Source organism: Pongo abelii, chromosome 23, assembly GCF_028885655.2.
Source record: "Pongo abelii isolate AG06213 chromosome 23, NHGRI_mPonAbe1-v2.0_pri, whole genome shotgun sequence".
NCBI lineage: Eukaryota > Metazoa > Chordata > Mammalia > Primates > Hominidae > Pongo > Pongo abelii.
In genome coordinates this window covers 49,345,524-49,628,165 of record NC_085929.1, presented here as the reverse complement: position 1 = coordinate 49,628,165, position 282,642 = coordinate 49,345,524, and the positions used below count along the sequence as shown (strand labels likewise).

The following is a 282,642-nucleotide window of genomic DNA, read 5'->3' as shown; positions in this document are numbered from 1 at the left end:
TAATCCAGCACTTCAGGAGGCCGAGATGGGTGGATCACGAGGTCAGGAATTCAAAACCAGCCTGGCCAACATGGTGAAACCCCGTTTGTTCTAAAAATACAAAAATTAGCCGAGTGTGGTGGTGGACACCTGTAATCCCAGCTACTCGAGAGGCTGAGGCAGGAGAATTGCTTGAACCCGGGAGGCGGGGGTTGCAGTGAGCTGAGATCATGCCATTGCACTCCAGCCTGGGCAACAAGAGCAAAACTCTGCCTCAAAAAAAAAAAAAAAGTCATGCTCTTAACTTGTGCTCAACGATATGGCCTGAGAGCCTGCTGCAGGGCCACGGCAAGGGAATCCAGAGCCCTGGGTTGGCATCAGTGTGACCATGGACAGAGTTGATTGGACTGTAACTAACCAGGAAAGCTCCTCCTAAATAAAGGGGCAGGACTCAATGATTGTCAAGGTCACTTTTGTGTGTCCTCTTCCAGCTGGTGCACCAAGTTCGTAGAACTTGGCTCACTGAGATGCTGAACACCCTGCCAGCTCTCAGGTACAGAGCCCTGGAACTGGGCTCCCCAGGAGAATGAGGGCTCACGTTCTGCATCTGTCCCCACAGGTGATTGAGAACTGTGTTGCTGCTGCTGGATTCAGTGTGGGAGAGTTTGCAGCCCTAGTGTTTGCTGGAGCCATGGAATTTGCTGAAGGTACAGGAAGGAGTTTGGTTTTATGCAAGGCTCTGGTCTTGGGCTCATTAGGGGTAAGGGACACTGCCAAAAATGATACTGGACCCACTCAGATGATGGGAAGGGAGCATGTGGACAGGGGTGACATTGGCGCATGAGGACAGGGCTTTGCTGTGATTCCTTTTCAAGGCTGAAGGATTCATTAGGGATTTCCCTTATTTTTGTAATCTCATGAAATCTGCTTGCTGAACTGTCTCACCCACTATCCTGTGCACTCATACCTGCAGCACCTGCCGCACAAGAGTACGTGTTCAGTAGATGTTCGTTGAATTAAAGAGTAAATATTGGATCTGGAGCCATATCAGTTTTACTTCTTAAGATTTTTGCTGGCCAGGAACCATGGCTCATGTCTGTCATCCCAGTGCTTTGGGAGGCCAAGGCAGGAGGATCACTTGAGGCCAGGAGTTCCAGACCATCTTGGGCCACATAGTGAGACCCTCATCTCTGCCCCCAACAAAAAACAAAAATTACGTTGGGTGCAGTGGTTCATACCTGTAATGCCAGCACTTTGGGAGGCAGAGGCAGATAGATGTTTGAGCCCAGGAGTTTTAGCAACATGGTGAAAACCCCATCTCTACCGAAAATACAAAAATTAGCCAGGCATGGTGGTGTGCACCTGTACTCCCAGCTTGAGTACTTGGGAGGATGAGGTGGGAGGATTACCTGAACCCAGGAGGTCAAAGCTGCAGTGAGCTGTGATTGTGCCACTGCATTCCAGCCTGGGTGGCAGAGTGACACCCTGTCACACACACACACACACACACACACACACACACACACAAAATTAGCTGGGCTTGGTGGCATGCACGTGTAATTCCAGCTACTCAGGAGGCTGAGGGAAGAAGATCACTTGAGCCCCTGAGTCTGAGGCTGCAGTGAGCCATGATTGTGCCACTGCACTGCGGCATGGGTGACAGAGCAAGACCTTGTCTAAAACAAACAAAGAAGAATCCAGTATAGAAACACGAGAGGTTATTGGGACTGGAGAGGGAGAAATGGAGAGTGCCTACATAGTGGACATGGAGTGTTTGAAACTAGAGAGAGTTGGTGGTTGTACAACATTATGAATACCCCCAAATACCACTGAATTATACACATTAAAGTGGTTAATTATATTTTATGTGAATTTCACTGCAGTGCTTTTTTTTAAGCGTTATAGCATTATTAACGAAAGTTTCATAATTTCACATTTTATGAAACAATTTTATTACATGTATCATTTTATGTGTACATAATGTGCAGAATTAGGCTTGGTGCGGTGGCTCACGCCTGTAATCCCAGCCCAGCACTTTGGGAGGCCAAGGTGGGTGGATCACCTAAGGCAGGAGTTTGAGACCAGCCTGACCAATGTGGTGAAACCCCATCTCTACTAAAACTTCAAAAATTATCTGGGTGTGGTGGTATGCACCTGTAATCTTGGCTACTTGGGAGGCTGAGGCACAAGAATCACTTGAACCGGGAGGCAGAGGTTTCAGTGAGCCGAGATTGTGCCACTGCACTCCAGCTTGGGTTAGAGAATGAGACTCTGTGTCAAAAAAGAAAAAAAAGTGCAGAATTATAATGTATTTACAATTTTGTGTTTTTTCTTCTTTTTTTTTTTTGAGACAGTATCTTGCTCTGTCACCCCAGCTGCAGTGCAGTGGTGTAGTTGTAGCTCACTGCAGCCTCAGCCTCTTGGCCTCAGGTGATCCTCCCGCTTCAGTCTCTAGACTAACTGGGACTACAGGCTCACACCATCATGCCCAGCTAATTTTAGAATTTTTTGTAGAGATGGGGTCTTGCTGTGTTGCCAGGGCTGGTCTGGAACTCCTGACTCAAGTGATCCTCCAGCTTCAGCCTCCTACAGTGCTGGGATTACTTACAGGCGTGAGCCACTGTGCCTGGCCTACTTTTTTCCCTTGACATTTTACATAGTTCTGAGTGTCTCTGTGGGAGGCGTCTACGTGCTCTCCTCCCTTTTCTTGTATGTTTTCTTCTACTTCTTGTCACAGGCTCTTGTTCATTTGGTTTTTAAGAGACAGTTTTCCTCTGTCTTCCAGGCTTGAGTGCAGTGATGCAACCACAGCTCACTGCAGCCTCTAACTCCTGATCTCAAGCAGTCCTCCTGCCTTAGCCTCCCAAGTACCTGATGTCACAGGCTCTTTATGTATTTGTCCTACTGTTCTTGTGTAAGGGAGCTAAAAGTCCAGTACTTAGAAGTGCTAAGTGAATGAAGACATGTCAGGATTTGCTCCTTAGACCTCTCTGTTGACCTGCGAAACACTGTGCAGGTCCCTTAATCTCTTCTTGGTCTGGTCATCTCTTCTCTCTGCCCAGGAAGCAGGACCAGGGTGTTGGGCGTCTGGTAGTTTCAGGCCATTCTTATGTGTGGCTTTGTAGGGTTTTTTGAGGCAGGGTCTCGCTCTGTCACCCAGGCTGGAATACAGTGGCATGAACACAGCTCACTGTAGCCTCAACTTCCTGGGCTCCAGCAATCCTCCCACCTCAGCCTCCCAAGTAGCTGGGACCACAGGCACACACTGCCACACCCGGCTAATTTTTGTATTTTGGGTAGCGACAGGGTTTTACCATGTTGTCCAATCTGGTCTCGAACTCCTGAGCTCAAGTGATCTGCCTGCCTTGGCCTCCCAAAATGCTGGAACTACAGGTGCGAGCCACAGCGACCAGCCCTCAGGCCACTCTTATTATCATTGGCACTGCCTGCCTAGGCACAGCCTGCCCTCTCTCCATGCTCTTGAGCCGCACTGAATCAGGAGTCATAGGTTTCATTCATCTGCCTTGGCTGTGTCAGGTTCTCCAGCTCTAAGTGGGGACAGTAACACTTGACTGATGACAATTATGTTACTGAAATTCATGTAGTACAGCAGCCCATGTCTCTGGTGGTTCTTTTTTGTTGTTCTTGTTTTGAGACATGGTCTTGCTCTGTCACCAGGCTGGTGTGCAGTGGAGCAGTCATAGCTTACTACAGCTGCAGCCTCAACCTGCCGGGCACAAGTGATCCTCCCGTCTCAGCCTCCCAAGCATCTGGGACTACAGGCATGCACCACCATGCCTGGCTAATTTTTATTTTATTTTTTGTAGGGACAGGGTCTCCCTATGTTGCTAAGGCTGGTCTCGAACTCCTTGGGCTCAAGCAGTCCTCCTGCCTCAGCCTCCCAAAGTGCTGGGATTACAGGCATGAGCCACCGTGCCTGGCCTGATCTCTCTTAATAAACTAACTAATAATAATTCGCAGCTTTCACAACAGCCCAGGCAGATTAGATATTATTATCCTCATTTTACTAACTAAAAATTTGAACCTCAAGGAGGTTGTGACTTGGCTAAGGCAATGTGGCTTCCACCCTGTTCCTCTTTACCTTTTACCAGGGTTTCTCAATAGTGGCATTATTTAAAAAAAAAAAAATAGTGGCGCTATTGGGCCAGGTCATTTGTTTTGTGGGGGGCAAAAGGGGCTGAATTGTGCAGTGCAGCATGTTGAGCAGCATCCCTGGCCTCTACCCACTAGATGTCAGGGGCACTCTGCCCTAGTCGGAACAACCAGAAGATGTCTCCGGACACTGCCCCCGGCCTGTTGAGCACCACTATCCTACTCCAAACCAGCTTTATAGCAGGAAGCTCCTTGGGTTAGTTTGTATAGTGCCAAGCACAGCAGCGTACTTTTGGTGGTGAGCGCTTGTGTAGTCGATGGAGGTGTGTGGAACTGTGGCCCTGCGGGCCGGCAGCAGACGCCAGTGCCCCTGTCTCTAGTGCAGAGTGGAGCCTGGGCTTTGTTTCTCAGGCCTGGCCTTTTCTCCTTCATTCTGTGCCCTCATTTTTCCAAATGCGCTTCTCTCTGGGCAGGTTTGTATGCCGTGAAAATCCGAGCTGAGGCCATGCAGGAAGCTTCAGAAGCTGTCCCCAGTGGGATGCTGTCTGTCCTCGGCCAGCCTCAGTCCAAGTTCAACTTTGCCTGTTTGGAAGCCCGGGAACACTGCAAGTCTTTAGGCATGGAGAACCCCGTATGTGAAGTGTCCAACTACCTCTTTCCAGATTGCAGGGTGATTTCAGGACACCAAGAGGTGGGTGTTGATGGGAGCTGCCTTCATAGACCCCAGTCCAGTACGGAGGGTTGGAACTGCTCCACACCCGTGAGGCCCAGCAGTGTGGCGGGTGCTCTGTCCAGCCCGGTCTTTAGGAAGTATTTTGGGGCCAGGGCAGTGAGGTAGACCGAGTGCTGCAAAGCAGGCAGGAGCAAGAATGCTGCCCTGCTCCACCATGTGTAGAATGGGGTCTGGAACCAACCAGCCAGCCCACGTCTAAAGTAAAGGGGCAGAGCCAGGTGATCTCCAGGGCCTTCCCGTAGTACATTCTGGGCTTCTGAGGAGCCTCTGATCTGGTTGCTTCCTTAGAGAAAAGAGATCTGTTTTCTGCTAGATTGCTCTGCCTGCCCTGCCTTTTTTAGGTGTCTGTTTTTACACTGGAGTTCATTTCCTTTCCACCGTCTTTCCTTCCATTTGCTACTTCCCCAAACATTTATCAAGCACTGGGGACGCACAGACTGATTAGCCAGGGTTCCTGCCGTCAAAGGAAGAGCCCCGTGAATGGATGATTCCAGGCCGAGGGGTGCAGTGAGGGTCTGGCTGACTACTCATGGGCCTAAGAGCAACCCAGGAGGCAGCAGCTGGAGGATGGGCTTGTGTTCGCCAGCAGGGGGCATCCTGAGCAGAGCGGCAGGAGGCCCCTATGGAAAGAGCAGTGGGTGCTGAGTGCCTGGCTCGGGGAATGCTGTGTGAGTGCAGATTGCAGCCCGTGTGAGGGGCTGCTGCCCGGGCCAGGCATTTCTGTCTTACTTCATGTCCCTCACAGCCCATCCTGTGCTATATGGAAGGAAGGGATTCTTTTTTTTTTTTTTTGAGACAGGGTCTCACTGTGTTGCCTAGGCTGGAGTACGGTGGCACCATCACGGCTCACTTCAGCCTGGACCTCCTGGGCTCAAGTGTTTCTCCCACCTTAGCCTCCTGAGTGGCTTGGATTACAGACACGGGCAACCACACCAGCCTAACTTTTGTATTTTTTGTAGAGACGGGGTTTCACCATGTTGCCCAAGCTGGTCTTGAACTACTGGGCTCAAGTGATCCCCCCACCTCAGCCTCCCAAGTAGCTGGGACTAAGACACAGGCCACCACACCCAGCTAAAGGAAGGGATTCTTAATCACATTTTCCACACGAGGATGCTGAGGCAGAGAGAGGCGCGTGCTTGGGGATGGTAGAGGCACAATGGGAACCTGAGTCTGTCTCACTCTGGAGTCTATTTCCTCCACTTGACCGTGCTTGGCTCCCCTTCCCCTCTGAGGGCTCACCGTATGCCAGGCGTCCTCAACTGCCTCCTCTGAAGTAGTGAGAGCTGGCAGGAGCCTCTTGTGACTGTTCTGAGATGGTGGGCAGGTCAGGTATGGTGGCCCCGGGTCAGTCTTGGAGCTAGTTATGCATTCCCTTTAGCAGCCTTGGAAGGAAGTCCAGAAGTGGCTCAGGAAGGACCTCCCAGTCAGGGCAGGAGTCTCCCCAACAGGCTCCCAGACAGGTGCACCGAGTCTAGGTGACAACTCCTAGGTTTGTCCTTTTGGTACTTTTTTTTTTCTTTGAGACAATGTCTTACTCTGTCATCCAGGCTGGAGTGCAGTGGCACGATCTCGGCTCACTGCAGCCTCCACCTCCTGGGTTCAAATGATTCTCCTGCCTCAGCCTCCCAAGTAGCTGGGACTACAGGTGTATACCACCACGCCTAGCTAATTTTTTGTATTTTTAGTAGAGACAGGGTTTCACCATGTTGGTCAGGCTGGTCTTGAACCCCTGACCTCAGGTGATCTGCCCACCTCGGCCTCCCAAAGTGCTGGGATTATAGGCGTGAGCCACTGTGCCCAGCTTCCCTTTGGTATTCTTGGTAGTGCCACAGCAAAGAGCTCAGGTGAGGGCAGGGGTACCCCCTCAGTGGGGAAGCCCCTTTGCAACAACTGATGTGAAAAGGCTCCTGGGCCCTGCTCGCCCAGTGCCTGGGCCAAGGACTGGCCATTGCAGAGGAGACTGCTGGCCCCTGCGATGGTGACCTTGAGCCCTGTGGCCCTAGCCTGGGACTTGAGAGGGCTCAGCTGTTGAGCCAGAGTCCAGAGACGTTACACGGAAAGCACTTTGAGACCACAGATGCTCCAGGAAGTGCTACTGAGTAGCCATCCCCATACCTGCCAGTCACTCAGACAATCTAGGTGTGGAGGGAGGGGCTTGGGCTACAGAGTCTGGAAGGCCCAGACCAAAGAGGCTCCTGGTTCCTGCGGTCCAGCCTCAGTGGGATGGAGCCGCATGGAGGGTGATGGTGGAGGAGAAGCATGGGTGAGTCAGTACAGGCCAGATTTTGCTGCAGTGACAAGTAGCCCACACCTGAGTGGTCACAGCACACAAGCACGGGTCCCACTCCTGGTCTGTGCTCGCCAGGCTGGGTTCTGCTGAGTGTTTTCAGCCCAGGACTCAGGCTACGGGAACAGTCTCTAGGGAACACTGACAGACTAAAGCGGGTGGATGACTTGAGGCCAGGAGTTCAAGACCAGCCTGGCCAACATGGTGAAACCCCGTCTCTACTAAAAATTAGCCAGGCATGGTGGTACATGCTTATAGTCCCAGCTACTCAGGAGGCTGAGGCAGGAGTATTGCTTGAACCTGCGAGGTGGAGGTTGCAGTGAGCCAAGATCGCACAGTTGCACTCCAGCCTGGGTGACAGAACAAGACTTCATCTCAAAAAATAATAAAGACCTTTGCAAGTTATTTTGCTTGCTAACTGTTGCAAGGGTTTGGAGCTATTGTCTCGTCCGAGGCCCCTTCTGAGCTCAGATGCCTTCAGGGGAGGTTTTTGGCATCAAGAAGAGAGCTCTTTCCTTCTCCAGAGAAACCCCAGATGAAGGTGACAATATCCTAGACCCTGCATTGTGAAATGGGGCTTGAATTTTAGTTCTGAATTTTTATTTTGAAGATTACGGAATAAAAAGCAAACAGACTGGTCAAAAATTATGAAAGGAGTGATAGAATTCTCATTGAGATCCGGGCATGGTGGCTCATGCCTGTAATCCCAGCACTTTGGGAGGCCGAGGCGGGCGGATCACGAGGTCAGAAGATCGGCTAATACAAAAAATTACCCGGGCGTGTTGGTGGGCGCCTATAGTCCCAGCTACTCGGGAGGCTGAGGCAGGAGAATGGTGTGAACCCGGGAGGCGGAGCTTGCAGTGAGCCGGGATTGCGCCACTGCACTCCAGCCTGGGCCACAGAGCGAGACACCGTCTCAAAAAAAAAAAAAGGAATTCTCATTGAGAACTAACACTTCTTAGATAGTGCTTTTTCCTCTACCAGACACTCTTGCATGCCTTGTAGGGTTTGCTCTTCCCCGCAGCGTTGTGAAGTAGATGGAACTGTGCTTATTTGAGGGCTGGGACAGAAGAGATTCCAGGATGTTAAGTGAATTGCCTGGGGATGGTGCTGGGACAGACAGGTCACATGTCCACGTCTAACAGCTGTGGGTCTTTGTGGTCACCCTCCCAGTGTGGCCATGTGAATGGTCAGATCCCTAAAGGCGGATTTCTGGGACATTGCTCGGCTGAAACCTCCTTCCTTCCCCAGGCTCTACGGTTTCTCCAGAAGAATTCCTCTAAGTTTCATTTCAGACGCACCAGGATGTTGCCGGTTAGTGGTGCATTCCACACCCGCCTCATGGAGCCGGCCGTGGAGCCCCTGACGCAAGTTTTAAAGGCAATCGACATTAAGAAGCCTCTGGTTTCTGTCTACTCCAACGTCCACGGGCATAGATACATGCATCCTGGGCACATCCAGAAGCTGCTGGCCCAGCAGCTGGTCTCCCCGGTGAAGTGGGAGCAGACGATGCATGCCATATACGAAAGGAAAAAGGGCAGGGGGTTCCCCCAAACTTTCGAAGTAGGCCCTGGCAGGCAGCTGGGAGCCATCCTGAAGAGCTGTAACATGCAGGCCTGGAAGTCCTACAGCGCCGTGGATGTGCTGCAGACCCTCGAACATGTGGACCTGGACCCTGAGGAGCCCCCGAGATGACTGCAGGGGCCTCAAATGGGATGACCCCCTCTGTCCTCCTGAGGAGAGGCTGTAGGCTGTGCCTGCCACACCCTCCCTTCCTAATGGCTCCTCCTCTGAGGAGTGAAAGGGATTTGTTTGCAATGTGCTTTGAAGGCCACATAAAAAGCCCTAAAAATGAGTATTTCTTTACATGACCCAGTCCATTTCCCCCCCTTGGAAAAACGTTTGGATGTTGGGAAGAATGATGCCACAGGGCTGGTGTGTGGCGAAGCTGGAAGCCCGGCCCCGCCTCTGCCAGCCCTGCACCATAGGTGGGTGTGCCGTCTCAGCGGGAAGGGGAGGACTGGCTGCTGCAGCCTGCCCTGCTCTGTGAGTGCTGGGAACATGCTGGTGTGGCCTCAAGTTCAGTCAGTGCCAGGGGAGCCCCTCCACCACCCCCAGCCTGCCCCCCTGGGCTCCTTTGTTACAAATCTGAAAGGTTTTAGAACCCAGTTGGCCTTGGCAGTTTTGTTCACCCCCCCACTTGACAGCTGGGAGACAGAGTCCCGCATTTGTTGTCATACCCAAGAGATATGTATTGCCTGCTGTGTGCTAGAGAGTGAGTGCGCTCTGTTCTGGTAGAAGGGTCCTTGAGTGAGGTGCAGGGTGTGGGGAGTGCCAGGAAGGGAGGGCGGCTGAGGCCCTGGTCCTAGGGGTGGAACCATGGAGGAACACCCTGGTCACCCACTGGGACTGCGGGTCTGCAGGGCGCCAGAGGGAGCACAGCGCATACCTGCCTCGGAGCTGACCCCTGGCTCCATGCCCCATCCTCAGAGCAGCTCCTGCGTCAATATTAAGTATGAGACATTCCAAGCTGCTTGGGTGGTTGTTCATTATTCAGAGATAGTGGGAAAATATTATTGGGAATGAACTCTGATTGCCTGAAAATGTTACCATTGTGTAGACACGTCAAGTCCTGGATAGAGTTTCTCATTTTCTCATTTTTAGTTCTCTGGTGTTTCTCAGCAGGGCCTGGCTGGCCTTTGGGCAGAACCCTCCTTCCTTATATGGGACTGTCCCACTCTTGGGCAGCTGCCCTGGTGCCGGGCCATTACATACCAGCAGCACTTCCAGGCATTGTGACCCCAGACACCCTGCACGTCTGGAAGCCCTGGCTGAAAACACAAAAGCCGACGCAATGTGATTCCCACTGCAGCCTGCGTGCGCGTCCCTGGGAGCGCGACAGTTCTTTGGGAAGAGCTATGTCTTAAATCTGTATTGCACAGAGAAGTTGATTATTTTAAGTACTGAGCATGTTTGAAGCTCCTTCTCTGAAAGCTTCAAGCAATGGCAGCCTCAAGAGACCCAGGCTCTCCACATCCAGGTTCTCTGGCAGCGCTGCAGGAAGGATGGCCGTTCAGCTCTGAGGAACAAAATCTCAAATAAGGGAGGGGTCTGCCTCTCCAGGAGGACAGCAGTAAGGGACAGCAGGCCTTACCACTTGCTGTCTGTGCACTGCCCTTGTCCTCATGGCCTGGGGCAAGATCCAAGCCCATGAAGGGGTAAGAGAAATTAGCTGGGCGTGGCAGTGTGCACCTGTAATTCCAGCTACTTGAGAGGCTGAGGCAGGAGAATCGCTTGAACCTGGGAGGCGGAGGTTGCACTGAGCTTAAGATCGCACCACTGCACTCCAGCCTGGGTGACAGAGCGAGACAGAGCGAAAAAAAAGTCTGTTCTCCATGGAACAACATTCTGTCCAGATCAGGGCTCAGCCTGTCTTTCCTGAGCACATCCTGGCCTGGCCTGCTGCCTTTCCATTTCACTCACAAGCCGACCCCCCTCTGGCCAACAAGAGCGGTCTCCAGCCAAGCACGGTGGCTCACACATGCAATCGAAGCACTTTGGGAGGCTGAGGCGGGTGGATCACCTGAAGTCAGGAGTTCAAGACCAGCCTGGCCAACATGGTGAAACTCCATCTCTACTAAAAATACAAAAACTGGCCAGGCATGGCGGCTCAGGCCTGCAACCCCAGCACTTTGGGAGGCCGAGGTGGGTGGATCACCTGAGGCCAGGAGTCCCAAGACCAGGCTCGCCAACATGGCGAAACCCATCTCTACTAAAAATACAAAATTAGCCAGGCTTGGCGGCACATGCCTGTAATCCCAGCTACTCAGGAGGCTGAGCCAGGAGAATCACTTGAACCAGGAGGTGGAGGTTGCAGTGAGCCAAGATCAAGCCACTGGACTCTAACCTGGGCAACCATCACAAAACTCCCATCTCAAAATAAAAATACAAAAATTAGCTGGGCATGATGGTGCATGCCTGTAGTCTCAGCTACTCAGGAGGCTGAGTCAGGAGAATCGCTTGAACCCACGAGGCAGAGGTTGCAGTGAGCCGAGATCACACCAGTGCACTCCAGCCAGACCGACTCCATCTCAAAAACAAAACAAACAGGGTGTGAAGTCAGGCCTCAAAGCTGCGAAGGGCTGTGTGCAGTGGTGTGTGCCTGCAGACCCAGCCATTTGGGAGGCTGAGGTGGGAGGATTGCTTGAGCCCAGGAGTTGGTGGCTGACCTGGGCAACACGGGAAAGCCCAGTCTCTTAATTAAAAAAAAAAAAAAAAAAAAAAAGGCTGCAAAGGGCCAGACCTTGGGGAGAGAAGACATAAGGAGGCAGGAAGGCCTATTGGGGGTCGTCTTTGGTTTGGAGGCCAGGACGGAGGGAGGAGTGAGCAGGATGCAGGGTCTGCCCAGCCAGCCTGGGAGGTATGAACAGCTGCATCTCCCAGCTCTGGGGATGAGGGGGTTTGGGGGCTGGAGGATGGTGGCCGGCCCAGCCCAGCTTTGACATTTGGGGTGGAAGGCAGACACAGAGCCCATGTCCTGGGAGGGAGGCCTGGTGGGGTCTACAAATGGCACGAGGCCAAGGCCCAGGGCAGGTACCAAGCCTACAAAGGTACAAAGCAGGGGCCTGGCCCTCCTGCCCCTGGTGCCCCTTGTCCTGCTCCCCCATCCCCACCACACCTCTCCCTGTGAGCGGAGCCACGGCTGCATCCCTCTGGCGGGGAGTCTGTGCAGGGAGAGACAGGCATCCCCTAAAGAGGAACTGAAAGCCCAAAGGAAATAACCCCCAACAGTGGATTTTAGGACACAGACCAGGACAAGGGAGAAGGCAAACCGTCGGGCCAAACCAAGGCAGCATTTGCAGTCACTGTTTGCAGGGAAGGATCTGATTAGGAGCACACAGGCCCTGTCCTCCCCACCAACACATGTGCCTCCCTGGGGCAAGAGGAAGCTCGTGCTGGTGCTACCAACCCCCCAGAGAGGACCAGAGACTGCTGGAAACCAACATTTTATTGAGCACTCCTGCTCCTCGGAATCTATTCCAGTAGATTCTTTGCCCAGGGCATCACACATCACACAGGGGTGTGACCAGCACTCCCCCTGCTACCTGCCGTGTGGGAAGGGGCAGGAGTGAATGGCTCTTCCTGGGCACAGGCCATAGTTAACAGGCAACAATTTCAGAGCCATAGGAATTCATCTCTTAGAAAAAACGAAAACTGGAATAAAAAAAACCCCAAAAACCTGAGTATAAAACCTCAGCAGTGTTCCAGCACTATCTCAGAGTTTAAATATAAAAAGGCATCATGAGAAAACAGTTAAAAAGACAACAGCAGCAGGCCGCCACCTCCAGGGCAGCAGTCACGGGGGTGGGGCCAGCCCCGCCCTGAGACGCCGGGGCCTCACTTGAGCAGCAGGTGCAGGCCCCCGCTGAGCAGCAACAGCAGCAGCGCCAGCAGCACCTGTTCGCGGGACACCTGTGGGAGCAAAGCAGAGGAGTCAGGCTCGGGGCAGGCCCCAGCAATGGGGCCAGATGGGTGACAGCGGAGTGCCAAGGGGAAGCCCAGGGACGTGGGGACTGGGAAGGAGCTCCAGGGTACCAGAGAAGGAAGGAGTTCAGGAGAGGGGGAAAGTGGCCCTGAGGACATGGCCAGAGAGGCCAGCGTGGCCTGGGCCTGCCAGTCTGCGGGACACAGGCAAAGACACCCGGTGGACACAGGTGAGGGTGGTCAGCTGCCCTGGTGGTGGGCGGTGCAGAGTGGGCGCCACGGGACCCGGCTACCAGGAAGGCTGCTGAGGGAGGCCCCTGCCCTGGCCGGGAGACCAGAGTCCTGCCTGCCAGCTGAAGGCTCTCGGGCCAGAGGGAGACCCAGGACCATGCACTGGTTTGTGCACTCACAACCAGGAATCTCAAACCCAAAAGCCCATGGGACCAGGCAGATGTGGACACAGGTGACACAGAAGATGATAGGGACAGGTGGGAACTGTGGCGCCCCGAGGAGCGGCTCTGACAGCCCCCACTGGCCACAGCGCAAGTCAGGGTCAGGAATCTCAAGGCTCTTACCCAGGACCCGGGGTTCAGGGAGCTCCAGAACCTCATTATGTTTTCCTTAAGGGTGGTGAAACCGTCCGTGAAACTTCTAAGAACATCCCTGATGTCCTCAGTCTGGTCGTAGATGAAAGCCAGACCCAGGCTACAGACAAAGAGGATGGGGGGACAAAGTCATTACTGTAGGAACAGGTAGGGGCAGCCTGTACTTAGATGACACCATCACAGCTGTGGGGAGCAGGGGCCTGTGCCCTCGCACCCCACAGCCACCCGGGGCCCTTTCTGTGGGCGCCTCCACCTGCAGGGGCCGTGTGGTATGGGCTGTTTGTGGTCAAATTCATTCCGATTTCCTGCTTCCTCCGCCAGCCAGCCACCCGCCAGCCCACCAGGTGTTTGGCCCTGTCTTCCAGAGCTGGCCACATGGAAAATAAACCCCCATTCTACAGGGCCCTCGCAAGCCACTGCCCACTCTGTTCCCCCACCGGAGACTAGCTGAGAGGCCCAGCCCCCAGGGTCTAGGATCCGAGCTCACGTAGCACCTCCTTTTCAGACCACGGTGGAAATGTACCATCTGGGCTCGATGAGGACGGCAAGAGAGAAAAGGGCCCTGGGCTCTGCTTTGTTGCCCAGGAATGCCAGGGACAGGTGGCAGGGGGCGAGTGCCAGGAGCTGGGGGCTCCCAGGGGAGGTGTGGGAAGCAGCCAAGGGTTTCAGTACAGCCCCAGAGTGTCAGGGCACATGCCCCGCAGAGCTTCCTCGGGGCCCAGCCCTATGCTGTGTTCAGGGCCTCCACCCACCGCTCAGGGCCCCTCCCCAGGTTGTAGAGGCATAGGGCATAGGCCGGCTACCTGTGCATGGCCACCTCGGGGAGCTGGGCCCGGTGCGGGGCCCTGAGGCTCACGTCCATCTCGTCCCCGATGCAGGCCAGCCGCAAGGCCAACGCGTCACTGCAGGGAGCACACACAGGAGTCAGGGGTGTGGCTGTGCCGTGGAGGCCACACGCACCTGGACCCACCCAGCCAACGGATTGTGTGCAGCTGGGAGTGGCCCAGAGGATAAGAGATGGTGTCAGATTCAGGGCAGGCAGTGAGTGGGCCTCCCTGTATCCCTCCTCCGGCTCCCACTTTGATTGAGAGATACCTTCGAGGTCCCATCCGTGGGTGGTCCCAGAGGTGCAAGCTATTTCAAAAAGAATCCTGGGGCAGGCCCACCTGTGGGCTTTGGTGGAAATGGTGGACAAGGGGAACAGGCAGGTCTGGGGGTGCTGAGCCCCTGGATGGCTGAGGCTGGCCAAGGGGAATGGACAGGTCTGGGGGTGCTGAGTCCCCCGGATGGCTAAGCCCCCTTCCCACAGGGGTTGCAGCTTACCTTCCTTTGTGGGAGGTGAGGGGGCTCTAAGACCTGTGTCCTGGTCCCAATCCTGAAACCAGCCCTGCTGGCACCACCCCTCTCAGAATGGGGGGACTAAGAAGCCCCTAGTGGGCCCCCCACTAAACCACATCCTTGATCTTACACCCCACCCGCATTCACTCCCACACTAAGACTAAGACACTCCCCACCCTCCCAGCTTGCTGGTCTGGGCCTCTACCAGGGACCTGTGTGCATTCCATCCCAGTGACTACACCGGGGGAATTCCCAGGGAAGTGGAACTCCTAGGGGCCCAGAGCTGAGGCTGGGCCTGGGCCCTGGCCCCACCCACCTGACCTGCCAATGCCCTGGGCCTACATTCCCTACCTGAAGGGGATGCGGGTGGGAGGGGTACAGGTGTGGGCTGGCAATCAGGGTTAGGGGCTGTGGTCCTACCTCCTGTTACCCTGGGGAACCTCAGGAAAACACTGCCCCAGGCTTCATGTCCTCCAACCTTGTCCATTAATGGACAGGTGCCTCCAGTTCTAAAATCCCAGCCAGCCCAATCCTTAATGACTAAAAATCCTGAGGCTGAAAAAAAAAATCCTGAGCAGAAAAGAATCCTGTGGAACCTGGAGCTGGTCCCTGGCCTGTGGGAGGTGCCACATCAGAGCCAGGATTCCCCAGCAGAAAGCAACAGCCCAGGTCAGGCCTGACCGTTCTCTTCCAGGCTCAGGGTAGAAACTACTGAGGTCAGCTGCTCCTGGGCCTTCATGTTCGTCATCTGTACCAGGGGAAGAATGAAAGTGCCAGTCCTGGCCGGGCGTGGTGGCTCACACCTGTAATCCCAGCAATTTTTGAGAGGCCGAGGCAGGCGGATCATGAGGTCAGGAGATCGAGACCATCCTGGCTAACATGATGAAACCCTATCTCTACTAAAAATAGAAAAAATTAGCCGGATGTGGTGGCAGGCGCCTGTAGTCCCAACTACTCAGGAGGCTGAGGCAGGAGAATGGTGTAAACCAGGGAGGCGGAGCTTGTGGTGAGCAGAGATCATGCCACTGTACTCCAGCCTGGGCGACACAGCGAGACTCCGTCTCAAAAAAAAAAAAAAAAAAGCCGGGCATGGTGGTGCACGCCTGCACTCCCAGCTACTCAGGAGGCTGAGGCAGGAACATCACTTGAACCCGGGAAGTGGAGGTTGCAGTGAGCCGCCAAGATCATGCCACTGCACTCCAGCCTGGGTGACACAGACTCTGTCTCAAAAAAAAAAAAAAAAAAAAGTGCGGGTCCTTCCTGCCGCTGGGATGGCCGGGTGTGCTGGACATAGCTGGGTGCAGCTGGCAGAGTGCAAGGGTCAGGTCCTACTGGACCTTGGCCCCTGAAACCCCAGGCAAATCCTGTGCCTCCAGGGGCCTTGTCAGTCTGAGGAAGATCCCTTCTTCATGCCTCAGTGATTCTTTGAAGCCGAGACCAGGAACTGCATGGCCTCCTCAGGCTCTTCCACAGGTTTTGGTTTTCTTTCTTTTTTCCTTCTTTTCTCTTTCTCTTTTTTTGTGAGACGGAGTCTTACTCTGTTACCCAGGCTGGAGTGCAGTGGTGCGATCTCAGGGCTCACTGCAACCTCCACCTCCTGGGTTCAAGTGATTTTCCTGCCTCAGCCTCCTGAGTAGCTAGGACTATAGGCGCCTGTTCCCCCGCCCCCAGCCCCATACCTGGGTAATATTTGTATTTTTAGTAGAGATTGGGTTTCACCATGTTGGCCAGGCTAGTCTCGAACTCCCAACCTCAGGTGATCCGCCCACCTCAGCCTCCCAAAATGCTGGGATTACAGGTATGAGCCACAGCGCCTGGCCCGGTTCCGGTTTTCTAAAATGAGAGCCATCAGAGGCAGTTGAACCAGAGTGACTCCATCTTGAATAGGGGCTGGGTAACAAAAGGCTGAGACCTACTGGGTTGCATTCCCAGGAGGCTAGGAATTCTAAGTCACAGGATGAGATAGGACATCAGCATAAGATACAGGTTACAAAGATCCTGCTGATAGAACAGGATTCGGCAAAGATGCCAGCCAAAGCCCACCAAAGCCAAGAATGGCCACAAAAGTGACCTCTAGTCATCCTCACTATTCATTGTGCACCAACTATATTAGCATGTTGGAGTCACTCCCACCAGTGCCACGACAGTTTACAAATGCCACGGCAACGTCAGGAAGTTGCCCTGTATTGTCTAAAAGGAGGAGGAATCCTCAGTTCCTGGAACTGCCCACCCCTTACCCGGAAACTCATGAAGAATCCACCCCTTGTTTAGCTTGTAATCAGGAAATAACTATAAGTATATTCAGTTGAGCAGCCCATGCTGCTGCTCTGCCTATAGAGTAGGTTTTCTTTTTTTGAGATGGAGTCTCGCTCTGTTGCCCAGGCTGGAGTGCATTTTTGCAACCTTGGCTCACTGCAACCTCTGCCTCCTGGGTTCAAGAGATTCTCCTGCCTCAGCCTCCCAACTAGCTGGGACTACAGACATGTGCCACCAGGCCCAGCTACTTTTTGTATTTTTAGTAGAGACGGGGTTTTGCCATGTTGGCCAGGCTGGTCTCGAACTCCTGACCTCAAGTGATCCGCCTGCCTCAGCCTCCCTAAGTGCTAGGATTACAGGTGCAAGCCACTGCGTGTGGCCCAAATTCTTTCTTGCTTGAGATCTAAGAACCCTCTCTTGGGATCTGGATCGGGTCCCCTTTCTGGCAACAGAGCCACCTCCTTCAAGAGGCCTTGATGTACTCAGCAGGTCGCTAAGGGCCTGTCTAGCTCCCTGAGGCCCAAACACTGTGCCATTTTGACAGCCAGTGGCCCCAGGTTGATCTTGAGACCGTGAACATGCTGGCTGTCCAGGGGTCTGTGAGCTGGTATCAGGGGAGGGTGGGGCAGCCAAGTGAAGCCGCTCCCAGGGCAGAAGCCTCCATGCCCACATCCAAGAAATCTTCCTCTCGGAGGCCCTGCCTGGGAGGCATCTGCAGGCGCTCCCCGACTCACAGAAGGTCTGCTCATCCAGCCCACCCCTGAAGTCACTATCAGGCATAGGGTAGGGCAGGCCATGGGGACCTACCTGCCCTCCATGCACTCCAAAGGACTGAAGTCCTCCATAGGGTCCAGGTCCTCTTCAGAGTCAGTCACGCCAAGAACCTCCATGGTCGGGGGTTCCAGGAGCTGCTCATACAGGAGGGTCTCCATCAGGATGTCTCTGGAGATAGGTCTTACTTCAGACATTTCTCCTCTGGGGCAAAAAGACAGCATATGACTGGACCCCTAAGAACTGAGCAGTCTGGGGGCTCTCTCACAGGATGACCCCCAGATTGCATAGCCTTACTCACCCGCACTTTTGATCCGCTAAAGCCGTCAATATCCCCCAACCCCAGCTCCCATAGGCATGAATCCTGCTACATGCTGGTTGTGTGCCTCTGGGCAAGTCGCCTAGCATCTCTGTTCTTGGAAGGGAGGGACTTGAAGATGATTCACAAGGGCCCTTTCTTTCTTTCTTTGTTTTTGGATACTGAGTCTTGCTTTGTCGCCCAGGCTGGAGGGCAGTGGCACAATCTTGGCTCACTGCAACCTCCGCCTCCTGGGTTCAAGCAATTCTCCTGCCTCAGCCTCCCGAGTAGCTGGGACTACAGGCATGAGCCACTATGCCTGGCTAATTATTTTGTATTTTTAGTAAAGATGGGGGTTTCACCATGTTGGCCAGGCTGGTCTTGAACTCCTGACCTCAAAGTGATCCACCCCACCTCAGCCTCCCAAAGTGCTGGGATTAGACGTGAGCCACCACGCCTGGCCTTTTTCTTCTCTGTGAAACAAAATCAGAGTATAAATAAATATTAGACGTTCTCCTCGGACACCAGCCCTCAAGAACCTGTCAAAGCAGAAAACCCAGGCACCTGCTGTCAACACAGGGGACAGAGCCAGGCTGCAGGGCGATTCCTCTGTACCACTTAACAGGAGGCTACACGTGTTCTTTGGTGTCTGCTGTTTCTCTTGAGAAGAAAGGCAGAGAGGCAGCATGAGAAAAACGTATCACAATCCCCATTCCCAGAGAGACCATCGCTAATTCTTCTAGTGTTTTTCCTAAACACGTGTGCGCGTCACACATCTATCTTCACAAATAGGATCACCCCATACAGTGTTTTACACCCTTCTTTACTGGCAGATGCTATTTACCTCTCCAATATCCATTCCACTTGGCTCCTTGCTGATAGAACCCCAATTTTCTTCAGGGTGGCCCTGCATCCTCATTCATCTAAGCCAACCATGGCCCTCGTCTCCCTCAGCTTCCCAGCATCCCTTGCAGCTGGTGACAACCGTGTAACCCAGTTCTGGTCAATGAGGGCTCAGAGGCTGGAGGCAGGGGTTGGATGCCAGGGAGTAGACACAGCCAGGGCAGCTCCTTCAAAGACAGAGCTGCAGGGGCTGGCCAAGAAGAACAGAGCGGGGAGGCAGAGAGCGGCCAGGCCTGAGGGTGTCGCTGAGCTGTCTCCTCCAACTGTGTGTAAGAAAAATGAACCCAAATGTGTCCTCATCACCATTCACTGAGTTTTCTGTTCTTTGCCACCAAAGGCCTTCCTATTATCATTGCGAATTCCCACGTCAATAAATGTTTCATCATGATGGCAGAGAAGGGTTCTGTGACCTGATTCACCATCATGTACCCCACATTTACCCCAGAGGGTACCAAACAGCCTTAGATGCAGATGATGATAATGACGATGACTGTGGCACGGGAATCTAATGGCCTAGTTCAAAGCCCGGCTCTGGCAGTTAGCAGCAGTGTGTCAATTTCTCCACCTGTGAAATGGGTTTCATGGTCTGAGAGCCCCGCCCTGGGCTATTGGGAAGACGAAATAAGGAACTCCTTCATGTACTTTGAACAGGGCCTGGCACGCCGGGAGGAAGTTGGCACTAACCATTACCTTTATGCTTCAACTCATTATTTTCTTACCATAATGCCCTGAGTGTTCTTAATTTTTAATTCCCCATGCCTGCTGATAGGACACTCCGCCCTCCCACCATCTCACTGAACTGTTTGTTCACACAGGACACTGAGGCTTAGAGAAGTTCATGACTAAACCAAGAAGGGACAGACAGAGCTCCAAGTCTCCCTGCCTCCCAGGCGAGAGAGAACTGATGGCAGGCAGGACCCACAGGGCCGCCCTCCCACAGGCCTAGGTACAAGTGTGTGCTCACGACTTGAGCATTCAACGGAGATGGATGGGCCAGGTGCGGTGGCTCACGCCTGTAATCCCAGCACTTTGGGAGGCTGAGACGGGCGGATCACCTGAGGTCAGGAGTTTGAGACCAGCCTGGCCAACATGGTAAAACCCCGCCTCTAATAAAAATACAAAATTAGCCAAGGCATGGTGACATATGCCTGTAATCCCAGCTTGAACCTGGGAGGCAGAGCTAGATTCTGACTCAAAAAGAAAAAATAAGATTTCACAGATGAGATGTTTTACATTGTATAGATGGCCAGCAGTGTGCGTGTTAAGGTGGCCTTAGAAGAACTGTGTCCAGAACTTCCAGCTGCCTTGCGTGTCTATGCAAATGGCATTTCCCTAGGAAAGCAGCTCCAGCCCTTGTTTGCTTTTCCCCCCTTTCCCTTCCCCTCGAAAAGGCAGTCTCCTGCTCTGTGCTCCTGGAGACCCCAGTACCTCCATGCCCTGCACAGCCAGAGCGACAGTGGAACCTCAGCTCACTGTGAGCTGAGCTGTGAGCTGCACCGAGCCTCGCCTTGACCCACCGTCCCCACAGCCCCCTTACCCATCAGGCATTCCCAGAATCCTTAGGCACCAGATAGGAAGAAGGCCCCAGTCACCAGAGTGGGCTACGCTGTCCAGGGTCTGCAACAGAGTGCAGGTCAGGCCTACCTGAGGAGTCAGTCACCCACGCTCTGCCTGCAAGACCCTTTCAAGCTCCCCACCCTGCCAAGCTCCCCATCTGAGTAGACCCAGGACCACGTCTCACCTTAGGTTGATACCCTAGCCCAACCCTTCCTGCACCAGCCTCAGTTTCCCCATCTATTGTGTTTTTGTTGGTGGTAGTTTTTTGTTTGTTTGTTTGTGAGACAGTCTCACTATTGCCCAGGCTGGAGTGCAGTGGTGTGATCTCAGCTCAGCTGCAACCTCCGCCTCCCAGGTTCAAGTGATTCTCCTGCCTCAGACTCCCAGGTAACTGGGATTACAGGCACATGCCACCACACCCGGCTAATTTTTGTATTTTTAGTAGAGTCAGGGTTTTACCATGTTGGCCAGGCTGGTCTCAACTCCTGATCTCAAGTGATCCAAAGTACTGGGATTACAGCCTCAGCCTCCCAAAGTACTGGGATTACAGCACTTTGGATTAACTTATTAAATACCCATTACCCTCTACCACAAAGAAGTGACCTAATCTGAACCTTTAACCATCTGGCCTCTGGGCCCAGGCCCTAAGATTGACTTGATATGAATGGCAAAGATCCCATCACCAACCGGGCCTAGGCCGGCCTTAGGGCGCAGATCTGCATGGGAAAAGTGTGGAGCCAGGCAGTGGACGGTGGGGAGCCTGCCCAGGAGGGTCCTTGCAGCAGCAACCTCCTGCTCTGGTCTCTCCTGGCCACCCCACCAGCCCAAGGGAGGCCCAGTCCTGTCAGCTCCTACCTGGCACCAGCTCTGAATGCCTTACTGGTCTCCAGCCTTCAGTGGAGCTCTCTCCAACCTAATCTCAAGGTAGCAGCCTCAACCCTGACCCTGTCACTGCTCTGTTCGGCTCCCTAGACCTGGCCTGGTGCAGTGCGGCTCACACCTGAAATCCCAGCACTTTGAGAGGTGGAGGCAGGTGGATCACCTGAGCTTAGGAGTTTGAGACTAGCCTGGCTAACGTGGTGAAATGCCATCTCCACTAGAAATACAAAAATTAACCAGGTGTGGTGGCGCTCGCCTGTAATCCCAGCTACTTGGGAGGCTGAAGCAGGAGAATCACTTGAATCCGGGAGGCAGAAGTTGCAGTGAGCCGAGATCACGCCATTGCACTCCAGCCTGGGTGACAGAGCAAGACTTGTCTCAAAAAAAAAAGTGGGGGTTTGTGCCACATTCACTAACAGGCCCTCCCCCTGTGGCCCTGCCACCCCAATCTTGGTTCCCGCTCTAACTACACTCAAGTACGCTTTCCATGGATGGTGCCTGGTCCTGCCATGCCTCCAAAATCTTCAAATGTGCAGAGCTCACCAGCCAACCTCAGACTGGCCCATGCCTATGCCTATTGGTCCTTTTTTAAAAATTAAATTTTATTTTATTTTTTTCCACAGACAGGGTCTCACCCTTTTGCCCAGGCTGGAGTGCAGTGGCCTGATCATAGCTCACTACAGCCTCAAACTCCTGGGCTCAGGTAATCATCCCACCTCATCCTCCAGGGTAACTCGACAGGTATGTACCACTGCACCTGGCTCATTTTTATAGAATTGCTGCAGAGATAGGGTCTTGCTTTGTTGCCCAGGCTTGTCTCGGAACTCCTGGCTTCAACTCCCACCTGGGCCTCCCAAAGTACTGAGAGGATGGGGGGTATGAGGCTGGCCTATTCAGGCATCACCTTCTTGGACCCTCAGAGTCTGCTTGGGGGCCTCCTGGGGGTCCTGCAGCCCCTGTCTCTGCTCCCCTCTGGCTCCAGCTGACCACTGCACTCCAGGCTGGGCTACAGGGCAAGACTCCATATCAGAAAAAAAAAATTAGAATGGAGATACTAGTAACACCTATTGCACAGGACTGTTGTGGGGATGAAATGATCCGGCACAGAGTAAACCGCTAAGAGAGGAGCTGCTGCTCTTATCAGTTTCTGGTTCTCAGCCCAAGGCCTGGCATAGAGCAGACATATGTTTGTTGACTGAAGACATGAAGGCAATCTATTCCCAGAGGACCCACTGTGAGGTCACTGCAGCTGCAGATCCAGGAAACTGGACTGGTTTTTATTATCTTTTTTTTCCAGCAAACTTGCAAATGAGTAGTTGAAACCCTTCTTTGGTGAAGGAAGACACACCTAGCCATGTGTCCCCACCCAGGCTACAGCCCGCACTTAGCCTCCTACACACTCACCAGTGGAAACACCAGGCGCCAGTCAGAAGCCCTATTTTACCCTAAGAGGTTAGGATGCAAATCTAGTATGTGCGGAAAAGAGTGCCACACCCACGGCCTTGAGGGCACCTGCAGGGCTCACAGTGGGAGGGAGGGCAGGTTCTGGACGGAGCAGCCTGCATTTGGTGAACAGCTCTGCACTCAACAGCTCGCCTATGGCTCATCTGAAAGATGGGGAAACGCCATCTACCTCCCAAGCCCCTCCCAGGTTGCGCAGAAGCACAAGCAAGTAGAGATGTGTCCTGCACAGCCCTCAGCAGGTGTTCAAGGGCTGAGGCTGCAGGAGTGTCAGAGCGGGGTTAGGGGCAGAGGTGGGTGGGGCTGGACCTGAGGGTGAGGTCGAACTCCTGGTAGGGGACCCTCAGACTCTCCTGACCTCACCCGGTCCTGTCAAAGCCAAGCAGGGGGGATCTGACACTTCCTGTTTCACAGGCAGGCAAACCGAGAGGGTCAGGGGCCACGCTGGGGTCACAGGGAGGGCCAGCTGAGTGGGACCAGCTAGAAAACCCTGGTCCAGTCTTCCACCTGCAACCCTCCCAGTCACAGGCTGGCCCTGGACCATGAGGGTGGGGTGACGCAAAGCCCTCAGAGCACACACAACTCCAGTGCAACCCAGCAGGAAACGCCCTGAGCCTGCAGCCAGGCTGGACCTCAGTTCCACCCCCTGCTCGGCCCCTGCTGTGTGAGGCAGAACAACCAGCTCACCTCTGAGCCTTGCAGAAACAGCCGGGCCTCCAGGGCTGCTGAGAGGATGAAAACATACACTACTGCCCATTTTCCACCACCTAGCAGGGGCTCCATAAAAGCTGGTTAACACAATCAACAGCCTTAGAAGAGAGGAGACCAGAGGCCACTCACAGCTCAGGACGCCACAGTGGACTGAACATGTTGCTGCCTTTCTGGAGGGTAGTGTGACAATCAGCATCCACCAGTCGCACACGCACATGACCTTTGATTTCTAGGGATGCATTCCACACACACCCCTGCATGGACCTGGCAGCCCTGAAAAATTGAAACCATAGATCGCAGGCACCACCGCGCTGTCATCACAGCCCTTCGGGAGGCCGAGGTGGGCACATCGCACGAGCCCAGTTCAAGACCAGCCTGGGCAATACGACGAGACCCCCTCTCTAAAAATAAATTAACAATAAAAATTTTAAAAAATATATGAAATGGGCCGGCCGCGGTGGCTTACACCTGTAATCCCAGCACTTTGGGAGGCCAAGGTGGGCAGATCACGAGGTCAGTTCAAGACCAGCCTGACTAACATGGTGAAACTCCGTCTCTACCCCGTTTCAAAAAAAATTAGCCAGGTGTGGTGGCGCATGACTGTAATTCAGCTACTTGGGTGGCTGAGGCAGGAGAATCTCTTGAACTTGGGCAGAGTTTGCAGTGAGCCGAGATCGCACCATTATACTCCAACCTGGGTGACAAGAGCAAAAAACTCCATCTCAAAAAAAAAAACAAACAACAACAACAACAACAAAAAATATATATATATAATATATATATGAAATGGAGATGTTTGATGGTTTTCTTCAAGGTATATTTTTTCTTTTTTTTTTTTTTTTTTTTTTTTGAGACAGAGTCTTGCTTTGTCACTCAGCCTGGAGTACAGTGGCGAGGTCATGGCTCAGGGCAGTCTCTCCACCTCCCAGGCTCAGGTGATCCTCCCACATCAGTCTCCCAAGTAGCTGGGACTACAGGCGCACACCACCACTCCCGGCTAATCTTTTGGGTTTTACATTGCCCAAGCTATATTTCAAGAAGCTCAAAGTACACAGTCCCCCACATCATGACTCACTCACTACCTGACTGGCGAAGCCCAGGCTCCAGACCCCGCTGTTAGGAACCTGCAGATATCCAAAACTGCTTAGTTTGGGAGGGTGGGTGGATTTACTTCCCATAAGTAATGGAGAATTAGCTAGGAAAAAGGAAGGAAGGCAGGGAGATTTAGAGAGGAGAGGGGAGGAGCACCAAAGGGGAGAGAGAAGTAAGAAAGGAATTTCCTTTTTTTTTCTTCTTCGAGAGGGAGCCTCGCTTGGTCGCCCAGGCTGGAGTGCAGTGGCGTGATCTCGGTTCACTGCAGCCTCCGCCTCCGACAGTGAAGAGCAGAATATGGATGTGCAGGTGGGTGTTCAACGTGTGGTTTCAACCGATTGTGTGCCACGCTTGCACTACTATACAGTGAAGAATCCTCAATCGAATCAAATCAAAGTTGGGGGACATCTGTGAGGTAAAGGTGTAAGAGGCCTGGGCACGGTGGTTCACGCCTGTAATCCTAGCACTTTGGGAGGCCAAGGCAGGCAGATCACGAGGTCAGGAAATTGAGACCATCTTGGCTAACACGGTGAAACCCCATCTCTACTAAAAAATGCAAAAAGACAGCCGGACGTGGTAGCATGCACCAGTAGTCCCAGCTACCCGGGAGGCTGAGGCTGCAGTGAGCCGAGATCACCACTGCACTCCAGCCTGGGCGACAGAGTGAGACTCCATCTCAAAAAAAAAAAAAAAAAAAGTTGTAAGAGTGACAGTGTAAGGGGAGCATTCTCTCCTTTCCTGCCAGAAGAGTAAAGGGGATCAGGGCCCTTGACACCGTCATCCCTGAAACGTCAGCGGCAGCAAAGGTAGGGGGCTTGGGCTCTGGGGCCAGTCTGCTCAGCTTCACTCATACATGGGCTACTCTTGGGGAAGCAGCTAGCTTCTCTGTGCCTCAGTTTCCTCCTCAGTAAAATCTACCTTCTGGGGTTGCTGTGAAGATTAAATGAGATGAATCAGGCACTGTACTCGTGAGTGAATGCTCAATAAATAAATATGAGTTATTATTCTCTGGAGGCTCACAGAGCCCTTTAGCTCAAAGTATACACTATCACAATCCTGTTTGTTACTCCTTTTACTAAAATAGTTCAAATCAATGTTTTCACCACACTATCCCAAAGTTCTATTGCTTTTTGTCTCCCCACATCAGAGTGGTTGAATAGGAGGCAGAAACAGTCCGGGAGTCCACAGGCTCCCAGCTCTAAACGGTACCAAGGCAGGAAGGGGTGGCCCCGGGTCTCACTATGGCACCTTCTACAGAAAACAGGCGTAGCCGCTGGGCCCAGGGACAGAAACCAGACATTCCAGTCCATCTCCAAAAAGCAGCACACTTTCCCCCACAGTATGAAAAATAGATACCTCTACCGCACTGCAGACATGCATTTAGTTTTCTTTAAGAAAAAAAAAAAAAAAGCCAGGCGCGGTGGCTCATGCCTGTAATCCCAGCACTCTGGGAGGCCGAGGCGGGTGGATCACAAGGTCAGGAGATGGAGAGCATCCTGTCTAACATGGTGAAACGCCCTCTCTACTAAAAATACAAAAAAAAAAATTAGCTAGGCGTGGTGGCAGGCGCCTGTAGTCCCAGCTACTCAGGAGGCTGAGGCAGGAGAATGGCGTGAACCCGGGAGGCAGAGCTTTCAGTGAGCCAAGATCGCGCCACCGCACTCTAGCCTGGGCGACAGAGTGAGACTGTCTCAAAAAAAAAAAAAAAAGAAAAAGAAAAAAAGAAAAAAAAATCTGTAGTATGTATCTTGTTTTCTCAAGTTTCAAGAAAAAAAAAAAGAAAGCTCACTTTTTTCTCTTTAAACACTGATGTGTAGCTAGTAACTTGGATAACAAGGTGCCACCCTACAAAATGTGCTCAGCGTGTTCTGATTCCAGGATGGGCTTGGCTGCCTGGGCTGGGCCTGGGAGACCTCCGTCCGTCACAGTGGAAACTGAAGCCGAGTGCCAGTGCCGCATCTGGCTTCAAGATCTAGAATCAGAGCCTTTGAAATGGAAAAGGGGTGTCTGAAACGGCACCCCCACCTGGGGCTTTCAGAGCTAAGGCTCCAGAATGAAGGGGTCACCTGGCTAGTGACAAGATGGGAGTCACCCTGAGCTGCAGCTCCCCCTAAGATTCCCCTGTGAGAGGCCCAATATGGAGTATTACTATTTCGAGACAGGGTCTCTGTTACCCAGGCTGGAGTGCAGTGGCAGGAACATGGCTCACTGTAGTCTCCACCTCCCTGGGCTCAGGTGATCTTTCCACCTCAACTTCCCAAGTACCTGGGACTACAGGTGCACGCCACCACACCCGGCTAATCTTGTATTTTTAGTAAAGACAGGGTTTCACCAGGCCGGGCATGGTGGCTTACGCCTGTAATCCCAGCACTTTGGGAGGCCGAGGCGGGTGGATCACGAGGTTAGGAGATTGAGACCATCCTGGCCAACATGGTGAAACCCCACCTCTACTAAAAATACAAAAATTAGCTGGCCATGGTGGCGGGCACCTGTAATCCCAGCTACTCGGGAGGCTGAGGCAGGAGAATCACTTGAACCTGGGAGGCAGAGGTTGTAGTGAGCCGAGATTATGCCATCACACTCCAGCCTGGGTGACAAGAACAAAACTGTCTCAAAAAAAAAAAAAATGCATTTAATACATGTAACCTACCCAACCTCACAGTTTAGCCTTTTGGAGGCTCCCAGCACTTTAAGAGGACAAGGCGAGAGGATCACTTGAGCCCAGGAGGTTGAGTCTGCAGTGAGCTGTGACTGCGCCACTGCACTCCAGCCTGGACGACAGAGTGAGACCCTGTATCAATAAATTAGGGGAGGAGATTTTATTCTATGTCCTTTCCTGTTTGAACACCTATAAAAATAATCCTAACAGTAGAGGAAGTCTAACAGACTAATAATTCTCTTGACTGATTTTGAAATGACCCCGAAAAGGGGAAGCCTGTGCCTTTTCATCACCATGAGGCAAGCAGAGAATGCCAAGCCACCACCTGGGTCTACAGTTGTTAAGTTTCAAAAGTTCATATTTAAAACAAGTTCTGGGCCGAGGCGCGGTGGCTCCCTCCTGTAATCCCAGCACTTTGGGAGGTCAAGGCAGATGGATCAACTAAAGTCAGGAGTTCAAGACCCCCCGGTCAACATGGTGAAACAATGTCTCTACTAAAAATACCAAAGTCAGCCGGGCGCGGTGGCGGCGGGCACCTGCAGTCCCAGCTACTTGGGAGACTAAGGCAGGAGAATCACTTAAACCTGAGAGGCAGAGGTTGCAGTGAGCCAAGATCGTGCCACCACACTCCAACCTGGGCGACACAGCAAGACCCACTCAAAAATAAAAAATAGGCCAGGCGCGGTGGCTCACGCCTGTAATCCTAGCACTTTGGGAGGTTGAGGCAGGTGGATCAACTGAGGTCAGGAGTTCACAACCATCCTGGCCAACATGGCGAAACCTTATCTCTACTAAAAATACAAAAATTAGCCAGGCGTGGTAGCGCACGCCTGTAATCCCAGCTACTAGGGAGGCTGAGGAAGGAGAATCACTTGAACCCAGGAGGTGGAGGTTGCAGTGAGCCGAGATCGCGCCACTGCACTCCAGCCTGTGTGACGGGAGCAAGGCTCCATCTAAAAAAAAAAAATGAAACACGTTCTGAAATGCTGAGGCTGAAGAATATGAAGACTGCTCACCCTGGCCCCTACCCTGAGGCTTGAGAGGCAGGTACGGCCCCTGGGCTCTGCTTCAGTGTTTGGGTCTCCCCTATGAACTTGCACCCCAGCCCCTTCACACCCCAACTCCTCCTTTACATCCCCCCTCTGTTACCAACATCCCCCAGGCAGGCACGGGGAACTCGCTGCTTCCTTGGGGCTCAGGCACAAGTCACTTCCTCCCCACCCTCCCCAGGACAGAATTAAATGCTCCTCATCTGTGTTGTCCCAGCACCTTGGGTAAACAGACCTGGATTGGGCACTCAGCCCATCAAGGTCTCGTTAAATGTTTACCTGTGTGTCTGCCCCAGCCAGCCGGGAACCTGCATGGCCCCAGAACAGAGCAGGGACCCAGTGAAAGCCGGTGAGAGGATGCAGACAGCTTGAGAGTTCACTGCAAAATCCTGAGAACGAGGGAAGGGGTTAATCTGGCGCTGGGCTCACGATGGCAGGCTGTTCCTGGCTGGGAGACCCTGGACTGGACAGTATCACCTTCTGTTAAAGGGCAGGAGGGAAAGCCCTGTGGGCAGATGTAGCCCTGAGAAGGAGGTGAAATGCTGCATGCATGGTATACAGTAAGTGCCCTCTAAGAGGCAGCTCTCATTCTGTGAGCCTGTTGCTCTGTGAGGCACACACCTGTGCTGAGCACCTCACGGTCCGAGCTCGGATTTATCTTCATGATGCGCCATTGTCTGCACAGGGAATTTCAGCTCTTCCTGGAATCAGGTAGCTCTTTGCCCTCACATGAAAGGGAGCCTCTAATCTCCAAGATACTGTCACACACAATAAATGTCATCTCTTGGCCAGGCACGGTGGCTCGCACCTGTAATCCCAGCACTTTGGGAGGCTGAGGCGGGTGGATCACAAGGTCAGGAGTTCGAGACCAACCTGGCCAACGTGGTGAAACCCCATCTCTATTAAAAATACAAAAATTAGCCTGGCATGGTGGCACGTGCCTGTAATCTCAGCTACTCGGGAGGCTGAGGCAGGAGAATCACCTGAACCCGGGAGGCAGAGGTTACAGTGAGCTGAGATCACACCACTGCACTCCAGCCTGGGCAACAGAGCAAGACTCCGTCTCGGGGAGGGGGGGTCAAGAATACTTGATCTTAAATATCCAAAATGACAGGGACCCTCACTCAAATGAACAAGTGAGCTTTTCTCTCTTCGCTGCACGGCTTTTCAGTCTGGCTAACTGAGTGCCAAGTTCTGTCCCACCCCCAGAAAAACAGGTTTACTATGCAGTGCCTGGCGAGGCCCAGTGGTGTTTTGTATTGTCACATCCTAATATTGACACTAGGAAAATCAGCTGCCCTCTGTGCCCGCCCCTCTCCTGCCTGCCTCGGGGCCAACAAGGAACTTAGGGGCCAGGGACTGATTTGCTCACATTCTATGTTTCTCCCAGGGCCCAGCCCCAACCAACCAGTGGCAGGACAAAGGGAGGCTAGGAAGCGGCCACATGTGTCCAGTTCAGACACACTGCCGGCTTCCTGGTGACCACCAACAGTAAGACTGGTGCGGAGACTTCCTCCATACTGCTCAAACTGTTCTGTGCACAGAGGGTAGTCAAAATCTCATGGGATCCGCTAAGTCTGCAGCAGGGGAAGCAAAAAGCCATTAATTGTCTACACGTTTAATAGGTTCACTAAAAACAGGATGCTTTCCAGGGAGAGGGGAAAATACCACCAGCAGTGGTGTCAGCGTCAAGACTCACTGGCCAGTCAAGCCCTTCCTCAATTACATCCTTCCGTTGAGACGGGATCAGAAATGGGGGGAAAAAGAAAGTACACTGTTATTAGTAGTCTCTGGTTTATTTGCAGCTCTGTGACACAAGACGTAATTTTTTTTTTTGAGATGGTGTCTCATGTTAGCCCAGGCTGAGTGCAGTGCACCATCTCTGCTCACTGCAATCTCTGCCTCCTGGGTTCAAGCAATTCTCCCGCCTTAGCCTCCCAAAGTGCTGGGATTACAGGTAAGTCAAATGTGTAAGAATCTTGAGCCAGGCGAGGTGGCTCATGCCTGAATTCCCAGACACTGCACTCCAGCCTGGGCAACAAGAGCGAAACTCTGTCTCAAAAAAAAAACTTACAATAACTAACATCTATGCAGCCTCTCTATCCAGCCATAGAGTACCCAAGCTGTAACAGACACTGAGGATCTACCATTTGATGCTTTTTTAAGTTTTCTTTTGACAGAGTCTCGCTGTGTGGCACAGGCTGGAGTGCAATGGTGTCATCTCAGCTCAGTGCAACCTCTGCCTCCCAGGTTCAAGCAGTTCTCCTCCTGCCTCAGCCTCCCAAGTAGCTGGGATTACAGACACACTCCACCACGCCCGGCTAATTTTTGCATTTTTAAAAGAGACTGGTTTTGCCATGTTGGCCAGGCTAGTCTCACAACTCCTGACCTCAGGTGATCCATCTCCCTTGGCCTTCCAAATTGCTAGGATTACAGATGTGAGCCACCGTGCCCAGCCTAATGCTCCTTTTTTTCAGACAGGGTCTCACTCTGTCTCCCAGGCTAGAGTGCAGTGGCATGATCAGGGTTCACTGCAGCCTCAACCCCTCCAAGCTCAGGTAGTCCTCTGAACTCAGCCTCCTGAGTAGCTGGGACCAGAGGCACATGCCACCATGCCCAGTTAATTTTTTGTACTTTTGGTAGAGACAGGGTTTCACCATGTTACCCAGTCCGGTCTAGCCCAGAGCTAGTCTCCTGAGCTCAAGCAATCCTCCTGCCTCAGCCTCCCAAAGTGCTAGGATTACAGGCGCAAGTCAAATGTGTGAGAATCTGAGTCTTAACATCCTTAAGACAATTAAAAAAAAAAAGGGCTGGGCATAAGGGCTCATGTCTGTAATCCCGGCACCTTGGGAGGCTGAGGCAGGAGTATTTAAACACTTAAGCCGGGCAGGGTGGGTCACACCTGTAATCCCAGCACTTTGGGAGGCTGAGACAGGTGGATCGCCTGAGGTCAGGAGTTCGAGACTAGCTTGGCCAACATGGTGAAACCCCGTCTTACTAAAAATACAAAAAATTAGCTGGGTGTCGTGGTGGGCGCCTGTAATCCCAGCTACTAGGGAGGCTGAGGCAGGAGAACCGTTTGAACCCAGGAGGCAGAGGTTGCAGTGAGCTGAGATCACGCCACTGCACTCCAGCCTGGGCAACAAGAGCAAAGCCCTGTTTCAAAAAAACAAAACGAAACAAAAAAACACCCAAACTGTGCCATTCCTGAGAACTTGTTCCGAAGGCGTGCCCAAATTAAGTAGAAATCGGGGTTAAGTCTTAACTCCAGGGAGGCTACTAACTTGAGTGGGGCTTTCACTTGGCCAGAAACCTCAGGGATACATTTTGCAGAGTGAACAGAATAAACTGAGGTTGAGAGAGATGGAGTAGCCCTTCCGAGGCCACAGGGCTGGAGAGTGGAAAGAGGTTTTGGCTTGGGTTCCATAAAGGGCCCTTGGCTTCTAGCTAGACAACCCTGGCATTTCTGCGCCTCCTGGGACTGAAATATCTCTTTCTCCACCTGGAAAATGAGGCCTCCTGCTCCCAGGGGCAGACAGATGTTAAGAACTTCCCGGCGCTAGTGCCCACCAGACTGCGCCCCTCCTAATGTGGGGACATGAGGCTGACACCAACCCTCCCTGCGAAGCTCGGGCTCCCAGGCCACAGTAAACACTGCGTTAAAACAGCAACAAAAATGTTACAATAGTGAGAGCTACAACAATAACATCAACAACCACGTCCTACCCCACGAGTGCCTCATTCTAGCAAAACTGACAATGAAGGGCTTGAAAGCGATCGCATTTAGGAGGCCAGAGCCCAGACGACGACCAGCTCCGAACCCCACAAGCCTTGTCGTGACCGCGCCCCGCAGGCGGGGGGCCCCTCTCGGGTCACCCACAGGGGCGCACCCCCAATTTATCAAACAAGGTCGCACGCCCCAGCCGGGCTCTAGTCCCCGCCCAGTCTGGGGCGCACCTGTGCAGGGCGCGTGGGCAAGTGAGGGCGGGCGGCTGCGCGCCGCTCCGTGTGCACGTTCCTGTTCCGGACTTTCTGGGCGTCCCGTTACGAAGCCTTTCCTCGGCCCTTCCTCAGGTGCGCAGCGCCTCCGGGAGCCGGTCCCGGCGGCACCGGGCACGACGCCATCTTCCCTCTTTTAAGGGCACCGGGGTTGTGCGGCCGCGGCCGTGCGCTGGCGGTGCCGCGCTGCGCTCTGGCCGGGTCCGCACGACTCCAGAGATCTGAGCCCGGTGCCCGGAAGCCGCACTGGAGGACTGTGCGGCGGTGATGGGGCGTCCAGCCGTCGCGGCGAGACGCAGAGGGACCACCCCATTGCACAGGCGCGCAGACTGAGGCCCGCAGGGGCCGCGCCTGCCACTATCGCCCGTCGGGCACCTGGAGCCCCGGACAGAGAGGGTACGTTTCGGAGCCTGAGTCCCGAGACGTCGCCCCGCCAGCGACTTGCTGGAGCGGTAAAACATTGGCACGGGTCCCCACACTTCCAGCCGCTCGGCACCCGGGGCGCGGCCTGGGCGCTAACCGCCGAGATCGAGCTGGGCGGAGCAGCGGGCGGCAGCAGGGTCGGGGGCACTCACCTGGCGGCGGCGATGCTGGCAGCGTTTGTGAGCCACCCGGGAGGCTTCGTGTCTGCGGCCCGGCTGCCGGCGCGGGACCTAATAGGCCCGGGCGCCCCGCCCCTCCCGCCCCTCCCTCCCCGCCCGGCCCGGCCCGGGTCCCGCCCCTCCCCGGGAGCGGCCTCTCGCACCCCGAGCGCGGAATCCCGGACTGGGGTCTGAATGGCATTGGCAACAGAACCGCTACAAGTGCAGCCCGTTGGCTTGTTTACAGCCTCTCTGCCCCCTGCTGTTCTGCAAGCTTGTTTTGTCCCGTGCGTCGCTGTTTCCCCTGCGCTCAGCACGGGCGTGCACTCAGGGGTTTCCATCAATATTGGGGGGATCGATCCATTGACAGAATCTGGCCCTTTACACGGATGGCCTCCCTTCGAGCTCAAAGTACTCCTCGGTGCTTTTTTTCACGATCATTTTACCCACGTGGAAACCGAGGCTCCAAGAGGACGAAATGACTTAAATGACAGCGTGAAGCCAGCGTTCAAAAACGTGTGCTCCTTACGCTGGCAGCTTTGGAACTTAGGTGTTTTCAAGCCTATTTCACGAATATGAAAACCGAGGTTCACATTTGGTTAGCGGCAGCATCCAGTGATCCACACCCGAAGCCAGGGGGTTGCCCCTCCACTGCCGCCCGTCCGCAGCCTTCCAGCTGCATCACACACCCACTGCCTTCCCCCTCCCGTCCGGGCTCCGGGTCCGTGAGAGGCGGGCGGGACTGGGAGGGATTGGGGGCAGAAGGCTCAGGTGCAGACCTGGTGAGACGGACCCCACAGCCCCCGGGGGGGGAACAGAGAAATTGGAAAGGTTCCAGGCGGGGTGGGCGGGTGAGCAGCCTGCCACGCAGGGATGGATAGGACCTAACTCCAGCCCTGGGGTATATTGGGGGTGGGAGAAGGCAGAGCGCTCCTGGAATAACAAAGTAACAATTGTCCTGGGCACAGCAAAGCTTGTTTACCTCTGTCTTGATCCCCTCAGAGATTAGGGGAGGGGCAGGGGCAGGGGTTCCCCTCCCCCAGCTCTGTCGTTTGCTACCTGTTGGGTACCTCACTCTGTTCTTCCCACCTCTAGGGTAATTACTTCCCCTCAGTGTTCTCATCTGTGAAATGGACAACAGCACCTACCAAGAGCTGAGCTGTTGGGAGGAACAGAGGAGGTAAAGCGTGATAAAGTCTTCAGAGCCCCTCCCTCCTTCCGGGCCCTGGACCTTCTTTGCTTTTGTAGTTTTGTTTGTTTGTTTGTTTGTTTTTGTTTTTGTTTTTTTGAGACAGAGTCTAGCCCTGTTGTCCAGGCTGGAGTGCAGTGGCACAATCTCGGCTCACTGCAATGTCCGTCTCCCAAGTTCAAGCAATCCTCCTGCCTCAGCCCCCCAGTAGCTGGGATTACAGGTGTGCGCCATCATGCCCGGCTAATTTTTGTATTTTTAGTAGAGACAGGGTTTTGCCATGTTGGCCAGGCTGGTCTCGAACTCCCGACCTCAGGTGATCCACCAGCCTCGGCCTCCCAAAGTGCTGGGATTACAGGCATGAGCCACCGCTCCCAGCCCTGTAGTCTTTTCTTCTAGGGCCTCCAAACTACATCAACTCCAACCCCTACAAAGCAGCTCGCCCTGACTGGCTAACAGCCACAGGGTGCCTTACAGTCAGGAGTGGGGAACCCTTCATAATGGGGGCTTCCCTCTGAATGCATTTTGCAGATGAAGAAATTGAGACTCAGGGAGGTAAAGCAATGACACGGGGTCTCATGGGTCCAAAAGACCTGATATGTGTGAGATGCTTGCAGAGGGATCTTGAGGCTGGAGGCACAGTGCCAGGCATGTAGGAGATGTTCCGTAAACATTAGCAGAAAAGATGGAGAAAGAAGGACCATTTGGGGACACTGGATGATTCAAGGGTGGAGTGGGTGAAAATACAGTACTTATTTACTTTGCAAAATCCCAAGACAATATGCTGATCAAAAGGAGGAAGAGATGGCTGGGCGTGGTGGCTCACGCCTATAACCCCAGCACTTTGGGAGGCCAAGGCAGGTGGATCACCTGAGGTCAGGTGTTTGAGACCAGCCTGGCCAACATGACGAAACTCCATCTCTACTAAAAATTTAAAAACTAGGCCAGGCGCGGTGGCTTGCACCAGTAATCTCAGCACTTTGGGAGGACAAGGCAGGCGGATCATCTGAGGTTAGGAGTTTGAGACCAGCCTGACCAACATGGAGAAACCCCGTCTCTACTAAAAATGCAAAATTAGCTGGGCGGGATGGCACATGCCTGTAATCCCAGCTACTCGGGAAGGTTGAGGCAGGAGAATTAGGGAGGCAGAGGTTGCAGTGAGCTGGGACCACGCCATTGTACTCCAGCCTGGGCAACAAGAGTGAAACTCTGTCTCAAAAAAAAAAAAAAAAAAAAAAAAGTAGCCGGTGTGATGGCACTCACCTGTAGTCCCAGCTACTTGGGAGGCTGAGGCAGAGAATTGCTCGAACCTGGGAGGCGGAGATTGCAGTGAGCCAAGATCATGCCACTGCACTCCAGCCTGGACAACACAGCAAGATTCTTCTGTCTAAAAAAAAAAAAAGCTCACAAAGGAAACTGTCTTGGAGAAGCATGATGGCAAGATCTATTGAATGAAATGGCATGCTCTATAAATCACTGTGTCCATTAGAATCCTATATTCTTTAAAAATCCATGTATGGCCGGGCGCGGTGGCTCACGCATGTAATCCCAGCACTTTGGGAGGCCGAGGCAGGCAGATCACAAGGTCAGGAGATCGAGACCATCCTGGCTAACACAGTGAAACCCCGTCTCTACTAAAAATACAAAAAAAATTAGCCGGGCGTGGTGGCGGACGCCTGTAGTCCCAGCTGCTCGGGAGGCTGAGGCAGGAGAATGGCGTGAACCCGGGAGGCAGAGCTTGCAGTGAGCCGAGATTGTGCCACTGCACTCCAGCCTGGACAACAGAGCGAGACTCCGTCTCAAGAAAAAAACAATCCATGTATGAAAGTCTGGAAGGAAATATAGCACAACAAAATGGGAATAGTAGTCATCTCTGGGCATCATGAAGTTCATTACCAGGCACACCTAATCTATGGCGCTAGAGGTGACATTGGCGGCTCCCTCTCCAGGGTGAGGATGGGTATTGGCTGGGAAGGGGCATTATGGAACTTTCTGGGGTGACACAGATGGTGGCTGCAGGGGTGCATATGTATGCAAGCGGCTGAATGCTTAAGAACTGTGCACGTTTTGGTATGTCAATTAAACTCAATACTAATATAGGTGTATTGAGTTTTTGTTTGTTTTTGTTTTGTTTTGTTTTTGAGATGGAGTCTCACTCTGTCACCCAGGCTGCAGTGCAGTGATGCCATCTCAGCTCACTGCAACCTCCGCCTCCTGTGTTCAAGAGATTCTCCTGTCTCAGCCTCCAGGGTAGCTGGGACTACAGGCATGCACCACCACGCCCAGCTAATTTTTTTTTTCTTTTTTTTTTTTTTTGTATTTTTAGTGGAGACGGGATTTCACCCTGTTGGCCAGGCTGGTCTTGAACTCCTGACCTCAGGGAATCTGCCCACCTAGGCCTCCCAAAGTGCTGGGATTACAGGTGTGAGCCACCACGCCTGGTCCTATTAGTTTGTTTTTGTTTTTGTTTTTGTTTTTGTTTGGAGACAGAGTCTCACTTTGTCATCCAAGTTGGAGTGCAGTGCAGTGGCGTGATCTTGGCTCACTGCAACCCCTGCCTCCTGGGCTCAAGTGATTCTTGTGCCTCAGCTTCCTGAGTAGCTGGGATTATAGGCTTGCACCATCACACCCAGCTAATTTTTGTATTTTTAGTAGAGACAGGGTTTCACCATGTTAGCCAGGCTGGCCTGGAACTCCTGGGCTCAAGGGATCCGCTCACCTTGGCCTCCCAAAGTGCTGGGATTACAGGTATGAGCCACTGCTCCCAGCCGTGGTTTAGTTTTCTGCCTTGTGTTTTCATGTATTTTCCGGATTTTCTAGATAGATGTGCAAAAACATTATCTTTTTTTAGAAGAGGAAGAAAACTATGTTTGGTCTTAACTGAAGCCAGAGCCAAGCCAGAGACAATGCCACATGCCTACCTTCAAGTCAGTGGCAATGCAGGGACAGACAGAAGGTGACTGTGGCCTCAAGCAAGGGAAAACTAAGCGCCAGGCTCCCACAGAGGACACAAATATATCAGGGAAAGCTTCATGGAGGAGGAGATATTTGAGGGGAATTCAAAGAAGGGACTGGATTCCAACCAGAATAGAGAAGTGAATGTGGTCCAATTATCCTGTCGGTACTGGGGAGCTATGGAAGGACGCTGAGCTGGAAAGGAACGAGAGGTTAAGGAATTGGAATCTAGCAGCCATGTGGAGGGGTATTGAAGGGAAAATAATGCCCATTGGCTCCGAGAGTGTCCAGGGCTCCTAAACAGAGGTATTGCAGCCTCTGTTCAGCTGATTGGAGTACCCAGGCTGCCCCCCGACCCACAGCTGGCCAGCAGTATGTCTGTCAGCTGGCATTCTGCACACCCAGCCTGGACTCAGCTCTGAAGCTATGAGGCCCTCCGTGGACAGAGCTGTTGTGCAACCTCTGAAAACTTTTTTTTTAAATGGAGTCTCGCATTGTCACCCCAGCTAGAGTGCAATGGCGTGATCTCGGCTCATTGCAGCCTCCACCTCCCAGGTTCTAGCGATTCTCCTGCCTCAGCCTCCGGAGTAGCTGGGATTACAGGCGCCTGCCACCACAGCCGGCTAATTTTTTGTATGTTTAGTAGAGACGGGGTTTTACCATGTTGGCCAGACTGATCTCGAACTCCTGACCTCGTGATTCGCCCGCCTCGGCCTCCCAAAGTGCTGGGATTACGGGAGTGAGCCGCCGTGCCCAGCCCCCTTTTTTTTTTTTTTTTTGAGACATAGTCTCACTCTGTCGCCTAGGCTGGAGTGCAGTGGTGCGATCTTGACTCACTGCAACCTCCGCCTCCCAGGTTCAAGCGATTCTCCTGCCTCAGCCTCCCAAGGCTCTGAGATTATAGGCACGCACCTCACGCCCGGCTAATTTTTGTATTTTTTAGTAGAGACGGGGTTTCACTGTGTTGGCCAGGCTGGTCTTGAACTCCTGGCCTCAAGTGATCCGCCCACCTCCGCCTCCCGAAGTGCCGGGATTACAGGTGTGAGCCACCGTGCCCAGCCTAGGAAACTTTATTACATTCCTACTTTACTGGTGAGGAGACTGAGGCTCTGAGAGGCCAACTGAGCTGTAGGGCGGAGGGACATAGACACTGCACCTGACATGAGGGGTGGAGGCTGCCCTTCACAGCTGTGTGAGCTTGAGCACAGCCTCATGCATCAGAGCCTGTCTTTCCTGCACTCTCTGGGAAATGGAGATTGTGATACCCAACTCATAAGGATGTTGGCAGGATGTCAGACCCAATGCCAAGTGATCTTCGCTGTTGTCCAAGGCTGGTGGTGGGGCTCCTGCTTCCCTTCTTCTCCTGCTTGTTTTACTTTCTTCCACAGCACCTTCTGCTCTCTTACGTACTTATTCACCTGTCTATTTGTTTATTGTCTGATTCCCATCTGCCACTAGAGTCTAAACCAGACTCATCCTGCACCGCTCATATAGTAGGTGCTCAGTAAATAGCTGGGGGTTTTTTTTGTTTTGTTTTGTTTTTTGTTTTTGAGACAGAGTTTCCCTCTTGTCACCCAGGCTGGAGTGCAGTTGTGCAATCTCAGCTCACTGCAACCTGTACCTCCCAGGTTCAAGCAATTCTCCTGCCTCAGCCTCCCGAGTAGCTGGGATTACAGGCGTGTGCCACCAAGCCTGGCTAATTTTTATACCTTTAGTAGAGACAGGGTTTTGCCATGTTGGCTAGGCTGGTCTCAAACTCCTGACCTTAGGTGATCTGCCTGCCTTGGCCTCCCAAAGTGTGGGCAGAAAGCCACCCAGGTGCAGAGGCAAGAGACTGAAGGCACAAGCTGTTCCAATATAATAAAGAATATAGTTAGGATAAAAGAAAGTTATATTAGAAATATGATATAGAGATGATTATATATGGATATTATCAATCATTAGTTTCTAGTATTAATCTTTGTATTATTATTATTATAACCGAGGAAAAACCAGGCCATACAGAGTCAGGAGCTGAAGGGACATTGTGAGAGTCAGAAGACAAGAGTGTGAGCCCTCTGTCACACCCAGATAAGGGCCGCTTGAGGGCTCCTTGGTCTAGCAGTAGCGCCAGTGCTTGGGAAGGCACCCATTACTTAGCAGACCAGGAAAGGGAGTCTCCCCTTCCTTGGGGGAGTTAGAGGACACTCTGCTCCACCAGCTCTTGTGGGAGGCCTGACATGACCCAGGCCCACCCACAGCCATCCGGAGGCTTCAACGTCTCCCTGTGGTGCTGTGCTCAGTGGTCACGCTCCTTGTTCATTTCATGTTCCGCCTGTACACCTGGTGCCTCTTTTAAGTTCCTAGAAGATAGCAGTAGCAGAATTAGTGAAAGTATTAAAGTCTTTGATCTCTCTGATAAGTGCATAGAAAAAACGCTGACGTCTGCTATCCTCCCTCTCTGCTTTAGCAACCGCAAAGGGAAAGGCCCCCTGTTACGTGGACACGCGACTTGCTTGACCTTATCAATCACTTGGGATGACTCACTCTCCTTCCCCTGCCCCCTTGCCTTGTATACAATAAATAGCAGTGCGTCCAGGCATTTGGGACAACTACCAGACTCCGTGCATTGGTGGTAGTGGCCCCCTGGGCCCAGCTGTCTTTCGTACTCTCTCTTACTCTGGTGTCTTTCTTTCTATGTCTCCGCACACGAAGAGAAAACCCACAAGGCCCAGTAGGGCTGGACCCTACGCCAAAGTGCCAGGATTACAGGCATGAGCCACCACGCCCAGCTGTATGGCTGTTGAAGAAATGCATGCATGTTGTGTGCATTAGGGCCAAAGAGACACATCTATTTTTGGGTGATTTCCTCCCTCTGTCCCTCTCTTGGTTCCTCCCCCCCATAGGCTTCTCCTTGAACAACAGTTAAGAACAGCTTCTGGGCCGGGTGCAGTAGCTCACGCCTGTAATCCCAACACTTTGGGAGGCTGAGGCGGGCAGATCACCTGAGCTCAGGAGTTTGACACCAGCCTGGGCTACGTGGTGAAACCCCATCTCTACTAAAAATACAAAAAATTAGCCAGGCATGGCAGCATGTGCCTGCAGTCCCAGCTATTTGGGAGGCTAAGGCAGAAGAATTGCTTGAACCCAGGAGGTGAAGGCTGCAGTGAGCCAGGATCGTGCCACTGCACTCCAGCCTGGGTGACAGGGTGAGACTCCAGCTCAAAAGCAAACAAACACAAAAGAACAGCTTCTGCTGAGGCTTCACAGCTTCTCTCTCTCTCTCTTTTTTTTTTTTGTTTTTTTTTTTTTTTGAGACAGAGTCTCGCTCTGTCACCCAGGCTAGAGTGCAGTGGCGTGATCTCGGCTCAATGTAACCTCTGCCTCCCCACTTCAAGCGACTCTCCTTCCTCAGCCTCCTGAGTAGCTGGGATTACAGGCACCCACCACCACACCTGGATAGTTTTTGTACTTTTAGTTGAGACAGGGTTTCACCATGTTGGCCAGACTGGTCTTAAATCTTGACCTCAAGTGATCCACCTGCTTCAGCCTTGCAAAGTGCTCAGTTTATAGGCATGAGCTATCGTGCCCAGCCCTCTCTCTCTCTCTCGCTCTCTCTCTCTCTCTATATATATATATATATACACTTTCTTTTTTTTTGAGACAGAGTCTCACTTTGTCTCCCAGGCTGGAGTGCAGTGGCGCATTCTCGGCTCACTGCAACTTCCACCTCCTGGGTTCAAGCCATTCTCCTGCCTCAGCCTCCCAAGTAGCTGGGACTACAGGCATGTGCCACCATGCCTGGCTAATTTTTTGTATGTTTAGTAGAGAGGAGGTTTCACTGTGTTAGCCAGGATGGTCTCGATCTCCTGACCTTGTGATCCGCCCGCCTCAGCCTCCCAAAGTGCTGGGATTACAGGCGTGAGCCACCGTGCCCGGCTTTAACTTTTTTTTTACAGACATTATGTTGAGTGAAAGAAGCCAGAGACAAGGCCGGGTGCAGTGGCTCACGCCTGTAATCCTAACACTTCGGGAGTCCAAGGCAGGTGGGTCACCTGAGGCCAGGAATTTGAAACCAGCCTGGCCAACCCTGTCTCTACTAAAGACACAAAAATTAGCCAGGTGTGGTGGCACATGCCTGTAATCCCAGCTACTCGGGAGGCTGAGGCAGGAGAATTGCTTGAACCAGAGAGGTGGAGGTTGCAGTAAGCCAAGATCGTGCCACTGCACTCCAGCCTGGACAACAAGAGCGAAACGCCATCTCAAAAAAAAAAAAAAAAAGAAGCTGGACACAAGATAAAGCATGCTGTAATTCCATTTCTATGACGTTCATAACTAGGCATAACTAGGCACAACTAATCTATGGCATTAGATGTGAGATTGGTGACTCCCTCTCCAGGGTGGGGTTAGGTATTGGCTGGGAAGGGGCATGATGGAAGCTTCTGGGGTAACACAGATGGTGGCTGCAGGGGTACGTATGTATGCAAACATACATTGAACTGAATGCTTAAGATCTGTGCGCTTTGGGGTATATCAATTAAAACTCAATACTAAAAAATAAAAGCAAAGCAAAGCCCAGTGGATCAAACTGGAAATAGTCAAGATCAAGGATTTTAATCCAGATCTGGATTCACAGCCGCCAGGGTGCTTGGTAGGCCAAGGCCATGGTGGGCTCTGAGAGGCCAGCTTTGCAGGCGACAAGAATAATGTAACTGAAAACAGGACCAGTGCATTTCAGAGCAAATTATGGAGGCTCAACCCACCAGGCCTCTCAGCTCAGTGCCACAGCCATGTAACAGACACGCGTTTGGGCCAGATATCCAAATGGCTAGTGTGACCAACATGAGCTACTGTGGCCTGTCAGGGGGAGGGAGAACAGGCCTCCATTCTGTAAGACAATTCCAGGAATCCAGGGTCAGAAAAGAGGTGATCTCAGCTCCTGCAGCATTGCGGAGGCCTTGGGCAGCAGGCCGGGGACGTCCTACAGTGATGGCCACTGCTGTCCCTGCCAGGAGCAGGCTCAAGGCCCCAGGTTATCACTCAAGCCGGGTCTGACGGGAGGGGCTAGGCCCATGTGGTGTAAGCAGGAAGGACCTCCAGTCCTGCGGAACCTCCTTTCGCCCAGAAATAACATCCTTTCTGACAGCTGAGCTTATCAGAGTGATAGCAGATATTTTCAAAACAATAGCAGCCCTAGCAGCTCCTGGGGTTCAACCTGCACCGTCAACGAGGATGGAATTGGCAGTGGGCGCCACCCACACCTCTGCTCTCAGGGCACCGTGGGAAGGACCTCTTCATCTCCATTTTTTTTTTTTTTTTTTTTGGAGACAGAGTTTCCCTCTTGTTGCCCAGGCTGGAGTGCAATGGTGCGATCTTGGCTCACCGCAACCTCTGCCTCCTGGGTTCAAGTCATTCTCCTGCCTTAGCCTCCCGAGTAGCTGGGATTACAGGTGCCCGCCACCATGCCTGGCTAATATTTTTGTATTTTTAATAGGGGATTTCACCATGTTGGCCAGGCTGGTCTCGAACTCCTGACCTCAGGTGATCTACCCGCTTCAGCCTCTCAAAGTGCTGGGATGACAGGCCTGAGCCACTGTGCCCGGCTGGGAAGAATCTCTTCTAGCCAACCCTCCTCTGGTCTATCAGCCCCAACACGGGTGTACCTTTTTGCTCCTCTGCACCCCAAAAAGCGGACCCTCAGTAGATATCTGTTGCACAAATGAGTGGATTTTTCCATCCCTTTTCATCTCCACAACAACCTTATGAGACAATTTCTGCTGTTGCCACTTTACAGGAGAGGAAACTGAGGCCAGACAGGCAAAATGATGCCCTGAGGTCTTGTGGGCCATGGGAGGACCCAATTTCTCATTCCAGGCCCACAGGTCTCCTGGTTTCACCACTCTCTCCAACTTTCCTTCTCCTGCCTCGAAGAATGAGGAAGACTCAGGAGACTACAGCGTGCTGGGATTTTCCCCTCTTGTGAGTAACTGTTTCTTTTAAAGTTCTGTAATAGTTATATCTTTTTTGCCCCAGGAAGTTTATGTTACTATGTCCCCACGAATCATGAAAGAGATGCAAAGAAAAGCAGCAACGATGCTCTCAGCATTTCATCCTTTGATGGCCTGTCAGACAGGCAGGAGCCTGGCTGTCTTGTCAGCCTGTGCTGGGAATACACACAGACACACCCTCTTAGGAGGGCAGTCTGGTGAATACCTCAAAACATTTAAAATGTGGGGCAGGGCTGGGCACCGTGGCTCACGCCTGTAATCCCAGCACTTTGGGAGGACGAGGCGGGTGGATCACAAGGTCAGAAGATCAAGACCATCCTGGCCAACATGGTGAAACCCCATCTCTACTAAAAATACAAAAATCAGCTGGGCATGGTGTCATGCGCCTCTAGTCCCAGCTACTCAGGAGGCTGAGGCAGGAGAATCGCTTGAACCCGGGAGGCGGAGGTTGCACTGAGCCGAGATTGCGCCATTGCGCTCCAGCCTGGGTGACAAGAGTGAGACTGTCTCAAAAAAAAAAAAAAAAAAAAAAAAAAAAAAGTGCATGGTTGGTCCGGGCATGGTAGGTCACACCTGTAATCCCAGCGCTTTGGGAGGCCAAAGCAGGCGGATCACTTGAGGTCAGGAGTTCGAGACCAGCCTGGCCAACATGGTGAAACCCTCTCTTCACTAAAAATACAAAAATTAGCCAGGCAGGGTGGCGCACGTTTGTAATCCCAGCTTCTCTGGAGGCTGAGGCACGAGAATCACTTGAACCCAAGAGGTGGAGTTTGCAGTGAGCCGAGATTGCACCACTGTACTCCAGCCTGGGCAACAGAGTGAAACTGTGTCTCAAAAAAAAAAAAAAAAAGATCAGCCTGGCCAACATGGCAAAACACCATCTCCACTAAAAATACAAAAATTAGCTGGGCATGGTGGCGGGCGCCTGTATTCCCAGCTACTCGGGAGGCTGAGGCAGGAGAATCACTTGAACCTGGGAGGTGGAGGCTGCAGTGAGCCAAGACTGCGCCACTGCACTCCAGCCTGGGCAACAGAGTGAGGCCCTGTCTCAAAAAAAAAAAAAAGAAATGACCCAGATATGTATTTCATTTAGGACATTCTAGATAGAAGCACTCCTGTGAGCGAGCCAAGGTGAGGAACACAAAGTCTGAGTGTTGACATGTAGCAGCAAAAGCTAGCCTGGCTCTTTGCCTCGGAAGGAAGGGAGCTACCAGCCAAGTTGGTTGCAGGGGGTAAGGCCGAGAACTGCAGGGGCTAGAGAATTCCAGACAGGAGGCCCCAGTGGGAACCTGGAACCTGGAGGTGGGTGGAATCCCTTGTCTCAGCTGCCTGTGAAGCATTTGCAGGGTTAGTGTTATTTCTGCTTCTCTCTAACCTGGTGAAGTGTGTATCATGAGCACATTTCACAGACGCGGAAGCTGACTTCAGCCAGGGTCAGCCCTCCTGCACAACCCCAGTTTGAAGTCAGGTGTATCCAAGTCCCAATTTCTTTTTTTTTTTTTACTTTTTGAGACGGAGTTTCGCTCTTGTTGCCCAGGCTGGAGTGAAGTGGCATGATCTGGGCTCATGGCAACCTCCGCCTCCCAGGTTCAAGCGATCTCCTGCCTCAGCCTCCTGAGTAGCTGGGACTACAGGAGCGCACCACCACGCTCAGCTAATTTTTGTACTTTTAGTGGAGACGGAGTTTCACCATGTTGACCAGGCAGGTCTCAAACTCCCGACCTCAGGTGATCCACCCACCTCGGCCTCCCAAAGTGCTGGGATTATAGGATTATAGGCACCGAGCCCAGCCCCAAGTCCTAATTTCAAGGTCACCCATTTTCATATTCCCAAACCTTCGCCAGGAACCTCCCCTGAGTGTCCGGACTCCAGAGGCACACACAGTGTCTAAAGTCCCTGCCCTCAGGGCACTCACCATATAGGGGGTGGTTGGAATTGTGAAAAAAGTTTCCAGCAAATGGTGTGGAGGCCTGAGTCCTCCCTTTATACCAGGGTCTTCTTTAGCAGGGTGGGATTGGGGCCAAGGAAATCGTGAACCCATATGGAGCTCATTTGGGATCAGACGTGTGCCTTGGTCAGAGTGCCGGACCAGGCAGATACTCTTTTTTTTTTTGAGAGGAGTCTCGCTATGTGGCCAGGCTGGAGTGCAGTGGCACAATCTTGGCTCACTGCAACCTCCGCCTCCCGGGTTCAAGTGATTCTCCTGCCTCAGCCTCCTGAGTAGCTGGGATTATAGGCATGCACCACCACGCCCAGCTAATTTTTGTATTTTTAGTAGAGACAGGGTTTCACCATGTTGGCCAGAATGGTCTTGATCTCCTGACCTCGTGATCCACTCACCTTGGCCTCCCAAAGTGCGGGATTACAGGCATAAGCCACCGTGCCCAGCTGGACCAGGCAGATATTCTATAGGGTCCGGGCCAGGGCTGTGTTGGCCCCAGACAAGCTCTGGGCCTGGGCCAGCCTCTGCATGTCCATGAGCCTCAGGTTCCTTCTGTGCTAAACAGGGAAAACCTAAAAGGGACTGCTGTGGGGTCAAGTGGACGTCCTGATGTAAACCAGACCTTAGTTCTCATTTTCCTGCCTTTCCTGTTGGGGCTGGGAGCTTAATTGATTGACAGAAACTTTTTTTTTTTCTTTTTTTTGAGAAAGAGTCTCGCTCTGTGGCTCAGGCTGGAGAGCAGTGGTGCCATTATAGCTCATTGCAGCCTCCAACTACTGGGCTTAAGCAATCGTCCCGCCTCAGCCTCCAAAAATGTTGGGACTACATAGGCCCAGCAGGAACTCTTCCACCATCTCTCGCCAACACAACCCTGCCTTCCTGTTGCCCCATTGCCCTTCCCTGACTCCCTCAGCTGTGAGTACTGCCTCCGGCGCTGTCTGGGGGTGAGGTGTGCAGTGCGCCTGACGGAGGGAGCAAGGAGGGCTCACTGAAGTCAAGACCCACATTCCTGGCACAGTTTGCTGTCTTCAATTCTGCCTCCTCAACAGCATTGCAAGGCCGGGTGCATGGCTTCTTCTTGATGGAGAAACCAAGGCCCAGGGACCTGGAGGGCCAAGGTTAGGTCCAGTGAAGAGGATCAGAGGTTCAGCTCTCTTCTTCTTCTTCTTTTATTTATTTATTGAGACGGAGTTTCGCTCTTGTTGCCCAGGCTGGAGTACAATGGCACAATCTCGGTTCACCTCAACCTCCACCTCCCGGGTTCAAGTGATTCTCCTGCCTCAGCCTCCCGAGTAGCTGGGACTACAGGCATGTGCCACCATACCCAGCTATTTTTAGTAGAGATGAAGTTTCTCCATGTTGGTCCGGCTGGTCTTGACCTCCCAACCTCAGGTCATCTCCCTGCCTCGGCCTCCCAAAGTGCTGGGATTACAGGCGTGAGACACCGCGCCCGGCTCAGATCTCTTCTGAGGCAGTCTTGCTGCATCCCAGGAGGGCCCAGGGCTGAGAGCAGTCTGAGGGTCCTAGCTGCCCGCTCGTTATAGGGTGCAGTTCTTCCCGCCATCCTTCACAGGACTTACTGGTCATCTTTCAAGGCCAGGCCCATGTAGGTCTCTGGGGTACAGAGTAGAGCCTCTCCAGGCAGGTGAGAGCAGCAGACCAGTGACTGGTCAGGCCCGTAAGATGGGCTCTGTGCTGCCTGGGCTCCCTGAGCCTCCCTTACCTGCACCCCACCTCCCAGGCTCCACTATCCACAACCCCTCACCCACACACCTCTGCCTTCCCCCTCTACCATCCAGCTGATACAAAAGAAAGAGCACCAAACACAGAGGCCTCCAGACCTGGGCTCAGATCCCCTCTGGAAGCCACTGGCTCCTCCTGGCTTGCAGGGGTCCAACCCCAGGCAATTTGGAGGAAGACGGAGTAAGGATTGGTTTCTGCGTCTCACTGGGCCGTGGGAAAGCATGCAGGACCCAGCTCCTGGGAAGATCAGCCCCATCTTCCTCAGCTGGGGCCCCTGCTGTCTGTGCTAGGTGCTGCTTAGCAGGGGGTCAGGGAGGAGCTCTAGTCCCTTCCAGCTTCAAGCCCCTTGTCCCAACCCTCCCCACCAACCTCGGGTCCTGCTGTGGGTGGGGTGAACACACACATACACACACAATCATTCACACATGTTGGGAATGAAGTTTTTTGTGTCACACACAAAAAAAAATTAACGCAGGAACAAATGATCTCTCAGCAAGGTGAGCTTTTCTTTCTGCAGAAAGGGTGCTACTCAGTAGCTGCCCAGCCTCAATAGCTGCTCAGCCACGAGAGCACACTGAACAAAGGAGACAGTTATTTGTAACCTAACACGTCTACCCTACTGCTGTGTCCAGTTTCCATTGGCTGGAATAGGACCTCACATTTTACACTTTAGTCGACTGGCTATTAGTTTAAAACGTTTTGGCCAGGTGCGGTGGCTCACGCCTCTAATCCCAGCACTTTGGGAGGGAGAGGCGGGCGGATCACGAGGTCAGGAGATCGAGACCATCCTGGCTAACACAGTGAAACCCCGTCTCTACTAAAAATACAAAAAATTAGCTGGGCGTGGTGGCGGGCGCCTGTAGTCCCAGCTACTCGGGAGGCTGAGGCAGGAGAATGGCCTGAACCCGGGAGGCGGAGGTTGCAGTGAGCCAAGATTGTGCCACTGCACTCCAGCCTGGGCGACAGAGCGAGACTCCATCTCAAAACTAAAACAAAAACAAAAACAAAAAAACGTTTTAATTGGGTAAGGGGGACAGAACAAAGAAAGAAAAGGAAGTTGCCCAAGGATAGTTAAGGAAGCATCTCCAAATAAGGAATGGGATGCACTATGGGCTGGGGCTTGTCTAGTTCTGTCCAGGCATGCCAGAACAAGCTAGGACAGCTGATTTGGAATATATATATATAGTGGATAGCAATCCTATAGTAATAAATTGTGACTTTTTATAATCTTTGAAGAACTTTCCCAGTTCTCACACACACACCACACACACACACTCACACAAACACACCACACACACAATAACACAGTCGTTCACACACACAACACACATACACTCACACACAACACACATACACTCACTCACACACACTCTCACACTCTGGGCATGCAGTCCTCTCTGAGCAGCCTCCCTTGATTGATCATGAACAGTCTTCCTAGGAGCTGCCCTCTGTGCGGGCTGCATGCTGAGCACGGTCACCCGCATGGTCTCATCTGATTGTCACAGCTGCTCCGGGAAGCTGGTTCTATTATTAACTCCATTGTAAAGAGCAGGAGCGAGCAGAGGTTAAGCACTCGAAGTCCACTTGTGGGGAGGCTCTCCGGGGTACCAGTCGGTACTTTTGTTATTGTCCTTTACCCTTCCCTGACCGGACACCTCCTTGGCTTTACCTGGGTGGACACTTGGGTCCCCAGGACTGGGGAACTGGGGCACGGGGGACTTGGCTGCCCAGCAGGAGGGCAAAGGGGTGGAAATGGATGAGAAGGGAAGGGGGAGAGAAGGAGGGAATGGAAAGCCAGGCCCCCCAAGGGAAACAAACAACCACCCTGTGGGCAGTTCTTGGAGGAATAACAGGTGAGGAGCAGCCCTCGTCTCCCACCAGCTCTGGGGATTGAAGATTCTTTTCTTTTCTTTTCTTTTCTTTTTTTTTTTTTTTTGAGACTGAGTCTCCCTCTGTTGCCCAGGCTGGAGTGCAATGGCGCAATCTCGGCACACTGCAACCTCCGCCTCCCAGGTTCAAGCAATTCTCGTGCTTCAGCCTCCAGAGTAGCTGGGATTACAGGCACATGCCACCACACCTGGCTAATTTTTTGTATTTTTGGTAGAGACAGGGTTTTGTCATGTTAGCCAGGCTGATCTCGAACTCTTGGCCTCAAGTAATCCACCTGTCTCAGCATCCCACAGTGCTGGGATTACAGGCATGAGCCACGCACCTGGCTGGCTTTCTTATTGTTCTCTGAGCCCCCAGGGACTCCACCCTTTGGCCCCAGGCCAGGAGGCCTGCCCTCTGGGCCTCAGCCCCTCGGGGCTAGAAAAGGGCCTGACAAAGCCAGAGCCTGAGGCCCAGCTGTCTAGCCTCTCCCTAATCCTTCTAGGTGCCCAGGCAAATGGGCAAGGAGGATAAGGAGAGATCCTGAGAGCACCTGATTCTTTCACCTGGAGAAGAGGCAGCCTTCCCACCTCCATGCTGCAAGGGGAAGGGAGGAGGGGACAGAGACCCTGGGAAGTCAGGGCCTGCGGTGGGAAGTGGGGGAGAAGGGGGCAAGGCTGCTGGAGGCTGAGGGTGGGGCAGCATGGGGAGGAGCATGGCCAGGTCTATGCAGGTTCGGGGCCAGCTGGCCGGCCAGGGGGCTGCAGTAGCATGGGGCACGCCCGAGGGCTCCTGTTGGCCTCAGGGAGCATCAGACTGGAGCAAAGGCGAAGTCCTTGCCTGTGCTATTGGCTGGCACTGTGACAGCGGCAAGCCGGCCTCCTGGTGGCAGTGTGAGTGGGGCTGATGTGTTTTGAGACATCTGCCCAGTGACGATGACGATTGCTGTAGTGATGGCTGCCTGGCCTTGGGCAAGTTACTCACCACCTTCAAGCTTCAGTTCCCATATTTACAAGGCAGGGAGGATGTCACACACGTTAGAATAACTGCTATCAAAAAATAGAAGATAACAGGTATTGTCCAGGATGTGGAGGAATTGGAACTCTGGCACGGTTGATGGGAATGTGAAATGGTGCAGCTGCTGCGGAAAACCTTATGGAGAGTCCTCGGAAAGTTCAATGTAGAATTCCTACATGATCCAGCAGTCTCACGCTGGGTACATACCCCAGATAACTGAAAGCAAGGAGCCTGGGGTGGTGGTTTGTGCCTGTAATCCCAGCACTTTGGAAGGCCAAGGCAGGTGGCTCACTTGAGCCCAGGAGTTGGAGACGGCCTAGGCAACATAGAGAGACCGCATCTCAATTACTAAGAAAAAAAAAAAAAGAATTGAAAGCAGGCTCTCAGATATACACCCGTGTTCATAGTAGCATTAATCACAATAGCCAAAAGGTAGAAACTGATGAATGGATTTTTTTTTTTTTTTTTTTTTTTTGAGGCAGGGTCTTGCTCTATCCCCCAGGCTGGAGTGCAGTGGCATGATTTCGGCTCACTGCAATCTCTGCCTCCAGGGTTCAAGTGATTCTCCTGCCTCAGCCTCCTGAGTGGCTGGGATAATAGGCACCCGCCACCACGCCTGGCTAATTTTTGTATTTTTAGTAGAGACAGGGTTTTGCCATGTTGGCCAGGCTGGTCTTGAACTCCTGACTTCAGGTGATCTGCCTGCCTGGGCCTCCCAAAGAGCTGGGATTATAGGCATGAGCCACCAGGTCTGGCCCTGGATATTTTTTTTTAAATTATACTTTAAGTTTTAGGGTACATGTGCACAACGTGCAGGTTTGTTACATATGTATACATGTGCCATGTTGGTGTGCTGCACCCATTAAATCGTCATTTACATTAGGTATATCTCCTAATGCTATCCCTCCCCCCTCCTCCGGGCCCTGGATTTTTTAAAATGCCTTAAAAACATAAAATGAAATGTTTTCAGCCTTAAAAAAAAAAAAATCCATACTACAACAGGGATGAACCTGAGGGCATTATGCTACGTGAAATAAGCCAGTCACAAAAAGACAAAAATTAGCTGGGTGTGGTGGCACATGCCTGTGGTCCTAATTGCTCCAGAGGCTGAGGAAGGAGGATCACTTGAGGTCCAGAGCTCAAGGTTACAGTGAGCTATGATCCTGCCACTGCACCCAGCATGGGCCACAAAGCAAGACCTCCTCTCTAAAAATAAATAAATAAATAAATAAATAAATAAATAAATAAATAAATAACAAATACTGTATGATTCTACTTTCTTCCTTTCTTTTTTCTTTTTTTTTTTTTTTGGAGATGGAATCTCCCTCTGTTGCCCAGGCTGGAATGCAGTGGCATGATCTTGGCTCACTGCAACCTCCGCCTCCTGGGTTCAAGCGATCCTCCTGCCTCAGCCCACCTAGTGGCTGGGACTACAGGTATGTGCCACCATGCCCTGCTAAGTTTTGTATTTTTAGTAGAGACGGGGTTTCGCCATGCTGGCCAGGCTGGTCTCGAACTCCTGAGCTCAGGTGATCCACCCACCTCGGCCTCCCAAAGTGCTGGGATTATAGGCGTGAGCCACCGTGCCCGGCCTCTTTTTTTGATTTAATGAAGTTTTATTTTTGCAAATGTACAGTTGGTTGGACCTGTTCATGTATTGTCACCAGCAGCTATAACATGTCCACCCTTGGTATTTCTGATGTAAATTACTTGAGCTCTGTGCTTTGAAACCAGTTTGTTAAGTCCTTTACTAAGGTTCTCCTGAAGGGCTGCCCTGGCCAGGAAGCCTCGAATCTTCAGTTTGTCAGACACCACAGCAGGGCTTATAAGTTTATGGTTGGGAACTTCCTTACAGAGATTGTCATAGGTAGGTTTGTCAAACACGACTCACTTATTGAGCTTGTCCCGGACTTTGCCTTTGGACCACTTCTTCTTTTGGGCCCTGCCCCCAGACTTGTTCACTGAATCTTTGTCTTTCTTAGCGACTTTCCGGTGTCTTCCTTCTTCTTGTCATCCTTGGATGGCACTGCGAAGCTCAGCGAGCAGCAGCGAACACTTTCTTCCCTCCCTCCCTCCCTTCCTTCCTCCTCTTTCTTTCTTCTTTTTTTTTTTTTTTTTTTTTTGCAGAGACGAGGTCCCCCTATATTGCCCAGGCTGGTCTCAAACTCCTGGGCTCAGGCAATCCTCCTGCCTCAGGCTCCCAAAATGCTGGGATTACAGGCGTGAGCCACTGTGCCCGGTCCGGCCCAGATTCCACTTAGATGAGGTACTTAGGGAGTCTAATTCATTAAGACAGAAAGTCTTAACCAGGGGTTGGGGAAGGAAGGATGGGGAATTGTGTTCAATGGGTAAAGAGTTTTAGTTTTGCAAGATGATAAAGTCTTGGAGATTGGTTGCACAACAATGTGAATATATTTAACATCACTGAACTGTACATTGAAAAATGGCTAAGATGGTTACGTTTTATGTTATATGTATTTTACCAATTTTTCTTTTTTTTTTTTTTTAGACGGAGTCTCGCTCTGTCGCTAGGCTGGAGTGCAGTGGTGTGATCTCGGCTCACTGCAACCTCTGCCTCCCAGGTTCAAGCGATTCTCCTGCCTCAGCTCCCTGAGTAGCTGGGACTACAGGCGTGTGCCACCATGCCCGGCTAATTTTTGTATTTTTAATAGAGATGGGTTTTCACCATGTTGGCCAGAATGGTCTCGATCTCTTGACCTCATGATCCGCCCACCTCGGCCTCCCAAAGTGCTGAGATTACAGGCGTGAGCCACTGCGCCCGGCCAATTTACCACTATTTTTTAAAAAGTGGTGATAACACCATTAACTCAGCAGAGTTCTTGTGGGGATTCATTGAGGGGAGTTGTGGCCAGCTTCTTAGGGTAGGGCCAGCCTCATGGGCCTGTGACCTGTACAGACCCATAGGACCCGGTGCTCAGACAAGCCCTGTAGTTAGTTTAATGCTGCTGTCGCCATCTTAAAGTTTTTTTTTTTTTTTTTAAGATGGAGTCTCGCCCTGTTGCCCAGGCTGGAGTACAATAGTGCAATCTTGGCTCACTGTAATCTCTGTCTCCCAGGTTCAAACAATTCTCCTGCCTCAGCCTCCCAAATAGCTGGGATTACAAGTGCGCACCACCATGCCCGGCAAATTTTTGTATTTTTAGTAAAGACGGGGTTTCACCATGTTGGCCAGGCTGGTCTCGAACTCCTGACCTTAGGTGATCCACCCGCCTCGGCCTCCCAAAGTGCTGGGATTACAGGCGTGAGGCACCATGCCTTGCCTTAAAATTCCTTTTTTTTTTTTTTAACTTTTTTTCTCTAAGAGACAGGGTCTTCTTCTGTTGGCCAGGCTGGAGTGTAGTGGCGGGATCATAGCTCATTGCAGCCTCAATCTCCTAGGCTCAAGTGATCCACCTCAGTCTCCTGAGTAGCTGAGTAGAACTGCTGGTGTACGCCCCCATACCCGGCTGATTAAAAAGATTTTTTTTTTTTTTTTTTTTTTTTTTTTGAGACGGAGTCTCTCTCTTTTGCCCAGGCGGGACTGCAGTGGCACTATCTCGGCTCACTGCAAGCTCCGCCTCCCGGGTTCACGCCCTTCTCCTGCCTCAGCCTCCCAAGTAGCTGGGACTACAGGCGCCCGCCACAGCACCCAGCTAATTTTTTTGTATTTTTAGTAGAGATGGAGTTTCACCATGTTAGCCAGGATGGTCTCGATCTCCTGACCTCGTGATCCGCCTGCCTCGGCCTTCCAAAGTGCTGGGATTACAGACGTGAGCCACCGCGCCCGGCCTTTTTTTTTTTTTAGAAATGGGGTCTTGCTATATTGGCCAGGCTAGTCTGGAACTCCTGACCTCAAGCGATCCTCCCATCTTGGCCTCCCAAAGTACAGGGATTGCAGGCATGAGGCAACATGATGGAAGGCTACAATGTTTATTGAACACTTTACTATGCCAGGCCCTAGCCACATCTTGCAAGCTTTCACTCATCTCCTGGGTTTAAGGTGAGAACACTGTAGTCAGAAGCCTTGGGACTTCTCAAGGCCTCGCAACCAGACAGCAGCTGAAGGGTATGAATTGGCAATTTGGACTCCAGATTAGTGTTCGTTCCACTAGATGGTGCCAAAAGTAAACGATGACGGGCTGAATGTGCTCTGGGCCTGGGAGGCGGTTGTGTGGGAGATTATAGGAAGTGATGTTAGCAAAGCTCCAACCATCACTAAGAAAGCACGCCACCACCCCTCCTGAGAGGCAGCAGCATGAATGGTCAGGTGTCCTGGATTCCAAGCCAGACTCTGTCACTTACAAGTTGCACAAGTTTGCATAACTCTTTAAATTGATGAAATTAAAAATGAATAATTGTATAGAAAATTCGAGGTAACACAGGTCTATAACGAGAATAATAAACTTTTTTTTTTTTTTTTGAGACGGAGTCTTGTTCTGTCGCCCAGGCTTGAGTGCAGTGGCACGATCTTGGCTCACTGCAACCTCTGCCTCCCGGGTTCAAGCGATTCTTTTGCCTCAGCCTAGCCAGGATGGTCTCGATCTCCTGACCTCGTGATCCACCCGCCTCTGTCTCCCAAAGTGCTGGGATTACAGGTGTGAACCACCGCGCCTGGCCCAGATAAACACTTTTAAAAAATTATTTTATTTTTATGTTATTATTATTATTATTATTATTTTGAGATGGAGTCTCGCTCTATCGCCCAGGCTGGAGTGCAGTGGCGCAACATCACCATTTCTTCAGATAAGGAAGCAGAGGTAGAAGGGGTAGGAGAGGCTAAACAGCGGATTAACACCGAACCCAGGATTCGGACCTAATCATCGTACCACTCTACGTTTCTTTTTAGACTTAATCCTGTGCTCCAGACCCTTCTCAGTCTCCTTTCTGGGCCCCGAGAAGATGGACGGCCTGGCATTTCCTAGGATCCAAGCCCTGGGAATAGCGGCCACCCGAGGTAAGGAGCCCAAAGGAGCCCCAGGCAAGTCTGACTCCGGAAGTAGTCGCAGCGCCGGCGGTCGCGTCCTGGGTTGCCAGGGCGCCGCCCTGGAAGTAGAGTGCAGCGCGGGGCGGGGCGGGGTGGTGTGCCTGGCAGCAGGCTGCGTCCTCCTGCGAGCGCCGGAGAGGGGCTGGAGGCGGGGCGGGGGCGCGGCTCGAGGTATCCCTGCAGGGCGCTCTTCCGAGTCTCTCGGCGCTGTGAGCCCACAGGTGAGGTCCTGTCCCCCAGGCCGCCGCCTCCCGGGCACCGAGGGTGTGGCTGCGCGCGGGCTGGCGAGTGCGCATGGGTGAGAGAGTGTGGGCGCCAGTGTCTACGCGGCTGCGAAAATGCGGTTGAGATGCTGCTTGCCGGATCCGCGTCCTCCAGGAAGTCCGCGCTAACCACCGTGCCTTTCTCCCTCCGCTGAGTTCCTATGACTTACCTCGTGCTGTCCGACTGTTGTAATTGCATCATTATATTTATTATTTGTTATCCCAGACTTTCATTGTTCCTACACGTTTCCCATTCGTTTGCAATCTGTGTTGTTTCTGTTGGCATCTTTTGCAGGGCGCAGTGTACCTGTGGAGAGAACTCAGGGCAGGAGACAAGAACCTTGTGTCTTCCCTCTAGGTGACTGGACCAAGACATTTCCCCTCTCTGATTCCCCATCAGCTAAGAGGGCAGGCTGGGGTAGTCATCCTTTTCCATAGAGTAGCTGGGGCATTAGAGGAGATTAATTCTGGAAGTGAAAGTATCTTATCATTGTTAGCCCTTTTGGCATTTGCAAAGCAGGTTCTTTGCTCAGGAAACGTTTGATGAGCACATTATGGTGCCGGGTTGTGGCGGTACAAAAAGATGGGCCCCGGCCAGGCGCGGTGGCTCACGCCTGTAATCCCAGCACTTTGGGAGGCCGAAGCGGGAGGATCACGAGGTCAAGAGATCGAGACCACCCTGGCTAACACGGTGAAACCCCGTCTCTACTAAAAATACAAAAAAAAAAATTAGCCGGGCGTGGTGGTGGGCGCCTGTAGTCCCAGCTACTCGGGAGGCTGAGGCAGAGAATGGCGTGAACCTGGGAGGCGGAGCTTGCAGTGAGCCGAGATTGCGCCACTGCACTCCAGCCTGGGCGACAGAGCGAGATTCTGTCTCAAAAAAACAAAAACAAAAACAAACAAAAAAAAAGATGGGCCCTGCTCTGCCCTCAAATTACAGACACTGGTAAGCAGTCACTGTGGAGCATGGTACTGTCACCCAGTGTGGGCGTGGAGATGGACAGTGACAATACCGCCGTGAACGAATGCACTGCTCAACGCGAAGTCGTCATTGACATTGTTATTACTTGATTTATTTGTTTATTTATTTTTAGACGGAGTCTCACTTTGTTGCCCAGGCTGGAGTGCGGTCGCTCTCGGCTCACTGCAACCTCCGCCTCCCGGGTTCAAGCAATTCTCCTGCCTCAGCCTCCCGTGTAGCTGTGATTACAGGCACGCGCCACCATGCCCGGCTAATTTTTTAAATTTTAGTAGAGATAGGGTTTCGCCATGTTGGCCAGGCTGGTCTCGAGCTCCTGACCTTAGGTGATCTGCCCACCTCGGCCTCCCAAAGTGCTGGGATTACAAGCGTGAGCCACTGTGCCTGGCCATATTCTTGTTCTTTTTTTTTTTTGAGACCGTCTCGCACTGTCACCTAGGCGCTGGAGTGTGCAGTGGTGCGATCTTGGCTCACTGCAACCTCTGCCTCCCGGGTTCAAGCAATCCTCCCACCTCAGCCTCCCAGATAGCTAGGATTACAGACGCCCACCACCACGCCCGGCTGATATTTGTATTTTTAGTAGAGACAGGGTTTCACCATGTTGGCCAGCCTGGTCTTGAATTCCTGACCTCAGGTGATCCACCCACCTTGGCCTCCCAAAGTGTTGGGATTACAGGCGTGAGCCACTGTGCCCTGCTAAGAATCTGTATTTCTTTTTTTTTTTTTTTTTTTTTTGAGATGGAGTCTCACTCTGTTGCCCAGGCTGGAGTGCGGTGGCGCGATGCCAGCTCACTGCAACCTCCACCTCCCAGGTTGAAGTGATTCTTGTGCATCAGCCTTCTGAGTAGCTGGGATTACAGATGTGCACCACCACGCGCAGCTAATTTTATATTTTTAGTAGAGACGGGGTTTCACCATGTTAGCCAGGCTGGTCTCAAACTCCCGACCTCAGGTGATCCACCTGCCTTGGCCTCCCAAAGAATCTGTATTTCTAACAAGCTCCAGGTGCTGCTCACCCATGGGCCATGCTTTGAGTAGCACTAGACTAAATGATTGCTTACAACCCAAGTGCCATGGAGAAAATAAAGTGACAATGTGGTGGACTCAGGAGGATTGAGATTGAGTGGTTGGGGAAAGCCACTCTGAGCAGTTGACTTTTGAGAAGGGACAGATCTGGAGGAAGAGCAAAGGCTTAAGACAAAATGCAGCCTGTGGGGTGTCAGGAGCTGAAAGAAGGCCAGGGGCTAAAGAGGGTTGGTGAGAGACAAGGCCTAAGAGGTGATGGTCCATATCTGCAGGGCTGGCCTGGTAGGCCATGGAGGACCACTAGCTTCGTTCTGAATGCAGTATGAAGCTACTGTGGGGTAGTGAGCAGGGTGACATGGTTAGTGTTGTGTGTGTCACACATTGGTCCACTGCTGGGTGGGAAATGGGTTGTAGTGGAGTGAGGAGAGTAGCAGGGGACAGAGTGGGGCCTGCTGCAGTTGCCCAGGAGAGAGGGGACATTATGGGAGTTGAGGATGGATTTGGAATCTTCTGGAGTGGAGCTGACCTGATTTGCTGCTGGATCAAATTAACCATCCCTTCCTTCCCCGGCCACAGTTGAACTGTGATGTGTTGTTGAAGCTCTTTGCTGCAGGCAGGCCTTGCAGCTTGTTAAATGTGTCTCCTGCGCTCCTTGCCCCCATCTGGGCTCTCAGTTTAATGTCTGTTACAGGCCTAGCACTGAATGGCTGTCAGGGCTGTGTGGATGGATGAGAAGTTAGAACACCAATGGCCCTGATATCCAGGGTGTTCGTGGGAAACCTTCTCTTCGAGCTCATTATGATCCTACCCAGTTGCCCCAGGAGCGAGACCCCAGGTTGTCTTCTGAAAATAACCAGCAGCTCTCTGGTTTCAGGATGGCTTTCTGTGGTTGATACACCTCAGGTGGTGACAGCCCCAACTCCAATTTTGAGCTGCATTCAACATAAAAGGTCAATATGTCACTCTCTGTTTTTCTTGGTTAGGTTTTTATGATGCTCAGTTTAGAAAGTGGCATAAAATTCAGATGCATCAATTCACGTGAACCAGGAGAGATAATAACACGTTACTCAGTACCCTTAACCCCATTTCTGTTTTCTGTTTTAGGAGGAAGCAACAATAAAACAATCTGATATCAGGTATTTATTTACTTTTCTAAGGAAAACGGCTTAGTATTGCTTAGGGTTGGGAAGGAGTCACCCATTCTTCCGCACTGTGGGGCGTGGTCCGGTGGATCACTTGTCTACACATGATTTTGGAGCCCCACACCAGGCCTGGCTGGCTGCATGCCCGACATGAGAACAGACACGAGTCAGCCCACTCCTGAGCCAGCCCACTCTGCTGCCCCACAGGAGGTTGCTCTCTGATGTGGGAGGCACATTCGAAATAACAGTTGCCATCTGCTGTGGGAGGGAAGTGTGTAGGCTGTCCACAGGCTGCACTCTCTCCTCTTCTTTTTATTCTCTGGCCCCCATTTCCCTCATCTGTAAAATGGGGAGAATTCCTGCTGTATTAGTCTGTTCTCATGCTGCTAATAAAGACATACCCAAAACTGGGTAATTTATAAAAGGAAGAGTTTTAATTGACTCACAGTCACAATCATGGCGGAAGGTGAAGGAAGAGCAAAGGCACGTTATACATGGTGGCAGGCAAGAGAGCTTGTGCAGGGGAACCTGCATTTATAAAACCATCAGATCTCACAAGATTTATTCACTACCATGAGAACAGTACAGGGGAACCACTCCCATGATTCGTGTATCTCCACCTTGCCCTGCCCTTGACTCGTGGGGATTATTACAACTCAAGGTGAGATTGGGATACAGACAAATCATATCATCTGCCTTTGGGCATCACATGAGACGATAATATACACAGTGGAGAAGAATATTCATAAACTACCCCACCCAGTACCTGACACATGCTAGAGCTTAATAAGTGGTAGTTTTGCCGGGCGCGGTGGCTCACACCTGTAATCCCAGCACTTTGGGAGGCCGAGGCAGGCGGATCACGAGGTCAGGAGATGGAGACCATCCTGGCTGACACAGTGAAACCTCGTCTCTATTGAAAATACAAAAAATTAGCCAGGCATGGTGGCATGCGCCTGTAGTCCCAGCTACTCGGGAGGCTGAGGCAGGAGAATCGCTTGAACCTGGAAGGTGGAGGTTGCAGTGAGCTGAGATCGCGCCACTGCACTCCAGCCTGGGCGACAGAGCGAGATGCCATCTCAAAAAAAAAAAAAAAAGGTGGTAGCTTTTGTTCTTAATGATGATATAAATTTGTCATTCCTTATTCTGTGCAGGCATGGTTGAGCTCCAGTGCCCAGGGCTAGAATTACTCCAACCTAACCACCTGATGATAAGAGATCGGAAGCTTGTGGTTGAAACCTAGAAAAAAGGCTGGGCGCGGTGGCTCACGCCTGTAATCACAACACTTTGGGAGGCCGAGGCAGGCAGATCACAAGGTCAGGAGATCGAGACCGTCCTGGCTAACACGGTGAAACCCCATCTCTACTAAAAATACAAAAAATTAGCCAGGCGTGGTGGCGGGCGCCTGTAGTCCCGGCTACTCGGGAGGCTGAGGCAGGAGAATGGCATGAGCCTGGGAGGCGGAGCTTGCAGTGAGCCGAGATCGCGCCACTGCACTCCAGCCTGGGCGACTGAGCGAGACTACATCTGAAAAAAAAAAAAAGAAACCTAGAAAAAGCAGGTGGGGAGCCTGCAAAGAAAGAAAGAAAGAAAAAGATGTCAGCTGGGCACAGTGGCTCTGAGCCACCTGTAATCCCAACACTTTGGCAGGCTGAGGTGGACGGATCGCCTGAGGTTAGGAGTTCAAGACCAGCCTGGACAACATGGTGAAACCCAACCTCTACTAAAAATAAAAAATTAGCTGGGCATTGTGGTGGGTGCCTGTAATCCCGGCTACTCAGGAGGCTGAGGCAGGAGAATCGCTTGAACCTGGGAGGCAGAGGTTGCAGTGAGCCGAGATTGAGCCACTGCACTCCAGCCTGGGCAGCAGAGCTAGACTGCATCTCAAAAAAGAAAAAAAAATATGTTTAGAGTTTTTTCAGAAGACAGGAACTCTGTTTCTATCTTCCTTGGTATCCCTTTTGACGAGAATAAGGATTTAGTTTATTTTAATGCCATGATATTGTTAGGTAAAATGGTTAGTATAAAGTATGACACAAAGTAGCAATTTGGTAAGCATTAGTAAATAATCTCAAGGAAATTAATCAAACTGCTTTGAGAGTCTCAACTTGTTAAATCTCAGTTGGCTCAGTTGATCTGTCAAGACACTTGTAGCTGACACATATCCTTTTTTCATTTTTTTTTCTTGATTAATTAAATCAAGAATTTTGCTCAGGGAAGGTGATCATATCCCCAACTCAGGAATAAATCCAAATTAGCCTGAGCCAGTTTGATACGCTCATTCCCTTGCCAGTGGGTTTTTGTTGTTGTTGTTGTTATGGTTGTTGTTTTTGAGATGGAGTTTGTTCTTGTTGCCCAGGCTGCAGTGCAATGGTGCAGTCTTGGCTCACTGCTGTCTCCGCCTCTTGGGTTCAAGCAGTTCTCATGCCTCAGCCTCCCGAGTAGCTGGGATTACAGGCATGCGTCACCATGCCCAGCTAATTTTGTATTTTTAGTAGAGACGGGGTTTCTGTTGGTCCAACTGGCCTTGAATTCGTGACCTCAGGTGATCCGTCCATCTCGGCCTTCCAAAGTGCTGGGATTACAGGTGTAAGCCACGACACTTGATCAGCCTATGTTTGTTTTAGGAATTGGTGGGTAATAAAATTTTGGCCAGTGAGAGAGCTATATATGTTTTTTGTTTGTTTGTTTGTTTGTTTGAGACGGAGTCTCGCTCTGTCACCCAGGCTGGACTGCAGTGGTGCAATCTTGGCTCACTGCAAGCTCCGCCTCCCAGGTTCATGCCATTCTCCTGCCTCAGCCTTCTGAGTAGCTGGGACTACAGGCGCCCGCCACCATGCCCAGCTAATTTTTTGTATTTTTTTAGTAGAGAAGAGTTTTCACCATGTTAGCCAGGATGGTCTCGATCTCCTGACCTCGTGATCCACCCACCTCAGCCTCCCAGAGTGCTAGGATTACAGGCATGAGCCGCTGCGCCCAGCCTATATATGTATTTTTAAAAAGGAGTATTGTTGGTCTTTATTTATTATTATTATTATTTTTGAGACGGAGTTTTGTTCTTGTCACCCAGGCTGGAGTGCAATGGCATGATCTCGGCTCATTGCAACTTCTGCCTCCTGGGTTGAAGCGATTCTCCTGCCTTAGTCTCCCAAGTAGCTGGGATTACAGGCGCCCGCCACCATGCCCAGCTAATTTTTGTATTTTTAGTAGAGACGGGGTTTCGCCATGTTGGCCAGGCTGGTCTCGAATTCCTGACCTCAGGTGATCCACCCACCTCGGCCTCCCAAAGTGCTGGGATTACAGGCATAAGCCACCGCGCACAGCCTATTTTTTATTATTTTTGATACGAGTCTCATCCTGTTGCCCAGGCTGGAGTGCAGTGGTACAATCTCAGTCCACTGCAAACTCCGCCTCCTGGGTTCAAGCAATTCTCCTGCCTCAGCCTCTCGAATAGCTGGGATTGCAGGCGCACGCCACCATGCCCGGCTAATTTTTGTATTTTTAGGAGAGACGGTATTTCACCATGTTGGTCAGGCTGGTCTCGAACTCCTGACCTTAGGTGATCCACCCACCTCAGCCTTCCAGAGTGCTGGGATTACAGGCGTAAGCCACTACGCCCCACGCCGTGTCTGGCTTTTTTTTTTTTTTCCAAAAGATTTTCTCACATAAAAAGAAACCCTGAAAAAGAAACAGGCTTTTCCTCTCCTGGAAATGTAGCTGTCTTGACTGGGCTTGACTGAGGACAGAGCCAATTTTCTGAGGATGGCAAAATGGAAAATGGGAAGAACTCAAGCTATTGGTGATGATATCAAGCCCAGAAATTACCAGCTCTGGTGCCTTTGTAGATATTATTAATGTGACGTAATCAATTATCTGTGTTGTTTAAAAAAAAAAAATGGAAGGGGTCCAGGTGTGGTGGCTCACACCTGTAATCCCAGCACTTTGGGAGGCAGAAGGGGATGGATCACTTGAGGTCAGGAGTTTGAGACTAGCCTGGTAAACATGGTGAAATCCCATCTCTACTAAAAGTAGAAAAACTAGCCAGGTGCGGAGGCATGTGCCTGTAATCCCAGCCACTTGGGAGGCTGAGGCAGGAGAATCGCTTGAACCCAGGAGGCGGAGATTGCAGTGAGCCAAGATGGTGCCATTGCGCTCCAGCCTGAGTGACAGAGCAAGACTCTGACTCACAAAAAAAAAAAAAAATAGGCCAGGTGTGGTGGCCCAGCACTTTGGGAGGCCGAAGCGGGTGGATCATGAGGTCAGGAGTTCAAGACCAACCTGGCTAACATGGTGAAACCCCTATCTCTACTAAAAATACAAAAATTAGCTGGGTGTGGTGGCAGGCGCCTGTAGTCCTAGCTACTGGGGAGGCTGAGGCAGAGAATGCTTGAACCCAGGAGGCGGAGGTTGCAGTGAGCTGAGATCGCGCCACTGCACTCCAGCCTGGGCGACTGAGCGAGACTCTGTCTCAAAAAAATAGAAAAATAAAATAAAATAAATAAAAAAATGGAAGGGGTGTGTGGGGAGCTTTGGAGCAAAGCTCTTTCTGCTGCATGTACTTGTTTCAGACAAGTTAGGACTTCCCCATAAGTTTGTGGGGACACAGCTTAACCCATAACAACACATCTCTATGGGAGCGACTGTCAAAAGCAGAGTCAGGTTCAAGGGACTCACCTGGAGGGTTTACCCACTCCCTCCCTTACGCACTGAATATTTACCGTGGGCCTTGCCTGTGCCTGGGCTTGTGCTAGAGATGTTCAGGTCAGGCAGGATGGACGGTGGGCTTTGATGCACGTGCCTGCACCACAGCCTGGAAAGATTCTGTGCAGCCGGGCGCAGTGGCTCCCGCCTGTCATCCCAGCACTTTGAGAGGCCGAGGCAGATGGATCACCTGAGGTCGGGAGTTTGAGACCAGCCTGGCCAACATGGTGAAACCCCATCTCTACTAAAAATACAAAAATTAGCCAGGCATGGTGATGGGCGCCTGTAATCCCAGCTACTTGGGAGGCTGAGGCAGAAGAATCGCTTGAGCCCAGGAGGCGGAGGTTGCAGTGAGCCAAGGTCGCTCCAGCCTGGGTGACAGAGTGAGACTGTCTCAAAAAAAAAAAAGAATTGCTTGAACCCAGGAGGCAGTGAGTCAAGATGTGCCATTGCACTCTAGCCTGGGCAACAGAGCAAGACTTTGTCTAAAAAAAAAAAAAAAAAAGTCATGCAGGAGTGGGAACAGGTGACTCAGAGTCCCACCCTCCTGTGTTTATAGAAGGAATGTACTTAAAGGGCTGAAATGCAAAGTAGGCAATTCTGAGTGCCAACAAGGATGGCAGGAGAGGAGACAGAGGGTCTGGGGAGGGCAGCTTAGCTCCATCCAGCTAAGGCTGAGAATGGCTGTCTGTGGAGGGAGTGGCCTTTGAACTGTACCTTGCATGATTGGTAGGAGTTGGAGAAGAGGCAGTGCAGAGGGGCCGTTCCAGGTGGGGCACAGGGTGTACACAGGCTTGCAGGCCGGAGGAAAAGGTCGGGCAGGTGTGGGAAGGGGCGGAGCTCAGCTGGAGTGAGGGGTGTGTGCCATGAAGGTGGTGTGGCAGCTTGAGAAGGCCAGCTGGAGCCAGTAAGTAATACAGTTCAGAAATTCTTACTGTAATGGGAAGACCTTAAGAGCATCTTTTGGTGTACATTCGTTAAACAAAATGCCAGCCACTGAATATTCTGGCTAGTTATGGTTTTGTCGTAGTATTCTTAAAATGGTTAAAGAGGCCAGGCGCGGTGGCTCACGCCTATAAATCCAGCACTTTGGGAGGCTGAGGCGGGCAGATCGCTAGAGCCTGGGAGTTTGAGACCAGCCTGGCCAACATGGGGAAACCCTGTCTCTACAAAAAATACAAAAATTAGCCGGGTGTGGTGGCACTTGCCTGTAGTCGCAGATACTCAGGAGGCTCAGGTAGGAGAATCACTTGAACCCGGGAGGCGGAGATTGCAGTGACCCGAGGTCATACCACTACACTTCAGCCTGGGTGAGCAGAGTGAGAACCTGTCTCAAAAAAAAAAAAAAAAAAAAAATGGTTAAAGAGTGTCTTCTTAATGTGTATGATGTACATTTCATCTGTGTGTTAACTTTTAGGGAAGAAGGAGGGGCCGGCGTCAGTGACGTCAGGGAGACATGAGGTGAGCGTGGGTGTTGCCAGTGTTGCTCCGTCAGTGCCTATGGTAGGTACAGCCTGAGACGGCCCCTTAGGGACCATTTGTCCACACGGTGGGAGAGAGGGCGCGGGGCCTGGGAGGGACACCTGATGGTCTGGCTAAAGCACCTGCCCCACTTGCTTAGTGAAATGTGGATGAGGATGTTTGGCCCGTCTGCCTCGGTGGGTTTGGGGTCTCACACCTGGAAGCGTTGAGGCCTGGGGAAGCACTGTGTGAGAATCACGCACAGCCTGCCTGGTCTCCAGTCACTACTCTTCTGTCACCTCCAGGTAGATGTCAGTGGCTGCTGTGAGGTCACCCACTAAGATGCTTGCTTTAAGTACAACGTGTGAACCATGCAGCCTGGACGGCGGTGGTTGAGGGGGGTCCCCAGGCCGCAAGCAGGATTCATCAGGAAATCACAGCTGTGGAGGCTGAAATCACATAGTGAAAATGAAAAGTCCCCTGAGCCATTGGTGTGGCCCCTGTGTCTGCGGGTGTGAGGGGTGTGGGATGGGCTCACGCTCTGGGATGCAGCTCCCGTGGCCCCCATGTCTGCGGGTGTGAGGGGTGTGGGATGGGCTCACGCTCTGGGATGCAGCTCCCGTGGCCCCCGTGTCTGCGGGTGTGAGGGGTGTGGGATGGGCTCACGCTCTGGGATGCAGCTCCCGTGGCCCCCGTGTCTGCGGGTGTGAGGGGTGTGGGATGGGCTCACGCTCTGGGATGCAGCTCCCGTGGCCCCCGTGTCTGCGGGTGTGAGGGGTGTGGGATGGGCTCACGCTCTGGGATGCAGCTCCCGTGGCCCCCGTGTCTGCGGGTGTGAGGGGTGTGGGATGGGCTCACGCTCTGGGATGCAGCTCCCGTGGCCCCCGTGTCTGCGGGTGTGAGGGGTGTGGGATGGGCTCACGCTCTGGGGTGCAGCTCCCGTGGCCCCCGTGTCTGTGGGTGTGAGGGGTGTGGAATCGGCTCACGCTCTGGGGTGTGGCTCCCGTGGCCCCCGTGTCTGCGGGTGTGAGGGGTGTGGAATCGGCTCACGCTCTGGGGTGCGGCTCCCGTGGCCCCTGTGTCTGTGGGTGTGAGGGGTGTGGAATCGGCTCACACTCTGGGGTGTGGCTCCCGTGGCCCCCGTGTCTGTGGGTGTGAGGGGTGTGGCATTGGTTCACGCTCTGGGGTGCAGCTCCTGTGGCCCCCGTGTCTGCGGGTGTAAGGGGTGTGGGATGGGCTCACGCTCTGGGGTGCAGCTCCCATGGTCCCCATGTCTGTGGGTGTGAGGGGTGTAGGATGGGCTCATGCTCTGGGGTGCAGCTCCTGTGCTTTTACTGTCATCTTGGTGTGACTGCTGAGGTTCCACGTGCACCGTGACGGATCACCTAACAGCAGTCCTTTATACAGCATCTTGTAGCTTCCAGAGAGCGATTCTGTTTATTGCTCGTTGACCCTGTGACCTGGGTGTTGTCATCATCCTGCCAAAGGCCAGGTTCACAGAGGGAAGTGATGGGCTGTGTGGAGAGAGGCGGCACTTTAGCGTAGTATCACCCTGGCTTTGAACCAGGGCACCAGGACTCCCTTGAGTCTGGTTCCTTCTCTCCCCTCCTCTCCCCTCCCCTCCCTTCGTCTCCCCTCCCCTCCCCTCCCTTCCCTTCTCTTCTCTTCTTTTCTGACAGAGTCTTGCTGTGTCACCCAGGCTAGAGTACAATGGTGCGATCTTGGCTCACTATGACCTCCACCTCTCGGGTTCAAGCGATTCTCCTGCCTCAGCCTCCTGAGTAGCTGGGATTACAGGCATGCGCCACCATGCCCAGCTAATTTTTGTATTTTTAGCAGAGACGGGGTTTTGCCATGTTGGCCAGGCTGGTCTTGAACTCCTGACCTCAGGTGATCTGCCCGCCTCAGCCTCCCAAAGTGCTGGGATTGTAGATGTGAGCCACTGCATCTAGCTGAGTCTGGTTCTTACACAGGCTCTTAACTATTGAGCCTCAGCTTCCTCATTGGTGAAGTGGGGATGATGATGATAATAGTGAATGTCTGTTGAGTGCTTTTTTTTTTTTTTAAAGACAGGGTCTCACTCTGTCCCCCAGGTTGGAGTGCAGTGGCCTCATCCTGGCTCACAGCAGCTTGACCTCCCGGATTCAAGTGATCCTCCTGCCTCAGCCTCCCAAGTAGCTGGGACTATTGGCGCATGCCACCACGCCCAGCTAATTTTTGTATTTTTTTGTAGAGATGGGGTTTTGCCATGTTGCCCAGGCTGGTCTCAAACTCTTGGGCTCAAGTGATCCGCCTGCCTCGGCCTCTCAAAGTGCTGGGATTACAGGTGTGAGCCACCGCGCCCGGCCAGAAGATCGTCTTAAGTACAATCTGTGAATTGTACAGGCCAGATGCCTGTGGTGTGGGGGTCACCAGAGTAGGGAGGCAGCCTCTTGTAGCCTTCCTGGTCTGAGCTGGGGTGGGAGCCTTGAATCTTGGGCTGCCTGAGCAGTTTGAAAACCAGACTTTTCAGAGCAAACCGAGGTCCAGAGTCCTCCTGTAACTATGATAGCTCTGAGTCCCACAGTGGCGCTGACAGGCCTGGGACTGCAGCCAGTTTCTCCGTCTGAACTGAGCATCCCTCACGTGCCAGGCATGGAGCTGGGCCCTGGGCACATAGCAGTGAAGAAGAAAGCAAGCCAGCTCCCTGGCCCCCAGCAGGGACAGCAGGTGCTCGATACAGAGCTCCGGGGGTGCCGAGGGGTCCAGCACCTGGTTTGGAGGGTCAGGGAGGCTTTGTGGAGCAAGCAACATTCATTTATGCTGGCAGAAGAGTGGGAGGCGGCTTAGCCAGGCAGAGAGTGAGGGCAGCATGCTGCAGGCAGAGGGGCCCAGTGTGTGCGAGGCCTGTGGCAGGATTGAGAGTGGGCGGAGAAGCTCAGCATGGCAGAACAGAGGGTAAAGGAGGAGGTGGTGTGAGGTGGACCTGGAGAAGCAGGTGAGGGCCAAGGGTCTGTGTGTTTAAGTACCCTGGGGAGTCATGGAGGTTATTAAATGGGAGTGATGTGGTCAGATAAACAATTTTTTTTTTTGAGGCGGAGTCTCGCTCTGTCGCCCAGGCTGGAGTGCAGTGGCGCGATCTCGGCTCATTGCAAGCTCCACCTCCCGGGTTCACGTCATTCTCCTGCCTCAGCCTCCCGGGTAGCTGGGACTACAGGTGCCCACCACCACACCCGGCTAATTTTTTGTATTTTTATTAGAGACAGGGTTTCACTGTGTTAGCCAGGGTGGTCTCGATCTCCTGACCTCGTGATCCACCTGCCTCAGCCTCCCAAAGTGCTGGGATTACAGGCGTGAGCCACCATGCCTGGCCCAGATAAACACTTTTTTAAAAAATTATTTTATTTTATTTATTATTATTATTATTATTATTATTATTATTATTATTTTGAGATGGATTCTCGCTCTATCACCCAAGCTGGAGTGCAATGGCGCAATCTCTGCCCACTGCAACCTCTGCCTCCCAGGTTCAAGTGATTCTCCTACCTCAGCCTCCTGAGTAGCTGGGATTACAGACGCGTGCCACGATGCCCGGCTAATTTTTTGTGTTTTTTTTGTAGAGATGGGGTTTCACCGTGTTAGCCAGGATGGTCTCAATTTCCTGACCTCGTGATCTGCCCGCCTCAGCCTCCCAAAGTGTTGGGATTACAGGCGTGAGCCACCGCACCCGGCATATTTTTATTTTTTGAGACGGAGTCTCGCTCTATCACCCAGGCTGGAGGGCAGTAGCGCGATCTCAGCTCACTGCAACCTCTGCCTCCCGGGTTCAATCGATTCTGCTGCCTCAACCTCCTGAGTAGTTGGGATTACGGGTGTGCACCACCACACCTGGCTAATTTTTGTATTTTTAGTAGAGATGGGGGTTTCACCACTTTGGCCACGCTGGTCTTGAACTCCCGACCTCAGGCGAACTGCCTGCCTCAGCCTCCCAAAGTGCTGGGATTACAGGCGTGAGCCACCACGCCCAGTCCATATAAACACTTTCGGTCACTCCACAGTTACAGAGGGTGGGACTTGAAGTAGGGAGACAGGCAGTGCCTGGAGGGATGTGGGACAGGCATGCTGATCCCCACTCACCCATCGGAAGTCGGCCCGAGGGTCCCCTTCTCAGGGTGGCCCTCCCCAGCTGCCCTGTCTCTGGCTCTCAGAGCCCCATGTGCCCCTCCTTTGTGGCTCCTGGCACACTTGCAATTGAACACTCCCGGGTAGTGACTTGGTGGCTGCCTGTGTCTCCCACCATACCAGGGTTTCTCAGCCTTGGCACAGTTGACATTTGGGGCTGGATAATTGGTTGTGAGGGGTCATGTGTGCAGTCGGATGTTGAGTGGCATCCCTGGCCTGGACCTGCCTGATGCCAGAGGCATCCCCCGGTCGTGACAACCAGACTCTCTAGACATTGCCAGATGTCCCCTGGGAGATGGAATCACTCCTGGTTGAGAACCATTGCCGGGGTAAGATCGAGTTTGGCGTGGGCGTGCTGTTTAGAGGATTCCTTGGGTTTAAAGGGAAGTGAGCTGTTGAAGTTTCGTATCTCTAATATTTTGATCTCTTCCAGGATTATGGCAGGAAAAGTAAAATGGGTCACTGATATCGAGAAGTCAGTGCTGATCAATAACTTTGAAAAGAGAGGATGGGTCCAAGTGACAGAAAACGAGGACTGGAATTTTTACTGGTAAGCATACACAGCAGGGCTGGGTGGTTTCTCTGAGGCTTACGTATTGGTTTTACTAATTCCAGTGCCTCCCAGAGAGTGGCCTCAGAGCCAGTGTCTCCTGTCATGGTGCGGTCTCCCCGCACACACTTTTCCTTAAGGTTCTTTGTGAGAGTATGTGTTGTGGTGTGTTCCCATATCACTGTGTTCAGCCTGGGGTATGAAGTCTGGGGTGTTTCAGCGCAGCAACCCTGTGGGGAGTTTGGGTGAGAAACAAGAGCCTTAGCCCTCCCTTTCCAGTGAGCGTGCGTTATAGCTGGGCCAGAGGACAGGACAGAGTCTTGCTCTGTCACCCAGGCTGGAGTGCAATGGTGCGATCTCAGCTCATTGCAATCTCTGCCTCCTGGGTTCAAGCGATTCTCATGCCTTAGGCTCCCAAATACCTGGGATTACAGGCGCCACCACACCTGGCTAATTTTTTTGTATTTTTAGTAGAGACGGGGTTTCACCATGTTGGCCAGGCTGGTCTTGAACATTGTGATCCACCCGCCTCGGCCTCCCAAAGTGCTGGGATTACAGGCGTAAGCCACAGCGCCTGGCCACATTTTTTTCTAATTTTATAGAGACAGGGTCTTGCTATGTTGCCCAGGCTGGTCTTGAATTCCTGGCCTCAAGGGATCTTCCCATCTCGGCCTCCCAAAGTGCTGGGATTACAGGCATGAGCCACCATGTCCGGCCATAAATAAGAAGCAGTTTGGAGTTATTCTTTTTTTCTTTTTCTTTTTCTTTTTGGTAATAAAGCTGCTGTTTATTTATTTATTTATTTCAGAGACAGAGTCTCCCCAAGTTGCCCAGGCTGGTCTCAAACTCCTGGACTCAAGTGATCTTCCCGCTTCAGCCTCCCAAAGTGTTGGGATTATAGGCGTGAGCCACTGTACCCAGCCTTCAGAGCTATTCTCAACAAAAGCAAAAAATGGAATGAGATAAAGAAGAAAAAAGCTAAACAGTATAATAGCCTTGGCTAATTGATATATATATTTTTTTCTCTCTTTTTTTTTTTTTTTTTTTGAGATGAAGTTTCGCTCCTGTCACCCAGACTGGAGTGCAGTGGGGCAATCTCGGCTCATTGCAACCTCCACCTCCCAGGTTCAAGCGATTCTCCTGCCTCAGCCTCCCTAGTAGCTGGGATTACAGGCATGTGCCACCACGCCTGGCTTATTTTGTATTTTTAGTAGAGACGGGGGTTTCTCCATGTTGGTCAGGCTGGTCTCGAACTCCCAACCTCAGGTAATCCACCCGCCTTGGCCTTCCAAAGTGCTGGGATTACAGGCGTGAGCCACTGTGCACGGCCAAGCTAATTGATATTTTGAGAGCTCTTGTTCTGGCCGTGCACGGTGGCTCGTGCCTGTAATCCCAACACTGTGGGAGGCCAAGGCCGGTGGATCACTTGAGGCCAGGAGTTCGAGACCAGCATGGCCAACATGACAAAACCTTGTCTCTACTAAAAATACAAAAAAACTAGCTGGGCGTGGTGGTGCCTGCCTGTAATCCTAGCTACTCGGGAGACTGAGGCAGGAGAAGCGCTTGAACCCGGGAGGTGGAGGTTGCAGTGAGCTGAGATCGCGCCACTGCACTCCAGCCTGGGTGACAGTGAGACTCTGTCTCAAAAAAAATTAAAAAATAAAAATAAAAAAGAAGAACTTCTGTTCTAAGCACTAAATGTACTATCAGGTTTACAGAAAAATTGGAAACAACTAAATGTTAAACAGTTTGGGGGGGTGGGGTAAGTATTTTGAGTGGATTATGGTGCAGCCATTAAAATAATTATGATGGGCTGGGCACAGTGGCTCATGCCTATAATCCCAGCACTTTGGGAGGCCAAGGCGGGTGCATCACCTGAGGTCAGGAGTTGGGGACCAGCCTAGCCAACTTGGTGAAGCCCCATCAGTACAAAAATACAAAAATTATCTGGTGTGGTGGTACACGCCTATAATCCTAGCTACCTGGGAGGCTGAGGCAGGCAAATGGCCTGAACCTGGGAGGCAGAGGTTGCAAGTGAGCTGAAATCACACCACTGCACTCCAGCCTGGGTGACAGAGTGAGACTATATCTCAAAAAATAAAATAAATAAATAAATAAATAAATAAATAGACCGGGCACAGTGGCTCACGCTTATAATCTCAGCACCTTGGGATGCCCAGGCAGGTAGGTCACCTGAGATCAGGAGTTTGAGACCAGCCTGGCCAACCATGGCCAACATGGTGAAACCCTGTCTCTACTAAAAATACAAAAATTAGCTGGGCTCAGTGGCAGGCACTGTAATCCCAGCTACTTGAGAGACTGAGGCAGGGAGAATTGCTTGAACCCAGGAGGCGGAGCCGCAGTTAGCCAAGATTGCACCCCTGCACTCCAGCCTGGGCGACAGAGCAAGACTGTCTCGAAAAAAAAAAGAATAATTGCAATGGATTGAAACTTGTCATATGTGTTTGAATTTATAAGTTCATACAACTACAAACAGAAAAATACCCCAAAAGCCACATACCCAATTTGTGGCAGATTAAAGATGGCCACAGGCCAGGGCATAGAACTCTTGGGCACAGTGGCTCATGCCTGTAATCTCAGCAATTTGGGAAGAGTTTGAGACCAGCCTGGGCAATATACTGAGACCCTGTCTCAAAAAAATCAGCTGGGCGGTGGGGTGCCTAGGTGCAGTGACTCATGCCTGTAATCCCAGCCTTTTGGGAGGTGGAGGCGGACAGATCTCTTGAGCCCAGGAGTTTCACACCAGCCTGTGCAAATGGTGAAACCTCATCTCTACAAACAAATACGAAAATTATCCAGGCATAGTGGTTTGTGCCTGTAGCCCCAGCTACTTGAGAGGCTGAGGTGGGAGGCTTGCTTGAGCCCAGGAGGTCAAGACTACAGTGAGCCTTGATTGTGCTACTGCACTCCAGCCTGGGCAACAGAGTGAGACCCTGTCTCTAAAAGAAATAAAGAAAGAGAGAAAATAAAGATGGCGGCCGGGCACGGTGGCTCACGCCTGTAATCCCAGCACTTTGGGAGGCCGAGACGGGCGGATCACAAGGTCAGGAGATCGAGACCATCCTGGCTAACATGGTGAAACCTCGTCTCTACTAAAAATACAAAAAAATCAGCTGGGCGTGGTGGCGAGTGCCTGTAGTCCCAGCTCTCGGGAGGCTGAGACAGGAGAATGGCGTGAACCCGGGAGGCGGAGCTTGCAGTGAGCCGAGGTCATGCCACTGCACTCCAGCCTGGGCAACAGAGCGAGACTCCGTCTCAAAAAAAAAAAAAAAAAGAAAATAAAGATGGCTACAAAGTTCTTGCCACTACTTCACTCTAAAGTTGAGGTCTTTGTCCTTTCCTTGTGAAAGACTCTTGACCACACTGACCAGTGAAATACTGTAAAAATCATACATGCCTGGGCCCAGGCCAGTTCCTCTGTTGGAAACATGCAGGTGCCCTGAGCTGTCCTGTGAGAAGGTACCATCCTGAAGCCCTCGTGCCACAGCGGCCACAGGTAGGTGTTGTACATGGCAGTGCAGCTGTGCCCGCCTTCCAGCCTCCAGCTAGGCCTGCCAAGGTGTTAGACATGAAGAAAGCCTTCTGGGACTCCCAGCTCATCCCATCGGCTGGCTCTAAACTTCTGAATGACCTCAGTCAGTGCCACAAGGAGGAGCAGAATTGCTCAGCTGAGCCCTGCCCCAATTCTCACCTTCCAAAGTACTGGATTATAGGGCGGCACGGTGGCTTATGCCTGTAATCCTAGCACTGTGGGAAGCCAAGTCAGGCAGATCACCTGAGGTCAGGAGTTTGAGACCAGCCTGGCCAAACTCCTGGCAAAACCCCGTCTCTACTAAAAATATAAAAATTAGCGGGGTGTGGTGGTTCATGTCTGTAATCCCAGCTACTCGGGAGGCTGAGGCAGGAGAATGGCTCGAACCTGTGAGGCAGAGGTTGCAGTGAGCCAAGATCGTGCCACTGCACTCCAGCCTGGGCAACAGAGTAAGACTCTATCTCCAAAAACAAATAAACAAAACAAAACAAAAGTGCTGGATTACAGACATGAGCCACTGCGCCCGGCCAGTTCTTTTATTTTGAAAAACTGATAAATAAAGGGAAAGAATCAAGCACTGATTCTGTGTTTTGTGTATGAACTGTTCTTGAGGCATCTAGATTGTTGAAGGGAAGCTTGTCCCTATAGAAGTATTCCTGCCATTGCCAAGCACGGTGGCTCACGCCTGTAACTGCGGTACTGTGGGAGGCTGAGGCAGGAGGATCAGTTGAATCCAGGAGTTTGAGATCAGCCTGGGCAACATGGCAAAACCCCATCTCTACAAAAAAAATTATAAAAATTTAGCTGGACACGGTGGCCCCTTCCTGTAGTCCCAGCTACTTGGGAGGCTGAGGTAGGAGGATTGCTTGAGCCTGGGAGGCAGAGGTTGCAGTGCGCCGAGATCAAGTCATGACACCCCGGCCTGGGCAACAGAGTGAGACCCTGTCTCAAAAATAAATACATACATACATACATACATACATACATATTGCTTTTTTAGTTCTGATAATTATATAAAATAGGATATCACATAATAGAACATGGAGTCTTGAACCGTTAGAGAATCTTACAGAAATGCTTCGGATGAAATAATACGATGTCTGGGAATTGGTTCAGAACATGCCAGTGCTGAGGGGGGTGGAGGTTCAGACTAAACGAGACTGGCCACGTGCCGTTAACTGGTGAAGTGAGGCAATGGGGGTCCCTTAACGCTTTCTCTCTCCTTCTGAGTGTGATGGAGGTTTTCCATAATAAAAAGTCAAAAAAGATTCCCTTTATTCTAGCCATCCTGGAATCCACAGCAACCCTTCGGGGGCTCCGGGCACCCTCTCTAGGGTGGTGCTGTGGGGTGGGGGTAGGCTGGGGGCACAGGGACCACAGTGCAAGAGGCTGGGGCCACTTGCCATGTTTTGTGACTCTTGCTCTGAGCGGGGGCCAGCCCTTCCTCCATACCCCTTCCCTGCTTCTTGGGGGGTTGGTGAGGACAGGCGTGTGGCAGGGAGACCATGGTTTTCTCAGAGGCTCAGAAGGAATCTAGTTCTCTTTCAACTCTGTCGTCCCCAACTTGCCCCTTCAGCAGACTCTCCAAGAATATCAAGTATTGACTCAGGGCCCTTAAATAACCCCTGTGATTTTATTTTTAAAGGGTCCTTGACCTTCCTGAATTTCGGTACAGATCCTGTTTAAATGAATTTCCTGACTTCAGAGTCTGAAAAGGGTATATCTTTTATTTGTTGACAGTGTTATCATTAATCTGTGTTATCACTAATCAGTAAACATCTATTGAGTGCCTGCTCCGGGCCAGAGAGGGAAACAGCTCAGAATCAGCACAGCTCCCGGCCCTCACACGGCTTGGGTCCCGGCCTGTCCCTGGGCACCCGTTCTGTGCTGCTGTGGGCCGGCGGCCCCTGGCTCAGGTGCCGGGGGATGTGGGAGTAGTGGAGAAGGGTGCTGAGGGTTCAGGGTGTTTGCAGGGACGGGAACAAGGACTTCTGCCACACAGACATCACTGCCAAGCGTCCCTCCTGCTCATCTCTTTCAGGATGAGTGTGCAAACCATCCGAAATGTGTTCAGTGTCGAAGCTGGATATCGGCTCTCAGACGACCAAATAGTCAACCATTTTCCAAACCACTATGAGCTGACCCGGAAGGACCTGATGGTGAAGAACATCAAAAGATACAGGAAGGAGCTGGAGAAAGAAGGGAGTCCTCTGGCGGAAAAAGATGAAAATGGAAAATACCTCTATCTGGGTTTGTGCCTTTTCCACCGGCTCATGTTTTCAGTAAACAGCTGAATTTTTTCTTTGGGGCGCGAGGCGCTGAGGTGGTGACTGTTGGCTTTGATGCATGAGCATGTCCACGCAAGTTGTGGCACCTGTTTCATTTCAGGTGTCTCCAGAATGAGGGAGAAGGAGGGGCCTGAGTTTGGCGTCCTAGTTTCTGTGAGTGCCTTGGGAATTGCCTGGCATGGAGTTTTTTTTTTTGAGACGGAATCTCACTCTGTCATCCAGGCTGGAGTGCAGTGGCGCGATCTCAGCTCACTGCAACCTCCGCCTCCCGGGTTCAAGCAATTCTCCTGCCTCAGCCTGCCAAGTAGTTGGGACTACAGGTGCCCGCTACCATGCCCGGCTAATTTTTTTTTTTCTTTTTGTATTTTTAGTAGAGATGGGATTTCACCATATTGGCCAGGCTGGTCTCAAACTCCTGACCTTGTGATCCACCCGCTTCTGCCTCCCAAAGTGCTGGGATTATAGACGTGAGCCACCGCGCCCAGCCAGCATGGACTTTGTGTAAGCCAGAGGATGCCCTCAGCGCTCGGCCTGGGGAAATACTTCTTGAGGCACAGGCTGCCACGAGGGCTCATGACTGTGTCTGGCTATACCCAGGGAAGACAGTGTGTCCCTGTCCAGTCCGGGATAAAAGCTGGACTGAATAGTTTCAGATTCCTTCACAAACCTGGGCAGAATTCTCTATCTGATCTCCCTGGGCCTCAGTTTCCTCATCTGCTAAATGGGAATTATTACAGAGTTTACAGTAGCTCCCAGGTGGCTGTGGGGATTGAAAAATACAGGTTTGTAAGGTGCTTAGGTAGGCTCTGTAAATGTAACTTGTGAGTGTTGCCCAGGGATTGTGCAGCAGAGGCCCTTGTTCTGTTAGCTGCTGGGTTGCGGTGAGGGGCACTAAGCCCACAGGCCCTGGAAAGGCAGGGGCAAGATCTTTCTGTTCATGGCCACTGTTGGGCTGGCTGCTTACCAGTGCTGGGTGTCTTTGCCTTGCAGACTTTGTTCCGGTCACCTATATGCTGCCTGCTGACTACAACCTGTTTGTAGAGGAGTTCCGGAAGAGCCCGTCTAGCACGTGGATCATGAAGCCTTGTGGCAAGGCCCAGGGAAAGGGCATCTTCCTTATCAACAAGCTCTCACAGATCAAAAAGTGGTCCCGGGACAGCAAGACGTCTTCGTAAGTGTGGGCAGCCACCCACTTTGTGTGCCAGGTCCCAGTTCACCGTTTTATGCTGTTCTGCAGTCTTTGTGGTTTTTTGTTTGTTTTTTTTTTTGACAGAGTCTCGCTCTGTTGCCCAGGCAGGAGTACAGTGGCACAATCTCAGCTCACTGCAACCTCCGCCTTCTGGGTTCAAGCGATTCTCCTGCTTCAGCCTCCCGAGTAGCTGGGATTACAGGCATGCGTCACCACGCCCAACTAATTTTTGTATTTTTTTTAATAGAGATGGGGTTTTGCGGCCGGGCACGGCGGCTCATGCCTGTAATCCCAGCCCTTTGGGAGGCCGAGGTGGGTGGATCGCGAGGTCAGGAGATCAAGACCAGCCTGGCCAAGATGGCAAAACGCCATCTATACTAAAAATACAAAAAAAAAATTAGCCAGGCAAGGTGGCAGTTGCCTGTAATCCCAGCTACTCAGGAGGCTGAGGCAGGAGAATCGCTTGAACCCAGAAGGCGGAGATTGCAGTGAGCTGAGATCGTGCCATGCACTCCAGCCTGGGTGACAGAGTGAGACTCTGTCTAAAAAAAAAAAAAGAGAGAGAGAGGTGGGGTTTTGCCCTGTTAGCCAGGCTGGTCTCAAACTCCTGACCTCAGGGTGATCCACCCACCTCGGCCTCCCAAAGTGCTGGGATTACAGGCGTGAGCCACTGTTCCTGACCTGTTCTGTGGTCTTTGGCCACGAGCCACACAGCCCATGCTTGCTTTTGCAGGTGTGCATCATCTGTCACATGGCGTCACAGTGGGGCTCTGTGGCTGTCTTCGTGTGATTAGTCGCAGACTCTGCCCAAGGCAGGCCATGACGAAGGGTGTAGGTCATGGGCCAGGGCCTGCAGCCACTTTTCGATTACAGGCTGGTGTGAGAACCGCTCAGTCATGGTGGTTCTGAGGCAGCAAGGCACCTGCCAAAGTCCTGGGACTCGCGGCCCTAGGGTCCTGGGATTGAAGCCCAGTCTCACACGAAGTGGCTGAGCATATTTTGTTCTTCAGACTCTCCATGTCTTACATTCTGCATCTGAGTAAACCAGGGACACCAGCAGCACCACCGCCATGGGGTTGTGGTGGGGATGGAACTAGTTAACACACGTGAAGTATGAAGCATCTGGGAGGAGCCGGGCACAGCCGAGCAAGTGGTGGGGCAGTGGCCTCGTGGCAAGCCCGGGGGCCTGGGTCTGCTGGCTCCTCTGTCTTTGTTTTTTGTCAGCTGCTCAGAAGTGCCCGGGGCCCACTGGGGCAAAACTTCCATCTGATCCTTTTCCAGTGGGGAGATGACTCACTTCTCAGGAGTTCCCAGGGTGACAGGAGACACCTTCTCATTTTACAGCATGTTTACTTTTTTTTTTCTTTTGAGATGGAGTCTCACTCTTGTTGCCCAGGCTGGAGTACAGTGGTACAATCTCAGCCCACTGCAACCTCACGCCTCCCAGGTTCAAGTGATCTGCTACCTCAGCCTCCCAAGTAGCTGGGATCACAGGCGCCCACCACCATGCCTGGCTAATTTTTTTATTTTTAGTAGAGATGGGGTTTTACCATGTTGGCCGGGCTGGTCTCTAACTCCTGATCTCAGGTGATCCACCCACCTAGGCCTCCCAAAGTGCTAGGATTACAGGGGGTGAGCCACTGTCTGCGGCCTAAAAAAAAATTTTTTTTGTTTTAAGATGGGATCATGGCTCACTGCAACCTCAACCTCCTGGGCCCAAGTGATCCTCCCACCTCAGCCTCCTGAGTAGCTGAGACTATAGGTACACACCACCACATCTGGCTAACTTTTCTTTTTTGTAGAGGCAGGATTTCACCATGTTGCCCAAGTTGATCTCAAATCCCTGGGCTCAAGTGATCTGCCTGCCTCAGCCTCCCAAAGTGCTGGGACTACAGGTGTCAGCCACCATGCCTGGCCATGCTTAAATCTAATTACACTTTGCCAGCCCCCGGATGGCCAGGCCCAAGGAGCATTTCCCTGAGTGGACTCCTGGGGACTGTCCTGCAGCTGCTTGCACTGTCCCCTGGGGCAGGGGGTGTGTCCTCCATGGATACACCCCACCCCTATTTCCTTCCTGATGACGCAGCCCCTCACAGTGAGAGGCCGGGAGCATGTTGCCAGCTGACTAAATATACCTTTGGTCTTTACCATCCATTTTTTTTCTAGTAGCTTGATTTTTTTTTTGTTTTGATTTTTTTTTTTTTTTTGAGACAGTGTCTCGCTCTGTCGCCCAGGCTGGACTGCAGTGGCACGATCTCAGCTCACTGCAACCTCCACGTCCCAAGTTCAAGCGATTCTCCTGCCTCAGCCTCCTGAGTAGCTGGGACTACAGGCACCCACCACCACGCCCGGCTAATTTTTGTATTTTTAGTAGAGACAGGGTTTCACCATGTTGGTTAGGCTGGTCTGGGATTACAGGCGTGAGCCACCGCGCCCAGCCTCCAGTAGCTTGATTTTTTTTAGAGCAGCTTTAGGTTTACTGCACAATTGAAGAAGATACAGAGATTTTTTTTCCTATACCCCTTCCCCCACACATGCACGGCCTCCCCCCTTATCAGCATCCCTCACCAGAATGGAACATTTGTTAAAATTGGCAAACTGATTAGCTTGGGTGTTGTGGCGCATGCCTGTAGTCTCAGCTACTCTCCAGGCTGAGGTGAGACTATCACTTGAGCCCAGGAGACTGCAGTGAGCTGAGATCACACCACTGCACTCCAGCCTGGGCAACACAGCAGGACCATCTCAAAAAAAAAAAAAATTTGGCCATGTGTAGTGGCACAAGCCTGTAATCCCAGCACTTTGGGAGGCCAAGGTGGGCAGATCACTTGAGGTCTGGAGTTTGAGACTAGCCTGGCCGACATGGCAAAACCCTGTCTCTACTAAAAATACAAAAATTAGCCGGGCATGGTGGCTGGCGTCTGTAATCTCAGCTACTCGGGAGGCTGAGGCAGGAGAATCATTTTAACCCAGGAGGTGGAGGTTGCAGTGAGCCGAGATCACGCCAATGCACTTCAGCCTGGGCGACAGAGGAAGACTCTGTCTCAAAAATATATATATATATATAAATAAAAATTGGCAGACTGACACCAACTCATCATCACTCAAAGGCCATAGTTCACATTAGGGTTTATTCTTAGTGTTGTCCATTTTGGGAGCTTAGACAAATGTATAGTGACATGGATCTACCAGTATTTTATTTATTTATTTTTTGAGATGGAATCTCGCTCTGTTGCCCAGACTGGAGTGCAGTGGCAGGATCTTGGTTCACTGCAAACTCTGCCTCCCGGGTTCAAGCGATTCTCCTGCCTCAGCCTCTCGAGTAGCTGGAATTACAGGCGCCTGCCCCCACTCCTGGCTATTTTTGTATTTTTAGTAGAGACAGGGTTTCACCATGTTGGCCAGGCTGGTCTCAAACTACTGACCTCAGGTGATCCACCTGCCTCGGCCTCCCAAAGTGCTGGGATTACAGGCGTGAGCCACCAAGCTTGGCCGGATCCACCATCATAGTAACATACAGAGTAGTTTCACTGCCCTCAAAATCCTCTGTGCTCTGCCTGTTTATCCCTAGTCTGTGGCAACCACAGATCTTTTCACTGTCTTTATTTATTTATTTACTTATTTATTTATTTGAGATGGAGTCTTGCTCTGTCGCCCGGGCTGGAGTGCAGTGGTGCAATCTCAGCTCACTGCAACCTCCACCTCGTGGGTTCAAGTGATTCTCCTGCCTCAGCCTCCTGAGTATCTGGGACTACAGGCACACACCACCACACTGGGCTAATTTTTTTTCTTTTTAGCAGAGACGGGGTTTCACCATGTTGACCAGGCTCGTCTTGAACTCCCAACCTGAAGTGATCCACCTGCCTCGGCCTCCCAAAGTGCTGGGATTACAGGCTTGAGCCACCGCGCCCGGCCAAAACTCTTTAATTTTTTAATTTTAATGAAGTCCAGCTTATGAGTTATTCCTTTCATGGCTTGTGTCTTCGGTATTGCATCTTTTACCATCTAATTTTTACTTTCTCTGCCATGTTTAGGTTTGTGTCTCAATCTAATAAGGAAGCCTACGTGATCTCTCTCTATATTAACAACCCATTACTAATTGGCGGGAGGAAGTTCGACCTGCGCTTGTACGTTTTGGTGTCCACGTACCGTCCACTGCGCTGTTACATGTAAGCATCCCTAAGGTTTTGGTTCCCTCTTGATTGTGTTTTCACCCAAAACATCTTTCTTCTTAGCACCATTGTGAGGTTTTGTAAAACAGTGCATGTGCAGTGCCTGGCACGGGGCAGGGATTGAGGGAAGTAAGAGCAGTCAGTCCCGATGCTGATGTGAGTCGTGTAAATCACACACACAAAAGCAGCTCTTTTTAGAGAATGGTGTCTTTTCTTTGTGCTTCTCCTCAGAGTTTGAATTAATCTGCATTCCCTCCTAGGTACAAGCTTGGGTTTTGCCGGTTCTGCACAGTGAAATACACCCCGAGTACCAGTGAGCTGGACAACATGTTCGTTCATCTCACCAACGTCGCCATCCAGAAGCACGGGGTGAGTGTGTCTTTCATTTGTGCTTACAGAAATGGACTGACTTTCAGGCCAGGTGCGGTGGCTCACGCCTGTAATCCCAGCACTTTGGGAGGCTGAGGTGGGTGGATCACCTGAGGTCAGGAGTTCAAGACCAGCCTGACCAACATGATGAACCCCTGTCTCTACTAAAAAAAAAAAAAAATACAGAAATTACCATGGTGGCTGGCGCCTGTAATTCTAGCTACTCGGGAGGCTGAGGCAGGAGAATTGCTTGAACCGGAAGGCAGAGGTTGCAGTGAGCTGAGATTGCACCATTGCACTCCAGCCTGGACAACTGAGCGAGACTCTGTCTCAAAAAAAAAAAAGACCGATTTTGTCGGTTTCTTTCTTCTATTTTTGCAAGAACAGGGTGGGTATAGGAGTGATACTCAAAGAGTATCCTGGTCTAAGGTCTGGCACTGATGGGACTGGGAGGCTCTAGGCATCAGGCAGGCTGGCCTGGGGCACATCAGCTGAATGCCGGGGCTGGGTGGGAGCACCTGGAGAAAGAAGGCAGCAGGCTCAAGCCCTGCCTTTCTAGTTCTGTGGCCTCGGGAAGTCAGTGTAACTCTCAGAGCCTCAGTTTCTCCATTTATAAAAGGAGATCATAGTATTACCTGGCGGGACTGTGGGAGGATGTCATGAGGTGACTTCTGCTTAGACCGTCCCTGAGGTACCCTGCCTCAACTTACAATTTTTCAAGCTTCCAGTGGTGTGAAAAAGACATGCATTCAGTAGGAACCGTACTTCAAGTACACATGCAACCATTCGGTTTTTTACTTTGAGTAGAGTAGTCAATAAATTATGTGAGGTATTTCACACTTTATTATAAAACAGGCTTTGCCTTAGATGATTTTACCCAACTGCAGGCTATTGTAAGTGTTCTGAGCATGTCTTAGATAGGCAAGGCTATGATATTCAGTAGGTTAGGTATATAAAATGCACTTTTTTTTTTCTTTTTGAGGCAGAGTCTCGCTCTGTTGCCCCAGCTAGAGTGCAGTGGCATGATCTCAGCTCACCACAACCTCTGTCTCCCAGGTTCAAGTGATTCTCCTGCCTCAGCCTCCTGAGGAGCTGAGCCTACAGGCATGTGCCACCATGCCTGGCTAATTTTTGTATTTTAGTAGAGACGGGGTTTCACCATGTTGGCCAGGCTGGTCTCGAACTCTTTATCTCAAGTGATCCGCCCACCTCAACCTCCCAAAGTGCTGGGATTACAGGTATGCGCCACTGCGTCTGGCGTTAAATAATGCAGTTTCTTTTTTTTTCTTTTTTCTTTTCCTTTCTTTTTTTTTTTTTTTTAAGAGATGGAGTCTCGCTCTGTTGCCAGGCTAGAGTGCAGTGCCGTGATCTCAGCTCACTGCAACCTCCGCCTCCCAGGTTCAAGCAATTCTCCTGCCTCAGCCTCCCGAGTAGCTGGGATTACAGGTGTGCGCCATCATGCCCAGCTGATTTTTGTATTTTTAGTAGAGATGGGATTTCCCCGTGTTGGCCAGAATGGCCTTGATCTCTTGACCTCGTGATCCACCCGCCTCGGCCTCCCAAAGTCCTGGGATTAGAGGCGTGAGCCACTGCGCCCGGCCAAATCCACTTTCAACTTACAGTATTTTCAACTTGCTATGGGTTTATCTGGACGTAGCCCCATCGGAGGGGCATCTGTACCCATTGAGTACCTATGTGAGTTGGTCCCCTTCTGAGTGCCCAGGGCACAGTGTTAGGCAAAGCTTACTTTAGTACCTACTCTCACGGATCCCAGAGCTTCCAGGGGAGATAGTCATCAAATAATCACCCTGATGAACATGAAATTACAAACTGAGCTGCTTGCTCTGAAAGTGAGGAACACACATCTAGAAGAGCATGGAACAAAAGAAGCCCCTCATCCAGTGGTTGGAGAAGGCTTCCCTGCAAAGTGGTGCTGGAGCCGAGATCTGAAGCATGAGTAGGGATAATCCAGAGCGGGTAGGGAAGGTTCCATAGTGGTAGGTACAGCGTGTGCCGAGGCCCTGTTGCCAGAGGGAGCATTACAGGGGCCGAAAGGATGCCCTGGCTTGAGGGCAGTGGATGGGGAGGGACTGGAGAGGCCAGCAAGGGCAGACACACAGGACTTTGTGGGCCCAGTTCAGGTTTGGGGCTCTAATTTCACCCCAACACAAACCAAGGTCTCGTTTCTTTATGAAAGACTCCGTCTTTGATTTGAATCCTCTTTGGATGGAAGCCTTGAATGCTCTGGTCTTTTTTCTAATTTGAGGAGAAAGAGAGAGTATTGGTATGAAATATGCATTTCTGAAGAACCTGCTGAAGAGTTTGGTCAGACGAGGCTGGACTCGGTCCTCCGCCCATCACTTACCTCTGTGTGACTTGGGCAGCTCACCAGCCCTCCGGGCCCCACAGCTGCCAACAGGAGCCAGGGGTTCACCTTGCTGGTCTTGGGATGACGATGGCCACCGCTTACCAGGGCCAAGTGGCTTCCACATGTGGCTGGCCTAACTCGCTTCCCCTTCAGGTCTTCCTCAGAGCAAACCAAGCAAGCGTCAGTTTTACAAATTTTATTTTTTATTTATGTATTTATGATTATTAGTTTTTTTAGACAGAGTCTTGCTCTGTCACCCAGGCTGGAGTACAGTGGCGGGATCTCGGCTTACTGCAACCTCCTCCTTCCAGATTCAAGCGATTCTTCTGCCTCAGCCCCCCGAGTAACTGGGGTTACAGGTGCACGCCACCACACCTGGCTGGGGTTTTTAGTAGAGATGAGGTTTCACCATGTTGGCCATGCTGGTCTCAAACTCCTGACCTCAGGTGATCCTCTCACCTTGGCTTCCCAAAGTGCTGGGATTACAGGCGTGAGCCACCTTGCCTGGACTTTCTTTTAAAATATGGTTAATTCTCCTTTTATCTGCTTTGAGTCAGTGGTGTTGGCTCAAGCAGTTAGTAGGCTGGTTTTGTTTTAGTTCGTGGTTCTCACTTTTATACTTAGAAAATGAAATTGCAGTCTCCTAACAGTGTAATACATGTGGGTATTTTCTAGCTCTTTGCCTTCAAAGGCAAGCATTGTGTGGAGAATTTAATTTTCAGGGGTGGCAAAACAGGAAGAGCTCAGAACTGGCATCAGAACATTTGGGCTGGGGGCCCGGCCCCATCCCAGCCCAGCAGGAAAGCTTGGCCAAGTAACAGCTTCTCTGAGCCCAGCCTCCCCTGTGAAATGGGATGATAATGGCGTCTTCTCAAGGTTGTTAGAGGGTTATGGGTGTGGTGCTTTTAAACTGCAGTGTGCAGCCCAGGCATGTCTTAGGTTGGCTTCCCCAGGAAAGACTCTGAGGTAGAAGTCAGCAAGCTGATGTTGCTGCAGTGGAGGCCTCTGCCCACCCTGGGGCGCTGTGGAGCAGGGGTGGCGCTGCAGAGCTGTCCTGGAGGGAGCAGGGGCTGACACCTGCCATCGGCCAGACATGGTATGCTGCTGCCTTGGGGAGGGCTTTCGCCCTGGATTAGGCAGCTCCCTCAAGCCAAGGGCACTCCCAGTGAGGGTGGGTCTCAGCTAGAAGAATGAGTGCCTTGGTCTTGAAGGGTATCCCGGCAGCACTCCACAGCCTGTGCTGTGAGGCATAAATGATTAAGCCTGAGAGTATTAGGGAGATGAGCATTTTAAAATACCCACGGAAGTCCAAGTGCGGTGGCTCACAGTGCAGTAAGCCGAGATCGTGCCATTGCACTCCAGCCTGGGCGACAAAGTGGGACTGTGTCTCAAAAAACAAAAATAAAAACAAAAAACCCCACATAATAGGAGGCCCAGGTGGCCAGGCACAGTGGCTCATGCCTGTAATCCCAACACTTTGGGAGACCAAGGCAGGAAGATCACTTGAGGCCAGGAGTTCAAGACCAGTCTGGGCAACATAGTGAGACCTCTTCTCTACAAAAAATTTAAAAATTAGCCAGGCATAGTGGCACATGCCTGTAGTCCCAGTTACTTGGGAGGCTGAGGTGGGAGGATCGCTTGAGCTCAAGAGGTCAAGGCTGCAGTGCACCAAAATCATGCCACTGCACTCCAGCTTGGGGGACAGAGTGAGACCCTGTCTTAAAATGGAAAATAGCCGGCCCAGATCTCCCTGGGGCAGGGGTCCGGACGTTTGCCTTGTTGCTGGATGCCCACACCCAGGGGGCACTCCAGAAATGCTTGGGGGATGCAACGGTTCCACTGGGTTCCTCTGGGCTGCATAGCCTAAGGGATGCCTGCCCGCTTTCCCGTCACCAGGAGGACTACAACCATATCCATGGGGGCAAGTGGACAGTGAGTAACCTGCGGCTCTACCTGGAGAGCACCCGCGGCAAGGAGGTGACCAGCAAGCTGTTCGACGAGATCCACTGGATCATCGTGCAGTCCCTGAAGGCCGTGGCGGTGAGTTTGGTGCAGGCGGGGGAGCCCAGGGCCCGTTTGGGAGTGGAGGGCTTGCTGTCTTTCTGTTAAAAATATCTGTTTTCAGCCGTGCGCGGTGGCTCACACCTGTAATCCCAGCACTTTGGGAGGCTGAGGTGGGCAGATCACCTGAGGTCAGAAGTTTGAGACTAGCCTGGCCCACATACGTGGTGAAACCCTGTTTCTACTAAAAATACAAAAAGTAGCTGGGCATGGTGGCATGCACGTGTAATCCCAGCTACTTGGGAGGCTGAGGCAGGAGAATCGCTTGAACCCGGGAGGCAGAGGTTGCAGTGAGCGGAGATCACACCACTGCACTCCAGCCAGGGTGACAGAGTGAGACTCTGTCTCAAAAAACAAAAAACAGGCCGGGCGCGTTGGCTCATGCCTGTAATCCCAGCACTCTGGGAGGCCAAGGCGGGTGGATCACCTGAGGTCAGAAGTTCAAGACCAGCCTGGACATGGTGAAACCCCGTCTCTACCAAAAATACAAAAAATTAGCTGGGCGTAGTGGTGCACACCTGTAATCCCAGCTACTTGGGAGGCTGAGGCAGGAGAATTGCTAGAACCCGGGAGGCGGAGGTTGCAGTGAGCTGAGATCGCACCATTGTGCTCCAGCCTGGGCAACAAGAGTGAAACTCCGTCTCAAAAAAAAAAAAAAGAGCCTGTTTTCATGTTCTTGCCACCTGCATGTCTGCCAGAGGCTGCAGTGTTTTCAGGAAGGGAAAGGGGCTACCTTCCAGTGCAGTGCTGCTTGCGGGGTGAGCCAGGCTAGCCTCTCAGGTGTAGCCACAGGCCCTGGCCCCTTCACTCCTCTTATACCCACTAAGTCAATAATAACTATTTTGGCATAAACTGATATATTGGAGATGGACTTCCAGCAGCCTCTTGTTTGTAGATGTCCTGACTTTAGTATTTCATAGATATTTCGGGCTGGAAATGGCATGCCTCTTCTTTTTTTATCTTCACATTTTATGTTTGTTTGCTGGTTTTCAGTTGGCATTCGTGTTTTGTTTCACAGTGTTAAAGCTGGTGCACATCTATTTTTAAGGGAAAGGAGAGAAGGGAACATCTGAGCACCAGCAAGCTGGCTACTGTTAATATTTCCGGGGCCAGGCGCTGTGGCTCACGCCTGTAATCCCAGCACTTTGGGAGGCCGAGGTGGGTGGATCATGAGGTCAGGAGACCGAGACCATCCTGGCTAACATGGTGAAACCCTGTCCCTACTAAAACTACAAAAAAATTAGCCAGGCGTGGTGGCAGGCACCTGTAGTCCCAGCTACTCTGGAGGCTGAGGTAGGAGAATGGTGTGAACCTGGGAGGCGGAGCTTGCAGTAAGCCGAGATCGCACCACTGCACTCCAGCCTGGCGACAGATTGAGACTCCATCTCAAAAAAAATAAAAATAAATATTTCCAGTGCTCCCCAGAAGGTGTCTTGGGGGTGTTTTTTACCCCTATATGACTCCTGGGACAACGGAGGCCCAGGCCCCAGAGCTGGGAAGTAGAACAGGTTTCTGGCCCAAAGCCCGTGAAATCTTCCCATCTCACCTATGAGGGAGGGGCAGGAAAGCAGCCCACCCACCCTCCCCAGCCCACTCCAGGAGCCCACCCACCCTCCCCAGCCCACTCCAGGAGCCCACCCACCCTCCCCAGCCCACTCCAGGAGCCCACCCACCCTCCCCAGCCCACTCCAGGAGCCCACCCACCCTCCCCAGCCCACTCCAGGAGCCCACCCACCCTCCCCAGCCCACTCCAGGAGCCCACCCACCCTCCCCAGCCCACTCCAGGAGCCCACCCACCCTCCCCAGCCCACTCCAGGAGCCCACCCACCCTCCCCAGCCCACTCCAGGAGCCCACCCACCCTCCCCAGCCCACTCCAGGAGCCCACCCACCCTCCCCAGCCCACTCCAGGAGCCCACCCACCCTCCCCAGCCCACTCCAGGAGCCCACCTACCCTCCCCAGCCCACTCCAGGAGCCCAGTTTCACCTGTCAGTTTCGTGGTCTTTTGTTTTTTTCTCTGAGGGCAAGTATGGTCTGTCCTTCTACCTTTTGAGGTGGCCCCTGAGAGACCCACCCACTCAGATGTGGGCCCAGAGAGTGGATGCCACATCACCATGGAGCGTGTGTGTGGTGGGATACTTCCCATTCTTTTAACAAAGGTGCTTTACAAAACTCCCAAAGCTCAAAGAATCACCACCACGTCAAAGAGCAAAAGTAACCATGGCCAGACTGTGATATGTGTCCCCCACACTGGCGTCAAGAGGCTGTGAGAAAGAGCTTCGCTCCACAGTCAGAAATGTATGAAATTGGCCGGGCACAGTGGCTTACGCCTGTAATCCCAGCACTTTGAGAGGCCGAGGTGGAGGATCACTTAAGCCCAAAAGTTTGGGACTTGAGGTTAACAAAGCAAGACCCTGCTTGCTTTTTTTTTTTTTTTTTTAATTTGAGACGGAGTCTCATTCTGTTGACCAGGCTGGAGTACAGTGGCACAATCTCGGCCCACTGCAGCCTCCGATCCCTGGTTCAAACAATTCTCCTGCCTCAGCCTCCCGAGTAGCTGGGATTACAGACTTGCGCCACAACGCCCAACTAATTTTTGTATTTTTGGTACAGACAGAGTTTCACCATGTTGGCCAGGCTGGTCTGGATCTCCTAACCTTGTGATCCACCCACCTCGGCCTCCCAAGGTGCTGGGATTACAGATGTGAGCCACCGCGCCTGGCCAAGACCTTGCTTCTAAAAATAAAAAAATAAATTAGCTGGGTGTGGTGGCATGTGCTTGTGATCCCAGCTAGGCAGGAGGGTGAGGTGGGAGGATCGCTTGAGTCCGGGAGTTTGAGGATACAGTGAGCCATGATCACACCAATGCACTCCAGTCTGGGTGACAACGAGGCCCTGTCTCTTTAATGTTTTTGTTTTGTTTTGTTTTTGAGATGGAGTCTCGCTCTGTCACCCAAGCTGGAGTGCAGTGGTGCGATCTTGGCTCCCAGCAACCTCCACCTCCCAGGTTCAAGAGATTCTCTTGCTTCAGCCTCCCAAGTAGCTGGGACTACAGGTGCACGTCACCATACCTGGCTAATTTTTGTATTTTTAAGTAAGACAGGGTTTCGCCATGTTGCCCAGGCTAGTCTCAAACTCCTCGCCTGAGGTGATCCACCCACCTGGACCTCCCAAAGTGCTGGGATTACAGGCATGAGCTACTACACCCGGCTAGTCCTGTCTCTTTAAAAAAAAAAAAAGGACGAAGAAGAAGAAAGATAGAAGGAAATGTGTGAAACTGCTGTTCTGGAGAAAGTGTGATGGCATCAAGGTTGATGTGTGAACATATTTTTTTTTTTTTCAATTTTTTTTTGAGACGAGTCTCGCTGTGTCGCCAGGCTGGAGTGCAGTGATGCGATCTCGGCTCACTGCAACCTCCGCCTCCCAGGTTCAAACAATTCTCTTGCCTCAGCCTCCTGAGTAGCTGGGACTACAAGTGCGCACCACCACGCCCAGCTAATTTTTGTATTTTTAGTAGAGACAGGGTTTCACCATGTTGGCCAGGCTGGTCTCGATCTCTTGACCTCATGATCCGCCTGCCTCGGACTCCCAAAGTGCTGGGATTACTGGCAGGAACCACTGTGCCCGGCTGTATGAACATATTTATATAAAACATTCTCTGTGGAGGCCAGGTGTGGTGGCTCACACCTGTAATTCTAGCTCTTAGGGAGGCAGAGGCAGGAGGATAGCTTGAACCCAGGAGTTCGAGACCTGCCTGGGCAATATAGCGAGACCTCCTTCTCCACAAAAAGGGGGAAAAAAAAAGACAAAAAAAAGAAACATACTCTGTGGAAAATTAAGGCCTTGACTTCTACTTTTACCTTTGAACATATCCACTTACATTGAGCCTCTTTGAAGTGAAAGGCTTCAGTGAAAAACAACCATGAAAATTAAGAGGCTGGGCATGGTGGCTCATGCTTGTAATCTCAGCCCTTTGGGAGACTGAGACAGGAGGATTGCTTGAGGCCAGGAGTTCAAGACCAACCTGGACCACATAGCAAGATGCTGTCTCTACAAAAAAAAAAAAATTTTTTTTAATTAGCCGAATGTGTTGGTGCACACCTGTTGTCCCAGCCCTTTGGGAGGTTGAGGTGGGCAGATTGCTTGAGCCCAGGAATTTGAGACCAGCCTGGGCAACTTGCGAGACCCTGTCTCTACAAGAAACACAAAAATTAGCCAGGCATGGTGCTGCATGCCTATAGTCCCAGCTACTGGGCAGGCTGACCTGGGAAGATCACTTGAGCCTGGAAGATTGAGGCTACAGGGAGCCGTGATCACACCACTACACTCTAGCCTGGGTGACAGAGTGAGACCTTGTCTCAAAAAAAAAAAGAAAGAAAGAAAGAAAAAGAAAAAAGAAAGAAAACTATAGACAGACGTGGCCAGGCACAGTGCTGTAATCCCAGCACTTTGAGAGGCTGAGGTGGGCGGATCACATGAGGCCAGGAGTTCAAGACCAGCCTGGATAACATGATGAAACCCCATCTCTACTAAAAATACAAAAATTAGCCAGGCGTGATGGCACACACCCATAATCCCAGCTACTCGGGAGGCTGATGGAGGAGAATCGCTTGAACTTGGGAGGTAGAGGTTGCAGTGAGCGGAGACCACACCACTGCACCCCAGCCTGGGTGACAGAGTAAGAGTCTGTCTCAAAAAACAAAAAGAAGGGGCTGGGCGCGGTGGCTCACACCTGTAATCCCAGCACTTTGGGAGGCCTAGGCAGGCAGATCACAAGCTCAGAAGATCAAGACCATCCTGGCTAACATGGTGAAACCCCGTCTCTACTAAAAATACAAAAAATTAGCCGGGCATGGTGGCGGGCACCTGTAGTCCCAGCTACTCAGGAGGCTGAGGCAGGAAAATGGCGTGAACCCGGGAGGCGGAGCTTGCAGTGAGCCGAGATTGCGCCACTGCACTCCAGCCTGGGCCACAGAGCAAGACTCCGTCTCAAAAAAAAAAAAAAAAAAAAAAAGGCCAGATGTGGTGACTCATGCTTGTAATCCCAGTACTTTGGGAGGGCAAGATGGGTGGATCACCTGAGGTTAAGAGTTCGAGACCAGCCTGGCCAACATGGTGAAATCCTATTGCTACTAAAAATACAAAATTAGCTGGGTGTTGTGGTGCACACCTGTGATCCCAGCTATTTGGGAGGCTGAAGCAAGAGAATCGCTTGAACCTGGGAGGCAGAATTTGAGTGAGCCGAGACGGTGCCATTGCACTCCAGCCTGGGCAACAAGAGCAAAACTCCATCTCAAAAAAAAAAAAAAAGAAAGAGATGATGTCGGTGGGCACCTTGACTTTCTGCACTTTGAGTGAAGCTCTTCCTGCTTTCAGAGTGGTGCGTGAGCATGGTGTGTGGTTCGTTCTGTGTCTTTGGCTCACAGTGAGGATTTGACAGAAAAAACCCGGGACCTAGTTCATTGCTGGAGATACAGCTTAGGGGCCGAGTGCCCCATCTCTTGTCCCACTGAAGCTCCTTATACCTTGGTGGCTTGGGTTGCAGCTTGGGTGGCAGGTAACGAGTGTGGAGTTCAGATCTGATTCCATGCCAGGCCCCACCATGTCCCGACAGGGGACTTTGCTCAAGAGCCCACTCTTGCTGGGCCTCAGATGCCTCATCTGTGAAACTGGGACCCTGACACCAGTGTCACGGCGTATACGTGAACAGTGCTCTGCAGAGACTGACTTCATGATTGAGAAGAGTTAAATTCCGCTCATCTGTTAACACGTGATTGTGTGGATTCTAATGCCGGATTAACCAGCCCTTTGCTCTCTCTCCCTCCCCAGCCCATTTTGGTAGAGCTTTGAGAAAAAGTTAGCTGTTTAATCAAGGAAACCTGTATTCCTTCAGCCTGGCCCTCTGGCAGGTGCCTCTGAATGACTCCTTCTGGGCCTCAGTTTCCTGAACTGAAAAGCGGTTATGATAGATTTCTAAGGCTCTGCGAGGCTTTGGGAGCAGGAATTTATTATTCAGTTTTTATTCACTTAGCATATATTTCATCACCTGGTTTTTACCAGGCATGTTGTCCTCAGAGTGAGGCAGACAAGGAAACAGGCACATGGGAGGGGCCTGGTGCAGGACGGGAGGTGGCTCTGAGACCCCCCGAGGAACCCAAACCTGCAGCATGAGACTGGACAGAGATGCTGAGAGCTACGCGATGCCGTCAGCCTGCTCAGGGCTGGAGGCAGAGCGGGGTTTGGAGAATGACAGTCAGGCTGATGACTTCCTGTCTTACAGACATTTTCTGGGACAGTCATCTGAGCACTGGCCTGGATGAGGATACCAGGCTTTTAGTTTAAATGTAATTCCACTAAATTACATGAAGAGGCAGCCAACCAGAGCCTCCCTTTCCCTCAGTGAGTGAGGAGGGTGGTCCGGGCTCTCTCCTTCCCAGAGTTTCTAGCTTCAAGTGTTTTGTTGAAGCGGAGTCCGATGCCCTCTATCGTGTGACAAGACCTCCCTACCCCGTCTCTATGCTTCACTGACTATAGGGTGCACAAGTCTCTGAGGAGCCTGTAAAACTGTGGTGCGTCTCCAGAGGTTGAATCCAGGCAGGCTGGGGAGGGCCCAGGAATCTGCATCATAAGCAGCTGGCTTTGGGGGGCTTTTTTGTGTTTTTTTTTTTTTTTTTGAGACGGAGTTTCGCTCTTGTTGCCCAGGCTGGAGTGCGGTGGCGCAGTCTTGGCTCACTGCAACCTCCGTCTCCTGGGTTCAACTGATTCTCCTGTCTCAGCCTCCCAAGTAGCTGGGATTACAGGCACCCGCCACCACGGCCCACTAATTTTTTGTATTTGTAGTAGAGATGGAGTTTCACCATGTTGGCCAGGCTGGTCTCGAACTCCCGACCTCAGGTGATCCACCCGCCTCTGCCTCCTAAAGTGCTGAGATTACAGACATCAGCCACTGTGCCCAGCCAGTTTTCTTTTTTTTGTTTGTTTGTTTGCTTTTAAGTGACAGGTTCTTGCTCTGTCACCCAGGCTGGAGTGCAGTGGCACGATCATGGCTTACTGCACTCCAGTACTCCTCACGGCACTCCTCTTCCTCCCAGCCTCCAGCCGTCCTGAGTAGCTGGGACTACCGGCACATACCACCACACCCAGCTAAATTTTTTATTTTTTGTAGAGGCAGGGGTCTTGCTGTGTTGCTCAGGCTGGTCTCAAACTCCTGGGCTCAAGTGATCCTCCCACCTTGGTCTCCCAAAGTGCTGGGATTACAGGCGTGAGCCACGGCACCCAGCCTCAGGTGGTGTTATTTATGTATCTGGAGAACAGTTAATCTAAGGTGTATCCAAATGAAATGGAATTGAAAATTACAAAGGAAATTCAAATATTTGTATGTAAATGGATTTACTTTTGTCACTGGGAACAGAGGTTAATAGTCTGGCACCCGGATCCCTAAGGGCCTGGGAAGGGGTGATGGGCAGCCTGGTGGACAGTTTGTGTTTGTCTGTGGTAAGGGTGCACAGACCTTCACTGCAGGTTCTGGGCTTGGAGCTGGACATCCGTCCACTCTGATGACAGTCTCATGCCGACAGAGGGGTTGGGTGCTAGTCAAGCCTCTGATGAGTGAGATGCAGAGATGCCCGTTACGGCTTCATCAGTTCCCTCTATCAGGCTGAGGAAAGTGCCCAATCTCTGAGCTCTGCAGGAGGAAGAGGGAGAGGAGGGAAGGAAGCGTTTGTGGTGGAGGGTGGGAACCCGTGCTGTGGGAGGTTGGGACCATGGGACGATACTGCTTGTCTCTGTGGCGTTGGTCTCAGCTGCGCCCTTCGATGCTGGCCATGTTACCCACTGGTCACTCTCTCTGCAGCCAGTAATGAACAATGACAAGCACTGCTTTGAATGCTATGGCTACGACATCATCATCGACGACAAGCTGAAGCCCTGGCTGATCGAGGTAATTGCGGGAGCACCTGCACCTGGTCACACCACACATAGCCCCCGACACGCTTCTGCCCCGATTTGGGCCCAGCAGTCCCCCAGGCCCCAGCTGTTTCTCAGGCCAGTCAGGAAGGGGACTGATGTTCAGGTTTGATTGTTTGCTGATGGTTAAGATATAAGCACATTCCTGCCTTGCTCCCCTCCCAGAGTCCAGCCCACGACAGGGAGCTGTGGCCCATCTCACGTGAACTTGGTGGCTACGACACCTCCAGGGCGCATCTGGGCTAGTCCATCCTCCCTCAGTCCTGTACCCTGTCCCCCAGGCCCTCCCCTGTCCTCATGGGTGACAGTGTTCCCATCTAGGAAAGCAGCTCACAACCTCGGCAGCCCTTGGCCAGCAGGAGCACACTCTCCTGAGGGAAGGAACGCCCGTGCTGTTCTTCAGAATATATGAAGGTAGAGTTTGGAAGTGGATTCCTCTGCCTCTTTCAGTGGGTAGAGAGGATGTCGTGGTGGCTATCTGTTTAGCACTACCTCCTGACACCAAGCCTGGCTGGTGCGACCTCAGCCACAGTGGGCGCTGGCGCACTTCTCAGAGGCCCCAGCTTCAAACCCACCTTGCCCAACCATTGCTCTGGAGCCAGGAGGAGGAGCTTCAGGCCTCCAAGGGGACAAAAGAACTCCGGCTCTATTGGTTCATCTCCCTGCATGCCCTCCCAACCAAGTTCATTTGCCGGTGGATGGCTCCAGCCCTTCATCTAGGTCACATTTTGAGCCAGGACACCCAAGTCCACAATAGCAGGTTGTAGGGAGTGGTTCCCTTGGGTAGAGTCATGGGAACCCCTGCAGGAAGCTGCTGAAGAGCCAAGTGAGCTGGTTCCATCGTGGCATTTTCCAGGCAACTCCTTATGCCGCCAAAGCTGGGTGTGTGAGCGGGGAATTGATAGCCAGTGTTTGTACTTTCTTGTCCTCCATGTTAAACAGAATAACTTGAGGCCGGGCATGGTGGCTCACTCCTGTAATCCCAGCGCTTTGGGAGGCCAAGGCAGGTGGATCACCTGAGGTCGGGAATTCAAGACCAGCCTGGCCAACATGGCAAAACCCCGCCTCTACTAAAAATAAAAAAATTGGCCAGGTGTGGTGGTGTGCACCTGTAATCCCAGCTACCGGGGAGGCCGAGGCAGAAGAATCACTTGAACTGGGGAGGCTGAGGTTGCAGTGAGCTGAGATCACGCCACTGCACTCCAACCTTGGGTGACAGAGGGGAGACTTTGTCTCAAAAACAAACAAACAAAAACGAGTGACTTGAATGGAAGTCTCTCCTGGATGAACTAGGATCTTAATTGTGAACATTACTTCTTTTTTTTTTTTTTGGGGGGGGATGGAGTCTTGCTCTGTCACCGAGGCTAGAGTACAATGGCATAATCTCTGCTCACTGCAACCTCCGCCTCCTGGGTTTAAGCGATTCTCCTGCCTCAGCCTCCTAAGTAGCTGGGATTACAGGCATGCGCCACCATGCCCAGCTAATTTTTGTATTTTTAGTAGAGATGGTGTTTCACCATTTTGGTCAGGCTGGTCTCAAACTCCTGACCTCGTGATCTGCCCGCCTCGGCCTCCCAAAGTGCTGGGATTACAGGTGTGAGCCACCGCACCCAGCCCTACTTTTTATATAATAACAATTCTGTTTTTATGTTTTTGAGACGGAGTCTCACTCTGTTGCCTAGGCTGGAGAGCAATGGCACAATCTCGGCTCACTGCAAGCTCTGCCTCCCGGGTTCAAGCAATTCTCCTGCCTCAGCCTCCTGGAGTAGCTGGGACTACGGGTGCATGCCGCCAACCCCGGCTAATTTTTTGTATTTTAGCAGAGATGGGGTTTCACCATGTTGCCCAGGCTGGTCTTGAACTCCTGAGAGCTCAGGCAATTTGCCTGCCTCGGCCTCCCAAAGTGCTAGGATGACAGGTGTGAGCCACCGTGCCCAGCCAACAGTTCTTTTTTTTTTCTTTTTTTTTTTTTTCTGTCTTGAGACTGGGTCCCACTCTGTGGCCTGGGCTGGAGGCAATGATGTAATCATAGCTCGCTGCAGCCTCCAGCTTCTGAGCTGAAGTGATCTTCCTACCTCAGCCTCCTGAGTAGCTGGGATTACAGGCCTGTGCCACCATGCTTGGCTAATTTGTGTGTGTGTGTGTGTGTAGAGATGGGGTCTTACTTACAGGCATGAGCAACTGGGTTTTTGTGTGTGTGTGTTTTGTTTGTTTGGTTTTTGTTTTTTTGAGACGGAGTTTCACTCTTGTTGCCCAGGCTGGAGTGCAATGGTGCCATCTTGGCTCACCACAACCTCTGCCTCCCAGGTTCAAGCGATTCTCCTGCCTCAGTCTCCCGAGTAGCTGGGATTACAGGCATGAGCCACCACGCCTAGCTAATTTTGTGTTTTTAGTGGAGACGGGGTTTCTCCATGTTGGTCAGGCTGGTCTCGAACTCCTGACCTCAAGTGATACGCCCATCCTGGCCTCCCAAAGTGCTGGGATTACAGGTGTGAGCCACCACGCCCAGCCTCCCAAGCTGGTTTTGAACTCCTGGGCTCAAATGATCCTCCTGCCTTGGCTTCCCAAAGTGCTGGAATTACAAGTGTGAGCAACTGCCCCCAGCCTTTTTTTTTTTTTTTTTTTCTTGTTTCAGGGGGCACATATGCCGGTTTGTTACATGGATACATTGCAGAATGCTGGGCTTTGGGCTTCTCTTGAGCCCGTCACCCAAATAGTGAACATAGTATTCAATACGGAGTTTTTAAATTCTCGCCTTCTTCTTCCCTCCCCCCTTTTGCAGACCCTAATGTTTTAGGTATTTTTTATTTTTATTTTTATTTTTTTGAGACAGAGTCCTGCTCTGTCGCCCAGGCTGGAGTGCAGTGGCACGATCTCGGCTCACTCCAACCTCTGCCTCCTGGGTTCAAGTGATTCTTGTGCCTCAGCCTCCTGAGTAGCTGGGATTACAGGTAACTGCCACCACGCCTGGCTAATTTTTGTATTTTTAGTAGAGATGGGGTTTTACCATGTTGGTCAGGCTGGTCTTGAACTCCGGACCTCAAGTGATCCGCCCATTGCAGCCTCCCAAAGTGCTGGGATTACAGGTTTGAGCCACCATGCCTGGCCTGGGTTTTTTTTTTTAAGAGACCAAGTCTCGCTCTGTGTTCCAGGCTGGAGTGCAATGTCACCATCATTGCTCGCCGCAACTTGAACTACTGGGCTCAAGTGATCCTTCTCACCTCAGCCTCCTGTGTAGCTAGGACTTAGAGGTGTGTGCCACTCTTCCCAGATAATTTTTTTTTTCTTTTTTTTGGTAGAGATGGGGTCTTGCTGTGTTGCCTAGGCTAGTCTCGAACTCCTAGCTTCAAGCGATCCCTCCACCTCGGCCTCCCAAAGTGCTGGGGTTATAGGTGTGAGCCACTGCACACAGCCTAAAACAATTCTTTTTTTTTTTTTCTTTTTTTTTTTGAGACGGAGTCTCACTCTGTGACCCAGGCTGGAGTGCAGTGGTGTGATCTCAGCTCACTGCAAGCTCCGCCTCCCGGGTTCAAGCGATTCTCCTGTCTCAGCCTCCCAAGTAGCTGGGATTACAGGTGCCCGCCACCATGCTTCGCTAATTTTTTTTATTTTTAGTAGAGACAGGGTTTCACCATGTTGGCCAAGCTGGTCTCAAACTCTTGACCTCATGATCCACCCGCCTTGGCGTCCCAAAGTACTAGGATTACAGGCATGAGCCACCGTGCCCGGCCCCTAATAACAATTATTAATCTTCATGTATTCATAATAAGAATTATAGTATTATGGTATACTGCAGTGGTCATTTTGAGGGCAATGAGATCTGTGCAATTCTTTGGCACAGTACATATTCGATACCCTGCTAGCAGCACAGACAGGCAGTCTGACTGGGAGAAACCTGAACAGCTTACAGATTTGCTCCCTCTAATCCCCCATGACCTGGAACAGCTAACCAAGGTCATTAGAACAGTGCCTAAAATATGAGTAAATAAGTAGTGACTGGCTGGGCATGGTGGCTCACGCCTGTAACCCCAGCACTTTGGGAGGCCGAGGTGGGCAGATCCCCTGAGGTCAGGGGTTCAAGACCAGCCTGACCAACATGGTAAAACCCTGTCTCTACTAAAAATACAAGTATTAGCCAGGCGTGGTGGTGCACGCCTGTAATCCCAGCTACTCAGGAGGCTGAGGCAGGAGAATTGCTTGAACCCGGGAGGCAGAGGTTGCAGTGAGCTGAGATCGCACCACTGCATTCCAGCCTGGGTGACAGAGCAAGACTGTCTCAAAAAAAAAAAAGTAGTGACTGAGGGCCTATGGGACTCTCCACAGAACAAAGCGAATGTCTTCATTTTAATGTGTGGATTTTGTGACATTGCTTAGCTTCTCAGAGGCCTTATGGGACCACCTTTCCATGTGTTGGAAGGATTCATCATTTGAGTGAGAATGCTGCTTTATTGATGAGATATTACTCTCGTAGCAAAAAGGGAGCCCATTGCCTTTTACTTAAACCCACACTGCTGCTTGGGCAGGGTCGTTTGGTTCACTGATTCTAACAAACCCCTGTGGGGCTCTTGGTTCTTAGGACAGAACCAGTCACACAGGTAGGCACTGATAATGTTTGTGATATACACTGGCCCAAAATGTTTGTGTGATCGCTGATTTGTAGATCATAATTCTAATCCTACCTTTAAGTATTACTTATATTTCATTGAACAGCTAATAAAAGTGGATCACAAAGTGCTTCCTATCCAAGGTGCTCTGACGGTATTAGATAGTAGCAATATTAAATAACCATTTGCCAGGCACGGTGGCTCACACCTGTAATCCCAGCACTTTGGGGGGCCGAGGTGGGAGGATCACCTGAGGTCAGGAGTTCGAGACCAGCCTGGTCAACATGGTGAAACCCCATCTCTAATAAAAGTACAAAAAATAGCTGGGCGTGGTGGTGTGTGCCTGTAGTCCCAGCTACTCGGGAGGCTGAGGCAGGAGAATCGCTTGAGCCCGGGAGGCGGCGGTTGCAGTGAACCGAGATCACGCCACTGCACTCCAGCCTGGGCAACAAGAGCGAAACTCTGTCTCAAAAAAAAGAAAAAAAGTAAACTTGACTAAAGTGTGTAGCGGCCAGCATCTCCTTCTGCAGTGTACATTTTCATTCCAAAAGAGCAAGAGACACAGGTGAGGAACGTGGGTCTTTCATCTCACAGGTGAACGCGTCCCCGTCTCTCACGTCCAGCACTGCCAACGACCGAATCCTCAAGTACAACCTGATTAATGACACCCTCAACATCGCTGTCCCAAACGGCGAAATCCCAGACTGCAAATGGAACAAGTCGCCCCCAAAGGAAGTCCTCGGCAATTACGAGATTCTGTAAGTTTGTGTGTGACTGTGCACTTGTCCTTCTGTGTTTCTGAATGGCGTGTGCCATAGCCCAGCTTGGATTTCTGGGTGTATGTGGATTCTCCTTATTTGGGCAGAGTGTTTCATTTACTAATGACATGATGGGATAGATCGTGTTGTAGCAGAAAAACAATTTGTTTATTTATTTTATTTATTCTTATTCTTATTCTTCTTCTTATTATTATTATTTTGAGAGGGAGTCTCACTCTGTCACCAAGGCTGGATTGCAGTGACACGATCTCGGCTCACTGCAACCTCCGCCTCCTGGGTTCAAGCAGTTCTCCTGCCTCAGCCTCCCAAGTAGCTGGGATTATAGGCATGTGTTACCACTCCTGGCTAATTTTTGTATTTTTAGTATAGACAGGGTTTCACCATCTTTGCCAGGCTGGTCTTGAACTCCTGACCTCAAGTGATTCTCCCACCTCGGCCTCCCAAAGTGCTGAGATTACAAGTGTGAGCCACTGCACCCAGCCCAGAAAAGCAGTTTGGGTGCTAAACTTGATCATCGTGTATGCTCCTACTCACGACATATGTGCGGTGCACTGATCACGTGCCAGGCCCCCGTTGGCCGCCGGGATAGCTGGAGCAGGCTGGGTGGAGCGCTTGGCCGCCGGGATAGCTGCAGCAGGCTGGGTGGAGTGCGTGTTTCTCACAGGTCACCTGGGCTCATTCCCTGGCTTTGCCACATAGAGCTGGGTGACAGGGAGGAACTCAGTGCAACTGTTTGAGCCTCAGTTTGTCCACCTTTAAATGGGTATAATAGACCAGGTGCAGTGTCTCACGCCTGTAATCCCAGCATTTTGGGAGGGTGAGGCAGGCGAATCACCTGAGGTCAGGAGTTCCAGACCAGGCTGGCAAACATAGTGAAACCCCATCTCTACCAAAAAAAAAAAAAAATGGGTATAATAAGATCTATCTTACAGAGCAGGAAGGAAATAGCTAACTTTCGAGGGCTTGTCATGTGTCAGAAACTGTGCAGAGTGCTTTACACACAGTATCAATTCCTTTCCCTGGTAATATTTTGAAGTAGGTAAGACTATTAGCTCCATTTCACAGGTGTGGAAACAAAGGCTTAGAGCGGTTCAGTGGCATACTTGTAGTGACGAAAGTGGGAACAAAGCGAGAGCCCATCAGGACTGTGGTGGCTGAACATGGTGTGGTTCATTCATTATGTGGTCTATTAAGTGGCCTTTAAAAGATTCACCTGGCCGGGCACAGTGGCTCACGCCTGTAATCCCAGCACTTTAGGAGGCCGAGGCGGGTGGATCACGAGCTCAGGAGTTCGAGACCAGCCTGACCAACATAGTGAAACTGTATCTCTACTAAAAATACAAAAATTAGCTGGGTGTGGTAGTGTGCGCTTGTAATCTCAGCTACTCAGGAGGCTGAGGCAGGAGAATCGCTTGAACCCGGGAGGCGGAGGTTGAAGTGAGCCCAAATTGCACCACTGCATTCCAGCCTGGGCGACAGAGTCAGACTCTGTCTCCAAAAAAAAAAGATTGACCCAGAGCTACACCATGGGGCCTGGGAGGTTGCCTGGGAAAAACACACTGCAGAAAAGGGTGTATAATGTAATCCTTGTAAAACACTGGCCTCAGAATCCCCTGTGTGTACGTACAGTGACGTGTGCAGTGGCCTACATGCGAATGCATGAGCAGGGAAGCATGGAAGGACACACATCATGTTGTTGGCATCGATACTGCGGTCGAGTGGGCGTGGAGAAGAGAGGGAAGCAGACGGCGGTAAAAGGCAGAGGAGTAGGTGTGTTAGGATCACAGTTACATGCTTCTGTCAAAGCAAAAATGTGCGTTTCATTTAAATTTTTAAAAAAACTAAGGAAGAAATATTTAATGAAATTTACACACACACACACAGAGACGTCAGGCTTGTAGCTGGTAGGCGCTGCTGGTGGGAGGATCTGAACACAGGTCCAGGACTCTGGAGCCCATGCTCAGCTGCCTCCTGCCCCTGCTGTGTGTGGTGCGGATGTGCATGTTACAGCTCATTGTCTGGAACAGGAGGAGCAGGTGGAAGGGGAGTTTAGATGAAGTATGCTGGGCTTGCTGGCAACCTCACAGCCACAGGGTAGTGGCTGTGAACTTCAGGGACGACCAGTCAGTGTGTGTGGTTGGTTGTTCTCTCCTCCCTGGTCAGCTGCCCAGGCTAGGTACAGAGAAGGCAGAGGGCTGGGAGGGACCAGGATTGGGAGCTTGCGATGGCAAGAGAGAGGGCAGTGGGGACAGGGAGAAGGCGGGGGTGGGTGGCAGTCCTGCGAGGAGGAGGGTTGTTGGAGTCGGGCACTAGGGAAGTGGGCTGGGAGGAGAAGGGGCAGTGGGGTCAGGGACTGAGCACTTGCCATGGAGATAATGCGAGGGGTGACGAGGCTTGGGGACTCCCTGGGGATGGGACTGAGATAGAGTAGAGGACAGGGTCACCAGAGGTCAGGGAGTTGGGGGTTTCATCTGTTTGGTCATTGCCGTCACTCGCCACCATGAACTAGGAGCCTGGCTCTCCAAGGGATCTGGGGTGGTGACCTGGAGGACTGGAGGTGACTGCACAAGGAGGAAGGTAACTGTGGTGACCAGGCCTGGAAAGAGCCGGGGGCTTTAGAGAGGAGGCCCCCTCCAGCCAGGAGTATGGTGGGTGAGAGAGAAAGCAGCCTCCACACCAGGGGCTGCAGGGGAAGCAGCGTCTCGCAGGAGCCCCTTAGAGCAGGAAGGGGAAGAGGAGATTGAAGGACAAGCAGACGGCATGGTGGGTGCGATGATGGGCAGAGAGTTCTGGAGCCCACAGAGGGTGAGTCTGTGGGGATGGGGTCAGACTGGGATTGGCAGCCTGGGAGGTGAAGGGTGAGATCAGGCTTGGGGACGGCAACTGTGATGGCGGCCTTGGGGGCTGGGTCTTGATGGCCCCTGTGCTGGAGGACTGAGGGGGTCTGTGAGGGTGTACGGGGTGGGGACCATTGTGGGGAGACTTGTCAGTAGCATGAGGACCTTGGGGGGTTCTCTTCAGTCCAGTTGAGGGTGGTGGAGAGGCTGGCTTGTTGGGAGTGCGTGGAGCCTCTGCCCCGTCCAGCCCGTGGCCTTCTTGGGGGAGTGGGCCAGACTCGCCATTTCCAGGCTAAGAAGCAGAGGCCAGGCTGGGTGTGGTGGCTCATACCTGTAATCCCCGCACTTAGGGAGGCCAAGGCAGGTGGCTCACCTGAGGTCTTGAGTTCAAGACCAGCCTGGCCAACATGGTGAAATCCCGTCTCTACTAAAAATACAAAAATTAGCCAGGCGTGGTGGTGGGCACCTGTAATCCCAGCTACCTGGGAGGCTGAGGGCAGGAGAATGGCTTGAACCCAGGAGACGGAAGTTGCAGTGAGCCGAGATCGTGCCACTGCACTCCAGCCTGGGTGACAGAGCGAAACTCTGCCTCAAAAAAAAAAAAAAAAAAAGAGAAGAAGCAGAGGCCAGAGCCTCACTGCTTTTAGTTGAAGAGACAACAAGGTGACCCCCCTCCCTGATCCAGCCGTCCTCTCCCGGCTCCTGAGGGGTAATGGAAGGCTCTTGTGTGGAGCTGATGGCCTCTAAACACTTCAGTCGGGGCTTGCTTCCCTTAGGCATTCAGCTGATCAAAGAACCCCAGCTCCATTTTCAGGTGTAGCCACCTGCAGCAGTAGCAGTTGGTGCTGACCGGGAGGGCCATGCATCTGAGCGGCGCCGCCCGTCCGTGCCAGGTGCTCTGCGTGCCCACAGCAACCCCTCAGAACCCAGCAGCATCTAGCAGAGGACACTGGCCGCATGAGGTCATGTGCCCCAGGCCACGCCATTGGCTGTGGCCCCACAAGGCCTGGCACTTTGCATCTGCCACCTCCAGGACCCTGTTCTAAAGTTGCTGACTGTACTTTTACAGCCTTTAAAAAACCCTAACAGTGACTAGATTCTTTCTGTGAAAACCCAGGAGAAAAGCCTGCTAGAACAGGAACTTCGAAGAACCATCTTGGCTCTGATTCTCCTCTGTGTTGGCTTGGTAGGTGGCCAGACCACCCTGGGAACAGCGCATCCCGGTGCCAGCTGCTTGCCAAATGCTCCTTTCTGTTTGTTTTGTTTTTTTGAGCTGCACAGATCAGCACAAGTGCTCCGTGAAACCGGTCACCATATGTGGTCCTTTTCTCCATTCATTCAGTAGATTCCTATCCACCAGACCTTGAGCAAGCTGCTGGGGGCAGCCACGAACCAGACAGGCGGTCACTGCAGCCCCCTGGCCAGTGAAGCAAACACAGGGGGGCAGTGGAGTGATGACATTTATGAATGTGGAGTCCCCACGGGGTAGGGGTATCTGATCCTGTGGAGAGGCGCCAGGGAGGCTTCCTGGAGGACCCCCCACCCAGGCAGATTCCAGAGTTCCGGGTGTGTCCTGTGTGGCTTCCTTGTGTCATAGGGACTGTGGCTGTGTCTCTCCTTCAAGAGCCAGAGAGGAAGCAGGCCCCTGTGTCATCGTCCTGACAGCCCCACCCTGGTGCAGAGCCTGGATCCCTGTGGTGTCTGCTTCACAGACAGAAGTCAGAAAATGCGACTAGGCGCAGTGGCTCACACCTGTATCCCAGCACTTTGGGAGACCGAGGCAGGAAGATTGCTTGAGCTCAGGGGTTCGAGACCAGCCTGGGCAACATGGTGAAACCCCATCTCTACCAAAAATACAAAAAATTTGCCGGGCATGGTGGCATGCGCCTGTAATCCCAGCCACTCAGGGGGCTGAGGCATGAGAATCTCCTGAACCCAGGAGGCAGAGGTTGCAGTGAGCCAAGATCACGCCACTACACTCCAGTCTGGGTGACGGTTTCAAAAAAAAAAAAAAGGAATCAGAAAATGCTTTCTTCCCACCTACTCTTTCAGTCCCAGTTTGCCACCAGAAGCACAATGCAGAAAATACATTATTTAACCTCAGAAGTTTCTAACTCACACTACATTCAACCTGCAGACTCTGGTTTTGGTAATAAGCTTATCACAGAAATCCACCCTTTTCCAGGAGTCCACATGATTAGCACTCAGCATCTGGGTACCTTTTGTGTTTGACGTAAATACCTACATACAACCGAGGGTCCTAGTCAGGATGGCCAGCGCAGCACACTGACAGATGTGCTTTAACTGGGGAAAGATGCTTTCCACACTCCTCAGCTCTGCGGGACAAAAAACTCCGAATTAGAAACCAGAAGTCCTAGAGGTTAATCTTACCTGTGCCACGGGCCAGCTGTGGGACCCTAGGCCCTGAGCAAACCTCTAGAACCCCAGTTTCCCCCCATAGGAAGCAAGTCCTGCTGCTGCTGCCCGAATTGGGAGGGTAATGTCAGTCACTATGGAGGGGGCGGCCCCATTCCCCCAGCCTGCTCCCTGCCACAGCCTGCAATAGGTGCAGGCAGCAACAACCATGCTCTGGGACCCCGTGAGAGAAGGGCCCCGCCACTGTGGGAAGGACCCAGGACTTGCCCAGATGCTGTGACCGCCCCGTCTCAGGAGCTGCAGCTGGCATCCAGCTTTTCCAGACGCGAAAATTCAGGCTGTTTCCTGCACTGCTGCCTCCTTAGCGCACGCGGCCTTAGGATGCATGAACGTTAATTGGGAAACAGGCAGTTAAAGAAAATGGGGGCCGGGCACGCTGGCCCACGCCTGTCATCCCAGCACTTTGGGAGTCCGAATGGGCAGATCACCTGAGGTCAGGAGTTCGAGACCAGCCTGGCCAACATGGGGAAACCCCATCTCTACTAAAAATACAAAAATTTGCTGGGTGTGGTGGTGGGCACCTATTATCCCAGCTACTCAGGAGGCTGAGGCAGGCGAATCGCTTCAACCCGGGAGGTGAAGGTTGTAGTGAGCCAAGATTGCGCCACTGTATACCAGCCTGGGTGATAGAGCAAAACTCCATCTCAAAAAAAAAAAAAAGAAAGAAAGAAAATGGGGAGGGGTGGTGTGGGTCACACTGGCAGAGTCTCTAGCTGAGTGTACACCGTGGGGCCTCTGCCCTAGCCTCCACTGGCCGGTGCTCATGTGCCGCTCCCATCTGGAATGGAGTTAGTCCCCCCAGCCTGCAGGTGCCTTGTGTGAAGCGTTTCCAGCCAGGCAGTCTCACCTCACTTACCCTGGGCTCGTTCTGTGTCACCTCATTCATGTTGCCTTTGGAGTCATTGCCAAATTTGACCTGGTGACCTGTATAAAATGTCAGCTTCCGAGGGGAGAACACTGTCCACAATAACAACTTAACAAGGTTGTACACATAGGCACGGTGGCCTTGGGGAGCGTTTGCTGGGCTGCGAAAGCCACCTGGCGGGCAGGTGGGCGGGAGCCAGCAGGAGTCGCGGGGGTGGGGCCCCCTCGGGCCGCTTCTCTGGGTGATGTCGTATTTGCCACACAGCAGCCTGGTGGCCCTGCCTGTTGCCTTCGAAAGAGAGCCTGCCATGATCCTGGCTGTTTCTGTCTCCAGGTACGATGAAGAACTGGCCCAGGGTGACGGGGCTGACCGGGAGCTGAGAAGCCGTCAGGGTCAGTCTCTGGGGCCCAGAGCAGGCCGATCGAGAGACTCGGGGAGAGCCGTCCTCACCACCTGGAAGTGACTCTCACCCGGACCTTATCAAAGCTACTCACTCCACCTGGGCCCCTGCTGAAGCCCTATTTTGAAATTTCCCTTTTCTAGAGTTTTTTTCCTTTCCTGAGCCCTGTAAATAAATGAAGGCACTTCTTTGGAAGGTTATGGAGTCTGACTAGTGCTAAAGGAAACAATTCACACGGATGTATAAAACTCACTCTTTTTTTTTTTTTTTTTTAATTTTTAACCTAAGCAGAATTTTCATATTAAAAATTCACTTTTTTGGCAGAAAGTAACAGCTTCAGCGGGTAATTTGATATGTCACAAGGTTTAAACATTAAAAAAACTTTACACTAAATTAAAAACAAAACAAATCTTATAGACTAGTCCTGCCATGACAGAGGAATGTATTTAACTGACGGCTCTTTTAGTTGCGTTTCTTTTTACCTGACTGCAATTTTTTTTTTTTTTTTTTTTTCTGAGACAGAGTTTTGCTCTGTCGCCCAGGCTGGAGTGCACTGGGACAATCTCAGCTCACTGCAGCCTCTGCCTCCTGGGTAGGAATTCTCCCACCTCAGGCTCCCAAGTAGCTGGGATTACAGTAGCCACCACACCCGGCTAATTTTTGTATTTTTAGTAGAGATGGGGTTTCACCATGTTGGGCAGGCTGGTCTCAAACTCCTGACCTCAGGTGATCTGCCCACCTCGACCTCCCAAAATGCTGGGATTACAGAGGTGAGCCAACACGCCCAGCTTACTTGACTGTGATTTGGAAGAAAACAGGCAACTAGAAATATTCCTCAGTAATTTATCTTTACAAAGGCCTTTGTCTAGGTGCTCCCAGGAAGACCTGTTTTCTTTTCTTTTCTTTTTTCTTTTCAGACAGGATCTCGCCCTGTCACCCAGGCTGGAGTGCCGTGGTGCGATCATGACTCAACTTCCTGGGCTCAAGTGATCCGCCCGCCTCAGCCTCCCGAGTAGCTGGGACCACACAGGCACACACCACCACCCCCAGCTACTTTTTAAAGTTTTTTTTTTTGTAGAGACAGAGTTTCATCATGTTGGCCAGGCTGGTCTCAAACTCCTGGGCTCAAGCGATCCTCCTTCCTAAGTCTCCCAAAGTGTTGGGATTACAGGCATGAGACACCATGCCTGGCTTCAAAAAGACCTGTTCGTTTCTACCACTTTGGTTTTGTGGATGAGTCTGTTGTAAATTGAAGCACATGAGCGCAGATAGGTCCAGCTATGTGCCTTTTATGACATCAGCAGCTGGGTTTGCTGCAGGGAAGCGCCGTGGGCAGCCAGGAGCTGTGGGAGGAGCGATGGCTGCGGGACAGGCTGCACCAGCATGGTGTTCCCATGCAGTCTCCCAGTAGCCCAGTGACTTACAGGAGTGTATGGAAAGGACCTGAGTTGGTGGGTAGGTGGACAGATGCATTTGAGTAATAACTCATGAGTTACAGTGCTGTTCTTAGGAAGGGTCTTTTTTTTTTTTTTTTTTTTTTTTTTGAGGTGGAGTTTCCCTCTTAACACCCAGGCTGGAGTGCAATGGCACAATCTAGGCTCACTGCAACCTCCACCTCCTGGGTTCAGGAAATTCTCCTGGCTCAGCCTCCCAAGGAGGTGGAATTACAGGCGCCTGCCACCACGCCTAACTAATTTTTGTATTTTTAGTGGAGACGGGGTTTCACCGTGTTGGCCAGGCTGGTCTCGAACTCCTGACCTCAGGTGATCCTCCCACCTCCGCCTCCCAAAGTGCTGAAATTACAGACGTGAGCCACCGCGCCCGGCCAGGAAGGGCCTTTTACTCATGGTCGTATTAACACGTATTTGCTGAAGTTTCACTCCCTGTCTTGAGTTTATCTTTAAAGCTTGCCACCTGTTTTTGTTGCAATGCTAGTAACAGGAGTTTGTTCTCCCAAATGGCACCAAGGGTATGTCCTTCAGACAAGGGTCTTCCCTGACTTGCCCAAGCTCTGTCAGTACCCATGCATGGACGTGTGTCAAGTGTACATGCCATATTGTGTGTGTGTATATGTGTACATATATTTAATGATGTTTCACTGCCAATTAGGGAAAAATAGGTCTTTTCAACACATATGGTAGAATAGAAAGTAAGAGGAACATATATACAAATGGTACTTGGCTGGACTCCAAATAAACTACAATTGATGGACTTTTCAGCCGTTCCTTCTTCATTATCTTATTGGTATGTGCGTTGTATGTGTTCCCTGGTGTTTAAGTTTTTGTTCTTTTTTTGTTTTTGTTTTGTTTTTGAGACAGAATCTCACTCTGTCGCCCAGCAGGCTGGAGTGCAGTGGCGCGACCTCAGCTCACTGCAATCTCTGCCTCCCGGGTTGAAGTGATTCTCGTGCCTCAGCTTCCCAAGTAGCTGGGATTACAGATGTACACCACCATGCCTGGCTAATTGTTGTATTTTTAATAGAGATGGGACTTCACCATGTTGGCCAGGCTGGTCTCAAACTCCCAACCTTAGGTGATCCGCCTGCCTCAGCCTCCCAGAGTGCTGGGAATACAGGTGTGAACCACTGCGCCCAGCCGTGGGGTTTAGTTTTAATGCGTTTGCTGTTGATGGCGGGTGTGGGATGGAGATCCTCGAGTCAGACTTGGCCTTGTGGCCTGGCTCGGCTGTTTATGAGCTGTTTCCCAAGCCTGTCCCTGGGGTCGTTGCACCTTTGTTTCCCACTGTATAAAATGCGGAGTTCTGTGGCCGGGCGCGGTGGCTCATGCGTGTAATCCCAGCACTTTGGGAGGCCGAGAAGGGTGGATCATCTGAGGTCAGGAGTTCGAGACTAGCTTGGCCAACATGGTGAAACTTCATCTCTACTAAAAATACAAAAATTAGCCTGGAGGCTGAGGCAGGAGAATCGCTTGAACCCAGGAGGCGGAGGTTGTGGAAAGCCGAGATGGCGCCATTACACTCAAGCCTGGGCAATAAGAGCGAAACTCTGTCTCAAAAAAAAAAGGGGGGAGCTCTGTTTGCCTCAGAAACAACCAGTACCACCGCACAGGGACCCTGCCCACCCGCCTCGCTGGCTCTGGCGAGCCCTCTTACCCCCCAGGAGGGGGCGTCCTCTGCACAGCTGGCAGCTCCACCTCGGCTCCTACACACAGAGGTGAAAGACACCCTGTTAACTGTTGCCAGCTCTTCCACCGGTTTTTACAACCTGGTTCTCAGTTACATTGTGTTGTTTTTGCCTCTCTCTGGGAGAAGGGTGGAGTCCCTGGTTGGGAACGTTGGCCTCTGAGGCTCCGGGGCCATGTAGTCCTAATGGAGGAGTCACACCAAGTGGTTAGTTTGCTGGTGACCCAGTTGCTAGGTGAGGGTGAGGCTCTGCTAAGTAGATTTATGTCATATAGTGACTGTCTCATTAGTGATGTCATGTTCTGGGCAGATGTTTCCTCTGAGCACTTCCAGGACACGGGTGGGAAGGGTGCGGTGTTGGCAGCTGGCCTCGGGAGGCTGTCGGGCCAGGAGCGGCCCCATTCAGCGGTAGGCTGGGCCTAAGCAGTGAGCCCTGCTGGGAGCTGTCCAGGAGCTGTTGCTGTTTTCTTGTCAGCTCCCACACACTTGATGGGGTGGGTCCCAGGCCAGAGGGTTGCATCCTGTGGTCGTTTTCACCAAGTTTGATAGGCTTGGTTTTTCCCAATATAAACCCATCCTCGACTGGGCACAGTAGATCACGCCTGTAGTCCCAGCACTTTGGGAGGCTGAGGTGGGTGGATCACCTGAGGTCAGGAGTTTGAGACCAGCCTGGCCAACATGGTGAAACCCTGTCTCTACTAAAAATACAAAAATTAGCTGGGCTTGGTGGTTCATGCCTGTAATCCCACCTACTTGGGAGGCTGAGGCAGAAGAATCGCTTGAACCCAGGAGGCGGAGGTTGCAGTGAGCCGAGATCGCACCATTGCACTCCAGCCTGGACAATGGAGCAAGACTCCATCTCAAACAAAACAAAACCAAACGACTATCCTTCACCTCCTTTGCACATGGGCTGCTCCCCGGGTATTAGTGAGGGCCTGGTGACAACCTTCTCACTGTCTCCCTTCTCCTCCTCCACCTCCCACCTGTGTTGCCATGGAGACCCCATCAGTCTGGACCCGCATCTGGTTGCGCTCCACCGCCTGCTGGGACTTTCCTCACAGGGGGCCATTTCCCCTCCACACAGTGGTTCTTCAGGGCCCTCCATAAAGCCTCCTATGCTTGCCGCCCATTGGCCTGTTGGCTCACACTGCCACACACCATGTCCACCAGTGCCAAACACACGCAACTCCTCTCTGAGTCCCCCCAGGGGCCAGCGCACTCTCCACCCTCCCCTCTGGAGCCATTCCCAGCTGTGCTGCGGCCGCCTGGCCCTCTCCCCACAGCAGCCCTGCAGCCCCTGTGGTCTGGGGAGGCCAAGGTCTCCTGCAGGGCCCTGCCTGCCAGTAACGGCACAGCGACTGGGGCTGCTCAGTGACTGGGCACCCTCAGGCTGTTTGTGTGTCGCCTAATGTGAACTGTGCCCCAGCGGAGGGCCCTGGGGCACGTGAGGACCCTTTGTGAGCAGGCGGGAGCACATCCACCTTTGATTCCAGTCCCTCATTGTGGAAGGTGAGGGATTTTGATCTTCACTGATTTGCCCCAGCCTGAACCATATTAGATCTCACATCCTGTGAATAATGGCGGCCTCCTGCTTTTGTCCTGAGAAGCATTCGGAGCGCTCCTCCAGTGACAGATGCAAACCCACCTTGCTCATGCTTCTGCACGGCCGCTGGCGCTCTGTCAGCAGGAACAAATCCAGGGGCCATGGCGTTCCCTCAGGCCCAGGCCCACCCTGCCTGCCATTTGGCCAACATTCCCCCGCAACTCCGGTTTAACTCACCTAATCTCCCCTCCCCTTCCCACCCCTCCCCTCCCCCCCTTTCTTTCCTTTTTTTTTTGAGATGGAGTCTCACTCTTGCCCAGGCTAGTGGCACAATCTCGGCTCACAGCAACCTTTGCCTCCTGGGTTCAAGTCATTCTCGTGCCTCAACCTCCCAAGTAGCTGGGATTACAGGCATGTGCCACCATGCCCGGCTAGTTTTGTTTTGTTTTGTTTTGAGACGGAGTCTCGCTCTGTCACCCAGGCTGGAGTGCAGTGGCGTGATCTCAGCTCACTGCAAGATCTGCCTCCCAGGTTCATGCCATTCTCCTGCCTCAGCCTCCTGAGTAGCTGGGACTACAGGTGCCCGCCACCACGCCCAGCTAATTTTTTGTATTTTTAGTAGAGACGGGGTTTCACCGTGTTAGCCAGGATGGTCTCGATCTCCTGACCTTCGTGATCCGCCTGCCTCGGCCTTCCAAAGTGCTGGGATTACAGGCATCAGCCACCGTGCCCGGCCTAGTTTTGTATTTTTAGTAGAGACGGGGTTTCACCATGTTGGCCAGGCTGGTCTTGAACTCCAGACCTCAAGTGATCCACCGGCCTCCATCTCCCAAAGTGCTGGGATTACAGGCATGAGCTACCATGCCCGGCTTCCAGCCAAATGTTTTTGAGTGATGGCATTAGTGTTCTTAGAGATGTGCCTCTCTAAGGATGATGGAGCTGGTGAGAGGCTGGAGGGAGATCTGGCAGTGCAGGCCAGAATGTGAACTCAGGTGGGGCCCTAGGGACGGGAGGAGGGGAGTTGCACACAGGGAGCCTGCACACCAGGTGGAAGGGGACCTGCAGAGACGAGCAGTTCTCAGTGGCCCAGTAGGGGGCGTGTGTTAAACGGGGTTTGAGCCCTGAATGTAGAAGGAGGTAAACTGCAAAGCTGCAGTAACAAATGTGCTTTTCAGAAGCTGTTCAGAAAGGCCACGCTACTCATGGTTATGAATAATGCTGCCTCGACGCCATGGCTGAATAGCAAGAATGTCACCAGGCAGCTTCCCTTCCTGCATCTTGTACTAGTTAAAATGAAATCAGAACTTTTTGTTTTTTTGAGACGGAGTCTTGCTCTGTTGCCCAGGCTGGAGTGCAATGGCATAATCTCAGTTCACTGCAACCTCCACCTCCCGGGTTCCAGTGATTCTCCTGTCTCAGCCGGGATTACAGGCGCCCGCCACCATGCCCGGCTAATTTTTGTATTTTTAGTAGAGACGGGGTTTCACCATCTTGGCCAGGCTGGTCTTGAACTCCTGACCTGGTGATCCACCCACCTCGGCCTCCCAAAGTGCTGGGATTACAGGCATGAGCCACCACACCCAGCCTGATAGCTCTTTTTTTTGAGACAGGGTCTTGCTCTGTCATCCAGGCTGGAGCGCAGTGGTATAATCACAGCTCACTGCAGCCTTGACCTCCTGGGGTGATCCTCCCACCTCAGCCTCCCAAGTAGCTGGGATTACAGGTGCATGCCACCACACCCTGCTAATTTTTATTTATTTTATTTTATTTTACTTTTTGAAACAGAGTCTCACTCTGTCACCCAGGTTGGAGTGCAATAGTGTGGTCTTGGCTCACTGCAACTTCTGCCTTCTGGGTTCAATCGATTCTCCCGCCTCAGCCTCCTGAGTAGTTGGGATTACAGGCATGTGCCACCACATGCGGCTAACTTTTGTATTTTTAGTAGAGACAGGGTTTCACTATGTTGGCCAGGCTGGTCTCGAACTCCTGACCTTTTGCTCCACCCGCCTCGGCCTCCCAAAGTGCTGGGATTATAGGCATGAGCCACCATGCCCGGCTGCTAATTTTTTATTTTTTTGTAGCGACAGGGTCTCACCATGTTGCCCAGGTTGGTTTTGAACTCCTGGCCTCAAGCAATTGGCCTGCCTTGGCCTCCCAAAGTGCTGGGATTACAAATGTGAACCACTGCTCCCCTGAAGTGGTATCTCATTATGGTTTTGATTTGCATATTTTCTGACAGCTAATGATGTTGAGTAGCTTTTTATGTCCTTATTGGCCATTCGTATACTTTCCTGGGAGAAACCGTTTTGATTTTTTTTTTTTTCTCTTGAGACAGGGTCTTACTCCACCACCTAGGCTGGACTGCAGTGGCACAATCACTACAGCCTCAACCTCCCAGGCTCAGGTGATCCTCCCACTTCAGCCTCCTGAGTAGCTAGAACTACAGACATGTGCCACCATGCCCGGCTAATTTTTTTGTATTTTTTGTAGAGATGGGGTTTTGCCATGTTGCCCAGGCTGGTTTCAAACTCCTGGGCTCGGCTGGGCGCGGTGGCTCACGCCTGTAATCCCAGCACTTTGGGAGGCCGAGGCGGATGGATCACGAGATCGAGACCATCCTGGCTAACACGGTGAAACCCCGTCTCTACTAAAAATACAAAAAATTAGCTGGGCGTGGAGGCGTGCGCCTGTAGTTCCAGCTGCTGGGGGTGCTGAGGCAGGAGAATGGCGTGAACCCGGGAGGCGGAGCTTGCAGTGAGCCAAGATGGTGCCACTGCACTCCAGCCTGGGCGACAGAGCAAGACTCCGTCTCAAAAAAAAAAAAAAAAAAGGGCTAATCTCTGCCGGGCGCGGTGGCTCATGCCTGTAATCCCAACACTTTGGGGGGCCGAGGCGGGTGGACCACCTGAGGTTAGGAGTTCAAGAAGAGCCTGACCAAGATGGAGAAACCCCGTCTCCACTAAAAATACAAAATTAGTCAGGTGTGGTGCCGCATGCCTGTAATCCCAGCTACTCAGAAGGCTGAGGCAGGAGAATCGCTTGAACCCAGGAAGCAGAGGTTGTGGTAAGCCAGGATCACACCATTGAATTCCAGCCTGGGCAACAAGAGCGAAACTCCGTCTCAAAAAAAAAAAAAAAAAAAGGGCTAATCTTGAACTCCTGGACTCAAGCGAATCCTTCCACCTCAACCTCCCAACGTGCTGAGATTACAGGCATGAGCCGCCGTGCTTAGCGGAGTATTAGGGGCCAGGGGATGTCTCCATTAGCGTTGTCTGGGTATAGAATGGTTCATCTTGTGAGGTAATGAGTCTCCTGTCAAGGGCAAGTTAAAGCAGAGGCCGGATTCCCCCGGGGGTGCATAGAAGGGACACATGGAAAAGATGTCCTTTCTGCCTCTGAGTGCCCTCAGCTGAAGGCATGTGCTGCACTGATCCAGCTTTCAGGGGAGACCCAGATTTTGCCCTGGGACTTCTGGGATGGGGAAAGAGGCACTTCAGGGGCAGGGAGGAAAGACAGCACCAGCCTGGGAACTGAATGGCACGGAGAAGCCAGGGCGAGGACAGGCTGAGCTCCGTGGCCCTGAGAAGGAATTTCTGCTCACTTGTTGCTTTGTTGAATGTTTCTCCCCCCAGAGCAGGGCTGCCCCATGAGGGCAGGAGCTTGTCATCACAGTCCCCTCAGTAGCCCCAGTGTGCAGAACGGTGCTGGACACCTCCAGCTAAAAAGCCCGGGCTCTGGAATTAGGAGTCCGTGGAGGCACTCCCTGCCCACCTACTGGCTGTGTGAGCTCAGGTTGGCTCCTTCACTTCTCTGAGTCTATTTCCTTGCAGATGGTGACATGAGGGCAATGGCTATCCCCACCTCCCAGGTGGCTGAGCTTGTGCACCTGTGCCTGGGTCTGGTTGCTTTCCTGCTATTGTTAGCAGCCATGAAGGTATACCTGCTGTTGGGTGCTGCCCCTCCCCTCCCACGGTTCCCTGGGCAGGCAGTTTTCAGACCCTGCCCACCACCTGCTGGCTTGTGGAGAACAGCCCAGCTGGTGGAGCTGGAACATGGGCCAGTGCCAAGGGAGGGTGAGCTTGGGGCTGGCAGAACCCTGGGCTGGAAGAAGGCTGAGTCACAGCCATAAGGTCAGGGGTGTGTCATGGCAACAGGACATCCACTTCCAGCCTGGAGGGTCCCATGTCTCACATTTGGCACATTTGGGCAAGTGAGCCCAAGCAGAAAGGCTTTGGCAAAGAAAGGAGACAGGAGGGCAGCTGGAAAATTTTGACTAATGGCTGTCCAGGAATCCCTTCATCGTGGGAGAGTCTTTGGAGTATCAGCCCCAAATCTGTACCTGGCCCGGCCCCATCATTCATCCTGGAGTGGCCTTCCCAGCTACAGGCACTGAACCTTCAGGCATCCCCGTGCTCCTCACCATCTTGCCCCAGGGCCACAGCTCATGCCATACCTGTTCCCTGTATATGGGTCCCCTCCCCATTCCCTTACCTGCTGAACTCCTGCTCATTCCTGAGACCCAGTTAAAACACATTTCTGGCCAGGCGCGGTGGCTCACACCTGTAATCCCAGCACTTTGGGAGGCCAAGGCGGGCGGATCACGAGGTCAGGAGATCGAGATCATCCTGGCTAACATGATGAAACCCCGTCTCTACTAAAAATACAAAAAATTAGCTGGGCATGGTGGCGGGCGCCCGTAATCCCAGCTACTCGGGAGGCTGAGGCAGGAGAATGGCGTGAACCTGGGGGGTGGTGCCTGCAGTAAGCCAAGATTGTGCCACTAGCCTGGGCGACAGAGTGAGACTCCATCTCAAAAAAAACAAACAAACAAAAAAACATTTCCCTGAGGCTTTCAGCCATCTTCTGACGTAGCCCCTGCCACTGTCCTCTGCCTGCCCTTGACATTTCAGGCTTTGGATAGCACCCAGGCTGGATAGGCCAGCCTGGCCAACATGGTAAAACTCTGTCTCTACAAAAAATACAAAATTTAGCCCGATGTGGCAGTGCATGCCTGTAGTCCCAGCTACTTGAGGGGCTGAGGAGGGAGGATTGCTTTAGTCCAGGGGTTCCAGGCTGCAGTGAGCCAAGATCGCACCCCTGCACTCCAGCCTGGGTGATAGAGCAAGACCCTGTCTCAAAAAAAGAAAAGAACTATCAAGCTGTGAAAAGACATGGAGGAGGCTGGGCGCTGTGGCTCAAGCCTGTAATCCTGGCACTTTGGGAGGGCGAGGCAAGCCGATCATTCGAGGTCAGGGGTTCGAGACCAGCCTGGCCAACATGGTAAAACACCATCTCTACTAAAAATACAAAAACTAGGCCAGGTGTGGTGGCTCACGCCTGTAATCCCAGCACTTTGGGAGGCTGAGGCGGGCCGATCATTTGAGGTCAGGGGTTCAAGACCAGCCTGGCCAACATGGTAAAACCCCATACTAAAAATACAAAAATTAGGCTGGGCACAGTGGTCCACGCCTGTAATCCCAGCACTTTGGGAGGCCGAGGTGGGCGAATCACCTGAGGTCAGGAGTTTGAGACCAGCCTGGCCAACATGGCGAAAACCTGTCTCCACAAAAAGTATAAAAATGGGCCGGGCGTGGTGGTGGGCGCCTGTAATCCCAGCTACTCAGGAGGCTGAGGCAGGAGAACCCAGGAGGCAGAGGTTGCAGTGAGCTGAGATGGTGCCACTGCACTCCACCCTGGGCGATAGAGCGAGACTCAGTCTCGAAAAGAAAAGATATGGAGGAAACTTAAATGCATATCACCAAATGAAAGAAGCAAGCTGAAAAGCTACGAATACTATGATTCCAACTCTGTGACATTTTGGAAAAGGCAAAACTATGGAGACGGTAAAAAGATCGGTGGTTGCCAGGGACTTGGGAGTGAAGAGGGAGAGATGAAAACATGAGGCACAGGGAACTTTTAGGGTAGTTAAACTACTATGTATGATGTAGTTATGCATGGGTCAAAACTCACAAACTATACAACACAAACAATGAACCCTAATGTAAACTGTGGACTTGAATTCATAATAATGTATCAATATTGTCTCGTCAATTGTAAAGATACCACCCTAATACAGTATATAAAGAATAAGAGGTGGCCGGGTGTGGTCGCTCACGCCTGTAATCCTGGCACTTCGGGAGGCCGAGGTGGGCGGATCATTTGAGGTCAGGAGTTCAAGACCAGCCTGGCCAACATGGTGAAACATCCCGTCTCCACTAAAAATACAAAAAGTAGCCGGGTGACATGGTGCATGCCTGTAATCACAGCTACTCGGGAGGCTGAGGCAGGAGAATCACTTGAACTTAGAAGGTGGAGGTTGCAGTGAGCCAAGATCGCGCCACTGCACTCCAGCCTGGGCAACAGAGTGAGACTCCATCTCAAAAAAAAAAAAAGGCTGGGTGCAGTGGCTCACGCTTGTAATCCCAGCTCTTTGGGAGGTCGAGGCAGGCAGATCACAAGGTCAGGAGATCGAGACCACGGTGAAACCCCGTCTCTACTAAAAATACAAAAAAAAAAATTAGCCGGGCCTGGTGGCGGGCACCTGTAGTCCCAGCTACTCAGAGAGGCTGCTGGCGTGAACCCAGGAGGCAGAGTTGCAGTGAGCCAAGATCGCGCCACTGCACTCCAGCCTGGGGAGACTCCATCTCAAAAACAAAAAACAAAAACAAAGCTACCTAACTGCAGTTTGACAAAGAGAGCAGGTCATGGGGTGCCCGTGCTCCTCAGAAAGGGGTGCTGCGTTTAGGGATCTCCAGGAAGGAGCACCGTCTGCCAGAGTGGGCATGCTGGCAGGTGGTGGGAGCTGCAGGAACCGAAACACAGAGATGGAGAGGGCATGGGGGCTCACTGGGCAAGGGCATCACAGAGTAAGCCCTGGAAACACGCTGCTGACATCCAGCCTGGCTCCAAGGCCAGTGCTCAGGGGAGTGAGAACGGCGTGGCTTTGCAGCCACACGAGACCTACATAACCTTTACCTCTTTGAGTCTCAGTTTCCCTAACTGCAAAGTGGGGAGATTGTGAGGAAACCTGAGGTGCTGTGTATAAAACGCTGAGCATATGGCCGGCCACTGTGGAGGGAATTAGTTGGGTGGCAGTCAGTGGGACCCTCCCTGCGTGCCCAGCACAGGGTCTGCTCCCATAGGCAATTGACTAACCCACCAGCTGTGCAAATAAGTGGAGAGTGGCTGTGTCATAGGCCTGGTCCTAGACTGGCCACCCACTGTCTGGGCACACAGCAGGAATGCCGTGACCTGTAATTAACCTAGGCCAGGCTTGGCAGGCAGGCAGGCTCTCCCCGGTGTCCACATGATACTGCCATCAGCCTTAATGAGTGCACGTGCTGCAATCTGAAACCTGAGCCAGGGGCTGGAACCAGCTGCACAGAGAATAGAATTGTCACAACAGGAAGGGTGTGTTCAGAGCCTGCCGGAGGAGCGGCAGGAGGGGGCCTGGGCCTGCTCTCCCGCACCTCATGCCACCCAGAGGCTGCCAGGACCCCGATGCCTAGAGAATGGCTGCTGGCTGCTGGGAGAGTGCCCAGGGCTGGGTACTTGATTCAGGCCCAAAGTACTGATTTCAGGTACTTTGGGAGGCAGAGGCGGGCAGATCACAAGGTCAGGAGATTGAGGCCATCCTGGCTAACACAGTGAAACCCCATCTCTACTAAAAATATAACAACAACAAAAAAAGCCGGGCGTGGTGGCGGGCGCCTGTAGTCCCAGCTACTTGGGAGGCTGAGGCAGGAGAATGGCATGAACCCGGGAGGCGGAGCTTGCAGTGAGCCAAGATTGCACCACTGCACTCCAGCCTGGGTGACAGAGTAGGACTCTGTCTCAAAAAAAAAAAAAAAAAAAAAAAAAAAAAGGTGGTTTTCCCACGGCCTTCAGGAGCCTGTGCTCCAGCCCTTTGCTCCCATTGTCCCCAGCACCTTTCCTTCCACTGTGCCCTGCTTATCTTCAGGACCTGCTCAAACTCCTCCTCCCAGAAGCCTCCCAGGGCCCACCCTGTGCGGCTCCAGTCCCTCTAGAACACTGCTTGTGACCTCTCCTCTGGCCCCCCGTCTAGCACGAGTTGCTTCAAGGTGGGCAGTATTTTTCATTCATGCCCGGCATGGTAGCTCGCATCATGTGCCCACTGAATTAAATAAAGGGAGAGATGGGGTTGGTGAAGAATACAGGAGCAGAACCAGGCATGGTGTCTCAGCCTGTAATTCCAGCACTTTGGGAGGCTGAAGCGGGCAGATCACTAGAGGTCAGGAGATCGAGACCAGCCTGGCCAACATGGTGAAACCCCATCTCTACCAAAAATATAAAAAATGAGCCGGGCATGGTGGCAGGCACCTGTAATCCCAGCTACCCAGGAGACTGAAGCAGGAGAATCACTAGAATCCAAGAGGTGGAGGTTGCAGTGAGCTGAGATTGCGCCACTGCACTCCAGCCTGGGTGACAGAAAGAGACTCTTTCTCAAAAAAAAAAAAAAAAAAAAAAGAGAGAGAGAGAATACTGGAGCAGGAGCCAGAAGGCCTGAGTTTGATTTGGGAGGGGTCTCTGACTCCTAATGGCTGGCAGACCTCGGGCCACTCGCCTGACTTCCCTGGGCCTCAGCTTCCTTTGCCTTAGAAGAGGCTGGGACTCACCTTTGGGGGTCTTCTGGCTTAGATGTTCTGTGGTCCCAAATGCTCCACAGGCTGCCCCCTGCCCTGTCTCCCACCTGCCCCATATTGAGCTGTGAGGTGAAGCCACCCCCCAGGCCTGTTCACCTTCTGAGTGCCCATATGGTCAGCTCTCCATCCTTCATGCACCTGTGGGGGAAAGGGAAGATTCCTTCCTCACACACTTCCAGCATCTGCCTCGTGCTGTGCACAGCTCTGGGCCAGATGACTTACAACCATCAGTCACCTATGCCAGCTTGGACCTGCCATCTGTGGCCCAGACCCAGAGAGAAGAGAACTTGATGCAGAGTTGGCCTCACCCACCCCCTGCCTCCAGAGGGGCTGCCTGGATTGGAGTGTGGGTTCCCATGGGCCTCAGACCTGGTTGGAGGCTCAGCAGAAGAAGGGAGGACAGGGAGACAGGTCGGGGTGGGAATGGAGGCTGGGAGGTGCAGAACGCTGTGGGAGTGGAATGCAGGCAGCAGGTGCCGCCCTGCAGGATGGGGAGATGGGGCCTCATTCTTCTGTGGGTGATAACACCGGTGGGCTGGGTGCTAGCTGGAGCTGAAAGTCAGCTCCCCAGAGACACGTCCATTCCTGGGAGGCAGAACCCCTTGGCTCCACTCCCCTTGGGGCAGGGAGTGTGGGTGAGAGGGAGCTGGGGCCTGCCACACACCTCAGCGGCTTGCTCTCCTCTTTCACAGACTAGGAGGCAGCTCTGGGTTAGGGCCATGACAGCCCGGGCCAGGAACCGGCATTGGTGGAGCTGGTAACTTACTGTGTGCCGTGACGGGCATGCGCACTGAACGCTTTCCCCATGTGACTGCACTGAGTTCCAGCAGCACCCCATGAAGCAGGGGTGAGCTATCGCTCCCTGCCTGAGGACATTGAGGCTGAGAAGTGAGTGGCTTGCCCAAAGCCGTGTGGCTTATAAAGGATGTGTGTGTGTGTGGCGGGGGCGTGGGGGCGGTGGGATTCCAATTCCTCTCTCTCTGTCCCAGGATGATGGGAGGGGATGTCCTTTAAGCTGTTGGGCACAGGTTTATGGAACAACTTGCTGTTTGTGTGTTTTTTTCTTTCTTTCTTTTTTTTTTTTTTGAGATGCAGTTTCGCTCTCGTCACCCAGGCTGGAGTGCAGTGGCCGCAATCTCAGCTCACTGCAACCTCTGCCTCCCGAGTAGCTGGGATTATAGGCACGCACCACCATGCTCAGCTATTTTTTTTTGCATTTTTAGTAGAGTGGGGTTTCACCATGTTGGCAAGGCTGGTCTGGAACTCCTGACCTCGTGATCCACCCGCCTTGGCCTCCCAAAGTGATGGGATTACAGGCGTGAGCCACCGCACCCGGCCTTTTTTAGTTTGTTTGTTTTTGAGATGGAGTCTCGCTCTGCCCCAAAGCTGAAGTGGAGTGGTGCAATCTCGGCTCACTGCATCACTGCAACCTCCGCCTCCCGGGTTCAAGTGATTCTCGTGCCTCAGCCAGGATTACAGGCGTGCGTCACCACGCCCAGCTAATTTTTGTGTTTTTAGTAGAGACACGGTTTCACCATGTTGGCCAGGCTTGTCTTTTTTTTTTGTTTGTTTGTTTGTTTTTTTGAGATTGAGTCTCGTTCTGTCGCTCAGGCTGGAGTGCAGTGGCGCGATCTCGACTCACTGCAAGCTCCGCCTCCTGGGTTCACGCCATTCTTCTGCCTCAGCCTCCCGAGTAGCTGGGACCACAGGCGCCTGTCACCACGCCTGGCTAATTTTTTGTATTTGTAGTAGAGACAGGGTTTCACCGTGTTAGCCAGGATGGTCTCAATCTCCTGACCTCGTGATCCGCCCGCCTTGGCCTCCCAAAGTGCTGGGATTACAGGCATGAGCCACTGTGCCTGGCAGGTATTTTATTTTTATTGGTATACAATTTATAATGTATGTATTGGTGTACAGGTTATTTTACAAGTTCAAGTTAATAACATTTATTTGTTATAGGGTTGGGCACCATGGCTTATGCCTGTAATCTCAGCACCTAGCACTTTTTTTTTTTTTTTTTTTGGTAGAGTCTTGCTCTGTCACCCAGGCTGGAGTGCGGTGGCATGATCTCAGCTCACTGCAACCTCCACCTCCTGGGTTTAAGTGATTCTCATTCCTCAGCCTACCAAGTCACTGGGACTACAGGCGCCCACCACCACATCTGGCTAATTTTTGTATTTTTAGTACAGATGCAGTTTTGCCATATTGTCCAGGCTTGTCTCAAACTCCTGGGCTCAAGTGATCTGCCTGCCTCGGCCTCCCAGAGTGCTGAGGTTACAGGCATGAGCCACTGCGTTTGGCCAATCTCAGCACTTTCAAAAGCTGATGTGGGAGGATCGCTTAAGACCAGGAGTTCAAGATTAGTCTGGGCAACATAGTGAGACCCCATCTCTGCAAAAAATATTTAAACCATTAGCCAGGTGTGGTGGGACATGCCTGTAGTCCCAGCTATTTGGGAGGCTGAGGCTGCAGTGAGGTATGATCACACCACTGCACTGCAGTCTGGGTGACAAAGCAAGACCCTGTCTCAAAAGAAAAAGAAAAATAAATAAATAAATAGAATGTAAGGCACATATGTAATCTTGTACCCACATTTAAAAAGTATAAAAATTATCAGCATGGTAGTGCCTGCCTATAGCACCAGCTACTCGGGAGGGCTGAGGTGGGAGGATCACTTGAGCCTAGGAGTTTGAATCCAGCCTGGGCTAACATAGCAAGACCCTGTCTCTCTCCAAAAAGTATAAAGAAACGGTACAATTATTTTAAAAATTAGGAATGCAAAAGGTTTATGAAAAAAAAATTTAAAAAGAGAAAATATTTGTTATAAAGTTAATCAGGAAGGGCAATGTTACTTTTTTGATGCATTTACATTTTGAGACTACTGCAGTGTTTTAAAAAGTAGCCTCATTCATGCCTGTAATCCCAGCACTTTGGGAGGCTGAGGCAGGTGGATCACAAGGTCAGGAGATCGAGACCATCCTGGCTAACACATGGTGAAACCCCGTCTCTACTAAAAAATATAAAAAATTAGCCAGGTGTGGTGGCAGGTGCCTGTAGTCCCAGCTACTTGGGAGGCTGAGGCAGGAGAATTGCTGGAACCTGAGAGGCGGAGCTTACAGTGAGCCGAGATGGCGCCACTGCCCTCTAGCCTGGGCAACACAGCGAGACTCCGTCTCAAAAAAAAAAAAAAAAGTAGCCTCAGTATCTCATTTTACCTTACACTAAGGCAATCTGGATTCACAGCAGTTGCATCCAATAACTTTAAAAAAATTTAGTTTTACAATTGCAGGATGCCTTTTAATTTATCTAATTAGGAGCTGGCAAAAGGTAAGATGATTGGCTGGATTCAGAATGGAATCTGTTGGCCTCTGGGACCTCCTCATCCTCCTGCATAGCAAGGACTCAAGGAGGGACTATTGCCGGAGTTTATATCTTCATCCCAGAGTAGAAAATACTTTAAAATGTATCACATAAAATCTGGGCATTGTTAGGTTTTCATTCCAAATTTTAAAACAGTTACTTTGAAATTGTTGACACTGGCCCACTTTGGTACAAATGGTAACACTGTAAACCCAAACCCTCCAAATGAGCTTTTCCACTTAGTAAAATAAGATAGAAGTAGAACCAATTGAAGAACTTGCAAAAAATTGAGTGATCCCATGGCCGGGCGTGGTGGCTCACTCCTGGAATCCCAGCACTTTGGGAGGCCAAGGCGGGTGGATCACGAGGTCAGGAGATCGAGACCATCCTGGCTAACATGGTGAAACCCCGTCTCTACTAAAAAAAATACAAAAAATTAGCTGGGCGCAGTGGCACACGCTTGTAGTCCCAGCTACTCGGGAGGCTGAGGCAGGAGAATGGCGTGAACCTGGGAGGCAGAGCTTGCAGTGAGCTGAGATCGCGCCACTGCACTGCAGCCTCGGCGACTGAGTGAGACTCCGTCTCAAAAAAAAAAAAAAAAAAAGAATGGAGTGATCCCAATTCAGGGCACCTGGGCAGTGCCCACTTGGGAACCCCTGTTCGTATGCTGCTCCATACCTACCTTTGTCTGGGAGCAGGCTCCAGCCGGGCATGGCGGGAGTGGAACATTGTACTTGCTGGTACAATTTTACGTGAGCAGACATGTGCAGGCCAGAATGGAACAAAACAAAACAAAGCCAGGGAGATTGGGGTAATTGCCTCTTAATCAATGACACATTTACAAGGAATTCAGATCTTTACACATACTTGGCAGGGGAGCACGTCATTTGGAGGTATGTCCAGAAATGTGTTCCTCCAGCCACCATAGTTAGTGCTTTGATATGGCCAAAATATTAACAGTTGGTGCACAGCACGTGTTCTTAGGTTTGTTTTCCATTTATTGATTGATTGATTTATTTTTTTGAGACAGGGTCTTGCTCTGTCGCCCAGGCTGGAGTGTAGTGGTGCGATCTCAGTTCACTGCAGCCTCAACCTCCTGGGCTCAAGTGATCCTCCCACCTTAGCCTCCTGAGTACCTGGGACTACAGGCCTGCACCACCATGTCTGTCTAATTTTTTTTTTTTTTTTTTTGAGACCAGGATCTCATGATGTTGCCCAGGCTGGTCTCCAACTCTTGGACTCAAGTGATGCTCCCGCCTTGGCCTCCCAAAGTACTGGGATTTTAGGCGTGAGCTACCACGCCCAGGCTTTTCTTTTAGACACAATTAAAAAAAAAAAAGTGAATATACCCTGAAGCACTTTTACAAAATCAGGGGCTCTTGAACACACTGAACAATGACCTGTGCCAGGCCCCATGCTGAATACTGCAGAGCGAACTCACAAATCCTCCCAGATTCTCTAAGCTAACAATCACTAGGTTTTGTGATTATTCCCGTTTTACAGTAGGGAAAACCGAGGGCTGGAGTAGTGAAGTTACTTGCCAGGGCCGCAGGGCTCCTTGCTGCTCAGCTGCCTTACTGCCTTGTTTCCCCTGGCTTCTCTTTGTGCCTGCAATGCTCCAGCCAAGTGAACCCTCCTCTCTTCCTGGACAGGAGGATTTCTTGCCTCCTGATCTTTGCTCTCTGTAATCTTCCACTCATCTTGGCTCAGGTAAACAGCACTGTTTTCAATACCACTGCACCCTCTTCTGTTCTAAACTCTATGTCCTTGCCGGATGTTTCCAGGAACATCAGCAGGACCCAGGTCCACCCCGAGCCACCTTCCCTGCCTAGCACGTTCTAAATATTGGAATTATTGAGTGAGTGAATGTCTGTAACAGATTTTGACTTTTTTTCTTGAAACACATATATCACTGTACAATCCATAAATCACTGTACTTATCACACTGAAAATACACATATCACTGTATTTTCAGCAATACAACTATATCTGGATGTTTTAAATTTTTTGAGAATATGATATTCTCCGTGCAAGTATGTTTTAGCCCAGACTGTCTGTTTATCCAGGCTGCTTAGTGGGAAATGGTTAATAAAGGACTAAACTAAAGCCGGTCAGTCTCAGTCCCAGGCACTCTGTGGCAATGGTCACATTTTGGGGGAAGGAAGGAACAGCTGACAAGGTATGACCACATGTCCACCGTTCAGACACAGCATTCACAGCCGTGTGCCCGGAACAGCTCTCCATGCTTTGACTCCTTACCACAACCCTGTCGCTCTTCCTAATCCCCATATCACAGAGGGGACACAGAGGTGCAGAGAGCTGCAGTGACTGGCCCAAGGCCCCTTGGCTGAAAAGGGGTGGAGGCAGGATTGGGCTCCAGGCCTGTTCGAATATGACTGAAGAAGGAGGCTGGATGGAATGTTGTGAAATGTTTGTGGGGAACAAAGCTGGGGTGCTCACATGTGGCAACGGGGAGCTATCTTTGGAAAAATACCCTGATAAGCTGCCAGGACAGAAGGTATAAGGCCCAAAGAGTTCAGGCAATAATGTCAAGCTGCTAGGTGCAAGACAAGGAAAGGAATTTTGTGTTTGTCTTGAGAAGGAGGAGGAGAGAAAAGAAGAGGGGGAGAGTGAAGAAAACCAAAGGCATGTGAAGTGGCCAGAGTGTGCCATGGGTCACATGACCAGGTGGTGACTCCTGGGGCCAGGCGGCCAAAAAGGCTCACGAGGCATCCTGTCTTGTTGCTAGGCAGTGCCAGGCTTGATGCCTCTCTCCAGCTTCCAGTCTCCAGGAACCCCTGCTAGACTCAGCAGTGCTTGAAGTGCAGGGGGATTTGTGCAACTGGATAAGGGGATGATGGTGAGGCCAGTGAGCATGCGATGTGTGGAAGAGCAGGAGGCCTGATGACAGACACTTGTTCAGAAACCTTGGGAGAGGCTGCATACAGTGGCTCGTGCCTGTAATCCCTGCACTTTGGGAGGATGAGGCAGGACTGCTTGAGCCCAGGAGTTCAAGACCAGCCTGGGCAACATGGCGAGATTCTGTCTGTACAAAGATTTTAAAAAATAATTAACTGGGCATGGTGGTGCGCACCAGTGGTCGCAGCTACGTGGGAGGCTGAGGCAGGAGGATGGCTTGAGCCTAGGAGGTCAAGGCTGCAGTGAGCCATGATTATGCCACTGCATTCCAGCCTGGGCATCAGAGTGAGACCCTGTCTCAAACAAACCAAAACAAAAACCCCAAAAAACTTGGGAGAGGCTCTGTATTTTTTTTTTTTTTTTTTGAGACGGAGTCTCGCTCTGTCTCCCAGGCTGGAGTGCACTGGCGTGATCTCAGCTCACTGCAAGCTCCGCCTCCTGGGTTCATGCCATTCTCCTGCCTCAGCCTCCCAAGTAGCTGGGACTACAGGCGACTGCCACCACGCCTGGCTAATTTTTTGTATTTTTAGTAGAGACGAGGTTTCACTGTGTTAGCCAGGATGGTCTCCATCTCCTGACCTCGTGATCTGCCCGTCTCGGCCTCCCAAAGTGTTAGGATTACAGGCGTGAGCCACAGCGCCCCACAAGGCTCTGTATTTTTATAGGGCATGGAATTGCGATGTAAGCAGAACTTACCCAGATATGAAGGTGCTGAGAGCTGAGGGCTGAGTTCTATCTATACAAATGGTCCAGAGGTATTGTGGGTGGCGAAGAGGTCCCTGTTGGCTCAGTCCTGGAGAATGAGGAGAGACTTCTTGGCAGTGGCTTGTCCTGGCACTGTGTGTTGGTTTTTTTTTTTTTTTTTTTTTTTTGAGATGGACTCTCACACAGTCGCCAGGGCTGGAGCACAGTGGCGCGATCTTGGCTCACTGCAACCTCCGCCTCCCAGGTTCAAGTGATTCTCCTGCCTCAGACTCCCAAGTAGCTGGGATTACAGACGCCTGCCACCACACCCAGCTAATTTTTTGTATTTTTAGCACAAACAGGCTTTCACTATGTTGGCCAGACTGGTCTCAAACTCCCGACCTTGTGATCTGCCCACCTCGGCCTCCCAGAGTGCTGGGATTCCAGGCGTGAGCCACCATGCCTGGCCAGTTCTTTTGTTTCTTTCTTAATTATTGTCATAAGGACAATGCCACAGAGCAGTCTAGAAAGTAAACAACCACTAGATTTCTTTGTGGACTCTTTTCTCATCCCTATCTATATGTAGCAGCAATTTTACAGTTTCTACCATTTTATATCTAGCTTTTTCTTTTATTATTATTTTCTTTTATTTTACTTTTTAGAGAACTGGGTCTTGCTATGTGGCCCAGGTTGGCCTCAAACTCCTGGGCTGAAGCAATTCTCCTGCCTCGGCGTCCCAAGAAGCTGGGATTCCAGGTGCATGTCACTATGCCTGGCTGTATCTGGCTTTTTCTTTTAACGTTTTAGTTTAAGCATTTTCCCATACTGCTACACAGTCATCATTACTATTCTCAAGGGTTGGGCTGACCTGGGTTTCTAATCCTGGCTCTGCCATTTACTCTCTTTACTCCACATCACCCCCAGCAAGTTACCTGGCTAACCCCTCACCTGGGGGTCCTCTCACCATCCTCTCCACCTGTATGACATGAAGCAGTGCTTGGACAGCGCCTAGGACAGTGCTCAGGAAGTGCTCTCCATTTTCCTTCAGGAGTATTTCCCTCTGCAGAACGGGGCTAATACCCTATCATGCAAGGTGATTGTGAGAATTGGAAAGAATGCGTGTACATTGCCTGGTGCCTTGCCATCCAAATATATTTTATTAGAGAGAGCAGCAACATACGCCCCCCTCAACCCCCCTTTTAAACTAAGCGGGTCCACGTGGAATGACGCTTTTGGCGCAAGTCGGAGGAGCTCCTAATGACATTAGCTTCTTTGAGTCCCTTGGGAGAGGAAACTTTCTGAAAGACTGTAGGATTACCTTCCCTGAACTTCCGGTCAGGTGCGGTGCTGCCCTGCCGCGCCCTCTACCCCTGGGTGCCGACGAAACCGCAAAACTCCAGCCCCGGGAAGCGAGTATCAGGGAACACCTCCAGCGAGCGGCTTTGGGAGAGTAACCTGCGCCACCCTCGCAGCCCATTAAATAGGCACTCCCCCTTTGATTGACAGGAGAAGTCACCAATGCGCGTCCTGGGGTTTTCCCTCGTCCTCACGCGGGGTGAGCCACCTCTCTACTCATCTGGCCCAATCGGGAGCGCCGAGGAGGCTGTGGGGCGGGGCTCGGTGTCCGGTAGCCAATGGGCAGAGCCCAGCGGGAGCGGCGAGGGCGGTGCGGTCGCGGCTGGCGGCAGAAGCGGCCGCAGGGGGTCTGGGCAGGGCTGGGCAGTGCTGCCGGAGCAAAAGCGGGAGCGGGAGCCGGGCCGCAGCTGGGGCTGGAGACGCCGTCGCAGCCTGAACGGAGTGTGCGACGGATTGGGAGGTGAGTGGCCGCCGAGGTCAGGGGTCGCCGCGACGGTTGGGGCGCCGCGGGCGGGACGCGGGGGCGCTGGTCCGCGGCCGGGCCCGCGCCCCGTCAGGGCCGCCGCGCCGAGCTCCGCGCCCTGAGGGAAGCGGGTCGGGCCGCGCGGAACTTCCTGTCTCTGTGGGAGGGGGCGAGTGCTCGGGGCCCGGGGGGCGCCTGGAGAAGACATCTTGGGGAGGACGAGGGCGAGTGGGGTGGGCTCGGGTAAGGGGCGGGGGCCCATGGGGGCGGCGCTGTGGGAGCGGGGCAGTTTTCCGGGGTTCGGGGCCTGCCGGAGAGAGAAGTGCAGGAGCAGGGCCGTCGGGGGTTAAGGGCTGCTAATGGAGTGGGGGAGGTGTAGACAGCTGCAGAAGGGGGAGCTGGGGCGACTTTTGGAGGGACGCGATTTGGGAGAAAGCTGGGAATCCGAGACGTGCAGAGGTTAGGCGAGGGTGCCGGAGCAGCGCTGGAGGGGAGGCGTGGCTGGGACGCGCCGGTGAGAGGGCAGGGCTTGGTCCTGGGGTGGCCTGGGGGGCGACGCAGGACACACGCGGGTGCGCTGATTTGAGGCGCTTTGATGAGCGGCCTCCATTTCCTTCCTTCCCACCCTCCCTGTCCCGGCTCTGTGTGTGTGTGTGTCTGGGGAGGGCGGGGGGAGCAAAGCCCTTACCGCAGCACGTCCTAGGGCTGGGGCCAACCAGGAGACGCCGGGGAGGTTTGCCCTTGTGACCCTCCTCGGAGTTTCCCCAGACTCACTGAATCAGAAATCCGAACTCCCTTACTCCTCTAGGGCTTTCAAGCCTGGCCAGGCATCCTGAGAGGTCCGCGATTGGAGAGGTAGTGATTGCTGCTGCTGTTGAATTTCATTGATTCATTGGGTTTCGGCTCCATCAGAGAAGGTCCATTTTCTTTTCAGAAGGAGTTGGTTGGTCAGGGGAGCAAGCTGTGCTATTGCTTTGGGGCCCACACTGCTGCAGCCTTTGACGTATAACAGGACCTGGGGATGCCACTCTTGGCCTGGGTGCCTGAGGGAAGGTGGCCTTTGGCTGGGTGTGTGCAGCATTCCTGGATCCTGTCTTCTCTTTTTCCCTCCGCCTGTCCGGTGTTTTTGTGGTTAAGGGGGTAAGCTGCTCAGAGTCTCCAGGGCTACTTGGTACACTGTTTACCAAATACTGCCTGGCTGTCTTGATGAAAGAGTTTGAACCTCAGTTGCAGATGGTGAGCTCACACCTTCTTCCTTCCCTCCTTTTCGGTGCCTCCCTCTGCAGTTATTCCCCTGTGCTGAAGTTCTGTTTTAACCCTCCTGGGATTGCCAGGTTGGAGCCCAGGGCAAAGGAACCGACCAGGTGGTCAGTGTTGAATGCCAGCCCTCCTGTTCTTGCCCAAGATGTTGTCATTCCACTTGATTCATGAGCCTGCCTGCATGCAGCCTCCTCATAGAGACATTGAAGCTGTGCCAGTGCAACTTGGATCTCTCTTGATTCACCTGGAAAACTTTCACTTGTGAGGACTTAAACTTAATTCTAGAGTTTGGCAGCCTCCTTGGTGAGGTTATGCTGGCTGAGATATGAGGCCACTACATCAAAAACATTGGTGTGTTTTTCTTTTGACAATAGTCTTAAAGCTTTAAAGAAAGTGGCCATTAGGCTGGTGATATTTATTACTTGGGAAAGTAACATAACACAGAGAAGTAGATGGGTGATTAGGTCTGCACTCTTTATCCACTTTTTGGGAGAAGAATAACAACTCATTTGACTAGAAATGTTATCCTTAGCTCGTGTTGCTTTGGGACTTGGAACTTTATCGCTTTTAATCTCAAATGTATATGAAATTGTGATGTGATATTTAAATAATCTAGGCTGGGCAGGGTGGCTCACGCCTGGGATCCCAGCACTTTGGAAGGCCGAGGCGGGCAGATCACCTGAGGTCAGAACTTAGAGACCAGCCTGGCCAACATAGTGAAACCCCGTCTCTACTAAAGATACAAAAATTAAGGCCGGGCGTGGTGGCTCACGCCTGTAATCCCAGCAGTTTGGGAGACTGAGGTGGGCGGATCACCTGAGGTCGGGAGTTCGAGGCCAGCCTGACCAACATGGAGAAACCCCGTGTCTACTAAAAATACAAAATTAGCTGGGCATGGTGGTGCTCATACCTGTAATCCCAGCTACTCGGGAGGCTGAGGAAGAATTGCTTGAACCCAGGAGGCCGAGGTTGCAGTGAGCCAAGATCGGGCGGTTTCACTCCAGCCTAGGCAACAAGAGCAAAACTCCGTTTCAAAAAAAAAAAAAAAATTAGTCTGGCGTAGTGGTGCACACGTGTAATCTCAGTCTCAGCTACTTGGGAGGCTGTGGCATGATAATTGCTTGAACCTGGGAGATGGAAGTTGCAGTGAGCCGAGATCGCGCCACTGCACTCTAGCCTGGGTGGCAGAGTGAGACTCTGTCTAAAAATAAATAAATCTAAAAGTATGCATATATTTAAAAAAAAAATCTGGATTTCCACCAACATAGCGTTCCGCAGGGAGATAATGTCAACTTTTCTGTAATCCTGGATACCCATCCACATCTCTGATGGCCAGGCATTTCTGGAGTGGGAGCAGAGAGGCATTTGTCCTTGCTTTTTTCTTTTTCTTTTTTTTTTTTTTTTTTGAGACAGAGTCTCTGCCCAGGTTCAAATGATTCCTCTGCCTCAGCCTCCTCAGTAGCTGGGATTACAGGTGCCTGCCACGTTGCCTGGCTAGTTTTTGTATTTATTTATTTATTTATTTATTTATTTATTTATTTATTTTGAGACAGAGTCTCGCTCTGTCGCCCAGGCTGGAGTGCAGTGGTGCGATCTCAGCTCACTGTAACCTCCACCTCCCAGGTTCAAGTGATTCCCCTGCCTCAGCCTCCCGAGTAGCTGGGACTACAGGCATCCACCACCACGCCTGGCTAATTTTTGTATTTATAGTAGAGACGGGATTTCACTGTGTTGGCCAGGATGGTCTCGATCTCCTGACCTTGTGATCCGCCCACCTCGGCCTCCCAAAGTGCTGGGATTACAGGCACCTGCCACCCTTGCCCGGCTAGTTTTTGTATTTTTAATAGAGATGGGGTTTCACCGTGTTGGCCAGGCTGATCCGGAACTCCTGACCTCAGGTGATCTGCCCACCTCGGTCTCTCAAAGTGCTGGGATTACAGGCGCCTGCCATCTTGCCTGGTTAGTTTTTGTATTTTTAATAGAGATGGGGTTTCACCGTGTTGGCCAGGCTGATCTGGAACTCCTGACCTCAAGTGATCTGCCCGCCTCGGCCTTGCAAATGTCCTTGCCTTTTGTTTCTTCTCTATACCTTGAAAGTCCGTGCTGTGTTAAGGGCATCATGCTCAGGCTTACTGATTCTGAAGGGGTTATCAGTGGATGATTCCGGATGTTGTGGAATATCAAACAGATCGAAAAGTTTCTTTAATAATAGTGATGGCACCTTGTGTTTAGAGTTCGCAGTGGCATTTACCAGGTGCTCTCTGGCCACCTTCTTGTGAACCTCCCAGCTGACTCGGGTCTGCTTTATCTGCCATCAGATTGTAATGGCAGCTTTGTGGAGGCCACCCTGTAGATTATGCGATTAATGACCACATTCATGTGAGCAATAGTGCTGGCTTAGTTTTTTTCCAGTTAGGTTGTTTGGAATGGTAGCTGCATACCTGAGGGCAGTGCAGCAATGCCTTAGTTACGAAGTCAGTTTGCATTCCACAGGTAGAGTCTTTCCTTATGGCCAGGGCACTGATCCCTCACATACCAGAAAGTATCATTCATCCCTGCCCCAGACAGACTCCACATGCGTCCCAGTGGTGGTTCTTGGGATAGTTTTGTAGGAATTTCTGCAGAATTTTAGTGTTCAGATGAGTGTGCTCTGTCTGTGGACTGGAGACAGGCTTCAAAGAATTCTCAAATTATTCTGCACAATGCATCATTTTTTGGTATCTCTGCAGTTCCAAAGGTAACTACTTGAGGGACAGTGGCCACCAAAGAGCACAAGTTTTGACATTTTGATGAAAAGCACACATAAAACAAATAAAAACCACCTTTCCTTAAGTTACCTATTGAATTGTGCTTATTCCCATAATTGCATGTTCATCTGTTTGCTTAATAAAACTTAAAGCATCTTAGAGTCTTTCTTGTTTCCTAGAATAAGGTCTTTTTTCTTTTCCTTTTTTTTTTTTTTTTTGTTGAGACGGAGTCTCGCTTTGTTGCCCAGGCTGGAGTGCAGTGGCGCGATTTCGGCTCACTGCAGGCTCCGCCTCGCAGGTTCATGCCATTCTCCTGCCTCAGCCTCCCAAGTAGCTGGGACTACAGGCGCCCGCCGCCACACCTGGCTAATTTTTTGTGTTTTTAGTAGAGACGGGGTTTCACCATGTTAGCCAGGATGGTCTTGATTTCCTGACCTTCATGATCCGCCTGCCTCGGCCTCCCAAAGTGCTGGGATTACAGGCGTGAGCCACCATGCCCGGCTGGTCTTTTTTATTTTCAATTAAAAAAAATATATATATATTAAATATATGTATTTTTAAACAGAAATGGGATTTCACCATGTTTGCCAGGCTGGTCTCAAACTCCTGTCCTCAGGTGATCCTCCCATCTCGGGTTCCCAAAGTGCTAGGATTACAGGTGTGAGCCACCGCACCTGGCCTGTTTTCAATCCTAAAAAAATCATTTGCATGTTTCTTGATTTCAGGCACTGAACTAGACAGAGATGAGAATATAGAAATAACAAAATGGGGCTGGGCGCTGTGGCTCATGCCTGTAATCCCAGCACTATGGGAAGTCAAGGCAAGCAGATCACTTGAGGTCGGGAGTTCGAGACCAGCCTGGCCAACATGGTGAAACCCTGTCTCTGCTAAAAGTACAAAAATTAGTTGGGTATGGTGGCGGGCGCCTATAATCCCAGCTACTCGGGAGGCTGAGGAGGGAGAATCACTAGAACCCGGGAGGCAGAGGCTGCAGTGAGCCGAGATTGTGCCACTGCACTCCAGCCTTGGGTGACAGAGCAAGACTCTGTCTCAAAAAAAAAAGAAAAAATAAAATGATGTCTCAACTATCAAAGACCTCACAAGAAGCCTTAAAAACGATAAATAAGGCTAGAGATTTTGCTGTACGTTTGGAAAGTGCATGTGTGGTGGTTTATAGAACATATTCTGTGGCCAGATAAAATTTATATGATTATTTTTCCTCCCAAGAATATGGGATGACAGAGGGGGAGGAGCATGGATGGAGACTAGGAGCCTTGGACTCTTGCCCTGCCTTTCCCTGACCAACCCTGAGGTCTGGGACAATCAGCACAGAACTCCGGGTCTCAGTTTTAACATTTGTAAAATGAAGGACTTAGAGGACCTTCACCTTTTGCAAATCTGATAGCAACTGTGACCCCTTCCCACGAAGGGGGACAGCTTCATAGGCCTGGACCCAGATTAAGAACTGGATCATTCCATCTCTAAGCTCCCTCTCACCTGTGATATTCTGTAATCCTATTTTCCTGGTCATCTTTGAGCTAATAATAATGATGACTTGTATTTATAGAAGATGCACATTCCAAAGCACTTTCACCTCTCATTCTTTTGTCCTCAAAACATTTCTGAGTGGTACGGGTGGCAGTAGATATTCCTTCCTGTGATGAAGAAAGTGGGCCAGGCTTGGTCAGCACGTTGATGGAGCACGCAGCCAGAGGCGGTCCTGGGACCAGAACTGGGGCTCCTGGTTGCCATCCTGGGGCTTTTCCATTAGGCTTTGCTTCCTTGGTGGTTGTCATTATGAGTTATGTTTGGCAGTTCAAATATCCCAGAATGTGTCACTCATAGAGGAAACTATTTGTTCATCTGCCGAAAAGGACTGTTTTTCTCTCTGAATTTGGATCACTAAACACCTTTCTGTATGTGAAAAGGCTACTTATTTTTGTTATTTTTTCTTGCCACATTTTTCATAGGGACAGTTTGTAGGGCTTGAGTGTTTTGAGCAGACTTATTTAATGCTTATTGATGAAAGAGTACATTAAAATGACTACTTCTCAGTTGCTTAGCACTTGAGAAAGTTGTGAAATAAATGTTAAGTAAAAATTCCAAATGTCTGACTTGTCCTATCCAAGTATGTCCTCACAGATGAGATGCTTTCTGCAGTCTAGGAGGCCCCTCCCTGGGCCCAGAGCCGCTGGGTGGGTTTGAAAGTTGGGTGTGGATTGTGCCAGTGGCCAGGACTGTCCAACAGTGGCTTCTTGTGGCCTTCTGGCTAGATTGCTAACATTTTATGGACTAATTTTTTTGGTTTATTGAAAGAGTACACATTCTCAGCTATATAAAGAGCTCATATATGTAAAAGAACACTGAACTTAGGCCGGGCGTGGTGGCTCACGCCTGTAATTCCAGCACTTTAGGAAGCTGAGGTGAGCGGGTCACAAGGTCAGGAGTTTGAGACCAGCCTGGCCAATATGGTGAAATCCCATCTCTACTAAAAATACAAAAACTAGCTGGTTGTGGTGGTACGCGCCTGTAATCCCAGGTACTGGGGAGGCTGAGGCAGGTGAATGGCTTGAACCCAGGAGGCGGAGGTTGCAGTGAGCCGAGATTGTGCCACTGCACTCCAGCCTGGGCGACAGAGTGAGACTCCGTCTCAAAAAAAGAAAGAGCACTGAATTTTAAAGCCTCACAGATGTTAGGTGGCTTATTTCTGATGAAAATAATCATAATAAAGATGTTTTTTATTTTTATTTTTTAAAAGAATACTTCTGATGTATTTCTGAAAGATGTTTTGAATACTCAGACATGGAAGCTGATAGTGCTGCACACAGCAGGCATCACTCAGTGTGGAGTGTGTGTGGAGAATCCACCTGTCTTCCTGTTATGTCACGTGTGGTGTGACTATTGATAGAGTTGCAGCCAGCTGGGGCACTCCATTAAGCTCCCCGTGGAAGTACCTGCTTTTTATTTTCATTTCACTCCCTGGACTGAGAGTGTTTGGAGGATATCTCAGTGGCTCATATGGAGGAAGCATCTGTGGGTGGAAAGCAACAGGCAGGGTGGGTCAGAGGGAGTGGTCCTGGCCACTGCGTGTCTGGTGCCCCTGGCTCTGCCTGCAGCTCTGGAATCCTGAGATAAAGATGATGGCTGCTCTGTAAAGGCAGCTCAGTATAGTTTCATTGTGGCAGTACCAGATAGTAGTGTGTACAAAGTACTGCACTACAGAGGAGGGCGGGTCTGACTGTCCTCAGGACACTGCAGAGAGCTGACCTTCAGGGAAGTGACTTGGGAAGGATTGTGCCAGAGCCACAGGTGCTCTCCAGGTGGGGCTGACGTGAAGGACCATTCTGGGCAGAGCTGCAGAGCTCTGAAGAACAAGGAGTGGCTGGGAGAGAGGGCTCACGCCTGTAATCCCAGCACTGTGGGAAGCTGAGGTGGGCGGATCACTTGAGGCCAAGAGTTTGAGACCAGCCTGGCCAACATAGCAAAATCCTGTCTCTACTAAAAGTATAAAAATTAGCTGGGCGTAGTGGTTTGAGACTGTGAACCCAGGTACTCGGGAGGCTGAGGCAGGAGAATCGCTTGAACCTGGGGGCAGAGATTGCAGTGAGCCAAGATAGTGCCACTTCATTCCAGCCTGAGTGACAGAGCAAGACTGTCTCAAAAAAAAAAAAAAAAAAAAAAGAACAAGGGGTGTGTGTGAGAGGGGCTGCTAGGGGCAGGGAAGGCTCCAGGTTGTGACCTGCCTTATATTCTCCTGGAGGACAGTTCTCTGGGGAGCAGTTTCTGGGTATTTAAAATACTGGGATGAAGATCTTCAGAGAAGCAAGATGTCAGTTGAGAAGTCAAGGATGCAGATGGGGAAGGGGTGATTCAGGTGACTCAATTTCACAAAAGTCACCTCTGTCTCTGGGAGTCTCAAGGATTGCCATCTGTGTTCCTAGGAAGCAGTGGCTCCACTCTAATGAGAAGGGCTTTTCGAGTGGGAATGGCCTCAGCCTTGATTTATTCTCTTAACCTGCGTTTGCGTGTTTGGTTGGGAATGCAGTAGCTGTGTGGGTTCTGCTTCTCTTTCTTTTTTCTTTTTTGAGACGGAATTTTGCTCTTGTCGCCCAGGCTGGAGTACAATGGTGCGATCTCGGCTCACTGCAACCTCCACCTCCCAGGTTCCAGTGATTCTCCTGCCTCAGCCTCCCAAGTAGCTGGGATTATAGGCATGCACCATCATGCCGGGCTAATTTTTGTATTTTTGGTAGAGATGGGGTTTTACCATGTTGGCCAGGCTGGTCTCAAACTCCTGACCTCAAATGGCCCGCCTGCCTCGGCCTCCCAAAGTGCTGGGATTTCAGGCATGAGCCACCGTGCCTGGCTGTTTCTCTTTCCATATGGTTTATGCTTACAGATCCTTGAGGTTAATATGTCACTTTCACTGTTAGTTCCTGCAGAAGAAAGGTAATTTTGCAATAAGGTATTGGAGGTTAGGAACATGGTTTTAGAGTCATACAGCCCTTGGATGTGGGTTCGAGCTCCAACACTAGGTGACTGTGTGGCTTTTGGCCAAATGCTTCAATGTCTCCAAAACTTGAGTGTCTTAGTCAGTTGGGGCTGCTGTAACAAAGATGCGGTGGCTTGTAAACAACAGAAATTTCTTTCTTACAGTTCTGTAGGCTGCAAGTCTGAGATCAGGGTACCAGCATGGTTGGGTTCTGAGGAGGGTCCTTTTTCGTGTTGTGGATTGCTGACTTCTTATAGCTTCACATGGCGGAAAGAAGGGCGAGAGAGCTCTCAGGTACTTTTTATAAAGGCACGAGTGGCCGGGTGCAGTGGCTTATGCCTGTAATCTCAACACTTTTGGAGGCTGAGGCAGGAGGATCACTTGATGCCAGGAGTTCATGGCCAGCCTGGGTAACATAGTGAGACCCTATCTCAACAAAAACTAAAAAAAAAAAAAAATTGTAAGGACTCTAGTCCCATTCATGAGGGCCCTGCCTAATGAGCTTCCAAAGGCCCTGCTTCCTAATGCCAGCAAACTGAGGAGTAGAATTTCAGCATATGAATTTTGAGGGGATCCATACATGCAGTCCTTTGCACCAGGATACTGAGAGCCCTTCCTCACAGGATTTTGGCGGGGCAGCATGAGGTGATGGACCCCAGGAGCCCAGCATGTGTGCCTGGTCACAGTGCTCATTCGGTCACTCTGCTATCACTCTATGTAAGTGAATTTGCCAGCAAACTATACCTTTAAAGTGCCCAAAGTGATTTTATCCAGTTCTATTTAAAAATCCTTCCAGAACTTTTTGGACCTTTCCTTGGTGACTCGGGGTCACGGGTGTGTAGTCGTGGGTCATTGGTGTGGGTGAGGCCTCCTGCCCTGCATGGACTTCCGTCATATCCTGGCACTTACAGGGCCTGTCTTTCTCCCCACTACCTTTTGTAAGCTGCTGTTGGCACCTGGCCCCTTTGTTGGGGTAAGGGCCTGATGATGGTCATATCCTCCCTGGGTTTTGAGGGCAGCCTTGCCATGCAGAGGCCTTGCTCTCTTCTAGGTTGGTGATTCTCTGCCTGAGTTTAATGTGATGGATTCTAGAAAGCCTGACCCTGGGGTGAAGGGATGTTGCTTGACTACACGTAGTGACTCAGGATTGGAAGAGAGTACTGGTGATGATAGCTTATCCCTAGGTGATGGGAAATAGGACTTAGAAAGCAAATGATAAAGCTGTGAGCACTGCTAACCTGTGTGAAATTGTATTAAGATAACATGCAGCAGTGATAGTTAAGGTTTTAGAATTATGGGAAGTTTCTCCTTGTTTTCCAAACTGTACCATTGCCCTTTTACTTTTACATTAATGTTTAAGTAATAACTTTGTAATTAAAATAAGTATAAATAAAAAGAGCTTGGTTGTCTAGGCATTTGCATTTTGCCAAGAAGCTTTCCATAGCCCTCATTTTGTTTTCAGGACAGCCTTGTTGATTTGTTTCCCTTTTCATCGTTTAGAGGAGAAAGAGAGTCAGAGCTAAAGGGGTCAGTGGTTTTGCCGGAGGCCACCTGCCAGGACCCCATACAGGCCTCTGAGCCCAAGCCCAGAGCTCCCAGGGAGGCCTGTGACGGGGCCTCTGCCCGGACCTGCAGGGTGCTCTTTAGATAGGATCAACTGTGGCTAGTATTTTGAAGTTTCCTATTGAATTAAATGAAATCTTCTTATTGTAAAGTGATACCCAAACTGTAGTTTGTGAACATTTTCATATTTTAAACTGCATTTGTCTTTCATTATATTAAATTATGTTGTCGCCAACCGAGCATGCCAAGATCATGAATTGTGGTCTTCAGAGGAACCACAGAGCAGGCAGTGCTCCCTGTACAGACCTCCAAGCCCGCTATTAGTGGGTTTCTGTAGCTGTCTGATTGGCTGGAGCTGGCTGCCTGCTCGCCACTTAGCTCGCACGTGGTGATGCTTTAATTAAGCAGTTGCGACCTTTGCTCCTGCAAATGTGTCATCAGATAAGGAGTCTGGGCATGTGCCACCAAGGAGGATGTGCGTGGGGGGTGCAGAGTCAGTGGTGAGGGGCTGTCTGCACAGGCCCCCGTGTTCTGAAGTTTCTGAGGGACCATTCAAGAAGCTTTACATTGCTGCGCATTTAATTCTTGCAACAAGATAGTGTTCTCTCCACTTGATGCATCAGTAAACCTAAGCTCAGAGAGATTAAGTGGCCTTCAGAGGGTCACCATCAGAGCTGGTGCTCTGCTTACCGAAGCCCACACTCGTTTCACCTCCTCTGGCTGGCTGGAATAAGTAAGTTGTGAATCACTCTCAGATGTGAACATCTTTAAAAGATAATTAATCTTTCTCCCCCACCTCTGAGAAACATAGACGTGAGGCAGATTATGTGTGTCTTTTGCTTAAGATGGGATCTATGTCTGTAACTAACTGGGTTTCAATAATCTGAAAGTTGACAACCATTTACACAGCAGGGAGATAAGGGCAGAAAAGGGAGAGCTGCTGGGGTGCGGTCAAGGCCGTGGGTGACTCGCTGGTACACCCACCCCATGATGCATCCCACGTGGGACAGGAGGAAGATTCCAGAGGCCCTGGCTTAGGAGTGCCTCATCTTCGGCAGATGCAGTCTAAAAGGCATCTTATGCTGTTAAAGAGCAGGTAGACAAGGGAGAAGAAATTGCGTTTCTGTAGAGCACTGCACTTTGTAAAATTGCGAAAGGTCTTCACATTTTGTCAACATTGTGATATCACATAAGAGCATTTGCTCAGGTATATTAGAGCAGATATTTGTGTTTTTTTTTATTTTGAGACGGAGTCTTGCTCTGTCGCCCAGGCTGGAGTGCAGTGGCGCGATCTTGGCTCACTACAAGCTCCACCTCCCGGGTTCACACCATTCTCCTGCCTCAGCCTCCCAAGTAGCTGGGACTACAGGTGCCCACCACCATGCCCGGCTAATTTTTTGTATTTTTAGTAGAGACGGGGTTTCACTGTGTTAGCCAGGATGGTTTCTATCTCCTGACCTCGTGATCCACCTGCCTTGGCCTCCCAAAGTGCTGGGATTACAGGCGTGAGCCACCGCGCCCAGCCGATATTTGTTTTTATGCTTGGGATAATCATCACTTTTGTGTCAAATAACTTCTCTTTTGCTTTCTTTAAATCTTTTAAAAATTGAAGTTTCAACATAGAAAACAATGTTCTGAATAAAAAACTCTCTTTGTAGTTTACCTTCCACGCACAAAGCGGTTTTTGTGTATCTTGATCAAGTAACCTATTCCCTGCCGACTTTGTACCAAGCTTCAGAAGAGGCAAGAGAGGTACGTTGTCTCTGTCCTGCCTCAAGGCAACGCTTCGAGGTTGTTAGTTTGAACGTGAGGAAGCTGTAGGTAGTGAGATCAGGTGCCTAGTTGAAGGCCATCCAGTTTGTAGATGGGAGAGATCTGAAGTTTGAACTGACACCACTGTTTCCTTTTCGATAACTGACATTGTTATGATTGTATTATTCAGATTCACTTAAATATTTTTTCAAGTATTTTCCATGCTTTACCTTCATCTTCAAAAAGATTATTAATGGTTATATTATCCTGTTGACGACGTAATGAGATTAAAACATTTTCTAGTGCTGGCCATTTTAGGTTATTTCCACTTTTTTGCTAATGTAGATGAATTTGCAGTTTATAATTTCATCCTTTTTCATCTGTGTAATTATTAGTTCTTGGGAATAAATTCCCGAGAATAGAAATCTTGCATTAAAGGGTATGAACACCTTAAGAGTGTTTTGAAAGCCTGTCTTGCTGCTTGTAAGTGTATTTTTCTGATTTTTTGGGTGAAAAAATGGGGATTCTTTCTCTTTAAAGTGCCTGCCTTGGCCTTTAGAACTTCCAAGTATCTGTGAGATAAGAAGGTTCTGTGAGGGTTTCTTAAATGAGTCACATTTCCTTCCTAAGTTTCTGGATATCATTTTACTTGAATTGGTTGCCTTACTTTGATGAGCAAGGAGTAAGGATGTTTTAGAAAATCCTTTCTACTTGATGATTAATCCTTGGAGCTAATGTTCCACGTTCCCAAGGTTGTGGGTGCATATGGTCGCATTCCTGCATCAGCTCAGCCATCGTGGTAGGTATCTCACAGACCTTCTCTAGCTTTCTTTTCCTCACTTAGGGGATGCATATTGGAAAGATTCTGCAGAGTTCTTTCTGCCAGGCAGCCTGGGGGTCGTGTGGTCCTTTAGAGTTCGTCTGTAGCTTCTAGATGGTACTCTCATGGGGGTTCCTGGCTCTGTTCATCTCCAGAGACAAGCATCTCAAAGGGAACATGAGAAGTTTATAGCACTGGTGCTTGCTCGCCTTGTTTGCTTGTTTGTTTTTCTGTTCTGGTCTGCTGTGGAACTTGTCACCATGTCCCTTCCCCATGGACTGACTTTCCTACCCTCCACTGTCCCTTAGGTATTCACTCTCAGACTGAGCGGTGTCCTGTTTTCCTGGTGGCTCATTTGCCAGGGTCTGCAAAGGACAAGGTGCTTAGCAGGGACAGAGAGGGGCTCCAGGTGGGGAGCAGTGGTCGGGCCAGCTGACCTTAGTGCTTACCCCTGGGTCCCCTCCCTTGAATTCCTGCGATGCCTCCACCATGTCTACCCTCTTCCCCCAGGGGCTGTTTCCCTTTTAGTTCTCTTGCCTTACTGTGGGCAAAAGCTTACTCTTCTTGGTTCCTCTTATCCCAGCTAAGAAAAGCTGATGTTCACAACAAAATGGAGAGACTTGACTACACAGGAAGGTAGACATAAGAGGAAACAGTCACAAACAGCACAGGCATACAAGTGTCTTGCTTCCCAAGCACAGGCAGGTTTTTGTACCCACACTCCAGGGCTCGTCTGACTGCACTGGCTCTGCCAGGCACTGCCCAGCTTCCTGCTTCCCCTCCAGTCCTGCTTCTTCTGTCAGTAAAACAAAATTTTAGAGTGATGCTTTGCTTGATGCTTCGGGGGCTGCATTTTTATCACAAGTGTGGAAATTGTACTTTGTCCTGGTTTCTACAGATGCCTAAACATGTCTAGGTTGCTGTTGCCTTGGCAACTGGCTGAGCTGTTGGTTGTGTGTGTGGTGAAGGTTCTGGCAGGGGCTGGATGGAAGCCCCAGGTCATTCTTAGAGCTTTTCAGCCAAGCTGGCGGTTACTCCCAAGCCCAGAGCCATATGCTCTTAGCTCCCCTTTGTCGTTTGGAGCTTCTCATTTTATTTTCCTGAGAAATCCCTGCTCAGCTGCCCTAGACTTGGGTGGGTGGTATGGCATGGCATGGCATGCACTGATAGGGCTGATTTATTTCGAGACTGGATTTTCGGTAACACAAGACGTGATTCCTTAGCAGCCCTTGGCCTAAGCTTTATTTGAGGTCGGACAGGGCCCAAGGGCTGCTTGTGCTCTCCCTTCAAGTGCCTTCTGCTTTTTAGGCCTGGGGTGCTTGTTGGGGCCCAGAGCTGGGCCTTGCCTGAGAGTCCCGCAAAAGCAGGGTCTTCCAATACTCCAGAGGGGTACTCCTGACCTCCTGTAAGCCATGGGAAGAAAGTTAATGTGATTGGATCACGGCAGTGCCACACAGTATGCCTCCTTTTATGAAGACTGAGTGAAAGGGTTGATATAATCAATTTCAGTTTTATCCTTTGTTATTTTCTTTAATGCTTCTTGTATTTCCTTTTGGATTTATTTCTTTTCTTCTTAGTCTTGCAAATGTGAGTCTGAAGTTGCTGATGTGGGGTTTGGGGCTGACTCATCACCTCCCCTTATAGCTCAGACAAGTCACCTTCCTTAAAGTTTTTTGGGTGTATGCTCATTTCCAGAATTGCTATTTTGGACCCATGCTTTTCTCTCTGCTGCCTCTACTAGGAACTTGCAGGTTCACGAAATCTAGAAATAGTTTAACATAACATGAGCTCTTACTAGTAAGTAAAAGGTGAGTAGAGAGAGAAACCTCCTCCAATCCTCCAAACCCTCCAAAAGTCTCATGTTAGCAGTGTGATTGGTGGAGGTGGAGACAAACTCAGTCCATTGGAAACTCCTGGGGTTACCAGGTGGGAGAGGAGAGTTCTCTCCTTGGGGTAGAGTTGGCAAATTACCAGTCCCCACAAAGGCTGCAAAGCCCTGCTCTCCACTCCCTGTGCATCCTAGTGTCCAGGATGGCTGGCTTTTGGGGCCCTGACCTGGAACCCGGGTTGCTTTTCCCCATAGGAGGGCCTCCATCTGGAGCAGAGGTACAGGGACAAGCCTCTGGCGTGTTTTGGTCTTGGCCGGCCCCGTCCAGTGGGGCTACAAGTGCCTGCAGTGAGCTGTTACTAGTAAGGAGCTCCGCAGCCAGATTGCCTGGGCTTGAATCCCAGCTCTGAGATTGGTTGTGATGCCTCACCTTTGAAATGGGGATTATGATAGGCTTGTTGTGCAGATGGGATGCATGAATGTGTGCCCTGCACTTGTGATGGCATTGCCCTTAGAGAACTCCATTGCAGCACAGCCATTGGTGCCTCTGAGCCTGCCAACCATCTTGCCTTGGGACTCTTTGATTCCCACTTTACAGTTGAGGAAATAGGCTCAGAGAAGCTTAATATGTCTTGAGATCTGGGTCTATCTCAGGGTTCTCTCTTCAAAGCACTGGTGGTCCCCCACAGTGGCCCTGTCTCCCCAGCAGGTTAGGGAGTGACTGCCAGGGGACTGCTCCATCAGTGCTGTGCCCACCAGGCATAGTCTGTAGACAGCATTTTTTTTTTTCAGACAGAGTTTCTTTCTTGCTGCCCAGGCTGGAGTGCAATGGTGTAATCTTGTCTCACGGCAACCTCCGCCTCCCGGGTTCAAGCGATTCTCTTCTTCAGCCTCCCGAGTAGGTGGGATTACAGGCATGCACCACCACGCTGGGCTAATTTTCTATTTTTAGTAGAGACAGGGTTTCTCCATCTTGGTCAGGCTGGTCTTGAACTCCCAACCTCAGGTGATCCGCTGGTCTTGGCCTCCGAAAGTGCTGGGATTAGAGGCATGAGCCACCACACCTGGCCTGTAGACAGATTTTTTAGTGCCTCCATACACACATATACACACACACATTAGACATTTATATGTTACTGAAATGGGAGAGTTCCCTGGACCCCTTCGAGGTACTTGGGACAGGGGTGTGGCTGGTTTGCTTAAACCACTTACAGGAGGGGGGACAGGCAGGTGAGCAAGTACAGGGGCCCAGGTAAGCACTTTTGGGCTCCAGCCCCACAGCAGTGTCTAGGGTTGTTACAATGCTCTTTTAGTCCTCCTGTCTGAGGACTGCTTAAGTGTTAAACGACTTAAGAGTCAGTGTGACAGCCTTTGTGGGTTCAGCATCCCGAATTGTCTGGCATCCAGGAAGAATCAGGTCACGTGGACTTGAAGGGTGGTGAATGCGGGATTTTATTGAGTGATGGAGGTGGCTCTCAGCGGGATGGGGAGCTGGAGATGGGATGGAGTGGGAAGGTGATCTTTTCCTGGAGTTTGGCCATTCTGCAGCAGATCTCCTCTCCAACTGCCCCCAGCTGAACTCCTCTCGACTTCCTCTCTTGTCTCCTCTGCCACTCTTCTGCTCCTGGAGTCTGGGGTTTGGGGTTTTGAATGGGCACAGGATGATAGGGGGACATGGTAGGCTGAAAGGCAACATTTGGGTATGAAAGCAGGAATGCTTGTTCTCATTTAGGCTTGAGGGTGGGGCTCTCACCAGGGACCCTGCCCTTCTGCCTCCTGTTCATATCATTACTATATATAAATGATGCTGTGATTATGATTATGATTAACAAAATACCAGTTTACTTTAAAACTTGAATTTACAGTAGCCTTTTGTCATCTGGATTTTCTAAATCATTGAATATGAAAAATACTATTATTTAGGGATCTAGCAACCTTATTGATCTTTAAAAGGCTTAAGTTCAGAAAAAGTTTATTGTTGCCCTTTTCTTGCTCTGTGTTTTGGTGTCTGCCCTTCTGTCTGTCTGGCATCTGTGCGAGTCATGCGTCAGGGCATGTTGGGGAGATGGAGGCCAGTGTGGCAGGGTTGAGTTATAAACTGGAAGCAAGGTTGGGAGCCCAGAATCCAAACCAGGTTCAGACTGGGAGAATATCTGAAATCCCTGCAGCAGCAAAGAAGGTTCCTATATCCACAGTCCCTGAAGGAATTTTGCTGGGTCCCCAGGTTCTCTGGGAGCATTGATGTGTCTCACTGTCATGGTACCAAAGACTTTCTGTTTTTATTCATCAACTTCCTGTATTTCTTTCTGCTCCCTCCTTAACCCGGGGTTGGCTCTAGTTTCAAAGTTAATTCTCAAATCCAAACCTCAGACTTAAAGGCTGGTAACTGCCTTTGGATATGTTTGGGGCTGGCTCCTGAGAAACCTCTTTTCCAGGAAAGCTCTGGCCTGTTAGATTTTGCTCTGTAATTTTACTGCCTTGCTCACCTAACGGTGGTCATTGGTACTCTGAGACACATGGGTGGAACTCAGCAATGTTTCTTCACCTGTATTTTTGTTTGTTTGTTTTTTGAGACAGTCTTGCCCTGTCGCCCAGGCTGGGGATCTCAGCTCACTGCATCTTCCACCTCATGGGTTCAGATGATTCTCCTGCCTCACTCTGCCTCCCGAGTGAAGTAATAGCTGGGACCACAGGCATGCGCCACCAGGCCTAGCTAATTTTTGTTGACCTGTATTTGGATCTTATATTTACATGAGAATTTCATGCAAATAGATTCTTTCCCCCTAGAAATGGACTCAGACATTTTTGCATGCAATTCAGTGTATTCATAAATCCCCATTCATTTTTATTTATTTATTTATTATTTATTTATTTATTTATTTTTTGAGACGGAGTCTCGCTGTTGCCCAGGCTGGAGTGCAGTGGCGCCATCTCAGCTCACTGCAACCTCTGCCTCCCGGGTTCAAACGGTTCTCCTGCCTCAGCCTCCCAGGTAGCTGGGACTACAGGCGCCTGCCACCACACCTGGCTAATTTTTTCTATTTTTAGTAGAGACGGGGTTTTACCGTGTTAGCCAGGATGGTCTCAATCTCCTGACCTCGTGATCCGCCCGCCTCTACCTCCCAAAGTCCTGGGATTACAGGCATGAGCCACCGCGTCTGACCAAATCCCCATTTATGTATTCAGCAAATATTTGAACGCCTGCCATGTGCTAGGCATGGTTCTAGGCACTGGAGTTACAACAGGAACAACGTAGTCCATGATCTTACATTCCGGTCGGAGGAGGCAGAGCGTGATTAAACACCCCCAGCCTGGTATGGAGGGAAGGCCAACCTCAGTGGGCAGTAGGGTCCAGGCCTCATCCCCTCCTGCCAGGGCTCTGCTTGTTGCCAACTTCCCAGCCCCCTTCTAGCCTTCACTTCCCTGAACTGGTATCTGACTTCACAATCGTTATCAGAATTATTTTTTAAAAATTTAATATTTATTGAGGCTCATTTTGTGCCAGGTGTCCTATTTTTCCTTGCGTGATTACACTTATTCTCATGACAACTTTGTTTTGCAAGTGAGAAAGCAGGGCCTAGGCCTCATACCTAGGAAATGTGATGTGTGGTTTTGATCAGCATGCAGCTTGAGGCTGTAGAACTCAGTAAGCCAGGCCTGAGGACACCATCAGAAATACCAACAAAAAATTCAGTGTGTCCATTTTGGCCCGGACGTCTCTATTCTCTGCTTTTTTTTCCCCTGATTGAGACAGGGCCTCACTCTGTCACCCAGGCTGGAGTGCAGTGGTGTGATTGTGGCCCATTGCAGCCTCCAACTCCAGGGCTTAATGATCCTCTCACCTCAGCCTCCCAAACTACGAGTATGTACCATCATACCTGGCCAATTTTTTTTTTTTTTTTTTTGAGGCGGAATCTTGTTCTGTCACCCAGGCTGGAGTGCAGTGGCTCAATCTTGGCTCACTGCAACCTCTGCCACCTGGGTTCAAGCGATTCTCCTTCCTCGAGTAGCTGGGATTACAGGTGTGTGCCACCATGCCCAGCTAATTTTTGTATTTTTAGTAGAGACAGGGTTTCAGCATCTTGGCCAGGCTGATCTTGAACTCCTGACCTTGTGATCCACCCATCTCGGCCTCCCAAAGTGCTAGGATTACAGGCGTGAGCCACCGCGCCCGGCCTCATACCTGGCTAATTTTTTTTTTTTTTTTTTTTTTTTTTTTTTTTTGAGACGGAGTCTCGCTCTGTCACCCAGGCTGGAGTGCAGTGGTGCAATCTCGGCTGACTGCAAGCTCTGCCTCCCAGATTCAAGCCATTCTCCTACCTCAGCCTCCCAAGTAGCTGGGACTACAGGCGCCCACCACCACGCCCAGCTAATTTTTTGTATTTTCAGTAAAGACAGGGTTTCACGATGTTAGCCAGGATGGTCTCAATCTCCTGACCTTGTGATCCACCCACCTCGGCCTCCCAAAGTGCTGGGATTACAGGCGTGAGCCGCTGCGCCCGGCCAATACCTGGCTAATTTTTAAATTTTTCTGGAGACCGGGGAAGGGAGCAGGTCTCACTGTGTTGCCCAGGCTGGTCTTGAACTCCTGGCTTCAAGTGATCCTCCTGTTCCGGCTTCCCAGAGCGCTGGGATTACAGGTGTGGGTCACTGTGCCTGGTCACTGTTTCTTCTAACAATCAAATTGCCTTTCTCAAGGAGGAAAATGTGGGTGGAATGTGCTTTAAGGCCTCTGTCTGGTGGACATTATAGGCACTTGAAGTTACCAAGTCTGTATATTTACTGTTGGCAAAATTGCATGATCCCATCCTTATTTCCACATAATTGCCGCGTGAATGACATTTGAAATGCACATTTAGTTCTTGACTGAGTAGATGTATATGCACTCTGGTTTTTCCACACCAGATACTTGCTCTCTTGTTGTAACTTTTAAGGTCCTGCCCAATGGACAGAGTAACTTCCTGAAAAGTGGCTTTAAAAAACCTTGTCTCCTTGGTGGACGGAGGGTGCAATGAAACAGCATTTGTCATCCTGACTCAGTCCCAACCAAGCAGAACCTTTATTCTGACTGGAGGTTTGCAAGCTGCCATCCTCCTGGCACCAAAAGCAGCCTGTTCTTTAAATATTTGCATTGAATAACTTTGTAGCTCTGCTTCCTTCTAAGGTTTGCCACACTTCATGTCAGAAGCAGAGCTCCTCCTCTAGAGTTATTGTGAAACATGACTGAATGCCAGAGTGCAGTTTCTCTGCAGTCAGCTCACTTTATAGAGGGAGAACTGGGCTGCTTCAGCTCAGTGCGAGTTAAACGTTGCAGTGTCCAGGCTTGCTTCCTGGCAGTTGGGGCCCAGAGCAGCCCCGAGGCTGGGAGGGGGGACATTGTCCCCTTTGACTGTGTGATTGTTGGAAGCAGGGTCCTGAGAGAGAGTCCAAGAGGCAGCCTAAATGGACTTTCCAGTCTAAAGGGGCAAGGCACGGTTGCGGGAGTCCTGGTCTAAAGTCCAGTGAGACGGAGACTGGGGCTTGGGGTGGGATGGGGATTGCTGACAAGAGAGAAGGATCCCTGGGCCAGGGAAGAGGCAGCTGCATTCGCTGGCTGCGAGGCTGTGGCTCTAGGTGTGGATATGCTAGGGTGCTCCCCGCAGCCCCCAGACCTTTCATATGTCAGCATTCCCATAGATGGGGCATGTGGGACCCCTGCCCTGGGCCCTTTTTTCAGTGTGACTGTCCCTATAGGGTGAGGAATCTGAGGTGTCAAGAAGTGGTATCTCCCTAAAACTTGTGCCTCTCCCTTTAGGCCATGCACAGGGACAGAGACCCTGGAATTCCCTGCCCCGGTAACCCCCAGCCGACTTAACGGCCTGCATGGGCCGCCTCCGTGGCGTGTCCTGCTGAGGGTAGGCTGTGCACTGTGTGTGCGTGCCTCCAGCCAAAGGTGGCTGAATGGTGGCCATGGGCAGGGTGTGTGTGGACAAAGCTTGGGTGTGCAGGCTGGGGTGTCCCCACAAGCACCCCCGAGGGTCTTTGTGGCGCAGGACACGGCTCTGGATTCATGTGTGTGCTTGGTTTCTTGAATAGTAAAGTTCATGCTTATTTTCTGGGTGTGCTTGGGGCTGTCCCTCCCTATCTGACACATGGGGCTTGGGGCCATGCTTAGAGCCCCAGTTGCATGGGGAGGTAGGGTTAAGAGCAGGCCTGTCCCCCTGCTCAGCCCTTCTTACCACCAAACCAGCCACACTTGAGCTGGAGCGCACTGCACTGTCATTTTACCCAAAGTTTCCCTCTAGGGCTTTGCTGATGACATCTCTTGGCTTTTGTTAGCATTCTGGCGCAATATCAGAAGGATTCCAGTCTACATCGTGGTCTTCTTGAGAGCTCATATTTGATTTCCGCTTTAGCTCAGTGGACTTTAGCCTGGAGGAATCCCACTGAAGAGTTTTTAATGTTGACTTATGGAACTTGTCCCAGCAGCAAACCACAGATACTGTGGCTTGGGGGTGAGCAGCTCTTGTGGAAACAAGGCACTTGCCTTCTTCAGCTGCATGGGAGTGCTTCAGGAACCTTTTGGGCCACATTCTTCTTGTGATTTCTTGACTTCCAGGAGGGCAGGGAAGTGATGTTGATGTCTGGGTCCCACAGTGCACATGGCCGTCCCTGGTGCCGCCCTTCCAGAAGGAACTGCCAGGTCGGATGTGGAGATGAACCCGGAGAGTGTTCTTTGGGTCTGGTCAGCCTTCAGGGGCATTCCTGCCAGTCTCAGAAGATGACAGTCTGCAATCGTGTTATCACCAACGTGGAAAAAATAAGGGCAGTGCAGTTTTCATGTGTGTAAGGTTAGCAGCTGCCCTTTCTTGGGAAGGGCTCTTTCTGTATAAAATTTTGACCATTGTATCTTTTACATTTTAAAATGTCCTATCTTTCCATGTTGATGAAAAGAGCTGGTAGTTTCTAAAGGATATTCTTACTTGGCAAGATAAGAAGTAAGCAGTCTTATGTTATTCTACCTTCAAATTTGAAACAGTTTTATTGAGTTATAATGAACAGGCGATAAGTTTTGGCATATGAATACACTGTTAAGCCATCATCGCAAACAAGATAGTGAGAAGTCCACCCTCTGAGGGTTCCTCTTGCTACTTGGGGTCCCTCTGCCCCCAGTTCTTCCAGGCCACCACTGCTCTGCTCTTTGCCACTCTAGAATCATTTGCATTTTCTAAAATTTTATGTAAATGGAATCATACAGTATGTATTCTATGTATTCTTCTTTTTTTTTTTTTTTTTTGAGGTGGAGTCTTGCTCTGTTGCTAGGCTGGAGTGCAGTGGTGCGATCTCGGCTCACTGCAACCTCCGCCTCCCGGGTTGAAGTGATTCTCTTGCCTTAGCCTCCTTAGCTCCCGTGTATTTTTTTTTTTTTTTTTTTTTTTTTTTTTTTTTTTTTTTTTGGAGACAGCGTCTCACTCTGTCACCCAGGCTGGAGTGCAGTGGCACGATCTCGGCTCACTGCAACCTCCGCCTCCCGGGTTCAAGCGATTCTCCTGCTTCAGCCTCCCGAGTAGCTGGGACTATAAGTGCATACTGCCATGCCTGGCCAATTTTTTTGTATTTTTAGTAGAGATGGGGCTTCACTGTGTTGCCCAGGCTGGTCTCGAACTCCTGAGCTTAGGCAATCCGCCCGCCTCAGCCTCCCAGAGTGCTAGGATTACAGGTGTGAGCCACCACTTCCGGCCAGTATATATTCTTTTTACAGTATGTGTTATTTTTAGTCTGGCTTCTTTCACTCAGTAAAATTACTTTGAGATTGTTGTAGCATTTATCAGTTAGTTTCATTTTTAAAAAAATCCAATGCATGGGCATGCTACAATTTGTTCATTCACCTATTGACGGACACTTGGGCTGTTTCCACTTGGTGTAATCACAAATGAAGATGCTATGTTGTGAAAAAATGTTACAGAAAAATAAGGTGCTATCAACATTTGTATGCCAGTCTCTGTGGGGACATCTGCTTTCTTTTTATCAAAAATTTAATGGAGACAGGGTCTCCCTATGTTTCCCAGACTGATCTTAAACTCCTGGGCTCAAATGATCCTCCTGCCTCAGTCTCCTAAAGTGCTGGGATTACAGGTGTGAACCACTGCACTCGGCCAACATCTGCTTCCACTTCCCTGGGGTAAATACCTAGAGTGGAATGGCTAGGTGCTTTGGTGAGTGTACGTTTAACATGTCCAGACACTGCCAAACTTTTCCAAAGTGCTTTGCACACATCACCAGCACTGGGTTCTAGTTCCCCCACATCCTCACCAACACTTGGTATGTGTAGTCTTTTTAATTTTTGCCATTCTGGTAGGTTTAATTTGCATTTCCCTAGTGATTAAGGGGGGTGACTCTCTTTTCCTGAACCTGTTTGCTGTCTGTGTATCTCCCTCAGTGAAGTATCTCTTTAAATCACTTGCCTGTTGAAAAAGTTGAGTTGTTTTATTAACTTAGTTTTGAAATTTTTAAAATATATTTTGGATACAATTCCTTGATCAATTATGTAATTTGCAAATATTGACTCCCTGTCTAAGGCTGTCTTTTCATTCTTTTAACGGTATCTTTTGAAGAACAGAAGTTTTAAACATTTGCTGAAGTCAGTTTGTTCTTTTATGGCTTGTGCTTTTTTGGTTGGTGTCACAGCTAAAATCTTTGCCTAATCCCAGGTCACAAATGTTTTCTCATGTCTCGTCTAGAAATTTTATAGTTTTATGTTTTACATTTAGGCCTGTGATCCATTTTGAACTTTTACAATGTGGTGCGATATGTGAATTGAAGGTTTTTTTTTTTTGTCTGTGGATAGCCAGTTGTTTCAGTGCCATTTGTTGAAAAGTCCCCAAAATTTTGGGGGAAAATTTCTAATTGGTGAAACCCAGAGGTCTGGGAATTGTGGTTCTGGGCCCTTGGATCTCTTCATGACTGTTCACTGTTCTCAGCTTCGTACGACATGGGTTTCTCTTTATCCCACTTGGGAGTTCCCAGCTCCTGACAGCAGGGGCTCTATCATTGGATAGGGCTGGGAAAGGGACTGGGCGATGCCCTCTGGATTCCCGCACAGTCTCTCTCCTTCTCTGGACCATACAGAGGCTTCTGGTTCGTGGGTCCTGGGCAGTGTCTCATTTCCAGAGGTGACTAGAGGCTTGCTAGGACAGGGAGGTGGAGGGAGAAGAAGCCTTCTGTGCCTGGATGGGTGGGGTGGGGCTCAGGCTGAGAAAGGTGGGAGGGGCTGTTCCCCATTCTGCGAGGGCTGACAGCCTTGAGACCTGCAGCCAGCTGAGACCGAGGGAACTGGGCTCTGCTCTGGGCCACTGCTTCTCCTTGACCAGCTTTATGACTGGGGGGATGGGAGCGAGAGGGGTTAACACGAGTTCATTCTTTTCCCTTCAGTCATAAAGTGGCTCTGAGCAGTCTCCAAGACTATACCATTGTACAGCAGCTTCCTAGGAGGTGGTAAAGTCTCCATCAGCTTTTTGATCTGGGAGCAGTAGGTTCTGACTCATAAACTGCTGGTACTACTAGTCCTAGCACTAGTAGTTCCACCAGCACCTAATAGTGATGGGGCTTTCTTCTGCTGTAAGCACTTTGTGTATAGAACCCATTCAGTCCTCACAACAGTGTTGTGAGGTGGCTGCTGTCCATTTTACAGATGAGGAAACTGAGGCACAGAGAAGGTGACCATCTGGAAGAAGTCTTTGGGCTGTGCTTTTTGTTATTGAACATTGAAGGATAGATATGGTTTAGCATTTTTCGTTAGCTCTTGAGCCAAATAGAGTGGTTTCCATGGCCCTCTTCCACATCTTCATGTTCTTATTGGCAACGGGGAGGGGTCGGACTGTCTGAGATTAAAATTCTTGAGTGGTTCTCTGTTGTTATCACAATAAAATCCAAACTTGTGGTCTGACCCCTGCTTACCCCTTGAGTCTCATCTCTTGCCACACTCCTAAACTTCTTGCATCTCTCCCGTGCAAATCTTGTCTACTGCAAATGCCATTCTTCCCGTCTTTGCCTGCTGAACTCATCCTTCAAAACTTGGCTCTAGTTTCACCTTCCCCTCCCTCCAGGTGTTTTGCCCCTGGGCCTGCAGAGTGGATGGTCCACCCCCATCCCCATACTCCTCATGTATGGTATGACCGACCTGTTTGTCTTCTGTGGGGCTAGGAGCTGAGTAGGCGGAGGGCAGGGGACTGCTTTTTGTATTGTAGTGCGCAGTTCTTAGCTCTGAAATGGCACATCACAGGCAAGCAGGCTCTGTGGGATGAACAATGCAGGCATGAGTGACATGAGGATCTGCAGTCCTAAGACTGATTCATTCTTTGGGAGGAGTATCCCTTCTTACCCAAAGCCAGTTGGTTTGTGGCCATCTGTGATTGCAAGTGCCCAGGGCTGCCCTCATGTGGAAAGTCACGTTGACTGACTGAAGAAATGAGCTGTGTTTAAAAATCATTCATTTTTTAAACCTGTTTAAATGCTTGAACTGGCTTATATCTTACATATATATACACATATATACACATGTATATATGTGTATATATAGATATACATTCATTTTTTTAAACCTGTTTAAATGCTTGAACTGGCTTACATCTTACCTATATATACACATATATATACATACGTGTGTGTGTGTGTGTGTATATATATATATATATTTTTTTTTTCCCCCTCCAAGAGAATGAGTTTTCTTTTTTTTTTTTCTTTCTTGTTTTGTTTTTTTGAGACAGAGTCTCACTGTGTCGCCCAGGCTGGAATGCGGTGGCACGATCTCAGCTCACTGCTGCAATCTCCGCCTCCCAGGTTCAAACGATTCTCCTACCTCAGCCTCCCAAGTAGCTGGGACTACAGGTGCCCGCCACCATGCCCAGCTAATTTTTTTTGTATTTTTAGTAGAGACGGGGTTTCACTATGTTGGCCAGGCTGGTCTTGAACTCGTGACCTCGTGATCCACCCGCCTCAGCCTCCCAAGGTGCTGGGATTACAGGTGTGAACCACCGCACCTGGCCTTTTTTTTTTTTTTTTTTTTTTTTTTTTTTTTTTTTTTTTTTTGAGATGGAGTTTCACTGTTGTTGCCCAGGCTGGAGTGCAATGGTGTGATCTCAGCTCACTGCAACCTCCACCTCCCGGGTTCGAGCGATTCTTCTGCCTCAGCCTCCTTAGTAGCTGGGATTACAGGCATCCACCACCACACCCAGCTAATTTTTTATATTTTTAGTAGAGATTGGGTTTCATCATGTTGGCCAGGCTGGTCTTGACCTCCTGACCTCAGGTGATCCACCCGCCTCGCCTCCCAAAGTGCTGGGTTAATAGGCGTGAGCCACCGCGCCAGGCCGAGAATTTAGTTTTCTATTGTATTAAGAAACGAACTAGACCAGGTGCAGTGGCTCATACCTGTAATCCCAGCACTTTGGGAGGTCAAGGCAGGAGGATTTCATGAGCCTAGGAGTTTGAGACCAGCCTGGGCAACACAGTGAGACCCTGTGTCTACAGAAAATTTAAAACTAGCCAGGTGTCATGGTATGTGCCTGTAGTCCCAGCTAGTCAGGAGGCTGAGGTGGGAGAGTCGCTTGAGCCTAGGAAGTCAAGGCTGCAGTGAGCCATGATTGCGCCACCGCACTCCAGTCTGGATGACAGACTCACTCCCAAAAACAAAAAAACAATTTCTTGGACCATCTTTCAGATCATGGATTTAAGTTTCTATATTTTTTCCCAAATGCGTGTGATGTCATTGTAAATTTTATGGCAAGCTAAAAAAATAATTTGAGTTTTTGAAAATGTTTCTTTGGAATGTGTGGGCTGGGGCCAACATGAATTAGATTGGATCAAGTTTGGTATCTCTTCTTGAAAGAGAAGGAAGTTTGGAGAGCTATGTTAACTGAACTGCATTTGGTACAGAGAGCTATTTAGAAATGTTTTGCTACATTTCACTGAAATCTTCGTACCTGTGGCTACATTATTTTCTTCCCGAGCTGCTGTAGTTAGGATCAGTTATACTTTTGGCCAGTGAACCCTAAGCCTGGACTTTTACGGGTTGCTGAATTTGAACCAGATTTTCAGTTCATTGCATAATGTATTTTTTTCTTTAATTACGAGGAGGGAGGATTAATTGATCTTGGGAAGTAGAAGGTTGAGTTGTACCTTGATGAAGATGAGTTTAAGCTCTATTTGGTTGTGGTCCTCTCCTGCTCCGGCCATGACGTGCTCCCCACCCCTCACTCACACACCCCACAGCTGTCCGTGTCCTCGTGGGCTGTGTAACTGTGAGGGTCCTAGCAGTGGCTGTGAATGAAAAGTGTTCAGAGATTATCTTCTCCTTGTCTTTGGTGCCTGGGACAAACCTACATTTTCTAAGTGGTTTTGCTTTTGTGTTCTCTGGAACAGGCATTTGTGTATGTATCTATTTTGTTTTTGAGCCACAGTCTCGTTATGTTGCCCAGGCTGGAGGGCAGTGGCGCAATCTCGGCTCACAGCAACCTCCACCTCCCGAGTTCAAGTGATTCACCTCAGCCTCCCAAGTAGCTGGGACTACAGGGATGTGCCACCACACCTGGCTAATTTTTGTATCTTTGGTAGAGACGGGGTTTCACCATGTTGGCCAGGCTGGTCTTGAACTCCTGACCTCAGGTGATCTGCCCACCTCAGCCTGCCAAAGTGCTGGGATTACAGACATAAGCCACTATGTCCAGCCTGGAACAGGCATTTTAAAATGTGTTCTGGAGGTTTTATGGCTCATGCCTGTAATCCGAGCACTTTGGGAGGCCGAGGTGGGTAGATCATGAGGTTAGGAGATTGAGACCATCCTGGCTAACACAGTGATTAAACCCTGTCTCTACTAAAAATACAAAAAATTAGCCGGGTGTGGTGGTGCACACCTGTAGTCCCAGCTACTTGGGACGCTGAGGCAGGAGAATCGCTTGAACCCAGGAGGCGGAGGTTGCAGTGAGCCAAGATGGCGCCACTGCACTCCAGCCTGGGCGACAGAGTGAGACTCCGTCTCAAAAAAAAAAAAAAAAAAAAAAAAAGAATGAACGTACTAGTCTTCTGAACATGGTGCCGTGTGTGTGTGTGTGTGTGTGTGTGTGTGTGTGTGGTGGTTGCTCCTGGACTCGGGGGGGGGGGGTGTCTCAAACCACATGGTGGGTGGTCAGTGAGGTCCCTCGGGCAGAGCCACCTGCGTGTAGGGGTGTCATCTTATCTAGGGGCTGTAGATGAAATTTTTATCTGTGGGAAGCCAAGCAGCCCATATAATAACAGTGATGATCAGTGTTGGGGCACCCAAGGTTAGTGCTGTTATCACTTTTTTACACATAAATGAAATGGAGGCTCAGAGAGATAGTTAAACTATTTGTTCAGGGACACATGGGTGGTAAGTGACAGAGTCAGGGTTTGAACCCAGGTCAGTCTTGGTGTTTTGTGTATAGATTCAGACACACCCCCCAGCAAGTCACCAAAAATGTCTTCTCATTGACTACATATCAAGGGTGGCTGGAGTGCACTCTACAGGCTGTCTGAGGGGTGTTGTTAGTTAGGGAAGGTGTCAGTGGGAATGGAGTATCTATGTATGTGTGCGTGTAGGTATGTGTGATTTACATCCAATAAACTTTACTCAAGAAGGGGATCTTAGGGGCTTTATTATATAGGCAGTGGGAATCAAAGGCTTTTAAGCAGAAGAGAAAGGTGAGACCACATCTAGGTTTCGGGAAGGTTTTTTTAGAATGGGTAGAAAAGGATAGAGATTAGATGTAGAGAGACAAGTGTTGATGCAGTAGCTGCTGCCCCTTCTTAGGGTCTTTGCACTTGGGGTTCCCACTTCTTGGAATGTTCTTTGTCTTCAGGTCATAGCACAAAAGCCCCCCCCTCAGTGGTCACTGATGTTGCTCTCTGCCCTGAAGTAGCCCTCTGCTGTGTCTGAAGTCATCATGTTCCCATGTGGATTTTAGTGTGTATCTTCACCCCCCATTAGAGTGTCACTGTCATGCACGTGCACTCAGCAGAGTGCAGGGCCCCAAAAGGCCTCCGTGAGCTGTGGAGGAATGAGCCCCTGAAGTGGCAGGTGGTGAGATCGAGCCTGTCTGCTGGTAGCCGTGCTGGGAAGGGGTTGTGGAGGGAGAGGGGAACCAAGGTCATTTCTTTTAGGTGTTTGATTTCGTTTGGCCAGATGAATGCTGCCCTTGATTGATACTCACGAGTGTTTTCGTTGGGGGCTGCTGTACTTTTCCAAACAGCCAGGGTGCTTACCAGACTCACTGACCACTCTGCAGCCCAGCGTTGTGGCTGACGCAGTGGCATGGTTTTGCTTAGCTTGAATTGCTTTTCCTTTTCTGTTGGTCAAGTTCTCTTTTGTTAGTGATCATTTCCCTCTTTTAAATCTCCTAGCATAGTTCCTGGTCTTCCTTTTCTTGTTTTTCCGTTGCCTAATGCTTACTTTTTCTGTGTTAATTCTGGGAAAAGGGAAATCACCTTGAGGGTGCTTGGCTGAAACTACAGAGCAAGGGGATCCTTGTTTGGAAAGCCAAGCGTGAGCCTCCTGACTTGGGGCATTGGCCCAATCAAGAAGACCTTGATGTTTCTTTGTGCTGGGGGTGTGGGGTGAAGCCAGGTGGCGGGTGGCTCTACAGTGGAATGGACATCAGACCTGCAGCCAGCAAGGGGTGGGGGGAGTGGGTGGGGGGGGTGGAGAATTGCTTCAGTTGGAGATGAGAGTGTGGAGAACCTGAGTTTTGCTCAGTGATTCCTGGATGGAGAGGGGTTAGGCGTCTCGGAGACTTATCAGATTTACAGGACATTTTCAGACCTTAGCCCTCCCTCTGAATATAATGTGGTGAAGAGGCAGACAGAAGGTTAAAAACCAGCTGGAACTGGATGACATGTGAATGTGTCTGTGTGTGTGTGTGTTGGAGGGGCTGTTCTTTGTCCTGTTATCTTTATGTTTTGCAAATGTTTTAAAACCAGGTGGGTCCTTCTCAGGGGTTGGCTGCGCAAGGACTGGAGGCAGTGTCTTCAGTTGCACCTAGGTGCTGTAAAGGTGACACTCCTGGACCTGACCTGGGCCTGCATGTGGAGAGAAGTGAGGAGCCTTGGAGTGTGCCCATCTGCTGTCCTTGTGGGCAGAACGTGGAGCCCATCAGGAATGGCTTGTGGGAGACAGCCAGTTTCTGGGGTGAGCACCCCATCCAGAGAGGTGCGCAGCTGATGGAGTCTCGCTCTGTCGCCGAAGCTGGAGTGCTGGAGTGCGGTGATGCAATCTCAGGTCACTGCAACCTCTGCCTCCCAGATTTAAGCAGTTCTTCTGCCTCAGCCCCCAAGTAGCTGGGATTACAGGCATATGCCACCACTCCTGGCTGAGTTTTGTATTTTTAGCAGAGATGGGGTTTCGCATGTTGGCCAGGCTGGTCCTGAACCCCTGACCTCAAGTGATCCTCTCACCTTGGCCTCCCAGAGTGCTGGGATTATAGGCGTGAGCCACCACACCCAGCCTGTACACACTTACTGATTTCGTTTTTTATAGAAAGCAGCCAGCTTTCCTGACCTTTGGTTGCCAAACAGGACAAGCAAATCCACATATATCCATCTCTAGGGTTTAGTTTAGAATAAGAAAAACTAGGGGTGGGGCCCACTTTTGTTTTCCAACCTCTCCCCAGCTGCTTTTTTCAGGTAAGTAGTTGCCTCTTTTGGGGTCTCATTGTTACTAAGCTGGGTGTTAATGTGCTGAGAAGGAAGACCTGTGCTCTTAGTCTTGGGGATGTTTTCTGCCCTCCTTGTGTTAAGATGATCTTGTAAGTGTCAAAGGCCACAGCTCTGCAGCCTTTTGGCACAGGTGAGGTAAGAGAAATTTTATTTTCGTTTCCTTCTGGTTTACCCTGCTCCTTATTCCCAGATGCCCTGAAGCACCGATTAAAGGGAGTAGTTTTTGCACCAGGAACCTTTGCAGCAGGTGTAGTCAACCCGCTGGCCTGGGTCAGGGCAGTGCAGATCACAGTCATGCTTTTCTCCTGGCCATGTGGGTTTTCCCCTCATCTCCAGATCCAGTTTGGAGAGATGCAAGATGGGACCAGTGTTTCACTAGGTTCGCATATCAATATCAGGGAAGCTTCAGGGAGGCCCAGGGCCTAGAGCATTTCTTCCGGGTGAGAAATTGAGAATTCTGAATTCTGTACTCATTATTAACTTTTGCTGGTCTTTAAATAAATTATATAGTTGTTTCTTTTCATTGAGGGCAGGAAGAATTTTATTTAAAAAGTGCTAAGTGCTAGGCAGTGCGTGGTAGCTCACACCTGTAATCCCAGCACTGTGAGAGGCTGGGACAGGCAGATTACTTGAGTTTGGGAGTTTGAGACCAGTCTGAGCAACATGGGGAAACTCCGTCTCTACAAAAAAACGTAAAAATTAGCCAGGTGTGGTGGTGCACACCTATGGTCCCAGCTGCTCAGGAGGCTGAAGTGGGAGGATTGCTTGAGCCCGGGAGGTTGAGGCTGCAGTTAGCCAAGATTTCATCATTGCACTCCAGCCTTGGTGACAGAGCCAGACCCTGTCTCAAAAAAAAAAAAAAAACCTTCAGCCCAGGTTTACACTAGTTTATTTCCTGACCTGACATGACATCTGATCAATGATCATTAAGTATCTCTGTCTCATGAGATGGGGACTGACCACCAGTCAGTTAACTGGAGAACAAGGACAAAGATTCTTAAAAAACAATACATAGTTTAGGGATGTAAAAAAATGATAGGCATGATGGTGTGCTCCTATAGTCCCAGCTACTCAGGAGGCTGAGGTGGGAGGATGGCTTGAGCCCAGGAGTTCAAGACCAGCCTGAGCAACATAGCAAGACCCTATCTCTTAAAAACAAAAAATTGGTATATTCTCATATGTCAATCTTTTATTGACCTTTTCTTTTACTTTCAGTTTACTAATCAGAACTGCTGGTTATTTTTTTGCATATGCCACACCAATAATTTATTGTCTTCAGTATCTGTTTTTTCTTTTTTTTTTGAGACAGAGTCTTGCTCTGTTACCCAGGCTGGAGTGCAGTGGCACAATCTCAGCTCACTGCAACCTCCGCCTTCTGGGTTCAAGTGATCCTCCCGCCTCAGCCTCCCAAGTAGCTGGGATTACAAGTGTGTGCCACCACACCCAGCTAGTTTTTTGTTTTTGTTTTTTTTTTGAGATGGAGTCTCGCTCTGTTGCCTGGGCTGGAGTGCAGTGGTACAATCTCGACTCACTGCAGCCTCCACCTCCTGGATTTGAGCAGTTCTCTTGCCTCAGCCTCCTGAGTAGCTGAGACTACAGGTGTGCGCCAATTTTTGTATTTTCAGTAGAGACGGGGTTTCACCATGTTGGCCAGGCTGGTCTCAAACTCCTGACTTCAGGTGATCCACCCGCCTCAGCTTCCCAAAGTGCCAGAATTACGGTTGTAAGCCACTGTGCCCAGCCTAATTTTTGTATTTTTAGTAGAGATGGGGTTTCACCATGTTGGCCAGGCTGGTCTTGAACTCGTGACCTCAAGTGATCTGCCTGCCTAAGTCTCCCAAAGTGCTGGGATTACAGGTGTAAGCCACTGCTCCCAGCCTTGTTGTTTGTTTTTTTGAGGCAGGGTCTCTTTCTGTCGCCCAGGCTGGAGTGTCATGGTGTGATCATGCAGCCTTGACCTCCTAATGACCATGACAAGCTAGTGTTTTTGATTTTTAGTAGAGACAAGGTCCTGCCATGTTGCCCAGGGTGTTCTTGAACTCTTGGGCTCAAGCAGTCCTCCTGCCTTGGCCTCTCAAAGTGCTGGGATTAGAGGCATGAGCTACTGTGTATGGCCATTAATTAATTTAATTAATTTTCTTAATGACAATTGAGAACTTAGAAGCAACATGAATGTGGAATTATAGATTTTACAAATTTTCACCCAATACTCTATACTTGTTTTGCCATACCTGTAATTTGGTTAGCAGGTGGTTTCTTTCTTTTTTTCTTTCTTTCTTTTTTTTTAAATTAACAACTCGTTTTAATAGAAACTTGTTTTAATAGTTTTAATGGAAACAACAATGCGTTTATATCGTAGGTTTATATAGTTAAGTGCGTGTATATGTATTTATACTGTATGTGTATTGTATGTATGTATATATGTGTAATAAATGTGTGTATGTAAATTTACAATGACAAGTGCAGTTGGCATAAGCAGGGGTTTGCAGACAAACGTGTTTCAGCACACTGGGCAACACATGAGTCTGTCGCATGTGGTCAGGATGCCAGGGGATCCATTAATCCGTTAATAATTTAGGGATTTTGTCCTCAGGAATCTCCCAGCCTAGAGAAGGCAATGTCTGTGTTTAAATAACTATAACCCAGGTTAGAAAGCGGCAGATGCCTTAAGAGAGAGCATATCCTCCCAGAAGAAAGGGGCCAGAGAATTCATAGAGAAGGAGGTATCTGACCTGGGCCAATTACTTCTTTCTTTGTTTTTTGACTGTTTTTATATTTAGTTAAATATCTGTATATTTCTTTTTTCTTTTCTTTCCCTTTTTTTTTTTTTTTTTTTGAGAGAGAGTCTCGCTTTGTTGCCTAGGCTGGAGTGCAGTGGCACGATCTCAGCTCACTGCAACCTCTGCTCCCCATGTTCAAGCGATTCTCATGCCTCAGCCTCTGGAGTAGCTGGGATTACAGACGCCAGCTACCACGCTTGGCTAATTTTTGTATTTTTGGTAGAGATGGGGTTTCACCATGTTGACCAGGCTGTTCTCAAACTCCCGATCTCAGGTGATCCACCTGCCTCTGCCTCCCAAAGTGCTGAGATTACAGGCATGAGCCACCACACCTGGTCAAATATCTCTATATTTCTATAAATCTATAAATAAAAACACAAACAGATGAACCATCATTGGGCCTTGGGCAGTGGTATGGACATTTGAATTGTTTTTGAAGTTTCCATGTCTCAGCCAGTACAGGTGCTGGCTGTTTCTCCTAAGCAATGGAGCTTTGTAGTACCCCTGTTGTCTGTGCTATACTGCAGGGGACTTGGTCAGCAGGATGCATTCCTTTCTGTCCACAGTTCATTATTCTGGTCAGAGTTCTGTGGTCGCCAGCTAACCTGAGCATGATCAGTTCCTTGGAAGACACTGGGTGGAGTGACCTCATAGACTCATAGGAAACCTGAAAGGAAGCCAGGGGAGAAACCATTATTTTGAAGGAGTAGGGAGATTTCCCAAAGCCTAGCTGGAATGCTGTTGCCAGGAGGAAGAACCAGTTAAGGGGCAGGGACCAGCCTTTTTGGAAATGCTTTGTAGAATGCCCTAAGGAAGAGGAAATACATAAACCAAGGGCCAGGATGCGAACATACTTTTGAATATGTCTCAGATCTGAGTCCACCTGAACGTCTGCAGGCCAAAGAGCATAGCACATCATTCATAGGAACTCCAGAAATGTTGCCCAACTGTCTCCCACAACTTACCGTCAGTGCGGGCATGGAAACCTTCCTGCTTTCTGCTCTGTGTGGGTGGGTGAATGTGAGTGAGGAGAAATACTGTCATCTGGGAGTGAAGAGCCCAGCTTTGCAGTCATTCAGCAGGATGAGGGTGGACTTTTGGCTCTGCCACCAACGCAGTGTGGGCCCTGTGCTCTTCTTTTGTTGCGTGTAAACAAAGACTGATACTTTGTTAAATTTCTCAGCCTTATAGGTTATTGCATTTGTTACTGTGTGCTCATGCCAAGAGAAACAGAAGATGTATAAACAGCTAGGTGGTAATCAACTGTTGACTGCTTGTTGTAGCAGAGCCTTCCACAACTTTCTCCTGACCCTCACAAATGCATGTTTTAAAATAAGGGAGGAACCTATTGTAGGCATTATTCAGCAACTTGTTATTTTCACTTGTCTTGAGCTTACACACCCCTGAATTTAAGCTCTTTTGATAACAAATAATTGAAAAAAGTGCATGGCAGGTTGTAGGTGCTCATTGTGAAATGAATGAATGAATGAGCCAGTGAGTGAATGTTGTACTCTGGATCTCTCTCCAGGTCAGTAGTTTTTAGTAGTTATGCCACATTGAATTACTCTAGTCTTTTTGCAGACTTGTACTAGCAATGTATGAGTACCCCTGTATTAGTTCGTTCTCACATTACTATAAAGAACTACCTGAGACTGGGTGATTTATGAAGAAAAGAGGTTTAATTGACTCAGTTTCACAGGCTTTGCAGGAAGCATGGCTAGGAGGCCTCAGGAAACTACAATCATGGTGGAAGGTGAAGGGGAAGCAAGCATGTCTTACCATGGCAGAGCAGGAGAGAGAGAGAGAGCGTGAGGGGGGAAGTGCCACACGCTTCAGATCTCCGAGAGCACACTTACTGTCATGAGAATAGCAAGGGGGAAATTCGCCCCCATGATCTAATCACCTCCCATCAGGTCCCTCCCCTGCCACATGGGGATTACAGTTTGCCGTGAGATTTGGGTGAGAACACAGAGCCTAACCATATGAACCCCTTTTATGGGGCATTTCCACCAGTGCTAGATGTTGTATTGTTTTTGCTGATCTCATGGCTGAAAATGGTATTCCAGTCTTAATTATTTTTAACTAAAAATTGTTTTTCACCATTCTCCTGTTTCTGTGGAGCACTTTTATTTTAATTTGTGTTTTCCTGAGTACTGGTGAGATTGAGCACCATTTCACGTGTTGATTGGCCATTTGTATTTTTTCTTCTGTGAATTTCATACCCATATCCTTTCTCCGTTTTTCCATCTTCTGGATTGTTTTGAATTTTTAGGAGCTCTTTGTATATTAGGGCTATAAATTATTTGTTGTGTACATTGCAAATGTCTCCTCAGCTATTGTTTCTATAATTTGTTTTTACGTTGTTTAGGTGTGTTTTGCCATTAAATTTTAAGATTTTTTGCAAATTTCTATTTCTATTTCTTTGTAAAAATGTTTGATTCTTCTTCCATCCATGGTCTAGATAAAATTACAGAGCAGTCTCATATGAATGTAATATGTGTCTGTTAATGCATATATATGTTTATATATATTTGCAACATTTTAAAGTAGGTTTCTAAATCAAATAATAATTTGAATACAGTAGTGTATTAAAAGATTAATTTTTCATGACCAAACAAGGTTTACTCTAGCAATGCAAGGATAGCATAACATGAGGTATTGTGTCGGCTAGAGAAACTTCTGGCTCAGGGATTAGAGCATGGTTTGCCCCAGCCCTGCCATTTACTAATTCTCTGACGTTAGCCAAATTAGTTAATCTCCCTGAGCTTCAGTCTCCTCATCTATAAAATTGGCAGGACAATTAAAGTACTGCTGTATAGGGTTGATGGAAGGACGAAATGGGGTATCTGTGAAATGATTAGACCTGGGTTTGGTGCATAATAAGTGTTCAGTTAATGTTATACATCACAATTCACTGTATCACATTAAAAAGAAAACCCATGTGGTTATATTAGCATATTTAAAAGGCACGTAATACAATTCTGCCGCTAATCTTAATGAAAATCTAAAACAGTCATAGAATCTACATAAATATAGAAATAGGTGCCAACACCCAGCAGCAAGCCTATTAAGTGGCCATTCTGTGACACTCCAGGCATGACAGGGAGGCCTGCATTTAGCACTGTTGCCTCAAATCTGTGAACCCCCAGATGATCCTGTGGACTTGTCAGGCTTGTGGGGAGAGGAGCCAGTCTGTCGCCTGGGCTGGCCAGTGTTGCCTCTGCTCTGTCTGGAGCAAGTGTGCATTAAGGCCTGCACTTGCCAGTGGCCTTTCACCAGGGTGTAGCTTCTGGCCTTGCTTTATAGGAACCAGGAATTCCTGGGGTTGGGCTGGGAAGAGGATCGTTAAAGTGATAAGCCTGGAGGCATTTTGAGAACTACCTGTGACATTTAGAGTGAGGAGGGTCAGCAGTGGTTGGGTTAGCCTGGCAGGTGCCAAGGTTCTGTACACCCTCTAGGTGAAGAATTAGCACAGGCATAGTTTCTAGCCCCCTTTTCCTCTCCTACATGCAAAATAAGATGATGAATGTTCTCCAAATGAGAGAGGAGGGGAAGGCCTCAATGTTCTGAACTCTGTAGGGTTTCAGCTCAGATTGGACCTTCCAGACTGGCCTGGAAAGCCATGGGGGCCAGGGTGTCTCAGCATTGGCCTGCTTTTGGCCTGGTATTTGTTGAACATCTATCAGTGGGTCTTTTTCTTGTGTCTGTCTTACAGCATTTCTCTCATCTACCCCTAGTTTAGAAATGTTTTCTTAGATAACTTAAAATTCATGTAAAATAAGAGGTGATGGATATATAAGTTTTGGAACATACTAATACATGCCTGGCAGCCAACCTCCTAGCTGGAGAACTAAACCACTGTGCACCACAGGGAAGCTCCTAGTGGGTGCTCCCTGCCAGGGGTTGAAGGCATTCTAGAATAGTTCAGCATTCCTGCACTTTTTTTTTTTTTTTTTTTAAAGAATATTGACAAGGCTCTGGTTAGAAAAAGAAAAAAAAAGAATACTTATACACCTGTATCTGTAAATAATGTATTCTATTTTTGTTTATGAATTTTATGAAAAGAGACTCATAAGTAATCTGCAAATCCATTTTTCATTCATTTTTACTGCTGGATAATTTTTCATTGTGTGCATGCTATATATATATATGTATATTTGTATATATTTTTTATTTTTGTAGAGACAGGGTCTCGCCCGAACTCCTGAGCTCGAGCAATTATCCTGCCTCAGCCTCTAAAGTGCTGGGATTATAGGCATGAGCCACCATGCCCGGCCCCCTTTCTACCTTTTAATAGATATATTTTAGTTTTATCTGTCTTATGAGTAAATCACAAGAATGGGGACTTTGTCTAATGGATTTCTGTATCCCGTAAAAGTACTAAAACTTGTGGTAAATATGGTGGGAGCTTCCTCCATGCTAATAATTGAGTATTGGCATTGGGTTTAAGAGAGTCAGTAGGTTAAACTGATACAGATTGGACCTTAGAGAGGGTGATGTGAGTGTCAGAACAAGACCACAATGCCACCCTTGTTACAATGTAGTAGAAGTGGTGGACTAGAGCTCATCTGCGGTGCAGGCAGGTGGGCTTGCTGACTCTCCCTGACCCACATTCTAGGCCCTGGCACAGTCTACTCAAAGGTCAGCTGGGTCTGCAGAGGTGATATCCTTGCTCCAGCTGGCTGCCTTGCATCAATCTGGGGTGGAGAGGAAAGGAAAAGAGGACTAATTCCCGATGCTTATGTTGTTGTTGTTGTTCCTCCTCCTCCTCGTCCTCCTCCTCTTCTTCTTCTTTCTCTTTTCTTTCTCTCCTCCTCCTCCTCCTTCTTCTTTTTTCTTCCTTTTCTTTTTTTTGAGACAAGATATCACTGTGTTGCCCAGGCTGGAATGCAGTGGCACGATCTCAACTCACTGCAACTTCCACCTCCCAGGTTTAAGCAGTTATGGTGCCTCAGCCACCCGAGTAGCTGGGATTACAGGCACACACCACCATGCCCAGCTAATTTTTGTATTTTTAGTAGAGGCAGGGTTTCACCATGTTGGCCATGGCTGGTGCTTACGATCTTTTAATGGATGGTCTCTACCCAGACAAGAAGCCTGTACGTGGTACCTGCCTTCTGCCCCTACTCACCAGGAAGAGCACTCTCCTCTACTGTTCTCCGGTGGGGAAGAGTTAGGTGTGGCTTAGACCATGAGCATTGAGGGAATGGAAATCAGTGGCAAAGGGGAGCTGGCATCCTTCCCTACTGTTTAGAAGTAGATCATATCTAATTAACAGGTGAATGCTCTGGGTATGGCACCTGCTATTTGGTGCTCATGGGAAAGGGCTGTGGGTAGACGGTTCAGGTGCCAGCCCCTTGGTGGAACTGGCTTTTGTTCTTCATTGTACCTAGTCATGGTACATTGGATGGCGGATAACTGGAAGCAGAGTCGACGTAGGGATACGGAGGAGAGGAGACTTACATAGATTTCAGGACAACAGTGAGCTGCCAGGCACCAGGCCAGGTGCTTTATCTCATGTAATCCTCTTGGTAACCTGTGAGGTGGGAGATGCTGGTCCTTTTTATACAGTTGAGGAAACGGAGGCTCTGAGGTAAATTGACTTGTGATTCCACAGCTCGTGTGGGCTGTGAGCTGGCATTTGTATCAGGCTACAAGTTAAGGCTACACTTCCGTTCTTGATACTTGGCATCCACACCTGAGCTATGTGTCCCCAAGGATGAGGCTGCCATTTCTCCCATGGGCTTTTCTCTTTTCCTCTTTTAGCATATGCTGTGCCCCTAGATGCTAAGCCCTGTGCTAGGTGCCAAGGAAACAAGGGCAATGAGGGATGATGGAGAAGGGAGTGGGGGATGGGCACAGGCCTAAGACTGGAGTGTAGCAGGCCTGTTTCTGTATCAGTTACAGGGGAGAGCAGCCAACCCACTCTGGGTTTATGGGGCAGGGGGCCATGCCTGGCACAAGTGTGGGGCTTGCCACACCTGGGCGGAGACAGGCAGGCATGTTGGCTGGAGAGCTTGCTTGCAAGCTTTGCAGCTATCAAATGTGTAAATTCCAAAGTGTATATGTAGAGTTTCTGATTGAATGAAACATTTGAAAAATGAATGGGGAAAGCATCTGGAGTCTTTTTCTCAATGAGAAGTTAAAGGAGGAAGCTTCAGTGGAGCCTTGTTGACAAAAACAGTGTGGTACAGATTCCCAGTTGCATAATTCAGAGCACTGGGGAAGTTTCGACCTGTGTTTTGCAAGATGCTCGTCAGTTCTTGAGCAAGTGGAAATAATGAAGTTGCTCAGGAGGGATTGCCTTGTGGGTGAGACCTGTGACAGAGTCTATGTCATTTTGAACCTTCTGTTCTGGAAATACTTTTTACAGTGTCTTCTACCTTTTTTCTTTTTAAAGATTGTTTTAAAAACACCACTTCTCGATTTCTCTCCTTATCTTTCAGTAATTTGTTGCAGGGCATTTTGGATAGGAATATTTCACAGAAATTCTTGTTTGAGCTGACAGTCATGTCCCAGATGTGTCTGCTGCAGTATGTGGGCAGATATATGGCTGCCCTGTCAAAGGTCTTACTTCCTTATTGACCCCAGCCATAAAAGTCGTGATAAATCTGGTTCACAATGGACAATCCTCGCATGCTGTTCATAATTAGAAAATCCAGGTGTGTGCTTTTATTTCTAGAGTTTTGTCCTGTCTGAAATGTAGGAAGATGCTGTTACAAAGAAGCACATTGAAAGCCATTTAAAAGCATGGTTGAGCTGGGTGCAGTGGCATGCATCTGTAATCCAGGTACACAGGAGGCTGAGGCGGGAGCATGGCTTCAGCCCAGGAGTTGAAGTCCAGCCTGGGCAACATAAGAAAAAAAAAGTAAAAGCATGGCTGACTTTTCTTAGAGTGAGGCAGTAGACTGTGTGCTTCCAGGTGTGGTCTCCAGGTCAGAAAGCCCAGAGGTAGAATTCTCCTTTGGCCACTTTGGGCCCATCCTGGTGCAGAGCTACAACTTCAGGTTTCCTAGTGCACAGTTCTGATTGTATCTTTTTTTTCTAGATATATGAGGAACTATTTTTGTAAAATGGTGGTGGTTTAAAATATTTTTATCATGGTGGTTTGTAATGCCACCTCCTTTCATTGTTTTTAGCTTAGCGTTAGCCTGCAGACCCTCAGAAACTGCTGAGTGGTGAGAGGTGGTGCAGGGGTAGGCTGGAGCAGAGAGGGCTGTGGAGAGGCTGGGGGCAGGGCGGGGTGGTGCAGGGAGCCTGGGTCGCTGTCTGACCGCACAGTTGTGGGTGGCGTGGGGAGGCGCTGCAGGCCAGCCTCCCATCTCATGTTCAGCACTGCTTGTTACCACAAGCACTCCATATCTGGTGGTGCACTGCTGTGGAGCACCTTGGGTGACGTCAGCTTACACAGGGCCCTGCCTTCGTTTCCAGGTGCTTGCTTACTTCAAGATTTTAACAAATCATTTGATTTCTTTAGGCTTCATCTTCCTTGGCTAAATTTTAAAAAGAAGACCACATTGTCCCTGACTCCTTTTTGCAAAGAATGTAATGAATGTTCGTTAAACTTCTGTATTATTATTTCTATAATAAACTTTTTATTTTACAAGAATTCTATATGTGCAGAAAAGTTGCAAAACTAATAGAGTTCCTGTCTACCTTTTGCCTGACTTTCTCTAATGTTAACATTTTATGTAACCACAGCTCATTTTTTGAAATTAAGAAATTAACATTGATGCAGTATTACTGCATAAACTATGGACTTTCTTTGGATTTCACCAGTTTTCCCACTGATGTTTTCTTGCAGTTCTAGGGTCCCATCCAGGTCCTTGATGATTTTTCCTAGTATTAGATTGGCGGATGAATTTGGGGAGAGTCCCACAGAGGTGAAGTGCCCTTTTCATTACGTCATCTCAGGAGGCATCTGATACTGCCATGACTCATCAACGTGATGTTAACCTTGCGGGTTTACTTTAGTCGTTCTCTGTTTTAAATATGATTCAGATGGCACTGGTTCCCCACAAGATTGCTGATCCCTTCAGGCCAGGGCCCTGCTCTGCTTGCTTTGTGCCTCTTCCCAGCGTGATGACTTGGGCTATGGGTGCCAGTGTCGAAGGGGGCTTGCCAGGTCAGGTGGAGATGCATTTGGGTTGTGTGATTTTGTGAGCATTCTACAGTTTTCACATCACAGGTGAAACAGGATTGGCCATGTGTTGATACTTGTTGAAATGGGAGGCCATTCTAGTTTCTTTTCTTTTTTTTTCTTTTTCTTTTTTTTAAGGGCCAGCATCTCACCCTGTCACTCAGGCTAGAGTGCAGTGGTGGGATCATGATTCATTGCAGCCTCACCCTCCTGAGTAGCTGGGACCACAGCTGTGCACTATCAAGCCTAGCTAATTTTTAAAAATTTTTCATAGAGATGGGTTCTCTCCATGTTGCCCAGGCTGGTCTCGAACACGTGGACTCGAGCGATCCTCATGCCTCGGCCTCTCAGAGTGCTGGAATTACAGGCATGAACCACTGTGCCTGACCTAGTTTCTACTTTCTACGTAGAAACTACGTAGGAAAAGAGAAAACTATTTGCAATCTACAGCGATAATCAATCCCACATTGCTTGGATAATGCGGGTGTTACAGTGGTCATCGTTGCCAGTTATTGAGGGGGGAGGATTACTCATCTTAAATGTATTTGGTTCTTCCCCAAGGCCTCCATAAGAATAAAAACTTGCATCTAAACCAGTGTTAAGTGGTACTGCTAACAACAGCGTAATAATAATATTCCTTAACATCTTTCAGGGAGAAAAATCACTGGTGTGCCATCAGAAAAGAATTCCAATTGACATGAGGTTACAGATTAGTTGGAATACATTTATAGAATACAAAGAAAGTCTGCCATGTAATGTCACGATCATTTGTTGAAAAGAAATTTGTAAAATGAGATACACTTTTAAGTTTATAGTTGGTGTTCTATTTATAATTATCTCCATATTTCAAACTGAGAATGGAAGCTTTTAGAAGTTAGTGACTATGTCTTTTAAGTTGTATTTATGTAACACTTGCCAGCACCTAGAGGCTTTAGATGTATACTTACTACATGGCTGTATTAGTCAGAGCCAGTAGAGTGGATGGGTAGATGGATGGATGGATGGAGATAGATAAGAAGCAGTTTATTAGGGGAATTGGCTCGCATGGTTGTAGAGTCTGAGAAATTCTATGACAGGCTGCCTACAAGCTGGAGACTCTGGGATGCCGGTAGTGTGGCTCAGTCCACATTTGAGGGCCCCAGAACCAGAGAAGCCAGTCATGTAGCTCTCAGTCCAGTGCTGAAGGCCTAAGAACCCAGGGGCCGCTGGTATAAGTCCAGGAGTCCAAAGGCTGGCAAGCTTGGGGTTCCGTGGCCCAAGGCAGGAGGTGAGTGCATCCCAGCTCCAGGACATTGATAGACACGTTTGCCCTTTTCCTGTTTTTGTTCTCTTCAGGCACCCGGCAGATTGGATGGTGCCTGCCCTTATTGATGGTGGCTCTTCCCCACCTCATCCACTCACACTGATGTGCTAGTGTCTTCTGGAAACAGCCCCATGGACACACCCCAAAATCAGGCTTTTCTAGGTTTCTAGGTTTTCCTAGGTATTCCAGTCAAGTTGAAACCTAAAACTCCAAAACTAACCATGACACATGCCAAGTATTGAAAATCTCGAATAAGGGTTCAAATGCTACCTATTTCTTTTCCCATCTTACCCATTTTCTTTTTCCCCAGCAATGATCCAAAATATCGAAGGAGAAGGGAGAAGATAATGGTAGCATCCTGGAATGCTTGGCACCACGATTTCATTTTCTTACACATTTATACCCTTCCCGGTTTCACTAAGGGTTTGAGTTGGTTATTAGGGACTATGAAAAAAAAGGTGGCAGACTTGAACTCTTCCTTTGCCTTCCCCAAAGCAACAACAGTGAAACAGATGTTTAGTTCTGGGAAGAGCCGCTGCAATCACCCACAGCTCTCTTGCAGTGTCACGCTGTTTGTGGAGGTCCAGGACACACTCGGTCGTCAGAGGGAGCCAGGGTTGCAGCTTCCCGCGCCGCCATTGCTGTGCAACTGTGGGCAAGCCACTTCCCCAAACCTGTAGTTTTCTCGTCTGAAAACTGGTGCAGTACTCCCACCTTGCAAGGTTATCATGAGTGTATATCCTGAGTATATAATTGTATATAAAGATCTGAGGAGCGTGTATAAAATGTCATAAAATATGCACTCAGTAAAGTACCTAATTTGATCATCCATTTGCAGGGTTTCTTTTTTTTTTTTTGAGATGGAGTCTCACTCTGTGAGACCAGACTGGAGTGCAGTGGCGTGGTCTCGGCTCACTGCAAACTCTGCCTCCCGGGCTCATGCCATTCTCCTGCCTCAGCCTCCCAAGTAGCTGGGGCTACAGACGCCCACCCCCACGCCCGGCTAATTTTTTGTATTTTAGTAGAGATGGGGTTTCACCACGTTAGCCAGGATGGTCTTGATCTCCTGACCTCGTGATCCGCCCGCCTCGGCCTCCCAAAGTGCTGGGATTACAGGCGTGAGCCACCGTGCCTGGCCCATTTGCAGGGTTTCTAAACACCAACTCACAATGCCAGTTTCACTATCATGCTAGACAATGAAACACCAACAGTATAATTATTCTGTTACAAAGTTAAAGATCTTTAGTTTAAGGCTTTTCATTGATTCTGGGGTTGTATTACCTGTCTTTTGGTGTTAAAATGTCTGAAATGAAATAATGGGAGTGATAGGTCTTTTTCTTTTTTAAATGTCCTTAGGGGGCAAAATAAAGTTGGCGGCCTTGTGTTGGCTGCCTTTCCTGCCCTCAGGAAAAAGCCCTGATCAGTAACATTGGGATCATCTATCTGGTCCCTGCTCTCCTTTGAGGGAGGAGGAAGCCCCAGCCGAAGAGGGGAGGCCACAGCCAGAGGTGCAGCAGGACACGGCCCTTGTTTACGTGATTCAGCTCAGAGTCCAGCCTTCCTGGGCATCTTCTCACATCTCTTCCTGGCCCCCTGCCCCAGCCCAACCTTCCACATTCCCTGCCTAGGTCTGTTACGGAGCATCTGTCACCTTGCATGGTCCTCTGAGTACTCGTCTGTCTACCCTACCAGACTTGAAGCTGCTTACAGACAAGTTCGTTTAAGTTAGTTATTTAGTTTGTAACTTCCAGAGCCTGGACAGTGCTGAAAAATGTTTGTCAGATGGCTGAATTAAACTATAAATAGATGAGGGGAAAAAAATCACACCGATAAAACATTAACATAACATGCCCCTAACTTTATTCCTGAAAATACCCACAAACTCACCACAAACCTTGCTCACATTCCTTTTGAATTTCAGATCTTTCTTGGATCATCTTCCATTTTTAATGTGTTGCCCAGAGAAGGCTCGAGCTGTTCCCAGGACCATGAGGCTGTGTGACATCTTAACTGAGATGTGCTAGAAATCTAGATGTTGCTTCTCTTATGGCATTTGGGGATTCTGTAAAATGCATAAGAAAAAAATTAACATGTTCCCTCTATCACATTGGTGCTTTAAAGTTTTTCTTCAATTGGACTGTCTCCATTAATTAGTCTCGCTTCACTGTTAAAAAAAAATCTTTGGACAAGTGCCAGATAAGCAAAGAAGCTTATGTAAAGGGTTTTAACATTTTTTTCCTTTGCCAAAGATAGAACTGATACTTAGCTTTGCTTTGTCCTGGCATCTTCTTTGATAGAGAATGTTAGACATTTGGCTTGGTTTATTCCTTCTTATGTACACGTGTGGGATGAGTAAAGACAAGATGGCTCTTTTTTTTTAGACGGAGTCTCACTCTGTTGCCGGGCTAGAGTGCAGGGGCACGATCTCACTGCAACCTCTGCCTCCCAGGTTCAAGCAATTCTCCTGCCTCAGCCTCCCAAGTAGCGGGGACTACAGGTGCACACCACCACACCCTGCTAATTTTTGTATTTTTCATAGAGACGGGGTTTCACCATGTTGGCCAAGATGGTCTCGATCTCTTGACCTCGTGATCCGCCTGTCTCAGCCTCCCAAAGTGCTGGGATTACAGGAGTAAGCCACCGTGCCCAGTCCAGGATGGCTCTATTTACATCTTGATTCATGAAACATACGAAAGGCTAACAAGTAGGATTTGCAAATAGCCACTACCCTGTTCTCAGCCAAAAGAAAAATATGAAAAAGATTGACCTATCACATTTTCACGTAATTTATGATTATTTATTTATTTATGGTTATATATTTATGATTATAGTAGGTTTCTAGAATTTAAGATTTACTTATTTGAAGAGAGAGAAAAATTAATGTCTTAAATTATCATATTAAATTTTACTGGTTTACTGTCTAGCAGCCATTGAAACCTGTCACTGACACCTGCCACTTCCAGGTCACTGAACTGTCATTGTCATGCCTTTCATCGCGGTGCTAGTGGGAAGAACCAAAGCTAGCCTAGTTAGAAAGTGGACCATTTGGATCCTCTACCAAAGTCATTGGTAGAGGATCAGTTATTCTAAGAATTGAGGCCCAAGAAATACACTTGGGCTAAAATGACACAGAACTTACTTTAATCTTTTGAATCTGAGGCACTTTGTGGTTCTTGGTTAATGTCAGTCACCACTGTATTGCAGATGCAGACGATGGGTAGGAAGGAAGCTCTGTTACTAGACTTCTGCTGGGGGCTTTTCTTCCTTTTCTCACCTTCTTTTCCCCTCCTTCTCCGCCCTTCTTCCTCTTTATTGAGGTATTAGTTTGCATACAATTGAATGCATCCTTTTAGGAGCTTTGACAAGTGGAAACACCTGTGTGACTCAGTCAAGACAGAATATTTCCATTGCTCCAAAATTTCCTTGTGTCCCTTTGAAGTCAGTCCCCCACCCTGCCCCCTGGCCCTGGCAAACATTAATCTGTCACTGTCGATTGGTTTTGCTTGGTTTCGAATTTCGTCCACATAGACACACACAGTGGGTGCTATTTTGCATCTGGCTGCTTTGCTCAGCATGATGTTTTTGTGATTCATCCATGTTACATCTGTCAGTAGCTTATTCCTTTTTATTGCCGAGTGGTTTTCAGCTGTGCGCCCATGCCACACACATTTGGGTTTTGATGTCCTGTATAGAGATGTGTGACAAACCTAGGTGCTACAGGAGTGTGTGCAGGCCCTCCCCATCTTTCAGCAGCATGTGAGGAAGGCAGAGGGAACTAGCAAATAAATGAACCAGATTTGGGGGAATCTTCTTTTTATCCAAGCCGTGGGTCTTGCTAGTCCTTGATTAGTTTGGCTTCTCAGAACAACACTATTCTAGTTACCCCTGGCTTGGGCCAGCCTGTAGGATCTCAGTGTTTGCCTTTCTGGAGATGGGGAGTTACAAATTCCTAATGGAAAAGGCTTGTGGTCAGAGCAGCTCCTTTTGGTCTTTTGCCTAACTTTGTCATCCCTCCTGCCGATGGATCACCTGGCTCTGTGTTTGGGGCCTGCTAAGTTCAGGGACCCAGGTACATAGGAACTGTAGAGCCTGCCCCCTGCCAGGCTGCCAGGTACCCCACCTCCTATGCCAGCTACCTGCCACTGAGGTCTCCTGCCTTGCCCTTGCCCTGTCCTGGCTCAGCTGTTAGTTTTAGCCTGCTAGGGAAAGACTGAGGCAAGCACAGAACTGCGGTTTGTGGTATTCTATTAACAACCCAATTAACTGTGTGCCCATGATCACTTTAAGAATCACCTTTTTTTTTTTTTGAGACGGAGTCTCGCTCTGTCGCCCAGGCTGGAGTGTAATGGCACGATCTTGGCTCACTGCAACCTCCACCTCCTGGGTTCAAGCAATTCTCCTGCCTCAGCCTCTCGAGTAGCTGAGATTACAGGCGTGTGCCACTATGCCCAGCTAATTTTTGTACTTTTAGTGGAGACAGGGTTTCACTATGTTGGCCAGGCTGGTCTCCAACTCCTGACCTCAAGTGATCTGCGCACCTTGGCCCCACAAAGTGCTGGGATTACAGGCATGGGCCACCGTGTCCAGCCAAGAATCACCTTGTAAAACACAATGACTGCCGCGGGCTGGGGAAAGGGTTGGGAATAGAGGGATGATAGCTAAAGGGTACAGGGTTTCTCTTTGAGGTAATGAAAATGTCCTGCCCTTGACAGTGGTGATGGTTGCACACACCTGTGAATATACTAAATAACATTGAATTGTGCCCTTTAAATGGGTGAACTGTGTGACATGTGAATTATATCTCAATAAAGCTGGTTTTTTTTTTTTTTAAGGCAGTATAGTATTAGAGCAATGACAGACCAGTAGAGAAGTGGTGAAAAAAAAAATTGTAGAAATTTTATTGTTTCCAAATGACATGACCTTTTGCCAAATATCCTGATTTTCATAGCAGGTCCTGTTTCATGGGAGGCATGGGTGTGGTAGAGAGAGGAGGGGCTTTGTATCAAGTGGACCTGACTGAATCCCATTCTGCCCTTATTAGCTGGGTGACCTTGGGCAGATTGCTTATGTTCTGTGGTGGTTTCCTTCCCTATAAAACAGGGCTAGGAGTACCTATCTTACAGTGTTTCAAAAGAGCGTGGTAAACATGGTAAAAGCAGTCATTTTTACCATGCGACAATCATATAACAAAAGGCCTCAGATAGAAGCAGCAGCCTTGCTGGATCCTGTCCTGTCTTTGAGTCCTGCTAGGCTGATGAATTGGCCTGCTGGAGCTGCACTGACCGCTGGGTGAAAGAATCCTCCTGGGAAGTGCTGCCCTGCGTGTTGTTTGCCGCCTCTGCAGGGGGCCTGAGCTGATGGATGGCGCTGCTGGTCTTTAGTTAACTTGGTGGACTCTCTGTTTCTGAATTTTCTTCCGCCTTAATTCACATAGTTTGAGTAGGCTGGTTGCACACTATTGGAGAACCAGCACGGGACGTCCCTCATTTTATTTATTTGCACTTCTGCTCAGCCTGTACATTGTGGGCCAGGGCAGGGACCTTGGCTGCTTTGACTGTGGGACCCTAAACACTGTGCCTGGCATTAATGTTTGTTGAATGAATGTCCAATGGTTTCCAGTCTTTGATGACAGAAGCCAGATCAGAACTGGAATTCCAGCTTAGGCTCTGCATGCCAGAGGCCAGCAGGTGAGTTTCCCTGAGCGGCGTTTCTGTCCCAGCATCACCTAGAGGGTGCTCGGGCAGCTGTATCACTGCCCGGGACAGGAGAGCTGCCTGAGTCAGTCTTGTCTTCTGCCATAGTCCACGTTCCTGCCTGGAGTCCACTAGTGAGGTGTGGCTGACATGGGCAGGGAGAGGGTGTCTTTAGGCACACTGGAGATCTGGTCTGATGACTTCCTAGTCCCACTACTATTCAGTTCAAAGTCAGTTTTCTTTTTCTGCCCCCCGCCGCCTCCCCGACCCTTGCTCTGGTAACTGAGTACTTGGGGCAGGACTCACAATGTCTCCACCCACCCCAGGCATCCAGGCTGCACTTAGCCTGAGGGCATGTGAGGGTGGCCCTGTGGCCTGGACTGTGAATGGCTGCTGCTGCTGCTGGGCTGGCCTTCCCTTGCCCTGTGCTGGATATGGCCCTCACCCCCTACCCCAGACCTCACCCTCCACCCCCCAACCCCAGTTCTGCCTTGGGCCTCTTCTCCTTTTCCAAGTTCAGCTTTTTATTAAGCAGAAACTATCCAAGACCCAGTTCTGATCCTTGAGGGAAGTCAAGATGGAGGAGCAGTGTCGTGTAGCTGGGACTCTGGAGGCTGGCTGCCTGGGCTCACAGGCTGGCTCTCCTTGCACCAGCTGTGGGACACTTAGCAAGTTGCATAACCTCTCATCTGGGAAATGAAGATAACAATGCTTACCCCCATAGAGCTATATTCATGATTAGCCAGAAATAAAGTAAGTGCTGTGTAAATGTTTATTGAGCAGCCTGTGTTTGTTGGATATAAAAAAAGAGAGTGAGTCTCTTAAACAAAAAGCCCTCCCATAACCAGCAGCCCTAACTGGGGCTCTGGGACAAAAAAAAAAAAGTTTTCTGGTATCCTGGCTTGGGGGAGGGAACAGGTAGACAATTTTTGTATTTTTTAGTGGAGACGGGGTTTCACCATGTTGGCCAGGCTGGTCTCAAACTCGCTTCCCCAGAACTCAGGTGCTGCTTCTGTCTTAGTGGAGTGAGTGCTTGCCAGCTGTGGCGGGTGTGGCACTCTGGTGTTCATCTTCTGTGATGGTGCTGTGGATTTAACTAAGCCGACTACAGGATATAGTGAAATATGTGTTTACTTCTCTGCTTTTTTGGTGAAGGGCTGTGTGGGGAGGGGTGGTAAATAATTTCTCAAGTAGTGTAAATTATTATCATATGTCAAGTAATAGAGTCTCATGTTATGTGGTCTCTGCTTTTATTGGTATTTTTCCATTAAGGAATTTCTTTTTCTCTTTTTTTTGAGACAGGATCTCTCTCTATCACCCAGGCTAGAGTGCAGTGGCGTAATCTCAGCTCACTGCAACCTCTGCTCCCTGGGGTCAAGCGATTCTTGTGCCTCAGCCTCCTGAGTAGCTGGTATTACAGGCATGCGCCACCACACCTGGCCAATTTTTGTATTTTTTAGTAGAGATGAGGTTTCACCGTATGGGCTAGGCTGGTCTCAAACTCCTGGCTTCAAGCAATCCATTCGCCTCAGCCTCCCAAAGTGCTGGGACTACAAGTGTGAGCCACCGGCCCAGCCTAAGGAATTTCTAAACACAAGATTTTCAAAAGAGATTTTTAACCTACTTCGTTTTGTGTTATAAGGTAAGACTAGATGGCTGTTTTTAACTGAACATTTTTGAATGAATATGAGTAGCAAGAACACTGGTAAATAGTGTATATCCACTTAGCACAGTTTCCCCTTGCAGTATGTTATTTTGCCAATTACGTATTTTCCCATCCCTACATACACCCGCTTGGGCCATGTTGAAAGGAGGGACCGCCCTGAACTGGCCCTGCCCTGGCCATTACCACTTAGATCCTGGCTTGCCAAGGGGAATGGGGCAGTGCGCATGTGTATCTTCTAGGAGGGCACCTAGGGGAAATTGACCCCTTGAAATATTTGTTTCCTGTCTGTTTTTGCAGATTAGTTTCCATATCTACTCTTTCCTGTAGTGTCTATATTTTTTGATATTGTATGAGATTTAAAAAGTTTTATTGAATAATATGCATACCTAAAATGCACAGATCTCAAGTGTACATATCAGTGAATTTTCACAAGCGCAGCACACCCATAGCCAGTTTAAGAGCCACAGCACAGCTCCAAAACCCTCCTGGCGCCCCTTCCTGCCTGCCTCCTCTTTCTCTTCCCTGTCCTGGCTTCAAAGAGTGTAGATTAGTTACGCCTCTTCTTGTGCTGGATCCAAAGGGAATCATACAGTATGTATTCTTGTAGGCACAAGCATTTTAAAATCTTTCTCTCCTCACCTAAAGTTTTATTGTTTTTTTCTTCACTTTAAATTCTTTGTAAAAATTGAAGAAGCGAGGTGTTTTTATTTCTGTGTAATCACACTTGCGTATTTGAGTGTCCTAGTTCTTAGGAAACAGTCGTGCTGCTGAGAGACCATGGGGTCCCCTGCCTGTCTCCAGGGGACTCCGTGTCCCCAGTCCTGTCTCCTGCATGAGGCTTCCTGTTCATCTGCTGACAGGCATTGCCTTGTTGTGTGTAGTCACAGAAGGAAGTTGAGTTCCACATGTAGGGACGATGTAAGATTATCCTGTGCAAGCAAATCCCTGTCCCACTGACTGCTGTGACGCCCCTCAGATGCAGAGCATGCTGTCTTTTTTCTCTTGTAAGCAGGAGGATCCCAAATACAAGAAGATATTAGAAGACTCTCATGTATGGTGTAAGTTAGTTTGTATATAATCTGATTTTTTGTGTATGGGGGAGGGAGTACTATGAATTTTGTTCTCAGACCTCTTCTCCCTGATTTTCCGTGGAAATAGTGAAATTTCTCTTTGGCCACTTTCTGAAAAGAGAGCTCTTCTGTGATGGCCACAGCAGGCAGGAGCGTGCAGTCTGGGAACCTGGGACTGTACAGCGAATGCAGCAGTGTAGGGGAATGACCTTATCTCGGCAGCCAACAGGAAATGATGAAATGTGCTGGGAGAATTCAGCTGAGACACAGAGGTCAGACACGCCAGAAGGGTTGGAAAGAGGCAGGTACGGAAGCTGAGCTGCAGAGTTAGCCGGCATCTGACAGAAAAATGTGAGTGTGCTGTGGAAGGCTCGCATTTCCTTTAAGGTAGACCTCTTTGAAAGTAGAATTTTCACGGAATTGTTTTCTTTCTCACTGAGTGACTGATTTAACAGAACTCTCACCTTGTATGCAAGCGCACCTAGTTTTAGAGCTCCTTGACAGAAATGTTCGATTAGTTCATTATTAACTGAGCAATGCAGAATGCTTTATCCAGGGTGCTTGGAGAAAATGTCAGAGTAAGTGTTTGATTTTCTTGGAGAACAGATTTCGGCTTAAACAAATGAAGGATTGTGTTTTATAATTTTTGACTCTGGTTTTAGAACGTATGTGCATGTTTCTTTTCAAAATAGATGCAATAACTTTGCACCTTTGCTTTGGCATGTTTTAGAGTAGCTGACATGCTTTAGCTGTATTTTTTTTCTTACTGAGTAGCTAAATGAGTTACTTGAGTTAGCTGTTAATAGAGGGCTTTTCCCCCTACTTTAAGGCGTTAATGTTTATGACATGCTGCCATTTTCTTTCTTTACAGCCAAATCTAATCTACAAACACATAAGTGGGACTTGAGAGAGAAAACAAATTATCTTTTCCAGGAGACTGTAATTGCTGTTTCATGACTATTTACTGCAGACTCTCTGAATCACCTGCCACTGCTCCAGGACCCCTCCCGACCACCTTCCCATCCTCCCCCTCAGTTCTTCTCATTTCTCATCCCAGCTGGACCCTGTGCCCTCGTCCCCCTCTGAGGGCTGTCACTAGACACTGTTTATATTTTTGTCGGGTAACAAAATGTAAAAGTCTTATTGTTTTAATAACTGAGCAGCCTTATGTATGTATTTAATTGTTTCTTAGAAGTCATATTCTGGAATTTTTGAAAAACAGTGGCTCCCCTTTATTGCTGTGGTGCTATAATTCTAATTAGATTTTAAAAATCCTGATACTTAAGTGATCCATCACTCAGTGAATTATACTTACTGGATTACTGATTGCCATTAAAAAGGCAGCATCCTCCCTCCGTTCTCCAGAAAATACTGTGCTGGTGCAGCCTGTGCCTCATAGAGAAGCGTGCTTTCTTGTTATGATGTTACCTACTGTGAAGTGTGTGTTTTGAATACTTTTAAGATTGCGTAGGAAAGGTTTCTAGAAACCCCCAAGGTATATAGTATGTCTGTTCAACCTTAATCGGGCCCATCAGTTTTGTCTTTGCTCTTGTAGCTCTGAATATCTCTTTCTTCAGATCCCTTCCTTCTTGTCAGTAAAACATCCTACTGAATTCTGGATGCATTTTAAATGCTGTATTTATGAAAACAGCAAAGAGGTTTCATAACTTCAAACCAAAGCATGTTTTACAGGTATGAGATTTATGCCAATAAGTAAAAATACGCCTTCCTTTTTTCTTTTTAAACAGTGTTAGTCCTTTGAGACCCGTTTGCCCACCCACATAATTCTGTTATTCATTTGGCGGCATAATGCAGAAGGTGGGAACGCAATATTTAGAGCTGTAATGGCTCTTGGAGTTAACATTCCAGGCTCCTCACTTTACCAAAGGAATTGAGATCCAGAGGTGACGACTTATCCAAGGTCACTCGTCTCGTTGGTAGCCAAGTGAGTCTGAAACCCTGGTCTCATGACCAGGGTCATTACTCTTTCCATTACAGTAATCTGCTTTCTTCACATTATTATCTTAAGATGAATATCACTTAGCTAAGAGTGTTTTTTTTTTTTCTACCGATGAGTCCATTTATATTTGTTTCACTTTCAAACACTCAGCTTTTATTCAAAAACTTTTTTGCTGTAAGTACCATTTGGCATAGATGTATAATGAATTACCTCAAGTACAAAGAGCATTGACATTTCTTAAAAATCAACAATTCTCTATATTACAAAGTTTTGCTTGCCTCTCCCCTAGCTCAGGGGAGAGACAGTCCATTGTTACTGATAGAAGCGGGCCTCACGATGGGATTGCTTGCCAAATGAGAATGCTGAACGTAATACAGTCACAACTAATACAAGAAACAGACAAGCCCTCAATTCTTCTTTGAAAGAAGATTCTTCAGAGTGTGAAAGGGAAACCCCAAACCTTTAGCATTTCTGCCTTTCAGCTCCTATAAGGGAATACTGACAGCTCTGTCTTGAGCTGAACTGAAGAGGTATTGGAATATGAAAGACTTTAAAATAATACAACATAATATAAATAAAGGAGAAAATGATTTAATTTAAAAAAATGGAATTTACTCACAATTTTCCAGAATCATTAAAAATGGTCTCTGCTAAAAATTCAATTTGAATCCTCTGAAATTCAGGTGTGGGAGTTAGTTATAAACAGGTATGCTGAGAACAGTGGGTGACTGTTCCTAGACCTCGGTGTGGCCATCACTGTCTGTCCAAAGTCACCTTAAAATACCTTGGGGAAGTTCACAAGATAGCACTTATTTGTATTTTCTAAAGTATTTAGAATATATGCCTTGAAGAATTTCTGAAACGAAAGCCCTTCAGGAAAACAGGCACTTTCATAAATATGTTAATTGTATTTGAAGTTGAATTTAATAACTTTACAACTATTTTAATTTATGAAACTGAAGAATGAAGTGGAATACATAAGCAATATTTTTATGCAGTGTGTCAGAACTGTCTTCCCTCCTGGTGTTCTAGTGGGCACTTTCTGTCAGTCTCCTTGAAGAGGTGTTGCTTTCATTTGGTGAGCCAGGCGACATTATCCTGGGGCCTGGAGAAGAAGTGGGGCTGCAGGCTCAGGAGCTGCAGTGGCTTAGTTCGCTTCTCCCATAATTTAGTTACCTTTGTTCCCCAATTAGCATTTTATGCTTACTATTATATTTTCAGTATATATTAGGTATAGAATATTCCAATTGGCTTCCTTTTCTTAGTGTATAATTGACCTTCTTATGTTCTGCAGTCTATAAGTAACATTTGATATGCTTCCCTCCCTGGCGTCTAGCTTCTGCCCACATTGGTATAAATGCTGCTGTGCTTGTGAGATTTAAAGATGAGAAGGGGATACCAGACTGTTGCAGTGCTGGCATTGCTCCAAACTGAGAAAGGGTTAAACGGCAGCCCCCTGGGGCTGCTGTTGGCTTAGAAATCTCAGAATTTATGTTGTTAGTGTTTGGGCCTTTTTCATGACCACCTCTGCCCAGGGCAGCTCTCCAGACCAGATTCTAGAGGTGGCCTCAGAACCTTCTCTAAGACTATGAAGAAACGTCCCCCAGTATCCTAGGCCCTTAGAGTTTGGTAAAGAGGAGCATGTATGTGTGTGTCAGTATGGTGAGATAGTAATTAGACAAGGGTTATTGATTTGAATGAATGAATGACGTTGTTTGCCTTTCCATAGTGATTACTTTTGAAGGCACTGTAGTCACATTTCACTAGGCTGGTCTAAATGCAGTTGCATGTCACAGTTCTGCCTTGACACCAAGTAACAGGTTGTGTCTACCTGACATCTCCTCCAGCCCCGGGGCTCTGGCCTAAATTTTTTCTTATTAGACTCTGTCATATATGAATCATAAGACATAAATCTTTATGTGGGCTCATGGTACATATTTTATTTTGAGAAACTTAAAGAATCTAATAGGAGGTTAGAATTAATTTGAAATGTGTACCAGTGGTCATCACAATAGTATGGGATTTAGATTATCTTTTTGTTAATGTGAAGGGTGCTATGAATTTCGTACTCAGTCATGTTTCCCATCAGGATTTGTTCTACAGTAGAGTCCTTGAAGGAGAACAAGGAAGAATGATTTTGCTGGAAAATACTTACTTGACAAAATGTTGATGTAATTAACAGGACAAAATGTTGAACTTCCCAATTTGGAATTCTCTCTTTGACTCTTAAATTCCTAACATAGATTGGTAGTGCTAGTTTAACAAAATAAATAAAGCACATGACAGTTTTGGGGATAATGAAGTGACTTCTCTATCTTCTCTGCTATGAACTGACACATAAAGAAAAAATAGCACAGGGCATAGTAGACTGATCACCAGTATCTATTGATTTGGAAGACAGAAACATTTGTTACTACTTTCCCATCTATAGGGATGGTCCCCTCAGGTTCACTTAGTCAGATCCTACCATTACTGTGCAGAAAGAATGTTAGAAAGCAAGACCATAAAGCCATGAAGGAAAGCGGCAAGACCACTTTTGGAGGATAAATCTTTCATATTTCACATTGAACTTGAAGACATTAAATTGAATCTTAGGTGTACCCAGTGAACTTCTGAGGTTGAAGAGTTTGCATTTGGGATGGTGGAAGTTGTCATGATGATGAAAAGTCGTGATGTGAGGCTATGTAAACTGTACTTGTCCCAGCACCTGACAGCCTTTTTTCCCCCCTCCCCGATGCTATCTCCAGGTATGACAGCTTTTATTGGTAGACATATAGGCACCTGAGTGAGCTCTGGGCTTATTTCCAGCCATCCGTTAGATCACTACCTGGAGGGACAGTTCACCTGGATGCTGGCTGGCTGGATCAGTTGATTTGTTTGTTCGTTCGTTCGTTCGTTCATTCATTCATTCATTCATTCATTCATTCATTCAGTTTACTTTCTTGGTCTCTTGTCCACGCAGTTCACATCAGGCACTGTGCTAGATTCTAGGGATCCATAGATGGTTAGGATTGAGTTCTGGTCTCTGAGGACCTCACAGTCCAGCAAGGTAAAGAGACTTCTAAGCAGCAGGGTGATGAGTCTTAAAGAGCTATTGGGACCTTATTCTGCCATGAAGAATGGAGGAGATTGGGGGAAACTCCAGTTTGATGATGAGTTTTAGAGGGAGTGGTTTGTCAGGTACCCAAGAGAAGCAGAGGGAGCAATATATGCAAAGGCAAGGAGGTCAGAATCTGCCAGACTTGGGAGCTTGTTGTGGCTGGAGTGCCGTTTATATTTGGACATGCTTCAGGAACATCATATTTATCAGATCCAAACCAGTTATTTTTCATCCCAAACCAGTTTGTTCTTAATTCTGTTTTTCTCTTTGTGGCATTATCACCTACCATGCCTCCGAAATTTGAAACTTTGAATCCCTGCCCCCATCCGCCATTCCCTGGCATCATCCATCACTATGTCCTGTCTGTTTTTCCTCTTGGATATATTCCTCTTTCCTGGTCTTCTAACCATTTCCCTTTCTCCAGACTTGAACCTCCAGAACTGCGCTGTCCGGTGTGGTAGCCACTAACCACGTGTGACTGTTTACATTAAAATTAACTAAAATTAAAAAGTCATTGAGACCAGTCTGGGCAACATAGTGAGTCCTCTGTCTGTATAAAAAATAAAAAGTTAGCCAGGTGCAGTGGTGCATACTTGTAGTCCAAGTTTCAGAAGGCTCAGGTGGGAGGATTGCTTACACCCAGGAGGTTGAGGCCGCAATGAGCTGTGATAGTGCCACTGCACTCAGCCTGAATGACAGAGTGACACCCTGTCTCAAAAAAAAGTCAGTTTCTCACTTGGACTAACTACATTTTAGGTGTTAATAGCTGGTGGCTGCCATACTGGGCAGCCCAAGACTAGAGGCTCGATGGGCTGTTCTCCACTCTCTGTCCAAGGGAACCTTCCTTTATGCGCTTTTTGCTTTCAAGATAGGGTCTTGCCCAGTCGCCTAAGCTGGAGTGCAGTGGCATGATCTCGGCTCACTGCAACCTCCGCCTCCCAGGTTCAAGTGATTCTCATGCCTCAGCCTCCCAAGTAGCTGGGACTATAGGTACATGTCACCATTCGTGGCTAATTTTTTGAGTTTTTTTGGTAGAGACAGGGTTTCACTATGTTGGCTAGGCTGGTTTCGAACTCCTGACCTCAAGTGATCTGCCTGCCTCGGACTCCCAAAGTGCTAGGATTACAGGCATGAGCCACCGCACCCAGCCTCATGCCTTTTAGCCTTTGTACATGCTGTTCTTATTCTCTCCAGAATACCATTCTTGCTTTAAGCATTCCCCTCTTCCCTGGCTTTCCTTAGGTGAATTTCGTCTCTTTTTTCCTCCAGTGTCCCTTGTAATCACACAATCACGCTTGCCTCTGAGAGGGCACATGTATGTTTATCATGTGTCGAGACATCATAGTATAGTGGTTAAGCCTTGGGGACAGATTGTCTTAATTTCAAAACTAGCCGCTTACTTGCCAGGTGGCTTTGAACAAATTATTTAACCTCTCTGAGTTTTAGTTTCTTCAGCTATAAAATGAAGACAATGGTTTTTTCCTCACGTTAAATGAAACCCTTAGCACTGCATTTAAATATATAGCTCTCAAATTGTAGCTGAGAGCTCTCAATCTAGATAAATTCCCTTCTGTTCATCAGCCATGCTAAAACCATATAATGGTTTATTAATGCTAATAATGCTGTTCTGTTTCTTCTTTTGTGATTGTTACACCTTTTAGTTATTTTCTGTATCGCAGTGGCTAGGCCCTTCAATGCAATTTGCATAGGCATGCAATTTTTTCTTATTCCTGTAATTTCTATTGGCTATAGTTCTTCTGGTGAGATTTTTATTCTCTCTTTTGTTTTGATTGCATTTCATCCTGCCCACTTTCCATTGCATTTTTTTTTTCACTCTCAGTTTAGAAATTAAATTCTCAGCCTGCTCTTTTAGTGGTTATCCTAGATATTTTTGTGTACTTAACAAAGTCTAAAGTTAATATCCTTACCCTTCTCTTGAACAATGGAAGGATAGAAAACATTTTAACTCCATATGCCCTCTCAACTTGTCCAGTTTTTTTTTTCCTGATTTTTAAAATCCTGCAAATTTGCCATTGTCTTTTATACAGTTAATGCTATTTACATTTATCCAATATGTTTATCTGCATATTTGCTTACCATTCCTTCTTCTGCTTCGGGGCTTTCCATCTGAAATAATTTCCTTCTTTTAAAAGTATATCCTTTAAGGGCTGGGCATGGTGGTTCACGCCTGTAATCCCAACACTTTGGGAGGCTGAGGCCAGTGGATCACTTGAGGTCAGGAGTTCAAGACCAGCCTGTCCAACATGGAGAAAGCCCGTCTCTACTAAAAACACAAAAAAATTAGCTGGGCCTGGTGGCACACACCTGTAATCCCAGCTACTCGGGAGGCTGAGGCAGGAGAATTGCTTGAACCTGGGAGGCAGAGATTGTAGTGAGCCAAGATCGCTCCACTGCACTCCAGTCTGGGCGACAGAGCGAGACTCCATCTCAAAAATAAATAAATAAATAGGCCGGGTGCGGTGGCTCAACGCCTGTAATCCCAGCACTTTGGGAGGCCAAGGCGGGCGGATCACGAGGTCAGGAGATCGAGACCATCCTTGCCAATGTGGTGAAAACCCGTCTCTACTAAAAATACAAAACAAATTAGCCAGGCGTGGTGGTGCGCGCCTGTAGTCCCAGCTAATCAGGAGGCTGAGGCAGGAGACTCGCTTGAACCAAGGAGGCAGAGGCTGCTGCAGCGAGCCAAGATCGTGCCACTGCACTCCAGCCTGGGCGACAGAATGAGACTCTGTCTCAAAAAAAAAATAAAAATAAAAATAAAAAATAAATAAAATAAAATAATAAATAAATAAATAAATAAATAAATTTCTTCAACAGGAGAGTCATTAAGATACCTGGTTTGCTGTGCTGCTGAAAACAGAATTATGCTCTGTCATTCCTTGACCCATTCATTTCAGTTGTGTTTATTATGTGCCTGTTACGTATTGGTGGTAGGAACACGGGCAAACAAGGCAAAATCCTGGTGCATAAGGAACTTATATTCTCGTGAGTGGAGAGAGAAAATATGTAATTTGGCAGGTGAGATTGAGTGTTAAGAAAATAAAACAGAGTTAGGGCTGGAGTATCCGGGCTAGGGAAGGCCTTCTTAAGAAGTGGGTAATGTTTGAGCAAATATCTGATGCTGGGAGGCAGCAGATCCTACAGACGTGGGAGGCAGGTATTCCCGGCAGAGGGGAGGCAGGTGCAAAGGTAAGCTGAGTCTGGTGCATCTGGAGAACCATATGGAGGTCACTGTAGCCAGAGTCCAGGGTGGGGATTGGAAGGAGCGAGACTGGCGCTGGAAGCAGGGGCTAGAATCATGTGGGACCTTGTACTCGGGGTGGGGAGTATCAATAACTGTGACAGTTGACAATAGCTGTTGGCAAGTTTTGAGTCTAGTAGATTGAACCAGGGTAACTGAGAGAGGTGGTGTGAAGCGGCCACATTCTGGCTCTGTTTTGAGGTAGAGGTGATGTTATGTGGACATGAGAGGAGGACAGGAGTCAGGGATGACACTGGGGCATTTGTCCTGAGCAGCTGTGTCCTGGAGGAGCCCAGCCGGGGAGATGCAGGAGCAAGAGGTGGGTTTCGGCCAGTGTGTCGGAGAGGCCTGTGAGCCTCCCAGGGCGAGATGCTGAGCCAGCAGCTCGGGCCATGCCAGATCTGGAGCTCAGGGAGAGGCTGAGTGAGGAGGCATCAGCACGTGGATGGAATTTTAGGTCACAGGAGGGAGAGGGCCATCCAGGAAACTAGTGTGCACAGATAAGAGGAGGCTGAGCCCTGGGCCCCACGGGTGTGCACAGGGTGATAAGGGCACCAATTGGGTGCTTTGCAGGACTGTCCGGAAGTACTTGTCTTGAGAGAATGTAATTAATACTGCAGGCCGGTTATCGTGACTAGAAGATAAGGCTCGTGGATTCCTTTACCGGAAAAGCTTGGATTTCATGCTTACCTAAAGGGAAGGTGCCTACGTGCTGCCTTATTTTCCTTTTGAATTTTCAAAAGCAACTCAATCAGTATATTCTTATGGCAGAACAATTAAGTGATAGAGACATGCAAAAGCCCAGACTTTCATGTTCCGCCACCCAGAGATGTTCATTCAACACTCAGGACAACCTTCCCTGACCACCGTCTGTCCAGGTAGACCCTGTCACTCTCTGTCCCCTACTTGGCTTCATGCTTTCCCCCAGGCTTTAATGCTGTCTGCCGCTACATTACCTACTGGTGTGGCTTTGAAATCCCCTGACCCCTACTGGAATATATACAGGGGCCTTGTCACTTCTACCCATCCCGGGACCCCACAGGCCCAGCGAGGTGCCTGGCATACGGTAAGTAAGGCTGCGTTACATTTCATTGAATGGAAGAATTCACATTTTTGGTACCTAGCCATCTGGACTTTTTTCCTAGGTAATCACCCACTCTTAAACATATATTTTTAGATAAAGCCCAACTGTTCAGCTTTTTAGACGTAAGAATGCTACTTATGGTTTTGAATGTTACTACAAGCTAACTTTGCACTAGTTGGCTGTAGGCTGCTGTTTTCAGTCAGTTTCGGCAATGGTGGCTGCACAGGCCTTCAGAGCCCTTCCTGAGCCTGTGCCTGGACAGCAGCACCAATCGTCAGTCCACCCCATGCTGGCTTCTAGGAGGCTGTGCAGCTGCAGGCCTTCTTTCCTCATCCAAACTGCTGTGCCTGCCCACCTGCCCACTGCCTTCCCTCCCCCACTCCCCTCCCCTCCCCTCCCCTCCCCTCCAGGTCCCCTCTCTCCCTCTCTCCTTCCCTCCCTCCCTCTCAGCCTAATCAGGTATGACTTTGTCTTATCTTTCCTACTATTTAGACAGTTTGTTCCTCTGTATCTTGGAAGATTGTTCCAGGACCCTCCAAAGGATACCAAAATCCATGGATGCTCGTCTCTGATATACACTAGTGTTGCATTTGCATATAACCTGTGTACACTCTTCAGTATTCTTTAAATCATCTCTAGATTACTTATAATACCTAATAGAATATAAATACAATGTAAATAGTTATACTGTATTGTTTAGGGAATAATGACAAGCAAAAAAAAGTCTGTACATGTTTAGTACAGATGCAGCTACCCACTTCGTTCCCCTGTATATTTTCGATTCCTGACTGGTTGAATCCACAGATGTGGGACCCTTGGGTATGAAGGGCTGAGTGTGCTGTGAGCTCCTGGACCGCAGGGCCTGCATGGTGTTATTCACTTATTTTCACTTCCATCCCCTAGCTCTTAGCAAGGTTTCTGGCACTCAGAAAGTAAATGTTTTTAGAATATTGGGAGAGATATATGTAAAATAATTTTTAAAATCAATTTCCTTGGCTTGATATTTACTCAGTTTATTAGAATAAATTAAACATTTTATTGAAAATATTTAAGAATTTGGGACACAGGCTATGTCTTGAGACAGCCAAACTGACAACTTTTTATGAAGGACAGGTTCTTTCTGCCTGTGTGTGTGTGTGAGAGAGTGTGTGTGTGTGTGTGAGTGTGTGTGAGTGTGTGTGCGTGTGTAGTGGGGGTATTGGGTATTGTAATGAAGTCAAGAGAGTAACCAAGACATTTTCTTCAGGGCTTCTCAGATAATATTATTGTATATTGTAATTTGGCATTTTATCATAAATAAGAGTTGTCATTAATTTTTCCCCTTTATAAGTGATCACTGGAAATGTTTATTGGGCAGGTAGCATCACAAAATGTGTGTGTGTGCGTGTGCGCGCGTGTGTGTTTATGAGGCTTAACGTTGAAGATCTTTGTTCTCAGTGGCACAGCTGAGAATGGGTGTGTAAGTCCTGCTTGCCAAAGCCATATCCTCCCTGTGGGGGGTGGGAGTCGCCAGGGAGGCCAGGAGGAGTCATACTAGGAGCAAGAAGGCTGGGAAGGTGGGAGACTGACATTTGCAGGCACTCACACATACAATGTGTCATTTAAATTCCTACTCTGTGTAGGTCAGCCACCTTTATTCCCATTGTGCTGGTAAGAAGGTAGCTTAGAAGTTAAAATGTGCACCTATCACAGCTGGTTTAAACCCTGTTCTCTTTCTACTCTCCTTTTTTTTTTTTTTTTTTTTTTTTAAACACTGTTTAAGAAATGTTTTGTCCTTCTTATAGAGACAGGATCCCACCATGTTGCTCAGGCTGGTTTCTAACTCCCAGGCTCAAGCAATCCTTCCATCTCCGCCTCCCAAAGTGCTGGGATTACAGGCGTGAGCCACTATGCCTGGCCCACTCTCCTTGTTTAAGGGAAACTTTTGCTATTAATTTTATGCTTGATTTAAGCCTGTTAGTTTCAGATTGTTGCTTGACAATTGAGTTCCCTGTTTGTTTTTCCAAATTACTGGCTAGTTCATTTTATGTGAACTTTTTGTTTTTAGAAATAAAAGCACTGTCAAGTTAGAATTCATTTATCAGTTTGTCACACCAAACTGGCTCCATATTCTTCTCTACAGTAGAGTGCTTTGGCTCTAGCTGATACCTTTGAATGAAATGGAATATTTTCTTGAGAAAGCGGCACCATAGTTGAGTGCATAGATGCCCAGAAAATATTTAAAAACCAAATCCTCTCGTGGTTTGTACTTAAAATTTTTTTTTTTTAGAGATGGGATCTCACTGTGTTCCCCAGGCTGGAGTACAGTGGCTACTCACAGGCACTATCATAGCTCACTGCAGCCTCAAACTCTTGGGCTCAAGTGATCTTCCTGCCTCAGCTTCCCAAGTATCTGGGACTATAGATAGGCATGTGCCACCACACCCAGCTCGTGTGGCTTTTTAAACTTCAAAGGCACATACTTATAGTACTGGTTGAGAAGGTATTTAGGCAGTTCATTTCTAGATAGCGCTTCTGATGGGTGTGATCTCTTCTTGTCTATGCTTACCTAGCATTCTCATGGTGGGCTTTTATCAGGACATTCTACTGTTTATTGCCGGTAGGTAAATGGAGCAGAAGTCACTCTTGTGGTAGAGTAGCTAGTGACTTGGGCTGGTGCCATTTGTCAGTCCCCTCTCCCCTCCTTCACAGCCACAGCAGCTTCCCAGGGTTTGCCCTCCAGGACCAGTGTGGCCCTGCACTGGGCTGGTTTCTAACTCCCCTTTGTCACACATGTTCCTCTACCTGGGATGCCTTTCCTTGCTGCTCCAGCTGAAGAATTCCCACTGAAACATCAGCCCTGGGCACCCTTTCTGGACCCTCTAGGTGTCCCCGTAGCATGTTGTGCAGAACTGTTTCCTAGCTCTTGGCCGCTGTGTTGGAGGAGGTTGTTCAAGTGTCCATCAACCCTGTGAGAATGGAGTGCCCCAATGCGGGGGCACCTGGCTTACTTTACTGGCTCAGGAGCTGGGCTGCCGTGGAGCCTGGCCCCAGTCACCTTCTCCCTGGCCGATGCTTGTGGAAGGTCCCCATACTCCAGGCACTGTGCCAGGTCCCAGCCGGATGCCATTTGATCCATGCAACCTGTCAGGCAGATTGGATTCCATTTTACCGATGAGCAGTGTCAGGTACAGAGAGAGCTCTTAGGTATTTTGCCTGAGGCAGCTGGATCATTAAGAGGTCCCCCCCACCCCCAGGGTCTTGTGAAGACTCATAGATGCAGATTTCAGAGACCTTCTAGATTTGTGCATCCAGGCTAGCGTGTTCTTTGGTGTTGTCCCCTCTTGCTGTCTCTCATTTTCAGCTTGTTCAGACCAGGGCTTCAGCTCCTCTTGAGGATTCTGCTCATCAGACTGTTGGGTAGGGAAGAGCCTCCGAAACTGCCGCCTCCAAGCACGGGAAGAGGCCGCTCCTCTTTTGTGGACAAAGGGCCATAGAAGCCCTTTGTGTGACAGGAAGTCCTGCTTCTAGAAGGGGCTGCCTGAAAGTGGAGGGGTTGAAAGAAGCCGAAGCGTTGACCTGGGGCCACTCTGACTCATGCATGTTGTCAATAATGCCCTTTGTCTGTCTTGGGAACCTGGCACAGCAGACCTCGAAGGGTGGCCTGGAGCATTCCTCTTCTCCCTCCTTCCTGCTCACTCTGCCCCCTGTGAATGCCCCTATTTTCTGACCTGGACAAAGGGCAGCCTCCTGACCCATTCTATATTTTTTCCTTCTACTTATGCCAGGAGAATCTTTCTGTCTCATCTGGGCTTGTGTGAGTTTTCTTTTTTAGGGTTTGAGTGCGTCTCTTTAATTGGAAAACTTGCAGCTTAAAGGAGAGCTGTCCCACTGGGCAGGTGCCTCTGACTGAGAGGAGGCGTCCTCAGGAAGTATGTGGCCGTGGCTGCTCTGGCATGATCCTGAAGACTGGCATGAAGGGGAATGGAGCCGCACAGAGAATTTTAGGCATCAGAGGGGAAGCGCAGGCACCTGGACCCACGGCCCAGCTCCCTGCAACATGGTCCACACGTCTCCTGTATTTGTGGCCACCTGTCAGTTGTTAAATACTGTGGTTAGGATGTGAGGACACCAGAAGCAAGGGCAGTGGTGGCAGAGATGAGCTGACGCGTCCTCATGTGCTCTCAAGTCCTGATCCCCAGCTGGACGAGAGAGGATCATGTGTGCGCGCATGCCTGTGTGAAGGGATCCTAAGATTATGCTGGAATAACACTGCATCAGTCCTGGGCAGGCAGCTTTGTGTGTTGTGTAACTGGGGCTTCTTGCTGTGGGGACATGGTGGCAAATCAGTGAGCACTTGTTCTTTTTGTTTTTTGAGACAGAGTTTTGCTCTGTCTCCCAGGCTGGAGTGCAGTGGTGCGATCTCACTGCAACCTCCATCACCTGGGTTCAAGTGATTCTCGTGCCTCAGCCTCCCAAGTAGTGGGTGAGCCCGTGGTGCATTGCTGCTCTCGCCAGGCTCAGAGGCCAATGTGTGCCTCCTTCCTGGATGCAGTGGCGCTCAGTGAGTGCTTCCACTCCTGTCCCCAGGGACAAATCCTTTGGCTTTATTAGCTTTGTCCTTACTTCCCCCTTAGACTGTGGCGGGTTTTGGGTACCCATACTTCTGGAGACCCTACCCTGGATTATATTAGGTATGTTATGCTCACGTGCAGTTTAAACACTTCTTTATGTTATAAAAGTAATTGGAAGGATTCTTATTATTTTGCTTTTGAAACTATTTGGCTATGAGAAGTTGATTTCTCCTTCACCTCCTCTAATTCATTTGTGCATTTGTTCAGAGGGAACTGGGTGTGTGAAGGAGTGGAGCTGATAGGAGTGTGGTGCTTGTGTTGGGAGACACAGGTTATTAATGGTGGCCAGAGCGTGTATAGTGTGGCCAGGAGTGTGGTGTGAGTGGTGAGGCTGGAGGAGCAGTAGTTACAGCCTGGAGGCCCTGCTGGCTTCGGAAGGAAGTAGGGGGAGGATTTTGAGTAGAGGCAAAACCTGATCTTTCCAGAAGACATTCCAACCACCGTGGTAGAGTCACAGTAATGTCATGGAGAATGAAGGGAGTCGGGGACTAAACAAGTGGCTGCAGGTCAGTTAGGAAGTTGTTAAGGATTAGGCAGGAGGCAATGATGGCCTTAGCGCAGGTAGCTGTCATCGTGGGGACAAAGCCAAGTGGGAGGATTCAAGAGATATTGAAGAGCTGCTGTAGTCTGGTCTTGGAAGCTGATTGAATGTGGTAGTGGTGAGGGGGTTTGGGTGTGGGAAGAAGAGGAGTTTCTGGCTTGAGAAGCTGGGTGAATGAATGGTGGGACCACTTCTGATGTAGAAAACCCAGGAACAGGAGCGGGCTCATAGGGAAGGGGATAGTTTGCAAGGACTGTGTGATGGCCAAGTGGAGGCATCCAGTAGGCAGAGATGCGAGTCTGGGCCAGACAGCAGATCAGGGGCTTGAGGTTAAAGGTGGTTTGGTGTGTGGGAACAGAAGAAGTGAGAGAGAGGGCCTGGGACAGAACCTGGGGAGCGCCAGCAGCCAAGGAACAGGCGGAGGAGGTTGGGAGAAGGCACACTGTAGCCACTACAGAAATGAGCTGGTGAGTGTCAGCTCCCTCCCCAGAGACTCCTCTTGCCCTCGTCCCCCACTGATTTGCTTCTGTCAGCTTGGTAATTGCCGATGTGGACATCCAGTCACTGTGCAGACATTTGAGCATCTACCTCATGCTAAGCGCTGGGGATACGGAGATGACACAGCCCTTGCCTCTTTTTTTTTTTTTTTTTTTTTTTTGAGACGAGTCTTGCCCTGTTACCCAGGCTGGAATACAGTGGTGTGATCTTGGCTCACCGCAACCTTTGCCTCCCAGGTTTAAGTGATTCTCCTGCCTCAGCCTCCTGAGTAGCTGAAACTACAGGGGCACACCACCACACCTGGCTAATTTTTGTATTTTTAGTAGAGATAGGGTTTCACTGTGTTGGCCCGGCTGGTCTTGAACTCCTGACCTCGGGTGATCCGCCCATCTTGGCCTCCCAAAGTGCTGAGATTACAGGCGTGAACCACCGCACCCGGCTACAGTCCTCGCCTTATAAGTTGACGTGTAGTGGATGCGCTGTGCCACTCTGCCTTTTTTGCTTATACCCAATTTCGGATGGAAAATAGCTCACCTGCTAGTCCTCTGTAACGGATGTGTGGTGTCCTTTCTGTCAACTCGTCATTGTTTTCTTAGCTTTGAGCAGCTGACTTGTTTCCAATTTTTGCTGTTATAAATATTGTGGTGATGAACATTTTGTCCAAGCTATTTTTTCTTTGAGTTTATTTGCTTGGGGCATGTTCCCCAGAGTGGGACTTAATGTCAGAGGTTGATAATTGTTATCTGCCTTGTTCTGTATTTTCAGATTTTTCCATGAGGCCTATTAGCAATGTTAGAGTACATTTCTGTTTTCCTATAGCCCCACAAAAACTGACTTTGTCATATTAATTTTCCTTATTTTACAAGTTATTTCCATAGTTTAAAGGAAGTTATGCTTTTTTTCCTGCATGAGAATTTGTTGTATTATATTTAGCTAGGTTACATTGCAGTAACAAGCAAACCCCAAGTCTCAGAGACTTAACCTAACACAAATATCTTTCTCGCTTGGTCTGTGTGTCCCTTGTAGTATGGCTGGGGGTGCCGTTCCACAGAGTCCCTCAGGCCAGGCTGATTCAGGAGACAGCACTCTCTGAGAGCTGCCACTTGAGGCCTGCTCAGTGGACAACACAGTAGACAGGAGAGGCTGGGGGCTTTGTGTGGACTTTTCACTACTGATGTGGCCAGGACTACCGACACAGTCTGGCTTAGCAGGTAGAACTTAGTGAGCATTCCTGTCTCTGCCCAGCCATCTCTTCTTCTGTTTGTTCCTCTCCAGCAACTTCTTTGTCCAGTGGAATTGGATCTTCAGTCTTCATATCGGCTCTTAATGTATTTTAGGTAATAAGATTTTTATCAGTTGTGTCTTTTTCTTTCTTTGCTTTCCATTTTGCATTGTGCAAAAGTTTAACGTAAGTTTTGGACACATTCATGTTTTCCTCTGATACCTTGTTTATTATCACAAATTTATCTTTTCTCAAAGCCAGAGAATAAGCTGTTTTTCTTTGAGTTGCTTAAAATGGATTTTATTTGGCTCCTTATGACACTTGAAATTCATCAACATATATAATGTCAGGTGGTTTTAATCTAAGTTAATTAGGTCTTTGGTGATGCCTGTTCTGCAACATTAAAACAAAACAAAAGAAACAAAAAACACCCAACCCCAAGCAACAGCTCTTCATGACAGAAACACTCAACAAACCAGGAACAGAAGGGAACTTGACTGGATAAAGGGTATTAATCAAAACTTCCAGGGCTGGCAGTGAAAGACTGAAAGCTTTCTTCCTGCAATCCAGAAGAATAGGACCTTGATGTCTGTTCTCACTCCTTCTGCTCAATATTATACTGGAGACTCTAACCAGGAACTTCGAAGTTAGACAAGAAAACAAAAGGCATACAGATTGGAAAGGAAAAGGTAAAACACTCTCTGTTCAAAGATGATATGATCTTATATAAAGAAAATCATAAGGAATCCACCAGAAAAACTCTTAGAATTAATATACAGGTTCAGCAAGGTTGTAGGATACAAGATCAATATACAAAAATAATGATATTTTGATAATCTAACAAGGAATAATTCAAAAAATGGAATTAAGAAAACAGTTTCATTTATTATAGTATATAAAGAATAAAATAGGAGTAAATTTATCAAGAGAAGTGTAAGACTTATATTCTGAAAACTACAAAACATTGTTGAAATAAATTTAAAAGGACTTGAATAAATGGAAAGAGATCCTACATCCATGGACTGGAAGACTTCACATAGTTCAGATGGCAGTACTCCTCAAATTGAGCTACAGAGTCACAGCAGTCCCTTTCAAAATCCCAAATCAACAAGCCAATTCTAAAATCCCTATGGAAATGCAAGGGACCAAGAATAGAACAGTTTTGAAAAGTCAGAGAACAAAGTTGGAGGGCTCACACTTCCCAGTTTACAAAAATGTATAAATCTACAGTATTCAAGAAACAGTGTGGTGCGGGCATAAGGATAGACATGGAAAAATGAGATAGAGTCAAGAAAACAGAACTAAACCCCTACATTTATGGTCAGTTAACTTTGGACAAGGATGCTAAGCCAGTTCAATGGGGGAAAGAAAAATCTTTTCAAGAAGTGACGCTGGGACAACTGGATATCTACATGCAGAAGCATGAATTTGGATCTCTGCCTCATGCCACATATAAAACTTAACTCCAGATGGATCAGAGACCTAAATGTAAGAGCTAAATCTGTAAAACTTTTTTAATTAAAAAAACTTTTAAAAAAATTAGTCATAATAAGTGATGTAAAACTCTTAAAACATAGCATAAGTCTTTGTCACCTTGGATTAGGCAATGTTTTCCTAGATATGACACCAAAACAAACAACAAAAGAAAAAAGTGGGTAAATTGGACTTCATAAAAATTAAGAACTTTTGTGCTTCAGAGGATGTTATCAAGAAAGTAAAAAGATAACTCAGAATGGAAGAAAATAGTTTCAAATCATATATCTGATAAAGATACCTTGAAAACATAAAGAACTCTTGGCTGGGTGCATTGGCTCACATCTGTAATCCCATTACTTTGGAGGATCACTTGAGACCAAGAGTTTGAGACCAGCCTGAGCAACATGAGACCCTGTCTCTACCAAAAAAATTGAAAAAAAAAAAAAGAACTCTTAAAATTCAATAATAAAGGCCGGGCACAGTGGCTCACACCTGTAATCCCAGCACTTTGGGAGGCAGAGGCGGGCAGATGACCTGAGGTCAAGAGTTCGAGATCAGCCTGGCCAACATGGTGAAACCCTGTCTCTACTAAAAATACAAAAATTAGCTGGGCGTGGTGGCCCATGCCTGTAATCCCAGCTACTCAGGAGGCCGAGGCAGGTGAATCGCTTGAACCCAGGAGGCGGAGGTTGCAGTGAGCCGAGATTGCGCCGCTGCACTCCAGCCTGGGTGACAGAGTGACAGAGTGAGACTCTGTCTCAAACAAAACGAAACAAAACAAAAACCCCAAACTCAACATTAAAAAGACACACCAATTTAAAAAATGAGCAAAGGATCTAAACCAACATTTCTTCAAAGATAGTATACGAATGGCCAATAAGCACATGAAAAGATACCCAACATCATTAGTCATTAGGGAAACACGAATCAAAATCACAATGAGATATCACTTCCCACCCACTAAGATGGTTACAATAAAAGAGACAACATGTGTTGGTGAGGATATGGAGAAATTGGAACTGTCACACACTGCTGGTGGGAATGTCAAATGATGCACCTGCTTTGGAAAGCAGTCTGGCTGAATGTTGGAAACCCCTGACTTTGGAAGTTTCTCATTATGACCCAGCAGTTCTACTCCTAGGTATCTACTCAGAAGTAATGAAAACATCTGTCCATACAAAGGCTTGTACACAAATGATAATAGCAGCACTATTAATAGCTGAAAAGTGGCAAACAACCCAAATGTCCAGTCCCTTGGTAATGGGCGAACAAATTGTGGTATATTCATACAGTGGAATATTACTTAGCAACAAAAGGGAGTGAAATACTGACACATGGTACAATGTGGACAAACCTCGAAGACATTCTGGAAAAAGTGAAGGAAGCCAATCACCAGAGCCACATGTTATGATCCCATTTATCTGAAATGTCCAGCATAGGCAAATTCATAGAGACAAAAAGTAGATTAGTGATTGCCAGGATTGGGAGTAGAGGAGATGGGGGATGACTGGGGAAGGGTGTGGGGTTTCTTTTTGGGGTGATGAAAATGTTCTAAAATGATTGTCATGATGTGGCACAACTCTGTGAACACACTAAAAAATCATTGTGTACATTTTAGATGGGTGAACTGTGTGAATTATTATCTTAAGCTGTTAGAAAAATAGCAAGAATCTCAAGTACTTCACCCATCATCTCTCCCACAGCCTCTCCTGGCTAAATAATCCCATCCCTTTGGCTATTCTTGACAGACAACGTTTGGGTCTTTTCCGTTTGTATACCCAGAATTTTATTCTTTTTGAGCCTCCTAAATTGTGACTTCCAGGATTAAACACAAAGTCCCAAGATAGGCGAGGAGGTGGTGACGGTGGCAGGGCCTTCACCAGCTTGAAGAGAAGCAGCTGGGTATGGGGAAACCCAGCACCTGGGGTGGCCCCTCTCCAGCATGCTAGTGAGGGCTCTGTGCCCTTTCCCAGGGCGGGGCTCACATTCTGGTGGCACTGCTTCTGGTGTAACTGGCTGACCTGGGAGACTGGGCTTCTTTCCCCCTCCCTTTCCACGAATGTAAAAGGAAGAGTGGATTGAGGAGGAAGTTTGAGAGCTACCTGGTGTAACCCGTATTCCTGTTGACAGGAACAGTGTTACTCATTCAGCAAACACATGCTGACCCCCTGCTTTGCACAGCGTCTGAGATTCAAAGATGAAGGCAGCATAAGGTCACGATCTAGTGACTCACTCTGCACTACATTTCTTTCCTTCTATTGTATAAAATAGAAAAATCTATTTTTGGTGTAAAATGACATCCTAATTACTGAGTAGTTAAGGAGTTTGAGTTTTTAAGCCTGTGCATGCTTTCCACTTGGTTTTACTGTTTGTTCTGTAAGGCGCTGACTGTGTAGGAATAGTACTAGGTAACATCTGTGGAGCTGATAGCAAGCATTGTCCCGCTCCTGCCCACAGCCTTTGGAGGAGCTTCCCTGCAGCAGGCTGCTGGATGCAGGGGGCTGGGGGAATAATTTCATTTTAGAAACCCAGTAATTGTGTCTGGTGCTAGGTAGAGTTTTCCTTCATTCAGTAGTTTATTGAAGGCCAGGCAGACGCCGATTGCCACTAACATGCAATCTCTAGAAGTCAGGGACTTTATCTTGCACACTGCCATCTCCTGTTCCTGGAACATCGCAGGTGCTCAAGATGTATTAATTAGCGAAGAAGCAAATGACTAGAGGATGCAGTGATAATGACCTTTCGTTCACCCTGAGGACTAGGCTGGCCAGGGAGTGTCTCTCCCTCTTGTAGGTAAGGAAACAGGCTGGCAGGAAGTGACTGCATAGAGTTAGGCGGACTGTAAAAGCCAGAGCAGGCACAAGAATCCAGGTCTCCTGACTCCATCCTTCCATTGTGTGTTCTAGTCCCACCCGACTTTGAAAGGAAAAGTTGTTATATATTTCTCTTAAAAAAGTTGCCATGTGGGAGTGCTTCCCATTCCCACTGTGGGGCTGGCTCCCTTGGAACGGGGAGGGGAGGAGCTGTAGAGTTGCGTGGTTCTGGTTCAGTTAGGCCTGCTCTAACTGCGTCACTTCTAATCATTTTTCTTTCAAATCTTTAGACTCTTGTACATCTTCTGACACTACTGTTTGAATTCTCATGTTAATATCAAATTTGAAAAAGTGTCATTTTTGTCCTTTTTAAAGTAAGTTTTTCTATTTTAAACCTGTGGAACGTCAACTGAGTATTTAGGTTGGGGAAGTGTTCGGCCTCCATCTCCACATTCCCAGGGTGCTTGCCAACCAGAGGCTAAAAAAATATTGCTGTAAAAATCAGTCCAAGGCAAGTCTGGATCTGTCAGCTGATGTGTTCCCATTGCATAAGATAAACGAGTTTTGGGGACACATCTAATTACACGCTGTTAGCTCCAGCTCTTCATTAAGTTGCATAGGTGAGCTAAGAGCTGATGGGCTGGACTGGGACGGGTGACCTTGGGGCCTGTCCTACCTTTGCTGCTGATTCTGATAGCCCAGGTGGTTGTCAGCTGGAGCAAGTGGTCTGAATGCCACCAGGATGGCTGGTCATCAGCTTGTTTCCTTTGACCTATAAAGATGTTGGGGAAAACATGGTTATTTTAAGGGTTACTATATCAATCTGCATATAGGATTTTTAAAAAATACGAATTTGTCACAGACAGCATTTTTACCTTCTCCACCTCGGGATCCAGCACAAACAGCACCTCCTCTCTTCCCTTCCCCTTGTCTTCCTGTCTTGTTTCTTGAGCACTTGCTTTGGGTTAGATAAAAAGGGTCAAGCCCTTCCCTCGTGGAGCTCCAGGTGGAGTAGGAGAAAGACAGGCTCTTCACCAGCTAGGCACAGGTAGCACACACCGGAATGCCACTGTGCCAGGCTGTCGAGAGGGAGATGGTGCAACCTAAATGCTCCTGCGGAACACGCAGGTGGCCATGCAGAGGCGTTCTTCATGTTTGGACACCCTCTGCTTGCTGTGGTCCTTGGCACACAGCACACACCGGGTGAGCTCTTCCCGTAGAAAAAGATTCCCTACCTGCTTCTGAGCCACTGCTGCTGTGACTGACCTTCCTTTCCTCTAAGGTCACGGGAAAGGGAGAAGGTCAGGCTTCTTTCTCACGCCTCCTGTGTGTTCCAGAGGGGAGGCTTCCTTATGCAGTTTCTGCATCAGGGGCTTCCCTTTCTTCTTCAGGCCAATTTTAAGAATAAGATTAACTGGCATATCTTTCTTTGGGGTCTTCAGAACCGTCTGTGTTTTCATCCTCGGGTTTTAGGAATTCACTGCCTAGCATTCTCTATTCATACCTTCTGCTGCTTCACGAGCCCAGGAAACAACTTGGAAACTGGATCTCCAGTGGAGAGAGTGATTGATTTCAAAAGACCTTCCCCAAACTTACCTCAAGTGATTGCTTGGTTTGTTTCAAAAACATTTTAAATTTTGCTCAACTTAAATGGCAGTCATTTTTAGGGCTGTCATCTAGAATCTAGTATTTAACATGATGATTTTGTTTTACTCTGTACAACTGTGGGTAGAGGGCAGGGAGCAAGTTAGCTGGGAAAAATCAACCAGGCAGGTGCAGGTGAGACTTCTACCCTTGTCATTCCAGAGTTCTCCAGTGGGAGATTGAAGCCTTCTGGAGATGGGGGTCCAGACTGCTCGAACCAGGAGAAGGGTCCCCCTGCGGGGCTCCGTGTCTGTGTGACTGGTCTTCAGATTGTGTGACCCCCTAGGGATGCTGGACTTTGCTGTTCTCGGAGCTGCATGGGTGCAGTGGAAAGGGCTGGGAGCCAGTGTCCCTGCTCCTCACCCACAGTGGGGCCTTGGCTGAGTCTGAGGGAGAGCTGAGTTAGGGGAAGTGCAGGATTTATGGCCAGGCAAGGGGTGTGGTAAGTGAAAGTACCTCGTGTGCTGACTCACATGCCCGACTGCTTGCACAGGGCTCCTTGAGAATGAGGCCACGTGGAGATTCAGTGTGTGGTAGTCACTGCACACAACCTTGGTGATCGAGCCGGGACATCTAGGCAGGGGCTCAGAGGTGGACTTTGGTGGTGGGGCTAGAAGTTGAGCAAAGAGGTCATTTTGTTTTGTCTTTGGTGCCCATTTAAGCTCATGCATCATCATTTCTACTGCCGCCTGCCTGGGCTCACCCACAGCCATCTCACCAGGAACTGCTGCCACAGCTGTCTTTCTGTGCCTCAGACATGCTAGGCGGGCCTCTCTTGCCTTTTGCTGGGGCTGCCTGTGCTCTGGGGGCCCACATGGCTTACTTCTTCCCATGTTGTCTCAGGTATCACCTTCTTTGGGGACCTTCTCTGGTCACTCTGTTTAGAAGCAGTCTCCTTTCTGTCTCCTCCCTATCTCGCTTATTTCTCTGCATAGCACCTGCTGGGTCAGTCACCTGTGCCAGAACACAGACCCACGAGGGCAGGAGTTTTGGTCTGTTCTGTCCCCTGTTAGATTCCCAGCATTCAGAACACCGTGTGGCTGCACAGGCACCCAATATACAGGTATTGAAAGAATGGAAAGTAGGCATTGGTGGGTAGATTACTAATGCATTCGCAATGGGTGTAAATAGGTATATGCTAATTTAATTTACTGCCCTTGCCCCCCCCCCACCCTTTTTTTTTTTTTTTTTTTGAGGCAGAGTCTTGCTGTGTTGCCCAGGCTGGAGTGCTGTGGCATGATCTCGGCTCACTGCAACCTTCGTCTCGCGGGTTCAGGTGATTCTCTTGCCTCAGCCTCCTGAGTAGCTGGAATTGCAGATGTGTGCTGCCATACCTGGCTAATTTTTGTATTTTTAGTGGAGATGAGGTTTCACCATGTTGGCCAAGCTGGTCTCGAACACCTGATCTTAGGTGATCCACCCACTTGGACCTTCCAAAGTGCTGGGATTACAGGCGTGAGCCACCATGCCTAGCCATAACCCCATCTTTATTTCTGCTTTGATGTATGTAAAAATCTTTTTTCTTTTTTTGCTTTGATACAAAATGCATACTACATATTTTCACTTAAACCAGTCCATCCTTTGCCTTTGCCTATACTTCATGTCCCCTTAGAATGTTTGAGTCTTCATAGGACTTAAAGATCACCTGCTCCATGAACAAGGGAACTGAAGGTCAGAGGGGAGGAGTCTTGTGCTAAGTCCGGGGTCATTCTGCTGCATCTCCTTCTACTGATACTGGAGCCAGGGAAGGAACCAACATGGATTGTTTGCCAGATGAGAGACAGGTATTTCCCCGCATGATCTAAGTGAATCCTCAGAAGTCACAGGGTGTGCATTGTCATTCCTGTTTCATGAGTGGAATTCTGTAGGTTTTTTTTTTTTTTTTTTGAGACAGAGTCTCGCTCTGCCGCCCAGGCTGGAGTGCAGTGGCGCGATTTTGGCTCCCTGCAAGCTCCACCTCCCGGGTTCACGCCATTCTCCTGCCTCTGCCTCCCGAGTAGCTGGGACTACAGGCACCCGCCACCACGCCCGGCTAATTTTTTGTATTTTTTTTTAGTAGAGATGGGGTTTCACCATGTTAGCCAGGATGGTCTCGATCTCCTGACCTTGTGATCCACCTGCCTCTGCCTCCCAGAGTGCTGGGATTACAGGCATGAGCCACCGTGCCTGGCTGGAATTCTGTAGTTTTCAACAGGAAGAATGAAGTGATAGAATGTACCTGGGTAACGTGGCCAGTAAGACTTGATGGCTAGGTCATCTCTCAGGGGTGCCATGGAGCCCCTGGGATGCCTGGGACTCTCTGAGCTCTCCAGGTCTCATGCTGTCTGAGGGTGCTGCTTGTGGGGCCACCTGTGTTCCCTCGGGACCAGTGTGTTTCAGTGTCTGGCCCGTGAACCTGTTCTCAGGTTGACCTTGTCTCTGTGGAAACACTTCTTCCTCGAAGCCAGTATTTGGGATTTTGTTAACAAGCCAAATTGAAATCTCAGTGATTATAGGACTTGATGAATAATTTGTGTTGCAAAAGATTGAAAAGTCATCCCTCACGAAGTCCATTTTAAGTGTTGCCTAAGTACAGTTACTTCATTGAAACTGCTCACCAGCTGGTGGCAAAGCTTATGTGGAAACAAGTTTTTCTGGTGCTCTGACTCTAGACAAGACCGTGAGTCTGGAGCATGTCCACAGTAGGTCTCCGCACATGTGGAAAAGGGGCAGTCTGTGCAGGAGAGTCTTCTTTTTTTTTTCTCCCCACTCCCCCCTCCCCCCCCCCCCCACCCCGGCCATGGGAAAAGGAGAGAAATGGTGAATTAGGGCAGGGGAAAGGGGAACAGGGAGGAGGCAGGTCCTGGATAATCAGGAATATGGCACAGACACTGCTGAACTCTGAGGTTTCCTAAAAAATCCATGCCCTGGGCTGGGCACAGTGGCTCACGCCTGTAATCCCAGCACTTTGGGAGGCTGAGACGGGCAGATCACGAGGTCAGGAGATCGAGACCATCCTGGCTAACACAGTGAAACCCCGACTCTACTGAAAATACAAAAAAAAAAAAAAAAAAAATTAGCCAGGCGTGGTGGCGGGCGCCTGTAGTCCCAGCTACTCAGGAGGCTGAGGCAGGAGAATGGCGTGAACCTGGGAGGTGGAGCTTGCAGTGAGCCGAGATTGCGCCACTGCACTCCAGCCTGGGCGATAAAGCAAAACTCTGTCTCAAAAGAAAAAGAAAAAAGGAAGAAAGAAAGAAAGAAAAGAAAAGAAAGAAGAAAAGAGAAGAAAGAAAAGAAAGAGAAAAGAAAGCAAAGAAATCCATGCCCTGGCTCCATTTTTTCTTTCAGTGACCCTCACTGAGGAGCTCTGGGTACCGTGATAGGCACTAGGGAAGGCAGGTGACTCGAGTATGATCTGATGTACCAGGGTTAACAACTCGGTTGGGGAAAGAGGAATGGGGCCAAATAATGGCACCATAGAGGAACTATAACGGGACAGTGGTGGGCAAACGGTCACTAGAATGGTGGGGGGCTGCTTGGAGGAGGTGACACTCAAACTGGGCCTTGCAGGGTAGGTGGGAGTTGACCAGGAAGGCGGCAGTCTCAGGTGGCAGTGTGCTGCACGTGTGGCTATCAGGGCCGGCCCATGAGGGGCAAGGCTGCTGGGCAGGCTGGGAAGCCAGAGTGGGGAGGCCCCAGGAGGTGTTCCGTGTGCAGCTGCCACATTGAAAGGTGTGTAAGTGTAGTTGCAGGATGTGCAGCTGAGGCAGGGCCCAAAGGAGGGGGTGTACACACAAGCCAAGAAGGGAAAAGGCAATCTGCACACACACAGTGCCTTGAAGGTCTTGCGTTTCCCATAGAAATTGTGCTGTAGCTCTTTACCAGATTGACTGGTATTTGGGCACACAGTTGAGCACACTCTGGGCCTCGGTTATGTGTTTTGAATTTAGTGTGGTTTTTATTCAAAGCCTCAGTGCTCTCTGCACGTTTCCATACTCCCATCTCAACTCTAAAACATGTAAGTTCTTATTCAGATCAGCTTGCTGGTAAAATTAGAGAAAATTTCAAAGCTTCTTTTTACTCTCTTTGTCTCACATTTCTCCAATGGGGAAAAAGCCTGGAAGACAAGTGGGTTAAAGAACTGGCTGTTCTTGTAAGTATTTGAGGAGAACAGTGTGAGTCATTGTAGCTTTTCACTGGTATTTGAGTATCCGGTTTATTTTTAAACAGTTCTGTGAACTGGAGTTTCTTCCATGGTTTCTGTTACCATGGCGCCATAATATTTCCTCGTCTGCTTGTTCATACTTTCACACACTTCAGCATCACATTTACAATTCCTTACAATCAGAATATCTTATTCATAATCTCCAAGAGTGTTTCTCCAGCTGCAATAGCATTTTTCTCCAAATGGGAAAAGTCCGTTTTTTCTGCCACTTGCAGATGCTAGGAAGAGTGAGGGTCTGGTTCTGTGAAGGACAGTGCAGTGGGTGTGGGGGCTGCGAGAGCCCCTCTCGGGGTTTGAGTGGGTGGACCTATGTCATCTGTGTGGAGCCACTTCCCCTTTAGGCGCCACGGTTGAGAGTATAGGATAGACAGGCTGCTGCTTTTGCTTGGGAGGAGTTGATGTACGTTTTGGTCTAGACATCTAACAGACCACCCTTGGTTCTTTGGTCCCCTCAAACATGAACATGGGTGTGTTCTGTTGCTCTTATTTATATTGTCATTTATTTTCGGACTTGAATTGAGGCTTCCACTTTGGGCAGGTCTCTTGTTTTGAGAATCTGCAGTCCAGAGAAAAACAATGCTCGGCTTGGCAGTCACTGGTGAAGTCAGCTTTGCCCGCCCTCCAGGCATGCAGGATTATTCAGAGAGGTACCTTTCTACATCTCATTGCTTTGAGAAATATATATTTCTTAAAGAGTTGTTCAGGATTTAAGGAAAGTTGGGGAGGAACCTCTATGGAACTATAGAGATAGTTTGTTTCCAATCTCTTAAAGTCTTAGACCTCAACTTTTCAGGGATAACAAGGTTTTCTTCTGACACATAAAGATAATAATAGACTAGGTTCTGAATATGTGCTTTGGACTTAATTATGGGAACTTGGCTTTGCCAGGTGTTTTCAAATTCTACTGTAAATATAAATGCTGATTCAATGATACAGCAACTCTTGATACTTGAGAATTTAAAGTGCTGCGTAACTGATTGGACCTTTCGTCTCCTAACACAGTTGGTTCCTCTGATTCAGAGAGGACCCCTTTTTGAAGATCAAAAGCAAAATAAAAGTGTGGACTTCTAGTGGCATGTGGACAGAGGGGTGTCCTGGGGGCTGCCCAGGAGGCTCCAGGTGGGAAGTGCTTCTGGCTTAGTGGCTCTACAAGCTGGCCATTGTGGAAGAAGAATTGGCTTTTTCCTTTTTTTTTTTTTTTTTTTTTTTAGAATTGACTTTAAGAATCATCAAAAAATTGTTTTGCTCTCAGCTCAATAAACATTTGTAGTTAATAATCTGAGTAACCAGTCTTTTTTCTCTCCTGTGTAATCCAAGATATGTCAGTATATGGTCTTCGTGAGTAAAATTGATAACAGTAGTACATTATCCTAAAGGTCTTATTTGATATCCTTTTATCAAGTCAACACTTTACTCTCCCACCATTTCACTTGTAAAGATCCCCAAGTGTGTCACTGTCAATTTCAACAAATGTTAGAAAGGACCTGTTGTCATATGTGAGATACGCTAGTGGAATTTACTGTCTAGAGGAGAAAGCAGACTGTGCACAGGTAAAAACTGAGGTAGTGGTATGTGCTTTGAGGAAATATAAAAAGAGTTAGAATAGAAGGTAATAGGCTAGAGTTGGTGGTGGTGGGAGGTGTGGCTAGATTCTCTAAGGGATGCCCCAAATGGTGTGAGGGAGCCGGCCATACGCTTGTCTCAGGGAAGAACATTCCTGGCAGAGGGAACAGCATGTGCAAAGGCTCTGAGGCAGGGATGAGCTTATTATGTTGAAGAAACAGAGAGAAGATCCTGTGCTGGGAGAGAGAGGGGCCAGCAGGTAAGGGAGAGTAGTGGGGGAATGGGTGGAAGGGCAGGCAGGGGCTGGGTCATGACGGGATTTGCAGTACGGCGGAGGAGTTAGGGTTGAAGTGATGTGATGGTTTAGAGAAGGGAAGTGACATGATTTGAGTGTGTACAAAGATTGCCCTGAAGAGGCTAGAAACTGGAAGTGAGGATAGGTTTTCTGTTCTCTTTAATGTTGAGTTTCCATGGGAAAACATTAAACGTTTTCATTTTAGCTTTGAAAATTTAGAGTTGTTAATACCACCTGTGTTCCTTAAAATTGGGGGTTTTGTGACATTTTCTGGGCTGTTTTGGAAGAGAGGGATTGTGTAAGTGAATATACCCTGGTTGTTAACCATAATAATAACAACGTGATCCCTGCATGGCTCTGTTAAATTAAAAAATGTAACTATTGATAGTGGGTGAAATAGTTCTCAGCCTAGCCAGCAGCTGGAAGATTACACATTATGAGAAACTCATCAAGTTTAAACCACACGGGGATTTCTATGTAGAAATATACCAGTTCCTCCTTCCTTCCTCGCTGTTCCTGTTTCAGGGCAGGCATGGGCTTTGTGGAGCCCTCTGAACCCTGGCTGGTCCCATTGACACTGACTTTGTTCCTCCACTACCCTCCCATCACCTAAGGTCTCTTCTGTCTTGGACACCTGCCTCTCCCACTCTGCACCTGCCCCATTCCCATCCAAGGTTCACCTTGGTGTCGCTGGCTTGGAAGCCATTTCCTCACTTCCCTGGGTGGAAAGCAGCTACTTCAATCCTCCAACAATCCCAAGGAGTGATAGGCAGTGTTAGTTTTGTTTTCTAGATGAGGAAACTAAGGTTCAGGAAGGTTAAGTAACGTGCCCCTGGTTACCCAGCTGGTTTGCAGCAAGGCTGGGATTCATTCATTGCTGCTTCTCACATATCATTGCCTCGCGTTAGCCAGGTGCTGTGCCCAGCCATGGGATACAACTGTGAACAAGGCAGGTGTGAGTTATGTGTCTGCCTCCCTCAACACCTTGAGCTGTTTGAGCAGGGAGGCTTCTGGAACGGGCATGCAGTGAACACTGAGTGAATGAGTGAGTGAATGAAAGAATTCCTGTCAACATTCTACTGTTGTTGGACCCAGGTTGGCATGCTGCCTCCCTTAGCATCCAGCCTGTCACTCTTCAGAGTTAACGCACACGTGACTCGCCTCTGCCTTTCCTTGGTGTCTGTTGCCTGTGTCTCATGCAGGAGGCAGCACAGCCTGGTGGCTCAGGGAGGCTCTGGAGTACCTGGTCTAGGTTTGAATCCAAGCTCTGCCACTTACTAGTTGTGTGACTTGGGCAAGTTATTTAAACACTCTTATGCCTCTGTTTCTTCATCTATAAATTTACTTTTGAACTTGAACTGTCAAAAACTTTCATTTTTTAATTCTTAAATTTTCCCACTGACCCAAACCAGATTGAGAAATTGGATAACCGAAACCATGGAGGTATTTTTGCTTTTTATGAGAGAGCCTTTTGTTATTTCAAAATGACCTACTTTCATGCTTCCAAATGCATTTTAGAAACATTTCGATTAATTTAAAAGACAATCATTTTCAAAATTCGTTTATTGAATAACGTTTTCCCTTGTTTATGTGGTGTGAACGTGGGTATCCATGTACTTCTCGGGTCAGGATTGAGTGGGTGCCTCATCCGTGCTAGGCTCTGCGTGAGACACGAGGACAGGAGGGTCCAGAGAAGGTCTGAGAGCTGAGACAAAGGTGCTGAGTGTGTCCAGGGCCCAAACCCAGAGGTCCTGTTGCTGCTGCATGTTCTGGCTGTGGAATTGGGGCAGAGAGCACAGGTAGCAGGAAAGTGTATGAGTTAGGCTGCAAGTCACAGAGACCCTCAAAATAATAGTGGCTTAAAGAGAAGTTTATTCCTCTCATGTGCAGAGTCCAGAGGTGGCATGGCTGGTGGGCACACCACACTGTCAGAGACCCAGACTTCCTCTGTCTCGTTTTGTGCATGGCTCTGTTCCCAAGTCACCTCATGGTTCACGATGAGAAAAGCATGGCATTCATATTTAACACAGCAAACTTTGTGCTAGGATTGGGACACAAAAATAAACTCCATGTGGTTCCTGCCCTCAAGGATCTTAGTTCTCTTGGGAGAGACAGATGCCTGGATGACCGCCCTCCATCTGAAGTTGAATGGAAGGAGCCCTGTGTGAGAGGAACACAGGCAGGCAGGCCAGGCAGCAGAACTGACATTTGGGAATAAAGGAAGGCTTTATGAAAGAGGTGGCATCTGATCTAATTAGTATCTCGACAGTCATCTGGGAGGCTGTTTGAGGGAGAAGGATACTGTGAAGGGAGGTATGAAGACCTGAAAGGGCAGGGCTCTGTTTGGAGCCCCGGGTGGCGGGTCACTCTCCTGCCTTATCCGAGTTGAAGTAGACCATCATTCTAGAGCAGATGTCACACAATTGGAAAGATGTCCCCAGCTGTGTGATTAGTATGACATCCATTCTAAAAGGTGAACAAAAGAACCTGGAAAGAAACCAGACAGGATTGTTTTGGAGTTCTGAGATACTCATTCTTTTGCCCGTACTTTGGAAGCAGGATCAAGCCATTCGTAGGCACGCCACTCCCACTGAACATTTAACAATTCACTGAGCCCAGTGCTGTCACTGTGTTTCAATTCTCAGAAGCCACTGACAGCATCTTCAGTGAGAAGTCCTGGGACCCAGAGTCAGAGCACTTTTTACTGGTTTTGCAAGATACAAATATTAATTGCTGTTGACTTTCCCTTTAAATTTTAGCCACTGTGTGTGGGCAGGACTTGTAGCATAGATGAGACCTTGTGTTACCAACATTGTAAGTAATTTATGTGATGTGGACGTGCTTGGGAAGCATGGACTTTCTTTATACTGACTGTGGCTTGTTTCACAGTGAGACCCTGATAATGAGCTCAAGCCTGGACATTGGGGTCCTGGTGAGTATAGTTGCACAGGGCGGCCATCAGGCCCGGATCTGATGAAGTAGGGAGGATCTTTGCAGCCATGCTCACTGCACATACACACTCTTATAATTACTCGTCTTTAATTCACATTTATTCTCCCATAATCTCCTGCTTATAGGAGGCTGTCTTAAAACATTTTAAACTCAGAGAACTCTAAGAGCTCGTTCAATCCCACTCTCTTCTTTTCATGTGAAAGTAGTTGGATGCTGAGAAGATAAGGGACTTGCCCAATGTCCCATTGCTGTTTAATGGCAAATTTGGGATGAGGCTTCTAAATTTTGGCACTGAGAGCCCTTTGTAAGTGTAAAAAATGACTTCATAATTAATCAAAAATGAAATTATGTTCAGTGTAGCTTTATTGATTTTGTTTGTTTAGAGGTATATGTATTTGTGTGTATTTTTCCTTAAATTTGGTGTTCCAGGTAGGGTATACCCAGTGATTCCCTTCACCAGCCTGATTACCTACAAGTGCCTCCACCACCATTTTGGGGTGTACTTCATTGTCTTCAGACATTAACACCATCTACTGAGTCTAATGAGCATCAGTCCATCAGGACCGATGAAACACTCTGACAACTTATATATTAAAGGAGTTTCACATCTAAAATTTCACAAATGAGGCTTATGTATTTGAAGTTTCTTAAAAATAAAAACAAAACCAACCTGATTTCTGTACTCTGATGCGTGAAATTAGAAGCTATGTGAGGCTCACCTGCCTCCACAACAACTGAAGTCTTGTTTTATGTGAACGCCTTCTTTTCTTTCCTTCTTCTGTCCGTTTCTGATGCATGTGTAAGATGGCAGGTGATATTTCATCGCCTGCAGCACTCTCAGATTCAGCACGTGAAGAGACAGTGAATCACTTTAAGGACTTCAGAGGCAGCAACATTTTTTAGCCAAGGTGTTTCTTTGGACCATTTTCCTCCTATGCCTCTCTGGGTGTGTTCCCGTCCTTTCTCAAGGGTTTATGGTTTGCCCCTTAAGTGTAGATGGAGGACATCAGATTGAAATCTTGCTCTTTAAACTGTATGCAGAGGTTCATCAACTCTCTTTGGAATGTGTGAGCCACAGAGCCCCAGGGAAACAGTGGGACAGAAGTGGAAGCTGCATGTGCCATGACATCCCCAACCTGGGCTCCGCCTGGGGACTCCCTGAAAAGCCAAACATCTGGACATGAGAGCTTGGCTCAGTGGAGTGTGGGACCATGACATGATGTTTTACAGCCATTAAAAATGACTGGGGCCGGGCATGGTGGCTCATGCCTGTAATTGCAGCACTTTGGGAGGCCGAGGCAGGCGGATCACCTGAGGTCGGGAATTCGAGACCAGCCTGACCAACATGGCAAACCCCATCTCTACTAAAAATACAAAATTAGCCAGGCGTGGTGGTGCAAGCTTGTAATCCCAGCTACTCGGGAGGCTGAGGCAGGAGAATCGCTTCAGCCTGGGAGGCGGAGGTTGCAGCGAGCCAAGATCATGCCATTGCACTCCAGCCTGGGCAAGAAGAGCAAAACTCAGTCTCAAAAATAACTAACTAAATAACTAAAAAAAAAAAAAAATACTGGGGCCAGGTGCAGTGGGTGGCTCACGCCTGTAATCCCAGCACTTTGGGAGGCCAGGATGGGTGGATCACTTGAAGCCAGAAGTTCGAGACCAGCCTGGCCAACATGGTGAAACCCTGTCTCTACTAAAAATATTTTTAAAAATTAGCTGGGCATGGTGGCGGGCACCTGTAGTCCCAGCTACTCGGGAAGCTGAGACATGAAAGTTGAACTCAGCGGGGCAGAGGTTGCAGTTAGCTAAGATCGTGCCACTGCGCTCCAGTCTGGGCAACAGAGTGAGACTCTGTCTCAAAAAAAAAAAAAAAGTGACTGGAAGATGCCCAGACAACAGGGAGAAATGCTGCTTATGCAGCTGAGGAAAGCAGACCACAGGATGGCTTGTTGGCTGCAAGGACAGTGAAGTCAGGCCATAGATGACGGGAGAAGCAAGGGCTAAATGAAGAGAGCGGAGGCTGGTGGGACGGAACTGGCCATGAGGAGCCCCTATTGGCCTTGACAGCTCTGTGCTAGCCAACATTTGGACTTAAAATCATCATGGGCTTGGCAGTGTGGGGAGGGTGGAAAGAGCAGAGCCAAAGGTTCTCCTGAACAGGAATCGTGAGCTTCAGAGCTGCCGAAGATCCCAGCCAGGTGTGGTAAGCAGAAGAGCTGCACTGGGGTTGCTCTGTTGTTCGTTTTTCCTTAACCTCCTCCAAGCATTTTTTTTTTTTTAAGAGATAGGGTCTCTCTGTGTTGCCCAGGCAGGAGTGCAATGGCTATCCACAGGCGTGATCATAGCTCACTGCAGCCTCGAACTCCTAGGCTCAAACAATCCTCCCACCTTAGCATCCTGAGGAGCTGGGACCACAGGTGCACTCAGCTCCAGGGTGACTTTTTTTTTTCCTGTGGGAAGAAGAGGGCTGGTCTGTTGTGTTGAGTGAAACAAGATGTGTTTTCCCCCTCTCTTTTTCTCTTTTCTTCTTAACAGAGATATTGGAGAGTCTGTGCTGTGTTTCTTTGAAGTGGTTCTGTGTCCTAGCGGAGTTCCTAAGATTCCCCTTCCTCCCACTGTTTTTCTTCAGTTTGCAGTGGATAGTTCTGTGCCACCAGGTGGTTTGAAATCCTCTGGTTTTCAGGTGATGGTTTCTGTAGCAACAATGAGTTGTGTCTGCCTGGAGCTGCTGGCTGTTTTTTAAATCTCTGGAAGCACCTTTGAGTGTGTTCTGCCCCACCCTGCCCAGGCCGATGGGTGCCTCCGGAGGGCCTAGGATCTGCTGAGCTCTAGGCCTCAGTGTGATTCCCTTGAGGGAGGGGCCAGCCTTTAAGCCCAAGTATCTTGCAATGCACAAGCTGTTTTCCGTTGTTGAATCAAATGTACTACACCATGTTCCAGAGAGATATGTTACTTTATTTGCTGATCTCTTATCTCTTCCTTTGAGGAATGTTCACTTTTCCAGATGAAATCATTGGAAACAAAATGAGTTGTGCCAGATAGTTGAGCTCTTAAAAAACATCCCAGCTTTGCTAATGGTGCAAAGCACTATCTTAATGTGGGCCTTACTGCCTGAGCGCCCACTGGCTTATAGGGGGTGACCTGGGTGGTAGAGACAAGCAGGAGACCCCATTCTTCCAGGAGACTGACTGGACATACATGAATAGCCCGAGCTGAGCCAAGGCTGGCGACATAGAGGGCCCAGGGGCCCATGGGCCCCAGCTGGGTTGTCAGGCAGCAAGAGGGCCTCCCGTGACGCCGGTGGTAGACAGGCAGGGTTGAACCACACACCCTCCCAACCATGGTTGCTAAACCCATGTCTGGTTTAGATTAACATGTGCAGTAGTGTTTACAAAAGAATTCTAACCGTTAGAGTTATAGCACCTTCACATAAATGCTCTCATTATTTTCCATCTTTGAATCCTCAGTCTCCATAAATCAGAATTACCCAGGCTCTTCAACTTTTCTTGTCCTGAATTCATCCAGCAGTTTACAGAGTGACTGCTTTGTGTTTGACACTGGATGCTGGGGCTGTAGCAGTGATCACAACTGACAAATGTCCCTGCCCTCCTAGAGCTGATACTTTTTTTTTTTTTTTTTTAAAGACAGAGTCTTGCTCTGTCACCCAGGCTGGAGTGCTATGGCGCGATCTTGGCTCACTGCAACCTCTGCCTCCCAGGTTCAAGTGATTCTCCTGCCTCAGCTTCCCAAGTAGCTGGAACTATAGGGCTGCACCACCACACACAGCTAATTTTTGTATTTTTAGTAGAAACGGGGTTTCACCATGTTGGCCAGGCTGGTCTCAAACTCCTGACCTCAAGTGATCTGCCTGCCTCAGCCTCCCAAAGTGCTGGGATTACAGACATGAGCCACTGACCCGGCCCTAGAGCTGACTTTCTAGAGGGTCAGACAGACAAGAAATAAAACAGTTAAGTAAATTATGTAGCTCGTTAGGAGGTGATAAGTGCTTGGGAGAGAAAAATAAAGCAGGGAAGGGGTCTGAGGGGGCTGGGGCAGGGTTAGAAAAGACCTCACTGGGGCCGGGCGCGGTGGCTCACGCCTGTAATCCCAGCACTTTGGGAGGCCAAGGCGGGCGGATCATGAGGTCAGGAGATCGAGATCATCCTGGCTAACACAGGTGAAACCCCATCTCTACCAAAAATATAAAAAATTAGCTGGGCGTAGTGGCAGGCACCTGTAGTCCCAGCTACTTGGGAGGCTGAGGCAGGAGAATGGCATGTACCCAGGAGGCAGAGCTTGCAATGAGCTGAGATCGCGCCACTGCACTCCAGCCTGGGCGACAGAGCTAGACTCTGTGTCAAAAAAAAAAAAGAAAAAGAAAAACACCTCACTGGGGTGGGGGCTGATACAGGCCTGTGGGGCAGGAGGGAGACCATTTCAGGGAGGAGACGAGCACATTCACTGTGCCTGGCAGTATCCAGACCAGCAGAGGAGCCGAGTGGAGCTTGTTGTAGGGTGGACAGTAGTGGTGGCGGGTTGGAGAGCAGGGTCTGAGGACGAAGTAGCTCAGTGGAGGTGAGCAGATGTGGACTGGGAGGACCTGGGCTTTTACTCTGCGTGGGGGGCCTAAGAGCAGCAATGTGGTCTGCCTTGCATTTTGAGAGGGTCACTGCGTTCAGAGTGGACTGAAGTCAGATTGTTAAATATATCATGCATTGAGAAGGCATGCAACAATACATACAGCTACAGTTGTATGTACAAGTATGAAATTAATATGTTCTAATTTTTAAAAACGGTAGCACAGATACAAAACACTCAGTTACTGTGGGAAGCTGGGAGCCCTGGTAGGGGGAAGACAACTGCAGCCATACAAAGGAGAGGTGATAGTGGCACTGACAGTGGAGAGATGCAGGGGGTCTGGTCATCTCCTTGGCTTTTTGGAGGCAAGGCCGGTCCAGGAGGTGCTCATGGACCTCCCCCGCTCCCTAAAGCTGGGGGCAGGGGGGTCTTGTGGGAACCTCCCTTCCTTCCAGTATGGAGCCATTCATGAAACAAAGTCAGGTATTCTCCAGGGTTTTTTTTTTTTTTTTTTTTTTTTTTAAAGAGACCAGGTCTTGCTTTGTCACCCAGATTGAAGTGCAGTGGCACAATCGTAACTCACTGCTGCCTCAAATTCCTGGGCTCAAGCAGTCCTCCTGCCTCAGCCCCCTGAGTAGCTGGGACTACAGGCGTACACTACCACACCTGGCTAATTTTATTTTTTAATTTATTTTAGAGATGGGATCTCACCATCTTGCCTAGGCTGGTCTTGAATTCCTGGCTTCAAGCAGACCTCCCGCCTCAGCTTCTCAAAGTGCTAGGATTACAGGCATGAGCCACCATGCCCAGTCAGAATAAATTTTCAGAAGAAATAGTTGAGGCCGGGTGCGGTGGCTCACACCTGTAATCCCAGCACTTTGGGAGGCCGAGGCGGGCGGATCATGAGGTCAGGAGATTGAAACCATCCTGGCTGACACGGTGAAACCCTGTCTCTACTAAAAATACAAAAAATTAGCCGGGTGTGGTGGCGGGCGCCTGTAGTCCCAGCTACTCGGGAGGCTGAGGCAGGAGAATGGCGTGAACCTGGGAGGTGGAGCTTGCAGTGAGCCGAGATCGCGCGCCACTGCACTCTAGCCTGGGCAACAGAGCGAAACTATCTCAAAAAAAAAAAAAAAAAGAAGAAGAAGAAGAAATAGTTGAAGACGAAGTAGCTTAGTGGAGGTGAGCAGATACAGGCCTGCGGGCCAGGAGGACCTGGGCTTTTACTCTGCACAAGGGGCTTAAGACCAGCAATGTGGTCTGCCTTACATTTTGAGAGGGTCACCGTGTTGAGAATAGGCTGAAGTCGGATTGTTAAATATATCATGCATTGAGAAGGCATGCAACAATACATACAGCTACAGTTCCGCGGCCAATTATGAAATGAATATGTTCTCATTTTTAAAACCAGTAGCACAGGCACAAAACTCTTGAGTTACCATGCAGCTTATCTATGATGCCAGATTAGTCCTTTCTAAAGTGCACCCTGCCCCACAGAAGCATGTGAGCTTCCGCTTTGTTGGGTACTGGGACAGCCACAACACTCACTCCCTCTGCCTCTGCCGGAAAGACCCCTCCCCTGTCCTTCTCGTGCCCACTGCCCATCTTCCTGCAGTCCTCAGAGAGGTCACATTCTATCTCAGTAAGCCCGCCCCCACCCCCAGGTCTTTTAGAGTGCCCCACTTCTCTGTGTCCTGGTGCTTTTCACACCATATAGCTGTTTTTACTTTGCTGTGTGCCAGTCTGCCCTAGTAGGATGTCAGCCCCAGGAGGGCAGGGACCCAGTCTGCCTTGTTCGCTGCCCCTCCCCAAGCTTAGAAGAGTGCCTGGCACATGGTAGATGTTCAAATGGTAAATATGTCCCTTATCAAAGGATCCTCTCACCTTGGGCCCAAACAGTGGCTTAGAATAAATCATTATTTCCCAACCACTGAAGAATCTCCCCCCAGATAATGAAGAGGAAATGTGCTGCAGGTCAGCCTGTGCTCAGTGCAAGGCCTATGGAGCAGCCAGAACCCAGCCAGCCGGATGTGCTCGGGTAGTGGCAGCGAGGATGTCCACCTCTGCCTACCTCTGCACTTAAAGGATTACAGCAGGGTAGGGGGGGCTTTCTCCCTAGGCCAGCTTTGGGGAGAGATGAGCAACATGGTCTTTTTACTCAGAATGTTCTTGCTTTATGAAAATAGCCTTTTGGCCTAAAAAATGACCTGTTCTTTTGTCTGGTTGTGGAATAAATTAAAGGTATTAAGGGGGAGCTGGGTGTCCTTGTGTAGTACATCATTCATTTACCTGGTATCTGTTATCAAGCCCAAAGGGGAGGAAGGAGGTTATGCCAGCTTCGAGCCTGTGCCACGGTCACCTTGGCAACCTCTGTTAACCTCTGAGACTCTGCACACCATCTAAGGAATGGCTCTGACTCACTGTACTTACATACATTGTTGGCAGAAGTCACTGGAATCTGAAATCTGGAACCGTTTCAATACCTCAGTCATTCCCGGATTCCCAGATTGCTGAGAAGTGCCCATTATAACAAAAGGGTTTGGTGGCTCACTCCTGTAATCCCAGCACTTTGGGAGGCTGAGGCAGGTGGATCACCTGAGTTCAGGAGTTCGAGACCAGCCTGGCCAACATGGCGAAACCCCATCTGTACTAAAAATACAAAAATTAGCCCGGCATGGTGGTGGGCACCTGTAATCCCAGCTACTCGGGAGGCTGAGGCAGGAGAATCGCCTGAACCCGGGAGACAGAGGTTGCAGTGAGCTGAGATCGCGCCACTGCACTCCAGCCTGGGCAATGACAGAGCGAGACTCTGTCTCAAAAAAAAAAAGCTTCTAAATGAAGTTTCCAAAAGTTAGAAAAGCTATTTTCTGGTTCCTGATTGCTCCCTTTTCATAGCAGCCTGTTTGTGTTTTATGGGTACATAACCCTTGAGTCTCTCCAAGAATTCTCATCAGATTTCATCAGAATTTCTCTCTTGTTCCCTCAAGTGTTTGTTTTCCCCTGATGTCAGTTTGAACTTTATGAAAGGACAGAGCTGATGGCATAGGAAGTTGAGCTGGTTCCCTCTTGGCCCTTCCCCTAAATGGGAGAGTGGCCACGTTTCTGTAAGAGGCTGGGCAATGCCCCAGGTGGGTTTCCCTGAAAGTCATCTGTACTTGATGGCTTGGCTCCAAATGCAGCTTTTTTTTTTTTTTTGAGACAGTCTCACACTGTCGCCCAGGCTGGAGTGCAGTGACTCGATCTCAGCTCACTGCAACCTCCGCCTCCTGGGTTCAAATGATTCTCCTGCCTCAGCCTTCTGAGCAGCTAGAACTACAGGCGCATGCCACCACGCCCGGCTAACTTTTTGTATTTTTAGTAGAGACAGAGTTTCACCGTGTTAGCCAGGATGGTCTCTATCTCCTGACCTCGTGATCTGCCCTTCTCGGCCTCCCAAAGTGCTGGGATTACAGGCATAAGCCACCGCACCTGGCCCAAATACATTTTTAAAAATGACCCTGGGCCAGGCACAGTGGATCACTTGAGCCCAGGAGTTCAAGACCAGCTTGGGCAATATGACAAAACCCCGTCTGTACTGGAAATACAAAAATTAGCTGGGCATGGTGGCGCTTGCCTGTGGTTCTAGCTACTGGGGAGGCCGAGGTGGGAGGATCACTTGAGCTGAGGAGGTTGAGGCTGCAGTGAGCTGTGATCACGCCACTGCACTTCAGCCTGGGTGCAGACCGAGACCCTGTCTCAAAAAAAAAAAAAAAAAGACCGTGATAATTCATGATAATTGACCCTCACCCCTGCCACTCACAACTTTGCATTTCTCAACCCTGAGCTTGGTGTTCCTACCCTGCCAAGGCCTGTCTCCAGCACTGGCGTTTTTAGGTGGTTTTCTTCTCCCAGTGCACACCTGGCTGCTCTCTTCCAGCATGTCCTCCACCATGGGCGGTGCGGCCTTGTTTCTGCGTTGTTACAACTTCCACTTCTTAATTCAGCAGGCCTTTGGGAGGAAGGAGAAGGAGGTATGTTTGCCTCTCTTGAATTTGTTTCTTTCCAAAAAAATGACACTAAAATAGCCATGCTGTAATGTCATTATTTTGGGAAAGAAATTCAGAGGAACTACATGGGAAACATATTTTCTTACATGTTTTTGCCATTGTGATGGGAAAGAATCCAGAATAACTCAGCACACACCATCCCATCCTAAAAGTTTATTTCAAAATCACTTGTTGGAATTCGGATGGCATGCTTCTGGTTCATCTTGCACGACACCCAGGGTAGCCCGTGAGAGTGAGTTCAGGTCTGGAGTGTGTGCAGGAACAGTCTCCCTCATGTGTAGCCCTTGTTCAGAGTTCACAGAACTCATTCAGCATTGAATTCGGTATTGGAGCTCAGTTTCTTTTTTTCTTTTTTAGATTTTTTCTTATTTTTAATTTTTAAAGTTCTTTTAGAGACCAGGTCTCACTCTGTCGCCCAGCCTGGAGTGCAGCAGTATGATCTAGCTCACTGCAGCCTCCAGCTCCTGGGCTCAAGTGATCCTCCCACCTCAGTTTCTTGAGTAGCTGGGACTACAGGTGTGTACCACCACCCCTGGCTAATTTTTCTTTTTTTTTTTTTAGAGATGGTGGTCTCACTGTGTTGCCCAGGCTGGCCTCAAGTGATCCACCTGCTTTGGCCTTTCAAAGTGTTGAAATTTCCAGGCGTGAACCACCGTGCCTGGCTGAGCTCAGTTTCTTTTTCTTTTTCTTTCTTTTTTTTTTTTTGAGACGGATTCTCGCTCTGTCGCCCAGGCTGGAGTACAGTGGCGCAATCTCGGCTCACTGCAACCTCCACTTCCCGGGTTCAAGTGATTCTCCTGCCTCAGCCTCCTGAGTAGCTGAGATTACAGGCACATGCTACCACACCCAGCTAATTTTTGTATTTTTAGTAGAGACACAGTTTCACCATGTTGGCCAGGCTGGTCTTGAACTCCTGACCTCGTGATCTGCCTGCCTCAGCCTCCCGAAGTGCTGGAATTACAGGCATAAGCCACCGCGCCCAGCCTGAGTTCAGTTTCTTTAGGAAGAAATAATCAGTCAACCACTGGGTGCCAGACAGTCTGAAATGTACAAAAGAAGTGCCAGATGAGTCCTTGTCCTTGGAAAGACCAGGGATGACTCATTTGTCTGTCACTTTGCACTTTCTCAAAATTCTTTCACAGCTGTCGCCCCGAGCCTCTTAATACCCTGGGAGGTAATGAGAACCCATGTTGTACTGCCTTACAGACAAGGACACTGGCTGTCAGAGGGAACAGATAGCTGAATTACAGAGGTGGAGCTGAGACTCATTTTCAACTCAATATCACACTCTCTTCCCAGGAACTTTACCTTCCAGATGAGAAGCCCCCAGTTAATTATTAAATACACATTTTATATATTTTTTGCATTAATAAATTGATTTCCAAAGGCTCCAGCACTGTTTGGCATTAGAGAGCAGCTTGTCCCACACGTGTGCACAGGTATGGTAAAGGTCGTTGTAGTCTGCTCAACCTGGAAGAATGAATGAAGCAGAGCCAGGAAACATGCCCTACCTGACCTCCTTTTGAAGAAACAATCGCTCTCAGAAGCCTCTCAGTCTCCTCAACTTATGTGTTTCTTCAGCTGAGAGGGTGCTGCAAGCAGATTTGTTTTTATTAAGGACGTGTGTGTGTCAAAAAAAATTCTGGGTAGTACTTCCTGACAGGCCCAGCGCCTTTGGGGATGTGGTGGAGATCAGGGTCAATGAGGAATCCCTGAGGCTCCAGCCTCCCTGGCAGGTGGTAAGACTCTGGAGAATCCTCCTGCCCTTCTTTTTGCTGCCAGGGATTGCTGGATTCTGGAAATGCCTGGTAGCTGGGCATGTGGTGTCTTGTTGGAGTTGGGCAGCGTGGAGTCCGATGGTCTGGGTTGAGTCCCAGCCTAGCACTTACGAGCTGTGGGTCTGTGACCAGTGATTTGAATTATCTGTATCTTGGTTGCCTTTTCATCAAATGGAAACAATAATACATCTTTTATAGGATTTTTGAGGTACAAAAAAATAATATATCTGAAGCTCACCTCACCCACCTGTTGGTGCTGAGAGGTACTGAGTAGCTGGTAGCTGCTTGGATGGTGGTTTATCCCACTTCTAGAAAATTGGTAGCCTGGACTCCCGGGTGGAGCAGTCTTGCTTGGTTTGATGCAAACACGGCAGACTCCAGGCAATATAGCTGCCTTTGGGGGACGTAATTCAGTCATCAAATAGCTTTTGAACACTGCATGGTGCCATGAGGCAGCTCTTCTAGCTCCTTGGACTCCCTGTGAGGTTGAGCATGGCTATTCTAGGGTGTGGCCTGTCTGCGGTGGCCCTGGTCTGCAGCTGGTTCCTACTCAGAATGGGGTCATGCCCACCATAGCAACTGATACCTGCAAAGGACATTTTTACTTTACAAAGCATTTTCACATCCTTCTCAGTTGACCCTCACCATGATTCTGCCAGGCAAGTGGGGATAATATTGGTACAGTAAACATTATATTTAAATACAGTTGCCCTGGGACTGAGTGTTCCCATGCAACAAATGGCACCATTAAGGCGTAAAAAGATAGGGCATAGCCAGGCAGTGGCACGCACCCTGTAGTCCTAGCTACTTGGGAGGCTGAGGCAGGAGGATCCCTTGAGCCCAGGAGTTCAAGGCCAGCCTGGGCAACATAGTGAGATCCCATCTCTAAAAAGAAAAAGAAAAGGGTACAGAGTACCAATCAGTGAGGGAAATGCAGATTAAACCACCATGGCTTACTAACACCACCTGAAAGGCCAAGATCGACAGACTGTGCCTGGAAATAGGACTGTAGCAGTAGTTCATCACGGCACAGCACAGAGCAGTGCATGTTCACTTTTTTTTGTTTGGTTTGTTTTTTTGAGATAGGGTCTTGCTTTGTTGCCCAGACAGGAGTGCAGTGGCACAATAATAGCTCACTGCAGCCTTGACCTGCTGGGCTCAAGCAATCCTCTTGCCTCAGCCTCCCGAGTAGCTGGGACCACAGGTGCGTGCCACCATGCTTGGCTAATTTTTTTTATTTTCTACTTTTTGTAGAGATGGGATCTCACTGTGTTGCCCAGGCTGGTCTTGAGCTCCTGGGCTTAGGCATTCCTCCTGCCTTGGCCTCTCAAAGTGCTGGGATTACAGGCGTGAGCCACCGTGTCTGACCCATATTTAGTTTTTCATGTTGTATGTTCTAGAAGATTTGAACTCAGCACTGAGGTGGTTAAGATCAGTGGTTAAGAGCATGACTGCTGTCGGTGTGCCTTTATTAAGGTCTCAACTCCACTGCATGGGCAAGCTCCTAACCCTTTCTGTGCCCCAGGTTCCTTGCTTTGACAATGCCCATGGCGAAACTGCTACCCCATAGAGTTGTTAGGATTAAATGGAGTGCACGCGTGTAGCGCATGGGGCGCAGCATCTGGCACACAAGGAGTCGCCATAGGGGTGGGTATGACTGGCTTCTTTGCTGTTGAAGAAGGGAGGGCTGGTGGCAAGGTCACAGTGGTAGGTGGCAGCCTCACCAAAAGTGCTTATCCCAGTAGCAACAATGACAGGAAAACAAAAATCAAACCCAGCCCCAGTCACCAACATTTCCCAGTACCTTTGGGTGGTTTGCTGTGTTGATTCTAAGAACAATGGCTATCACTTTAGGGTGTCAGGTGTATGCCAGGTGACTTCGTCACTTCTGGGCCTTCTCCATGCCTGCGAGGAAATCACCTTCCTATTGGGTTGAGAGGCTGCCTCTTGAGAGCTGCTGGTGTGTCCCTGCACATGGATGACGTTTGAAGTCATGGGAGTTCCAGAGATCAGTGCTGGGAGGGATGGGAGGAGCCACAGAGCGGACTGCAAGGTGTGCAAGCGGTTGGGGTAGGAAAGGGAGGCTCATCAGGGTGAGAGCGGGGAGCCAGGAGAGTCCCATACGCTGAGGCTGGGGCGGGGTGCTGTTGGAGGGGTGAGGCGGTTGGACAGGGCCCCTGCTGCTCATGTTCCGGAGCGGAGCGGGGGCAGGAGAGAGGGGACTTATGAGTTGTCATTGAGAACTCAGCTTGGTGCCTGCACTCAAGGCCCCCCTTCCCCACCCCCCACCCCCACCCCCACCCCAGGTTGTTGCTCTGTGAACATCAGAAATGAGTTCCCAGATTAGCCACAGTTGTACTATCAGTTGGGTTTTGTTTGTGGTGCAGATTCTTGTCCCCCAGGTCCTCCCCTTTACCTGCATTCCTTGTGACTGTGGAGCTGAAGGAAGTAGCAAGGACACTTTGAAGCCCAGGGTGCAGGCCAAGAACGATGCTCCCATTGAGGTAGGCCGTGCCACGGCCTGTGACCTGGGGGTACTGAGACCTTCATCTCATTTAACCGTCACTGAAACCTGGTAAAGCACAGCTCAGGAACTGGGGTTCAGAGAAATGACATGACTTTCTGCGGTCATCCAGCTGGCCAGTGGTAGAGCTCGGATTTCCCACCTTCCACTGTCCCAGGCCTTCCCCATAGGCACCTCGTCTGCATTACCTCACTGACTCTTTGGGCAGGAGACTTTCATTTCTTCCCCTCACAGTTTCTGTCTCTTTGGGTTTTCTATACCTTGCCTCAGTGTCCCCTTAGGGCTTCGGATATCTTTGCTAGATTCTGACTGCACAGTTCAATGAGACCTTGTATAAGATGTGCTTAGAGGGTTCAGATGAAAGTGTAGTTGATTGTGAATTATTCCAGCTCAAGAACTGAAGTGGTGGTACAGAGCTTCCTAAAGTCATTTCTGTTGGGTCTGAAGTGCCTTGTGCATTTTATAAAAAGAGATTTGTCTTCCTAATTCTGTTTTACTTAAAATTAATAAAGATGTATATAATCTTGGAGAATGTCTAAGTTGGAAGGTGACAGATTCGTGGCAGGGAGCAGCTGGCCGAGCATTAAGATGAACTCTTAAGTAATGCACATGGGGATAGTTGAGCTGATGTTATTACAGATTGAGCTGTGGCCACAGGGGATGCCCGTGGGGTACGCTTGTCCCTCATTGCCCCTGAAGGCATTCTACAGGATGTCACTGTTGCTGAGTGCAGTGCTATGATGAGATCCTGGTCCCAGACAGAAGGAAAGTGAATAAGTGTGGGCCTTTCCCAGCTCTGCTACCATGTGACCAGAGAATGTCCCTTCCCCTTGCTGGTTGCTCCTTGTTCCTTTTGGTCAGCTAAGAGCATATGTCCTGTCTGATGCCCTTGGCAGACCCAGAATCTTGGTTATATTACCTCTCTCCTCAGTGATTCAGGCTCTTACTCCTAAAGGCTGCCCACTGTGCTGAGCCTCTCCTTGGCTCCTGGCACTTAGTGGGCTCTTAAATCTTAGGCCCGGTGTGGTGGCTCATACATGTAATCTCAGCAATTTGGGAGGCCAAAGCAGGAGGATCGCTTGAGCCCAGGAGTTTGAGACCAGCCTGGGCGACAGTGAGACCCCAGTTTCCACACACAAAAATTTTTTTTAATTAGCTGGGCCTGGCAGCACGTGCCTATAGTCCCAGCTACTCAGGAGGCTGAGGCGAGAGGATTGCTTGAGCCCATGAGTTCCAGGCTGCAGTGAGCTGTGATCATGCCACTGCACTCCAGCTTGGATGACAGACAAGATGCTTTGTCAATCAGTCAACCACCAGTCAGTCAATCAGTCAGTCTTGTGCAGAACTGTGTCACGACCACAGCTGCATCCAGACAGAATCTGAATCCCTCTGCCCAAGTGGCTCAGGTGTCAGGAGCAGGGGCCTGCTCTTCCCTGCGGCTGCTCCCATGGCTGGCCAGGCAGCCCAGCTGGCGGCTTGACTGGGCCACTTTGAGACTCACCTGAGCCCAAAGCCCTGATATTCCCTGAGAAGCCTAGAGCAGAGACCAGCTGCTCTGAGTAGAAAACTTTCTCCTGCTGAAACATGGGGTGAGGCGACTCCAGGAGGACCCTGGCTAGTAGCATAGGATTCCGTAGAAAAAAGGCTCACACCTGTAATCCCACCTGTAATCGGGAGGGCAAGATGGGTGGATCACTTGAGGTCACGAGTTTGAGACCAGCCTGGCCAACATGGTGGAAACCCCATCTCTACTAAAAAATACAAAAATTAGCCGAGCGTGGTGGCACATGCCTGTAATCCCAGCTACTGGCGAGGCTGAGGCACTAGAGTTGCTTGAACCTGGGAAGCAGAGGTTTCAGTGAGCTGAGATTGCACTACTGCACTCCAGCCCAGGCAACAGAGCCAGATTCCACCTAAAAAAAAAAAAGAATTGCTGTGAGAGGTGGCATCAGGGCCCAAGCCAGGTGGCCTGTCCAGCCTCTGTGAATCCTAGTGGTTCAAATGACACGCTGCCCCTATGATTATGGAGCAGAGCCCTAACCAGCATGGGAGAACACCTCACTGGAGTTCTCTCCATGAGAGCCTGGTTAGGAGCATGCATGCATCTTAGTCCTGCAACTGTCTCCTCACAGCAGCAATGTCTTTGGAGGACTTGGCTTTGAAGTACCGTTATCTGTTGTGGACTTTGTCTCTGTTGCTGCACAGCAGTGTGTTTACCTTTAGGAGCTCTGCAATCCACCAGATTAAGACCTTTTAATTAGCAATCCAATTTTAGGTTGTAGCAAGCCTGATTTACTTAACTTTGAGATTGTTTTTGGAAAACATCTTGGTGTAATGGAGAGAATATTACCTTAGCAAGCAGGCAGAGCTGGTGTCAGATACTAGTCTCCACCAGCCATTACTTGGACAACCGTGGGCAAATTACTGAACATCAATTTTCTTGACTTTAAAATAGAGACAGAAGTAATGATAGTAATCATAATTACTGTGTAATAATAATAGTGGCAACAATAATTCATTATTTACTATGTTTGTAGCACTTACTAAGGGTATATAACAGTACTTAGTAAGTTCGTAGCACTTACTAAGGGCCAAGTATTGTTCTAAGCTCTTGTATATATTTGACTTGCAGCAGTTCTGTGTTGTAGGTTCCATTAGTTCCATTAGTGTCTCTTTTTTTTTTTTTGGAGATGGAGTTTCGCTCTTGTTGCCCAGGCTGGAGTGCAATGGCACAATCTTGGCTCACTGCAACCTCCACCTACCAGGTTCAAGCGATTCTCCTGCCTCAGCCTCCTGAGTAGGTGGGATTCAGGCACGTGCCACCACGCTTGGCTAATTTTGTATTTTTAGTAGAGATGGGGTTTCTCCATCTTGGTCAGGCTAGTCTTGAACTCCTGACCTCAGGTGATCCACCTGCCTTGGCCTCCCAAAGTGCTGGGATTACAGGCGTGAGCCACTGTGCCCGGCCTATTGTCTCTCTTTTACAGATAAGGCAAGCGAGGCACAGAGAGGGTAGGTAACTTGCCCACTGTTGCCCAGCTCATAAGTAATGGGTCTGGGATTCAAGCCTAGGCAGACTGACTCTGGAGTCTGTGTTTCTTGCTCCAATTCCAGGCTGTCTGACAGAGAATCATGAAGATTCATGTGATAACATATGGAACAGGACCTAGAACAAAGTCTTGCACCTTGTTGGTGCTCAAAACAAGTTGGCCACTCTGTCTCACCCCTTCCTGTTGCTAAGCTAAGGCTTTAGACTGTTGACTGTGGCAGTGAGGAAGGTCTTGGATCTCTGGCTGTGTGATCTGAACACAGGGTAAGGTAAAGAAAGGTGGGGTCACCTTTTTACCAGAAAGTCAGACAGTTTCATCTCGGCTGTGGACAGGTCATCACACTAGCAAGGTGTGGTTTGTGCTTATGGGAGTCCTTCAGTTTCTTCCCTCCAACAGGGGAAATAATTGCTGCCTTTACCCTTGCCTGGATTGTAGATTGCTGAGTCTGTTACTCAGAAGTGATCCATTTAACTTTCCAGCTGAGCCACACACAGACAGTAGCAGAACAAACTGGTCTGAATTTGGGGCTTCAGTGGCTGAGTCAGTAAAGGTGGAGTTGAGTGGGGACAGTGCTCAACACAAGTGGAATGTGGTAGACACTCTGGAGAGGGGAGTCAGGTGTCAAAGGTGCGATTACCTCCACTCATGTTTTATCCCAGGTCCTATCCCTACCGGTTAGGTAGAGTAGGCCAAGATGGGCAAGCCCAGAGATCCAGGGACTCTGCCTGCTTTTACGCACATGCACCCCCCGCCCCCCACCACCCACCATGCACACACAGAGACATACACATATGCACCCAGAGTTGGTTAGAGTCTACTGGCTTTCTGCCACCTGAAGGAAATATTATAGACTGCCCCGTACTGAAGGCAGTGATTAGAAATGGGAAGTTGTGAAATAGAGATGACTTGTTTCCTTACCTTGGGAATTTAAAAACCACATGATATATGTTTTTCGTTTATAGGTTTGTCTACAGATTTTGAGCGTTCGAAGTTGACCCCTGACTATACTTTGCTGCTCCCTCAGCCTTTGAAGAAATGTCTGTCACGTATGATGATTCCGTTGGAGTAGAAGTGTCCAGCGACAGCTTCTGGGAGGTAATGCACCTGCTTTCTTCCAGTGAATGAAGTGGCCAGGCCAATAGTGTCTGGCAGGCCCTTTGGTTTTTTTGGTGGAGGTTGGGAAATGAGGTGAACATACCCCCAAACCAGCCACGCATTTGTAGTCAGACCTAGATACCAGCAGAAAAGTTGTGGACACTTGTTTTTAGGCAGTTCAGGTATGCCTTAGCCATCATCGAAGGCAGTGAACTTACGTTGCTAGGAAAGGCTGATACTTAAAGAGGTTAGGGGTGTTTAGGAAAGGTCTTGGCGATCACCTTTTTATGTTTGCCGTGCTGTGAGTGGGAGAGACAGACACTAATTGCTCAGCTTATCCTACGAGGCACTTTACTGTTGAGTTTTATGTAGAAACAAGGAGGGCTGTGATTTGACATCATGCTGGACAGCACAGGCAAGTGGCCAGAGGGCCAAATGCCTTCAAACTTGTTGGAGCATCTGCCGCCAGTCTGTACCCGTGAGTGGCCCCCTTCCTGATTAGATTATTTTTGTTTTTTGTGGGGGCGGAGGGCGTTGTTCCTGAGTCCCACTTACTTTTCCTGCCCGCTAGTTAATGGAAAGTCCATCTTTTTTTTTTTTTTTTTTTTAACAGTTGAGGTCTCGAGAGTGCAGGCTGGAGTGCAGTGGCACCATCATGGCTCACTGAAGCCTTGATCTCCTGGGCACAAGCCATCCTCCCACCTCAGCCTACTGAGTAGCTGAGACTATAGGAAGTCAATTTTTGGTCTAATTTTGTCCCTGTGGCAAAACCCCTGGAGCTTTCCTGGCCTTCATGGAAAGAGGCTTTGCATGGCCGGGCGCAGTGGCTCATGTCTGTAACCCCAGCACTTTGAGAGGCCGAGGCGTGTGGATCATGAGGTCAGGAGTTCAGGACCAGCCTGGCCAACATGGTGAAACCCCATCTCTACTAAAAATACAAAAAATTAACCGGGCGTGGTGGTAGGCACCTGTTGTCCCAGCTATTTGGGAGGCTGAGGCAGGGGAATTGCTTGAACCTGGGAGGCGGAGGTTGCAGTGAGCTGAGACCGTGCCACTGTACTCCAGCCTGGGCAACAGAGCAAGACTCCGTTTCAAAAAAGAAAAAAAGGAGAGAGGCTTTGCGGTTAGAAAACTCTGAGCTCTGAGCCGGGCGTAGTGGCTCATGCCTGTAATCCCAGCACTTTGGGAGGCCAAGGCGGGCGGATCACCTGAGGTTTGGAGTTCGAGACCAGCCTGACCAACATGGAGAAACCCTGTCTCTACTAAAAATACAAAAAATTAGCTGGGCATGGTGGTGCACGCCTGTAATCCCAGCTACTCAGGAGGCTGAGGCAGGAGAATCACTAGAACCCAGGAGGCGGAGGTTGCAGTGAGCCGGGATCGCACCATTGCACTCCAGCCTGGGCAACAAGAGCGAAACTCCGTCTCAAAAAACAAAAACAAAAACCGAAAACTCTGAGCTCTGATCCCAGCTGTGCTGTTGCTAGCTGTGTGACCTTGGGCAAGTCGCTCAACTGATCTGAGCCTCGCGATCTTCGTCTGTGAAGTAGGGGATACTGTTGGCCTCTAAGGGGGGCTGCCAGGATAAGATAAGAACATGGATGGCAGCACCCATATGGGTGCTTCGGTGACACAGGAGGCTCCAGTGGTAGAAGCGATAAGGGTGATGCCCTGGTGTTTGCTGGGGACTAGCATAAAGTCATTTTATAAACAAATGATCACAGTGATATATATTGTGACATAGACAAGTGATCACAGGTGCCCAAGTTTAAAAAAAAGATGGGCAAGGAGCTCAAAATTCTATCAACACACTTTTCCCCTATGTATTGGACAAAAACATCATCGACTTTTAGCCGAATACCATTTGTTAAAATTATGTGTTGGCCGGGCGCGGTGGCTCTCGCCTGTAATCCCAGCACTTTGGGAGGCTGAGGCGGGCAGATCACGAAGTCAGGAGATCGAGACCATCCTGGATAACACGGTGAAACCCTGTCTCTACTAAAAAATACAAAAATTTAGCCGGGCATGGTGGTGGGCACCTGTAGTCCCAGCTACTCTGGAGGCGGAGGCAGGAGAATGGCGTGAACCCAGGAAGCGGAGCTTGCAGTGAGCCGAGACAGCGCCACCGCACTCCAGCCTGGGCGACAGAGCAAGACTCCGTCTCAAAAAAAAAAAAAAAAAATGTGTTAACTGAGTACCTGTAGTGTGCTAGGCAAGGGATGTGACAGACCGAGTTCCTGCCCTCCAGGAGCTGGCTTCTGCCACAGCAGAAGTAAATGTGGAAAGGCACAGAGCATGCAGGTCCTCTCTGCTGCCACCCCTCGGCTAGTGGCATCCTTCTGGAGGAGTGAGGGGGGCACCCAGCTCAAATTTCAGCAGCCGGAGAGGCACATCTGCCTGGGAAATATTTCACTTAAGACGGCAAGAGTGACAGGAGCAGTGATAGCCAAACAGGTCGCCAGCCACATCTCACAGCATGGCAGGAGGTTGGCCGTGAAACTAGATGAAGCAGGACCAGCAGTTACATGACGTGGTTTGGAGGTGCCCCTGGAACAGTGCTAGAATTCAGGACTGCCTCTGCCCCCACTTGCAGGTACAGGTTCACAGTAATCAGGTCCCGCTGGCTGGCCCCCCCAGAGAGGCTGTGGCCTCATTAGTGCAGGAGCACTCATGGGGCTGGCAGCAGCTGTGAGAGCCTTCCTGCGAGCTCTCCAACCTTTAGAAGTGCAGGCCCTTGTTCTCAACACTGAACCAGAACTATAGATAGAAGCCTTTCCAGTTATGGGGAGCCTCTTTTTTTGTAACTGTAGTGACATTGCTGGCTGGCATCAATCATTCCCTGCCTTGGGCTTGGTGATGGTGCAGACAAGACGAGCACACTCAAAAGGCCCTTCCTTGTGAGGGATAGGCCGGGAGAGGCAATGGGGACAGGTGAAGACATTGCTTTGGAGCCAGGAGGTCTGGGTTTGACTGCTGGCCTGATCACTTATTCCTGTGTATGGCTTTGGGCAAGTTACTGATTTTTCTTTGCCTTCATTTCCCAATCTATAAGATCGGGGTAATAACGCTGTCCATATCCTAGTATTGTGAGGGTTAAAAGAATGAATAAACGTTAAGTGTTTTAGGGCATCAGGGCAAGGCTGGTGGGGGCCCTTCCGTCTGACATGGGAGCTGAGGGAGTTGGTGTGCACAGTCAATGTCTGTTCCTGCGGTGCCCTTGGCGGCGTTGTCTTCATTACGCACTTGGTGGCAGAAACTGCTGGGAAAATTACGCAGCTAAATATAGTGCTATTACAGAGGTCTTCCGCTGCTTGTTAAAAAACATTTAGGTGAACGTTGCCAGTGTATATTGTCAGCATATATTAAATCAACTAGCTTTAACAAGTCCAGTAATTAAGCTCTTATGCTCCCTGTTAAATTCTCAACTGCAATAATGTCAGTAGACAGGAACATCTCCTTTTGCCTGAAAATGCTCAGGCGGGCTCTGCTCAGCTTGTGATGCTGTCCCTGAAATTACTCTCCAGCTGGTATCAACTCCGCAGTGCTGTGGTCGTCCGCCTCCTCCATGATGGAAGTTCGTTGTGTGGCGGAGCGACTGCTCAGTGATGGTCTGCAGGGATCTGAGAGACTCAGGTGCACACTGCCAACTGTACATCTTCCCAGGCAGGTGGCAAGTTCCTCTTTCCCACAGAAGGACACTTTTCCAAAGAAAGCCTTGTGGTCTTGAGGTGGAAAAGTTTTTTGTGTTTAATTTTACTCCTTCCCACCAAAAGATACTAACTGGAATATGTCATTCCAGAGCCATCTTCTGTGTGGCCCTGTCCTCCAGGAGCCTTTGGCTGTGACATTTGGAGGAATAAGGTAGACACTAGGCAGGTCATCATGCCAGGTGCTGTAGGATTTGCTGGGTTTGCCCCGGGGGAAGGGCAGGAAAGGCGGCATGGGATAGGGACGTTGCTGCACTTGGATACTTGCTGGATGAATGAAGGAACCCATACTGACCTGTGGGAGGAGAGGTTACTCACAGGGACATGATACTGAATAGAGCTCTTTAATGCATATTCGGAAGGAGTACCTTCTGCATTCCCCAACCCTGTAGATATAGGGGGAAAATAAAAAGAGGAAGAGGGGAGAGGGGATCCAGTTCCCACAAAGAAGATGCTTATGGAGTATGAGAGCAGGAGGGACCACCCCCAGCTCTGCCTCTCAGGAACATGGTCTGCTGGACAGTCAGCAGAGGAGGCCTGTGGCTGAGTAGGGTTGGGCCAAGGATTGGGAACAAGTAGACGGGATGGCATTCTAGGTTGGAACCAAGTCTGGAGCCTGAATGAGTGTGGTCTTACAGAGTGCTGAGGACCTTGACCTTTTTGGAGCTAAGGGCCAGTTTTGGAGCAGAATGGGAAGTCGTGTGGGACTACAGTGGCGGGGGCCAGGTGGAGGCAGTTCCCCAGGTGGGTTGCTCCCTCAGCAAGTCAGAGCCTGGTCTGGCCTGCCCACAGGCTTCACGGCAGGGCATGGGGCAGCTTGGCTGCTTCTGGCAAGTTTTCCTGACTTATTGCAGGAGCCTGGGGGCCCTCCTCCTGCCTCTGCTTCTGGGCACTGCTTCCAGGCCTTCTCTTTGGTTCTGGGAGCTGGTGTACGAAGGGCCTGGGCTGTGAGCCATGGGGCTTTTCAAGTGTCACCAGTGCTTCCTGGCCTCCCTTACCTTCAGTAGACTCTGGGAACAGGATGGCAGGTCTGTCCCTAGCAGGGCTGAGAGCCGCTGCCTGCATCTCTGAGGGCTCCTTGGGGGCCAGGCTAGGAGGGCAGACGCCACTTATTTTAGGAACTGGAGCCTGAGTCTGCCTCAACAAAAGCTCCCTGGAGGCGGGATTTCTACACAGCTGTCAGCTGTCTGTGCATTTTAGAGCTCAGATCTTCTGGATGAACCCAGGCTGAGTCTGACCTCTGTGCACTATCTTGTGGGTACAGAGAGCCCCTGAGAAGAATATTTGGGGAGATGAAGAGAACATAAGCATCTTGTGTCAAATATTTTGGGAATGTTAGCCCTGAAGAGTTGGCACATGACTCTCAACATTTACCGTTCCCTGCCAGGAAGGTGCTCCCTGTAGGTTGTTGCAACTTGCTCTGAGTTGGGCTGGTTTCTCTCAGACTCTAGCACTGCAGGACAGCTCATCACGTGAGAACGCCTTCATATTCATTGTCCATGTGGAGTGGTACTTTCCCCATCCTTCCATACCAATTTTATAGGACACATATTTAGAAGCTGCCATGACCCAGGCCCTGGGCTAAGTCCTGGGCACCCCATATGAGAGCCCGGCCTCGGGCCTCCTAGAGCCAGTGTTGTATGGAGAGCAGTTAGGAGGCGGCAGAGCAGTGCCCTGAGCGCAGGCACAAAGCGAGCAAACATCAATACCACCTCATGCTAAGCAGCAGTGACCGGCTCTGCCTGCTGCCCAGCCTCCTCCACACACGCCCGACCCCAACGGACTTTTCCGTGTAATGGCCTGCCTGTGTCAGCCTTGCAGGGGCAGTGTGCCCACATCCACGGGCTCCTCGGGACAGAGTGTGCATCAGCTTAATTATCACCCCACCGTGCTCACACATGGCTCCTAGAAGGTTAGTGGCCCATATTAATTTCACTAAAGTTTCTAAAAGTTACCATTCTTTCTTTCTTTTCACTGAACTAGTATCTGCTGAACCATGAGCAAGGATTAAGGCATCAACTCCTCAGTCTCCACCCCACTGCCAGATAGCCCATCTAGAAAAGCAGATTGGATGGCTTCCTGCCCTGCTGGGAAGCTTCAGTTTTCTGCATCACCTTCAAAATAGAAGCATACTCTTTAGCATGGCCAAGACACGAGCATGTGTTGACAGCCAGCTGGACTCCCTGACTCTTCCTGAGAAGCTCTGCCCTGGGCTCCAGCCAAGCTGAGCCACCCCAGGTTCCCATCCACAAAGATCTGTGACCCTGCCTGGTGTGGCTTGGAGGATTCTTTCCTCCATCCAGACTTCCATCTCCTTCCTAGGGAGCTGCTCTGGGAAAGGAAGAGCCTTCCCTGACCGCTCAGGGCAGGCTTGGGCAGTCTTCCTCTGTGCTCTCCAGCATTTCCTAGGCTGTAACATGGCATTGCTAATTTCCTACTTCCAGGATGGTTGTAAGAATTACAGAGAACACCCACAAAGAGGCTAAAATTGTGTTTGGTACTTTTTTTCTCTTTTGGCAAAAACTCTTTTTTCTACCCCCATGTTACACACAAAATGTAGACATGGTGTATATTGCATAATCTTCGTTTAAGGTTCTTATCCTTATTTTGGGGAGAGTTGTGTTTCTGATGGTATTTGGCCGTTCTGGGATTTCTGAACAGGCTGCTGCAGCCTGCTCTTCAGAGCATTGTATACCTGCCTTTTTCAGGAATGAGTTATATTCATGTGAATTTCTTCTAAGCCAGTGAGAAAATAGTTTTCCCAAGATCCTGCCCTTCTTTGGTGGGTGACCCTCCCCCTGAGCTGTAGTGGACATTTCCATTATGGTTCAGATAGACTTTGTCGTCCTATGGGGCAGATCAGGGCCCTCGACATGTGGGCTGCCTTTGTCTTGGCCAAGTTTGGCTGACCCTGAATTTCGTGACTCTTTGGAATTATGTGTTTTTAAATGGGTGGTTTTCACAGTTTAGAATACACAACCTAAGCAATGCTTGGATGCTTATGAAAACAGACAGAAGTCAACATTGGACAGACTTTGACGTTGAGATTAGAGCAGAAAGCAGCCTTTGCTGCCCAATCTCTACCCAGTAATGGAGGTTTGTCTCATGATGTGATGGGTTTTAACCAAGCTGCCCTTTGTCCCCCTTGGTCAGTCAGTCAGGCTCATGCCTGGCCTGAGCTTGGAGCTGGGACACAGAGGTGAGTGTGACAGGGACAGTCCGTCGTCCTCTTGGAGCTCATAGGCCAGCAGCAGCACAAGACAGTTCCACAAGTGACTGCCATTTCCCTTGGACATTTTTCAGCACTGCTGCCATCCCTGTCCATGGCCACTGTCCCCTAGCTCGGCAGCAGCAGGGAGACCCTGCTTGGCTGGTGTTGCCAGGGCCTGGTGCCACGCACAGCACATGGGAGGGACTTATATACTTGAAGGAGTGGGTGGCGGTGGGTGGTCGGGTAGATATAACTGAAGGTCTCACAGGAGCCTCTCCTGCTGGGTTCCAGCAGCTGCAGAACTGGCCTGGTTCCCACAGGCGGCTTCCTGCTTTTAGGGCAAACAGGGCAGGGACCAGCCCCGGCCAGCACCAATCCCTTTTACCCATCCACCCAGGAGCACTGCAGGGAGCCAGCCGGGCAGTTTATTTTGGCTGGCTGCTGCAGGCCATCGAATCTGTTATTTTGTTTTCAGCTGTTTCATGCCCTTTGGTGTACGACATCTACAACATTGTCTTCGGCCTGCATGCTCAGCCATTCCCGATACTGGGAAAAATCAAGTTCCACTTTTAGTGGAGGAGGAGAAAGCAGAATTTGGGGTGCATAGTCACAGGTCAGGCTCAGCCAGCAGTGATGGCCTGCTGCTGTTCTGTGATGGGCTGCCCAGGCCAGGGACAGCACTTGCTGGTAGTTGGGCACTGGGCCAGTGGCACCAATGAGCCTGTTGACACCCAGAGTTTATCTTGTCTGAGGTCACAGGACACCTGCATGGCAAGGCCAAGTCTAAATGACTCCTGAGCCTGAGTGGTCTCTGAGCATCCTCTCTACACTTACCGTTTCTGCAGCCACACGCGGGAGCATCGCACACGCGGAGACAGGAAAAGGTGGATGAATGAGGTCACATTTCCTTCTGTTGTGCAGACAGACCTGTCTTCCCCCCATCTAAATGCCATAATTCTGAATGCAGAGAAAGAGTTCTTTGGTTTTTGTGTTGAGGGAATTTAGCACTTCGGGGTTTTGTGCTGTCAAGGAACTTGTCTTCTGAAGATAAAATTTTTTAAGTTTTTTGGTGCATTTCTGTAGATGAAGATAAAATTTTATTTTCTTATTTGATTTCAGTGATGTCAGAGTAACTTTTTAAAACTGTTTAAGAGACCTGTTTTTCCTTTCTACTTAGTAACAAATCTCCTTTCATTTTAGAGCAGGTGGGGTCCATAGTGCTCATTAGACTGTGGTGGGCTTAGCTCCATGGAGACATTTGTGGATAAACGACTGTTTGAGCTGGGCACAGTGCAGGGGGGCGGAGCTGGGTGCCCATGTGGATAAACGATTGTTTGAGCTGGGCACAGTGCAGGGGGGCGGAGCTGGGTGCCCATGTGGATAAACGATTGTTTGAGCTGGGCACAGTGCAGGGGGGCGGAGCTGGGTGCCCATGTGGATAAACGATTGTTTGAGCTGGGCACAGTGCAGGGGGGCGGAGCTGGGTGCCCATGTGGATAAACGATTGTTTGAGCTGGGCCCAGTGCAGGGGGGCGGAGCTGGGTGCCCATGTGGATAAACGACTGTTTGAGCTGGGCCCAGTGCAGGGGGGCGGAGCTGGGTGCCCATGTGGATAAACGATTGTTTGAGCTGGGCACAGTGCAGGGGGGCGGAGCTGGGTGCCCATGTGGATAAACGATTGTTTGAGCTGGGCCCAGTGCAGGGGGGCGGAGCTGGGTGCCCATGTGGATAAACGATTGTTTGAGCTGGGCACAGTGCAGGGGGGCGGAGCTGGGTGCCCATGTGGATAAACGATTGTTTGAGCTGGGCCCAGTGCAGGGGGGCGGAGCTGGGTGCCCATGTGGATAAACGACTGTTTGAGCTGGGCCCAGTGCAGGGGGGCGGAGCTGGGTGCCCATGTGGATAAACGATTGTTTGAGCTGGGCACAGTGCAGGGGGGCGGAGCTGGGTGCCCATGTGGATAAACGATTGTTTGAGCTGGGCCCAGTGCAGGGGGGCGGAGCTGGGTGCCCATGTGGATAAACGATTGTTTGAGCTGGGCACAGTGCAGGGGGGCGGAGCTGGGTGCCCATGTGGATAAACGATTGTTTGAGCTGGGCCCAGTGCAGGGGGGCGGAGCTGGGTGCCCATGTGGATAAACGATTGTTTGAGCTGGGCACAGTGCAGGGGGGCGGAGCTGGGCGCCCATGTGGATAAACGATTGTTTGAGCTGGGCCCAGTGCAGGGGGGCGGAGCTGGGTGCCCATGTGGATAAACGATTGTTTGAGCTGGGCCCAGTGCAGGGGGGCGGAGCTGGGTGCCCATGTGGATAAACGACTGTTTGAGCTGGGCCCAGTGCAGGGGGGCGGAGCTGGGTGCCCATGTGGATAAACGATTGTTTGAGCTGGGCACAGTGCAGGGGGGCGGAGCTGGGTGCCCATGTGGATAAACGATTGTTTGAGCTGGGCCCAGTGCAGGGGGGCGGAGCTGGGTGCCCATGTGGATAAACGATTGTTTGAGCTGGGCACAGTGCAGGGGGGCGGAGCTGGGTGCCCATGTGGATAAACGATTGTTTGAGCTGGGCCCAGTGCAGGGGGGCGGAGCTGGGTGCCCATGTGGATAAACGATTGTTTGAGCTGGGCACAGTGCAGGGGGGCGGAGCTGGGTGCCCATGTGGATAAACGATTGTTAGAGCTGGGCACAGTGCAGGGGGGCGGAGCTGGGTGCCCATGTGGATAAACGATTGTTTGAGCTGGGCACAGTGCAGGGGGGCGGAGCTGGGTGCCCATGTGGATAAACGATTGTTTGAGCTGGGCACAGTGCAGGGGGGCGGAGCTGGGTGCCCATGTGGATAAACGATTGTTAGAGCTGGGCCCAGTGCAGGGGGGCGGAGCTGGGTGCCCATGTGGATAAACGATTGTTTGAGCTGGGCACAGTGCAGGGGGGCGGAGCTGGGTGCCCATGTGGATAAACGATTGTTTGAGCTGGGCACAGTGCAGGGGGGCGGAGCTGGGTGCCCATGTGGATAAACGATTGTTTGAGCTGGGCACAGTGCAGGGGGGCGGAGCTGGGGTGCCCATGTGGATAAACGATTGTTTGAGCTGGGCCCAGTGCAGGGGGGCGGAGCTGGGTGCCCATGTGGATAAACGATTGTTTGAGCTGGGCACAGTGCAGGGGGGCGGAGCTGGGTGCCCATGTGGATAAACGATTGTTTGAGCTGGGCACAGTGCAGGGGGGCGGAGCTGGGTGCCCATGTGGATAAACGATTGTTAGAGCTGGGCCCAGTGCAGGGGGGCGGAGCTGGGTGCCCATGTGGATAAACGATTGTTAGAGCTGGGCACAGTGCAGGGGGGCGGAGCTGGGTGCCCATGTGGATAAACGATTGTTTGAGCTGGGCCCAGTGCAGGGGGGCGGAGCTGGGTGCCCATGTGGATAAACGATTGTTTGAGCTGGGCCCAGTGCAGGGGGGCGGAGCTGGGTGCCCATGTGGATAAACGATTGTTAGAGCTGGGCCCAGTGCAGGGGGGCGGAGCTGGTTGCCCATGTGGATAAACGATTGTTTGAGCTGGGCACAGTGCAGGGGGGCGGAGCTGGGTGCCCATGTGGATAAACGATTGTTTGAGCTGGGCCCAGTGCAGGGGGGCGGAGCTGGGTGCCCATGTGGATAAACGATTGTTAGAGCTGGGCACAGTGCAGGGGGGCGGAGCTGGGTGCCCATGTGGATAAACGATTGTTAGAGCTGGGCCCAGTGCAGGGGGGCGGAGCTGGGTGCCCATGTGGATAAACGATTGTTTGAGCTGGGCACAGTGCAGGGGGGCGGAGCTGGGTGCCCATGTGGATAAACGATTGTTTGAGCTGGGCCCAGTGCAGGGGGGCGGAGCTGGGTGCCCATGTGGATAAACGATTGTTAGAGCTGGGCACAGTGCAGGGGGGCGGAGCTGGGTGCCCATGTGGATAAACGATTGTTTGAGCTGGGCACAGTGCAGGGGGGCGGAGCTGGGTGCCCATGTGGATAAACGATTGTTTGAGCTGGGCACAGTGCAGGGGGGCGGAGCTGGGGTGCCCATGTGGATAAACGATTGTTAGAGCTGGGCCCAGTGCAGGGGGGCGGAGCTGGGTGCCCATGTGGATAAACGATTGTTTGAGCTGGGCCCAGTGCAGGGGGGCGGAGCTGGGTGCCCATGTGGATAAACGATTGTTAGAGCTGGGCACAGTGCAGGGGGGCGGAGCTGGGTGCCCATGTGGATAAACGATTGTTTGAGCTGGGCCCAGTGCAGGGGGGCGGAGCTGGGTGCCCATGTGGATAAACGATTGTTTGAGCTGGGCCCAGTGCAGGGGGGCGGAGCTGGGTGCCCATGTGGATAAACGACTGTTAGAGCTGGGCCCAGTGCAGGGGGGCGGAGCTGGGTGCCCATGTGGATAAACGATTGTTTGAGCTGGGCACAGTGCAGGGGGGCGGAGCTGGGTGCCCATGTGGATAAACGACTGTTTGAGCTGGGCCCAGTGCAGGGGGGCGGAGCTGGGTGCCCATGTGGATAAACGACTGTTAGAGCTGGGCCCAGTGCAGGGGGGCGGAGCTGGGTGCCCATGTGGATAAACGATTGTTTGAGCTGGGCACAGTGCAGGGGGGCGGAGCTGGGTGCCCATGTGGATAAACGACTGTTTGAGCTGGGCCCAGTGCAGGTTGGCGGAGCTGGGTGCCCATGTGGATAAACGATTGTTAGAGCTGGGCACAGTGCAGGGGGGCGGAGCTGGGTGCCCATGTGGATAAACGATTGTTAGAGCTGGGCACAGTGCAGGGGGGCGGAGCTGGGTGCCCATGTGGATAAACGACTGTTAGAGCTGGGCACAGTGCAGGGGGGCGGAGCTGGGTGCCCATGTGGATAAACGATTGTTTGAGCTGGGCACAGTGCAGGGGGGCGGAGCTGGGTGCCCATGTGGATAAACGACTGTTTGAGCTGGGCCCAGTGCAGGTTGGCGGAGCTGGGTGCCCATGTGGATAAACGATTGTTTGAGCTGGGCCCAGTGCAGGGGGGCGGAGCTGGGTGCCCATGTGGATAAACGATTGTTTGAGCTGGGCCCAGTGCAGGGGGGCGGAGCTGGGTGCCCATGTGGATAAACGACTGTTTGAGCTGGGCCCAGTGCAGGGGGGCGGAGCTGGGTGCCCATGTGGATAAACGACTGTTAGAGCTGGGCACAGTGCAGGGGGGCGGAGCTGGGTGCCCATGTGGATAAACGATTGTTTGAGCTGGGCACAGTGCAGGGGGGCGGAGCTGGGTGCCCATGTGGATAAACGATTGTTTGAGCTGGGCACAGTGCAGGGGGGCGGAGCTGGGTGCCCATGTGGATAAACGATTGTTTGAGCTGGGCCCAGTGCAGGGGGGCGGAGCTGGGTGCCCATGTGGATAAACGACTGTTAGAGCTGGGCACAGTGCAGGGGGGCGGAGCTGGGTGCCCATGTGGATAAACGATTGTTTGAGCTGGGCACAGTGCAGGGGGGCGGAGCTGGGTGCCCATGTGGATAAACGATTGTTTGAGCTGGGCACAGTGCAGGGGGGCGGAGCTGGGTGCCCATGTGGATAAACGATTGTTTGAGCTGGGCACAGTGCAGGGGGGCGGAGCTGGGTGCCCATGTGGATAAACGATTGTTTGAGCTGGGCACAGTGCAGGGGGGCGGAGCTGGGGTGCCCATGTGGATAAACGATTGTTTGAGCTGGGCCCAGTGCAGGGGGGCGGAGCTGGGTGCCCATGTGGATAAACGATTGTTTGAGCTGGGCCCAGTGCAGGGGGGCGGAGCTGGGTGCCCATGTGGATAAACGACTGTTAGAGCTGGGCACAGTGCAGGGGGGCGGAGCTGGGTGCCCATGTGGATAAACGATTGTTTGAGCTGGGCACAGTGCAGGGGGGCGGAGCTGGGTGCCCATGTGGATAAACGATTGTTTGAGCTGGGCACAGTGCAGGGGGGCGGAGCTGGGTGCCCATGTGGATAAACGATTGTTTGAGCTGGGCACAGTGCAGGGGGGCGGAGCTGGGGTGCCCATGTGGATAAACGATTGTTTGAGCTGGGCACAGTGCAGGGGGGCGGAGCTGGGTGCCCATGTGGATAAACGATTGTTTGAGCTGGGCACAGTGCAGGGGGGCGGAGCTGGGTGCCCATGTGGATAAACGATTGTTTGAGCTGGGCACAGTGCAGGGGGGCGGAGCTGGGTGCCCATGTGGATAAACGACTGTTTGAGCTGGGCACAGTGCAGGGGGGCGGAGCTGGGTGCCCATGTGGATAAACGATTGTTTGAGCTGGGCACAGTGCAGGGGGGCGGAGCTGGGTGCCCATGTGGATAAACGATTGTTTGAGCTGGGCACAGTGCAGGGGGGCGGAGCTGGGTGCCCATGTGGATAAACGACTGTTTGAGCTGGGCCCAGTGCAGGGGGGCGGAGCTGGGTGCCCATGTGGATAAACGATTGTTTGAGCTGGGCACAGTGCAGGGGGGCGGAGCTGGGTGCCCATGTGGATAAACGACTGTTTGAGCTGGGCACAGTGCAGGGGGGCGGAGCTGGGGTGCCCATGTGGATAAACGATTGTTTGAGCTGGGCACAGTGCAGGGGGGCGGAGCTGGGTGCCCATGTGGATAAACGACTGTTTGAGCTGGGCACAGTGCAGGGGGGCGGAGCTGGGGTGCCCATGTGGATAAACGATTGTTTGAGCTGGGCCCAGTGCAGGGGGGCGGAGCTGGGTGCCCATGTGGATAAACGATTGTTTGAGCTGGGCACAGTGCAGGGGGGCGGAGCTGGGTGCCCATGTGGATAAACGACTGTTTGAGCTGGGCACAGTGCAGGGGGGCGGAGCTGGGTGCCCATGTGGATAAACGATTGTTTGAGCTGGGCACAGTGCAGGGGGGCGGAGCTGGGTGCCCATGTGGATAAACGATTGTTTGAGCTGGGCACAGTGCAGGGGGGCGGAGCTGGGGTGCCCATGTGGATAAACGATTGTTTGAGCTGGGCCCAGTGCAGGGGGGCGGAGCTGGGTGCCCATGTGGATAAACGATTGTTTGAGCTGGGCACAGTGCAGGGGGGCGGAGCTGGGTGCCCATGTGGATAAACGATTGTTTGAGCTGGGCACAGTGCAGGGGGGCGGAGCTGGGGTGCCCATGTGGATAAACGATTGTTTGAGCTGGGCACAGTGCAGGGGGGCGGAGCTGGGTGCCCATGTGGATAAACGATTGTTTGAGCTGGGCACAGTGCAGGGGGGCGGAGCTGGGTGCCCATGTGGATAAACGATTGTTTGAGCTGGGCACAGTGCAGGGGGGCGGAGCTGGGTGCCCATGTGGATAAACGATTGTTTGAGCTGGGCACAGTGCAGGGGGGCGGAGCTGGGTGCCCATGTGGATAAACGATTGTTTGAGCTGGGCCCAGTGCAGGGGGGCGGAGCTGGGTGCCCATGTGGATAAACGATTGTTTGAGCTGGGCACAGTGCAGGGGGGCGGAGCTGGGTGCCCATGTGGATAAACGATTGTTTGAGCTGGGCACAGTGCAGGGGGGCGGAGCTGGGTGCCCATGTGGATAAACGATTGTTTGAGCTGGGCACAGTGCAGGGGGGCGGAGCTGGGTGCCCATGTGGATAAACGATTGTTTGAGCTGGGCACAGTGCAGGGGGGCGGAGCTGGGTGCCCATGTGGATAAACGATTGTTTGAGCTGGGCACAGTGCAGGGGGGCGGAGCTGGGTGCCCATGTGGATAAACGATTGTTTGAGCTGGGCCCAGTGCAGGGGGGCGGAGCTGGGTGCCCATGTGGATAAACGATTGTTTGAGCTGGGCACAGTGCAGGGGGGCGGAGCTGGGTGCCCATGTGGATAAACGACTGTTTGAGCTGGGCACAGTGCAGGGGGGCGGAGCTGGGTGCCCATGTGGATAAACGACTGTTTGAGCTGGGCACAGTGCAGGGGGGCGGAGCTGGGTGCCCATGTGGATAAACGACTGTTTGAGCTGGGCACAGTGCAGGGGGGCGGAGCTGGGTGCCCATGAGGATAAACGATTGTTTGAGCTGGGCCCAGTGCAGGGGGGCGGAGCTGGGTGCCCATGTGGATAAACGACTGTTTGAGCTGGGCACAGTGCAGGGGGGCGGAGCTGGGTGCCCATGTGGATAAACGATTGTTTGAGCTGGGCACAGTGCAGGGGGGCGGAGCTGGGTGCCCATGTGGATAAACGATTGTTTGAGCTGGGCACAGTGCAGGGGGGCGGAGCTGGGGTGCCCATGTGGATAAACGATTGTTTGAGCTGGGCACAGTGCAGGGGGGCGGAGCTGGGGTGCCCATGTGGATAAACGATTGTTTGAGCTGGGCACAGTGCAGGGGGGCGGAGCTGGGTGCCCATGTGGATAAACGATTGTTTGAGCTGGGCACAGTGCAGGGGGGCGGAGCTGGGTGCCCATGTGGATAAACGACTGTTTGAGCTGGGCACAGTGCAGGGGGGCGGAGCTGGGTGCCCATGTGGATAAACGATTGTTTGAGCTGGGCACAGTGCAGGGGGGCGGAGCTGGGTGCCCATGTGGATAAACGACTGTTTGAGCTGGGCACAGTGCAGGGGGGCGGAGCTGGGGTGCCCATGTGGATAAACGACTGTTTGAGCTGGGCACAGTGCAGGGGGGCGGAGCTGGGTGCCCATGTGGATAAACGATTGTTTGAGCTGGGCACAGTGCAGGGGGGCGGAGCTGGGTACCCATGTGGATAAACGATTGTTTGAGCTGGGCACAGTGCAGGGGGGCGGAGCTGGGGTGCCCATGTGGATAAACGATTGTTTGAGCTGGGCACAGTGCAGGGGGGCGGAGCTGGGGTGCCCATGTGGATAAACGATTGTTTGAGCTGGGCACAGTGCAGGGGGGCGGAGCTGGGTGCCCATGTGGATAAACGATTGTTTGAGCTGGGCACAGTGCAGGGGGGCGGAGCTGGGTGCCCATGTGGATAAACGATTGTTTGAGCTGGGCACAGTGCAGGGGGGCGGAGCTGGGTGCCCATGTGGATAAACGATTGTTTGAGCTGGGCACAGTGCAGGGGGGCGGAGCTGGGTGCCCATGTGGATAAACGATTGTTTGAGCTGGGCACAGTGCAGGGGGGCGGAGCTGGGTGCCCATGTGGATAAACGATTGTTTGAGCTGGGCACAGTGCAGGGGGGCGGAGCTGGGTGCCCATGTGGATAAACGATTGTTTGAGCTGGGCACAGTGCAGGGGGGCGGAGCTGGGTGCCCATGTGGATAAACGATTGTTTGAGCTGGGCACAGTGCAGGGGGGCGGAGCTGGGTGCCCATGTGGATAAACGATTGTTTGAGCTGGGCACAGTGCAGGGGGGCGGAGCTGGGTGCCCATGTGGATAAACGATTGTTTGAGCTGGGCACAGTGCAGGGGGGCGGAGCTGGGTGCCCATGTGGATAAACGATTGTTTGAGCTGGGCACAGTGCAGGGGGGCGGAGCTGGGGTGCCCAGGTACAGAGGTGGAGAGAGGAGCCCACATTCCAGTAGCAGGCACTGGTAGGGTAACAGGAGTCATAAAGTAAACCAGGATTTGGGTGCAGGGGCTAGGGCCAGGGTGGAGGTAGACTGGAGTGCAGTATGGGGGGCTGTGGAAGCACCAAACTGGGAAGAGGAGGGAACGGAAGGAGGTGGGGAGGCTTCCTGGAAGAATTGATCCTCCAGCTTTTCCCAGCTGGCGTTTCCCCACTAGATCATCGGCTTTGGACCTAAGGGGTTGAGCCAGTTTTGCATGTCTCTCACACACCCTGTCAGTCAGGGGGTGCCTTGGGAATTCTTCCAAAAGCCTCAGGTCTTCAGCGAGCTTAGGGACCAGGCAGGTGACCTCACTGTGGCAGCTCTTCCGGCAAGGTGATGCCTGCATCAGTGGGGGCACCTCCCTGAGGAGTGAGGGAGAGCAAAAACGGCGGCCATGTACCAAATTCCTGCCACTTGCTGGGTGCTCGGCTGAAGGCGAGTGAGCAGTGCATGTCTTCCCAGAGACTCAGGGCTCCAGGATGGGGTCTTGGGGGCGATGGCACACAGGGTGGCATATGCTGTGCATGTGAACGCCATGTAGGGTGTCACGGGGCCTTCTCGACATCTGTGTAACACGCACCAAGGGAGCAGTGCATGGGGAGCCTGGCCGACAGCCTTGAGGAAGAGTTAGTTCAACACAGCTTTGCATAAACACATCCTTTCTCTCTATGTTATTTATCTTATGTGTTCTGCCTTTGGAGTTAGGATCTGAAAATTGCAGTCTCTGGGTTTCTGTGTCATCTATTTTTTATTTTGTCATTTTGAACATTTCAGTTAAAGATTCGTAACTCAATGGGTCTTTAAGGTTGTTGAAATCTGGGATTCATGCTTTTAAATGATCAAACAGCGAGGGGTGCTTTCAGGGTAGTGAGCTCCATTTTCTTCACCTTCGTACTTGAGGATACAGGTTTCAGGGACAGAGGATACGGCCAGTCAGTGTTGGGAGCAAGAACTGAAAACCCCAAGTTGAGACAGAAGTGAGGCCCCAAGGAAAGGACAGGACTAGTGCTGGGTCAGAATCGAGCCTGGATTGCAGATCACACTCAAGGCGATTCTGAATCTCTAACCCTCTTGGGCCCTGCAAGGTAAATAGCATCACCTCATTTGCAGATGGGGAGCCCCATTGAGGTTAGGTGTTAGTCTGAGCTTGTGGTTCAAGGTAGCACCGAAGTGTGGAACTCCTAGGGCCTACATTCCAGGGCTGAGACAAGTTGGGAGCCCAGTGGTGGACAAGCTGGTAGGAAGTTTGGGGACCAGGACGAGTGGAATCCCATAGATATGAGGATGTGGAAATTGCAGTTTGGCACCTGAAAGCAAGGCACGGACTAGATGGTTTTTCAAGGACCCCTGTTACTCTTTGGTGTTTTCAAACACACATCACAGATTTCACAACCCTAATATCAACAGTCATCCCTGTTTGGAAAGGAAGATTCAGCGTAGGGGTTAGGATAGGTTGGAAGAAAGTTGCCTGAAGCTGTCACCATGGGGACGCCTGGCAGGTGTGTACAGGTTACAACATCTGCCAGGCACACGCACACCCTCCCCAGGGAAGGTGGGTGAGAGGTAATGACTCTGCAGGGCACAGTCCTGAGGAGAAGGGACTCAGTCCTGGAGCCCCCCCTAGCTGCCTGGGGCACGAGTTGGCTTAGGGATAAAGTAACTCAGTCCCTGGATTTCCCTGAAAGCTTTGTAGCTGCAGTGAAGGCCCGGTGAGGCCCTGCAGCTGGCTGTGCTTACGTGACTCTCTCTGGAATGTGGCAGAAGCACCGGGAGTTGCTCTTCTGCCGGCCGTGAGGTTACTGGCTGATGACGTGCTAAGAGTTGATTCCTTTTAGCTACGATGGAGAGAGCTCCTGTGACTCGCAGGATTAAGAACTGATAAATAGGCCGGGTGCGGTGGCTCACGCCTGTATTCCCAACACGTTGGGAGGCTGAGGTGGGTGGATCACTTGAGGTCAGGAGTTCAAGACCAGCCTGGCCAACATGGCGAAGCCCTGTCTCTACTAAAAATACAAAAATTAGCCGGGCATGGTGGCGCACGCCTGTAATCCCAGCTACTTGGGGGGCTGAGGCAGGAGAATCGCTTGAACACAGGAGGCAGAGGTTGCAGTGAGTCGAGATGCGCCATTGTCCAGCCTGGACAACAGAGCGAGACTCCATCTCAAAAAAAAAAAGAACTGATAGATAAAGGAACATGAGTTATTTGGTTGGCCATGCCTCTGAGATCTCAATGACTTCTCAGTCCCTTCCCTTCCGGGGGGAATGGAAATCCCAGCTCCCAGCACTATTTGGGCTCTGAGAAGATAGGGTGTCCTCTCTCTGCCTGGCATGGATGATGGAGACATATAGAGGCATAGTAGTTGCCCTCAGAACCCACTATTTTGATGCATTTTGGCATGCGACAGCACATGTCCACCAGGGGGAGGGGTGATCTGTGGGGGAGGTGTCCTGGGGCAGCAGAGCCCCCAGCTCACTCTCCGTGGGCCTCATGGCATTTTCCTCAGCTGTGAGAAAGCGGCCTTGCCTCAGAGCTGCCTTCAGCTACCACCTCAAACATCACTTCCTCCAGGCAGCCCTGACCACCCAGAGTGTTCCTTCTCAGAATGTGTCACTGTCTCATTGCATTATTTTTCTGGCCATAAGTTCCATGAGGGACAGTCCCATGGCAGTTTGTTCACCACTATATCCCTAGGGCCTCATGGCCCTTCACACACAGTGGATGTTCCTTAAATACCTCTCAGTGGCAAGAGAGTGTTGCCAGACGCTCAGAAATGGAGTGATGAATGCTTCAGTGGGGAGCCAGCCAGCTGGTGGCATCGGCAGACTGGAAACTGCTCCCTTTGCACCCTGGAGAGGAAGGGCCAGGGGCGAGCCAGCTGGTCCGAGCCGAGCCACGGAAAGAAGACGCCCTGGTGGTGCCCCTGCAGGCAAAGCCCGTGGAACCAGAGTCAAATGTCTGGCCCAGAGCTGGTCAGGTATGCCAGGAAGCACCAACATCATCTTCAATCGGAAACCCTGGAATCGTGAAGGCTCACCTCACCCCCCACCCCGACCCCCAGACAGGGTGAAGAAATGGCTTGGCAAGAAGTTAGGTCTTATCAGGCGATCGCCGTGGCAGGCGGAGAGCACAGCTGGCTGGGAAGAAACCTACCCTGCAGTGTAAACCCCTCCTATCCTGGGCCATTTGGTCCTCACAGGAATAGCTCTGACTCTACCTGACAACTGAAAGGACAGAAATATACGGAGAGGGACTTGTACAAAGTTACACATTTCGGGGCAGGGCCAGATCTGTGCTGCTCCCCTCATCAGAGCAGGTGAAGGGAAGGAGGTGTGGTTAGGGCTGGGAAATCCGATGGATTTGAACAAGATATCGAAAGCATTTTGCCCGTCTTGTTGCCAACTGCAGACTTGGGAATTAAGGAATTCCTAAAGAGTTGCCTCATCCTTGTCTGCCAGGCTGACAGAGGAGATGCTAGAGCTTCTTGGCATGCTTGGTCAGCTTTGGATAAAACATTTGACTCTGGTTCCATGGGCTTGCCTGGCGAGGGGTACCACCGGGAGCTCTTCTGTAGGTCAGCTTGGCACAGCTGGCTCAGCCTTGACCCTTCCTCTCCAGGGTGCAGAGGGAGCGGTTGTGGTGCTTGTGCCTTCGGGGCCACAGATTAAAGGGGAAGATCATCCTGAGGTTAAAATCAAGGTCATCCTTGGCAACCGGTCCTAGAAGTTTACAGGCTTGGGGTTCCTGGGAACTTCGTTGGCATATGGTGGGGACAGGAGCAGGGCCTGTGTGCTGCTTGGAGTCTGGAATTCTGTTTGTGACTTGCTGGAGCCCACAGGGCTGGCTGGAAGCACACGCACCATCTCATGTTGACTCGGTAAGTCTCAGTTTACACCAGCTCTGATCCCGGCCCGAGGGAGGTTTGGGCAGGTGGCCTCTCTTTCTGTTGCATGACCATGAGTGACTGCATCTTTCAAACTTGAGTTTCCTTTTCTCTAAAATAGGGACACTAGGTCGGGTGCAGTGGCTCATGCCTGTAATCCCAGCACTTTGGGAGGCCGAGGTGGGAGGATTGCCTGAGCCTGGGAGTTTAAAATCAGCCCTGGCAACATAGTAAGAGCCTGTCTCTACAAAAAATATAAAAAATTAGCCAGGTGTAGTGGTACATACCTGTGGTCCCAGCTACTCGGAGGCTGAGGCAGGAGGATCGCTTTAGACGGGAAGGTCGCGCCTCTGTGATTGTGCCACTGCACTCCAGCCTGGGCAATAGAATGAGACCCTTCTCGCAAATAAAATAATAAAATTTAATTTAATTTTTAAAAATGGATATTAATAGTATCCCCTGGCTAGCACTGTCACAAGATTAAGTGGGGTGGCATGGAAAACTGTCAGTACCCTGCCTGGCCAAGTATGGGCATGCTCTATTATGATGCCGTCGCTAGTGAAAATCACTCAGTGTGTGGTACCTGTTGCCAGGAGACTTGCAGTCTAGCTAGGGAAGTGAGGCTAATGTGCTCGAGGCAATTTTGAGACGAGCTGTGACCCGAGGGGCATGGGGACGGTGTTCGGAAGGGCCATCATGGCCCCCAGCTGGACCAGATGGCAGGAGTCCTCAGATGAGTCTCCCCTGTCTGTGGGTGCAGGTGGTGTAGACTGGGTCAGTGCTCCACGCTGGTGCTCCAGCAAGGACGGGCTGCATCAGGGAAGCCTGCGTGGGGAAAAGGAGCCAAGACTTCACAGAGAGCTGGGATGGGGGCAGGTAGGAGGGGAACTCGCTCATCAATAACCGTTCCTGTCTCTATTTCTTCACCTGCAGTTGATACCTAGGCCCCCTCCCCATTTCTGATGTTACAGCTTTTGTTAGCATCGGCTCTCATAAACTTCGCACCCCTACTTCATGTGCACACATTCTTAATTGATGTAAATGGCATCATGCCCCACATCATTCTGTTTCTGTTCTGGGTCAGTGTGTTGGCGTAGTCGTGCACAACCTTCCTCCCGCTGCACTGCTGGGCCCCGTGCTTACCTGTGCATTCCCCAGGGAGAGGCCCCCTACCTGTCCTGGGACCGAAGGGAACACTTCTATGGGGATTTACTAAGCCCGGAATGAAGCTGCTGGGTCATCGTAGGGCACTTGCATGCTTCATGACTTAATCACTGCCTAGTTGTGCACAGAGGCCTGCCCACTCTGTTTCCACCAGTATATCCAGTAAAGGGTGCTGTACACCCACCTCTGCCCACGCTTGGCCTTTCCCGCTCTCTGGTGGTTGCCATTCCACAGGCGTAGAGCTGCCTTGCTGTTCTCAGGCGCATCCCTCTGGGCACCCACATACAGAGGCATCTCTGTGTGCTCTGGGTGCTGTCATCCCAGCTACTCGGGAGGCTGAGGCAGGAAAATAGCTTAAACCCGGGAGGCAGAGGTTGCAGTGAGCCGAGATCGCACCACTGCACTTCAGCTTGGGCAACAGAGCTAGACTCCGTCTCAAAAAAAAAGAAAAAGAAAAATTTTGTTTAAGGAGCCATACCCTAAGTCACAAAGGTATTCACGTACATTTTCTTCTGGTCATGTGATGGTTTTACCTCACATTTTTATGGGGTGCCTGCTGTGCGGTAGACCCTGTGGAAAGCAATGGAGAAAGAGTGGTGGATTAGAAAGACACAGGTCCACACCCTCTTAGGGCCCAGAGTCTGAAGGTATTAGGGGTTGGGAGCACCACAGAGCTTGGCATGGTCCTGTGTCTGCACAGCAGACCTTCTCCAGCGTCCTTGTGAAAGGCACCTCTGGACTGTTTACAACAGATGCATGCAGGATGGAGGAGGAGCTGATGTGGCCTCTTCGGATTGTCCCCCCAGCACGCCTATGACAATAAGCCGCTGGGTTTCAGGTAGAGCCCCTTTCTCTGCTCCTGATTGCACGGATGTTTCTGCACAGGGATGGTTGAGATTCCAGCCGCCACCTCATCCTAGCCGACTTTAAAACTGAGGCTTGGCTGACACTGGGTTCTCAGAGGAACGATTAGAAGCCTGGCTCACTGAGAGGGAGTGAGTGCGGCCTGGAGGAGGGCAGGCGGCAGGGTGAGTCCTGGGCTCGGGGAAGGGCATGGGGAAGGGGGTGGATTCCCTGGAAGCAGAGCTTGATTGTGAGAGATGTGGCCCCCAAGGTCCATCCCTGGGAGGCAGGAGAGCGGCCTCCAGAGGACCCTAGAAAGGAGGTTCTCGGTCGGGCACAGTGGCTCACACCTGTAATCCCAGCACTTTGGGAGGGTGAGGTGGGCAGATCACCTGAGGTCGGGAGTTCGAGACCAGCCTAACCAACATGCAGAAAACCCGTCTCTACTAAAAATACAAAATTAGCCAGGCGTGGTGGCGCATGTCTGTAATCCCAGCTACTCGGGAGGCTGAGGCAAGAGAATCGCTTGAACCGAGGAGGCAGAGGTTGTGGTGAGCTGAGATCTCACCATTGCGCTCCAGCCTGGACAAGAAGAGCGAAACTGTCTCAAAAAAAAAAAAAAAAAAAAAAGAAGGAAGGAGGTTCTCTTTCCCAAGGTGGGCACAGCCTGGAGAAGGCAGGGGTGCTGTATGCAGAGAAACCTGTCTGGGAGCCCGGGATCCCATGACCTCTCTCCCCGCATCCTCCACCTGGAGGATGGGCAGCTCCCTTTTTCGGCTCGCCTGCCCTGGGTTCCACTGAGCAGCCCCGTTCTCTGGAGGCTGCTCTCAATTCTTCCTTCCAGGATGTCCCCACCCCCGCCAGCCTTCTGAGCCCCACCAGTCCCCAAGCCTGACACGGTTCAGGATGCAGGCCTAGCCTTCCCAGTTTCTCAGCATCTGCCCTCCCTCATTGCCAGTCACTCCCTGTGTTCTGTGTTCCAGTCCCAGCTGACTTCTCTCAGGGCCCCAGGGTCGCCATGTGGACACACCTTCCTTTTGCCAGTGCTGTTCCCTGTGCCTGGAATTATTTCCCTGGCCTCACCTTTAATCTGGCCAGCCTCCTACCTGTCCTTGAAGATGCCCTTTGGATATTGCCTTCAGGATACCTCTCACCCCCTCTTCCCAGTGCCCCAGTTCCAGTGCCCTGTGCCCAAGCGCTGAGTCCCTCAGTAGGTACATGCTTGGCCCTCCGTCTGCCAGGCAGTCCCTCAGGGGAGTGAACGGATGTCCAGGCACATGTATGCTGAGCATTTGTCTTTGGTAGCTTAGTTTCTGAGTCGAGTGAGCCTGAATTTAGAGGAAGTTAGGAACATAGCTTCATACCTGGTTCAAAAACGAGGATTTTGTGAATGAAGCAATTAATATGTTTGGAAGAAAGCATGCTTATATTCAGTTTCTACCTACAGTTTTCTACCATTTGGCTATCCCAAAACAACCTCATGTTTCGAAAAAGTAGAAGAGAGGTTTTTAATTACAAAACTGATAGAGCAGAAATAGTTAACTATGTATGTGCTGATTTTAATGTATGATCGATTTGTCAAATATTTGAAAATTAATTTTCTTGCATTTTAAAAACTAGTCATTATTATACGTTTGATTTTTTAAAAAATGTATTAAAAAGGGAACAGGCCAGGCGCTGTGGCTTATACATGTAATCCCAACACTTTGGGAGGCCAAGGTGGAAGGATCGCTTGAGCCCAGGAATTCAAGACCAGCCTAGGCAACATGGCAAAACCCTGTCTCTGCAAAAAATACACAAATTAGCCAGGTGTGGTGGTGCGCACCTGTAGTTCCAGCTACTCTGGAGGCTGAGGTGGGAGGATCACTTGAGCCTGGGAGGTTAAGGCCACAGTGAGCCATGATTGTGACACTGCACTCTAGCCTGGGCAACAAAGCAAGACCCTGTCTCAAAAAGAAAAAAAAGGAACAAACTTTACTCAAGGAGGCATACAGATGGCAAATAGTCATAAGAAAAGATTTTTAGTATTATTAGACTTCAGAAAGATGCAAATTAAAATCACAATGCAATATTGCTGCACTAAGTAGAATGGCTAAAAATAACAAAACAGAACAAAACACCCTGACAATACTAAGTGCTGGGAGCATGCAGGACACGGAAGTCTCATACGTTGCTGATAGCAATGCACAGCGGTACAGTCACTTTGGATAGCAGTTCGGCAGTTTTGTTAAACGTACATGTGCCATGTAACATTTCCACTCCTAGGTATTCACCCAAGAGACATGAAAGCTTATGTCCCCACAAAAGATCAATAGATGAATGTTATAGCTTCTTTATTCATAATTCCCCCAAACTGAAAATGACCCAAGCAACCTTCAGCAGGAAGAATATGGATAAACAAAAGAGTGGTATAACTACACAATCGAATACTACTTAGTAGTAAGAAAGAATGACCTTCTGACGTAGACAGCAATGTGGATCAGTCTCAGAAGCATTATGGTGGGTGACAGAAGCCAGTCTCAAAAGCCAGGCTGCATACTGTGTATCCCATATATCCTTGCCATCCTGGGAAAGGGGCAGAAATCATGTCTGTGGTTGCTGGGGGCTGTGTGGGGAGGGGATGGGCTGCAAGGGGGCACAAAGGCACTTGATGAGAGATGGAAGTGTCCTGTTCCTTGCTGTGGAGGCAGTAGACAGCGGTATATGTTTGTCCACACTCAGATCTAAGTGTACCCTGTAGTGGGCAATTTTGCCTGTGTGTAGATGCCATCTCAACCTAGAGAAACAGCCAGCAGTAGCTCTGCTCCTGGGACGACTGCAGTGCTTTGCCCAGGGAAGTGGGAAGACCACATTGCTCTGTCCCTGGTGGTTTATGGCGATAGAGACTTCCAGCGATGGCCTGTCACGGGCCACCACACAGTCCTTTCATTAAAGGGACAGCAGGGCTGATGTTGCTGCGGTGCCTCGGTCCCAACTGTTTGGCATACTCCCCTTCTCTCGTTGGCTCTGTGCTCAGCCAGCTTTGCCTCTTGTCCCCAGCGGTGGCCACAGGACCAGCACAGGCTCCTCTACAGCCACTAGGACCAACTGGGAGCTTACATGGAAACCTGAAACGTATACTTACGGAAACACTCTTCCTGTATTCATCGCGGCTTTCCAGATTTCAAGAGTTGTCAATTAAATGTGTATTGCAGCTCCTGTGTGTGCCGATGGGTGGTACCAACATGTGACTTGTTAAGAAATATCCTTTTCTTTTCCCTAAACCTTTAACCAACGGTTCTCAAAATCAGAGAGGTAAGCAGATTTCAAGAGAGCCAAAATACATGATTTGATGGTGATTACCAATTTGAATACTGTTGGTAATAGGCAGATGAAAACCAGCTCTGGGTTGTGGCTTCATGTCGACTGTCAAGGCTAAGTTAGGGCCATGTTACCTAAGCTCCTCCTACCACCAGCTCAGCGATACTGAGTTGCTTGTTGGGTATTTTTTTCGTCCTGCTGTAAATTTCAAAATGACAGTAAGGCCTCATTTTAAGGGAAGCGACCACATAATGTCACTTCCAATGAGCTGTGAAAATGCTCACTTTCGACTTCCTCACAGGAGCTGCTCGAGTTTGGAGTGGACGCTCAGGTTCAGCTCATGTTTTGACGAGCTGCCGAGCTGCCAGCCTTGCTGGGGGAGGTCTTTGGAGAGAATGAGCAGAGCCGAAAGTCTCATCTGCCTCTGGAGAAGGCTGCCCAGGCTAACCACCTTCCAGGGGTCTTTGCTTTTCACCAGGATTCTGGTTCTCCTAGGAGTGGAGTCATCTCAGCCCATGTAGCTCAGCCTCAGGGACAGCCCTTCCTCCAGGTGCTGCAGCCCCCTTCCCTCCCCTTGCCCATCTCTGTGCAGGGCCAGGCAAAGAGATTTTAGAAAAGGTAAAACTGACAAGGGGTTGACTAAGATTTTTGAAGGCAATGGGAGAAAAATGCTGAAAAGAGATCGTTTTTCTGTCATATTTCCTCTGGGTGCGCAAGTTATCAGCGACTGTATCCTTTCAAGCCAGCAGCTCAACGAATTAAACATATCGAACATTTTCATTTTCACCCCAAATTAGCCATTAACATTTCCTCAGTTACTCTTTTATTACTTATAACTTAGATGAACTAGTCTTTTCATGTACAAAAAAAGGCAATCAAAACTCAGCTTAGCCCTGACAAAACTTTGCCATCAAGACAGTCCTACCTGGAACCCTTTGAAAAACTGCCTTTGGCTCACGCCTGTAATCCCAGCACTTTGGGAGGCTGATGCGGGCGGATCACAAGGTCAGGAGATTGAGACCATCCTGGCCAACATGGTGAAACCCTGTCTCCACTAAAAATACAAAAACTAGCTGGGTGTGATGGCGTGCGTGCCTGTAGTCTCAGCTACTCAGGAGGCTGAGGCAGAAGAATCACTTGAACCTGGGAGGCGGAGGTTGCAGTGAGCCGAGATCGTGCCACTGCACTCCAGCCTGACGACAGCGAGACTGTGTCTCAAAAAAAAAACAACTGCCTTCAACTCCAGCCTAGCCACTGTGGCTGCAGGATCTTGACAAACCACGTAACTTCTCTAAGCCTTTGTTTCCTCATCTTTAAAATGGGGACACTTATTCCTACTAGGTAGGGGAGACAGTATTTGGAGGTGTAAAACACCTAGCAGGTCGTCTGGCACATGGTAGGTGCTCAGGAAGTGGAAGAGTTTTTACGGCTATGATTGGGAAGTAATAACCCAGCACGTGATGGATGACATCAAAGCAGAAGGCTTTGGTTAGATGTCACCTACTCCAAGAAGCCGGCCCCAGCCCCTCAGTCTGCGTGAGGTGCCCTTCTAGGCATCCTCAGCCCCGCCCCTTCCTCCATGGTAGCCCTTCCTGACCCACAGCCCAGTTTCTACTTGGTACCCAACCTAAAGAACATTGAGAAGCCCGCGTTCACTGATGTGTATGATCTTATTCATAATAAAAATAGAGGCTCATTATCTAACTACACGGTGTGCCTTTCAAACTCTGGGAGAGGGGTGTGGTAAACATGACCCCAGGTGTGCATCAGGGCCTGGTTGGCATGGAGGCCATTTGTGCCGCAGCCAAGGACAGGCTGCCCCAAGCCACCTGCCTCCCAGCTGGTTCTCTCTCCTAGGTCGGGAACTACAAGCGGACTGTGAAGCGGATCGACGATGGCCACCGCCTGTGCAGCGACCTCATGAACTGCCTGCATGAGCGGGCACGCATCGAGAAGGCGTATGCGCAGCAGCTCACTGAGTGGGCCCGGCGCTGGAGGCAGCTCGTGGAGAAGGGTAGGGAGGCCCCAGCACAGGTCCTGTGGCCTGGAGGCAGCTATACCCCAGCTAGGGGCTCTGGGCACGTTGTGACCCTCTCTATGCCAGTTTTCTGTCTTTTAAGATTGGGGCAAGAGTGCATTTCCCAGTTCCAGAGCGGGGTGTGATTTTTATGGGGAGCATTAGTGCCCATCACCAGCAGGCACAGGCTCTGTGAGCTTTTGTCCGCTTTCCTTGGGGACACAGGACTACAGCCCTTGTCATCCATAGGACACACTTGCACTTGCCGAGTTAACTCAGAACTCGGGTAAGTTCCTGTCACGTGGAAGGCCTTGCTGCTCGGCACCTTAGTTGCTAACACTGAGAGCTGTTTATTTTTAAACTTGGCCATGTAGCAGGTCAGATAAGACTAGCTGGCAACACCTGGCAGTCTGAGTTTAAATTTTAAGGGAATAATTACAGGTGTTGTATGGCAGAGGTTTCACCCCCTTCTGTCCCCACTGAAAAGCTCAGAAGATTCTGCAGCTTTATTAGTGCCACTGTTGTGTGGACAGGAGCCATGCTTAGAACACACTTCCCAGCAGTGAAGGGGGAACTTGACTGGTTACAGCCTTTCCGGCACAGAAGCAGAGCAGCGTGGGTTTCTCAAGGTGTGTTTTGGGGCAGCCTTTCCTGTGCTGACCAGCTGTCCTCAGCCAATCAGGGGAGCCAGGTCCCACGCGATCCGGGTCTAGTCCAGCTGCCTGTCCTTTCCCATGATGCTGACATGGGTTGTATGTGTGGGCTTAGCACAGTCCTTAGGGCAGGGTATGTGCCCAGGCTGTGGAGCAGGCACGTGGCAGAGGAGGGGCCTAGGATAGGTCAGCTCCCTTGGTCGGTGGCACTGTCGTCATTTCATTTCCACCTGCTGCAGCCCCTCTCCCAGGATCCAGCTGTCAGTCAGAGCTTGAGGTTTACAGAGCACCCTTACCACCCTCACCTTGTGGGTCTGGCTGTGACATTGTGGACAGGACAGGAATATGCTCATTTTGTAGACACGAAGGCACAGAGAGGTCCAACTTCCGGGGCTGTTCTCTGTTGTCTCCAAGCCCCAGAGTCACGTGTCCCCCTCTGGGTTCTCACAGCCCGCCCTCCCCTCAGCCCACCTCTGTCATGACTCAGCGCGCTTGGTCACTGTCCCTGTGACCACCTTGAAGACCAGCCATGGATCTTCTTGATTTCTGCCCCAGCTCTGTTGTGGCTCTCCCTCCCTCCAGCCTCACGCCACCCCACCCTATCGCCTGAATAGAAATGCCAGCCTGGATTAGGGCCTCCTTCCTGAGCCTCGGGGACTGAGAACAGTGATTAGGGAGAGGTGACTCAGCCCCTCCTGCCATACTGGTCCAGAGCAGGCTCCTGCTTCCTCCTCTCCTTCCTCCTGCAGGACGGGCTTCCATTCTGTTGAGGGGACAGTCCTCATTCCACAGTGTTCTTGAGCTTGTGCTCAGAGCCAGGCTCTTTCTGGGAGTGAATGAACACGGTCCTGCAGAGGAAGGCAGTGTAGGGCTAGCCAGGGGCCAAGCAGGGCTGATAGGAGCCACGCCAGGAGAAGCGTTGGCATGGTGGGGGGGGGGGGGTGTCCAACACCTGGGAGAAGCGTCTGCTCACTTCAGAAGGTCCCCCCTTCTCTGGCCACCTTTAAGTAAATTAAGACTTCTAAGATGTGGAAATTTGGGTTTTTATAGAGTTCAGTGGCTTTAAATAAAGGAAAGGCATGGCCGGGCGTGATGGCTGACGCCTGTAATCCCTGCACTTTGGGAGGCCGAGGCGAGTGGATCACCTGAGGTCAGGAGTTCGAGATCAGCCAGCCTGGCCAACATGGTGAAATCCCGTCTCTACTAAAAATACAAAAATTTAGCCAGGCGTGGTGGCGGGCGCCTGTAATCCCAGCTACTCGGGAGGCTGAGGCAGGAGAATCGCTTGAACCCAGGAGACAGAGTTTGCAGTGAGCCAAGATCGCGTCTCTGCGCTCCAGCTGGGACAATAAGAGTGAAACTCCATCTCAAAAATAAAAATAAAAGAAAGGCATGTAATCCCCCAATTTTCCTAACACGAGGGGCAGAGCAAATTCAGCTTCAGGAACTGAAAAAGGCACAGAGTCCCTGAGAGAAAAATATCTGAAACCCCGAAAGGAAACCATCTGTGGTCTAAATGCCCACATTGAACAGCTGAGGTGTGAGCAGAGGAGACCCCACCATGGCCGGCACTGAGTGACCCACAGCTTCTCTCCCCTGCGCAGGGCCCCAGTATGGGACCGTGGAGAAGGCCTGGATGGCCTTCATGTCCGAGGCAGAGAGGGTGAGCGAGCTGCACCTCGAGGTGAAGGCCTCACTGATGAACGATGACTTTGAGAAGATCAAGAACTGGCAGAAGGAAGCCTTTCACAAGCAGATGATGGGCGGCTTCAAGGAGACCAAGGAAGCCGAGGACGGCTTTCGGAAGGCACAGAAGCCCTGGGCCAAGAAGCTGAAAGAGGTACATCCGTCCTGCAGGCTTCCCTGCCTGGCCTTGCTCTGCCTGGCACTCCACTAGCAGCACCCCCTCCTGCACCCAGGACTTCCTGCCACTTCCTGCCACTGGCTGTAGGCACAGGAGGCCAGACCTGGTAGAGATAAAGCCACTCCTCAGGCTAGAAGCCCATGGTAGCTGACATTTACGCAGGTTGAAGACGCTGAATGCTCTATGTGCATTCTTTAAATTTTTTATTTTTATTTTTTGAGATGGAGTCTCACTCTCTCTCCCAGGCTGGAGTGCAGTGGTGCGATCTCAGCTCACTGCAACCTCTGCCTCCCGGGTTCAAGCAATTCTCATGCCTCAGCCTTCCCAGTAGCTGGAACTACCGGTGCATGCCACCACACCCTGCTAATTTTTGTATTTTTAGTAGAGACGGGGTTTCACCATGTTGGCCAGGCTGGTCTCGAACTCTTGACCTCAGGTGATCCACCCACCTTGGCCTCCCAAAGTGCTGGAATTACAGGGCATTCTTCAAATTTGATCCTACCAACCCATTTTACAGATTTGGTAACTGAGGATCAGAACCATACATTGGTGGTAGAGCTCAAAGCCGAAGCTCTTAACCACTAACAGTACTTCTCCCAACCCTGGGGAAGTGTCTGGTGGAGACTTAAAAGTCCTGGCCGGGCGCGGTGGCTCACATCTGTAATCCCAGCACTTTGGGAGGCTGAGGCAGGCGGATCATGAGGTCAGGAGATTGAGACCATCCTGGCCAACATGATGAAACCCCATCTCTACTAAAAGTACAAAAATTAGCAGGGCATGGTGGCGGGCGCCTGTAGTCCCAGCTACTCAGGAGGCTGAGGCAGGAGAATCACTTGAACCCGGGAGGTGAAAGTTGCAATGAGCCGAGATCGCGCCACTGCACTCCAGCCTGGTGACAGAGGGAGACTCCGTCTCAAAAAAAAAAAAAAAAAAAAAGTCCCTTTGGCCGCTCTGCGTGTGGAGTAGCCTTTCTTTATTCCTTTACTTTCTTAATAAACTTGCTTTCACTTTATTTTTTTAAAAGTCCCTTTGACGATAGAAAGAAATAGTTTGCATTTTTCTTTCTCTTGCATGGGTTTTTCTCCCAAAATTTCAAGTAACATTGATACCTGTTTTTCTAAAAGTAGCAACCAAAGCCATTGAGTTTTGTCGAGCCTCGGCTAGTTGGAGGCTGTCATCTGTCCACCCCAGCCCTCAGCTTGTGTGCCCCGCCCCTGCCTGCAGCCTCGCCCCCCATTCCTTGCTGGAATGGACTAGACGGTAGATGTGCCACCCCCAACACCCAGCTGTTCTCTGGCCCTGCGCTGCCTTCCTCCTCCTCAGAATCATCCATAACATGCCTCTGTCCTTCCGGATGGTTTTCTCTGTGTCTCGTTTTCTCTGTGTCTTAGCTTTTGTCGCATCTCCTTTCTCTTCTGTTTTGTCCCTGGCCCCATTCATAATGAAACTGTCTGTGTCTCATGAGGCCTTTGCTATAAACTCCTCCTTCCCTCTAGAATGAAATTTGTGGCTTTGGCTCAAATAAGGAAGGATCTGTTAAGAGTGTGTGTGTGTGTGTGTGTGTGTGTGTGTGTGTGTAAAAGCCATTAAAACAAGAGGAAATGTGGCCGATGGCCCTGCCCCCCTAGTATGGTCGTCTCTCTCACGCTAGGTTCCTCCTTGGAACTTTCTTTGTATTTGCCAATCCAGCGGCCTGGCATGGTCTTCCTGGGATGCCCGTAACCCCTCCATGTGCGCGTTCCACGTGTGCGCTCCACGTGCGTGTTCCATGTCATCTCAGTGGCTTTCTCCACCCACCCCATGCTCCGTCTCTGTTGTCTTCCCGCACACTTAATGCCCTCTAATTGACTCTGGCATGTAACTTTTCCTATACTGTATCTGCCTCCTGCAACTCAAATGAAAGCTTCACAAAGGCCTTGTGTTTCTTGCTGTGTTCCTGGTGCCTCGAACCATGCACGGGACAAGCAGGTACTCCATGAATATGTGTCGAGTGCGTTCCTGTTGTGACTAGTTGCTATGATGGTATACATACAATTTTGTACCTGCCTTTTCTTCCCCTCTTGGTAGCACAAGCATTCCCATGGTCTGTGTGACCTCTAGTGAGGATCCTGAACTCCCAGCGACATGGCATTCAGGAACTCATTCTCCCTGTAGGTAGAAGCAGCAAAGAAAGCCCACCATGCAGCGTGCAAAGAGGAGAAGCTGGCTATCTCACGAGAAGCCAACAGCAAGGCAGACCCATCCCTCAACCCTGAACAGCTCAAGAAATTGCAAGACAAAATAGAGAAGTGCAAGCAAGATGTTCTTAAGGTAAACTGTACACTTGTTTTTACACGTCGAGTGTCACCGTGTCAATTGTTCACATGTCTGGCACATAGCCTTCTGTAACTGCTTGGGTGAATGAGTGGATAGAGGGATAAATAACCAATAAAACACACCCCTGTCCTCAAGAAGGCCACAGGTGAGTGCCCTAGCACCTCACCTCACCATAGCCACTGTACCTGCTTAGTCAAGGGGCAGAGCCAGGCTCTGGGCAAGCTGGGGGTAAGAGACAGCTCTTGGTGCTCAGAGACACAAGGACAGCTGGGATTGCTGCAGGGAGCTGCTTGTGCCAACATGGGCGTGGCCGGTGGTGGGTGTGAATGGGTGTGGTGTGAGCTGGTATGGAGGGTTATGAGGACCAAATCACCAGTGGCCTGGACAGCCGGGCTGAGTAAGGAGATTAGGATGCTGCTGACCAGGAGCCACTCAGGTAAGGCCTGAGCCTGGGTGGGGTCAGGGAGGAGGTGAGGAGGGTGAGATGGTTTAGAAGGATTGCTCTGCTTGTGTAGGGAGAGGGGCTGGGGGGCAGAGACCTGGGGGAGGGACTGCAGGCTGGGAGCGCTTGTCTGGGGGAGTCAGGTGGGAGGGGGAATGGAGGGGCCCTGCAGTCTCCACAGTGACAGGCCCCGAAAGTGAGGCAGAGGCTATGGAGCCAGGGGTGGCAGAAGGGTGGTCTTTGGTCAAGGAGAGACCGTGACCAGGCACTGGGGCATCATGGGTGCCCTTCCATTTCTGTTGTGAAGGGGAGATTTTCTGCCCCATGGGTTAATGAGAAATCATTGTGTAAACTATTACGTGCTCTGCAGGTGTAGATAAGTGATTCTGCCTGGAAGGTCCTGGAGTCACAGGACTTAAAACCAGACAGCGTCATCGTCTTGTGATTTAAAAGTTCACAGGAAGGGAGGGGCTCAGCCCTCAGCCCCACCTCCCCTCCTTTGCTCAGCCATGAGGGGTGAGGGCTGGGGGATGTCACTGCCGAGGGCCTGCCCTGCCTCAGTGTTTGGAGAGGAGATTCCCAACCAAGATTTGCAGAGAGAGACGGAATGAGGTAGAGAGAGGCTGCACTCCAGGAAGAGGACATGGGCAGAGGGGAGGCAGGAGGCCTAAGCTGGTTTCACTACCCACCAACCTTTCCCGGCCCCTGTCAGTTAGGTGGTGGCATCCCTGTTTTGTGAATAAGGAAACCAAGATCAGAGAGGTTAAGTCACATGCCAGGCAGCAGGTGAGAGCAGGAACTTCTGACCTCAAGCCCATACATATACCCTTTCTCCACTGTTCCTCACTGCTATGCCGTCGGCGTAGCAAGGGGAACACGTCATCTACACGAGAGTTCGTCACTCAGACCAAGTGTCAGAATCCTCTGGGAAACCCCTCTCACTCCCATTGCTGGAGCCAGGAATCTGGGCTTTTGAAGCAGCCCAGGTGCCTCCACGGTGGGATCACGTGAGGAGCCTGGAACCAACTACTGAGTGGGAGGCACCTGGGCTCAAGAAGCACAAGGTCCCGGAGAACTCTCGGGCCTTTGCCAGAATCCCAGGGAATCAGGTGCCCAAAAAGGTGCCTAGAGGAAAGATGGGGCTTCTCCATGTTGGGCAGGGGCATGCCTGTGTGACAGAAAGGGAGACGGAGATGAAGAGGAAGAGAGGCCTTTCGTGTTTGACAGCCACCCAGAACATCAACTCAGACTTTTGCAGAACAGGCCCAGGGCGCGAGGTTGGACATAAGCATCTGGCAGGATGACTGGGACACTTTGTAGTGGGTTCCCTCCTGGGACCCTCCCTGCCTCTGTGGTCTGGCCAGTGACTACAGGATGTGAGAGGTCCTTGTGGGCCTAGAGCTCTGGAGAGGAGGCCAGTCCCTCCCCACCACCCTTCTTGACGCAGTTTCCAAAATCCGGCACACGGGCCTGGGCAACATAGTGAGACCTCATCTCTACAAAAAATTTAAAAATTTAGTTGGGTGTGGTAGCACGTGCCTGTAGTCCCAGCTACTTCGGAGGCTGAGGCGGGAGGATTGCCTGAGCCCAGGAGTTCAAGGCTGCTGCAAGCTGTGGTCATACCACTGCACTCCAGAGTGGGTGACAGAGTGAGACCTCATCTCTAAAGTAGGTAAGTAGGTAGGTACATACATACATACATACATACATACATACATACATACATACATACTTAGATACATACCACTGCTGACTGGTTGCACATGTACTTTCATGTTTTTTTATCAGCCATCAACTACATCTTGTAACATCCATCAGAAAAGAACTTTTTGCATTTAGTGCTAAAATATTACAATCCACCTAAGGGTGAAGGCCGCCTCTTGTTTTACTCCATGGGTGTTCGCTGAGAACTTTATATGCCCTGCAAGGGGATTTCCAGAACAGTGATGACCCTGCTCAGTACCTGGCCTGTGCTGGGGGCAGGACTTGGGGCTAGCAGGGTCGGCACAGGCTGAGGGCAGGGGCAGCCCAGAGGTGGAGCATCTTGTTGCCACTGAGTACCCTGAGAGCTCCTGGGAGGCTATTGTGTCTTGAAGGCTCCTGAGATGGGGCTGCTCTGTGTCACTTCAGCTGTATCCTCCAGATGCTGGGTGCTGAACCCACAGCCAAGCTGTGTCTTGGGCTTCTGAGCTAGGCTCCCATGCAGGGCTGCCAGGTAGTGGGCGTGGGCAGCGTGGTTGGCGGTGGGGAATAAGGGAATAGCCACAGCGCTGTGGAGCTCTCTCTCCACTGGGCATGCCCCAGCCCTGGCAGGGGTGGCCTTTTCCTGTAGGCACAGAGGACCCAAGCCCAGCCATCTTAGGAGGCTGAGAAGCAGAGCAAGGACCCGGATACCAGGAGAGGAGAAAGGGGCAGGAGTCAGGGCCCTAGAGGGCGGGGTGGGACCTGGTCTCACAAGGCTGGGGAAGCCTTCAAGAAGAGGAGTTGCTTTGGAGCCTGAAGAAGAGTCTTCCAGGGCTCTGAGCCACATGAGTCAGAGGAGAGCATCTGGGAGGGGAGCCGCATGGGCAGGGTAGACTCAGTCCCAGCTGGGGACAGAGAGGGTGCCCGATAGGCCTGCAGTGTCTTGGGAAGCGCTCCATCCTTCCTCAGAAGGCCCTGCACATGTTGTTAGGGACAGCAAAGCTTAGACCTGAGTGGAGCCCGTGACTACCCCCATAGTAGAAAGAATTGCAATAAATAGGTGGCCCCAGCCCTGCTGTCTCTCACCCACCCCAGGGGGCCAGCACGACCATGATCCCACCAACTAACAAAACCACCTGGCCACCAAACTGGTGGCCCTGCAAGCCGAGATGAGGGGGTGCGGGGAAGTGTGTACCAGTGTGAGGTCATTGACCTTGAGGCACATCCCCACCAGATGAATGTGCCCACTTTAGCCATGTCTTAGGAATTTCACACATTTTCTAGCTGCCCCTGGGTATTCTTGAGATAGGCCACACCTGCTTTTAACATTCCTGCCTTGTAAAACCCCTTCTTGGGACAGTCTGGGAGGGAGCAGCTGTGGGAGGGGGACGGAGTGGGCTAAAAGACAAGAGAAGGAGGACTTTTTTTGAATGCCTTCTTCCTGCAGCCCATCATTTACATATCAGAACACTGTGAAGGAGAGATGTCCTCATCTAATAAAGGACAGTGAGGCTCCAAGAGAGCTGCAGGATTCAGCCCCAGCCCCACCTTTGCTGTGGGCCAGATCTGAGGCTTGATGGTAGCCAGGCACAGCCTTTCCCCACAGGGAGAAGAGGACATGGGTGTGTGGCATGCTCAAGACCATACACACTGAGCTCTGGGGAGACTGCCCTTTGCCAGCATCTATCTGTCTGGGCCTTGCTCCAGCTGAGAGACAGAGCAGATGGCAGGAGTGTGATTTACCTTGCAGGAGTGGAGGGACTGGGACTTGAACTTGAAGTCTGTCAGAATCCAGAGCTCCTGTTTTTTCTTTGCATTTGGAATCTGGGGAGGCCTGAGACACTCTAGGGGCGCGGTGAGCCAAGGGCTGAATGGAAATAAACCTTTGTCTTGTGCCTGGATTTTCCTTTAGACCAGAGAGAAGTATGAGAAGTCCCTGAAGGAGCTCGACCAGGGCACACCCCAGTACATGGAGAACATGGAGCAGGTGTTTGAGCAGTGCCAGCAGTTCGAGGAGAAACGCCTTCGCTTCTTCCGGGAGGTTCTGCTGGAGGTTCAGAAGCACCTAGACCTGTCCAATGTGGCTGGGTAAGTTTCCTTTGAGCTAAAACACACACGTCATTGAAGTCAACGGAAAGTGCTTTTGAAGCAAACTCAGATGCTGCTCCCAGGTTTGGGATGGTGCGTTCATCAGGAGGTCTCCTCACTGCCCTCAGGGCCTCCTGCTTCTCTGTAATCTGGATGGCAGGGAGGGCCCCTCTGCTGAGTGTTTCTGCAGCTGCAGGCATGGCCGGCTGGACCTCTGGAATGTCTGGCTGACCCAGCCAATTGCTGGCCCAAGCAGATAAGGCCAGGCCCACTCTGCCAGCTCCATGTACAGGTCTGGGCAGGAATGGAGATTGCCCATTCTGGGGCCACAGCTAGGACCAGTGCAGCTGGCATATCTTTTCTTTTTTTTTTTTGAGACGGAGTCTTGTTCTTTCGCCAGGCTGGAGTGCAGTGGCATGATCTCAGTTCACTGCAACCTCCTCCACCTTCTGTGTTCAAGCAATTCTCCTGCCTCAGCCTCTCGAGTAGCTGGGATTACAGGCATGTGCCACCACGACCAGCTAATTTCTGTATTTTTAGTAGAGACGGGGTTTCACCATGTTGTCCAGGATAGTCTCGCTCTCTTGACCTTGTGATCCGCCCACCTCGGCCTCCCAAAGTGCTGGGATTACAGGCGTGAGCCACCGCACCTGGCCGCAGCTGGCATATCTAAGATCCATTGGAGGTGAATCTGGCATTTCTGGGCTGGTTGTGCCTGGGACAGTCTTTCTTTGAGGCTCTTTGTGATCAGCTGACTGCTTAGTGGCTCTCAGCCCCCAGGACAGCACATACCCTCTGAGACTTGGTTCTGAATTGTGATATGGAAGCTGTGCTGTTTCTTCTGTGCTTTCCTCGTCTTTGGTTCTGTGATGCCTTCACCAGGGCAGAGGTCCCGGCTAAGTCAAGGACTTGGATTACTGTCATCCATCTAGCACAACTGTGTAGGGACGCGTCACAGGTCAAGGCTTGCTGTTAATAGGAGACACATTCCGTTTGTCTCCCTCTGTATAAAAATCATCAAAAGCAACAGTTACTGCACCGCTGCTGCTCTGCCACCATTCCATTTTTATGACAGCCTTGTAAAGTGGGTGGCACTGATGCCATCTTATTGATGAGGAAGCTGAGGCTGAGTGAGATTAAATGACTTGCCCGAGGCTGCTCTGCTGGCAGGAGCAGGGTGGGGCTGGCCTGTGTCAGGGTCTTCTGCATGTGGAGTGACTTCCATCGTGTGGATGCTTGTCTGTCTCTGTGTCTGGATTTCCCCCTTTTAATACAGGCACCAGTCATATGGATTGGGGCCCCTGCTAGTGACCTCATTTTACCTTGATTACCTCTGTAAAGACCTTATTTCCAAATAAGGCTACATTCCGAGGCACTGGGGTTTGGACTCTAGCATGTTGCCTATGAAGGACACAACTCAACCCTTGATGGAGGGGATCATGCCCACTCAACAGAGGAGGAAACCGAGGCCCAGAGAAAGTACATGACTCACCACCCATAAAGATTATAAGTGAAAATATCAGGTCCAGCGGTGATCCACTCTTCCCTGGCAGGGCAGCTTCCTAGGAAGGTGGGAGCCAATGATGGCTGCCAGGCGGAAGGCGGCCCCCACCCCGTCTTGGTGGTGGAAGTGTTCAGCACCGGGTCATCTTCACACTCTGCATTTGCAAGTCTGGGTATAAAGCTTTTCTGACAGAGTTGAGGAAGGAGGGGTACTTTCTAACACCCTCCAGTTTTCTCTTCGTCAACTCTGGGCCTGGTTAAATGGGACCACACAGAGTGGTGGCCCACACAGCCCACCTGCTGGTGCCTTTTGCATATGTGACACAGAGCAGGGCTTATTCATTGCCACCTGCTTTGCTGGTTTGATTTAAAGCTCATTTGTCAGGAGCCATCTGTGCACGTGGCGGCCCGTGATCTTCCACCTGCGCCAAGGGAGGAGTGTTCTGGCTGTGTCTGTGAAACCAACTCACAGAGGGCAGAGACCACAGGACCTGCTGTGGCTGGCACTGGGCTGGGACAAAGAGTAGCTGGCCCCTGCCTTCTAAAAGAGCCACATTTCTCTCTGATTTAGCTACAAAGCCATTTACCATGACCTGGAGCAGAGCATCAGAGCGGCTGATGCAGTGGAGGACCTGAGGTGGTTCCGAGCCAATCACGGGCCGGGCATGGCCATGAACTGGCCGCAGTTTGAGGTAAGAGGAGGGTGTGCCCATGACCTCATCAGCCTGGAAGAGGACCTGGGCCCACAGAGTTGCTAGACGATGTCTTTCTCATTCCAGACTCTATGTTGGTGTTTGCCCTGTTTATCAGGCAGCCTTTAGGCATAGCTATAGTACAGACCAAGTTCTGGCATAGAGTCCTGGGGGGCCACAGGCATTACTGAAGGCCTTCTGAACCTCTCGTGAAGTCGCAGTTATGTCCTCTCTAGTTGGGAATGTTTGACTGTCACTTTTTGGCCACTGGCATTCCCTTCCTTCCTAGTCAGTCCCAGGAGCCGCAGGCACACAGGACCTCAGGTCCCTGACCCACCCTGTGGGATGGCCGGGAAGGGAGCAGCCACGGTGCTCCACTCACAGTGGGCCAGGGAAGGGGAGGTGGTCTCAGTGGGCAGCCCTCCTTACCCTTCCAACAAAGGACTTTTCCCTACTCCAGGCAGTAAATTCAGTGAATCCTGATTCAAAATGAATGTTCTTCTTTTTCCATCATGTGGGTCTAAGCTTTCATTATCTTTACATTCGAAATGCAAGGGCCTGGGGATCTCAGGACTCACCTAGCCCTAGGATTGGTCACCAGGCCCCACCTGGCACCCTGAAGGCAGTGGGCAAAGGTCCTGCTGCCCCTGAGGCTGAAGCACGTGGCGTCAGCTGCCCCAGCAGGGATGCTGAGGGCGACTACCTCTGCCGTGGGCGTGGGCCTCGTGGCTTCCCCGACTCAGCAGCAGCCAGAGCCCGGGCTGCATTCAGATTCTGCTCACCTCTGACCACCTGTGGGAAGCTGAGCAAACTATTCGCCCTTTTTTGACTCAGTTTTCCCACGTGTGGAATGGGAATGACAAGAGCACCCATCTCCTGTCGGGGGCTGTTAGGGAACATGGTGACTTTGTCCATGCAGGGCTATTGACCCAGGCCCACCACTCAGAAACCTCCTGGGTGCCTGGTAGCCTGCAGTTCTTACTCCTGCACTTCTTTTGTGGCCCTTAACAGGAAGGTTTTTCCAAATGACAGTGTGGGCCCTGCCGCCGAGCACTCCCCTGCGCCAGCCCCAGGACTTGCTCCCAGTAGGAGGCGGCAGAGCAGCTGTGCCTCTTCCACAGAGGCACTGAGAGAGCGTGGAGGGTCAGAGCCGTCTCGAGTGGAAGCGGCCCTAGAGGGGACAGCACAAAGCCCAGCCTCTCCTCTGGAGCCACATACCAGGAAGTCTTGGCTGATGTGTTTTGTGCACAGCTGGGGTTTCAGACACAGTGAGGATTTTCTGCTCCCGGAGTGGCACAGGAAACCACCTGTGAAATTCGCCTGGGTCCCTTAGAGGTGCCCATTATACCCAGAGAGGGGCACAGTGGGGAGGACTGTTTGACAGTCTGTCTCCTGGAGGGTGTCCCAGCCAGAGCTCAGGGGGTCCTTCTCTCTGTGGGTCCATGGGCTGGGAACCAACCCCTGTGCGTTCATTCTGTGCACGTTTGCAGCTGTTACGGGACCATGCCTTTCTCTAATGCAATTCTTTGTTTTTATTTTTCATGCCACAAGGATGAAGTAAGTGTCTGCGTTCGGCTAACTCATAAGAGTGCCATATACCATGCAGGGTGTCTGTGGCCCGCATGGGTGGGTGTGCTGCCCCCGCCAGGCTCCTAGCAGTTCAGCTGAGGCTGCGCTACTGTCAGGGGTATTGAGAGCCGGGCCTTCCCTTCAGCGCTGGCTTGGTGTTGATCCCATTGGCCTTTGGAGGCCACCCGATCAGGATGAATTTATATTCAGAGGTCACTGTGGAGGACTCTGAGGTTCCGATTGAGTTCTCAGTCAACCTATTTTGGTCAGAAAATAATTAATAGACAAAAAGGTGACCCAGATTTGGGGTCGGGCCCAGGTCTGCCACCCACGCTGCGTGGGCAAGTCACGTTGCCTTTCTGGGCCTCAGTTTCCTCATCTGACAAATGGACAGGTTAGACAGGATGTTTCTGAGTTGGCTTCCAACCCAGAAGTTCTGTAAGTACGTGTGAGCAGAGCTGTGGACTCAGCCACACCAAGTTTTAATCAGAGTTGTCTGGTAATTGGTGGAGATATGGGGGAAGGAGAGCTCATTAAACACCTGCGGGCATGCACTCAGACACACGGGCATGCACAGACTCTTCTAGAAAATCAAGACACAGTCTCCTTTCATGGTTTTGCCCTAGTCCATTTTCAGTGCAGTTGGTGAAGCCCATTCGCCACCCGGGAACTCGTGAGGCTTCCGGGAGGAGCGTACTCTGCTTTGCTTTGTTAGCCCCAACATGTGCTCAGATCACAGAGGAAAAGTCCCAGGACAGCAAAACACGGGGGAGGGCCCTGCTCTTTGGAGACTGAGAGTCTGCTTGCCTGCCCCTTCTGTCAGCTGGTAGCCACCTAGTCCTGGTTTTATTTGCAGTCCAGGGCCCATTTTTCCACATGGCAGGCTTGCTCGGGTCTCCAAAGCCAACTGTCTTGACCCTGTGGCCCAGGGACAATTTAGGGCATCGACGCAAAGGATCTTCAGCACTTCAGGACAGGTGCCTCAGAGGCTGGCTCCTGTCTACTTTGGGAGGCTCAGCAGATATCTGGGGAGGCCACAGGGGCCCATGCTGGCCTGAGGGGGCTGGGACTGAGAACCTTGGTGGGCGGGGTCAGGAACAGGAGGCCCCGGAACTTGCCCTGGTCCTCGCCACCCACGCTGGTCCTCTGGGAGGCGGGCAGCATGGCCTGGGGGTGGTTGTAGAGGTGCCAGCCTCCAGATCCCCTGATGAGCCCCTGCTTTGAACAGTGAGGAGGGGCTCAGGTCGTTTGGGTTCATAAGTGGGGCATGGGGAGCCTGAGGTCTTCTGGGAAACCAGGGAGAGCAGGGGCCCTGAGTCTACACATCAGATGCACAGAGCCAACTGCAGGCTCGCTGGGTAGGAACTGAGGACAGACGTGGCTTCCAGCAAGTAGTAACCTTCGGTTTCTCTCCCTCGGCACCTGTTGCCTAGGAGTGGTCCGCAGACCTGAATCGAACCCTCAGCCGGAGAGAGAAGAAGAAGGCCACTGACGGCGTCACCCTGACGGGCATCAACCAGACAGGCGACCAGTCTCTGCCGAGTAAGCCCAGCAGGTGAGTGGGCGCCACCTCCATCCAAAAGAGGCCGTCCCATGGGGGGGCCCCTGGGCAATCTGCATGGTCCAGGGCAGCCCCAGCCTGGACACCTGGGAGGTTCCTGGGCTCCTGAGCTCTGTGGGCCGTGGCCCAGGGGCATCTCCGGGGAAGGTTGTCTTCCTGCCTGGTGCCAGAGCTGCTGACAGATCCAGAGAGGGAGCCTTGGCCCTGAGCTTCAGACCCAAGCAGGGAGGAGCTGATGACAGGGCTGGCATTCATGTCCCCAGGGATAGCACCGCCCTGCCCGGACACCGGTGGAGGTGCCCCCCTGGTTCCCTCGGGCAGCTGAGGTCCTGCCGAGGTTCATGCTCACTCTGTATTGTGTGCAGGCGCCAGTCAAGGGAGGGACCGGAGAGGACTGCCAGGCATCTCCTTTCCAAATTACCTCTTCGTTAGGAGCATTGGTTATTTCTGACTTAGTCATTGGCTGAAAATGAGAGATGTAAGGGTGGCACTGTGGTCATTAGACCCTTCTGGAAAGTGTGTGCTAGAGGAGGTCTTCCTACAGGACCTGCCCACAGGCCTCCATGTGACACTCGGTAATTGTCATTTCATACTGGGGCTTCCTGAGAAGGCTCAGCCCAGGTTCCCATGGCCTTCCTGCAGCCCCAGGCACTGAAGCCCCCACCCAGGCTCCCCAGCAGGTGTGACCCAGGCTCCCCAGCAGGTGTGGCTGTCGTCGTTCCGCTGCTGTGCACACTGTCTGGGCGGGTGGGCTCGGCAGTAAGTGCCTGTCCCAGGGATCAGGCCAGCACCTGTATGCTTGGGGGTGGGAATGGGAAAGAAGAAACACTGCCTCAGAGGAGACCCTGGGGGCCCTGGGCTGGCCAGGGTTGCTGCACAATCCAGCTGTCCCCACCAGTGCCGTCTCACAACAGTCTGCTAGAGAAAGGTGCCAAGGAGGGAGGAGGGCTGGTGAGCTCAGACATGTGGCCTGGATATTGGCCTCCAGCAGGCCTAGGTCCAGTACCCCTTGCCAGACTGAAGTGGATGAGGCAGTTACTGGCCACTCAGGATCACTCTGGTGGCATTGGAGGCATGTCCTCGCCTCCCTTCCTTGGTTCTGGGGTGGTGGGTGCTCAGGCTGAGCCGTCCATCCAGTGCTTTAGGGGCCTGTGCCCTGAGGCCCTGGTCTTGGAAGTAGAAGGTGCTGCTGGCCAGTGTAGTCCGGTCCTAGGATCAGTTACTTGGTGGGGTGCCAGGGCCCTTGGTGCCTGTCTGATTGCTTGATGGTCTCCCTGTGGTCTTCGTAGTGCGTAACTCAGCTCCCGGCTCCCAGCCCTCAGGCAGACCTTGGCCCAGATCTCTCTGGTTCCCACACTGGGCCTGGCACACAGTAGGCAGTTGCACGACTGGATTTTCCCTCTGGAGCACCAAAGGAATCCTTCTTTTTATCTAGAAAAGACTGTGCAGCAGGCCCTGGCCCTGATTTTGGAAGCTCCAGCCCCACAGAGCAGAAGAGCGAGCCCTGAACCCCTTAGTAGTCAGGAGGAGGCCGTGTGGTCTGAAGAGCTCAGAGCCCTCTCCCACTCATCCATGGGAGCCGGCCCCTCCCAGACTGTCACTCTCAGAGGAGACCCTGAGGGGCTTTTTGACCCCCCCAGCTCATAGTGGTGGGAGTCAGGACAGGGGAGAAGCCCTGAACCTGGAAACCACTTTTGCTCCAGCTGTGGCTTGTCACCCACCCCTGGGCCACCCCAGGGCTCCTGTTCTGGACGGACTGTCTCCAGGTGCAAGGAAGGAAAAGGGAAACCAAGTCCTCTCCTAGGCTCCTGGACCGTGTTTCATAGCTGAAGTATTGCCCGCATTCTGCCAACCTTTCTGTTGAAACACCACGGTCCCCTCCAGTTACAGGAAGAGCTGATTTGTCTCTTGAGATCCTGCAGCTAGGAGTTGCCAGGACCCTCACGGGCCCCTGCAGAGCTGGGATGCCCTGAAAGCTCTCTCTCTCCATAGCACCCTTAATGTCCCGAGCAACCCCGCCCAGTCTGCGCAGTCACAGTCCAGCTACAACCCCTTCGAGGATGAGGACGACACGGGCAGCACCGTCAGTGAGAAGGAGGACACTAAGGCCAAAAAGTTGGTGAACAAACGCTTCCTCTGGTCCCACCTCGCTCGCTCTGTCTCTCTTCCTCTCTCTCTCTGTCCAGGGGTCTCACCCCTTGGCACTCAGCAATGCACGAAGCTCTGCAGGAAGTGGGCACCTGGCGTGCTGCACCCTGGCCCACCGCCTGCTCTCTGGCACAGGCTCTCTGGCACCCCCATTCCTCGGGGAGGGCACAGCTAACAATCTTCAGTTGCTTTTTCTCTGTCCTCTGTTAACCCTTCAAGGCCCTAGCAGCACCATGACAGGAAAACAGACAACACGCAGTCTGTGCTGGGGACTAGAGAGCGAGGCCCCAGGTTGGCCTCTGCTGTGGGCATCTCCAGCCGCCTGCCCCTGGAAAGCCTGTTGGTGGCTCAGGATGAGTGTGGATGGCATGAACCCACACTAGCGCTGGCTCCACCTGTGTTCCTTCGGAAGGAGCCCTCAGCCCTGAGCCCCAAGGCTCCAGTGCCCTCCCCTTGCGGGGGCGGGGGCCTCACACCCTCTGCCAGCCCTGTGCTGAGGGCCTTGCGGCCTCCCCTTTCTTGCAGTGTGAGCAGCTACGAGAAGACCCAGAGCTATCCCACCGACTGGTCAGACGATGAGTCTAACAACCCCTTCTCCTCCACGGATGCCAATGGGGACTCGAATCCATTCGATGACGACGCCACCTCAGGGACAGAAGTGCGAGTCCGGGCCCTGTATGACTACGAGGGGCAGGAGCACGATGAGCTGAGCTTCAAAGCTGGTAGGTGGGCTCCCCCAGCATCCAGGGGAGGAAGGCTTCCAACCTGCAGGTTGGGGGGGGGGGGGGTCTTTTTTGTCTTTTAAGTCTGGAAAAGTTCTTGCTAGTTTCACTTGTGAGTCACTGCAGGCCCTTCCCCAGTGCCCTGGCTTCATTGTCAAAAGCAGCCAATTGGCTGGATGTGGTGGCTCATGCCTGTAGTCCCAGAGCTTTGGGAGGCCAAGGTGGAAGGATCACTTGAGCCCAGGAGTTTGAGACCAACCTGGGCAAAATGGCGAAACCTGTCTCTACAAAAAATACAAAAAATTAGGCCAGGCATGGTGGCTCACGCCTGTAATCCCAGCACTTTGGGAGGCCAAGGTAGGCAGATCACTTGAGGTCAGGAGTTCGAGACCAGCCTAACCAACATGGTGAAACCCTGTCTCTACTAAAAATACAAAAATGAGCCAGGCGTGTGACGGGACATCTATAATCACAGCTACTCAGGAGGCTGCGGCAGGAGAATCACTTAAACCTGGGAGGTAGAGGTTGCAGTGAGCCAAGGTCGCACCACTGCACCCCAGCCTGGGTGACAGAGCAAGACTTTGTCTCAAAAAAAAAAAATTAGCTGGGCTAATTTTAGTGGCACGTGCCTGTAGTCCCAGCTATCTGGGAGGCTGAGGTGGGAGGATCACCTGAGCCCAGTAGATTGAGGTTGCAATGAATCATGATTGTACCACTATACTCCAACCTGGGCAACAGAGCAAGACCCTGTCGCAAACAAACAAACAAATAAATAACCTGGGCAACAGAGCGAGACCCTGTCTCAAATAAATAAAGAAACAAACAAAAGTAGCAGATTAGCTGGGCGTGGTGTTGCATACCTATAGTCCCAGCTGCTTGGGAGGCTGAGGCAGGAGGATCACTTAAACCCAAGAGGATGCAGTGAGCCATGTTCATACCACTGTACTCTAGCCTAGAAGAGAGAGCAAGACCCCATCTCTTAAAAAAAAAAAAAAAAAAAAAAAAAGTAGACTGGGTGTGGTGGCTCACGCCTGTAATCCCAGCACTTTGGGAGGCCGAGGAGCACAGATCACAAGGTCAGGAGATGGAGACCATCCTGGCTAAGAGGGTGAAATCCCGCCTCTACTAAAAATACAAAAAATTAGCTGGGCGTGGTGGCAGCCGCCTGTAGTCCCAGCTACTCGGGAGGCTGAGGCAGGAGAATCGCTTGAACCCGGGAGGCGGAGCTTGCAGTGAGCCAAGATCGCACCACTGCACTCCAGCCTGGGCGACAGAGCAAAACTCTGTCTCAAAAAAAAAAGGCGGATGCCCAATGCCAAGACTCAGAAATAGTGAGGTGCTCCCAAGCCAGTGCCCGGACTCCTCCCCTTGCTGGGTCAAGGCTGTGAATTGCAGGGCACTGGCTAGTCACACACAAGGGCATCTGGAGAAGCTGTTGGCCAGGACCACCAGGTTCCCCCATATGTACTCTGGGAGTTGCTAGCCCCGCAGGTCCCTGAGAGAAGCCTTTCTCTAGGGGTCCCCAACTGCCAGAGAAGCCCTCAGGAGACCGCAGCTTTGCCCAGACCCCAGAGTAGCACTTGGCATGCCCCTGGGCCAGGTGGGGCCTTGTCTCAGGCAGCAACTTGTGTGTGTGCACACCTACCTGCCTACACCTACCATGCACGCACCAACCCACACACATATCTGTGTTGCTAGGAACAGAAACCATAGTTTTATAAAACAGCCTGGATCCTGATTACATTGCTCTGCCTGTGAAGACTTTCTGTCCAATGTCTTTTTCTTTGAATGGTCTTCAATGATAATCTTTTTTTTTTTTTTTTTTAAACAGAGACATGGTCTCACTCTGTTAGCCAAGCTGGGGTACAGTGGTGCGATCATAGCTTACAGCAGCTGCAGCCTTGATCTCCTGGGCTCAAGCAGTCCTCCCACCTCAGCCTCCTACGTAGCTGGGACCACAGATGTGTGCTACCACCCCACCCAACTAGGAATTTTTTTAATGCATTTGCAGTTTACCAAAATGGCTTTTCACATCTTCAATTTGAAAAGTGTTATCTTGGCCAGGCACGATGGCTCACACCTGTAATCCCAGCACTTTGAGAGGCCAAGGCCGAAGGATCACTTGAGGTCAGGAGTTTGAGACCAGCCTAGCCAACATGGTGAAACCCTGCCTCTACTAAAAAAAAATTAAAAAATTATTCAGGCGTGGTGGCGCACGCCTGTAATCCCAGCTACTGGGGAGGCCAAGAGAATCACTTGAACCTGGGAGGTGGAGGTTGCAGTGAGCTGAGATCATACCACTGCATTCCAGCCTGGGTGATGGAGTGACACTCTGTCTCAAAAAAAAAAAAAGAAAAAGAAAAAGAAAATTGCTATCTTAGCACCTAAAGAAGCTGGAGTGGCCTAGGGCCAAAGCGGACCCACAGCAACCCAGATTCTTCCCTCTCTTGCCCTCTTTGTGAAGCTCCCCCAGAAGCAGCATCTGCCACTCCAAGAGGGAAGCTGGGCCAGAACTCAACCCACACAGGCTAAAGTGTGCCCTTGCCCCTAGGCTACACTTGTGGGAAGGGCTGCCTTACCACCACCACCCCAACCCCCTCACTCAGCAGGGAAGCCAGGGCCTGGGGGCTGTGCCCAATGGCCTAGCTTCTAACCAGCCTTCAGCCTCCTCCCCTCAGCACCCAGAGTGCCAGCCTGCTCTCCCCAGACACTCATCCCCTGGGCTGGTTATCAGCTGCCTCTGCCCAGTTTGAGAAGTTGGGTTTTTTTGGTTTTTTGGATTTTTTTTAATGTGCCTTTAAGCCATCTTCATCCAGTTTCTGATATCTTTGGTTAGGGTTGTTACCCCCGACTTTGTTGGTTTATTTGTTTATCATTTCTGACTCCTTTTCAATCCTGCCTATTCGGTTTGACAGTAATTTTGTAGATTTAAAATGTTTCTTCCAGATCCAAGTAAATTGTCAAAACAAACTGATTGAAATTAACCTTCTAATCACCAATTCACATTTGCACAATGTGAAAGCTTTCCTGCCCGTTCTATTTTCTGTGTTATCCTGCTTTTTAACAATGCAAAATTTGCTCCCAGCCAGTGTGGCTTGACTTACGTCTCTTGCGGTGCTCTAGCTGTTTGCCACATGGTAGTGTGGGGTTACAGGCCTCATCCTAGCCTCGGTAGCCTGGATCCAGGCTTGTGAGAGCACAGCAACCAATGAAGGCAGGGCAAAAGAAACACCAGGGGCCCGAGGCACGAAGCGGTGGGAAGAGATGGTGGTTCATCATGGCTGCTGCCCTGTGGCCCCTGCATCTGCTCCTGATGCCTCTGAGTCTGATCTGCAGGAGCACTGGTCTGGCAGAAGCGGCACGACAGTGGGAGGTTGAGCCAGTGCTTACGCATGTCCCGCCCTCCCAGGGTTCTTTAGTGTCTTAACACTTAATCTTCACAGCACCCCCTGTCCACAGATGAGGGCCACAGGCCCAGGGAGTGGACACAGTTGGTCCAGGTCTCCCAGCCAGTGAGTGGTGGCTCTGGGATTTGAGCCCAGGCAGTCCGAGGAGCACTGGAAGCCCCAGGTATTAGCTCCGCAGGCATCCTGACCAGCATTGCTGCCATACAAAATCGAAAGCATCAGGGAAATGCTAAACCAGGGGGAAAACTGCATCTAATTCTGAAAAATGGACCAAAATATGCCAAAAAGAGTTACAAAACTACAAACTTAACAATAAAGGCAAAACAGCACTGGGACTATTTCTTTCCCACCAATTGCTTGCTCCTGACGAGGTCCGAGCCAGCAGGCCCAACTGGCCTTCCCTGCAGTGAGTTACCAACCAGAAGCACACAGGCCCCTGCCCACCCCTGGGCTCTGAGCTGCTCTGCTTCCCTAACCTGGCAAATGTCAGACCTGGGGCCCCACCGTAGTGCCACCTCCCCCTCACCACCCTAGTCTGCCTCCTTGAGACCAGGATCCATCAGTTCCTCTCATCTCTGTATCTCCTCCTCTACCTGAGGCCTGGCCAGAAGTAGGAGGTCCTTCAGGTTGGAACAAACAAAAGATAAATGGAACCACGTTAATACATTAGAGCCACAGGGAGATTCCAGAACAGCGCCAGGGGCTCCTTCTCAGGGTGTCAGGAAGGGTTGACACATGGCACCGTGCACAAGTCATCAGCCAGGTGCTGGGGATAGAATGACAGGTATGACTGTCAGACAGGGTCCCTTCCTCTCTCGCAGCCTGGAAGTTGCAGAGGAGAGGGATTAGCAAAGGCAGAGAGACCCCAGAGACAGCTGCTGGGAGAAAGGCGGCCGGGGCCCTGGTGGGGAGGACAGAAGAGGCCCAGCGTGAGGGAGGGGCACAACCGAGGGAGGATTCCTGCCACCTGGCCCGGGTGGTGAGGAAGGCACAGCCCTATGGAGCTCGACGCCACAGTCTCAGTGGGAGCCACTGTGGCAGCTGAGAGCAGCTTGCTCTAAATTACCGTGTGAGACTGTCATCTCTAGATCTGTCAGAGGCCCGTGACCAAAGAGGCAACTGAAAACGCATTTAGTAGAGAAATGACCAGGCCTCGGCCTGCCCGCCACAGAATGCCTGGCCCTCCACCCTCTGTGGGCCCAAAGCTCGTGAATGTGGCTCTCTAGCCCACCGTCGGTGTCACACCCTCTCATGGAGACGGCTCCCTCTTTGTCTTGCAGGGGACGAGCTGACCAAGATGGAGGACGAGGATGAGCAGGGCTGGTGCAAGGGACGCTTGGACAACGGGCAAGTTGGCCTATACCCGGCAAATTATGTGGAGGCGATCCAGTGATAAGCCGGGGGACAGGCCAGTGGGGGGACGGAGGCGGTGGGCCCAGAAGCCTCAGCCAGCCATGTGGGCATCCACTCTTTTTCCTGCAAGAGATGATGGTTCCATTGCTCTTGGCTTCATGGTGTTCCTGGAAGGCAGATGAGCTGGTCATTTCGCCTGGGACTCGGCACCTTTCCGAGTGCAGCTGGAGGGATCTGAGCGCAGGAAGACGCAGAACAACAGAAATAGCCGCCCCTCCCCGCCCACTGTGCCTGTTGGCCTATCCTAGATCTCTATGTTCTTGACTTTGTCTCTCCTTTCTGAGTCAATGGTGGGTTACACTGATCTTGTTCCACTGATTACTCTCTCTGACGAGTCCATCACCTGCAACTTAAATGAACAAGCTTACATCCCATTTCCTGAGTGAAGATTTTGAGGTTTTTAATTTAAAGGCTGTGTACAGTTATACTTTTTTATACACCTGTTCTGTACATTTCTACTTAAATTATGGCACAGATTGATGTGCACCAGTCTTGAGGAAACGATCTCCCTATTCCCATGCCCTGTTACTCAGCCACGCCGTGTGTAGGCTTAGCCTCAGGTGGCAGATGATGTTTGAGGAAAGGAATTATGGCAGGAAGGTGGGACCAGGTTATGGTCGGGTTTCTATTGGGAATGCTCTTTGTGCTTTTGGGCATCTGAATGGAAGCTTTAGATAGAACCTTAGGTAGAACTCCCCCAAATCGCCATATTTAAAAATTATTTTCACTCTATTCTTGCTTAAAACTGTACTCTTTTGCAGATTAACAATTTTATCAGTGATTCAGAGTTAAAAAGACGACTAACTTTTCAAGCAAATGCATCTGTAGATAAACATGCTTTATATTAGACTGTCATGTCTCAGTGTATATCTGTATATATTATTTGATATTCAGAGAATCTAAAGCACTCGTCTACTGTTTTAATGAGATTTAACAGCTTTTAACGGTGAGTTTCGTTTGTAAACTGCTTGAAGTCTGTGGCATTCAGGCACACGTCTGGCTGGCCGGCTGGGTCTCCTCCCTGGGCTCAGTGGGCCTGGGGCCTCTCTGACATGGTGCCTGCTGGAGGGAGGTTTGTCGTCACCAGCTGACTGCTGGTCCGGCTTCTGACTGGCCTTTGTTCTGGTTCCGTAGCAGAACACTGTAAAAGTGCCCGCGTCTTTGCAGTAGTTGCAGATTTCAGTCATCGTATTACTTGTGCACAAACAAAAGCTGGGTCTTACCCACAGCACAAGTCTCTCCGGCTGCCCAGAGTCGCCAGGGAGCAGGTGCTGCAGCCAGAGCTACACTGTGGTCACATGGGGCCGGCGGGGGTGGGGGAGAACCTGTATTTTATGTAACTCAGCAGTGCACGCCGCCATCACGAGCTATGCATTTACTCTGTTTCCAGTGAGCAGATGTCTTGCTTGGAAAGTGGACCTGTGTCTGTGTCTGTCATGAGAACTTACCAGCAGAAATCCTCATTTCTGTGCTACAGATTTACCAAAAATTGTCAAGTCTTTTCAGTTTAAGAGTTCTTTAAATGTATAGTATTTTAGGAAAAAAATCAATAAACAGTTGATCTCGTGCATATGGAAGTCCCTTTGCCATCATGTCTTCACCCCCACTTCACTTGGTGGGGGTGGCCTCCCTGGGGCTTACTAGCTTTGGAGCTGGGCAAGATCCAGGGCACAGGACCCCTGCCCAAAAGGCCGTGGCCCACTGCCCCTGCCAAACTGGAGGTTGGGGATTTGAGGCACCCGAGCCCCTTGCGGTTCCCTTCTCCTCCCCGAGACCTGCTGCTGTTTGACCTGGGCTTCCACACGGTGTGGGCATCGGCTGGCGCCTCTCTATTGCCCCAGCCCAAACAGCAGGACAAGACTGGCATCACCCATAACTCTCCTCTGAGCACATTTTCCTGAGCACCTACTGTGTGCTGCCCACTTTTTACTTACATTATCTGCATCTCCAAACATCTCCACAGGGTATGGGCAAGTCTCCCCATTTCCATTCTACAGAGGAGGAAACAGAGGCTCCAAGAGCCAGCCAGGGTTTCTTGAGGAGTCTCAGCCAGCCCAAAGCACTGAGTGAAATCCCTGAGGAACCACCCCCTCCCTCGCTGGAGAAACCGAGGAGGGAGGAGGCTTGGACTGGCTTGAAGACAGGAGAGAAGATGTGAGGGCAGCTGTGGCCACGCTCACCGAGCCCTGGGAAGGCTGCCCAGAAAAGCATGCCAGCTGGGCATGGGGCCTCACAAAGCACCTGGGAGGAGCAAGGCAGGCAGCTGCCCCTGCAGTGTGGCTTTGTCCCAGGTCAGCAAGGGTATGGGACAGATCCTTGTCACCCAGCCTCCTTGTCTGAGGGGTGGCGGGTCCCCTGCTCCCAGCTTCTGAGGAGTTGGAGCCCTGCAGTGCAGGGCGGACACCCGGCTCGGCCCACAGTCCCAGGCTCCAGAGAAACAGGCAGAACGGGGTTGGGAGGCAAGGTGGGGGGTCAGAAGCAGGCTCCTGGTACCCATGGCCTCAGTCACTGCCCAAACACCGTGGCAAGACCACGGTGTCCGCTGAACTGGATGAAGCAACCTCCACTCTGAGACCGGATCACACGGACCCCCCGTGAGGGATCTGGCAGGGCCTCTAACTGCCCACCTCCCATCTCCTGCCCTGCCCTCAGGGGCCAGCTTGGAAACCTCACCTTGTTTCTAGGCCTCAGTTTCCCCAAGTAGAAGTGATACTTTTCCAGTTGGAGAGTTAGAGCAAGAAGAAAAGGTGGCCTGGGCAACATAGTGAGACCCTGTCTCTACAAAAAGTTTAAAAATTGGTCGAGTGTGGTGGTGCATGCATCTAGTCCCAACTACTTGGGAGACTGAGGCAGGAGGATTGCTTGAGCCCAGGCTGCAGTGAGGCTGCAGTGAGCCATGATTGCACCACTGCACTCCAGCCTGGACGACAGAGCTCCCAAGACAGTCTCAAAAAAAGAAAAAGGCCAGGCACGGTCACTCACCCCTGTAATCCCAGCACTTTGGGAGGCCGAGGCGGTGGATCACAAGGTCAGGAGATCGAGACCATCCTGTCTTAACACGATGAAACCCCATCTCTACTAAAAATACAAAAAATTAGCTGGGCATGGTGCCTGGCACCTGTAGTCCCAGCTACTCAGGAGGCTGAGGCAGGAGAATGGCATGAACCCGGGAGGTGGAGCTTGCAGTGAGCCGAGATCGCGCCACTGCACTCCAGCCTGGGCGACAGAGCAAGACTCCATCTCAAAAAAAAAAAAAGAAAAAGGCCACAGGCACTCAGGAGCCGGTCATTGTCACGATTATGAGTGACATCATAGGCGGGGGCCCAGGGTTCTCTGCTGTCCATGGCTGCCCTTCGCTCCTCCCACAGCCACCACCCTGGATCAGTGCTGCCACCAACTGTCCACACCTCTTCGGGTCCCCAAGGCCCCTGAGTTGACACTAGGGGGAGCGTTAGCCCCAGAGCCCTCTCCTGGGCCAAAGCTCCCTGGAGCTCAGGACGGGAGTATTTCATCATCTCTCTCCATCCTTCTCACACCCCAGAAATGTCGGGAGGGTGAGCAAGTGCCACCAAGTGACCGGAGTAGGGATCTGGCTTTGCTGCAGCCTGAGCTAAAACTGGGCCTTCGAAGGTCCCTGCAGATGGAGAACAGGGCTGGCCTCTGCTCTGGGCTCTGATGCCAGATCCTGGTCCATTCAGAAACATGTAGTGAAGGCCCGACTGGGCAGCCTGGGCTGTGCCAAGGCCTCAGGCACTGGATAGGCCTGGAGGGAACCCGCTCACAAGCCATCGGGATAGGGATGGGGGAGGTTGGGAAGGACTTGTGTGGACCACCTTACCAACCCCCTCGTAGTTCATGGGGAAACAGGACAAGTGAGAGGAAGCAGTGACTTCCCCGTGGGCACAGACCACGTGGTTCGGGAAGCTGAGCAAGGCCTGACCCCTGAGTGGCCCAACCTGGTGGGGGATCAACTGGCTCTCCTTATGTATCCATTGGGCAATCATTCATTCACCATGCATCTATTGAGCACATACTGTGTGTGAGACTCCGCGGTGCCAGGACAAACATGAAGAGAAGCCAGTCTTGCCCTTGGGAAACTCTGGTAGGCTCACAGAAGGACCTGCGTTATTCTGACACCATGATGGGACAGCCAGAGACAAAGGGCCAGAGTTGTCTTCTGAGAATGTGTGTGGTGGGTTTTAGAAGTCTCAGGCCTCCCAACCCAGGCTCCAAAGCCTCAGAGATCAGAGCACTGCTCAATCCTTGAGCCGTTCCCCAACTTCCTGTAGAAGTGTCCCTGAGTCCCCACCTGGGTGGGAGGCTGGACCACAGACAGACAGAAAATTCCTGAGCTTCATTTGCTGAAAAGTAGGGATGACTGGCGGGCACAGTGGCTCATGCCTGTAATCCCGGCAGTTTGGGAGGCTGAGGTGGGTGGATCACCTGAGATCAGGAGTTCGAGACCAGCCTGGCCAACATGGTGAAACCCCGTTTCTACTAAAAATACAAAAAATTAGCCAGGCGTGGTGGTGGGCACCTGTAATCACAGCTACTTAGGAGGCTGAGGCAGGAGAATCGCGTGAACCTGGGAGGCAGAGGTCGCGCCATTGCACTCCAGCCTGGGAAATAAGAGCAAAACTCTGTCTCAAAACAACGACAACAAATAAAACAGGGATGATCAAGTGAGGATAACTTAAGGGGTGCTCAGAAGCCAAAGACCCTGCCAGGTGGGCACCCCAGCCTGTGGGTGCCCTGTAAGCTTTCCTTCCCCGCCTTTTCACAGTCCAAGGTCTCCCCAGAGTTGTGGCTGCCCGCTCTGCTCCCCTCCCTTGTCCACCCTTCCCGAAGCCTCCTCTGAGGCAGGGAAGGTCTGCGCCCCTCCCCAGCCCTTCCCCAGACACCTGTGGAAGACACAGGCCACTCTCTGGGCCTCGGTTTTCTGAATAAATGGACTGCATCTCTGTGGCCCCTGTGGTGACAGCAAGCAGAGGGGCCCTCAGGCCAGGATGGAGTCAGCTCCAAGTGCCAGCCAGTGAAAAGAACCAGGGTCAGGATGGAGGTGGCTCCACCACACCTGGAAGGATGTGCCCAAACTGAGCTAAATCCGGCCTGGCCTGCAGTTGAGGTACAAGGCTCATTTCTGGCCAGGCATGACCACCACCAGGCACAGGGTCAGAGGAAACACAGTGTTCATCTCCCCTCTAGCCCAGGTTTGTGGCGCTAAACCAAAAAGAAAAAAAAAACGCAACAAATCTAGGACCATCCTATGAAACCCAGATTATATTGTTTTAGGCATCTTCAAATCCTTTGTGGAAAGGGCTAGGATGTGAACTAAACAAGTGATGTCACTCTTTTAGGGGAAAGGATACCAGCACCAACTGTCAGTGGACCAAAACTCAGACGCCAGAGGAATACTAGGTGCTAGACCTGCCGAAGGTTGCAGAAACTCAGAGCGCCTTAGAGTTAGGGTTAGGGTACGAGGACCTAAAAGACCCTGAGCTCAACAGCATTCGGATCACCAAGGCAGCCGCCTCGGGGCATGTGAACTATATACAGTCACTGGCCACTTCTGGGCAAAGACAGCCAGGTGGTGGCCCTGCCCCTTTATAGTATTTTCCAATAGCAATCTTAATTATTTTTTCCTGATTGTAAAAGGAACAAAGGCTCAGATGAAAATTTGGAAATTTAGTAAAGGTATTCAGAAAAACATTAGTTATCTGTGATCCTGACTTCCAGAGGTTACATTGCTAACATTGGGGTGTATTTTTTTCTAGTCTTTTTCCTAACATATATATGCACATGTGCCGTTTTCTCTTTCTTTTCTTGAGGTGGAATTTCACTCTTGTTGCCCAGGCTGGAGTGCAATGGCGCGATCTCGGCTCCCTGTGCCCTCCACCTCTCAGATTCAACAATTCTCCTGCCTTAGCCTCCCGAGTAGCTGGGATTATAGGCGTGAGCCACCACGCCCAGCCACACGTGCTGTTTTCTTATCATCATCATCAATGTGTGTATGTGTCTTACAAAATTGGGATCATACTGTAAAAATAGTTTTGTACCCTACTTCGTTCTACCATTTGATCATGAGCATTTTCTCATGTCCCTAAATATACTTCAATTAAAAATAAACACCAGACATAGTGGCTCATACCTGTAATGCCAGAACTTTGGGAGGCTGAGGTGGGAGGATCGCTTGAGCCCAGAAGTTCGAATCCAGCTTGGGTAACATAGGGACACCCTGTCTCTACCAAAAATAAAAATAAAAATAAATTAGCCAGGCATGGTAGTGCACACTTGTATTCCCAGCTACTCAGGAGGCTGAGGTGGGAGGATCACTATAGCCTGAGAGGTCGAGGCTGCCGTGAGTCATGATTGCACCACTGTACTCCAGCCTGGGAAACAGAGCAAGACCCTGTCTCAAAAAAAGAAGTGAAAGAAGTAGAGGAGGTGGAAGGGGCAACAGGAAAGGCTGGCACACTCAAGTGTAACTTTTATTGAAAAAAATCTGGCTGGGCATGGTGGGACATACCTGTAATCCCAGCACTTTGGGAGGCCGAGGTGGGAGGATGAGGTCAGGAGTTCGAGACCAGCCTAGCCAACATGGTGAAACCCGGTCTCTACTAAAAATACAAAAATTAGCCAGGCATGGTGGCACACACCTGTAATCCCAGCTACTTGGGAGGCTGAGGCAGGAGAATTGCTTGAACCTGGGAGGTGGAGGTTTCAATGAGCTGAGATCGTGCCACCACACTCCAGCCTGGGTGACAGAGCAAGACTCCGTCTCAGAAAAAAAAAGAAAGAAAAGAAAAGAAAAAAATCCACATGTAAGTGGACCCATGTAGTTCAAGCCCAAGTTGTTCATGCGTGAAGTGTACTGTTTAGTGGCTGAATGATACTCACGCTGTAAGTCCCATGTTGCTGAGCATTTGCTTTGTTTCCCATTTTTCTCAGTTCTTAAGGTATAATTTATGTATACACTCTTTTTTTTTTTTTTTGAGATGGAGTCTCCCTCTGTTGCCCAGGCTGGAGTGCAGTGGCGCCATCTTGGCTCACTGCATCCTCTGCCTCCTGGGTTCAAGCGATTCTCCTGCCTC

At 50.4% G+C, this 282,642-nt stretch overlaps 4 protein-coding genes, 1 long non-coding RNA gene and 1 pseudogene across 32 annotated transcripts in view; 3 read left to right on the top strand and 3 right to left on the bottom strand.

Moving 5' to 3' along the window:
• Nucleotides 1-11,069, top strand: part of MCAT (malonyl-CoA-acyl carrier protein transacylase) — a 12,665-nt gene extending 1,596 nt beyond the window's left edge. The window contains exons 2-4 of one of the 2 annotated variants that reach the window (XM_024240186.3): nucleotides 599-686; nucleotides 4,566-4,783; nucleotides 8,364-11,069. In XM_024240186.3, coding sequence (XP_024095954.1) covers nucleotides 599-686; nucleotides 4,566-4,783; nucleotides 8,364-8,807 — 750 coding nt within the window. In that variant the 3' untranslated portion in view covers nucleotides 8,808-11,069. The remainder of the gene's footprint in view (nucleotides 1-598; nucleotides 687-4,565; nucleotides 4,784-8,363) is intronic. The other variant, XM_054543753.2, reaches the window with a different exon arrangement.
• A 1,033-nt stretch (nucleotides 11,070-12,102) lies between these two features.
• Nucleotides 12,103-32,823, bottom strand: BIK (BCL2 interacting killer). Of its 2 annotated transcripts, XM_024240092.3 has the most exons (5): nucleotides 32,750-32,823; nucleotides 17,603-17,770; nucleotides 14,005-14,103; nucleotides 13,172-13,301; nucleotides 12,103-12,584 (listed from the first exon to the last, which is right to left on the bottom strand). In XM_024240092.3, exons 2-5 carry the CDS (start codon nucleotides 17,761-17,763, stop codon nucleotides 12,510-12,512), a joined length of 465 nt encoding a protein of 154 aa, XP_024095860.2. In that variant the 5' UTR covers nucleotides 17,764-17,770; nucleotides 32,750-32,823; the 3' UTR covers nucleotides 12,103-12,509. The 2 variants fall into 2 exon arrangements, with proteins under 2 accessions (XP_024095860.2, XP_054399729.2); XM_054543754.2 differs by lacking the exon at nucleotides 32,750-32,823 and having other exon boundaries at nucleotides 17,603-18,164.
• Nucleotides 32,824-51,107: 18,284 nt separating this feature from the next.
• LOC129052689 (small ribosomal subunit protein eS25-like) lies at nucleotides 51,108-52,380 on the bottom strand (annotated as a pseudogene).
• A 2,128-nt stretch (nucleotides 52,381-54,508) lies between these two features.
• TTLL1 (TTL family tubulin polyglutamylase complex subunit L1) lies at nucleotides 54,509-118,835 on the top strand. Of its 17 annotated transcripts, none has more exons than XM_024240082.3 (13): nucleotides 54,518-54,662; nucleotides 55,000-55,062; nucleotides 57,814-57,845; nucleotides 63,970-64,013; nucleotides 68,608-68,724; nucleotides 74,319-74,527; nucleotides 75,556-75,736; nucleotides 79,786-79,920; nucleotides 80,184-80,292; nucleotides 84,557-84,700; nucleotides 92,573-92,659; nucleotides 97,884-98,047; nucleotides 104,540-104,801. In XM_024240082.3, the coding sequence occupies exons 4-13, from the start codon at nucleotides 64,009-64,011 to the stop codon at nucleotides 104,667-104,669; spliced, it is 1,281 nt and encodes a 426-aa protein (XP_024095850.1). In that variant the 5' UTR covers nucleotides 54,518-54,662; nucleotides 55,000-55,062; nucleotides 57,814-57,845; nucleotides 63,970-64,008; the 3' UTR covers nucleotides 104,670-104,801. The 17 variants fall into 17 exon arrangements, with proteins under 17 accessions (XP_024095849.1, XP_024095856.1, XP_024095850.1 ...); XM_054543572.2 differs by having other exon boundaries at nucleotides 63,970-64,055; XM_054543569.2 differs by lacking the exon at nucleotides 54,518-54,662 and adding an exon at nucleotides 54,712-54,893.
• Nucleotides 118,836-126,557: 7,722 nt separating this feature from the next.
• Nucleotides 126,558-277,121, top strand: PACSIN2 (protein kinase C and casein kinase substrate in neurons 2). Of its 10 annotated transcripts, none has more exons than XM_063722709.1 (12): nucleotides 177,808-177,905; nucleotides 179,303-179,499; nucleotides 225,720-225,852; nucleotides 253,331-253,487; nucleotides 255,748-255,983; nucleotides 258,162-258,317; nucleotides 262,361-262,536; nucleotides 264,611-264,731; nucleotides 267,734-267,855; nucleotides 269,854-269,976; nucleotides 270,535-270,731; nucleotides 275,419-277,121. In XM_063722709.1, exons 3-12 carry the CDS (start codon nucleotides 225,793-225,795, stop codon nucleotides 275,529-275,531), a joined length of 1,461 nt encoding a protein of 486 aa, XP_063578779.1. In that variant the 5' UTR covers nucleotides 177,808-177,905; nucleotides 179,303-179,499; nucleotides 225,720-225,792; the 3' UTR covers nucleotides 275,532-277,121.
• On the bottom strand, nucleotides 207,415-219,855 carry LOC129052682 (uncharacterized). Its single transcript, XR_008517807.2, has 3 exons — nucleotides 219,431-219,855; nucleotides 217,197-217,347; nucleotides 207,415-207,602 (listed from the first exon to the last, which is right to left on the bottom strand). It is a non-coding gene; the product is annotated as an uncharacterized LOC129052682 (long non-coding RNA).
• Nucleotides 277,122-282,642: the final 5,521 nt, after the last annotated feature.

Bases quoted from the DNA above. Each gene is read 5' to 3' on its own strand.
- BIK (XM_054543754.2), bottom strand. From the start codon at position 17,790: ATGCTGTCTTTTTGCCCCAGAGGAGAAATGTCTGAAGTAAGACCTATC. The intron at 13,302-14,004 runs GTAGCCGGCCTA...CTTTGTCTGTAG, and splicing joins CCCGAGGTGGCCATGCACAG to CCTGGGTCTGGCTTTCATCT. The intron at 12,585-13,171 runs GTAAGAGCCTTG...TTGCTCCCACAG, and splicing joins CCCTGAACCCCGGGTCCTGG to GTGTCCCGCGAACAGGTGCT.
- PACSIN2 (XM_024239614.3), top strand. From the start codon at position 225,793: ATGTCTGTCACGTATGATGATTCCGTTGGAGTAGAAGTGTCCAGCGAC. The intron at 253,488-255,747 runs GTAGGGAGGCCC...TCCCCTGCGCAG, and splicing joins GAGGCAGCTCGTGGAGAAGG to GGCCCCAGTATGGGACCGTG. The intron at 264,732-267,733 runs GTAAGAGGAGGG...CCTGTTGCCTAG, and splicing joins TGAACTGGCCGCAGTTTGAG to GAGTGGTCCGCAGACCTGAA.
- TTLL1 (XM_024240081.3), top strand. The intron at 75,737-79,785 runs GTAAGTGTGGGC...TGCCATGTTTAG, and splicing joins CGGGACAGCAAGACGTCTTC to GTTTGTGTCTCAATCTAATA. The intron at 98,048-104,539 runs GTAAGTTTGTGT...TTCTGTCTCCAG, and splicing joins CTCGGCAATTACGAGATTCT to GTACGATGAAGAACTGGCCC.